Below are 288,358 nucleotides of genomic sequence, written 5' to 3'. Positions count from 1 at the left end.
GAAAAGAGGTCCCAGTACAGAGCCTTGTGGCACACCTATATTAATTGGTTTTATGGGTGAATTGAACTCGTTTAACGCGACGAACTGTTCTCTATTCGAGAGGTAAGACTGAATAAGTGAGAGGAAGGTCCCTCTAATACCATAACGGTGTAGCTTCCCTAAAAGAATTCGGGGATTCACACAATCAAAAGCCTTCTGTAGGTCCAGAAAAAAAGCGACACAGTAATCTTTTGAATGATACTTCCTAAGAAGGTCTTGAACTAGATAAAATATAGCCCTGGTTGTGTTGCTACCCTTACGGAAACCAAACTGGTTATCAGATATAATTGAAAGTTTATCGAAAAAAGTAGTTAGTCGAGACATGACGCATTCCACTCACCCATCACACATGACTCATTCCACTCACCCATCACACATGACTCATTCCACTCACCCATCACACATGACGCATTCCACTCACCCATCACACATGACGCATTCCACTCACCCATCGCACATGACGCATTCCACTCACCGATTACACATGACTCATTCCACTCACCCATCGCACATGACTCATTCCACTCACCCATCACACATGACGCATTCCACTCACCATTCCACGAGGAGCACCCAGGAGCACCCAAAACCACCTCGTTGCTCTGAAGAAAGCAATGAGATGACTTATAACAAAGATTTACTTTCCATCTTGTACATATCTGAACACGATGTATAGCCTTTAATGTTCATAATAAATGTCGTCGCCACAATTTCCTTTATCGTCGCATTTTTGTTTATTATAACATTGATCCCATCGCGTCATGAACAACCAAGAACTATCGGATTCGCAATGATAATTGAGCATAACGAAATTGCAGCGCTAAAATATAAAGTTATACACTAAATATAATAGCAATAACACTTAATAACTGAATATTAAATGGCTGTTATACTAAATGGCTGTATTAAAATAATACTAAATAGCTGTTATTCCAAGAAACCGCAAAATTATTTAAGAGGCTTCCTGTATGAACTTAAGACAGTCTAACGGAATTGTCTGTTCCTCATATACTCAAGTCGACCCTCTGCTAAAATGTTTGAAATATTTTCATATATTCAGTATTTAAAAATATACTGTATACTGTATGTATGAGCCTGTTCATCATATTCCACGTCAGCCGAAGAACTTTGCTCACTCACCCCTTGAAGAAAATGAGAGCCAAAGCCAACTTGACATCTGCCATCGTCGATGTGATACCACCATGGGATGGTATCTGAAAAATAATTCAAATATATACTGTTAAGTTATAATTAATTCCCACGGTGCCTACAATAACATCGGTTCATCGGGTTAAATATTTGGCAAGTAATAAATAAGATTTCAGAAGAATATTTCTGAAGAAAGTTCGACATGATTAACCACGTATCTTGGGCTAATGGTCCTAATTTCTGCTAAAAAATTGCTCCGATAAAATTATTAATAAAAAATAAATAAAATTCTTAATGCAAAAATCTGCCCTGATAAAAAATTATACGGATAAAAATTTTATGAAACGAAATTCAACACATTATGGAAGTAGTAAGCATCTGAGGAATTTTGATGCGTTCTATTTATTAAAAGATTCGTCGTAGCGAGATGTAACAAGAAAATCTCACGCGTCTTCCAGTCGTAGATGGGCACGATGGAGGAGAATGGTCCCTGTATTCCGTTTGTGCTGTAAAAACACTTCCCGACAAGGGTGCTGTACTTGTCTAGATACTTTTTCGTGCACGTGTTATTCCAGGTAGGTGCGCATGTCTGCCGAAGATAGCATTGTAATTAATATTTGAATTTTAAAAAATATCTTATAATTGCATAGTACGATGTAAGCAGCCATAAATAAAAAAGGTGCATATTGCGCCGTGTGAGCAGCGAAGAGGGAGATGTCCACTCCCACTATAACGTAGGGTGCAGAGCAATAGAACTTAATTAGACTATAATACAAAGATACAGCAATAAACAACACATAGATTATAAAGCCTATATTTACTATCAATCCGACCTATAGCAATTTACTAGAGATGATCACCGCAAAAGTTAAACGCAGACTCAACGTGAGGGTGGTTAGCAGTTGCCTGAATTTGTCTTCAACGACATTTTCTTACCTCAATACTTTAATTGAATTTTCTGTGATTAAGTACCACTTTTTAACCAGCACCTACCAAAATTTTATTTCCGGATACCGCGAGAGAGGACCCAAGTCTCTGCCAATCCGCATTATAGAAACAATTATCCTGCGTTGTTCCACTGGCGTCACTTCCGGCGATGTTGATTTTTGAGCAGACGCGTGAGCCGGAGGACAACATAGCGAGGGGGCAGGAGTAGAGAGCACCTTCGCTGTTCTCGGAGCTGCGAGGCGACCCAACCAAAAACCTTCAGGACAAACTAATAATTACCGATCTAGTTGACATTTGGTAAAATTTTCAAATTTATGGTCGCAATTTCCAATGCTGTTATATGGACTCCCTCGAAACGCAGTACTAGTAAATAAATAGTAATGAATTCCATTTAGTAACAAAATTTCAAAGGACTAACTTTTTCAACTTCTAAGTTTTTTACGCTTCATTGTAGCATTGTGTTCAGGACAGGAATACGTTGGTTCAAAGTTATGGTCGCAATTTCCAATGCTGTTCATATTTGGCTTGAAGCAGCAGTAACGGAAATTGAATGTTTTATTGACGAATTTTCTGCAATTAGTGCGTAAATTACATCAAATGCGCTTACATAGGCAATAATTATTGATTTATTAATTTTAAAAAATCCCTTCTATGAGCTAGTAAATCTCCTAAGCGTTTGTTTCACTAAACCTTAATAAATAATTGATATAGAATAATTATAGGTTATGAATACTATTAAACATAAGTTAGAAACGATTTGCGCATGCTCATATAATAAATGAATATATAAAAAACATTTTTAGAGACCACGTTTTTCTGGTGGTTTACAAAACTAAAAACAATGAAATAAAACAAATAAAAAACTTTTAATAACCACTTTTTCTTGACGGACAAAAAAAAGAAAAACATTAACTCTTACATAACATTAAGGTTATATTAAAAAGAAAAACATTAACTCTTACATAACAATAAAGTTATGTAGAATGTTATGTAATGTTATGTAAGAGTTGAAATTTTTATTTTTTGTCCGTTAAAAAAACGTTTTTTTAAAGCTTTTTTAGATGTTTTATTTCATTGTTTTTAGTTTTGTAACCACCAGAAAAACGTGGTTTTTAAAAATGTTTTTTATATATTTATTTATTTTCTACTTTTTAGTTTAGCAATTTTAGCAATTCAAATCCTTTTGCAGGGTTGGCAACTATGAATGTTAGACAAAAAACTCGATTCCAAAACGTGAATTTTAGGTTTTTTAATTTGAAAAAAAATTTAACTTATTACTTCTGATGATCAAATCTTGAATTTTTAGGCAGCATAAGCATGCATGCCAAATTTCAAGTTTCTAGGATCTTCAGAAGTGCTCTAAATTAAGGTTTGAATTTTTGATGACAGACAGACAGAGACGAAACGAAACTAAGAAAAGCGTGGTAACAAATGAAAAAACTTTTAAACACCACGTTTTCTTAACCGACAAAAAATGAGAACATTAACTCTTACATAACATTATATAACATTTTACATAACTTTAATGTTATGTGTAAGAGTTAATGTTTTTCTTTTTTGTCCGTTGAGAAAACGTGGTTTTTAAAAGTTTTTTATTTGTTTTATTTCATTGTTTTTAGTTTTGTAACAACCAGATAAACGTGGTTTTTAAAATGATTTTATATATATATTAATTTTCTACATTTTAGTTTAGCAATTTTAGCAATCCAAATCATTTTCTAGGGTTGGCAAGTCTGGATGTTCGACAAAAAAATTCGATTCCCAACCGTGAATTTTTAGTTTTTTTCAATTTTTTTTAATCAAGAAAACATTTTGATTATTACTTCTGATGATCAAATCTTGGATTGTTAGGCAGCACAAGCATGCATACCAAATTTCAAGTTTCTATGATCTTCAGAAGTGCTCTAAATTAAGATTTGAATTTTTGATGACAGACAGACACGAAACGAAGCTAAGAAAAACGTGGTAAAAACGTCGTAAATAGAACGTGCACGACTCACGTTTCTTGTTGGTACGCCAAAGTAAATCCAAATTCCAATTCATCAACTGTGGCTGGTGGCTGAAACTTGGCTGAAGGCTGTTTTTCGAAGGCAAATCCTTCGGTATGCACCACATTTTTGAGAAGAACAAAACTGATCAAGCAATAAATAGTCATGCTTGCACAACAGCAAACATTGCGGTTTTTGGATGACATCTCCTGCACCATGATCTGCCACTTCTCTTCAACCAACGAGGCTATAGAACCAATAAACTCTGGTGAACAACTGAGAAAAGACACAAAGTTTCCTTTTTATGGATTTAACAAGCTTTTGCGTGCTACGATTTGTCTAATAATAGTCTTACTGGCTTGTTATCTCATTTAGAAATTTCGTTTAGAGCGGCAAACCTACTCTTCGAACCAAGATTTTATCCAGAATCACGATATTAACATCGCACTTCACTTGTTTCAAACCGCTGACTCTAGTAGCAGTAAGCGCCCCAAGTTCACTTAGGAAAACTATGTCTAGAATAAAGAATAACTACGTCATCCCTTCGTCTACAGAAATTTATGTGAGTTTGGAGAACCTAATTGCAAGAGCAACACACACTAAAAGACTTCATTGCAAGCTAGTAAGGCTTTGCAGAATAGAGTTTGTAGCATCGACGCCTCTTATCAGATAATCTGATAATTCTCAAGAGTCTTCGTTTATCAGTTATCCCGTCGTTACCTGCAACCGGATGAGTGTGAATGTGTGATACACAATCTTTTTGACTATTCCTAAAGAGAACAGAAACCTCGATGAGAATATGAACGTTGAACTGAAATTAACTTTCGGCCATCAGGCCAGTCGCCGATTCTACAAATCGCAGAATTTTTACAACTTACTGCGGGTCTCGAACACGCAACTCACTGCTTCAATCTTGCTGTTAACCTAACCGTTCCACCGATTTAGACTAAAACTTTCACAGTTGGGTCTCGAACCTATAAAAAATAAAAAATATATTGGACTTGGCGAATAAAAAAATTATTCGCCAAGTCCAACAACAATTTGCCACGTTCAAATTTCACACACGGCAAAAGATCTACTTGTCAAGTACCGAATTTCAATCTCAACTACGAGAATTTAAAACAAAAGAGAGCAACACGAGATATTAACGAGCAACTAAACCAGGCAAAGCACGTTTCTATTGCAACTTTAGCTAAGAACACTAGCTTTTTTCCAAAGCTGTACGGTACAGCTGATGTTTTAAACATGAAAGACTAACCAAGGATCTTGACGAACCTGAATTTTCTTGCCTATACTTGAGCTTCACTTTATAGTTGTCATAGAAAGAGCCTGGTGAAGCGCGGGAATACTTCTCTTATTTTGATTTACTTGAAGGGCATTGAGAGAAAAGTCGACATACTACACGACAATTTTTTAATAACACACATCACATACACGACGCATGATCTACATTGCTCTGTCTTTGGTGCAGAAGAAAAATCACTTAAACTAACGAGGACACGAGACTATTGCACCACAATAACATTAACTTTACCGCCAAAAAAAGATAAATATAGCCAAAGTCCTCAATTGAATGCATAATGTGAATAAGTACCCTAACTAACGAGTAATTCTGTAATCGATTACGTCAGAGAATGTCGATAATTCCTGCCGAACACTTTCAGGTCTCGGGAATAGAAACCGAGGTTTGCTGCTGAAGAAACCTTAAATCTAATAAATGAGTCCGAGAACAAAACATACCTTGAGAATCTTCATATTTTTTGCGAATAGTAATTATTGAAAAGCACCAAGCTCGTCATGATAACAGTTTGGCAAAAGTTAAACATTGCAATGCCACCTACATCAAATACTGCACTGCACACTCGATACTATAAACGAACAATTATTTTCATATAGAATAGCAAGTTGATGCCAAACAAAAAAAATATATCTACATTTTTACACAAATTAGAGAATATAGAAACGCATGTATGGTTTGACAACAATGAGGGAAAAGTGCTTTGCTTAAGATCTAGCATGGAATATATATACATTAAACGAAGCAATACTTAGAAAGTAATAATCGAGTATACACGAGTCACTCCTTAACGCTTCTACAATAAAAGATATTCGCTACAGAGCAAGAGAAGTCAAAATCTTCATACAATACTTTAATGTAAGTTCGATTGCTGACCAGTGAACGGAGTTTATAAAGGATTTTCATGTTCCTTTTTTCATTAAGTCAAATGATATTTTTCACTGACGTTGGTAGATAGGAAAGCAGGCTTTATAGAGACGTTTATATATTAAGAACTTTTAGAATAAAAATATATTTTCAATATAAAGCGAAATGAAGATTTGGGCGCCTAAAATTGAAATGGTTTGAAAATTCGTGCACTAAAGTTGGAAAATGTTTTTAAAATAGGTATTAATATCATTTAATTAGCAAAGTAATAAAATATATAAATACCTGGTATCTTTCACCAATTGGTTTTCCCTCTTCCAACTACAGTAAAAAAAATCGTTCGACTAACCAAAAAAAAAACACAAAAGAACATGATTGATAAATCCATTCTTTAGTGTCCAATAGAACCTGAAACAAAAAAAAACAACTTCAGCCAACTTATTCCATTACTAAAAACTATTTTATCGCTCATCACTTTCATCAACACGCATTGATCAAACAATGAACCCGATGCATAATAAAAATCCTATTAGAAGACAAACGAAATTCCCATTGGAAAAAGTTTGTGCAGACACCAATATAGCAGTACCGACATCTCTTACCTAGTTAACACAAACCAAAAACACTATTGGCCTAATTTCTAGTGTTGATAAGAATCAGTTAATAAGAATCAGTTACCTCCTCAAATGCCATCCTTCCACACCAACAACAATCCAGCGTATCAAATGACTGGTAATAAAGCACCTGCCGAAGCATAGAGAATAAGAGACACAAGTTCAAAAACACAAATTCCCATTAAATAAATAAGACACGAGCACACACCAGCCACGATACTAAACAACATCATCAGGAATCAACCAAAAAACCTCCCACCAAAAACATTTTCAGCGCACATTTCGAAAAGTATAGCCACGCGTGGCAAACACACAATCGTAAATATAACTGACTTTACAATCACACTGAATAATGCCATCATCATTGAGGAAAATAGGCAAAAATCTTGAAAACCCAAAAACCGAAATTGCAGCCATTGAAGCAGCATCCACTACAAAGACCAAACACTTGCCTCGGCAAACCATTAACGGCACTGAACCTTCCAACTCATCGAAACAACAGCCCATATCCTGTTTTTTTCAAAGACATCACGACTAGAAAGTCTATCACTTCTCACTAACGTATGCTTCATGTACAGGATAGCATCAATTCCGCGCTCCAGAAACTATTAAATATAATTGATATCTGCCAAGCTTTCAAAACCGTGCCAATTTTTCAACTCAAAGCACGACATTCATTCGTTCATCACAATGGTAAGTCATCACACACAAACAAAGCATTAAAATCATATTACTGTGCAATATAAGATTCTCCTCCCAGAGTAATACCATGAGATACGGGGGACCAATTTTTGGTTTCTCTGCTACTGAATAAACTCGTCCTTTGCTTACCTTGCCATAACTTCTTGCCCCTCAAATACCCTGGCAATTTAGCTAGCAATCCACAATAAACTACCTTACGATACTATCGCTCGCTCTCACCAGCCCAGCGAGTTTATTATATATACTGAGTATATACACACCCACACACAAAGAAAGAAGAGAACGATCCCATAGTCGGCATAGGATTAGAATTCCCTGCAAATGGCTTAAGCTTTATCATGAATTGTGAATAACTTTCTATTTCCAATAAAATAATCAAAACGATCGGAGTTCAATGAAGTAAAAACATTGGAACAGATGTCAGAGAAAGCAGTCAATTGATGGATGCAATAGACGTGATTCATACAGGCTGCAGCACAGCTGAGGTGTTCATGGAGTCCGAAGAATCAGGCTGCGGTAGGTTGTGGTTGCTTGACGAACACAAGATATTAGGGACAGCAACTGCAGGTGTGACGTTAAGATGTTCCCCTTGGGGCATCACAGAGACGTTCTGACCCCCCACTGACAATAAACATAATGGCATTCTGTGCCATTAAACCATTAAATTAGACGTCCCTAATATTCTACCCGGTGAAGCCATGAATGAATTTGTGCCTTCCACGACAATTGTGTTGTTAGCATTGATGGATCCAGGAGGTACATTAGGTACTTGCGAGGATTGTTGTGGGAGAGGTGCAACATACTTTGCTACCCCAACGGGATAGTAGAATTATTAATGCAATTGGGAAAAAAATCAGCTAATGTTGGTAAAATCAGAGTTATACAGTAAATGTTTATTAAAAGTAGCTTGAAAAATTGTCTGAACCGCGAGCTTCAAAACCCATGCCAAGACAGCTTAAACTACACTAGTCTTGACCACCATTCAGTAATACCTATAGCAAAATATACACAATTTTACTAGTACCCAAAAACCCAAACCTAGAATCCAACACAAGTTCTCACACTAACCCCTAATGTCTAAAACGATACAACCCAGGTGCATGTGACGAGCCCATGTGCAGCGGCGTAGCCGACTTCTGCCGGTCGCGCCTTAGTCTTCACTTGTGTTGTTGAAGTCGGCCTAGCCGGTCATGGTTCCGGTCGTTTCCTTAGATTAAGATGCCTTAGTTTAAGTGAATATATTTGAAATTTAGTGTGAAATTTAAGTGGAATATTAGTGAAATTTAAACTCGAGTTAATTTGCATACAAATAGTTCTTTGATGGGAGCAGCACGTTAAGATTTGATCATGGGTCTGGTCGTGACAGTTCATGTGGTCTCCTTTCATTTACAGCCAAACAGATAACAACCTGTTCACGTATGTTAGATAATTCATGAATATCCATGTTGAAGTTTAACCATACGCCTTCGAGCATTGGACTTGGCAGCACTTTGTCCTACGTCTGTCATCCGACGTGTGCCGTCCTGCCATCCGACGTGTGCCGTCCTGCCATCCGACATGTGCCGTCCTGCCATTCAACGTGTGCCGTCCTGCTATCCGACGTGTGCCGTCCTGCTATCCGACGTGTGCCGTCCTGCTATCCGACGTGTGCCGTCCTGCTATCCGACGTGAAGGATGACATAACGGCGTTGTTGATGGGTTCCATGACCGACTGGCAGCAACTAGTTTGCGTATTTCTACAAGAGTTCGGAGAAATGATAGGAGCAGAAACTGATTCCAGGGAGGCGACCGGCAAGACCGCACAGGAGCCAGAATCAACACCAGCAGTGGGAGGCAAGAGCTGTGAAGAATCACATAAGCACCACGCCTGCCAATGATTGTTTACAGCATCTACTAGCGTCAGGATGTGAGCTAAATGGTTAGTGCAATTGCCAGCAGGTCTAGCAACTTTAGAGCTTTCGTTAGGGCCGGTGGTGAGAATTAACTGGTTGAGCAGAGCGCCACTTCCACTCACACTGTACTGTGGTGACCCTGGCACACCGCTGCTCACGACTACACTCCCCGAGGAGACCACGGACGACTGAGCATTGTTGGAGGTGGGCGACACTGAATCCGGTGTCTGAAACAACATTTGTTGGAACGGCGATCTTCCATCAAACCTCGACTTGTGAAGAAGAAAATAAATGTTTGTATGTATATATGCACAATAAACAGTTGAGAATTCCAGATAAAAAGACGGTCCATAAATTATGGCCTATTAGATAATTATCTTAATTGTCAAACTTGAAGTTTAACAAGCCTGAAATTAGAAAATTATTAGTGGCAAAAATTATTTTGACACTTTACATCACCAGTCTTGCTACGAAATACATATAAACCAAAATAATTTTGCAGCATTTTCCACCGAAGTTCAAATTTTACTAAACAATTTCTCTGCTCCTAACTCTTGATTGACGTAATCGATGTTCTGTCGACGAAAGATGATCGTGATATTGAAGGTTAAGTCTATATATTCTCTCTTTTTAAATCCTTCAAATATTTATCAAACACAAGGTTTGGTAAAAATTTTCATCTCGGTTCTATGTACTAAATCTTCGTTGGATTAAAAATACTCAAATGGAGTGCGTTGTTTCTGTCGACTCGGCGTATTAAATCATATGTAGATTAAAAATTCCCAAATGCAGTCCATTGATCCTGCTTCTCCGGTATCTTAAATCTTGGTTTATTGAAAACAAACAAATGCTGTGCGTTGATACCGTTCGGTATATTAAATAATATGTAGATTAAAAATACTTTAATGCACTGCGTTTATCCTGACTTCTCGACATATTAAATCACAACATGTAGATTAAAAATACTTAAATGCAGTGCGTTGAACCTGCCTCACCGTTATCTTAAATCATTGGTTTATTAAAAACACGCAAATGAGTGCCTTGATTCTGTCATGACGGCTCATGAACATCGTTAATGAAGCAAAAACGTCGACTATAACTTTGAGCTGCGCTGATCAAATCTCATTGAACCAAAAATACAGAGTTTAAAATGTTGTCTTGAGCTTTATTAAAATCATATTTTCAAGTTTAGTATTTTTTATCATATGGAGGTTTTAAGCCAGTGTAGTTTCATGAGACTTCTATTCATTCAATTATTTAATGTAGTCATATGATAAACAAATATTATTTGTTAGCTGAAAAGGCAATTACGTATAATAGGCAATTAAGTATAGAAATAAAGCCTAATAACTTATGACTGATTATTGGAAAAATTCTCTGAATATTTCTTCAACTTTGTTCTTTAAATTCATCTAGCAATAAATTTTAATTTGTTAATGCCACTTTCTGCATTTCAGATCACGTTACACAAAATTCAACTTCAACTCGATTTTTGAAATGATAAAACTTCTTATAAATTTTAAACTGAAAGCATTATTATATCTTCCCGTATTAATTCTAATAAAACCCGCTGCATTCCTTGAAGTCAGCAGAACTTGGCTGGAATTTAGTGTGGACGCCGCCATTGAATATTTACATGTATAATGCATGCGGGGTTTGGCCCGCTAAATTCTTTGGGTATTGGCAATAGACGTACGCGTGTCAAGCGGCCTCCGCTATTTCCATAGATATTAGGCGCCTTCGGGAGACCCGAACGACGTTCTGACTTGAAATACCAGCCATATATATTTCTTGAACTGTTATTTCAACTATCTTGTGGATTTTTAAATCGTTATAAAATATAATACTTTGTCAATAATGTTGTTGTTGACTCTTTGTCAATAATCGTAATAATACGTTATACTTTGTCAATAATGTTGAAACAAAAAATTTCTGGCAGCTTGCAGTATTTTGTCTCGTCAAGCAATGAAGCCAAGTTAAAATATAATTGCTGTAAAGAAAATTATTTCACGCACTTCTCTTCAATTCCTTTTCCTCCTGATGCTCAAATAATGTAACTTTCGTGAAAGTTTTTCTGTTTTTCCCACAGTTATTCTCTTTTGGGAATAGTTTCAATTAAACTTCGGCCGCTCAAGTGTGCAGCGCATTTGTAACACTGCATTCTTTACATTGTTTGCTGTCACCAAAATAATATAACCGTTGCATTCCTGCTTCACTTCCTACCGAAATTCATGATCTTACTTTATTTTTAGCGCATTTTCTCATTTATAGAAAAATGCCCTATTGTGCTCGTCGTGTCCGTCCGTCTTTGTCCGTCTGTCTGTCCGACCGTGACTTCACGTTTTCGTCGACGAAAAAATGCGCTCTCTGTCACTCACTGCAGTGAGTACTGAGTTATATTTTTTTGGATATTAGATAAAAAAATTAATATCTTGTATGTTTGCATAAAACAGTTTTACCCACATAAAAGATTACCACACATCTTCAGTTTCGTAATGCTGTCGGACAAGTCAGTTTCATTCTCGTATGTCGATGCTGGTAAAATTCATGCTTGATTCAGCGGAAAACATTTTATACGAGTCGCTCTGAGTACATGCCTTTGTTAGATGTCTTTGTTGTCTTATCAAAGACAGCGTTCTGCAGTTAAGAGATTATTTTGCTGCAGAAATAGTGTTTGGGACATTGCAGCATTTTTGAAACGGAAAAATCTCCTTTCCTTGAGATTGTTTTGAACAACAATACTCGTCAATAAAACGTTGGTTTTGACACAAAAAAAAATCTCTTTAATCTCGGTCTCAAATTTTATTAATATTGCTCATCTTGCTTTGTTTTACTTTATTTTGATTCATCTAGTTTTATCTTACTTTATCCTATTTGAACTTTATCTATCAAGTTTTATTTTGCTTTTTACCGTTTTATATTGCCTTATTTACAAAAGCGAGCCTTCAATGCGGTAAATTTTTCACACTTGGAACTGTTCATTTGTATTTATTTATAAATCATTGTACGGGAGGCAAGAAAATAATTACCTTTAAATAAATAAGCAAATATTTTTTTCATCTTCCATGCCAGGTAATCATTTGCTTCGGTCTTGTGAGCCAAAATGAATGAATTATTAATCCTTTCTGATTTATCCTCATCACGTATTTCTAATGAGATGGATGCTGAAAATGATGTAATGGGCTTCAAACTGACTTCTAATGAGGTAAATATGCGGGCACTAATGTGATGAGCTTGATACTGACTTCTAACGAGGTATGATACTGAAGCGCTCACGGCTGAATTCTACTGATTTGGATGCAGACAGTAACGTGTTTTTAAGAAATTAAGTTGGAAACCGTGACAGGCGTGACTAGATATTTAGTCTGGACGATAACTTGAACTACTGAAACGTAAAAAAATGACAAACCTCCCAAAGTGACATGAGCGTTCTTCCAGTGCTTATCCCGCCGTTTTCATCAGTTACAGACATTCTTAAAGATGCTGTTTCACAGAAGTTTATAGCTGTTCCTCAGAGTTCTTTATCTCGTCAATTGGAGTCTTGGCCTATTTTTATTTCGGTGATGAAGCACAATTCGTAGGATTATATTAATAGGATTGCTTGAATAGGAAACGAGAACAACACCAGGGAACATTAGAGAATACCAGGACACTAAAAAAATATAACTCAGTACTCACTGCAGTGAGTGACAGACTGACAGAAAGCACATTTTCTCGTCGACGAAAACGTAAAGTCACGGACGGACAGACAGCCGGACATGGCGAGCACAATAGTGCATTTTTTCCATAAATGAGAAAATGCGCTAAAACTGGGAACCAACTCATAAAGGCGACATTTCCTCTCGGTTCGGGTCACCGAAATATGGAAGTCTCCCTGCCGGTATCGTTGACGCTCAGCGTATAAAGGCATTCAAGAACAGACTAGATAAATCTGAGCAGACGTATATGTTTCGAATTGAAGTGCATTTAACTTAACAAATTGGTGGAAATTAAGCAGCTACTTAGCTTCAACGTCAGCTTTTTTAGTCAATAGGCCAATTCTCAGATCTCCATGAGACAAGTCAAGAACTTTACAAGATTCAGCTTAAGGCCAAACTTAGCCAAGTCTTCAACGCCTATTCTACTAAACTATATTTCTGCCAGTAACTTATCTCATTTTTGTTGCTGGAATGTAGCACAATCCGCAACACTATATCCCTGCCTGTGACTTGGCTCAAGGGAATATGGCTTGGCATCAAAAACTTGCAACTCTTCCCCAAACTTCAAGTTTGTCTCCAAAGTTCGACAAGTTTTGCGCGACCTCGCGAGGACATGCGGCAAATTAGGCACGTTTGTGATGAAATTGTCAAGTAAAGAGGCTACGCGGTGCCATTGGCTTACCATACCCCGAGTTTTACGTGCCGACGCCATCTATTTACGAGCCATTCTGCCTCCCTAAATACGAACGTTAGCAACCTTTACTCTCTCTCTCTCTCTCTGAAGAAACTACGATGAAAATACAATTTTTCAATCTTACGAACATCAGCTGCCTGACTAATATTTTCATTTGGATATCCATTTTCATTAGGGATATTTAATTTCATTTTTGGTATTCGTTTCATATGTATTCTGCCGACTCCAATTTCCGGAAGAATTAATGTTAAGACACCCAACAAATCAATTTTATAATGTTGTTGTTCATCACCGTGAATGTACATTTTCTCGGTATAAAATTCATTGGACATGCTAATTTATTCTCAATAGTTTTGAACTTTTATGTAGATAAAGAATTTTAAAGATGATATACATAATCATTATTTTCACGCACATTTGGAGATATTATTGTCCTGATATAGAGGAACCATTAATTAACATTTACTCTAATTTCGATCAATCAAGCGAGTTTACCTGCAAACAATTGCGAATTTATTTTCAATTTATTATATTTCACTTTCATCATTAATTGCAGCTTGGAGATTTGGAATCAGAATCATGGCGTATATCTGAAGCGAAAATACTGCAAAGTTTGAAATTTCCAGATGCAAGAGTTGCCTACATTATTCCATTTTTAAAACATTAGCAACTATTTGCTCAATATACTTTCTTTTATAATATAATCTAGTTACTTTTGAACGTTTCATACCTTTTTCCAACTAATTAAACAGAATCCTGCTTTCCATAAACTTAAACACCTTCCCAGTATCAAAGATACCATTTTTCTGTAGCTCGTAATGAAATTGTCGGGACGGCAGGCCGTGCGTCAATGACGGGCATCGTCTGGGCCTATACTTTCAAAAAAGTTAAGAGATCGTAAGTTCAGCAGCCAATCATTGACGGCCTTTCAAGCAAAATCAACCAAGCATAGACAAGAAAATAGAGCGTAAGTATTTACGTTCACTTAGCGAGTTTTGAAAGTATGGCCCCGGGTCCGAAATTCCAGGACGTCTCGGGAATGCCTGGGCAGCGGCCAGTCATCTCATGCACGTGACTGCCATTCCCAGCAGCAGTCGTCCAATTCCATGTAAATTTTCAAGGTGGACGATAACATCGAATCTGATTTCAATATGTAAATCTTAGGATCATTTTTAGCGCATTTTCTCATTTATGGAAAAGTGCACTATTGTGCTCGTCATTCCCGTCCGGCCGTCTGTCTGTCCGTCCGCGACACCACGTTTTCGTCGACGAGAAAATGCGCTCTCTGTTACTGAGTTATATTTTTTCATCACGTACGTGAATTTAATTCTTTCAATTTTATTTTATTCAGGAACAAATCACACTTTCAGTAAAATTCGCGCATGATTAATAATCATAAAAATATTAAATTATAAATTTCCCATGCCTTTGTGTTTTCTCAAATAGAGCATATGAGATACAAAAAATTTTCGTGCGTCCGTTTTGCGGCAACCGATCCTTCAAGTTGGAAATGAATCCAAGCTCTCAAGTTTTTTCAGAAATTTACAAATTTCACGTTTTTAATGTTAATCACCATTATTTTTATGCAACACCATCGCATTGCTAGGGGCCAAATTCTCTACTGATGGATTCCTGGTGATCAAATTCTATACCAATGCATTCCAGGCAGTTCAATTTTATTCTTTTCCTCGTCCAGAATATCTCATTCTTTAGAATAATTAAACACAACTCAGCAGTTGCCGGCATTATGACTATTTACTTCTGTTGATTCCATATCAGTGACAGTACAAAATATATAACTCAGTACTCACGGCAGTGAGTGACAGAGAGCGCATTTCCTCGTCGACGAAAACGTGAAGTCACGGACGGATGGACGGACAGACGGACAGACGGACATGGCGAGCACAATAGTGCATTTTTTCCATAACTGAGAAAATGCGCTAAAAATTATTTTCTTTTGATACAATTTGCTTCTGGCTTGATATCCTCGTAAATAGTTGATGGTAAGATTGTTTTGAACGAAAGAAGGAAATAATTTTGCACTTATTACCTAAAATGTTAATTACGATATCAGATCTGGTGCCCTCATTTTAATAAATTGTCAAACCCATGAGCATAATAACGATACCGATCTTATTAAATTAATTACATCAATATAATAAAATCTCTTTTGGCCTATTCACCTGAGCGGACTTTTGAATAGAAATTTCTACTCTTTATGCCAAAAAAAAGGAAACTAAAAAGAATTGTAGTGTTTTCGAATCCCAAAACTATATAGAATTCAGTCAAAGCTGTATGGGCAGACTTTGAATTCGAATGAACTGCATTGGGGCTGGCGCTTGAACAATATTTTGAATTCCCGGTCCGTGGCTGGAACGGAATACACACACCTCGTTTAGAAAGTAAACACAATAGGCCATTTTTGCGCCCGATTTTCAAGCGATCGGATATTGTTTCTGATGATGCGGTAACTTTTCTATTTCAGCTGCAACATAAAACCTTCACCCAAAACTCAATGGAACCTGAAATGACTTTGGTTTTCGTTGTTTCGTATTTGTTCAGTGAAGTTTTTATTCCGTAATTTTATTCGCAGATTAAGTGAATTGATTTAGTTTTCAATAATTATATATTAGGTAAATAATTTGAACGTAGATAAAAGGCTCATGAGATTTAATTTACTGTTTTCACTCAAAAAATGACTATCACATTTGATAAAAATCGATTCTACATCAACAGCGATCATTCCCAAATGCTTGAAACATGTCGTTTGCTAGATATCATTAAAAATCTTCATCTACCGATAAATTACCAATATCATTACATTGTCATTCATGATATCAGTCCAATTCATTCTCAAGTTCATGTCCGGAGCATTCAAAAATTTTAATTCCAAATTCTCAACACGACCGTTTCCAAATCATTTAGAATCGTTTCCGTAGATTCATTATCCATGTCGTAGCGAACACTCTATAATCATTCCACTATCGGCCGTGTGCAAAATGCTCCAACAGATTATATGGGATAGTGTACGACGTGCAAGGAATATGTAATAGTGCACAGATTAAGTGAATTGATTTTGGTTGCAATAATTTCATATTAGGGAAATTTAAAATTTATCTTATTCAGAATTACACCAAAGAATATGTAATAGTGCAAAAAATGCTTCAATGGTTAATATTACATTGTAGCGGGCCAGATATTGGTCCCGCTTTGTGTACTAGATTTGAAGCCGCCGCACTACTCGACAGGTGACAGCAGAGAAAACTGTGCTAGACTAACTGTCGTCGGATGTAGTCTGTGTCTAGTAGCTAGCCACTTCTTCATACCCATTGTTGTTTCCATAACGATTTCCGTTATTGTATTTTGCGTTTTCAAGTAATTTCTGCAAATCTCTTGAGTAAAGATTAGCCTGAACATCTTCCTTAGTCGTTTCAACCTTCCACGAACCGTAGGGCCCGCTTTCAGAGACCTCAAAGTGTTTAGATGTACCTAGTAGTTTCCCACTACGACATAATCCGTCACTATTGATTGAATCTAGTATATATTATCATTAATGCAAGTATTAAAAAATTTAATGTGTTTAAGAATTGTCAGTTTGAATGTTCCCTCATCCTTAATACGGGAGAAATTGTCGTTGTTCTTTTGTATTGCTGAACTTGCATTAGTAAAAACTACATGAAATACTTGAGATGTTCCTTTTTCATGCAGGTCGAAATATCAAATAAAAAGTATTCAAAATGAGGGCTGACACATGGGCTGTGTTTACCGGCATTAATACAGCTGTGTGACGTTAACACAGCTGTGTAGCATTAACACAGCTGTGTGTCATTAACACAGCTGTGTGTCATTAACACAGCTGTGTGATGTGGCATTAACACAGCTGCGCGGAATTAACACAGCTGCGTAACATTAACACAACAGCGTGTCATTAACACAGCTGTGTGGCATTAACACAGCTGTATGGCATTAACACAGCTGTATGGCATTAACACAGCTGTATGGCATTAACACAGCTGTATGGCATTAACACAGCTGTATGACATTAACACAGCTGTGTGGAATTAACACAGCTGTATGGCATCATTAACACAGCTGTATGGCATTAACACAAGATCTCTTCATGTACCCCAGCCTGCGCTCAGTGTGCGCGGTTCCCTCATTTCGTAGCCGTTAATTAAGCGCATCCCAGAGCACCTGCGGCTCCACCAAGCCATCCATCCTAATTTGCTTTGGAAATGAAGACTTTATGATCTGGAGCAGCGGGGTGTGAAAGCCCTGGTCTTTGTTGTGGATTTTCTCATTTATGGAAAAAAGCGCTATTGTGCTCGCCATGTCCGTCTTTCCGTCTGTCCGTCTGTCTGTCTGTCCGTCGTTCCGTCTGTCCGTCTGTCCGTCTGTCCGTCTGTCTGTCTGTCTGTCCGTCTGTCCGTCTGTCTGTCTGTCCGTAATTAATTTCACGTTTTCGTCGACGAGAAAATGCGCTCTCTGTCACTCACTGCATTGTGTATTGAGTTATATTTTTTGGGGATAGCATCCTAACGCTCGTGATTGTTCGAAGTGGTAATACTAAATATTACTAAAAATCAATAAAAATTTTCATCTACCAATAATTTCCTAAAATCATTGCATTGTCATTTATGAAATCAATTCAATTCATGATTGGCTTGTAGTTTGAAATATGTTAAATAAATTATGTTAACGACTCCAAATTGAATGGATCGGTAGCGATTTCTAACAACAACTTTGTTTAAAGCCGCTAACATGGTCGTATTTTAGTATTATTGGTTCGCTTTTCGTGATTTTTATATGATTTATATATATCTGACATTGCTTATATACTTTCTATTTTAATTCTAGTCTAAAGTATAATGTTAATTTGAATAATTAATCACATGCCTCATTGCAACGTTCGCTATTGGACCAAAAATTATACACAATTTGAGCTTCGTAACGTTTTACTTTGATGAGAAGGAAGTTCTTTGGTGTCGAATATGAAATGTGTTGAAACTTGCTTTCAATGAATTTCAAGCCACACATTTCGAGAACATGCGTTTTTCGTCTAAAAAAATTCTGGTTAGTATTGATTCATAAAAATTCTCAATCCATTTGCGATTCATTCCATCTAATACGGAATAAATTAAAGTTTTTAATAATTCATATTAACTTGAGGAATAAATTTGCATGACTATGCCTTTTTTCGTTACGTCTTACATGTGTTATTGGTCTGCAGGCTCTTTAGGAGACTTGCACTATCAATCAATAAAACATATATCATAAAAACATATGAAGTCAATTTTACATTTGTTTTTTAATTATTCATGAATTATATTATGTTTTTTATATGTCTGCAGCACCAAAACAAACTTTAGATAGGATCTATCATCACTATTTCTCAAATTTTGGGTAATCATTTAATATCATCATTATTCTTGTAATTATTATTATTATTAATATTATCTGTAATGGATATATCGAATATACCTTATTTTGAAAATATTTCCTTTTTCCAGAATATTTTCTTGCTCTTGAGATCGGTGATACGTAACTGTCGTGCCAAATGCACGTGTCAACAAGATTTTCTCTTCAGTCAATACCTATAAAAAGTATATTCATCTTTTATTTCATATCATCTTATACACAGAAAAAAATTTATCTAATATTCCAACAAAAAAACAGCATAAATAAATATTTTATCTAATATTCCAACAAAAAAACGCAGCATCGCTGAAGCATTAACAGATTTACTTCATATATGTATTTATAGTGTAAGTGGAGGAAAATCTTGCAGACATTTGCTGTTCTTCGCCCAGATTCCCGTACGTCGAGGCTGCTGGTGCTGGTCGCGTAATTGGCGGCCATGTTTTCCGGCCGTCAGCGAAACGTATTGCCGTATTCTTTGTTCACAGCCTGGGTACCTCGCAGGAAAAAATCTGTGCCGGCTTTACATGTCGCGGGAAAGTATAGGCTGGCTTTACATGTTGGCAGAATTCTGGTCGGCTTTACATGTCGGAAAAAAGTATGGGCCGGCTCTACATGTCGGGAAAAAGTATGGGCCGGCTTTATATGTTGGCAGAATTCTGGTCGTCTTTACATGTCGGAAAAAAGTATGGGCTGGCTTTACATGTTAGCAGAATTCTGGTCGGCTTTACATGTCGGAAAAAAGTATGGGCTGGCTTTACATGTTGGCAGAATTCTGGCCGGCTTTACATGTCGGAAAAAAGTATGGGCTGGCTTTACATGTTGACAGAATTCTGGTCGTCTTTACATGTCGGAAAAAAGTATGGGCCGGCTTTACATGTTGGGAAAAAGTTATACGTCGGTGTTACTAATCGGGAAATTTTTTACGCCGGGTTTACATGTCGGGAAAAATTTTACGCTGTCTTCCTTTATGTTTTTATGTCCCTAAGGTAAATTTGATTACTGATGAATACTGATGATGAAGTATTTTCCAGGCCATTAATTTCCGATAATGTAATGATTTTTCAGACGAGATAATCTTCATTGATGATTTAGAGTAAACATGTAAGGATGCTTTGTGTGTTCTCAGGATAACTTAAACTTAGAATGTTATCTATTATAAAATAATTGCACAAATTTAAAATCCTTTCTTCAGTGCCGATTATTAGCTTAAATGTGTTACTTATTGTGTTCATAAAGCGTTATACTCTTACAGTAAATTGGATCAACAATTTTGTGATTGGTTGTCTTGAAGGAAAGAAACCAATTGAAACAACCGAAATTAAATCTATCATTATTTCCTTTATTTATTCTATTGATTATCAAATGTCTAGTCAAACCGAGTGTTATATCTTGAATATCATCTTTATACGAAATGAGTGTATAATTTTGAGGTCTTATTCATCGTTTTTATGATATTATATAATATATGATAAATATATGATACATTAGGTCCCCCTTTTAAAACCTCGATATCTTTTAATCCAGGATCTCATATGATAAGGTCAGTTTACAATTATTTGACGTCATTCCAGCCTGCAGATCAATTGCAAATGGCGCGTATCCAGTTTCTGTGGAGCCCAAATGTGAGCTCAAAATTCCTGTCTGGTCTAGAAGCACTTAGCTCGATTGCGTGGCGCTCGTTCCATTGCTACAATTACCGATCGTCATCGACAAAAAACTATTGATATTTATTTTATATCAGCGACTGTGAGGTGCTTTTAGTGTTGTACTTTTCTAAATTTGTCGAGTGTTTTGTAAATTATTCTTAAAGGACAGATTTGAGCGTTAGCCAGCTTCTGTGTTACTTGTAATACCGAATAACCGATCTGAAGAAAAAGACTATTTGGAATCCGGCAGTGTTTTGATTGCTAAATATTTTAGGTCGTATAGAAATTATTAATATCGACAACACTTAACTCTGCCAGAAACTTATAAATTTTTTTCCAAAAGTCATTTCATGAACTGATCGAGAATCGTCCTCAACGATTGAGCGATTTTCATCCAGATGTTGTAAATAAGATTTGATGAAAATACAAAATTTTCCAATTTACTCGTAAAGCAGCAGAAGTATTGAGGATCATGAAAACCGAGTATAAAGTTCGATGAGTAATTATTCATAGTCTGTATAGCGGTGTAGATTAAACACAATCCTTCTGTTTAGGCTTCAGGATCTTGATCTGGGGCAAATTCTGAATACTCCACCTCATCTACGGCATCACCAGATATCTGACGTTGAATTAACGTCGAATTAAACATCGATTCACCGTCATTTGCCCGTTGGCAACAAAGCTCTATTTTTAACCGAGAGCCTTTATCTCTCCATGCTTGCAGTTTCTTTCTACGTGCACGATTTGCAATTGTATTTTGATGGCATGTCTTAAATAACCTAAATAGTATTCAATTTAACAGGAATTCCATCCCTTGAGAGGCAAAACTCGCTGTCAAGCCTCGAAAAGTAGAACCAACGAAATATTTTGGGCCGGTAGCGTGCAGCCGTAATCTGGATACCGACTGCCCCATACCGGCTGCAAAGAGGAGCTTGGATGCGGCTAGGAGAGGTCATAACTTCTTCGATATAATCTCATTTATTCTGTATTTTTCTTTTAGGAAATTCTAGGCAGGAGGCAAGTGTCAGAATGCACTTACGGAGGCTCTGGGCAATATGGCACATGGTTAGAGCCACTTACGCTCGACCGTCCTTGCTGAGAGCTTGCAGCTTCGGCCAACTGCCACCGTGGCAGCTGAAAATCGTGCTTGCCACTGAGACTGTTGTGTTTGTTGCCACCGTGGCGTGGCAGCTGAATATCGTGCTTGCCAGTGAAACTGTTGTGTTTGTTGCCTCCGTGGCAGCCAAACCACAGATGCCAGGTAAAGGTTTATCTAAAACATACATTATCGCTGCCATTGCCACCGTGGTGGCAGAATAACGGTTGTAATTTAACCAATTTGGTTGTACCGTGGCTGGTGATTGCGCTTGTCCCATAATAAATAGTGCTATAAGTATGCTGCCACCGTGTCGACACCGTCCAAAAGAGTGTTCCCCTTACACCTCATGGGAGAGTGGGAGGGTTCAAGAGTTTATTCTATTCATGTAGAGATTGGACATGGAACTGCGTGACTCGTTCACCTCAATGTAAAGGAAATGTGAAAAAACGCAATTTAAAGCATATAAATATTATGCTTCTTATATGCCGGGGTGGTTTTGTTTCGTTTCGGTATATTTGTTTCGTTGATGCTTTGACTAACGCAACATTGGTATTTCGTTAACATGGTATTTAAGAAGCTACTTGCGTTTTATATTTATTACAAACACAGATAAAAAAAATTATCTTCATTCTTAGCGCATTTTCTCATTTATGGAAAATATGCCCTATTGTGCTCGTCATGTCTGTCTGTCTGTCCGTCTGTCCGTGACTTCACGTTTTCGTTGACGAGAAAATGCGCTCTCTGTCACTCACTGCAGTGTGTACTGAGTTACATTTTTTAATCAACATTTTTGTCCAAGAAGTTAACTCAATCCACTTTCACCAATGTTTGTACGTTTTCCGCGTGAAAAACACAAGACATTGTCATTTTAAGTAACGCTTGCTACATGAAAAAATCAATTGAATTTTAAAATGAGAAAAATAACCTCCCGAGCCAGAAAATGTTCCTTCCGCATTTTACTGCAGCTGGCATCGAAGAATTTTTTCGCATCATCTCGATTGCATTCATGATTTTTCAGTACTATGTTCAATATCTGATTGCACTGCGTTTCATTACAGGCAGTGGTTTTTACTCTTCAGTAATCGGATCTGAAGAATAATAACGACTTAATCCTCAGTGCCATCGATTAATTGACGTGGCATGACCAAAGTTTTCTAAGAGCAATCCTGCTTTAAAACGATCAAAATTCCGATAAGAAACACGAAATTTGTTCCGCACTCTAACTTGCCGTTGTACTCTAAATTGACTTTTTCCACACTAGGTGTGAGGGGGGATTCAATTTATTTATTTATCACATTCTCTTTGAGATTCAAAAAGGTACATGCCTGAATCACCGGATGCACGCAAGCTTGATTGTGTACATGAATTTTTCATCAATGCGTTCTGATCTTTCCTCTTATGTAAGCGATAGAATACATGGTTTTGTCTGTGGTTATATACTCCACAGTGAAGTTGAACATCAGTGCCGTGCATAGTTAGGTGGTCGTTGTATTTTAAATAATGAAAACAATTAAACTGAGAGAGCTGCAACCTGCTTCAGTTGAATATCTTCTAATGCATAAATCATAACACCTGATGCCTTTCTGATCATCTATAAAATATTTTTAAAATACGGCATTAAATTGTGAAAAAGAATAGCAGTCTGACCGTATTGAAGTAAAATTAAACTGAAAAATCGAACAACTACTAGAAAAAACTGTTAGAAATTCTTGCATGTCCTTCTCAAAAACGAATCTTGTAACAGACTGCATGCATTTCAGTGTACAAACTAATAATCAAATCTGGCAATTATCTAATAAATTTGAACATAAATGACAGGTCAATTCCCTATTATTAATGCCTTCCCCCTGGGAACCTATTATATAAGCCGTCACTTAACCCTCTAATTGTTGGACATTAAAACAGGATTTGCATCGCTTAAATAGGATTTGCATCGAATGACAGGATTTGCATCGCATGAACAGGATTTGCATCCAATAATAAGGTTTGCATTCTAATAGGGAGAGTCTAGATTATTAAATTATGTAGATCTAATAAGGTAATTCATATCTCACAAATGAAACTGTTAGATTAGAAAATCTCAAGATTCAAATCATTGTTATTTAAACTATCGATTTCACTAAAATCTTCTATTAATCTGCAAATTTTAATCGAATACCAGCACTCAATTAAGAGAGATGTTTTCCCCCTTGCACAAGAATTTAATTATTTGAACATTCATTTAGTTTATCAGGTATCAAGTTCATGTTAGATTGCTTCAATTATGTACTAAGGGCAGCAGTAATTAGTGCATAATTAACAACCGTTCGTTCATTATACAAACTTTCTACTTGATCAATCTCTATTGATACTTGCTGCTAAAAATTTAACCCACTTTACACAGTGATAAACTCCTGACAACGAACGTTCAATGATAAGATAATACCATGTTTTTTGAAAACAAATTAACTTGAATAGGAAGTCCCTTTTAATTGCAGAAGCTCTATCATGGGATGCAGGAACTATTGAGTAATGATGTCATGTACTAGAGCCGCGGTTGCCCCATGTTCATTAATTAGAATTAGTTAGTCGTAACGTCAATTTCACAGCGCCTAATAACGATTTCTCCTGCAAAAAATCCTGTTCCAGTTCACTTCAAGTCATGCAGAAATGATTCATAATTCCGTCTCTGCTAGAAATATTAACTCTTCTTACAATTACCCTTTCTTTACTGACGCATTCTAATGCATTTTTCATCGTATATGTTATTCGTACCTAAAGTCCCGGTAACTAGAGTTACTGAATGAAGAACTGAATTGATGATGAGGTGAACTGGGTAAATATTACGCATCACGATAGTGTAGAATTAACACATATTGCAGTTTGTTTACAGTGCAACACAGTCAAACAATCGCAAAATGAATTATTTCACTTCAAACCAATTCTTTCATCAAATAAAAACGCACAAGTAGCCACTCGATCCAATCTGTTGCCCATATCAAAGCAACTCGTTCGTAAGTACAAAGAAAACAGTCAATATATCACGAGATTTTCTTCGTGTGGACAGAGAGATTTTCATTCTGTCTCTCAGAATTAGGCGGCTCTCAGTGAACCATTCAAGAATTTACTGAAGTCTGTGGTGTATCCCGCCCGAAACGAACCAACAAATAACCGGCCAGCAGTAGCCAAACGACCAGCTGAGACCATAACCAGCTTTGGTACTAAAATTTACCGCCGTACCATCGTCGGCCTACCCTCACATATTCAATGGCCGTCCATAAATTATCTTTCGTTTTTATCAGAGTAACCGCTTCAAATAATGGCGTTCATCCATCATACGAAACCAGCCGGCTCCGTTGCCGCGAAAACCAGTGGCTAGCGGAGCCATCATGTTCTCGAAACCACGCTCGTAAATATGGAGTTATTGGCAAGCCTAACATGAAGAGAGAATAGAAATGATGCGATTAAACTCTCTCATTTATCTACTCCTTATACCGCAGGCCTGAAATTAAACTATTCAATTATCTTTGATCTTTCAACTTTTTAATTTCCATCGCTAAATAACGCATCAAAAATATAATCGTTTTTAGAACGTTTCAGATAAAAGAGTTTCGATGTTATGAGTTCCTTACTTTAATTTTAGTAAAACTCAAGAAATCTAAATCCAGAATCTCTCTGTTATGATCGCCTCATACAATCAATTCTTCATTTCACCCCAACGAATAGTTCACTGAGCGCTACCTACAAACTATTGAGTGCCCACCCCAATTTGGACCCTATATTGCCCAGGCTAACAACAAATTCTTCGTCGTGTTTACATGTTATACACACCCTCAGTGTAGCATTCGTCGTGCAGTGCATCGTTAAGTCTCGAAGTTATCATAGAAGCAGCAGACTTGGCAGGAGCGGAAGCCGCTTTTGTCTTTGTAATGGAAATGAGGCGCCTGCCTGAAGACCCACCACATTTGAATCGCTAGCTGAGATCCCTGCAACGAATTTGTAATTCCTGTATATAATGTGTTACACCCTTACTCCTTGGCTAGGCCGAGAACCGAATAAATTTAAAAAATACTAGCAAAATAATGTGTTACACCCCTACACCTTGGATAGGCTGAGAACCGAATAAATTAAAAAAATGCTAGCAAAATGATGTGTTACACCCCTACACCTTGGCTAGGCCGAGAACCGAATACAAAAATTAGATCAGTACTCACTGCAGTGAGTGACAGAGAGCGCATTTTCTCGTCCGTCCGTGACTTAACGGACGGACGAGAATTAGTCACGGAAGGACGGACATGACGAGCACAATAGAGCCTTTTTTTCCATAAATGAGAAAATGCACTAAAAATACTAGCAAAACAAATACATATGCCAACTTCACAGCAATTGTTGTAGAAAATTTAGTCGATATTTTAATCGGTCAAATTTTTACTTTACTTTTTTTTACTTAACGTGGACTTAATTTTAAATTGGAGAATCAATGGGAAGTCCATAATAGACGGTAAATACGAGTAATTATGATAAAATAACGTTATTATTTATAAGGGTAACGTTCAATGACTATCATGCACTTCGAAAATCAAAGACTGAAAGAGGACAACTATAAAATCAAGTCGTTGAATTTCATCGATCGTGACAGGTGTATTTCGTGTTGAAATGAAAGGTTATTTGCGATTACCAACCTCACTCAGAAAAAAATATAACTCAGTACTCACTGCAGTAAGTGACAGAGAGCGTTTTTTCTCGTCGACGAAAACTTGAGGTCACGGACGGACGGACGGATAGACGGACGGACGGACGGACAGACGGACGGACGGACATGGCGAGCACAATAGTGCATTTTTTCCATAAATGAGAAAATGCGCTAAAAAGAGCGAGACTTTGTCCAAATATCATCCTGACCAAGTGTAACCCGTAAAAATTAGTTTGTTCTATACTCGAGCAGCGGGCAAGAATGCGCGTCATTATTTGGACAATATGACTCATATATTTTCTTATTGATTCATTACTCAGCATGGTGACACCTAAAGGAAGTTCAACTCGAAGTTTCCAAATTATGGCTTTGACATCAATTGGAATGGTCACACTTCATGCAATTTAACAAGCTGGAACTTTGCATGCATGCATCTTGAACTGTCAATTTGGTATCTCAGTTTGTAACTTATTGCATGGCATTGAATTGATCTGCCGTAACAAAGATTGGCACCGATTAACAGCGCTTTGGTGGCGATTGCAAATAACATTAAATTGATAACATTGTCAATCATCGTTATTTGGATAATTTTAAAGACTACGTGACTGAAATACATTATATCAAAGTAAAATATGACCTTGAAATATAAATGATTTATTCAATTTTGAGTAGAGTTAGGATTGGAAAGTGAGGAAATTGAATTTAAAGGGATTTTTTAACATGAATAAAATAACCTATGTGTCCGGGGGTAGCTTGTGGATACAAATCCTCATGTGTTTACCAACAGACCTAGTTAGCTATGAGTCCACTGTGTCAATGAGAGATTGACTCAGACTCTGAGTCGTCAGCCTATACAGCATATGTGTCACGACGACAACAACCCGGTGGACGGAGGTACGAAGTCTATAAAAGGGCTGCGAACCTTAGTAAGGTTCTCCAGAAGCTGACTAGTACGCCCCAATGTAACTCGCGTTAGAGCTACTCTGACCACGATGTCTATAAAAGGGCTAGTAACCTTAGTAAGTCCCCCCAGAAGCTGACAAGTACGTCGTAATGTAACTCGCGTTTGAGTTACTCCGACCAAACCGTAGACGTCTTAGCCTTTTACCTCTAATTTAACTCTCATGAATAACCACCCCGTATCAAGAGAAGTTCTCTGGACAGATGGTGTCTTACTTATCCCTCACGAATTTAGTCAACGAATCCCTATTGTCCTCAGGTTCAGGTAGAAATGGAGTCATGCCATGTCTCTCATGAAGATTTGTCGAAGATTACACATATGGGCTATGAGAATAATTTATTTATGAAATATTGGAGCGAATGAATAACTGAAATTTTAAATTTTGTAAAAGGGAGAATCAAAAGGAGAGGAAAATTTTTAAATCATAATTTAATATTATTATTATTACATTATTATTATTATTATTATTATCATTATTATTATTATTATTATTATGGACGCATAATTGTCGAGTGTAATTATGAATCCATCTGTGCTCAGCTCTGGTACTACTGAATGATAATGATGATAGGAAATAAGGATCGCATTATTCACTAAATTCAAGAAATTAAGGCATAAAATGTTTCGGATAATTGTTATGTGTTTCAATAGGATATTATTGATCTCACATTGGTTCGTATCTCATATTGGTTTGGATCTCACAATAGTTCGTAATTTTTATATATATTTTTTTGCATATTGACACGTTGAGGTCGTTTACATAAATTTCAATTCATTACTCATTAATATACGCGATGGTACTGGTGCCAGCTGTCATGGCGTCCGGTCCGGACGATAACTTGACACTCACATCACGTCGCCATAACGATAGTATGAACATGCAAACTAATAAAGATGTAAACTAATAAACATTTAGCTTGCAATAATAGTTGTGTAAGCCAAAAAAGCTCCATCAGTATCTGTAAGCATCGAGTGTCGTTGGTTAAAGAAGAAAATTAAAAGGTTGGACGGAAACTTTTAAAAAATTATTTCAAAGTATTCATTTATTTAACATTTACGTAGCAGAGATGACATCTAAATCCCTTCATATGAATTCGAACACTCATGTTTCCTTCTGCAATCATCAAGCCACAAACTAATTGAATAACATCAGCTAATGAGACATGTTCGCCTCCAGTCGCAATAATGAAATCGGTTTTATTTGCAAAGCACCTGTTAGGGATGGATTTCCCAATTTATAATGTTGAATAAATAGTATAGAAAATTTATAACTCATGTGTCAATATTAGTATATATATAATTTGTTTGCTTAAATCGTTAATTGACCAAAAATTTAGAAGCTAACCTTCGGTAAATAGCATTTTTCGTTTTTATCCGCTTGAAATTCTAACATACATTTTTCGAAATTTCTTCGTTTTCTATTGATAATATATGCTTAAATCATCACTGCGTATATTGAGTCGCCCGTTTGATTTTACATGCACGAATTTATTGAATTTTAAACTGAAGATGGAGCTGGTCTAGAAAACGTTTCCAATAAAAATTTGATGAATTTCCTTCGTATTCATTTCATCGGTTACCTGTTTGACTATGCCAGTCGCTAGAAATAATTCCAATGCTCAGATCTCGACTTTGGTCCAGTCTCTCAATGAATAATAAGTAGCTTACTTTACATCCTCGGATTTCAAATTCAGTGGCTTTGATGATGCTAAACATTCGAGTCAACATGCAGGCGATGTCATCCATTTCGCACTTGAATAGCTGCTTGGATATCGCTTATCATTTGCTTTAATATAGCAGCAAAACCGACTCATCTGCAGGTTTAGGTTTAGGCTTCTCAGTAAGCTAGTCTTATCAGTAATCAGGCTTATAAGTAATCAGGCTTATCAGTAGTCAGACTTATCAGTATCAGCCGACGCTCGTCCATGACTTCAAACAAAGCCTATCCCTCGTCAACCCACGCAAGGCCTGATGATCCGGCGAATGAAATACAGCAGCCATTGCCACGTCAATGCAAAAAATTCAAAAGTATTCAAGTTGTTCATAACATCTTCTGCAGATGACGATGTCGGAGGACATTAATTACATTCATTTTATAATTATGTTGCTTACCTCAGGTTTTTTGTGGCCTGTTAAATCACGAATACGTTGTTTTATTATCAAGAGACGTTCTTTGTTTCATTTTCTAAATGTTTATTTTATCATTTTCTAATGAAATTGATTGCGTTTTTAGGAGACTTTCATTGTGTGGCTTCCATAAAACGTTCGTTGTGTTATTTTAAAAAGTCATTCATTTAATCTTTTAAGTGGCGTTCATTGTGTTATTTGCAAACAAAATTCCCGACTTTTCGTTTTTTAAGACAATCATAACTTTCAACGGTAGCAACCGTTTATTGAATTTCATTCACGATCACCTTAAATAACGTGAATCAGTGCCTTTAAAATTATTTAACACCTAATGAAACAATGGTTAACGATCGTAAGATTTATGGAAGGTTTGACTGATTTTCGTATTTTTTCTTTGAACTTATCTAACGATCAGTACTACTCTACAAATCAATGATTTAAATTTCAGCTCCAAAATACTGCGCTTCTGTGCTAAGTTTTTTCGCTCCAAACAGATATTTTTAGAGCCTCGGACTAAGCTGATTCAAGAAAGGGTAACATTTTTGTGTTCGGCAGGAGGTAGCCGAAAAAATTCAGCTCCCCGAGCCTGTCCTGCTAAGCTCCACGATAAAACTGGATGCTGGTCGAGAAAGATTTTTAGATTTAGCCCGGAAAAGAAAATCGAAATACTTGGATTCCGGTCATGTTCGAGTCGGTTCAGTGTTTAGAGAACTGTCGCTTGACAGCTTCTGAAATACCGATTCAATTTGTCACTACGTTCTGGACTCGCTTAAAAAAAGTCCTTGTCGGGACTGAGCTTCATGCAAACAATGAACGCAATTTCAAATCCAGTTTCAACTGGCCTGTAAGAAATGCGTTTAACTTCTAAGACCACACAAGAACAGAATATAAGAGCATGATGAAAATAATCAATCAAATAAGAAAGCAGAATATGACACCGAATGCACCATACTGTCTATACAGAGCGTGCCTAAATCACACATGAGGTGACACGTAAGAGATGACACGTAACAGTTGACATGTAAGAGGTGACTCGTCAGAGGTGACACTTAAGGGGTGACTCAAAACATAAAAAAATTACCTAACCTAAGTTGTAATAATATAATATATTGCATCGCTTTCCCTTACAAGCTTATATTGAATTATGCCAATGAATTAAGTTGGGTGCAGCAATTCTTTGTTGAATTTGACAAATTATTGGGAGTTCATTAGCTGGCTGATGAATAGATAACTGTCAGCATCCGTTGAATCATTTATTATTATTGATAGGGTATTAGACGAAGAGTATTAGACGAAGAGTAATTTACCAGTGAATAGAATGCAAATTAAGTATGCTAATAATGTCAATTCCATCCCTATTGCAAAATTATTAATTATCGTTGAAAATTCTTATGGACTGCTGAAAATTTCTTCCGACAGTTGAAAGTCCTTATTAACTGCTGAAATTTTTTAATGACTGTTGAAAATTATTTATTAAAATGAAAATTATTAACGACTATTGAACATGGTGACTACTTAAAACTATTACAGACGTTTGAAGATGACACTAGAAGATTATCAATGTCTGTTGATAATTATGGACGACTATTGAAGACAATTATGGGAAAATGTTGATTACTGTTAAAATATAAATAATCAATGACTATTGACGATGACTATTAAAAATGATTATTGAAAACTATTAACGAAAATTAATAGACGATTCCTATTACCAATAATTGAGGAAACCATTTACGGACGAAAATCAATCTGAAATTTTAGAGCTTTCATCCATCTCAAATATTTTTCGAATTTTTCTGGATGAAAAGTTATTGACTTTTCTGCACCGGACGTGGAAATGCCAACAATATAAAATAACTTCTAGAGAAAACATAGCATCATAACTGGTATATATTTTTATAACTAGAACTGCAAGTCACACATTTATGTTATTAAAAAATAAGGTTTAAATAAGGTTTTGCAGTATAGAGTGTTGTTAAGTTGTTGTTCAGATTTGAAATGCCTAGCACCATATCGAACCCGGTGGGAGTCTAGTAGCTACTTGAAACTATCGTCAGTCGTGAAAATATCCGGTCAAATGACACGATATTAGATCTTCTGTGAACAAGGCACGAAAAGGAAAAGAATCGGCAACAGGCCACATCAGGCCTACACTTCAGCGCCGAGATCAATATGTTATGTTATATAGGTTTCGAGCATGGAGAGTTTGAGTATGGAGAGCTCGAAAATGGAGTTTTCTTGCATTCCATTTTGCATATTATTGTTGTGTTTAAAGATGTTTCTTTCTATTTCCGGTACGAATCTTTATATAATATTACATATTAATTTTATTTACTGCTCTTGCCGTACGTGAATTTAGCTGAATCCCTTTTTAAACATATATTCTGAGTTTTATTGTTTCTAATACCATAATTTTGTTTTCTATAACCAGTTATATCTTTAGATTCTTCCTTCTAGGCATAAATCTTGACAATTTCTACCCACACTATAATTTTACTACAGCGAGTTCGCTCAAGTATTTCCTTAGAATTTTCCGGCAACCTGACAGTGCACAAATTTTTTATTCGCCTCGCGAATTTACACAAAAATCTTCATTTTCTTCATGGATCGAGCTAGAATCAATCCAAAAAAAGCAGGTTTGGTCATCTTTATGGCAGCAGTGCTTGAATTATTTGAATTCAATTTGAATTTAATACGGCGGCTTATGATCTCTGTAACTATCGCTGGCCACTGTTAGTTGGCCGCCGATAATTTAGTCATGATTTTCATGCGGGTAGTGCAATTAATCACATTTCTGATCCCTAGGAATCTCTTGGATCTTGCTGCCTTCCACAACAGAAATTCACAGCCGTGTCCCTCTTGGCTTGGATGTTTAATTGTTCAACCAAGGTAATTACGAAGCAGTTTTTTAATTAATTGTCGCAGGATCTTGTAGCAGAGCGCTGCGTGTTCAGCCATTAATCATATGAAGTGAGGAGCGTCTTCGTGAATTTTGAAGAAGTTTTATACATCCGTACCAAATGTTAGAATTTGGCACGGGTTTAATCAATCATGAGGAGTCTGAACTGCTGTGATATCTCAAGAAATTCTATGACAGTTTGTGAACTGCGTGTCTGCTGCTTTATGAGTTCAAACGACTCATTTATTACTTATTTGTTATCATATTCAGTTATTTAGCGCCTACATGCACCTTTCATGCGAAAATTTAATCGAAACGATAACTACGCCAACAAATGTTCACGAGTATTTATTCAGATCGCACGTACTACGATTACAATATTTAATTGAAAGACTTTTCAATCGTATTATATTACGATAATTCGATTGAAATTTTTAAAGATTATATAATATTTTATAAAAAATATTACATTTTCAATATATTTTCTCTTATTACTTGGCCCCAGTAGAACAGTTCAATAATTCGCCTCGTTTAAATGATTGAACTTTTCTTTAATATTTAAACAAATTTTTTTTTCGCATTAGAATATGATCAATTTAAAAAATGCGCAAAAATAAATTCAAACAAATTTTAATTCGCATGATTTTGATTTCATCTAGCAAGCGGTGGTGTGCATGCATTACACGGTCAAGTTCACGCACTTTTTTTCACACAATATTTTTCGGTTAGCGGAAAACACAATCAATAGGTTGAAAACTGCATAAATAGTGTAATAATGCATCATGAATATTGTATAAATGGTGAAATAATGCTGCATAAATACTGCATAAATGGTGAAATGAAACTGCATGAAAACTGAATAAATTGTGTAATGATACTGTATGAATACTGCATAAATGGTGAAATGATGCTGTATGAATAATGTGTAAATAGTGAAATGATACTGCATGAATACTGCATAAATGGTGGAATAATAATGCATGGATACTGCATAAACGGTGAAATAATACTGCATGAATACTGCACAAATGGTGACATAAAACTGCATGAATACTGCATAAAGCATATATAGTGGAATAATACTGCATAGATACTGCATAAATGGTGAAATAATGCTGCATGAAGGCTGTAAATGAACAATTAAATATCGTGTATGTATCTGGAATTATTAATTGACGTTCAATTAATCATCTCGACAATTAGATAAGGATCTTGTATCTCCTTTATGCGCTGACTTTTAACCAGTAATTACACATTCAATTAGCGATGATATAATGTATTAAACTCAACCCATTAGAGCTTCTGCAATTAATAAAAGAAACGGAAATAAATTCCATCCGAACGCTAATCTTGTGCCACGGCTGTGGTAATTTGCGAGTCTCAGGACCAGGGGCAATATTCCGCGAAATGCTAATTCTTGCAAGGCAGTTTTTGTGACTAGAATTGCTCATAGCAACAGCCGCTGGCTCGGCAGATGCCTGTGCTAATTATATTTCCCTGCTAAATGAAGCGACGTGGCTACAGTCACTTGTTGCGACACGCAACTGCTACTGTATACGCTGCAATGTTTGTTTCTTGTCTTTTAAGAATTAATTCAATTCTCATTTTCCCTTTTTGTTCAGGTTTTCATTTTCGTAGCTTCGTATGAAGGGATAGTAGTTTTATATATTTATTCAACGCGAGCGAGGAGTTAGACGCATGGGCTAAGAGTGACATAATCTTGATTAATTACGTCATACTAATTAAAGAGTAAAGCAGAACCAATGGTTCTCCGTAAAACTTTACCAATGTAATTACACAGATAATTCATTTCTTCTAATATGATATTTTTTTCTAAGTCGCTTTACCTCAATATCTGTCTCATAGGGTTAGATAATAATTGTCTCTGTCAATCACAATTTTAATTTTGATACTATTTTTAGTTTCTTCTATTCCCTGCATTATTTATGTTTTGCCTTTTTAACGAACCAATTTTCATTCCAACGCAAGCTTTGCATGAAGTTTTTCTGCCAATTCCAGCTTCTCTACACCAGGGACTCCGTTCCAGGAGTGCGGTTTCCTTTTGTACTGCAATGACCCGTAATATAAGAACACTCAGCAAAGACTCTCATGTGCACGGGTTTGTTTGGTGCAGTTTATCGCATTTTATTGTTTACAGAGTCCGTAAAAGTCCGCAACCAACGCAGCGTCAGTGAATATCTCGCGAAGCATTGGGATGTTCAGCGGTTCTAAGCGTCCGTGTATATTTATCTAATGATGGCTTCCTGCCCTGGGATTATGCCAGAACTGGGCAGACGTATAGAATTTGGTAAGTGCCCATTTTTAAGTAATATTTAATATCGTTTCTTTCCAGTTTTTTTTTATTGTGGCAAGTTTAAACGCAAACGAATTTAGGTAGGTATAAGCTATATACCCATCTATATTTAGGTGGGTATACATTTGAGGAAGCATTTGAGATTACATACGACAATTATTTTATTTTAAAACAATTTATTTGTTATAAACTGACATTGTAATTATAATCTTTTATCATTCAATAAAAACAAACTTAATCAGGTGATCTACTTCCGCGCATCGAAAATGATTCATTAACTTCAAAAGGGTACACTTCAATCTTGCATCAACCACACTTACACTCCTTCCACACCCATTCACGACACTATTTCATCTCACACAACAATACCCCACACTCATACACCCATCCACTACACTCATCCACCTCACACAACCATACACTACACTCACACACCCAAACACATATACACAAACTCCCACACATACACACCTACTATATTATTCTACCTCACACCATTCCAAAGTGGTTAACAATATCCCTCTACGATTTCAGCATCAAAAAACGTTGACCTCGTGCAAAAATGTGGCTCGATGACACACAGAAAACTACCTGCGCGCAGTAAAAAGTTTGTTCAGTACTGCACTGCAGCGACATGATTGCTCCTACCGCTACTTTTATTCAACATGAAGTTGAAATCTCCAAACCAGCGAGCATAACGTGATATGCGTAGACTTGATATGCGTGGTCTTGGTATACGTAGACTTGGTGTGCAGGGTCTTGGTATGCGTGGGCTTGATATGCGTGGGCTTGATATGCGTGGACTTGATATGCGTGGTATTGGTATGCGTAGACTTGGTGTGCAGGGTCTTGGTATGCGTGGGCTTGATATGCGTGGACTTGATATGCGTGGACTTGATATGCGTGGTCTTGGTATGCGTAGACTTGGTGTGCAGGGTCTTGGTATGCGTGGGCTTGATGTGCGTAGACTTGATATGCGTGGTCTTGGTATGCGTAGACTTGGTGTGCAGGGTCTTGGTATGCGTGGGCTTGATATGCGTGGACTTGATACGCATGAACTTGACATGCTTGGTCTTGATGTGCATGGACTTGACATGCGTGGTCTTGATATGCGTGGTCTTGATTTGCGTGGTCCTGATATGCGTGGTCTTGATATGCATATACTTGATATACGTGGTCTTGATATGCGTGGTCCTGGTATGCGTTGACTTGATATGCGTGGTCTTGATATGCGTGGTCCTGACATGCTTGGTCTTGATATGCGTGGACTTGGCATTTGTGGAGTTTCAGCTCCTGCAGAGCAGACGTTTGCACATGGCTAATTGATATTTGCATAAAGACGCGCTCTCTAACAGCGCAGGAACGACTCATTAATTGTGAAGCCTGAAATTTCCATTTTTGAAACAAAGCTGCATTAGAAGATACACTGAGCAGATATATCAGGAATGGAATTACTTGACCGGTCGCTATAAAAAACGATGCATTGAAACACAATGTCTGTTTGTCGGCCATTGCAATCTTGATTGCAACATTCTGACAGAACATGCACCATCTCCATATACATATATCTATTTCTGTTTTCTATTGTGATCAAAAGTCAAAGTCTAGCGAACTAATACGAAGTCTTAAGCTGTGATATTTTCATTATATTTCTCAATACTAAACTAACTGTTACTAGAGCTTCAGCTCAAACAATACGCAAACTCACCGCAACAGCGCGTAGTAAGAACTCATGCGTCTGTCTGTGGCTATTCACAGTGCACAATAGCGATAAAAATACGATGACTTCCGTCAGGGTAGAGAGACAGGACCGTATTTTACGGACCTCCAAGACGGTCGGTCTCTGGAAAAGGCCTCGGTTCTCGATGGTACCTCAGCTATATAATCCGTGGCCATATAACCATTAGGATCAATATTGCAGGACTGTAACTTGGGTCTAACTCCATCGTGGTGAGCGATTTTTATTTGATATTCTTAGAACTGCGGGCTTTGTTTTATTTCTTGTGGGAGATGATACGAATACGCACAGATTCGAGGGTTTGTACATCTATAGAAAATATTCCTGATATGACTTTTATTTGTTATAAAAAAAGTGTTTTTGTTGGAAGATAATCATAAGTTAAGACTAATATAAAATAAGATACTCATACAACCATCCACAAAACTCATCCACCTCACACAGCCATAATTCTAAGTTGATTTCTCTATCAGGTTCAATATTAATTCAGGTTTTGAAGTCTGCCTGTGAATTATGGATTACTAATTGACCGCGCCTATTTGTAGAATTAACCAATTGACGATGAAGCTATACTCTGAAAAGTTTTATTTTCAGGAGATTAAGTAAATTTTTTTCTCATTTTTTGCTCTTAAATTCACAATATTTTAGACACAATAGTTAGAAATATTGAGCCCTAATTTGAATTTTTTATGTCATGTTCAAAAAATAAATAGACGAAAGGAGTATAATTAATGGAAAAATTAATAGATATACTGTATTTTCTTCCGCATATTTTTATAAACTCTGATTATTCTATTCAACTTCAGTTATATTTTCAGTTATATAAATATATATATTCAATTATAAATGCCATTTTTTGCATTCTTCATCATTTAATGTTGAATTTCATTATGCATTTGAAGTTAAAATAAGGCGTTACATTTTTTAACAAAACATTTCTATGTTTCTTTATTGACGATATTGATGATTTTATCAAAATTTAGCGATATGTCAGAAATTTCCTCGGTTTTAGTGGATCTGAATTTATTCGCTGCAGCAGCTGACGATGACGTCACTTGTTGGCTGCCATGCATGCAGGTCGCATCGTCCTCAGGTGGTGGTGGTGGTTGGAATATTGCAGTATATTAGGAATAATGCTAATATATTACAGTATATTAAAAAGAATGTTAATATATCACAGTATATTAAGAAGAATAATTATATATCACAGTATATTGATAAGAATGATTTTATATTACAGTATATTAAGGACTACTGAACATTGATATTATATAACAATGTGGTCTATACGGATCATACCCTCAAACACCGACGCAAATGGTTGAAGGATGGTTTGAATAAAATTTATTTCACGAGAGAGAAAACAATTCGTAAATGTTGAGGACGAGTTGCCTATTATAAAGTAGTATTAATAACTATTAAAGTGTACTTAACCATGTTAGAAATTGACGTGACATTGAATTTCAGGAAGTTATCTCAGTTGAAACGAAGAACGCTCTGCAAATAAAAATAGCCACATGTGTATCAAAAAAATTATTCGTGCATGGAATCGCATTACTAATTCTGATTCGTGAATGAAACGAATTTCAAAAACTTTACAATTTACCCTCAGTATAATTCTTCTAACATGTAATGCGCTTAGGAGAGCCGTGCTATGAGAGGGTAGCCATGCAGGCAAGATCTCAGGAGGCCTTTGACAACAGAGCCTTCAATTGCCTTTGTTTATTGAGCACAGCCTCGGTGTCCTGTAGCAGAGTCTATCAAGGCAGGGTCTCTGTTCAGTTAGCACAGACTTAATAAAATTACGATCGGTAGTCACTATTGGTATTTACAGTGAGAGTACGACTGGTGATTACGATTAAATTACGATTGGTAGTAACGATTGGTATTTACAGTGAGAGTACGACTGGTGATTACGATGAAATTACGATTGGTAGTCACGATTGGTATTTACAGTGAGAGTATGACTGGTGATTACGATGAAATTGCGATTGGTAGTCACGATTGGTATTTACAGTGAAAGTACGACTGGTGATTACGATGAAATTGCGATTGGTATTTATGTTGAAAATATGTTGGTGTTTACGAGGAAATCAGGAGGTTAAAGCCACTGCACGTGGTCAGAACAGAGAGAGACCTATACGACAGCATTAGTCAGATGTTTCACATTTACAATGAATTTCTTATTTTGTTATTATATAATAAAAAAACTATTTTTCAATTATTTTTTAATATTGAAATTTTAAATTATTTATTCTGACAATTGATTCATGCATTGTATCCAACTTTACGCAAGCGTCCAAAATTTCAGATCCATTGGACTGGTAAAACTGTGCTAAATATCGATTATAATATGTGTAGCAGACAAACGAACAAACAACAAGAAATGAAGTTAAAGAGAAGTGTTAGTATTAATTGTAATAACAATAATCAAGTTCTAATTACCTACATTGGTCCAAGTCCCGTCTTGTTAGTAGCTCCATACCCCGTATGCTTTCTAGTGCCATAATCCTCAAGCTTTTGATTTTTCCTAGGTTGATTTTCCTCGTATTTTTCCCCTTTTTTTCTTGTATTTTCGTATTTTCCTAGGAATTTTGTTCTCGTATGCGCGGAACATAATAGTGGAAAGATGAATTTCCTTCAACATATTTCATGGAGCTGCAATTTTTCTAGCTTTGATATTTGTGCTCTGAATATTTTACTCCGGAATTAACTGCCAGATTTAGTTGTTATAAAAAAGCCATTTACAGTATTGAAAATAATACTGGGAAATAATAATGAATCTCCTCTCATTGTATCGTTTGTTCAGGAGGAACATGAAATCTGTTCCTCTATGTCTATGTTTCCCTTAATCTGTGAAATCTGTTTTTATTATGTTGGTCCATATTTTTGAAACTCTGTTCAGCCTTTAATATCAAATCAAAACTTTGTTCTTAATAATAACGCTTTTTTATGCAATAAAAGTTACAAAATTTCCTTACCTTTTATCCAACAATGGCCTACCAGCTATTTGTATGTATATTTATTCCTGTGCTTCTCAAGCATGGCGACATAATTATTTCAGTTGTTTTATGAAGCAATGTTGATATAATTTCTTCTCATTACCTATTACTGTGAGAAATATCAAGAATTTATTTTGGAATTGGTGGGAGCCGGAAAGTCTACGGAATTTACGACCAGTATTCAACTAACTTGCCGACACATGACTGGCAAATACCTGAAATATTTCGAGTAACTGGCAATTGAAGTAATAACTTAGAATTACGTAAGATAGAATTCCTCAGCATCCTCCTTGTTCAGTTTTCTTTCAATTTTAATAATTTTACAGCGATCGTCTGGTTTAAATCAATCACAGGTCTAACATATGTTAGTCCGAAACGTATATGAAAGATTATCGTTGAAATTATTCATAATTATGACAGATTATCGAAATACAGATTATCAGATACTATGAAATTATGAAATACAGATTATCGTTGAAATTAATTAAACTATTTAAATTAATGTTATAGGAATTTGAAAAAATCATGCCATCATTGTTCTATAATGATAGATTATTTTGAACTTTCGTACCCATCGCTTACTTCAACGAATCATAGCTGAGCTACTGAGAGTTCCCATCAAATTGACAAAGTTTATTTGCTTTATTTACCTGTATTTACGAACCATCAATTTAATGGAGACGACATGATCTCCGCAAGCCCGACTATGTTGTCATCAAACACGTTAGTATAAATATTGCTTCAATGTTAGAAGGCTTCACAGTAGGAAAGTGTCATTCCGCTAATTTTGTCGTTTAATTCTGTAGAATTGTAAATAATGCTTATTTTCATCTGAAATTGTCCTGCATCTAAATTTAACATCTCGCCTCGCGAACTCATGCATTCATTACATGCATTCATGCATTCATTACATTATACGGTATTACTATATTTTTACGTAAACATGACTTGAAAAAGCAATGAAAGTGCAAATTAACTTGACCGTATTTTCATTCCGAACGTTTCGAAGACCAGCACCATCTTTGGTTTAAAAAATTTGAAAAATATTGGCACAAAGAAAAGACAAAAATTGCATGGAAGAAATTAAACATTAATGCTGAATAATAACGAGCAAAAAAATATATATAGATTGACTCCTAACAGCCGAACTCCATAACAAAAACTACTGCCACTATTTTCAACAACACAAAAGTAAAAGTTGCTCGACGTCAACCCAATATTTTCGAATCTTTAACAATCGCGGTGAAAATCTTTACAAATCTCTGTAAAAATCTTTAACGATTTTGGCAAAAATTGTTGCCTAAGGCGGTTAAAATCTTTACCAATCACGGTAAAAATCTTTACCAATTGCGATGAATTTACTTCAAATCTCCACAATTGATTGTTAAAACGGTTAATTAGGATCTATATTCCAGTCATGTAGTTATTTTTACAACTGCTTGCGCAACTCTATCAATGCATGAAATCATTCAAAACACATGTAAGCAAATTTGCATAATTTCTATTCGTTTCCCAAAATTTTTGCCTATTTTTTCATTTTTTCCTCCCATACAACCAGGACAAATAAATGGCACCGGGAGTCGGTTTTGTATTTTGTTACTCCTTGCAAAAGGAGTAAAGAATATTTTCATATGCAGTAACGCAAATTAATATTATAATAGAGAAAATACAATAACCTTTGCTTAGTTAAAATATTTCACTCATGTATTCAGGCACAGAATATACATGTCATCATAAAAATCATCTGTGAGTGCTTGTTACTTTTTCGCCAATTTCTAACTTATTTCTTTGGTATCTGTTTTGAAAATTCTTGACACGAATATACAGGCTCAACGGGAGAATATTCCTTTCTCAGATCACTCAAAACGCCCACTGCCTCTGCTATTTTTGATGTTTTTGTCTTGTAAAACAAGACATTTGTTCACGTAGAACCTCGATGCAATAAGTTCTCCGCTTACGTATAAAAGATGGCGGGATCTTTCTTTGGTGGCTCAGAGCTGCAATGCCAACTTTTATTCTGCCGACAAACTGACGGTCCCTGAAATGAAGCAAGTTCCTGAGGCAAGGAAGTTGGAAACCTAAGATTTACGGAGCTACTCCGAAACGTTTTAGGGTGGACCGAGTGATTCAAATTGAAATGCGCTTGTGCAGTTGCCTGATTCTGTTTTGTACGAAATTTTAAAAAGAAAATTAGGGATGTTTTCAGGTTATTTTTAATACGAAATTACTATACGAACTAACTGTGTGTTGCAGGTGGTTTAATAGGAATTAAAACTGAACATGTAACCATGGCACGAAATTTATAACAAATGCGGCTGTTGCCATAAATCTGATGGTTCGGGATTTTAAAAAACAACTTTGGATGTTGTCGTTAGTTTGTTGAAGACAAAAGTAGAACAATCACTATGGACTTTGTTATGGTTGCCTCGATACAGAATTAAATAAAAGTTACTAAGGAATTTATTATGGCTGAGTTTAGTATAGAATAAAAAAAGATGTACACGATTGAATTTGCTTCTGTATAGCTTTATCTCTTTTATTTGCATTAAAAATCTATTTAAATTTACATTTTTCGTTTCAATTTTACATGGAGTATTAAATTATTTAAAAGTAATCACTTCTTTGTGCATTTTAAAAGGTTAATAATTTAAATATCCTATATATTTTTCAAACATCATAGGTTTTCTCCATTCTGGAATCAGATATTAAATTTCGAATTAATTTACTAGCGTTTGAAAATCCATGTCGTTTTAACACCATAAAAATTCTAGTCAATAAATCACAGACACGTGCCTTTATATTTACCTTTTCTTTTCGCTTCGCTGAAATCAGATATTACCGAGAAAAAGTTCTGATATTCTGCAAATAACATCAAACGACATTTCTCGCAAAACTTTTCAGTGGCTTTCGCTCACTGGAAAGTTCATCTTCCGTCCTAACATCGTTCACGTCGTATTAAAGTGAATAAATTTCTAGGTTTGTGGGAACTATCAAGTTGAATTTTAGAAGTTATCAATAGTAACTCCATTTCAGAAACAGCTGAACTAACACTCGTGAAATTTGAAGCGTATTTTAGCCGTTTAAAGTGAACAAAATTTTTCGGTTCGAGGGAATTTTCTAGTTAAATTTAAAAAGGTATTTACCCTAATTATATTATAGAAAAGGTTCAACTGACACTTGAAAATATATGAACACCATTTTTGCTGTTTCAAAAACAAAAATTCTAGGTTTAGGGGAATTTGCGAGTTGAATTCAAAAATAAGTACTTATATCATTAGTTTGCTTAAATCGCAAGTTCACAAGGAATTTAAAAGCAAAGAAAACGCCAAGAAAATTCACCATATCGATATTGAAAACGTTTTGGAGTCCAGCTCCATCATCAGTTCGACTAAACTAAAATGAATAAAATCACTTTAAAAGTCAAAATTCAAAGATAGACATAAAACCTAAACAAAACCTAACATTATATCGAAATAAACAGGACTAGTTATGAACAACTTAGTCCTAGGGGGACGACAAGAATATAAAATCCTAGCGATTTACTATTTCCAGATTATATGAACTAAACGCATTATTGAAACATGGTTTTCGCTTGAAGATATGTAGAGACTCCAAAATTCTCAAATCCGAGCAGCCAGAAGTGGAACCGAGTATCCTGAAATGACTCTCAGATACAGCCACGTCGCACTGTTCAGCATGGAGGCCCACGGAAGAATGAGGAGGCTTGGCGAGAGGCAAGTTAGAACGATAGCTCCTGCCACGGTGTTCAGAAACCCGGATGTAAAAGTTACGCGACGTCATTCCAACGTACGTAGATGCACAGCGTGCACAAACTCGCTAACATTTTCATGTGTTTTCATGAAGTTTCTTGGTTGGCCGATTGTCCCATTGATTTTAAACCGATTTTTTATAATAGGTATATTGATGACACATTTCTGATCTTCAAGCATCCCTCTCATGCGCGCCTCTTCTTTGATTATCTAAACCTCAAACATCCTTCAATCAAATTCACTATGGAATTAGAATCGAACAATTGCTTTTCGTTTCTCGATTGCAAAATCACAAAATCCGGCGGTCGTTTTCAGACTTCCGTATATCGAAAACCGACATTTACCGGCTTGGGTATGAGCTTCTTTAGCTTCTGCTCGTTTCGCTTCAAATTGAATAGTCTCCAAACTTTGATATACCGTGGGTATAGGGTGTGTTCTACCTTCCATGATATGCATTTGGAATTCGATTTCATTCGTAATATATTTCAGCTTAATGGTTTTCCATCGTGCCTTGTGTATAGTAAAATCAAACGCTTCTTATCTAACAAATTTTATGAAACTGTGACTGAATGCGATAGTAAGAAAATTATTTATTGCACATTGCCCTATTTTGGTAGTGCGTCTGAAACTATGTCAAAAGAATTAAAAATGCTGTGTTTGAAATATTTCCCAAATATAAATTTGCATGTTTTACTGGTAAATAATTTCAAAATTGGTTCTTTCTTCAGGTATAAGGACGTTATTCCTGCTCGGATGCGATCAAACCTGGTCTATGAGTTCTGTTGTGCACGCTGTGCATCTACGTACGTTGGAATGACGTCGCGTAACTTTTACATCCGGGTTTCTGAACACCGTGGCAGAGCTATCGTTCTAACTTGCCTCTCGCCAAGCCTCCTCATTCTTCCGTGCGCCTCCATGCTGAACAGTGCGATGTGGCTGTATCTGAGAGTAATTTCAGGATACTCGGTTCCACTTCTGGCTGCTCGGATTTGAGAATTTTGGAGTCTCTACATATCTTCAAGCGAAAACCATGTCTCAATAATGCGTTTAGCTCATATAATCTGGAAATAGTAAATCGCTAGGATTTTATATTCTTGTCGTCCCCCTAGGACTAAGTTGTTCATAACTAGTCCTGTTTATTTCGATATAATGTTAGGTTTTGTTAAGGTTTTATGTCTATCTTTGAATTTTGACTTTTAAAGTGATTTTATTCATTTTAGTTTAGTCGAACTGATGATGGAGCTGGACTCCGAAACGTTTTCAATATCGATATGGTGAATTTTCTTGGCGTTTTCTTTGCTTTTAAATTCCTTGAATTCAAAAATTATTTATGATTTCTGCATTTTTTTAGTGAATAGACTTAGGCTTAGGAAAATTTTCATGTTGAATCTAAAAAAATTTTTATTCGAACGGCATTTGGATATACAAATGTGGTTAAGTCATAAAAGTTATTAGTGATATCGCAATTTTGAAACGTGTGAACTGACTCCTGTCAATATTGGAGAGCCTAATTTAGGAACTGCCATACTGACATCTACGCCATTAATGTAGCCACTACTCAGTTAGGAAGCGAATGAATTCAACGAAATTGGTGATATTCGGTGTTGAATCATTGCAGTTATCACCGGAGAACACAAATTCTAAAATCGTTGAACTAACATCTACAAATTCGTGCTGCCACTGCACAATTGGAAAGCGAATGAAATCCTCGAGTAAGGTAATTTTTTGAGGTTAAATCATTTAATTTTAGCCGGAAAACGTATTTACGAAACGGCTAAGTTGAAGTTAAGATGTTATTTATACAAGATCTATTTCACAAGAAACGGCTGAACTGTCAACTTTGAACAACATTTTAGCCACATGAAATTCCGCTTTAAAGTGAATGTATTTTATATTTTAGTAAATTTTCAATTCGAATTTAAAAAATTACTTTTTTTGTACGGCATTTGAACTTACAAATTAATGTTGTTGAATCATGAAAGTTATTACCGAAAATGCAATCTTGAAACGGCTGAACGGACTTCTATCAAATTAAAGAACTTAATTTTGGAACGGCCACACTGACATCTTTGGCAATAATATAGCCACTGAGCAGTTTGGAAGTAAATGAATTCTACGAGTTACGTAATATTCGGTGTTGAATAATTGTGAATATTACCAGAAAACACAAATTCTCAGAATTTAAGAAATGATTGAACAATGTAAGATCTATAATATACATACAGCCACCGCACACTTGAAAAGCGAACGAAATCCTCGATTAAGCTGACTAAAGCTGATTTACGGGCTTAAATCAGGTAAGTTTTAACAAGAACACTCATTCCGCAAACTACTGAACGGAACGGCTTATGTTGAAAGTGAAAACTAATTTATACTAATTATATTTAGAAACGGCTGAATCGACGCTCGTGGAATTGGAATAACATTTTTGCCGTTTGGAGGGAATAAATCTTGAGGTTTGGAGGCATTTTCATTTTCAATTTAAGAAGTTATTCATACTAATTCTTTTTCAGAAACCGCTAAAGTGACAGTCGTGAAATTCTAATAGCAGGTTTGTCATTGTGAATTAAATAAATTTCTATGTTTGAAGAAATTTTTAACTTGAATTCATAAAGTTATTTATCCAAATTTTATTTCAGAAACATCCGAAACGACATTTGTGAAACAGAATTTTTGCAGTTTTATAGTGAATAAATTTCTAGGTTAGGGCGAATCATCATATTGAATAAAAAAATTATTTTAAAAGCATTTTAACAGGCAATTGTTGTAGATTGAACCATGAAAGTTATTCCCGAAAAATGCAATTTTGAAACGGCTGAACTGAATCCTATTGAATTGGAGAGTTTAATTTTGGATCGGGTTCATTTACATACTGTATACGCTTATGATGTAGCCACTACGCAGTTAGGAAATGAATGAATGAATGAATGAGAATTGTTGACACAGAATCTAACCAAACTCGTGAATCTCGCACACTTTCTTTCCCTTATTCCCCTATGCGGGAGCGCAGCCGTGCACCACCAATTTTGTGCACCAATAAGCCCTGAATCGAACGCCTTGGATCTCTCCGGACCTACACCAATCAGCCGTGCACCACTCGGCTTTATCCTCCTCCGGCCTTGCATGGAACCTGCCGTGCACCACCAGGCCGCGGATCGAATCTGACTTCCGGGCATCGTTATATTACGTAATTTTACGTTCACCGCAGTTGAGGTTAGGTTTCAGATAGCATAGTTCTGTTCCAAAATTTATCGTCCTTCGACAAGCAATTGGCCGTTCGACCGAGGGCTGGTTCGACGCCTCGCCTGCCGAAAACTACCACTGCCCTGAATGTAATGGTCCTACTACTGGACCATCATGATTCCTGCCTTCCGGAACGTAGCCTTCAACATTTCAAGCCGTCCGAATCTAAGCCGTGGGTCGGACCCGCCATCGGTCGAACGGCCACTTGTCGAAGGACGATACATTCTGGAACAGAACTATGCTATCTGAAACCTAACCTCAGATGCGGTGAACGTAAAATTACGTAATTTAACGATGCCCGGAAGTCATATTCGATCCGCGGCCTGGTGGATCACGGCAGGTGGTGGTCAAGGCCGGAAGAGGACAAAGCATAGTGGTGCACGGCTGATTGGTGTAGGTCCGGGGAGACCCAAGGCGTTCGATTCAGGGCTTATTGGTGCACAAAATTGGTGGTGCACGGCTGCGCTCCCGGTTCGGCCCACGGCCTAGATACGGACGGCATGAAGTGTTGAAGGCTACGTTCCGGAAGGCAGGAATCATGATGGTCCATTACATCCAGGGCAGTGGTGGTCTTCGGCAGGCGACCCCATAGTATGCAGCTCTTGTGTGGCTGCATATAGTGCATGTAACTCTCAGCTTGCTTATTGTTTGCGTCAATTTCTGGATGAATTATATTTATTATGGATTCACATAAAATAGAGGCAATGAAATCCATTTTCAAATTCTCATCGTTTTAAATGCTTTACTTCGTTTAGGTAAAATATAAACGGTGTTTTTATGTTATTAGCCGGCCCCTGGAAGTTAACATGATAAAAGCATAAGATATAAACGAAGAAAACAGATCAAAAATATTCTGAATAGAGGAAGAAAATAAGCTTCTTCTTCCACTTGGTGTTTACATGAGCTTTGAAGACTAGTCTTCGTTGCGCCAATACAGAAAGTAGAGCAAGTGCTAGGTGTAAGCTGCCGAGTTCTTCTTTATAATTCAGTTTATCAATTCTTATAATGTTATTAAAAACGTCGAAGTCTAACTACCAAGAAACGACCGCTTGCTCTCAATATTCTTTAGATTTGTTTTATGCCATTTTGTCGTGGTTTTGCTATGCTATATCATACGTATCTTTATTTTAACGACCATCACCCACGCAGATGTTGGTTGGTTGCATCCTTCGTCCATCATCAATAAATCTCGACCCAGTTCTCGACACGCCTTCTTAATAACCCTTGCCTACATAGACTAAATAATTAGGCGAGGGATGGCCGTTTGTAACTTTTAAATCCCATCTCAAACCTCTTTAGCCATCTTCTTTCCTCAAGATCATACAATCCTTGGAAAGATTTTGCAATTTTGAGTACTTAAACAATTATCTGAGGGAATTTAAACGTTAAATTTGAGTACATTTGAATGAACATTCGCCGTATCGGCTGATTTTACGTGCGGAACAGAATAAAATAATGAATTGTACGAATTAATATTAATAAGTCCATTACACTGGTTACCTCTTGATCATTCCCCAAAGTGATCATCCTAATGATAAAAAATGAACTATGCCTCAATGAATCCTCAGTCTCAGAGCCATAGGATCTCATGGCTATCGTAAGAATAAGTTTTACGACACTAGCAAGCTGGGCCAAGGTTGCCAGATGGCCTAAAAAACGGCCAAGTCCGCTAACAAAAAAGGCCTAAAACTCAATGTATTCTAGTATATTTGTAGGTTCCGGTGTAAAAATTCCATTTCTTTTTTTCAGTTTTTTAATTTGATTAGGAAGAACCCCATTTATAAATTTTAGCCGGCCAACGCAACTGAAAAAACTAAATCGCGGAATTTGTCCGGAAAAAAGACCGTCTGGCAACCCTTACTGCTGGGCTTACGTGCGGTATTCTTAACGATGTCATTACCATTATAATTGCGGCTTAATTATCAACGCAGCACATTAACGTACAGCATACGATCATCGCATCACCTATGATCACTTTGATAATTTTCCTTTTTTTCCGAAAGCTACGAACTAAAATGCGATCTACAACCGATTCATATACTTATATTGAAGTAAATTAAAGTGATTAACATGATTCAAAAAAATTGCGGTCATAATTGGATGAGGAATTAGCTACGACCGAAAATAGGAGATCATTATTAATAAATTTATGCGTCTGCAATTACTAGTTTTCTTATATTCTGCCAGCCGATGTGCCGGCCATTGCACGTTAATGAATGATTACTTATTTTTGTTACGTTATACGTCATTAATCAATTAATTTCATTGCCACAATAAATTCTGATTACTTCACCATACAATACACTTTTTCAACACGCGTAAGCTGAACTGCTGTTAAACACTTCCGTATTCCTGACATTTATCCTGTCCTTATTCGGGGCAAATAGCAATATGGTTCACATTGTTCTCTTTTCCAGATCTGCCTCCATCAAGTTGGCTCCGTCTTGAAAATAATTGAAAAAATTGCTGCATCAACTGCAAGGCTTCAGCTCCCTGCTAAGCCTGTTTTCTAACAAGGCTTATTCTTTTCACGGTCTGACACACCATTTTTAGGCTCGATATTAAAGAACTAAGTTTTATAATTATAAATGAAGAAGAAAGCTTTGCGGCCGAAAGTAACTTCAACGTATTAACTCGTTATAAACACGCCATGTGAGTGCTTGCGTCAGCTAAAGATTGTTTTTTTACAGAGGTTGAATAGAGCGAAAGTATTCTGACTTTTGTTTATATGTTAATATTAAACATTGCTTATGTAAAGTTGTGAAGAAGGGCCGAGCGATTCTAAGGAATTATAAGCAGGATGTGACTTGACCGCAAAGTTGGGGGAGAAAACCGTGAGAGCGAGTTTGTTTATAGTTTGGAATGGCCAAGGGTGCCTTGTGTAACTCGAAACTGTCGCGGCGTCCCGTGGTAGGCTTATGTAAGCGCGACATCTGCCTGTACAAGGGCCCTAGAATTTAAGCCAAATTGCTCTTCTATTGTGGTGATCATCACGCAATTACGGTCTGCAGCTATCTCTGCAGACGTAGGTGGCGGTCTTTGCCGTCGAACGGCGGGGTCAGAAAGAACACTCGCGCGGATTTTTTGAGACGTTCATACCTTTACAATTCCGATATAATAATAAAGCGGTTTCAGCGTTTATCAGGCCGTAGGTCTGTCGCCGATACTTAGCATTGCAGGACATTCACAGCATGCTGCGGTCTCAAACTCGCAACTCACTGCTACATTTCTGCTGTGCACCGCCCGGCCTCCTTGCCGATTCTGACCAGAAACTGGCGCACAGAGCTGGGATCGAAACCGCGCCTCTCTGCTTCAATCCTGGTACTCTGAACCTTAACCACAACGTCAGAAATCTACAAGTAACAGTCATAACATTGCCATATTTCATATTTGTACGGTCGTCATTCATTGCTACGGTTGTGACTTAGCCGTGAGACAACGTTATAGACAAGACGTTCGACGATATTAACGCCAACAAAGAGAACATTCAAGATCGAGCATTGCACAATAATTATCATCGCTACTGTCATCCTAAGTAGTGGTACAGTCACGATCACCAACAGCAGATGTTCGGAAACGACCTTGGAGTAATATATCACTGACGATAAAGACCTCACCACTATTCAGATAAACGGTTGTTATAAAACAACCTACGGCCAGACTGACCGTGAGACGCGACGGCTATGGAGAACAACCGCGGACAGCGGGGATGCGTGTCTACGGCATCGTTGAGTAATAAGACAGTCGTACTACTCAACGGAACTGCAACGAATCAACGACGTTTCTGGTAATTTAGAAGTTTGAGTGACTTTCAACTTTGATTGTGTTTGGATTTTCTTTTTCCTGTGCTAGAGATTTTCGTTTACGTAGTATGTGACTTGAATTTTCCAAGTTAATATAAAACGTACCAGTGTTTCATTGCAATCCTCTCTCTGTACGATTATTGTAGTAACCTATTTAATACGAAAACTTATATACGTGAATACTCCGAGTAAAGCCTGAGACGCTACGGTCGTAACCAATCGTTTAAATTTCCCTAACCTATTCCGGGTTCGATGAATTAAAATTCAGCCAAAATGTAGAAATTCCTACGACTTTAATTTAAAACTAGTACTCAATTATGTTCTATTGTATTCATACTAGAGAATTTATTCACATTCTTTAATTACGGATCTCAAATTACACACATTTTGTACAGTTAATAGAGACGAGTTAGACTATATTGTCCCAGTGGCCAGTAAAAAAATTATCAGATGAAGGTGAAGTATTCAATTATGATTCTAAACAAGAGAAAAAATTGCAATAGACGCTGAAAAAAAACCTATTATATTTTACTTCTGGACAAAAAAATAATATAATATGCATGGATACGATTGGTCAAATAGCAATATTACGAGTAACAACTTTGTATGATTTCTCAACATCGCATACATGACTTCTAAACAATAATATCTACCTATGTATTACATTCCCACAAGTTGAACGTAATATATACGCACAGCACTAGCCAATCATTAATTACGCACAGCACTAGCAAATCATTTTTTGCCTCTAAAGCGGGGAGCCACAGGCGGGTTGTGAACGTCCTTGAGCTCCTGTTGAAGCTCACGGAGCTCCTTGTTGGGAACGTAGCGGATCTGTGGGCAAATTAATCGTCGTCAAATAACCATTATCTAAATAAAAGATTTTTAATGGCCTATATAAATAGGAGACGTTAACTAATTACTACTAGTAGTTAGTTGACGTCTGCTATTTATATAGGCCATTAAAAATCTCTTATTTAGACAATGGTTATTTGAACTACGTATTAAAACCATTCTCCGAATATCAGCCTTTAAATAAACCATTTCCTAAATAAAAGATGTTAAATGATCCATATCAATGGCAGACGTTAAATAACTAACTAGTATGTATTATAACCATTCTTCAAATATCAGCCTTTAAATAAACCATTTTCTAAATAAAATATAATTAATGATCTATATAAATGGCAGACGTTAAATAAATACTATGTATAATAACCATTCTCATAATATCAGCCTTTAAATACACATTCTCTAAATGAAGATTCTCTATTTTGAAGAATATAATTTAAGAATGAAATTCTTGACCACTTCATGCGACGTTCCTGAATTGAAAGTTCCATGCAAGTTACTATGAATGCTCTGTTGTTATGTGGATTTAAGTCGTGAATTCATTGCAAAGCCTATGCGGTAAAATTATCAGTATTAGTGCTGTACCTAGGAATGATTGTTAACCACTATCTTTAAGTAGGCAGTAAGTATATAAGTCAAAATTATTCATACCCCACTTCAATTAAAAGGTCCTCAAAATGTCCAAAATTATAAATAAATTTAAATTTGACAATATATACTGTAATCACATTATTCACCCCTACTTGAATTAAAAAATAGTTAAATGTCCAAAATTAAATAAAAATTAAATTTGACAATATATAGTGACCTTTTCAGCCTCTTCGGAGTGATGATCAACATAGAGCTCAACGCCTTCTGGGAGACCAGCCTGCAGCACCTCCAGCAGCACAGGCAGCACGAGGCTGGGCATCTCGCTCACCTTAACACAGCAATATCAACTCAAAACACAAATGTAACTGATAAGAAATAAGCAGAAAAAATACACTAATTGAGTGTTTTTTTAAGAATATCATTAATGTAATGTATAACATGGGACATAAACACTAACATTGTTTGGAATCTCGACCCATAATGTAATAATATTTTACCATAAAATTAGTTGTATGTAAAAAAAATAGCACCCCCAACAAGTAAACATCAAATTTCAGAGCACTAAGAAGAAAAAAAAGCAGTACCATCCTGATGCTCAAAATTCTTTACCTCACCTGGACTGTGCGTTCATAAATGTTGAGTTTGAAAGTGTCCTCTACTTTAGTGCTTTTGGGTTCAAAGCGTGTAATTTGCAGCTTCTTGCAAGGTGTGGCCCAGCTGAGATGAAAGGCATGTGAAAACTTACATCTGTTTCGGCTATTTCAATAATAAAAATTCCTACAATATGAATAATGCTCTTAGCTCTTCATTATTCACTGAAGAAAAGTTCCTACAACTATTTTAACATGGCATTTGGCTTCTCATTAATGAGAAAAGTCCTACAACGATTTGAATGCTGCTATTTGATTCTCATTATTCAATGAGCTAATTTCGAGCAACAAAGACAATTATTGAGGTTAATAAACATCAATATTACTGAGTAGGGGAAATAAAAAAAATTGAAACTATTCAAGTAAAAAAAAAATCAAGGAGCAAAGTTTTGAAAGCGACCTTATCTCTACAACCACATCTCAATTATTGGTTCAAGATTATCAACAACTATGATAATTGATTTTGCATTTAACAGATACCAATTTAGCAGCACCTGGTCAGTCTGCTGCTGCTGGGGGCTGCCCCTGCGCGTGTCGGCGGGAGCGAGTACGATACAGATTATTCTATCCCTATCCTCAAAATTTCGTGGATCAATTCACTGAAACATCTACTAATATCAAACATGCAGTGCTGCAAGAGTTAACTCGTACTTTACTTTAAAATATTAACAGAAGCACAGACAGTCATAATTTGCACTTCACAATACCAATAGACTGCACACACACAAACTTACGCATTTGAAACAACTAAATTCAGTCTCTCGGCAATCCTTGTAACCCAAGACTGGTAGCTTTGCAGTACTGAGTGGTCATAGCCTTTGACCTGGATGTTGACCAAAGGATAGTTGTAGGGTTTTGGCTCATGGCTCTGAAATACAACATTTTATCAATAATAAATCCATAATGGATATGAGAAATAAAATTATTCCCAACTTGACAGGAATTTGCTCAACACAAAAAATACCCAAGAGATGTGACTTAATTGAGGAGGATTTCAGTTCAAGGTAATTTATAGTTGCATGCGATTATTGAAAATCCTTTCACTCTTTAAAGAACTTCAAAAATGAATGAGAATTTTTTGAGAGCTAAGCCACTAGAATCCTCAATCACAATTTTTGAAATTCAATTTTTGTGAAATTAAACTCTAGAATTTCATCACGAGTAAACAAATTTTTCACAAACTGTTACCTAGTAACTACCCACATGTTGATAATATAAATGTTCCTTTGTTGTCTTCCAAATAGATAATATGCAATCTTCCATACTGAGGAAAAAAGTGAAATATTGTTGTTGTAAATAACATCAATGTTCATAATACAACTTGGGCTTAAACTTGCAGAATTCAAATAATTGAATAAGAAAAAGGTACACCTTACTTGCTACAATAGAAATCAAGCAGCATAACAACATAAAATGTTTTCAAGACAAAATTTGAAACTTAAACATACATACTATAATTAGAGTGAAGTATATTCCAATCTACTACTTAAGCTCAAAAGGCTAAAGTTGTCAAATTATATGCATAAATTCAGCAGTAATAAGTCAAAAAAACATGGTAATCTATTTACAATCTGACAATCATCATATTAAATTTAATCAAATGTTGATTTTTCTCAATTGAAGTTCACTTACTATCAGATATGGAGGTTCAGACCCAGAATGAAATCCGTGCTGTAAGGTTTTACCTAGTAAGCTAGTATTTAACTGGTTCAGGTAACAAAATTTCATTTCTTTGGATAAATAGGAATTGCTCATTCTGTGCATCATTTTTCTCTGATAATAAGGCTTATTCACCCATAAAATTCTACAAAGGTGCCTAAATTCTTGATTTAGAAAATTTTTTGTACAGCATAATGACATCTTGTACCTCTGAGGTTTGGAGTTTGGGTCCTGTTTAAAAAAAAAATAAGTACATTTCAAAATATAGGCAAAATTGAAAGTATTTGCAACAATGTAAATACCTACTCATTTATTATGTTAGATAATCACATACTCTATTCAACATATATATGATTATGTTTGCATATTTACATTGCATTTTTTGGCAATCTTGTCATCAACTATATTGACCTTTTAATAGCTAAAAACACATTTGCTTTTCAAAGATAATGAGATTACTAGACTGAGAATGAGAAATAGTAAATATCTCCAGACAAGAGTTTGCCTGATTGCATAACCAATTATGATGTTGCTATATCTGTGCATTTCACTGCTACTAAGCACCAAGCATTTGTCAAGAATGGAGCAGCTGATCTGAAGGCTTAGAGTGCCCATGACTTTATTAGACATGAATTGTGACAGCAGGGAATAATTTGTGCTCAACTCAGCCTTAATGAAAGACAGAAATTTTCAACTTTGATATTAGAAAATAATGAGCAAGTTTTCAAGAAGCCATTTAAAAAAAAATCTTTGAAGCATTCTATTTTAGCAACAGATGAAATTTTCTGCTCTGTTTAGATCATCAAAGCTCTTCTTGAAATCATGACTAACAGCCACTGAAGAATTGCAGTAGTATAAAAAAAAATATAAGACTTCAATGTACGTACAAGCCCTGAGAAGAGCCAGGTGCTAGTTGTGAATGGAGCAGTGGAGGATGTGGATTGTGGACAGAGTGTAGCAACAGGGAGAAAATGTGATTGGAATAAGATAAGTACAGGAAAGTGTGGCTGTTCCTGGGATTATGTATGGATAGGCTGTTATTGCATGGAATGATGGCAAGCTTGATAAGTTGGGAGGTTATACAGACTACAGAAATTCAGAATATGATAGCTAAACTGGCACTTGGGGCCCTTAGATGGACTGCAATTGAGGCATTGAGAGGAGATATGGGCCTCAAATGCCTCAAGTGTGAATGCACAAACATACAGGTGGAATTAAAGAAGAGTAGATATCCATTTCATGTGCAATAGAGGTGAAAGAGAAATGAAGGAATACCTGATGATGGAGTGTGAACTTGTGAAGCATATGAAAGTGAAAGACTGGAAATTACATATTTGAGTGATACTGAATGAGAGAAGTGACTGGTGAGGGTGATGGCCTTATGTACGACAGTACGAGAGAATGGGTTATGGGATATGAATGGATGGCAATGATAGTGGGCCTGTCAGTGCTGTCACCTGGGCGCTGGGCCCTGGGGTAACTACTGCCATTGTGCCATGATGGATCGTGGTAGAAAAGTAGAATAATGGTAATAATAATAACATCAAAATATAAAGAGAAACAAAGTATTATCTAGCATTTGGGGAGCTAACAATATCTGTGTGACTGTGACAAATGTCCAAAACTACAGTGGGACCTAGGCTCCTAGCAATAACCAACAAAACACATAATTATATTGAAAGTATTCTCCCTCTTCTATCATTCCCTGTTTCTATTATTTCATTAACCTATTACAAAGTATCACTTTCATCTTAAACTTTACATGAACCATCTCTGCACTCTAAATCTGGCCCAAATTTCTTGAATCATGTATCTGGCTCCTCCTCCTCCTCCTTTCCCCTCCTTATGCAAAAAATTAATTTGTAAAATGAATGTGTGACTGTGACACATGGTAGCTACTAGCTAGCATATGAATAAAGTAGGTAATATTGACAGTAGGTAATATTGAACATGTATTATGCATAGATGTTAAGAATGCTAAGAATGCGGCGCAGTTGTTGCGAGACCGTGGGAAGCATCAAACGTTGGCGAGGGAAATTCCATTATAGGAATGTGGCGTTACTTCGAGGGTTAGGCTTAACAGTGCGCAACACTAGCGTATATAAGGACCTTAAAATTCGCGCCAAAGGGTTGGTTCTACGAAAGTCACGGTCATGAGCACAGTCTGCAACGGCCGCGGCCGTGAGGCCGGCGGTTTGTCGTTTTCGAACATTGACAGTCGCGACTCGTGAAAAACCTAGACTATCGAGGCAGCTACGAGTCCGGTGAGCACGTCAAGAAAATCAACATCAACACTACGGCTGCGACTCAGCCGTGAGACAGTGCAAGAGGGCCCCGAGTTGTACAACGATTATAACGCACATCATCAGAAGATTTAAGTTTTGAGCTCCACACCAAAATCATCAGTACGATACGGTCACAATTTCCATCAAGAAGAAGTGGTACGGTCACAGTCATCTTCAACCGCAATACGGCAACGAGCTTGGAATAATATCATCGACGAGTAAGACTACGCCACTATTCCGAAGTACGGTCATTGTAAAACAACCTAATTAATATGAAATGTAACAGTGTTTCATTACAACCCTCTCTTTGTATTTTCTTTGCCGTAACGCTTCCAAAAAGAGAACCTTTTCATCGTGCCAATTATCAAGTGCCACTCGGCAACCACCTGACAAAACTATAAGTAATGAATACCGGTATCTTGAACCTGAACCTGAACCTGATCGTAACGTAAATTTGGTGGAGTAATCACTCCGATTCACCCAACTTTAAAAGATATGAGACGAGAAGAAATTAAGAAACGTCTCTCTCTAATTATAATATTCTATAAAAATCCTTATTTAATCTGTAGCTAGGACTAAGCTAGCCAATAGGTACTAGGGCCTGACATCTGAGGATCCTTTTCAGTGTCACCAAGCTTCAAATCTAAATCCAAATTGAAAGAGTTTGATCAGTACAAGTTGTTAATTGGCTTATGGCTTTATTAAGTTAAGCTTCTGCTTAGAAAATTTCAACTCATTGTTGACATTAATTCCTAAATCTTTTTCAATTGTTGACTTTGACTTCATCACTCTGTTGTTGTTACAACCATGTATGATGTAAATTGTAAAGTGTAAACCACCCAAATGAAAATCTCCAAAAATAAAACATTTCAATTTGAAGGAACTAGATGAAAATACTTTTATGTTGATGAATCAGGCAGCATCAGCACTTTGGAGTTTGGCTGCCCGGCCCGTTTGCCGATCGTCAATAAAATAAAAACCATGAAATGCTCGCGCAGGTCATAAGCAAGAATTTTATAACTTGTAAGTTTGATGAACGCAAAACTAAAAAGCTCTATTAAATTCGCGCTAGACATCTGTGGCTCATGACTCATCCGCTCATATTTGTTTACAAAAAGGCCGTTTTTTACGGCCGGCAAGGCGAAAACATTACGTCATTATGTGCGTGCTGTAAAACACTGTACTGCTTTGCAAACGACCGCGACGCGTTTGGCGTCATAAACTCATAATATATGGATGGCATGGAGATCCTCGGTACGAACGTACGATCAACGGTAGAGGTCGCCTGCCGAAGACCACCACTGCCCTGGATGTAATGGACCATCATCTTGATCTTCTATTAGTTGACGGCGTGTTCCACCAGAGGCGATTCTCGCCGTAATCTGCTTATTTATTAAGTCTCAGGGCTGGAATCGATGAGTTTTGCCGATGAATTCTTCAACAGCTTTGCAGATGTGCGGCCAGGCAGGGCAGTTGGAGGTGTCTCCTCCCAGCAGTGAAGCAGTGCTGAGTGTAAGAACTCCATGTGAGTTTACTTGGCAACGCAGTTGCTCACGGGCTTCTTCAAACTCCGTGCAAGAGATGAGATAATGATGCGAGGTTTCTGGTGTGTTGCATGAGGGGCACAGCGGAGAGGGGGCTTGGCGGATTTGGTAGAGGGCCTTGTTCAGCGGAGCTGTGCCAAGGCGGAGTCTTGCAAAGAGTGTCTCATTTATAGCTTCTTTATGGATATTATTTTATTTGAGTTTTGGCTGGAAGGCAATGTGAGCTGGGCAATCAGGTCTTCTGTTGAGTAGCTTAGTATGGACTTGTCTTCCATATCAGTCAGGTCAAATACCACTTCTCCTTGGTAAAGGGGTGGGGTTTTGGGAATGCGGATAGTATATTTTATGCCATTGTGCTCATGGGTATGCTCTGAATTGGTAAATCGGTTTAAATTAGTAGCAGGTACTTTACCAGTGATTAAGGTGCCTTTGGCATTGCAATGCAGGCTGTCTGGTTCAATGAGCTGCAGCGCTGGCCAGTTCTTGAAGGTTTGGGCAAAAAAATTGAAGGGTAATGATTTTTTGTCTTCTCTCATCAGTAAGCATGTAGTTTGGGTAGGCTTGTCTGCTTGTGCTGTTGACTGTGAGCTATTGGTTGAAGAAGTTTCGGTCGGGTGGGTAGGTTTGGCTAGAAGTCTTGGCTTTTTGCTTCTTGCCGGCCGGCCAATCACTGGCGAGTCTGAAGGGAAGCCATCGAAGTCAGTTAGATCGGTCGTGGATTCACTGAAAAGTTTTTCTGGTCTTCCAGATGATGACTCCGCCATGCTTCTTGCTTTCACACCAGTTTCTATCAGTTCTCAAACAAAAACAGAAGAGATTTGAATTGGTTCTGGTTTTTGCGCACTTTGATTTTCAGGATTTGGACTTTTCAAAACTTTGGCACAACACGTCTTATCACCAAGAACGATCGATGGAAAAAACCTGGACCATCATGATTCCTGCCTTCCGGAAAGTAGCCTTCAACACTTCAAGCCGTCCGTATCTAGGCCGTATAAGCGAACTAAGCTCCGCCGTACCATTTATTCTCGTATATCAGTCTTTCAAACTCATCGATATTTTAGGACGAGTAATTTCCATAGCAGGTTTTCTAGGAATAAGTTTGTCAAATCGGAATTATTTATTTGTATCATTTATTGACAGTTGGTTCATGCTAGCTTTGATGGAATTTTTTGGTCGGCTTCGATTTTAATTAGTGCGATATTTCCATAAATCTGAACGGATCTTAACCTGATTAAAAACGATGCCATTTATTGACATGACGCTCCTGCAATAATAATAATAATAATAACAGTTTCAGTGTTATTAGGCCTTAGGCCTGTCGCCGATTCTTAACATCACAGAACATTCACAGCATTTTGCGGTCTCGAACTCGCAACTCACTGCTACAATTCTGCTGTGCTTAACCGCCCGGCCTCCTTGCCGATTCTGACCAGAAACTTGCGCACATAGCTGGGATCGAACCCGCGCCTCTCTGCGCCAATCTTGGTACTCTGAACTTTAACCACTGGGCCACCCTGCAAGCGCTATCAAAATTTTTTTGTCCGTTACGATTTTAATTGGCGCACTAAACGCTAAGTTGTAGCAGGTTTGCCACGCATTAATTTTCCAAATCGAAACCAATCATGACCTAACAATGAAGCTATTAATTCACAATACAGTCCTGCTAGCGTTGTCGGAATTATTTTTCGTCCGCTTCGTTTTCATGTAGGACCTTGCAGAACGCTAAATTTTGGCCCCTTTCCTACGCCTAACTAACTTAGCGTGGAGCGCACTACATTTACGTTAGCGCTAACTGGCGTTTATTGTGAATAAATCTTGGCAACTATAGTAGCATCACTAGCATGGTATAGCGGTTATTTTACCGTATGTGAGCTGGCATTAAAACTTGCAAACACATTAGATTTGTGGAAATTGTCGTACTGGCAAGTCATTTTTCTGTATTTTTTTTTATTTTTAGGCATGAATGATTTAATTCCTCAATCGCACGTTCAAATGAATTAGAATAAACAATTGTGCATTGTATTAGAATAAACAATTTATAAAGTAGTTCCTTTCTTAATTTAAGTCAACTAAAAGTGTTCTCCAGTCACATCAGTTGAATCTATTGACTACAGGATCAAGCTAGTCCAAGCTGTCGTACACGCAATATGTAACCTATACCTAGTTTCTTGAACATGTAATTAGTTACATGATATTTCCTTAGTTCTCAACCCCAATGAAACTACCACATGCTTGTTGCCCAGCTTTGAGTCATTCATCAACACAAAATATCGATTTGTCCATTGTCACTTGAGCACTTCCCATTGTGCACTTTCAAGTGCGACCTATTATCTCTTCACCACTGCAGTCTGCACCAGTACTCCGGTAACATCTGACAACGGGTCGAGATGGCTGCTTGTGCCCGTCGATTAGCGGTGTCTATGACAAAATATACTTCAAACCATGGTATGTTAGATTATATAATTAGAATTTAATGATCAGTTGCTAATTTATCTATGAAATGAAGTTCAACGAGGTCTCGTCTCCTCTCGAGAAAATAGTAAGGCTAATCTCAATTTAAGAGCAAAAAACTAGAAACTCGTACAAACAAAAATTTTTGTCCTTCCTCGTTACGTTACGTTATATTTTTAAGAAGTTATTTTATTCTCTTTCATCAAACATGTTTCAGGGATTTTCCGGTCCATGGTACCGCGGGCGGCAGGTGTTGGAGCCTTCAGAACTTCTTCAACAACGTCTCAGACTGATCTCCATCGTAAGTCGTAAGACTCACAGTCGCAATAAATAGGTAGCCTAATGACTAAGCTTATTACCTAATCTAAAACTATAAAATAAACTATTAAAAATGCATCATAATAATCAGACTTTGATACATAAGTATCAGATACAGAATGATTATGTCCCAATTTAGTTTTGATAAACAATTTAAATAGGTATCTATCAAACAAGAGACGTCCAAACAATTCTACATATAACAAAGAGGTACTAGGTACAAATCAATTGAGACATTTTTTCCACTTTTGATCCTCCTTTTCATTTATAGTCAGTCACCTCACACCTGGCTGCCTGTCAGAGCACTGTATCTGAGGAAAGCTTTCCGCCTTGGGCAGTTGGGTGGAAAGCTTTTTTTATATGTGAACTTCCATTCTTAGAATTCCATCCTGCCCGGGTCCTCACAAGAGTCAAGGCAAAGCCATGTACTAAGTAAACAAAAGACATTGGCCTACAATAACAATAGTTCAACCAACAAGAAATTTGAATTTTTCCCAAAATTAAAATATGTTGTGAAGTCAAAATTTAAGTTGTTAAATGCACAAAAAATATTAAAAATGTATGTTTCCACATTGATTTTAATGTGGTTAACATTGAAAAACTTTAAAGTATATTTATATCATGTATATTTGTTAAATATATTATTATTTGTCTATATAAGTCACTCAAAACAAAAAATAGCTACAATTTCTCTCTCCAGAATGTGGTAATGATATGATGGGAAATTGGGAACTAACTTCAAGTAAGTTAGCTGAACCATTCTGTATGATCAATGCCATTTCCTTAATGTATTGTTGCATTATTTTATATTTATAAATGAAAACTGTTGTATGATAATCTAAGAGCCTTAGCTTGTTAACTAGTCTAACTGCATAGTTTGCAATAATCTTCTTTCTATCATCAATGATACCATGTGCCATGATGACACATTGCCCTCCATTTGTCATGTTGTTGTACAAATAGCCACAAAATTAACACACATTCCACTAGTCCCCCACTTTTTAAAGAGTTTCACATCAGTAAAGGTACCTGGTAGGTTCATTTGAGTTTTGTATTAGGTATTATAGTGTCAAAATCACTGTTATATCTGTCAACACCTGATTCACCTTCCATTGGCTAGACATCACTAATTCAAATCTTTCTGCCCAGTCTGTCAAAATTCTAAAAAACTTTTTAGTTTGCTCCTATGGATTGTTTTGTGAAAATGAATTTTCATTAGAATCATTTAGTATATTCTACACTTTGATGTATGTGTATCTAAACTTCTTTATATCTTGTGCAGCTACCATTCGGCCTGTGAATGCTGTAGAGCGAACTACAGTTTCTGAGTATGGCCAGTATGTGGCTGAGTGCCTTCCAAAATATGTTCAACAGGTGACAAAATGTAGTTTTCATGCTCTTTAAATTTTTTGCAAAGTGCCCGTTAACAAATGCTTCAATTTCTAAAATTTTCAATCTCTGAATCGTTGAATTGTTACAACACTATTTTCATTCTGTTTGCATAGAAATTTAAAAAGATATTTCAATCATATAAGGATAAATATTGTTGAAAATCATGCTTCACAATCACCACAAACAAAATTATGTTTATTCCATCTGTTAGTTAGCTTTTCATGATAATCTTGATGAAAACAAAGAAAAGAACCAGTCTTGTAAATGTAAATTATATTTACAATCATCTGCTCAATCCATCTCAAGTTTATTTCCCAATTTTATCAGGTTCAAGTCTCTGCTGGCAATGAGCTGGAGATTTTAATTGCACCTGAAGGCGTGATACCTGTGCTCACGTTCCTGCGTGACCACATCAATGCTCAGTACACGTGCATTACTGACCTGTGTGGCATGGACGTGCCTACCAGGGAGTACAGGTTTGAGGTTAGTTCTTAACAAGGATCATTTTAATGGCAATATATATCTCATGTTAATAGTAGCGATATATAACCCTTTTTGTAGAAGCTGCCCCACCTGCAAGTACAGATATGAGGATAGTTCCACATGAGGATCTTTAATAATAATAATTACATCATGATAATAGTGATATATAAGCCTCTGTGTGTGAACAACACCACCTGCAAGCGCAGGTTTGAGGTTAGTTCTTCATGAGGATCATGTGAATATTGATACGACACCTTGAGGATAATGTCAATATTGAAATCTAATTTTTTGTGTCAGAGCAGCAACACCAGCAATTATATACGAATTTGAGGTTAGTTACTCGTGATGATCCTGTTAATTTCTTAATAACAAGGATCAGTTAATAGTGATATCCTTTGTGCCTGACCAGTAACTTTTGAGACTAGGTTTTTGGATTTGATAAGTATATTGAAAATTTTTAAGTACCAGAAAACTAAGGGGTAATGATTGAATAACTTGGTATTGTTTGACACCCGTTAGAGTTCAGATTTTAAGTTTATTGTATATACATAAATAGTGCTAATTTTTTAAACTTTTCAGTGAATTTGATTTTTCTCTTGGCGAAGTTATAACAGAAGTCAAAAGCCTTGAGATAATATAGAGGTAAACTCAATCTAGGCAAATTATAGTGTGTGTAAACTTTATGAACAACTTTAATTGATATTACCCCCTTAACAGTCTTTTTCTTTGTCAGGTGATCTACAATCTGTTGTCTGTGCGCTACAATACAAGAATCAGAGTCAAGACCTACACCGACGAGCTCACGCCCCTGGACTCTGCCTGCGAGGTGAGTTATCAGCATGTCCGTCTCACTGACTTTTCTGCAGTTAACTTTCATGTGCGTGACTTGCTGGCAGTTACTTTCATGTGCATGAATTTCTTGCAGTTACTTTCATGTGCATGAATTTCTTGCAGTTGACTTTCATGTGCGTGAGTTTCTTGCAGTTGACATTCATGTGTGTGACTTTCTTGCAGTTAACTTCCATGATGTACGTGACTTTCTTGCAGTTGACTTTCATGTGTGTGACTTTCTTGCAGTTAACTTCCATGATGTACGTGACTTTCTTGCAGTTGACTTTCATGTGTGTGACTTTCTTGCAGTTGACTTTCATGTGCATGAATTTCTTGCAGTTGCGCTCTTTCTGCTACGCCCTAAGATCTTGTGTAATAAAACTTACCCTTGTAGGCTCAGCCGCAGCATCTGCCTGCAAATGATACATTGATATCTACATTACAAGTGACACTTTCACACTCTAGATAAATTACAATTTCAAATAGCTTCAACATTCCTTGATATATATAATTGATTTCCTTGCGACCACTCAGGTATTCCAAGGCGCCAACTGGTATGAGCGGGAGGTGTGGGACATGTTCGGTGTTTACTTCTCGAACCACCCCGACCTCCGCAGGATCCTCACAGACTACGGGTTTGAAGGACATCCTTTCAGGAAGGACTTCCCGCTCACTGGTTATGTTGAGGTCTGTGGCGAGTACCTGAGATTTATTACATTTGATTATTTAAGACAAATTACTTCTATTGAGAAAATAGTGAATTTCATATGGTTTAGGTTACTCGTATCACTTTCTATGCAAGGGCTGTCTTTTAGAAGACTTTTAAAATATTCAGCGTCATAATTTGAGTAGAAAAATCTTTTACATATTTACTAGGCAAACTCAGATTTTTCCATCCTGACATAGGTAGTTTGATCCTAGCGACTTCTGAGCTCAGGATAAATCAAATAATTGCTGCATCGAATGATCACTATTGCAAAATTTAGTGTAATCTTCACATGACTGATTGGTCAACAAATATCACAATCAATCTTTATAGTCTTTATTTAGTGCTGTGATACATTTTTTCCTATTTTACCAATTTAGTCTCAGATTTTACGAAATTCCGATTCCTGTGCAATCTAAGCCCACGGCAGTCACAATGACTGCCATGCTAGTCACACTAGTATGGCAGTGACAATGGTTGCTATGCCAGTCACACTAGTATAGCAGTCGGGAATGACTGCCATGCTAGTAACACTAGTATAGCAGTCACAATGACTGCCTTGCTAGTCACACTAGTATAGCAGTCGGTAATTACTGCCATGCTAGTCACACTAATTTAGCAATCACGAATGACTGCCATGCTAGTCACACTATATTAGCAGTCGCGAATGACTGCCTTGATAGTCATACTAGTATAGCAGTCACAATGACTGCCATGCTAGTCACATTAATTTAGCAATCACGAATGACTGCAATGCTAGTCACACTATATTAGCAGTCGCGAATGACTGCCATGCTAGTCACACTAGTTTAGCAGTCGCGAATGACTGCCATGCTAGTCACACTATATTTCTGTGATTGGTAGACCGAGTGTTGAGTGAAGAGTGAAAACACCGCTGAAATACAATGGGTTAATTGAGACGTCATTAAGTAGAATTTCATGAATAGCATGAATTTCTGCAGTGCTGGCATGTGCTGAGCTAGTCCATGGCTAACGAAATATTTGTAAAGAAGGTGATAGTTCACGGAAAATAACGTTGTTCTGTCTCGTTGTCTCTTGGACTTGACATTCTGAAATAAAGGAAAAAGTAAATTCCGTCCTTAGATTGAAGTCGTTTTTGTAAATGGAAATTTTCCTGTAATGCAATTTGTTGGAAGAAAGTTCGGTAACCTTGTTTCGCCTTGTAATTTTTAATATTGACGCCTTAAAATCGCAAGGAAGAAACCTCTGTTCATAAACTGAGAAGAGTTTTATTATTAAATTGACGTCTTATAGTAAAACAGGTGTCTGTCCCTGAACTGAGTTCGTTTTCATAAATAAATTTTTCTGCAGTGTTATTTGTTGACAAAATTTAGCATTATTTTTAAGTTGATTTATAAAATTGACGACCTTAAAACATGTAATCCATTGCTTTCCTTCGACTTAGATTGTTTTTGTAATGGAATTTCCCTACACTGTAATTCATTGACAGAAAATAACGCTGTTTTGTCTCATAAATTTTCAAAATTCAAGTCTTGAAACAAGCGGAATAGATTCCTGTCCTTTGACTGATATTATTTATTTAAAAGATACCCATTTCTTGTAAAAGAATTTCCCTACAATATAATTTGTTAACAGTGCAATATAATAACAATATAAATTATATAACAATATAATTTGTTAACAGTGCCGCTACGACGACGAGGAGAAGCGTGTGGTGATGGAGCCTGTGGAGCTGGCGCAGGAGTTCCGCAAGTTTGACCTCTCGGCGCCGTGGGAACAGTTCCCGCAGTTCAGGAAAGCTTTGGAGAAAGCTGAAGTGGACGAAGAAACCCAGCCTAAATAAAATAAATTGAAGGGTGCAATATGAAGTCGGCGGAAAACCCGTAGCTGAATAGACTAAATTAATGGATTCAGGATGAAATCGGCAGAAAACCCAGCCTAAATAAACTAAATTAATGGGTTTGTGATAAAATCGGCTTAAAACCAGTGGCTAAATATACTGAATTGTTGTGTTAAGTGAAATATGAAGGGATACCCGAGGCTAAATTGTTTAAATTACTGTGCTTGAGACTTGTTAAATAATTCACAGGCATCCTTCTTTTAAAATATGTCAGAGGACTTTCATTTCCTAGTGATTTATATCAAATTAGTTACACAAGGCAATTCAAGTTCGCTAAGCAATCACGATGAGCGATCCTCTTTCGTTTGTTGAAAGCAAATAATGAGAATTTACTGTGCCATTCATTATCTCAAATTAGAATATACATTATGTGAAAGAACTTGACGTGTTTTGCTTTGCGCTTGCGGCTGTTTTGGGGTAAATTGAATTTTGCTTGATATTTCGAAGATTTTTATATATCTCGATCATTTGCTGCAGCTGGAGCAGCATTGCTTTCCTAGACTCAGGACTATTACCAGAGGTGCACTTAGTTTGAAATTCTTCCAAGCATTACTATTCTCAAAAGTAAACTTTGTGACTTTTTTCACTTTGCGTATTAGATTGAAATATTAATCATTCGTTAACCCGTGCAGTGGATGGATAAATTTTCCAGTGGTGTTGAACGGAAAGTCTACCTTCTCTGCTCGGATGTTATTTCGGGTTTAAATGTATGAATCCGATGGTATCGGTTATGTTAAAGAAGCTATTTCTTGTAAATATAATTTATGTCGATCAGGCGCTTTGTTTGACCTAGTATGACTGAATTGCCAATGAATTTATTGCTTATGATTTTATCAAGAAAAATTTATTATTTTTTAATTATATCTCCCGAGCGGGGTGTTGGCGCAATTATTTTTGTAGCGTAACCATTTTTTTTTTATTTTTGTAGCTTAAAATGTTATGACTATAACCTTCAATTTGTTAGATATGATCTTATAAAAAGACAATTCGACCTTTTCCTTTAATGAATTCCCGCTAATTTTGTTATTTATTCTGCTATTACTGTATTCCACGTATTCCTTCCTCCATTCACTCGCAGTATTTATAATTTGAATTAGCAATTTTCAAATTGTTTTTTGGCGCCAGCACCAAGGGGCGTGACGACCCCTCGGGTACCGCAGTCCACACATCAATATTATTTATAAATATTTATATTATATTTATCGAATGTATTATATTAAAATTATGTTTATTGAATATATAATATTATTATATTTATTTTTACATTTATTAAATATATTAAAATATTGTCTTTATTATATATTAATAATAATAATTATATCAGGCCTAACGTATATCAAATAGATATATTCCCAGCACCTAAATGTAGTGCCAAACTTCGAAGTGCATTATCAAATATTTGGTGTAATGCGGCAGAAACTTTTCTTTTATGCAAGTTTATTGAAGATCAGAGTATGTTTTTAATTAATAATCTTCCTTTTTGTATTTTCAACGAGTCGAACAAAATTTCCAAAATTTCTTGCTGGCGCTGGGAGATCAAAAAGCAGGTTTCCAAATGACATTTAATGGAATGCGACGTTTCGAATATACAATTTTCATCATCAAGCATGTGAAGGATTTGCAACACTTGAAATTGAACTTTAGAAATTACAGTAGTACAAATCCGGGCAAACAAAGGGGCAGTAGTACAAAGTAGTATTGTGGATAGAGTTTTAAATCTGAAAAAAGTTTTGTTCGACTCATTGAAAAAACAAATAAGATTGTTATTGAAAAGCATGCTTGGGTTTTCAATGAAACTCGCATATGAAATATTTAGGCACCCTAGGCAAGGTAGCTATCCTTGGCTTTCAGATACATTAGCGAATATCTTCAAAATCGGTTAAAAAATAATGGATGGGGTCTTTTTTTAATTTATTCTTTTTTATAACTCCTTTGAGTTCGAACGTAAATGTATAAAGTTCATTCCTCGTAGCTCGCCTATCGTTTTCGTACAATAAATTTTATTTATTTTTACGGTTACCAACTTCCAATTATTTTTGGGATGAGCTTCCTAGTTACTTTTAGTGTAAGCAACTCCAAGTAAGTTCTCGAGTAACTTAGTATAAGTTACTCGAACGAACTGAAGCACCAAAAGTTGGCTACTCGACTTAGTAGTACATGGAAAACGAAATCGCAAAGTCGAGGATGTATTGTATTTCTCTTCTTTAGTGATAGCTATGATACATTGAATAACTGTAAAAAATCAATTGGAAAAAACGCGTCAAACATTTAAGTCTTTAAGACAGCGCATGATCAGCGATTAGGTTCTTATATAAGCTTTCCGGACGTTAGAACCTACTATCCCGTCGTAGAAACTAAGGACGTGGTGATGGTTCCAAGTTCTAGTATGTACGGCCGCGCGCTGCGATGTCGAGGTCTGGTCGCTTCTGCTGCTCGACTTCCGGCAGGTAAATGATATACTTTGCATGTTTTTTCTTCCACATATAATTTTTAGCGCGTTTTCTCATTTATGGAAAAAGCGCTATTGTGCTCGTCATGGCCGTCCGTCCGTCCGTGACCACGTTTTCGTCGACGAGAAAATGCGATCTGTCACTCACTGCAGTGAGTACTGATTTATATTTTTTAATCCAGATTGTTTAAAAACACAATGAAGGTGGAGAAATTGTATACCATCAACTTAAAATTAATATTACTTACGTGGAAATTAGGTATTTTAATCTCGATTCAACTATTATGTTCAAACGAGGTCAATAGTTATGTGATTCTCTGCATGTTAGGCATGGGCCTATTTCTTCAGTGCCGACACTTTTATTCTATTCTAAACCTAAACTCGTAATTAATATTAAATTGATGAATTGTCGATATTTCCATTGCAGTTGATGTCCCTGGAGTCAACCACAAGAATCGTAAATGGCTCTGCACTGGTCCAGTTACTCGCAATAACAGGACAAGCATCTATGGGAGTAATACAGAAAATTACAACCGTGATTGTAACTACACGAGTTATTCAAATGACACCTTGCGCTCTACACAGAAAATGTTCAAAAACAATAGAATATTGCTCAATATTTTAAATAATAATGGGCGGTGTATTATGCATAACCATTATCGATATCTGAGCACCATTGCTGGAAACACTGGCTTCACGAAACGGAGTTTCAGCAGCGAAGTCAGTGAAGAAACTCCGTTACTGAAGCAGCTAAAGGACCAGATACGCATGACAGGTACGGTACTGAAGCAGCTCAGGGACCAGATACGCATGACAGGTACGGTACTGAAGCAGCTCAGGGACCAGATACGCATGACAGGTACGGTACTGAAGCAGCTAAAGGGCCAGATACGCATGACGGGTACGGTACTGAAGCAACTAAAGGACCAGATACGCATGACAGGTACGGTACGTGTAGTTATTGATAGCCTACTGAAGCCACGTATCAGTTTCACATTATCTATTATCACAATATATCACTGTGCATATCATTTATAATATATCAGGATCCATCACAATATATAATTTTGTATATAATAATTGTTCATATCACGTATAATGTTGCTTATATACTATGTACTATATAATTGTGCATACTATACTATACACTAATTCATACTATATATACTAGTATACTATATATAGTATACTACTATATACTATACTATATATTATACTAATTGTGCTATATAATTCATAATTCATACTAAAAAATTATACATATGATGTATGATGTAACAGGACCCATCACCATCCACCAGTACATGCGCGCCATGTTGACCCACCCTAAAGGCGGCTACTACATGACGCGGGACAGGATGGGTCAGGCTGGGGACTTCATCACGTCCCCTGAGATATCGCAAATGTTTGGCGAGGTCTTTTTTTTATCTTTAACTATTTCTTTTACGATGCATTAACCGTCGGCTATGCTATTCGTACATTAAGGCCTGTTAATCAGAGTTAACATTTGTAGACAAATGGGTTCTTTGCTTTCGATATGGTATTCAACTGGGTCCTTTTTTCGATATTTTCAACTGGGTCCCTCTTTTTCGAATGGGTCAACCTTTTGCCTATGGATATTTTTATCATTTCCATTCGTACCTAGTGGACTGAAGCAATGAATTGTGCCTTGGAATTACAGAAAGAGGGGCTAATAGTGTTCAATTTTTCGTTTCAATTGCTTTTTGTCGTTTTTTAATTTAAGTTCAAAGATTATACGTATATCCCTCATCATTCTGCTTCCATCGTCTCGCTTTATTTTCAAAGCCACTCAAAACAATCAGAACCCTTCGTTATTTTGTAAGCTTGGAAGGCCGTAGAACCAACACACTGTTTATATAATATCAACACACTCTATAATGTCAACCTTCAACCTAATATTTAATATATATGTTATATATATCGTAATATCGAGTTAATATTTGATATAACGCGCGTGAGCTGCTGGGTGTATGGGTATACAGCGAAAATAATTAGTAAATGTACTTTTAATTAATTAATAATTAATTAATTAATGACATACCGCGCCCCAGCTGCTGGGGGTGTGGGTGTACAGCGAGTGGCACAGGATGGGGCGGACGGCGCCGCTGCTGCTCGTCGAGCTCGGGCCTGGCAGAGGCACGCTCATGCTGGACGTCTTGAGGGTCAGGGGGGACTTGGGTATTGTTGTGATAAATGATGATTTGGTGTGATAGTTATCATTTCTGGATGATTATAGTGCTTAATTATATTGTGGTGTGATAATTATCTCTTCCATTTGATTATAATAATTAATGATAATGTGGTGTGATAATTATCACTTCTGTATGATTATAGTGATTAATGATACTGTGGTGTGATAATTATCTCTTCCGTATTACTATAGTGATTATGCATGCAAGACGTCTTGAGAGCGAGTGATAAGTTTGTTATCATTACAATGATGATATTCTGGTGTGATAATTATGACTTCCGTATGATTACAATAATGATACTGGGGTGTGATTATTATGACTTCCGTATGATTATAATAATGGTATAGTATAGTAACTTCGGCATTGAAGAATAGGCCTGGATAGGCCTGTCGCCGATTCTTGTACTTTTCTTGACTAGACTAGCCTTTTGATCAGATCTTTTCAACGGACGGTAGATTTAAAATCGCTTCTAGATATCAGTTGTTCCGTAGGGTACGAGGCATTTTAAGACTAAACATATGCTCATGCATGGCCTTGTCAAGTCTGTTCTTGAAAACGTTCATACTCGGAGCGTCAACAATATCTTCAGGGAGGCTGTTCCACATGTCAGTGACTCGAAGCGAGAAGAAATGTTGTCGCGTGGAGAAGTTGCACCGCAGTTTTTTTAATTTATAGCTGTGGCCCCTGGTGTTGGTTCTAGTTTCAAATTCTAGTAATTCTTCTGGGACCTTGTACAAACCATGAGCATACTTGTATACTTCAATGAGGTCACCACGCAATCGACGATAACGTCGATTCAATCTTTCTTCATAATGTTCCGTTAATGCTGACACGTTGTCTTCTGCCTACTAGGAAATTCCTGATCCATTGGAGTACATTTCCCTCTATTCCCAAAGAATTAACTTTACGCAACAGTCGCTCATGCGGAACACTATCAATTGCCTTGGCAAAATCGAGGTACAGTGCATCCACGGGCTCCCTTTCGTCCAACAGACGAGTCCAATTATTCAAGGTAGACAGGAGATTAGTGGTGCATGATCTGCCAGCAATAAAGCCATGCCGACAGTCTGATAGAAGATGGTGAACAGTCAAGTGATCGATAATCCTATCCCTCTCAACCGATTCCATCACCTTACACACAACACTTGTGAGACTTACAGGACGGTAGTTACCGGGGTTACTTCTGTCACCTTTTTTGAACAGGGGTGTCACTTGGGCTTCTTTCCAGTCGGCCGGCAAAGTCCCTTCGTTTAAGGCTTTTCGAAAGAATACTGTTAAAGGGCCGGCCAGGACGGTTGCTAATTCGTTGAGTAATCTAGGGATGGAAACCGTCTGATCCAGATGACTTGTTGGGATTCAGGGAGACCAGGCGCTTGAGAACCTCCTCTTCATGTATCTCAAAACTAGTTAACTTTGAGCCTACTGGTCGCTCCTCAATAGCTGGAATACTGTGCAAGTCCTCATCTGTGAAGACGCTGCTAAAGAACTGATTTAGAACATTGGCCTTGCCCTCGTCAGAAGATATCTTCCGTTGATTTACATTCAAATCAGCAAAACCGTTCTTTGTCTTACACTTCGAACTAGCATACAAGAAGAAGGCTTTCGGGTTCTTTTTCGAGTTTCTGGCAACGTCTTTAATGATACTGTGGTATGATAATTATCTCTTCCGTATGATTATAATAATTAATGATACTGCGGAATGACAATTATAACATTTGCTGGCAGATATTTTTTTTTTTATATCCTACGAAACACTTTAATTCCCATATTCGCTTCAAAATAAAATTATCTCAAAATATTTCATATCAATTTTAAATTATAGGTCATAGAACTGCTTGTCTGCAGCTGGTTTTCACTATGTCTTATGACCACGTGCAATCCGTCTTAATTAATCGCAGAGCCAAAATTGCTAGTTTTTAAAATATATATTGTAATAGAATATTTATTATTCTTGTCTCAGAGTTTAGGGCGTCTAGGCGTGTCAGGCACGGCACTAGAGGTTCACCTCGTCGAGGTCTCCCCCCACTACCGCCTCCTACAGCAGCGCGCGCTCTGCCCCCAGCCTCAGGGTGTGTATGAGTACGGTCACATCTAACTTTTTTACGTTTTTTTTATACGTTGGTTTTGTTTCTGTGATTTTAAAATTTTATTTTATTAGTTACTGTGTTTTTCAGGTTTCGAAGTTCTTTAGTTATTACTATTTTCTTAAGTTTCTCCATTTTTCGTTTTTGTGATTGTTATTTCTAGGTTTTTTTCGATATTTTATATGTATGACTTTTTTAGTGTCTAATTTTTAATAGTTTTTAGGTTATTTTTTGGGTGGGGGCTATGTTTTCGAATTTAGATTTTTTTAAAGTTTCTACATTTTTAACTGGGGCATTTTTCAATTTCTACTTTTTTAGTTTATGCTTTTCGACTGTCAAGGTTTTTAGAGTTTTTAAGTTTTTTAGTTCTACACATTTTTAGTTTCCCCTTTTTTTGGGGGGGTCTATATTACTTAAATTATTATGTATATATCATTCATTACATGAAAGCTTCTAATTGTACCTGAGACTTCGTATTCAAATGCATCCGCTAAACCAGAAAAGCTCATAACTGATATCTAACACAAAAATTTATATCCAGATAACAATCCGTCCTCCGAAGAGTTCCCAAGTATCGGGGAAGAACCTCCAGTCTACTCCCCTCCGTCCCCCTTCCCCAGCTACACCCCGTCCGGTTCCGCGGTTTTCTGGCACGAAACTCTGGACTCCGTACCGTCCGGTTTTTCAATGTTTTTGGCACATGAATTTTTCGACGTTCTTCCCATCCACAAACTCGTCAAGACTGACGATGGGGAATGGCGGGAAGTGCTAATTGATATCAACGGGGATGTGGGCTATGGTGGATATGGGAAAGCTGGGGAATCATCACACGACGTGGGGGATGATAGTGTTGAATCATCAAACGACGTGGGGAATGATAGTGTTGAATCATCAAACGACGTGGGGAATGATAGTGTTGAATCATCAAACGACGTGGGGAATGATATTGTTGAATCATCTTCCGACGTGCAAAGTGATATTTCTGAATCATCGGCAGACGTTCTCGACAATAATTTAAAAGACAGTCAAGGATCACTTACTGGTTCGAAGATTAAAAACGAAAATAATGAATCAGTTGAAAGTATGAAGGTGAATAACGAAGATAAGAAGTCTGTTGACTATAATGAAAATAATGATGATTCAGTTAAGGGTATTAATGTTAATGAAGACGATGTTAACTCATCGGTAGCAGAGTTACCGCTCCGCTACATACTCTCCAGAGCTGCCACGCCGGCGTCTAAGCTCTACGCCCAGGTGCGTTGTGCTGTCCGTGATTTTGTATTCGAATTTTCGTACATGAATCTAAATAAGCGGATTGTGTTATCATTTTAATGCAACAAAAACGCAGGTAATATGCTAAATTTCTGGGAAATATTCATTCTGAATTCAGTTCCATTCTGCCTCTTTTCACTATTTCAAGTTCTGAGTTAAAGTGATTTTATAAAATGACTTTGATCTCTTTACTTTCTTTAATTACTTAAAATATAAATATAATATTAGTTATATCAGCCTAATGGGATTTTATTTAGAGGTTATTTCCTGCTTAAAATATAATATATTACTCCGTGCTTCACCCGGCACAAGTCAAAACGATTGTGTTACGTTACCGGTATGTGGCGTTCCCTTATGATTATGTTATGTCCTTATGTCTTAACATAATCATAATGCTGATATAACATGCATACCTATTATTTAATATTTCATAACATGCATTATTATTTCCCTTATATCATTACATGACATAATGATTATGTTATGTCCTCTTACGAATGTGTTACGTTATGCGACGTAATCTTATTCCCTCTAAGGACTTGGACGGCCGCGACACGGCGGAGGTCTGCCCTGACGCGGCGCTGGTAGTCAAGGCTGTAGCTGAGCGCATCACTGCGAAGGGCGGCGCCCTTTTGGTGGTCGACTATGGGCATACAGGCACCCGGGGGGACACTTTCAGGGTGCGTGGTGCTGTGGGGTGCGTGGTGCTGTGGAGTGCGTGGTGCTGTGGGGTGCGTGGTGCTGTGGGGTGCGTGGTGCTGTGGGGTGCGTGGTGCTGTGGGGTACGTGGTGCTGTGGGGTGGGTGGTGCTGTTAGGTGCTTAGAGCTGTGAGGTGCTTAGAGCTGTGAGGTGCTTAGAGCTGTGGGGTGCTTAGAGCTGTGGGGTACGTACTCCCACACACCCTAAACCCACTACCTCCTCAGGCCTTCCGAGCCCACCGGCAGCAGCACCCGCTGTGGGCGCCTGGTACCGCAGACCTCACCGCAGACGTGGACTTCTCGCTGCTGAAGAAGGCGCTACCGGAGACCGCCATGTCTGTTGGCCCCGTCTCACAGGCCACGTTCCTCAAGAACCTGGGCATTGAGCTCCGACTCATGGTGGGTACCCATATTTCGGTATGGTTATTTTTATAATAATAATAAAGCGGTTTCAGTGTTTATTGTACCGTTGGGCCTGTCGCCGATTCTTAACATTGCAGAACATCCACAGCTTGTTGCGGGCTTGAACTCGTAAGTCGTAACTCAGTGCTTCAAATTTTCTTTGCTTAACTGCCCGGCATTCTTGCCGATTTTGACCAGAAACTGGCGCACAGAGCTGGGTTCGAACCCGCAACTCTCTGCTCCAATCTTGGCACTCTGAACTTTGATCACTGGGCTGCCCTCCCCGTTATTATTCGGAATTTAAAGTATTTATTCATGGGATTAGTATTCAATACTGGTCGAACTGCCAACTGCAACTTTACTCGGTACGATAATTATGTTGAAAATTTGTGCAGACTGACAAGGGTTAATGTTGTGATAGGTATTTGCTCTTACTTCTTATTGCCTTCTCAAAATCCTGATTCTCAATTTCAGCATTTACCTATTTTTAATTCCCGATTATTTTGAAACCCTTTGAACATAATACTATACAAGCATGAGGCATTTTACAACACGGATTTTATTAATACGTCTGCATTAATTGCCTACGTAATGCAAATGTAACTTATTGCCCCAAGATATTAGTTGATATATAGATTTTCTTTTATTCAATTCGAAATTACTTAGTACATTTTAGCGTTTACTACTTCAGGAAATTTTCAAGCTTTACTTTTTGCATTTTCCGAAAATCAGAAATTACTACAAGGAGCCAAGTCTGTGGAAGAGCACCGGCATCTTGTGTCCGGATACCGACGCCTTGTGGATGACCTTGGCAAGTCTTTTTCAGTTTTCGCCGTCTACCCAAAAGTCATTGAGAAAATTTTACAAAGGTATCCGTCTCCGGGATTCTGGAGACCAATTGACCAGGGCTGGTCCCTCCAAGAATCCGCAAAAATCACAGAGATTAAGAAGAAAATGTTGGAGGCTGTTGACGAAAATCAGGTAGAGCCTAAAAAGTAGACTAATTTGTAGGAATTCAAGGTATGGGCAAACTTTGTTATAAATTTTATTATTTTAAAACTTTCATGCTCTGTATGAGACTTCAAACTTCTGTGTTGTTTCCAATCCAAAATCAACCTGTATTTATATCATGAAATTAATCGATTATGTAAAATTTGTAGCAAACTCTTATCTAACATTTTATTGGCAATGAAGTGGGAAGAATGTGCGACTGCATTTTTATTTACCCCCTCGCCACTGATAGAAAATGTTTACTGTAAGATGACACCTTCTAAATTATCAAATATTTAAAGTGTGGTCTTGGCGCTACAAATTCGTATACGCTGATGATCACCGAACAATTTTTACATATTTGTTATAAAAAATTCGTTCAGATAAGATTGAAAAGTATGAAATAATTATTGATCTACTGTAATATTTCTATGTACGAATTTTTAGAAGTTGAACTGCGAAGCTGGAACGCAATTTACTTTGTTTATGTAAACAGCTGTTGAAATTTCAAACAGTCCACGTCCGCATATAAACGTTCCGCCTTTCGACTGCGAGTGCCTTGGTTTATACATGGGTCCTATGGGAGCTCTTACTCAGAATGAAGTAAACATTGTCTAGTTATCATTTTTTTGCATTAGTAATTATCTGTAGGTTTAAATAAAATGGATGACAAATTGAGACAGCCTTACCAAGGGCAGCTAATCAAATTTACAAATGTTGTCAAAGGCTGGCAGACGAGATGGTTTGTTTTAAACCCTGAACTTGGCACACTCCATTATTATCTGGTGAGTGAATCATGGTTTTCATTATTGCATGACCTTTTTTGCTGTAAACCTTTCTTGTTCAGAAGTATAGAAGCGTGGTGAGTTTTTCATTCTAGTATTTGATTACACTGATTTAAATTATTTGTCATTTCATATTCTATATTAGAATTTTCAATTTACCTAGAACCTAAGTAGCTACTATAAAATTGGGCAGAAGCCAGCATTTGCCCAGCAAGCCACGGCACCTTAATCAGACAAAATGTAAATTTGACCCATAACTATTTCTATGGTCTTTTTCTCATTATCTTCAATTTTAAAAAAGAAAAAGAACCTAGTTTCTTTTCAACCACCATTTTCTTGAAATCACTTGAAATTTCATCATTTTCAGAAAATTGTGTCTGATATTCCAAATTGGAATTGGAAAACTCTTGACTGGCAAATTACAATTTCAAAGTCAATACTGGAATTTTGAACTATAGGGTAAACGCGGTATATTCTGTCACATTAAGGACGCATCGAGAAATGAAAAACAATAAAAAAAATAGGCTAACCGTATGCGTTACTCAAGTTCTGTTTGCTTTATGTGACTCTCAAAACCTTGCACTACGTGTCAGCAACAACGAAACGTCACAAAATGTTGCCATATTTATTTAAAAGCCGTTAGAATGGAAACCTACCAAATCCCTATATTCCGTCACAGTGTGTGGCAATATTCAGCACGTGGTGAGGCGTATTCCGTCCGCGCTTCAAATTCTACTGATACGTAATGCCGTCATCCACATGTTCAAATTCTGTTTGCTGTGTGAGCTGTATTGGAATACAACACGGCTTTGAATTAGAACACTAATGAATATTGAACACTACTTAATTACGCTTGGTAGAGCAAGGTCAACTGTCAAATTTGACACATTTTTCGATGATCTCACTGGGTAGCATGCATTGTCTCTCTTTGGATCTCAATATTTTCCCGCTAGATGGCCAAGACCTAGTGTTTTGGCAGTAGTTTGACATGCAAATGTATGACGTCACCATTTCAACCATCAACGAACACATGGAACTAAAACAAAGCTTAATATAAAGGAAAAACTAAAGAGGTGACGGAATTACCCACGATGTTGGAATATACCGCGTTTACCCTATGTTCATTTTTACTAGTTCACTACAAATCTTGTACCTACAAAGATGTTTTTAAGCCTTGATTTCATATAAGGCATATAAGACATCATTTACTTTTAGCCATGATGGCCCTTGAAAAGCATTTTTGAGCAAATTAAAATTCATCTTCTTGTTACAACTTGCATGCTATGTTCTTCCATTAAGGGGAGCATCTTAGGCTCAAAAATATGCAATTTTGGTTCTTCTGTTTTTAGGCTCATTTTGTAGCTGCACTGCTGCAGAAAAGGCGCATGACCGCGCATCAGCCGCATCTAATGCATTAAACCGCATGTATGTGCATGTTCTAGTTTTTGCATAAAACCATTGCAAATTATATGATATGAAGATTTTTTTAAAAAAATTACAAAGACTACATCGACAAATTAAATGTATAGATCATTTTTCACTTTAATTGCAATGTGTTTAGACTCATTTTGAAGCTGCAAACAAGGCGCATTCAACAAAGAAAATACTATTTTCTCATGAGGATTAAGTAGGCACAGCATGACTATTAATCCAGTATTATTTGAGTAGTAAATACGACTTACCGTTTATGTAACTTACTGGGTATGATTTTTAACACTTACTTTACTCAAGTTTACTTCTGTAGTTTTAGTACAGTTAGTGTAGTTAGTGTTGTAGTGTTTTTCTGTAGTTTTAGAATCCAAAACAAAATAGTACCTATCTTTAATATACATCTATAATTTCAGACTTTTAGCATGCACAACTTTTTTTCTACAATCCCAGGTTTAAATTGATATTTCAAAAAAATGGAGGAAGATAGGTAATGATTTAAATTAGCTCACTCTATGGCTATGCTAAATCTCTACTTTCAGCTTGTTCAAATTCCTATGCATTGATATTTGTTCAAAAAAATAACAATAAATAAGACAATAGGGTAGTAGCTTCTTTCTATAGCACTGACAAAGAATAAAGTGATTAAGTATAGTTAGAGTATTATCATCTACTGTATCCATAGTTTGTTAAATTCTTATTTATTTCTGGGTTATCAAAAATCTGGCTTTTAAGTGGGTAAGGGTAAGTGGGTAAATGCAAACCTCATTTGGAGTAACTCCAGTTGGGTAATTGAAGCTCCATGCAAGCCTGATATTTAGGGCAGACTAATTACCATTGGTCAAAATATCCAACATTTAATTGTTTCGGAAACTCTAAGATTGAGCCTTACAATTCTAAATTGAAGAAAAAGCTGACTCAAAAGTCAAAGTATTTTTGAAAAATGTTCACATTAAATATACTAAATGTTGAAAAAATGGGGTTAAATTCTGTTTACCTCTTGTTATCTATACTAAACTAAAATACATTCCTATGTGTGTGCAGAGTGAACATGATCTGCCCTCTAGAGCAAGAGGAAGTATTCAACTAGCAGGTGCAGTCATCTCTCCCAGTGATGAAGACTGTCAAACCTTCACTGTTTCTCCTGCCAGTGGTAAGTCAATGTGCTACATACGGTATGCGTTTTCAGAGGGAAAATTGAAGTGAGAAGAATAAAGTACTTAATTTCCAGTATAGGTACTCAAGTCTTTAACATTGTTTTTGTTCTTCAATAATGATTACAAACTTATAAAAAGTGATTTGAGCATACATTGACAGTCATTCAGTTGATAGCACTGGCAGTGGTACTGGTACTACTGATTATTAGGGGGGGGGGAAGGGGGGGGAAAACAGAAGCAAGTTTAATATCAAAGAAAGATTTGTTAATCATATAATTTTTTAAGATCATAAGAATTTTTTTCTTGCCCCAGTCAAAAGAAGAATTGCTTCTAGAATTCATATATATTAAATTTCATGTAACCTGTATTCAATTTTAATTATCCCCATGATACTGTATACGGTAACCGATAATGTGTCAAGGCTTTTTATTTGTTGACCATACATTTTATATCAGAAAATTATGTCCACAATAGAAACACAAAGTATTTTTTACCCATTGTATACTTGTGAGAATGCAATTGAAGCATATTCTCCTACCAAGATGAATTTGTACAGAATTTACAAAAGTTATTAATTGTTATGTTTAATTAAGTTTTATTCCAGGTCAGTTATCTTGTTGAAAATTGATAGGCTTACATGCATAAGTGTACAAATACATTGTATTTATGTGTTAATTGTTAACATTTTGATTCCTTGTTAATAGGAGAGGCATACAAACTGCGGGCTCTGGACACTAAAGATCGACAAATGTGGCTCAACAGACTTCGGGTCATTGCTGAGATGCACACACGGGCCATCGCTCATGTAAGACTCCTATAGTAATGGTTCAGATTTAGAAGCTATTGTTTTTATATAACCTACTATATATTATAATATGTTAGGTACGTATATAACATTGTTAGGTGGGTTTCTAACCAGCCCCATCAATTTGCTGCTTATTACCTATCTTACTTCTGTGTGTCTCATGGAATTTTGTTCTACCTCACTCTTCAGTTTTATTGGAAATATAAAGGGCAATAGAATGATAAACTAATTTTTGCAGCAATATCTAGAGTAACTATCAATTTTTTAAATCACCAATCTAGCAATTTCATTTGAAATTGATGCTCGGTTATTGTTATGACCATAATAGTACTGAGATTTTTTAAGCATTACTGTGATAGAACAACTATTTTAATTATTTATTGCCATCTAATTTGAACTTACAAGTTGTTTCCCTGCTCCAGCATCACTCAGCCTTTCCTTCTCGTGAACGTCGAGTTGGAAACGGAGGCTCAAGTGGTCCCTCATCTCTCACAAACCCCCAGTCCAAATCTGGTGCACACGCTCCAAACTCCAGCTATCCCACTGCCAACACCCACTCCAATAACACCCAGGGCACGGGTGTAGAGCCCCAACATTATGGGGGAGTAGGAGGAAGTCTGGGTGGTCTTGCTGTGCTGGACGCCTTCACACAAGTCAGTGAACTGCTGCAGTCTGCGCACAGACAACACAGCAGCCTGGCCGCTGCTGTTGAGGACCTGCCTTCCTACGGTAATTATTGCGCCGACTAATGATTATTTTTAGAATAATTCAACAATTATTTTCAGAATAATTCAACAATTATTTTTAGAAATTTAATAGCTTCTATGATAAAAGGTCCAAAATTAAACAAAAATAAATATTTTTGGGCGAAATTTTATTTTAATGTGATGTAGATTCTAGAAATGGATGTGTAATTACTCTTATTTTGTGTCTCGTGTATAATTCAATGAGGAACCCTGAAGTTTGTGCTATATTGTGTGAACTGTTTGTGTTTAATTAAGTCACTTGTATTTGAAAACTAACATTCTTTTCATAAATTTGTACATGAGAAAATCCTTTTCCTAGTTTTTTATTCTTGTTCTCAATTTCGGCAAAAGCAAATGAAAGTTTATCATTACCTCAGGAGGCCTGAACTGCAGCGAGCCTCAGCTGCTGCTGCTCAAAGCAACAAGCCACGCTACGGTGCTGTGCCTCGACAGCTGCCTGAGCGTGCTGCAGCAACAGCAGCAGCTGCAGCACAGGTCAGCATTCCTGCATATCAATAATGGCATTCCTGCATATTAATAATGGCATTCAGTCATACCTTGTTTCATTAGCAGCCGTTTAATTTTCCCAAGTCAAATGTTTATCCTACATTTTTCTAGGGAGGAAATTCCTTACTTTTCTCTTAAAATGCCCAAGAAATTTGTTTTGCATTTGTGGGCATAACTGGAACAGCTTTTGTAAATAAACTTTTATTGTAAAGCTCAGAGTAAACCTTGACTTATGTCATTAACGTAAATATGAGTTCTATTTCCTTGAATGATAGCTTTGTTGAATCTTTACTTTTTTCTCTTAATTTTCTGTGGGAATCTGACTTTTTTTCAGAAAATTTGGCAAATATTATCTTTATTTCAGAATCGAAGTCTGTTGATTTTAATCTTAATCAAGATTATTTCTGCAATTATCTTATTATGAAAAATAGATTAACATTTTCTTGGAAAAAACTTATAAATTTCCACTTCATCCTGTTCTCAAATTTACTATCGTATTATGCAGTACATGATTTTCATTATTATGCTTGGTCCCTGAAAATGGCATTGTCTAAAAACTGTTATGTTAGTTCATATTCTGTCTTAATGTGCATTAACAAAATCAATGTCTCAGCATGCATGCGTTTTCTCCATTAAATGTTTAGAGAAATTTGTACCTCTTTTTAGCTGTTAATTATTTGTTTAGATTTAATTTAATCCATTCTAAATATTTTTTATAGGATAACAACTTCGAAGGAACATATAAGTGTTCACTGCCTTTTTTTGCACTCACTACATTATTGAATATTTTTTGTCAAAAGACTCATGAAGGAGAGTTTAGAGTACCTAACTCTGCCTGCAAGTTTTAGGCTGGTGAGATATCCAAATTATTTTGCACAGAGTACGTATTTAAACTCCTTTTTTAAACTATGTGAAGCCCTTAACTTTAGAGTTTAGACCAACCCTATTTAAATTTTAATATAATATCCTGGAATCTTTCTTAAAAAGTATTTTTATATATTTTATTACTGTAAAATTGGCATCTTATACAGCACTTGGGATGAAAACTGTGCTGGTTGATCAGTCTTGCAAATATTTCAGTAAAGAAAATGTATAAAATTTACAAATTTTAAGATGAAAATTCCCTCTCCAAAAGGTATAAAATTTTATGCTATACCATGCGGAGAGGGCATTTTTATTTCATATTGTTAGTTTTGTCCCAGTTTTCCTAGTTATTACATGTGTAGTTGATGTGCCTTCTAAATGTTCTGTGTTGTTCCCATCTCCCTTGGCCCTCCTCCCTCCCTCCCTTGGCCCTCCTCCCTCCCTCTCCCCATCCTTTTATATTCATCATTTCTAGCTTACCTTGCCCATTTTTTTCTACCATTCCTCCAGTCTCCTTCATATAATAAAATATAATATTATATTTATCTCTTTTATTCCCTTCATTTGGTTATCACCTCATTGTGTGCATTTGTTTCCTATTATATCGCTGTCAATATAAACTTTTTTCTATTATATACCGTTCATGTGATGCAAATTAATCATTAATCAATATCAATAAACTCATCATACTATGACTTATCTTAGAAACACACATCCGTTCTTCCTGAATGATGAATGTTGACATTATTTGCATGTGAGCTAGTAATGCTGCTGGTTGTTGATTCTATGTGACTTCATAGAGTTTCTGTCCATTCTTATTTACTTATATTGTTATATAAGTATAAGTAATTGTATTGTTCTTTTTGTTGTTCATCTAAAACTGGTTACATCTTGTCATTCGTATCACATTCATCCCAGTTTAATCCTACTTTTGTCTTGCATCCATCCCAAATTCATCCCATATTATTCATACAGCCTTTCTACTTTCATTATAAATACTATGTGATTGAATGATATATTCCATCTGCTTTCAAATATAACTTTACCCTTGCTTTACCTCTAAGAAAATCTTTTGTCTGTGCTTTGTTCATATTTCTTCCCATTGAATTAATATTTCTACTTCAATAATATTTTTCTTCCAGTTGCTTATTTCCCCCCCAAGTTGTGAAATTGTGTATTTTTTCCACAATTTTTGTAGAATTGTGCATTTCTCTAATTTCACTCACATTCTATAATTCTACTCATAGTATATCTAAAATGTCTCTAATTTGGTGATTTTTTCATAATTTTCTTCAATTTCCCTCCACATATCCTATTTCCTCCCCTATTTCATGCCCTAATTTACTGATTTTTTTTATTTTCTTCAATTTCCCTTCAAATATCCTATTTCCTCCCCTACTTCACACATCACTATTATAATATAGGTTCTCAGCGCCCCCCAGAGCAGGGTTATCCCCCCTGCTGGGGCGGTCCCCCAGTCGCCTCAGACGCCGCACCTCTTTTGATGCCTTCACCCGCCGCCCCTCACCCCTCATGTGCGTCATTAACGTCCCTCGTCATCCCCTCTTGAATTCCCCTGTACTTTTCATACCTCATCAGCTCGCACAGACCTCAATTCCTTTTCATACCCTCATCACCTCTCACAGACCCTAATAGTTTTTCATCCCATTTCACAGACCATAATTGTTTTTCATCCCCTTTCACAGACCGCAATTGTTTTTCACACCCCTACCCTCTTTTGCAGACCGAAATCTTCTCTTATCCCGTTCATCCCCTCTTACAGACCAAAATCCCCACCAACCCCTTTCACAGACACTTATTCTTATAAGTCCGCTAACCCCTTTTCAAACAAACTAAATCCTCTATCCCTTTTCAAACCACAAACTTCAGTCCAACCCCCTAACAAAATTTAGAGTCGCCCCAGGCCCCCAGCTTCTGGTACTCCAAATCAGAAGCTGACGCGTCTGTAAATTTTCACTGGGACCCTTTTATTTGATGTATATTTATACCCTTTTGTGTAATTAATGGAATTCCTTCTTTATCTTGTCATGAACTTAAGTTTTGCTTGATCGCATCCCCATGTTCCCCTCGTTCTGTTGATGGGGATGCCTGCCTCCTCTGTGGGACTGGGACTATGATGTCCCCCTGTGGGACTGGGACTTTGATGTCCCCCTGTGGCACTGGGACTATGATGTCCCCCTGTGGGACTGGGACAATGATGTCCCCCTGTGGGACTGGGACTTTGATGTCCCCCTGTGGGACTGAGACTATGATGTCCCCCTGTGGGACTGGGACAATGATGTCCCCCTGTGGGACTGGGACTTTGATGTCCCCCTGTGGGACTGTACTGGGACTATGATGTCCCCCTGTGGGACTGGGACTATGATGTCCCCCTGTGGGACTGGGACCCTTTTGTGTAATTAGGCAGTTTGTAAAAAAGATAAGATCATCTAAATATTGTGTAGGAATCTTTGTGCCAAAAAAAAACTAATCAGCAATTGAACAATGGAATCCGAGAAAATTCATGCTACATCAGCACAAAACTTTAAAAAAATCGCTTTAAACTTGTAAAACAATAAAAATTTTATTTATAAAATCGTGTTCACTGTCGCGCTATAATTCATTATTTTAACTCACTTTTTGACTCTTAACTATCTGACTGGGCAGGAAATCAACGCTTTCAGTACGCCAGTATATGAAAAACGTGGCCTTCGTGCCGTTGTATCTGCATTACCTATTCAAGTAAATTTTGACTATCAAGCATGTAAAACTTCAATAAAGCGATTACACGTAAAAAATGTTGAATTGCATTCTGTATTTCGTGCAGGCCGAGAGCAGCCTCCCCTATCACACGGTCGTCACCCCCCACAAGGACAGCCCCCCACTCCCCTAACCCCAGCCAACGTTCTTCCGTATTTTACACGGACACAATACACGCGCCTCTCACGCAGACCTCATCTCTGAACGCGTCGTCTCCATCCCTCCCGAGGGCGGCGCAGCAGCAGCAAGACGAAACTCAGCGCCCTTTTGTGGCCACCAAGGCTAGATCCTTAGAAGGACCTCATGATACCAACGTCCGTAACCAAAAGCTCCTGCAGGAAACGCCTGATGGCAACATTCAAAACCAAAGGACGTCAGAAGGAGCGCCTGGGATCAACGTCCAGAACCAAAGGACGCTGGACAGAGCTGCAGAAGTCAGTTCTGAAGTCCCAAGACGAGATGAATTGACGACCTCGAGCTCTGGGTCACCGTCACACGTCATGTCAGGTGAGCTGTGTTCTCAAATGTCAGGAAATTGAAAAGAAAGAGAAAAGCGAAGAAAACTCCACAAAAATATAGCATATCTCTATTGAAAACGTTTTCAATAGAGATATGCTGAATTTTTGTGAAGTTTTCTTCGCTTTTAAATTTCTAGTGAATTTGCGATTCAAGCAATCATGTGACATCGTTAAAATATCAGTTATTCTATCTATTTGATGCTTCGATGATGAAGGCTTCATTGTGCAAGACACATTCAACGAAGAATGAAATCATTGAAACGCAGTCTGTAACTATAAGTTTGATAGTTTTTGATTCCAGATGTTTATGAGGTAAGTCTAGGTGGTAGACAAGTTGTTGGTTTTCTTGTTTCGACTTCATACGCGCTCGTGGGGCGGCTCAGGTGGTGGGCGTGGGAGGGCCACCACTGGAAGAGAAGGGAGCTGGGCCAGCCGGGAGGCCGTCCAGGAAGTCTGAGGAGACGCTAAGTCTCCCGCTGAGGAGACACTGAGGGTTGCGGCTGAGGCTGGACCTGAGGGGAAGCTTTCAGAGGGGGCAATAATCATACGAATAGTGGGATGAGAGGGCTGGAGGGTGCGTACAAGGAACTGTGGACATGCAAAGTCTACGCGGTTGAAGGAAGTCCATTTTAGCCATTTTGAGGCATCCGATGGCCAAACGAGGGACAGAGTTCTGTATAGTTTGAAGGCCTGCAATGGTGGTGCGAGAAGCTATGGGGTAACAGTTTGGGTCTGCGTAGTTGAGGATTGGACTATCAATGGTCCGGTAGGCGGCAACGATGTCCGCCTTCGATAATCCCAATTTGTACCAGCATGCGCTTCTAGAATTCGTAGGGTTCTTGTGGTTCTTTATTTTCTTGAAGGATTTTGCCGTAACAGATTACGGCGGAAGGATGTGTGCGTGATTGATATATGTCAGGGGTAAAAAGCGTGACGATGGATTTACTGGATGTTAAGTCTAATTTATTAGCTTCAGATCAATTGGAGACGCACAAAAGCTCAGCAAAATACGCCCCGGGGAGGACTCGTAAACGGTATGGCTAAAGAGTGCATAGAAAATCAAGGATCTATGGGAAATTCCTATGTTAACTGCTCTGAAAAGGGGATTGCGTTCTGGGGTTAATTGCAGGACGACAGCCTGCCTCTAGCAACGTTGCCAGTGGACTCGATTCTCGTCAGAGTAGAACTTCCTTTTTGAGTAACCTTTTGTTTGGAACCATGTTGGGCAAGGTAGGTTGGAAGGTGTGGGACTAAAAGCAGCTGCAAAATTTGTACTGCTGGGCAGAGGAAAAAGATGGGGCGGCAGGATGAGTCCTAATCTATAAGTTTCCCGGGCTTGGCAGTATTTATTATGATGTTTTTCCAAATGGCGGGAATCTTGCCAGCTCGTAATTCAAACAGGGATGGTATATTCTGTGGCAATGATACATCACAACCGATTTCCCTTCATTAATTGTTATAATTCATGACAGATTGCGTGAATGGTGGCGATGAATCTGCGCTCCGAGTCCCAGAGTCTGCCACCTTGCCTACGATCTCCCGTCACGCGCTGCACAGTAACGCCATCGCAGGTCTGAACTGATGTGACTTTGACTCATTTTTGCTGTTAGAAAACGCGTGGGAAATGTAATTATTTCGGAATATTGTGGGTTTATAGCTGGTCTAACTGATGTAACTTGACTCATTTTTGCTATATGAAATCCCGTGGGAAAAGTAATTATTTCGGAAAATTGTGGGGTTACATGGCAGGTTTGAATTGACGTAACTTGACTAATTTTTGTCGTATGAAAACCAGTGGGAAATGTAATTATTACGGAAAATTGTGGGGTTATAGCTGGTCTGAAGTGACGTAACTTGACTTATTTTTGCTGTATGAAAATCCGTGAGGAAAATAATTATTTCGGAAAATTGTGGGGTTATAGCTGGTCTGAACTGACGTAAATTGAATCATTTTTGCTGTAAGAAAACCCGTGAAGAAAATAATTATTTCGGAAAATTGTGATGTTATAGCTGGTCTGAACTGACGTAACTTCATTCATTTTTGCTGTAAGAAAACCAGTGGAAAAAGTAATTACTTCGGAAAATTGTGGGCTTATAGCTGGTCTGAACTACGTAACTTGACTTGTTTTTGCTGTAAGAAAACCCGTGGAAAAAATAATTATTTAGAATTTCTCGGTGATCATATATTGAGGTTATTTGATTGAAATTTGTAAGCTATTAGAAAAATAACTAATCTAAGCTCGGATACAACAATTGATCTCATAATTAACTTGTCAGTATTTAACGGTTCATCGAGAGAGAATATGCCATTAATTCGGAACAAATTTCCTTCTCATAAATAATTGTTAGTCAATTGTTAGCTAGGTATGTTATTTCTGCCTAAATTGTAGATGCTGTTAAATAATAAATGTAATTTCGGTTATAGAAATGCACAAACAAATCCAGGTCAATCACATATTGATATAACTTGCCATTTAGCTTTTAATTTAGTTGTAGTTGTTATGATTAATATTATAGCCTGTTTAAAAAACTCCTTTGTATCTTCCTGTGTATAGTCATATTCTTAAATAATTTAAAATATAGAAGTTTGGAAACATCACTCCTGAGGATTTGACTATCGAGGCTGATCGTTAGCATTGTACTACATTGTACATTGAGCCGAAATGCGAACAAAATTAGTAGCTGGTTCATCGGGATATTGTGTACTGTCATATGTACTTTTCTGTACACATCTTTTATGTATAGTAATTAAGTAAGAGTTGAGGGTTGGTCCGGTTGTAGCGTGGTCCGAGGATATTGAGGAACAGCGTAAAGGATTATATAGTATTATTTGGGATTATTAAAGTTCGGCTTACAGTTTAGGATAAAATAAGGTTATATTTTGGATCTTTAACACTGATGTCTTCGGCGTCCAGTTAAAGTAAGAATTTATTAAGTCTTAGAGTATATCCTAGTGTTCTCTACTCAGACGTTGAGCTAGCGTTACTGTCCTGTTTGACATGGACAGGAGCAATGGGGTATACCGTAGCGGTCCTCGCCCAAGACTGATTATTATTTATTATTTATAATCGCTCGAGACCGAAGTTAATCGCTTGAGACAGAGTTCATATAGCTTCGCTATTCGACGTCACCAAGGGCGTGACTTGATAAACAGGGAAGGGCTAACAAGGAGATGTTTATGAACATATCGAAGTGCAGGAGATTATCTTTCAACAAGGAAGATATCGATGAGTAAAAATCCAGGGACGAATGGTCTCAACATTGTCACCTTACAGTGCGATTGCAGCGTGTAAGTAAATGCTATGTTTGCTAGTGTGTGTAAGTAGCGCATTAAATTAACAATAATACGAAGATAATCCATTAAAGTAATACTTTCATGCTCTACTTATTCGCTCATTGAAGATGCCATTATTGGCGCTATCAAATTTTTCAATTATAACCAGGAGTTAACTCGAACGTTGTTCACATTCAAAAAGGAACTCGCTTAGTGTTTAATTAACACTGTAGCAAAATTACTGGTTTTATTCCTAGTGCGCACAAATCACAATATTTTCTAACAATCTAACGACGCCAAAACTGCACAACAACAACAATCATAATATATAACAAACAACACTATCATACGTATCATATAACAGTCATAATATACATACACTCGAAGCTCAGTGTATCAACATCCTGATTTCCGTCACACACTGTATGAAATATTTATAGCAATATATTTTCAATATTTTGATTTGCAGTGGACAGGCGTGTACTGCTTCTTGTGTTTGGTGTTGAACTGTTCATACGGGCCTAGGCCCAACTTAGTGGCCCTAGGCCCAACTTAGTGACCCTGGGACCAACCTTGTATCCCTGAGACAACCTTGTGTCCCTCGGCCCAACCTTGTGTCCCAGGGACTAACCTTGTGTCCCTGAGACTAACCTTGTGTCCCTTGGCCCAACCTTGTGTCCCAGGGACTAACCTTGTGTCCCTGAGACTAACCTTATGTCCCTCGGCCCAACCTTGTGTCCCAGGGACTAACCTTGTGTCCCATGGACTAACCTTGTGTCCCAGGGACTAACCTTGTGTCCCAGGGACTAACCTTGTGTCCCAGGGACTAACCTTGTGTCCCAGGGACCAGATTTCCAGAACGTACGAGGATGCCCCAAACCTTGTCGCTAATCATTATCTAGAACCCTGATTTTAAATCATCGATTTCTGTTATAATCGGTTTCAATTTGTTATAGTTATATTTTATTGCTGTATTCTAGCCGAAAAATCACGAAATAGATGTCATCTAAAAAATATTGCATAATCACGTTGTATCTATGAGTTCAAAGCAGGGCTATTCACGTCTTTCAGAAATATGTAGTAGAGTTAGTGGTGGTGTTTGTGAAGGTAATGAGAACAATCATCATATCATGTCGTGATAGTGCACGTATCATGTGTACCCTTGAATGTAAAATGGTCTTGATTGTGCGTGGTTCGTATAGATTCCGTGTTTCGTGAACACAGTGCTTGTACATGCAAGTAGCAAATTACGAAGCTGTGCACCCTAGAACTGATATCTGTTAAGCAGTTCCGTAATATTGCAAACTGTATTTAGGACTGAGCCAGTTCTTACCTTGAATCAATTTTTTGGTAGACAAATATTACAGTCAAAGGAAAAGAAACCTTATTAATTTGTAATTGTTTCGATATAATAGTTTATGGATTAGTTTAAAGTTATATCATTTGGTGACATATCTCAAATTACACATAAAATCGGATTTTTTTTCTTTGTGACATTGAATTTATAGTTTTAATGTCTGTCATGCTAAGCATCGCAAATCATTCTTCTTTAGCCCAGATTTTTGTGGTCTTATTTCAGGGCTGAATTTCCAAAGTTGATTGTGTTTAATGTTACGTTTTTGGTTTCGTTTAATGTCGTGTCTCTCACGACGCACGTTTCAACGAAAACATTTTTGTTGAACACCCGTTTCAACATTTCATGGAAACGCACATTTCAACGAAAACATTTCCGTTCATGCTTGTTTTCGGCTGTCTTCACGTTATATCAATAAATATCACGGCTGATGTTATTCTCTTATCATATGCATAGTTAAATACTTTTATTGATTTTAAATACATCCATTGCTCGATTGTTTTCGATTTCGAAAGCAATCTTTTCCATTTGTAGAGGTTGGATTTTCTTACAGCATAGGTTGCAGAATGAATGAAATTGCGCGCTTGATTAATTAAGTTTTGCAAGTGGATCTAGTTAATGCTTGAAACAAACCTCAATATTGTTTACTTTGCTAATTTTTCTGTCTTGAGTTATGGATGCGTCTTCATTAATTAATCTAATGAATCACTGGAGCTTTAAAAGAATAAATTAAAAATTAAGAGCAATTCATAAAATTTAGACTTTTTAAAACAGAATCTACCCACGTATGTTAGCCATAAGTCGCTGCCTAACGAAAATTTTATGATTATGTTTTATTCGGAATTATGTTGTTGAGGCTCACGTCATGGATGCAGTGTCATATACAAACCACTCATGAGTTCTATACGTTCTTTATACAGATCATTCATGAGTTGTACAAGTTCTTTGTACAGGATATTTAAATTTGTAAACCTTTATGGGGTAAATCTTGAGCTTAAAATATTTTTATTCGAGTTGATCTCTCGCGAGCCACAAACGTCTTTGTGTAGTTTGTATATTGCTCGATTACTTCCACACGAGACGGTACTGTAATCCTACCAATTTTTGTGTAGTTTGTATATCGTTCCATTCGAGTAGGTACAGTAATTGCCAATATGTGTAGTCTGTGTAGCGTTCGATTTCTCCACACAAACCTGTACAGTTATCCTAAGAATACATAGAAGGTCAATCAGCTTCATCGTTTGCTTTTCCTTATGTCGTAAGTTTTTGCTGAAAGTAACGTATCTAATCCGATTATTTTCAGATGATTTTTTGAGTTACTTACGTGGAAGTTAATGCTTTATAAGCTAGAATCATTTAAATCATCATTACTGATATCATTGGGTGATTGTGCAAACTATATACATTTGTTTTCATTACACTAATCTACCCTCATAACAAGCAATTGAATAAATGAACAAAAGAATTATTGGAAACTTATCATTACAATTAACTAATTATGACTTATCAAACTTCATAGAACTTTTGTCTGTATCTTGTATTTTGAATTTTAATAACGGAATGATATCGCTATTGTTATAATTCAGTCATGAATTCCGTTGCCGTGTGCTACCTGTTTAGATTATTAATAATTAAAGCGATGCGTTTCTACTCCTGTATATTCAGTATAATTTTGTCGTCTTAAATCTTTTGATGAAGTCCATCTGTTAATGGAGTTTATCTGCCGATGGAATTGGGCGGTTTTCAAATATTTATTCATTCTCTTAACTTTTATTTACACTTTATAACGTGACAAAGTGGCTGTTAAAAACTAGCTTTGGGATTCATTCTATGATAATTATTTTCATTGCTGTTTATTTTGTTTGTCTATATGGTTTCTGCATATGCCATTCTTTTATTTCGAATGCTTTCGAATTTTCGACGGTTCTTCGTGAGCGAGTTTGTGTTTTTTCCGCATGTTTTTCATTTAGATGAAAGATGAATAACAAACAGCATTTCCTGTTGCAAATTTACATGAATCACAAATAGCGTTTGCTGTTCTGTATTCTACTTTCTTTTATCTCACTAACACTTTGGTATGCCCTCTTTGGGCAAATGGTGGACTTTGGTATGCTCTCAACCCGCCATTTTTTTTGACTATCAATGACACGCAATATTCCTCTTAGAAACAGAAACATTTATTTGTTACTTATGTAATAATCCGTCACATCACACAGGATGTATATTTTTCTCAGGTCCTTGTGAGAGGGACATTTTCTTCTCCTGCTGGGAATTTATTTCACGAGCCTATAACGTTTTCAATGAGTAACGTTTTTCTCTGTCATGCTAACTCCACATCATCCGAATCCTTCCGAGAGTTTTTCATTTGAACTCTTTCTTCTATCAGCCATTATATATTGAATAAATATTTAGCCTTTTTATATCTCAAACACAGACAAAGTTCCTTTGTATCTTACGTTGTCCTCGTCTCAAAGGTCGCCCCGGGAGCGACTCTGAAGAGAGCGACGACGACGACACGTCCACGTGCGACGACAGCGCCGCGCAGACTGAAGGCACCCACCAGCACCACTCTGTGATCATGCACCTCCTGACGCAGCTGCGCCTCGGCATGGACTTGACCAAAGTCACGCTGCCAACCTTCGTCCTGCAGAGGAGGTCGCTCCTCGAGATGTTCGCTGACCTCATCGGTCATCCTGAACTCTTCTTGAAGTGAGGCTTCACACAGACAAATGGATATGTTATATTGTCTTAATAGACAATATAACAATAATATAATAATAATTGTCTAATAATAATATTGTCACGTGAATTTCAAGTTATGCCTTCGAGGATTAGCATTGTAAGATTCTTCCTTATGAATCGTGCATATGATTTGTTATCATAGGTATAAATTCTAATTATTTTGCTTCAATATTGAATAACTATGGGTACTCATAATTTTATGTAATTTCAGACTTATTTGTTATTTTACCGGCGTGTGAAGTTAGATTCTTTTTAATTGTTCTGAGCGCCAAAACATTAGCTTGTGACGGTGACACTGTCACCTAGGGTACCTATACTACATGCATGGTATTACCATAGCGTCTTGCCTATTACCTTACCTTCTCACTATTTTCACCTACGGTACCCGTTTACCTTTTCACCTACCCTTATACTTTCTCACTCAACTACTTTTATATCTTCTTCCCTACCCTTATACCTTCTCCCCTACCTGTACACCACCAACCCACCTCTAAACCCTGACATACCATCACAGGATAGCGGCATGTGGTAGCAGCAAGTCCCGCATGGTAGCAGTAGTTCGCTGGTATCTATCAAGCGTGAAGCTGAGCCGCTGCGGCAGCCACCCCAGCAAGCCCTACAACCCCGTCCTCGGCGAGACTTTCCAGTGCGGCTGGCGGGTGCCTAGGCCTTCCTTGGTGAGTTCAGGGTACATGTACTCGAATTCAGGGTATATTTGCTCGAATTCAGGGTAAATTTACTTGAATTCAGGGTACATTTACTCGAATTCAGGGTACATTTACTCGAATTCCGGGTACATTTACTCGTATCCAGGGTACATTTACTCTAATTCAGGGTACATTTACTCGAATTCAGGGTACATTTACTCGAATTCAGGGTAAATTTACTCGAATTCAGGGTACATTTACTCGAATTCAGGGTAAATTTACTCGAATTCAGGGTACATTTACTCGAGTTCAGGGGAAATTTACTCGAATTAAGAGCGTCGTAATAGGTATTGAGAAATTGAGAGGCCCATACATAGGAGCGTACGTAGGAATTGATATGAAAAACGTTTCAGTTTGATAGGTGGGCTCGTATGAAAAACGTTCGAATTTGATGGGTGGGTCCGTATTAATCAAGTTCGAGTTTAATATGTGGGCCCGTATGAAAAATGTTCGAGTTTAATAGGTGACCCCGTATGAAAAACTTTCGACTTAAAAACATTTTCGACGATGTTGCTCTACGAAATTCTGTCTATATATTCGCATCATATTGAACATTAGTAAATATCAAATATATTTTTAACTATATACGTCAATTCATATGTTTAACAAAAAATTTTAATTATAGTTAAGTTAATTAATATTTTATTTATTTACAGCAGGAGCAACCAGTAAGCCAGGCATCAGGAGGCGGGCGTGAGAAGCCTGACTATGTGAGCGTACGGTTCGCCGCAGAGCAAGTGTCTCATCACCCTCCTGGTAATACATTATTTCTTGATTTACAGCAGTAATCATCATTAAAATTATCTAATTTCTATTAGTAATGATCATTAATATTCTATAATTCCTATCATTAATGATCATCAATTTTATTGTAGTAGGTATGTATGACATTATTTCTTGATGTACAACAGTAATTATCATTAATATTATATAATTTCTATGATTAATTATCATTAATATTTTGTAATTCGGTAATTCCTATCATTAATGATCAATAATTTTATTGTAGTATGAATGCCATTTATTGTTGATTTACATCAGTAAGCATCATATTAATATTCTGTGATTCCTATTATTAATGATTATTAATATTCTCTAATTCCTATTATTAATGACCATTACCGTATTTCTATTATAATGTAATTATGTCATTTCTTATTGATTTACAGCAGTAATCATCATTAATATTTATAATTTCTATTATTAATAATCACTAATTCTATTTTAACATGAATAAATACGATTATAATTTACCGACTGAATAATGTTAGGTACTTGTTACTAACGTTGGTTTATTTTCATTAATTTCTGCTTCTTCTTTGTTATTGATAATTAATGTACTGGGCTGTATTATCATTCACCAAAAACTTCTAAGTACCACTAGTAGTAATCCTTAAATTCTAATGTGGTAATTTTGTAATTCACTACTGTAGTTAAACTAACCTGTGTCACTAATGAAAACAAATAGACGTTACACAAAATGTCATAGAATCTTATTGAGCATTTGTACAAAAATTTTATCTCTTGTTTTTCGGGTAATATTCTGTGGAATTATATGACTGATTGCTTTGGTTTTTCAGTGTCTGCATTCTTCTTCGAGTGCCCAGAGAAGCAGCTGTGTGTCAACGGTCATATTTACACCCGGTCCAAGTTCATGGGTACCTTCATCGAAGTGAACTTCCTCGGGGACATCACCCTGACAGTGGGAGGCGTGTCGGATGAAACGCAAGCCAGAGGGACACCACACGACAAAGTCTCACCTAAAAATTCTGATATACTGACGAGTTCTGATGACAAGACAGAAAGAACAGAATTTGTATCTAGAAATGCCAAAGAAATCTCGTCAGAGGGACCTTTGTCCGCTCAAGAGGACGAGTGGGTAAGATTGGATGCTGGAGGAGGGGAAAATGTGCAGCCGAAACATGGAACTTCATCTCGAATTCCCGATAGACAATTGGACATCGATGAAAGCAATTCATCGTTGAATAAAGAGATCACAGAAAATATTTCCAGTAATTTTAAACAGGCAGGGGTATCTTCAAACACTGAAACTTACAGTCTGTCCATGCCATCAGCTTTCGCGCGCAGTATCATCACAGAACCGTGGTCGGAATTAGGGGGCCGAGTGACGCTTGCTTGTGCAGAATCAGGCTGCGCTGCCAACGTTGTGTTCCACACGAAGCCTTTTTATGGAAATTCCCTGCACCGAGTAAGTGGAGAAGTGAAGGGACCTGCTGGAGAAACTCTGTGCAGAATTGGAGGTGAGTGGGACAAGAGTGTAACTTTCACGTATCCGGAGGGATACGAAAATTTGAGTACCTCAAAAACCTCATGTGAGACTCAAAACTCGAAGGATTCTGAGGGCAACATGGTGGAGGTTCTTGACGTAGCGAAGATGGAGCCCGTGCCGCGCAAGAGAGTTAGGCCTTTAAGGGCCCAAGACGAAGGCGAGTCCAGACGTTTATGGCAAGACGTTTCGACGGCCCTGCGACGTCGGGACATGCACACGGCGACGGCACACAAGCAACGTCTCGAGACGCTGCAACGTAACTACGAAGCCAAGCGACTGGCTAAAGGCGAGCCTTACTGCGGGAAATTATTCCGCAAACTACAAAAAAGAACAGAACGTGAAAGCCCTGGTTTGGACGAAACTAGAATCAGTGCCGAAACTAAAAAGGGAATTGGTAAAGACAATCAAACTGGCCACCTCCTCAACGGGACTGAACATTGGGTCTACAAAAAACTTCCTTTCTACGCCACTGAAGTTTGCGGTGGCAGGTAGAGCCTCGATGCTGCTGAACCACACTTTAGAAATCTAGTAACTTGAAGCACATGCCATCCAAATCTAGGATCTAGTTAAGGATTTAACTAGGATATCAGTCTCGTTTGCTGATGATTTTAAGATTCGCATCGTTACTTTCAGTACATGATTCGGTACAGGCACCTCTTTTCACGGAAGGAAATTATGTTTAGAATGAAGTTGAAACATTTGCGTGTTCATGGTTGCTCTCACGTGACTGTTACCAAATTTGATGAATTAATTAAAATTTTCTATAATTGAATTTTTGTTTAGAGTTGAGGGTTTCTTGGTAAAAAGCCTACTTAATTTCGGTGGAAATATAGGAGAAAAGTTTGTATTGGGGGTAAAATTTTTTACTTTTCTGATACCTGCGATGTGATCTTTAGTTTAGTAAGTTTATTTGTATTACAATAAATAATCGCAATATCTTTGGCGAGTCCGCTAGAAAGCCGTTAAATATAACTATGCTTTAAAATTAACTCCTATGGAATTTTCTATTTCACGATTTTCCAGGAGTGAAGGATGATGTGAATAAAAAAAATGTTTATTACATCAACAAATGTACATGGAAGTATCTTAGAGAAAACATTTGTATAGTGTTCATAAAAATTGAAATGTTAAAATCGCGTACACTTCGCGCTGCAAAACGCGATGAATAATCGCGACAATTGAAAATATTATTAGCAGTTTAACCGTGGCAATATCTTATAGCATAGTTTATTCTTCCTTATCTTAACCAATGCATTCCTCGTACATATCTTCTTGATCTTATGAAACACTTGTTCTACTGTAAGAGCAAACTTCTCTCTTGAACTTACGCTCTCATATATGTCGGCAACGCTCAGAAAAATGTAGGAATTATTGTCCAAATCGCGATGCACTTTTCGTGTTTCTGACGGTCATCTTGATTCAGTTTAGCCCATTAATAGGGCTTTACAATGCAAAGCCCTTTTTCTGAACGTGCTGTGGGTAAGAAACTGTTGCAATATTTAGACAATTTCAGTCATCAATTTTTCCGAACGTATAAAGAGGTTACCACCATGTCTTGAAAAAACTCTACGCTGAAAAAATCACATTTTTTATAAGTTTGCAGAAAATTCTGGCGATGTGTATACAGCGCTTTAACTGCACGGTCGCTTCGTACACTCAAATAAATTAATCGGTCATATTATCCAAAAATTTGTTCAATTAGCAGGATTATGAAGAAGCTTGAAGATCATTCAGCTTTGTCTGTAAAAGAATTAACATAATTCTTATTCATGTAGAGTTATGAGTGTATGAAAATCACGGCAAAGTAACGAATAACTTAGTTTACAACGTATTACGTGCTCTTATACATCGTTTTTGTTACGTGGTATTTTGTACGTAACATTTTGACGTTATTATTTTAAACATAGCATTTCTATGTTGAATAAAAAGCAACGATAAGAGATTTTAACTAACAATGACCACACATCAGATCTCGAATGATGTCATTGAATCTATTATAAAGCATGACGTTTTCTTGCTATGTATGAAAACTTTTAAACATGTAATTCTTGTTGCTAAATGCTGGTAATAAGTCTTGTTAATTTCGAAGTACTCAATTTTCTCCGTTGTCGATTTTCTTCAGCTTTTCTAAACTTTTTCATATATCGAAGTCTTACGTCTCTAAACTTTCGAGACTTAACTTTTAATCTCTCTATCTTCCGCCTTTCCTCTACCTTATAAGCTTTATAGTTAAAGAACTTCGCTCGTATAAAGTTTTTCTGTAGGCAGGGCAGTTGTGGGGTCAAGTTGTTGTGTAGGCAGGGCAGTTGTGGGGTCAAGTTGTTGTGTAGGCAGGGCAGTTATAGGGTCAATTTTTTAGAGTTAGACTAGCTTACAATCTTTTTGCTGATTTTAAGCAGATTTTTTGCTGATTTTTCAAAATTGGCAGAAATATTTGTGTCCATGACCTTTTATCTTGTGGAACATTAGTCATGTTCTCGAGTGTTTTGTGAACATTTCGATGGAAATACAGCTGCGAAGACTGACAAGAGCGTTTACTGAAGTGATCGTCGAATATAAGAAGTGGCGTGAAACGGGTCTTTCGTTTCCGAAAAAACGGCGGACGACAAAGACGGTTCATCAGCGTTATCTTGGACGAGGACGTCCTAAACTTGACAAAATGACACGGAGTGATGATTTGAATGAATTGACAAATTCTAAGTGTATTGTGAGATAATACACGAGTGATTCGGCATATGTTGTCACGTCCTTGTTACGGTCATAAAACTTTTAATTGATGCTGTTCAGCCTGAAAATACGTGATCCATGTTTCTCTCGGGCCCAAATGTTGCGGGTATACCCAAATATTTCAATGATGGTCGCATGTCAGCCTCGCGCTGCACTTCGACATTTTATCGCAAATAATTCCCAACCTCCTGAAATGATAGAGAAATACGAACTCTTTACTGAGAAGCAGTTGGTATGGGGGACAAAATTTAAACTGTTAGGGTTGTGTAAATATTGTCGATAATGATGCCTTTATCGCGAAATACGTTACGTTGTTACGTTAAAGTGACGCGATAGAAAAATTTCTGTTACTTATATTGAAACCTTCATCGTATATCACTTCTTCACGAATCCAAAATTTCAGTATTCTAATATTGTGCGGCTGAGTTACGCATCATTTGAAATAGTTATAATTATCGGTGTTTTTATTTATTTCTTTATTATTATTTTTTTTGAGTCCATAAGTGTATCTATGTGAATAATTTGAAAAAAAAATCGTTTGTGAATTTTTTATTAGTTCATAGCGAGTTCAAGAGCATCTGATTCCAGCTCCTTGTGTTCAGTTGATTAATATAATTTTTAAGATATGCTATGATTCAAAGATTGATTTTAAGGTGTAACTCTAATGAATTAATGCCGTGTGCCGCGTCCCAAGAGTTTGATCGACTCTATCCTACATGGAATATGAAAATAACGAAGTTAATATAATGAATTTCGCTTAATATGCGTAATTTGTAATGATTGGCCTTAATCACCCATTTGTTAACAACCTAAGCAGCAACTCTTGCTTTGTTTCCTTGTTAAATTAGTTACCTTGTCTCCTTGTTTTCACTGTAATTGCCAGTTTAGAAAGCATTCATTCAGATTTATTCAACTTTTATCGATTAATTCGGCTTACTTATTAATCAGGAAAATTTCTTGACCGAGACGTATTTCTGGATGAAATTTTTATTTCTAGGTGTTCGTCTTGATTCTATTATCAATTTTTTTCAGCAGACACGAAAAAGTGACATCATAGCCACTATCCGCATAGCGCATGCGTTTAGTTTACACCCTTATTACACCCTTTAGTTTACGACTCCTTATTAATTAATTCAAATGTAATTACTTCCCAATGAAACTAATTCATCATTTTCCAATGAATGGTTGATACTGGCTTTGTCGTGTTCTGATTTAGTGTTAAGTTCCTCCTCTATTGTTGAAGCATTTCAAATTTTGTTTTTATTTCCTGCCTGCAGTGAATGCTTCGTAATCAGAAATACCATTTGCTATAATTTCTCATTAAAAATATAGTCATTCACATATAAATTTCTACTCAAGCATTTGTTTGAGTTAGCCAGATTTTAAGGAATATTTTGATAGGTTTAACGTGTTATTAGAATACATTCAAATTTGATATTTTGATGCTGGTATAATCGTAGAATTCCAATACCGTAGGTCACGGAATTGCCAGATCTTCTGTAGCATTACTGATTGAAAATTATGTAAACTGTCTATAATAATACAAAATTTTAGGGGTATTAAGAGCATCTCCAAGTTTTTTGCGACTTTCGTGTTGCTTACATCAACATTTCTTAAGTAAACTGTACATTCTTCCCCTTAAATTTTAAGTAATTATGTTAACGAAACGACTATTGTGGTTGTCGCTTTTTTTTGCCAGCAAATCAATCGCTCCTGAATTACCTGCTTCGTTTGTCACACATTTGCGTGTTGTTCAGGTACTTTACGTTATTTTATCAACGGATATATGTAACTATGCAGTTGATATTCAGGAGAACACTGAATAAATTCAAATTTAAGTTATTTCAATTTTATCGGAAAGATAATCGGAGCACATATCCGATTATCTTGCTTTCTAATTGATAAAGAACACTTGTGTTGAAACAAATTACTGTATAACTATTTCTTGTTGAAATAAATATTGAAGAAAACAGTTTCCCCATTTATCAATAAACTATATTCCTTACAATAATTCGAGGCATTCGTCAGATGCATATCTGAGCTGCTTTTTGGACCTTTTTTTTCCTGTTGGACCTTCATCATTTTCCTGTTGGACCTTCATCATTTTCCTGTTGGACTTTTATCATCAGTATTTACGGTTGTGAACCATCATATTTAATTACACATGCACATACTTTTTGCCTCGTATGATACAAATAATTTAATAAGGTGCAAAATTCAATTTATCTTTGTTGTTACGAGTATTCAGTAGTGAATTATTTCGAGTGATAAAACTTCTGCAATTATACAAGCATATAATTTCTGGGAGTATTTCTACAGCCAAAGTTAAATCACTGTCAAAGATTGACAGTGACAAACACTTAAGATGACAGACACAAAGATTGACAGTGACAGACACTTATGTATGGTCTTGGTGTCCAGTCGCCAGCCATGTTGAGGAATGATCCTCCCTTCACTGTAATTAATACCTAGTTAAAACACCGTCGTATTAGCATGCCAGTAATTATTCATTCGTGAGTCACGGTCACCAGAGTCCAGACTCGCCAACTCTTCCATTTCCATGGCATTGTTCTGGAAGGCTTCGGGACGTAGCGATGCAAGATCTCCCGCTGAGTAAAGAGAACCGAAAGATTTGGTGCGTTTGAAACTTGGAATTTGGGAAGACTTTCCAGAAACCTTCACACTCACTGAAGATTTCTTTTGGTATTGCTTCAAGTTTTGCAGGCTTCCAAACCTCCTGAAAGTCGAGACTGAACTTGACGCATCTTGCTTATCGCTTTGTGTGTTAGAGGTGGTCGCCATCTTGGCAGTGGCAGCTTTACTTATCGTCGCGTTAAAAAGTCTGTTTTGCAACACTCGCGCTGTACCGCTCCCAAAACGGGATTTCCTAACCACTCCACGTTTGAATAATTGGGAGGTTGTTGGGGTCCCGTTGTGCAGAGATCGAGGGTTATTGCACTCTTGCTCCTTAGACAAACCCTTCTCTCCCTTTTCTAGCAAAATATGCCGGGGTTTCGAAGGTTCACTTGAATTTTTCGGTGTTACAATGAAATCGCTGCTGAAATTCATATCTGTGCTACCTTCCTCGTCTCGAGGTTCGTGTTCATCTAACTCCCACCAGTGGCGTTCTTTGGTGTTCTTTAATTCGATAAGTTTTTTGGCAATTTCGTTCTCCAATTTCATGCGCCGGCGTTGAGCAACCATGAGGTCCGGCACCGACGACGCTTGCCGCAACGCGCGTTCCTTCACGAAATTGCGAAGCCTCGCCACCTCCGCGGCTGAGTCCAAGTCCCTGAGGTAAACCTTCTTCGCGTTCTTCTCCAGCAGATACTCGAAGCTCCTCAGCTGCTCCTCTGACACCTGCTCGCATTCAAAAATTGTATCAGTACTCACTGCAGTGAGTGACAGAGAGCGCATTTTCTCGTCCGTACGTGACGTGAAGTCACGGACGGGCGGACATGACGAGCACAATAAGCGCCTTTTTTCCATAAATGAGAAAATGCGCTAAAAACGGGTCGAGTTAACAAGTAGTGTGCGATTTTGTTCTAAAGCTCTAGCTGAGCAAATCTATCGATTACCAGGAAATTTACTGCGTTCGATTCACATTAAAAGGTAATTTAATTCAGCAATGAACACGTTTGTGGGTTCTCTGGAGAGCAATTATCTCAGTAAGCTGATAATAATTTGCAACTTTGCGCCCAAAAAGCCATCATTTCAACAGAATTTTGATTGGAAATCTAAAATACCACGACGGAATAATCCAAATTATTTTCAGCAAGTATTAGTAATAAGTATTCAGTAAGGATTGCAACTTTGAGCATCATTTTCCGAAAAGCCATCAATTGAACAGAATTTTAATTGGAAATAAAAAATTCCACGACAGATTATCATCCTAATTATTTTCAGTAAGAAAGTAATTCAGTATCTTCATGGTTTCAATTCGTTTACGGACTCACGTGTTGCTCATCGACTTCGTCGGCATGGACGTTCATTTCATCACCGCTGCAGTCGCTGTCGCTCAGGGCCAGCGAGCTCAGAGACCTGAACGAAGGGAGTAAGCTGTACATAAACTTGAGAATATGCAGAGTAAGCTCAATAGATTTTTAAATTTCATAGGGCAAAATATGCAGTTTTAAAAAACTAATAAATTAAATTAAACAATTAAATTAATTATTAAAACTATTAAAATACAGAAAATGATTTAAATTTCCGTGAGACTGCATATCTTTAGCAGAATGATGCATCAAGTTATTTGTATTTCCATTATAATGAAATCACTCGTCAAAAATCATAACACCTTAAGTGAAGAATAAATAAAAATGAACTCCTTAAATAAGTGAAGTATAAATTTTTGGTGTCTGAAATGCTTTACCTCGAAGAAGAGGAACGAGAGTGTCCATCAAATTTACTTAAGACGCTCAGCTTCCGCGACGCCAAACTGGACCGATCAGAATCTCTGCCCAGGTGGGACCTTGACCGGAAGGCGTGTGGGAGACTGGGTGAGTATCGGCCTGAGTTGGTCTTGTTCAGTTGTGCAAGGGAGTCAGGGCTCGGAAAATGGTAGAATGGTCGAAAAACAGGAACAGAATTCTTCTTCAGAATGCTCCGTTGCGAACTTCGGGTTGAATCCTGCTCTTCTATATAAAGTGTCGTTTTCGAACTGTTCGATACAAATGAGTCCGCCGAACTTCTCATCGAAAATCTGTCTCGCTTTAGTGGACTTCCATCAAAAGAATTCCGGCGCTTAAACTTTGGAACGAACTCTGAGTTGTGGTCGAATTGGTCCTCATCTAACCCATCATCGGGTCTGTTGAGATCGATGGCAAATGGTCCAGACGGTGCCACCGGGCCCAATTGACCAGGCCAAACGGGACAATGTTTGTCAAACTCATCGGCCTCTTCGACAGCAATGAGACTAAGATCGCTGAAGCTTTGGCCACTTGGAGACGACCGATCCAGCGGCAGCGGAGGAAACGTCTCCGCGTCGGCAGTTTTGTTCAGCAGCTCGGCACTTAAGCAAGGTAGGGACAAAATTCTGTTTCTCTTCAAAGAGTCACTAAAATGTGAACTTGAATTGCGCTTTTTCTTCCCATTCGAATTGCGTTCGTCCCGTATTTGTTCAGAATAATTCTGCTTGGAATAAGCAGCTCTATTTTTGTGGTTTGGCAATTCGCTTGGCTTACTGAGGTTCTCGTCTAAATCCAAAATCTTATAATTTTCGTGGACATTATCATTTTTGCAGTCATTTTCTGCTTGCTTGGATTGCGTAAGTGATCCGCCAATTTTTGAGTTTGGCTGCTTCTTCGATTCTAGCAGTTTTTTAGCTCTCTTCTCTGCCATCTGCCCAGTCAATTGGGTTTTCTTGCCACCATCACAACAATTTTCTCCACTGGACGCTCTTGAGAAATCACTTTCTTTCGTCCTTCTCTCAGATCTGTCATCATATTTTTCTATCTTCATGATAATATTATTTTTCACGGCGCCGCGGCTTATCCGACGAACGGCCTCGATTGTTCTACCCATTTTCTGAGGAACAACAGGAGCCTCGTGTGTTCTCCTAATTCCCTTTGGAACAACATCGGCTTCGTCAGTGTTCCCCGGTTTCACCATGACAGTTGAGGCCCTAATACTGTTCCCGAGGCTAGGAGGAATACCAGAAGGTGAGGCATCGTTGTTCAGTTCACCAAGAGACACGACCATGACGCTGATGGAGTCTGTAGCCCCATACGTCTGTGCCAGCGTCAGCAGACGTCGCGCAGCCAAGGATGGGTCCGGAGTCCGCAAGCAAACTTGGTTCACCTCGGACGGCTGCATCGTTGCCCATAACCTGGAACAATCGAATGGTTATTATTTCACTAGACTTGGTTCATAACTTCACTCCCATCCATGACCTCACCCTAACCTATAACCTCACTGACTTGGTTAGTAACCTCACCCTCACCCAAACCCTCACTGGATTTTGTTTATAACCTCAACCTCACCCATAACCTCACTGGATTTGGTTCAAAAACTCGCCTTTCACCATAACATCACTGAACATCGTTCATAACATCAACCTCACCTATAACCTCACCCTTACCCATACCCTCACTGGACTTGGTTCAAAACCTCACCCTCACCCATAACCTCACCATAACCTCCCCCTCACCCATAACCTCACCATAACCTCCCCCTCACCCATACCCTCACCCGGAGGAGGCCAGGACGACCGCCACGCAGTCGTCAGTGACGACCCAGGACGCGGTGCTGGGGGCGCAGGTCGTTGGGGTCGCGGCGCCCGGGCAACGCGTCTGTAAGCGAATTGTATCTCATCTGAACTAACTCAATTAATTGCCGTAATTCAACTGAATTGATTGGGGTGCTAGCTCAATCAAATTTATTACAATAACAAAACTAATACAACTAGTTCAATAATTCAGTTAATCGAATTTATTACATGAATTGAAGTGATTTAACTAATTCAATAATTCATTCAATAAAATTTATTCAATTAATTGAATTAATCTGATTAATTCGATAATTCATTCAATTCAATTTATTCCATTCTTTTAACAAGCCAAACTACTTCAATAGTTCATTCAATCCAATTCATTCCATTAATTTACCTAATTTAATTATGTCATTACAAAATATCGTATCACGTCGTCGTTCGTCTCCTTTTTGAAATGATTCCGAGTCTGCACCGAGCGATTCTAACTTCTAAGTTATTCAAAAAAGTCTCCATTTGCCGAGAATTCTTTCAAAATGAGGGAAATGCAGAAGTAAAAAAAATGAAGGAATTGCAGAGGTCAAGAAAGATCCATGAAGACTTAACAACATGCCCTGTCTCGCAAAAATTATGTGCTCTCAGCCGCCATATTGTCGGAGGGAGCACCGTATACTCTTTTTTTTTTTTTTGCTGTTGTTGACCGGCCAAATTGGCCTGAATTACCCACGTAAGTGCATCGCTATTGGACAACGACTCAATCATTTCTCCAAGTGTGCTCTGAGTTATTTGTAATTCATAACCATATTTTCTGCTAGAGCCAATCATTGATGCCAATGGTTTTATGTCAAAATCATAATATTTCATAGTTCATGTGCGGAAGCTCGTACATCACTACTTCACTTTCATCGCATATATTAATTTTGCTTACATCATTAATAACATAGTGATGTCGGCACTGAAGTGTAGGCCTGATGTTAATGAACACGTAAGAGTGTGAATTTCACCACTCACGTGATTTACGCCAACTGATTCAAAAAAATTACGCACAAATCGGGCTTGCAGGCAACGATTGGCGTGACAAGGCCATTCCCAGCTTCACAAAGATAATTAATTCCGATTGGATGATGTCAAGGGATCATAAACTGTCAGTTAGTTTCACAGCGCGACAATTCAGATAAAGATTTGTGTAATTTGTCTAAGGCAAAGTTTATCTATTCAATAATTATTCAATATTCAATTCGGGATGGTATTTATATATAATTAGACTTATAGTGTTGTAATTATACACATCCTAGCTGATTAGTACATTTCATGTGATGAATAAATTTTATGATTTCCATTTCTACTCATATGTTCTTATTAAAACTTGATTTCCCAAATCGATTATTTCATTGATTTTATTATAGGTATATTTAGTAACATTATTCAATTATTCATGAGAAGTTACTACTTAAAACAATATACCGTAATAAATTTGTTTATTAATTTATTTGAAGTTATATTACAGAACAGGGCTGGGTGGCCCAGTGGTTAGAGTTCAAAGTAAAAGGATTGGAGCTGTGAGTTTCGAGTTCGATCCCAGCTACCTGCAACAGTTCTGGTTAAAATCGGCAATGTGCATGCATGGTCTGGGGATTAAGCACAGCAAAATCGGAGCTGTGAGTTGCATTTCCGAGGCCGCTAAAAGCTGTGAAAATTTTACGATGTCCAGAATCAGTGATATGTCTAATTGCCTAATCAACGCTGACACATTACGGACTGCAATTTGATTAGTTAATTTACGGACCAACATTAACGGACCGCAATTTGATTAGTTAATTTACGGACCAACATTAACAGACCGCAATTTGTATAACATTAACGGACCGCACCTCCTGCACATCACTTGCGACCTCCGGTGTCAGGAGCTGAGCCGCCCGATGCGATGCCATCATTGCCATCGCTGCCCCAAAATTCGACACGCTCAAGCGGACACTTCCCGACGACCCTGTCCTCGGGATGGACGCGGGGGGAATAGTGGACACGGGGGGAATGGTGGACAATGTGGACGTGGCCGCCGAGAAAGAAATGGGAGGGGACTCTGGAGGTTTAACAAGGTGCACCATCGAGAAACCCTTGGGTAGTGCATGGCCGCGGAGAACTTGACGCCTGCCGATAACAAAACATCAGATGTAATTTACAGTTATGCATAAGTGCAAAACAACTACCTACTTTTGCAAATAATTTAGGTTTAATGTACAAAATAATGTGTTTGACTGTCTATATATTTCCATAACGTTTTTGTTTTATTAAAACATTGCGTGCCTTCATGCAATTAAAAATTTTCATTTCTATTATTTGACAGAGCTGTGAATTTAAACCCATTGGAGGTGTTTTATTTTTAATCCTAAACGAAATTCGAAAAAAATATGCTGAAAATTAGAAAAAACTCTCAAACATATAAGTCTACGCTATGCAGCCGTATTTATAATCCATCAGCAAACAGATTAACCCAGTTGCATAATATTTCAGTTCACTACTTCAGTGACACTTGAAGCAAGTATGAAAACGATGACACTTTAATAACAATAATAATAGTAACGACTTACTGAAGCGCAGTCAACATGCTGCGTTTAAGCGGTTCTTCCTCTTCAGTTCTCAGGTCTTCATGGAACAGGCGCGGTATTTCACTGAGCATCGCCCCTACCGACGTCGGGAGCTGGACTATAGTGCAACAATTAGCCTTGTCAATTTCCGATTTCCTTTGTATTGATATGATCCCGTTGGGGGAAATTGGGCAGTGGGTCAGGGTGAAGTTCGTGGTATCGGGGCCAAGTGCTAAGGAGAAGTTTGGACAGTTGATAGAGTTGTGGCTTTTGGAATAGCACGAATCCGAAGCATTATTGCTCGATTGCTCTGAGGTTTTGGCCTCTGGTTTTTGGGTTTGAGAGGGGGTTGAATCCAGCGCAATTCTAGACTCCTCGATGAGGCCGAAAAGACAACTTAGACCATCGCCGTTCAAATCTGCTACTCGCAGTTGTAAACTTTTAAGCCTGTAAAAAAGTACATGTTTAAAATTAATGACGTGGATCGAAGGCAACATTTGCGCACTCACTTAATCGATCATTTTATAGATGAAAATTTTCGAATAGAAATAAAATTTTTGAAAGATTTGAAATTTAGAAGTGTTGAAAAATTACACGAAAAATAACCGTTGTAACTTAGATGTGATTTGATGTTAAAAAAATTATCGTTACCTTTCTTCTCGTCCAATGCATTCTGCAAAACCAACCCTCCAAGATTTTCTTGGGCCTGGCAGGCTGGTTGCAGCCTCTCCCGTAACATTTGCAGCGGCCATCTTTATCTCCTCTGGACCCATTGTTGTGTCTCTTAAAGTTGCGCCATTTGTTCGCTCTACAATTCCACCAGTTTCCCTGGACCGATGACCGAGAGTTCGGTCTCCAGAAGTGAAAATTTTTTCCAGTCTGGTATTCACTGCTGGTGGACAGCAGTCTGGTGTATAGTCCGCATCAGGTGCATCAGAAAAGCGATCCTTGCTGGCGTCCACTACGCTCACCGATTTCCTCGTACTGATGAGTGAAGAATAAATTATTATAAAAAAGATTTTAAATGGACGACATGGTAAATAAGTAATGATTGTACATTAGATGTTTGACATGGTGAATGAATAAATACTGATTTTACTTTAAATGCTTGACACGGTGAATAAATACTGAAACAAATAACTAACACGAACGGCTAAAATAAATATCTGCACCGAATGTAGAAGTGCACACACGATTGCAATTTTTAACTTGGAACTGATTCTCTTCTGACATTCAACGTTCGGTTTCAACTTTCAACAGAAACAACAATAAATTATGCTAAGCTTAATCTAATATTTAAAAAGATTAGGTACCTGCAACGATTGACCTGCTCGGGGTTTACAGACATGGATGGATTCTCTGCCACGTCCAAGATGATGAGGGATGGTGAGATGATGGCGTCCAGTTGTAGCTCGCCCAGCTGGCAATGCGAGGCGTCAATCACCTGACAAATACAATGAACAGCTAACTACTATTATCAATAGTTCACAAGTATCTGGAGATTTGGCGGTAAATGCAATAAATTAATTAAGTCGGAAACATTTATAAATCTGGAATACAAACCGATTTGTATCATATAAATGGTACAAACTACTAGAAACTCTTTAGTTCACTCAGCGCATAATTAAAAAAAAATAAGTACCTCGAATTATTTGATCGTTATATCTATAAGAGACCACTCAGCCATGTTGAAGAAATATTTAAACAAATTTCGCTTGACGTCGACTTAACACGTAAACGACTTAAATAAAACTTCCCCGTAATGTTAAAAATATTAATGAAAGGTTCATAAATTTTTGAACCAAGAGAAAAACAACTAAAATAAATTAACCCATTTTGTGTTTTATTGGCAAATATTAATATTTATATCAATATTATATAATATTATATTATATTATATTATATTATATTATATTATATTATATTATATTATATTATTATATCAAATTTGACATTTGATTATCAAAATTCACACTTAAAATAATTTTAAATCTATATCACTTGCACAGAACTGATGAGAGAGATACGCCATTAAGCTTTTTCAGGAAAAATAAGTTTCATTTATATAAAAGTTTGTTGTCCCCTTTATTTGTTCTAAAAATACGATCGAAGCAAACTTGAGGTAGAAAAATTTGTGTGAGACTGTATTAAAATTTTGAACAGATTTTCTTTATTTTCAGTAGATTGCTCTAGTTATGCGGCTGTGGAACTAGTATATACGGTTAAAATCAAAGTCTATATATATGGTTAAAATGAGCCTTTACGGTTACTAACGATTCTAGACGGTCATAAAACAAGTAAATACGATTGGAATACTAGTATATTTGGTTATAATAAGAGTCTACAAGGTTCTGACACGGGAAAACGGTAGTGATACGGGAAGTGAAACGGGAATACGGTAGTGATACGAATCTATACGGTTGTAATACGCGTCAATACGGTTGTACATATGTAGTACGAATTTTTATGCGATTATAATACATGCAACTATCATACTTAGTAGTGTTGTAATCCAATTGTAGATACAGTATAATGGCACCTTGATGTTGGGTAAGGGCGCTAGAGGAGGCAGGAGCTGTAGAGGGTTGCAGTTTACACGTAGAAGTCTCAAGTGTTGCAGCGAGGCTATGCCCATAGGTAGGTTATGCAGGTAGTTGCCCGCCACTGTCAGCTCTTCCAGTCTTGGCAAACTCGCGATTAGTCTGGAATTTGTGGAAAAAATATGCATTTTGCCTTCAGAAAAATAGATTGAAATAAAAATATATAACTCAGTACTCACTGCAGTGAGTGACAGAGTCATTTTCTCGTCGACGAAAACGTGAAGTCACGGACGGACAGACGGACGGACAGACGGACGGACAGACGGACGGACATGACGAACACAATAGTGTTTTTTTTCATAAAGGAGAAAGTGCGCTAATAACTTTTAAACAATTGATTTAGACGCACCGCTTGATTTCCAGGATATTATAATCTTAGCTATTTCAATATCCAAGTTACATTCTAGTCTTTTCAATGTTCAAGTTATAATCTAGCTTTGGTCCAGTAATACCAAAGTTATATTCTACCAAAATCCAGTAATTCCGAGACATATAATATCTAAATAATTTTATGTAAATAAATCTCTTAGAAACTTATCAGGTAGGACCAAGACAACTATTATCTAAATAATACTATTTAATTAATCAATGGTATAGAAACCAGTCCGGTAGGACCAAGACAACTAATATCTAAATAATACTATTTAATTAATCTATAAGAAACCTGTCAGGTAGGACCAAGACAACTAAGATCTAAATAATACAATTTAAATAAATCTCTGTACTAAACCTGTCAGGTATGATCAAGACAACTAATACCTAAATAATACCATTTAAATAAATCTCTGTACTAAACCTGTCAGGTAGGACCAAAACAACTAATATCTAATTAATACTATTTTATTAATCTATATACTAAACCTGTCAGGCAGGAGCGATATCTCGTTGTACGGTGCATGCAGCACTCGCAGTTTGGAGCAATGCTCCAGAGCCCTCAGCTCTGTCAGGGCGTTACAGCCACAGTAGAACTCCTCCAGGTTCTCCAGTATTGGACGCGCCGTGTTTATCGAGAAGGTAAATGTCGGGGCATCGTTGATTCCAGAGCTTTTTTTATTGGGCACTGAAATCCGTGGGATTTCCATCAGTTGGTTGTTGCTCACGTTTACCACGCGCAAGCTGGAACGCAGGATATTATTTTAATTTCATGGAAGGGATGTGGAGAAATTTAAATGTTAAATGGCTGCCGGTCACTTCTCAAAATCAACAATTACCCTAAAGGGCACTTATTATAAAAAGCCAGTTGTATTTACACGAATTCCCTATTTTAATAGTGAATCAAAATTGTCACTAATGTGAAGCTGCATACAAATAACAAATTCGGTTCAATGGTGAATTGGTTGACAAGCTGAATCCTAAAATGTTTATAACCGTAACTTAGATAGTAATGATGTACATAAATAGTTATTTGTAATTATAATAATTTAATAATGATATTTATTAAATGTTATAGTAGTAATTTTTATAAATAAGCACTGTTAATTATTTGTCGGATGTAAGTTTAATTATTAATAATAAGGTTAATTATATATTATTATTATAAATAAGGTTAATTATTATTATTATTATTGTAATTATTTGTCGGATGTTGTAAGTTGCTGTTATCGTGTTATGAGTGACTCAACAAGATTGGATACTTCGGTATAGTGTGAGTTTATTGATGTCGCATTTGTGTCTGAATTACGGCCTACCAAATTGAACTTTTATACTTACTTGGGCAACATTTGCAAAAAATTCTCAGGCAGGATTTTTATTTTGTTGTGATGCAAGAGAAGAGTTTCCAAAGGATGGTAATCATGACTGGCTTTACCGCATTCTTCGTAGTGTCCTTCATCTTCAGGCGACACCAAAGCGTTTCTTGCTCCCTTTACCGTCGATGGTTTTGCTTCTGATAACATTCTGGATCTTAGGTAAGCTGGAATAGGAGGCACAGGTGGAGCAGTATCGTGAAGAACGTGAATGTGAGGCTTAAAAGCAGAAGGTGATACAGAATGAGGTGGAATGGGAGGCGCTGGAGGAGTAGGGTTAGGAAGAGGTTCGTTCCATGAGAAACAATTGGGTCCATTTCTATTAGTTTTATCCACATCTTCCGTATTTTCTAAAAACTGAGGAGGGGGTGGAGGAAATTCAGGTAAACAAGCACTGACAGGTGTAATAACTTGGCTGTTTTTACGCATGTGAGGCTTTAGAGGAGGCGATATGGACACAGGAACGTTGCCACCCAAACCTCGAAGGGCTTTAGAAGCGGGCACTCGAGATCCGTTGGACGCGAACACATTGGGCATCCTTGGAGGAGGTTGTGGAGGGGCATCTTCATCGGTACCTTGGATACCAAACTTGGACAAAGGATTTCCGGAATGTCCCAAATCGCCATTTTGGTTTCTGGAGTCGAGTTCAGGTAACTGAGAAATTTTATTGTGGTGGAGCGAAAGGTAAATAAGGTTTGGTAAAGGCAACCAGGATGGAAAATTCGATATCTTGTTCCAGCTCAAGTCCAGTTCTTTCAGATCTCCACAAAGATTCATCCAAGGAGGAAAATCGGTCATCATGTTGCTGAAAGAGGAATAATTTACAAAGATCAATAACTAACTCTATTGTGCATAACGAATTAGTGAGCGCCCAATATACAGGGCGATATTCGTATGATTGCGGCACGAATGAGCGAGAAATCCTTCAGCGAACAATTGTATGAATTTTTTGCTCATTGTAGGCAGCGGTAGGATTGCTAAAGTTACAACCATATTTATTTGAATTGTGTAGACTACGATGTACATAATTTCCCTGAATTTATATTTTCAAAATGGTACAATGTACAATTTCGACTCTACTAGCTTTGTAAATGCAACGAAAAATACTGACACTTTACTTGGTATTTTCAATGCTTATATTCGTTGAGCCATAGTTATTGTGCCCTTTTAATTCGTGCGCGTTATTCATTACATAGAACAAACGTGTGAGATATTTATCACTTGGCCCAAAAAAACAGTTTGACCAAGGAAAATTTTTCATATTTTTTAAGCAGGCAAATATAAACAGGCCATTAATTTTTCAACATTTAATTTAATTATTACTATTATTATTATATTATTATTTATAATAATATTATATTATTTAAAACATAATATAATTACCACGCAGCGCTGAGTCGTATCAGCTGACGTGGAGGGTAGCGACTCTGTATCGTCTTCAGCTCTTTAATTAAAATAATTATTGCTTATTAGTTTTTTAATCGAAGAAAATTCAGCACAATAAATCAACAACATAATGATAAACTTACAAATTTTATTCAAAACATTGTTATATACGACAAATATGAGTAATTTTACATACAAGATAAATGCATGTATTGGACAGACAACAAATTATGTTCAAAACATTATAATATTTGACAAATACGTATAATTTTACATATAGGATATATGCATGTATTGGATAGACAACAAATTATATTCAAGACATTATAATATTTGATAAATGCGTATAATTTTACACATAGGATATATGCATGTATTGGATAGACAACAAATTATATTCAAAACATTATAATATTTGATAAATGCGTATAATTTTACACATAGGATATATGCATGTATTGGATAGACAACAAATTATATTCAAAACATTATAATATTTGATAAATGCGTATAATTTTACTATAAATAATATTTAATTACGTATAAATTATAATTTTGGTGAATGAAGGCAAGTTACTCACGGTTGTGGTCCGCATAGATATGAGTAATCAAGGCTCCATGCAGTGCCAGATGTGTGAGGTCATTGCTGTGACACCGCAGCTCACGGAGCGAGGTCAGCGAGGTCACGTCTAGGGAGGTCAGGTTGCTCTCACCCAGCGACAGCGATGTCACGTTCTGCAAGACACCACGGAATTCAATCAATATTAGTATAGCTAAAATAAATCTATTTTGGAATGCTAAAACACAAGAATTATAATAATATACTCGCTTGAATAGAATGTGCTTAACATCAAACTTCAAAATGCATATTGTACCAAATTGACTATTGATCTGGAAAGTATTTAAATTGACAACGGTCTGGATACATTCAATTAATAACTTTACACTAAATAATTTCTACGTTCAGTACAAAAGTACACGAAATTTTCATTTAATATAATTTAGTACACGCTGAATCCTTAGTTATTTAGTTATTCGGTATGAACTACATTGGAAATTTACTGGGACGACATAAAAAATTCTCTTTAATAAAGTCCACACAAAAAAATTATTTGAACTTTGTCACCAAAGTGAGTACAAGTTATTTTAAAATCATGATTTTATTTTCTACGTTAGTTGTTCCTATACAAAAGTTGCTTTGTTAGTTAGTTGTTCCTATACAAATGAACAAAGTTGCACGAAAACGTATTACCAATATTATAACGAATAAATTTCCACGAATAAATAACTAATATCACACGGATAAAATATTCTAACTAATAGCTTTACACGAACCACCATTATAACCATCATAAAAAATCACTTTACAACAATACCAATTTCCAATTTACACCGAATAACTTTACACAAACCCCCAAAATAGGTAAACAAATTACGTTGCACAAAAATTTGCAAATGTGCAAAATCCATTCCTGATTAGTATTTTAGATTCCTTTGCAATGCAAGGCAATTTTATGAAGATCAATTTTCATTTTTTACTTTCAATGAAGGGAAGCTAAAGATATTTCATTCCAATAATACGATCCAAATTATGAAGAACATAGCTGTACATAATGAACCAAAATAAATTTGAATTGATAGGAAGAAAGTAAGAAATTTTAAATGCATAAATTTACACAAAATGATGTTTCCTTCGAACCGGATTTGAACCAGTGACCTATGGATAGCCGTTCACCACTACAGTCCACCGCTCTACCAACTGAGCTATCGAAGGACGAGCTTTGTATTGAGTGCATTGCTAGAAATTACAATTAGTTGGCAATAATAAACCTAGAAATTCCTTATAGCACAAATGAAAAATTTCTCGAACCATTTGCAATAATTTTTTCTCAGTTAAAGCGAATGTATTATATTATATTACATTATATTATATTATATTATATTATATTATATTATATTATATTATATTATTATATTACATTATGTTATATTATATCATATATTATTTACCAACATTATGCTACTTCATTCAGAAAGAAACTACAAATAATACCTATTAATTCCTTTTCTTGGTTTCAATGACCAAAATCCACGATTCACGTCTATTTTAAGAAGAAAGTATTGAAAATTTATCTGTAAATAACAATCGAAACAAAATCTGCATGCAAAAATTACATCAATACCACCGTTGTGGTACATTTAAAACAAATTGAAATATTCGATCTCACTGTTTCCCAACCAAAATAAAAGTTCTTATAATAATAATTATTATTGGTAATAATTATTATTAATACGGGTTCAGTATAAAGCCTTTTGCACAACTTGGCTAACTACTCATTCAGCGTTGCAGCCTTCATTCATAAGCTCGCGTCATAAGGCGACGTCTCGAGTTTTCATGCCTGTTTACCCAAATGAATTTATGACGGAATTTATAAATGAGTTTATAATTTATATATGAATATATATATGAATTTATAAAGGAATTTAATCAAGTTTGGTTGATTTAGGTTAAGTAATGTTGATATAAGGTAAGCAAAGCAGATTTAGGCTGCGTTAAATGGCTTGAAAATTAATGTGTGTTGTTCGCATTGTTGTCCTATATGATTTCAAGCGGAAGCTGGCGACCCCATCGAGAACAGTAAAATTTAAAGCAAAAGCATATGAGGCTAATTTGTTGCGAGCAATTTAATTTCTTGGTAAATAGGATTTAAAAATTTGTAAGCATATACATGTATATCAGTGAATTGCGTTATTTTACTTTAATTCTTCTTCTATTATAAAACGAACGAAATTTTCAATAAATCTCGATTTAGAGATGAGAATATTCATTTAACTCGGCCCACTGCGATTTCCTGTGACCACAAGACGTAATAACCAGCATCACTCGCCTCATATCAAGAACTAAGATAATCTGGAGACATTCAGTAACATCACCAACATCCCATAATTTATATTAGGATGATCATGGAGACATTCAGCAACATTACCCACATCCCGCATCAGACATAATTATGATCCGGGTGACATTCAACATTCAACATCATGCACTTTTTACTAGGATGATAATGACAACATTAATTTCTGTGGATTTCGGAGAATAGAAATCAAGCGTAGCAAAAATTTTTGGAGAATCTCGAGTCCAATCACTTGTGGTACAATGAATTACCAAGCATTAAGACACGTGTTACGTTAAGCAGTACGCAAAATAGCACGTTAAACAGCACGTTAAGCGGTAAGTTAATCAGCACTTTGAATCAGCACATCAGCCTGTTACGAAGTGCGTAAATCAGCACGTTGAGCAGCATGTTAAGCAGAACGCTGAGCAGTGCATTAGTCTGCGCTTTAAGTAGTACGATAGCCAACACGTTAAGTAGCCGATTAAGCAGCACGTTAAGCAGCAAGTTAATCATCACTTCAGCAGAATGTTATTAAACACGTTAAGCAGCAGGTGAAGCAGCACGTTAAGCAGCACGTTAAGAATCATGTTAAGCGACACGTTAATAATCATAATAAGCATCAGGTTATTTCCTTCGATGTTATCTACATGACTTTTCCTTACCTTCATTTTAGCGGCGTCCATTTCAAGCGCAATTCTTGGCGAGGTTTTCGCCTCGGTTATCATAGAAGTTTCAAATTTACCAAAATTTCGAGAGTCAACTCGAACTTGATTAGAGTACATCTCATTAAGAAACTCAAAATTCTCAGGTGACTCATACTCAGGTTCTGGGACTCGAAATTTCTCGCACTCATCACTCGAAATTTCCTCACTGATTCTCTCCGATGAGTATCCTGAACACGGTGAATCTGAACCTCGACTCATTTTCTTGCGATCTATAATTGAAAGACAAGATGGCGGGAATTCCTTTGATAATATTTTGTGCTGCTTAGAAGAACGTGAATCTAATAATTCAAGGTGGGTTAATTCATCTACTTCAGTAATGGAATCACCGACTTCACACGAAGAGTTGAAGGCTGAATCTCGCGCACCAAAACCTGAATCGCTAGCCGCACTTGACGAATCACCAACTGTGCATGGTGAATTATCACCAACAGAAGCAGACAAATCTTCACTTGAAGAAGAATCACCCAAATGGTTTACTCTCCCCGAAAATAAATTGCCTTTTCTCAACAACTTCGGTGCTCTCTCATGCGATGGAGACCTACGGAACCACAAGCTGTGACGCCATCTTTTCTGCGCACTTAAGTTTGAGGTATTAAAGCTCAAGTGCCGTGAACTTCGAAACGGTTCTTGTAACGAGGTCTTCTTCGATGATTTTTCCTTCTGGTTATTTAATTTATCGGAAATTTTTTTCGATAGCAGGGAATATTCACACAAGCTCTTAATGTCGCGAGAAAAATCTGGCTTATATTCCTCTGTATTTTTTCTCTCACATTTTCCGTTGTGTGCGTTATGATTCTTGTTAGCTTGATTTTGCCAATGATTTGCTTCAGGTTTTCTCGCTTGAAAAACTATTTCTTTATCATCACTAGAATATTGAAGTTTCTGGGCACAGTTAATCTCAAAATATTTATCAACCGGCTCAGCGATCAATGAATTAGAATGATTCTTTGTGTGTGATGTTATCTTTTGGTGCTGAGAAGATATTAATGGTTGAGGAAGAGGTTTGAACTCCAGATGTTGATAAGATGTGGCATTAAGTGACATTTTGTGAACAAATATGTACAGCTGATGGTATCTCAACAATTTAGTTTACTTTAATCAACTCTTTTACTTAATTGGACGCCATTTCCAAGAAATTACAAGATCACAATGCATGACTTGTTAGTGGCCAAAATATATACATGACAGAAAAAAAGCTCGAAAACAAAATATTGCCCTAATTTTCTTCCTTAGCACTTCAATACTTCAATCCAGGAACACAAGACTGGCAAAAATGTCCATTGTCATAGCAGCGGCGCAAGCCAAACACGAGTCGTCACATTTTCTGGTTAATGCTTCTGAACAATACTTGGTGGCCGCTCGCTATACTCGAGACAAGGAAGCTTCAAGTCAAGTAACGATGGTAAAACGAGGAAGCTTCTGCACTGTTTTCACAAAGCCTGCAAGTGCGAGAAATGCGCAGAAAAAGTGTATACAGATGAGCAGTGATTCATTGTGTAGAGATGAGCATTGAAAAAAGGATATGATTGATAAGAAGGTTATGCAAGCGTGAAAATTTGATTTTATTATTATAATTAAATAATTGTATAATAATATATTATAATTATTAATAACATGACTGCTCCTTTGAATATTATAAATACCAACAGTGCACTATCTTTTTTAAACCACATAAGCTTAAGTTTCTCATTCCTTTCTCATTTCACACCGTGTTTCATTCATGCATTTCAGGAGACATGATTTTATTGGTGAGAGAGCTATCCGATTTCTTATTCAACAACACAAGCTAGCAAGCTAAAGAGCCTTTTATTCATTAAAAAACGCAAGCAATTTAAACTAACCATTTTCATTAATAGAAATGCAAGTAAGCCAACATATTTGCTATGAACAAACGCATGAACGGTAACTTTTTATCAATAAACGCAAGCATTATTATATAGAGAACCAAATACCTAAATTCACCAGGCAGAAGTACGTAAGGTTATAAGTATAACACGTGCTATTTATGATGGTTTTTACACAGGTATCTGTATGTTTATCTGGGTTATTAACCCAGGTATCTTTATATTATCTAGGTTATTTACACAGTTACCCGTATACTATGTGGATTATTAACCCACGTCTCTAAATATTTATCCATTAGAGAAGCCGTTATTTAATACAGAGCCACGGGAAGTGAGTGCAACGTAAGCCCGGGAGCAATAACGCGTCTCATTTAACGCGGTGATTACACGTGGTTTAATAGCCCCATGCATCTAACGGGTTCCCGTGATTATAACGTGGAATTCAATAATCAGGAATTGATTCAAGGTTAATACATGAAGATTTCACACGGTTTAGGTGCATGATATGCAATGTCGTCTAATATGTGTGATAAATGAAGTGTCGGTGCGGAAACTGTGACGTCAAGTTTATAAGGACTTAATTCAAAATGGGAATTCGGGAAAGGTTGTATTAGTTACTAGGAAGTTTCATTGTTTGTACAGCGTATCTTTCTTGATACAAGACATTTGTGGGCTCATTAACAAATTTTATGAACGTTAACGTTACTAGAGTTTTCGAGTAACGAAAACAAGTATGAAGAAGTTAGTACTTGGTGCTCAATATTGTTGAATGCGTATTGTATTCTTGCTATTATTAATGCCAATTAAAGGTGAAATGAAATATCTTCAAAACCACTATGCAAATATTTTAGAATTAAACCATGCATGATGTTTTACGTAAAATAAAGTGAGAAGTCGTCATATTCAAACGAGCAACATCGACATAAATGGCAATATCTCCAGCACAGAAGTCACACAACAACGATATGTGGATATTTGAGAACCTAAATAACTCACGTTCTAAAGCTCTACGAAAATAATGAATAGGAATGACAAGTCTAACATCCTAACAGCCTGCGCCATGCCAGGACGTGTTTATCGATAAAAATAGTGAAAATTAAAGAGTGCTTAGAGTGAACTTATTGGTTGTAAATTATTTGGTTTGCATTTCCACAAAGCGTTTTTATTATCGCGAATTAACAAAAACCTTTTGACTAATGAAAAATTATAATATGTCTTGACAATTTCTGAAGATAAAATTTGTCGTTTAAATATTGATAACAAAACTTTATACCAAATTAAGCCATGCCACAGAAATAATGAGATGAATTGCGAGTACGCGAAGCCACCTAATGCATTTAGTTTTGCTATGCACTGCTTGAAATTGACTAGGTATACAATTCAATAATAGTTAATAATAATGTAGTTTCTTACACCGCTTAATTAGGGGATGTCAACAGTCAACCATTCATAGCATCTAAGTGATTTTTAACGTATTTCTAGAAAATTTTTCAGGAGGCCTCTTCTTCAGCAGGCCACTAACGCTTTCAAGATTATTTATTTTTTGGAAAATAATTGTGAAGTAACTGTTGAGATAAACTCCGTTATTGCCGATTTTTCTGTGTCATTCCTAACATCCTAACATCCTAACATCTTAACATCATAACATTCCTAATATCCAAACATCCTAACATTCCTAACATCCTAACATCCTGACATCTTAACATCCTGACATCTTAACATCCTAACATCCTAACATCCTGACATCCTAACATCCTGACATCCTAACATCCTAACATCCTAACATCCTGACATCCTAACATCCTGACATCCTGACATCCTAACATCCTGACATCTTAACATCCTGACATCTTAACATCCTAACATCCTAACATCCTAACATCCTAACATCCTAACATCCTAACATCCTAACATTCTAACATCCTAACATCCTACATCCTAACATCCTAACATCCTAACATCCTGACATCCTAACATCCAGACATCTTAACATCCTAACATCCTGACATCCTAACGTCCTGACATCTTAACATCCTGACATCCTAACATCCTAACATCCTAACATCCTAACATCCTGACATCCTAACATCCTGACATCTTAACATCCTAACATCCTAACATCCTAACATCCTGACATCCTAACATCCTAACATCCTAACATCCTAACATCCTGACATCTTAACATCCTGACATTCCTAACATCCTAATATTCGAACATTCCAAACATCCTAACATTCCTAACATCCCAACATCATAACATTCCTAACATCCCAACATCCTAACATTCCTAACATCCTGATATCCTAACGTCCTAACATCCCAACAACCTAACATCCCAACATCTTCTTTTCAAATCCAATCATTTTCTAAACAAATTCTCACTGTGAATGTCACTGTCAAAAAAAAAACAGGAAACCGAAAAACTGCTGGTTGCTGGTTTTAGGCAATTAAATACCACAATAATTTTCAATTTGAACCACGATTAAGAACATATATGGAGGCTTCCCAACGTTTAAAATATCATCCTAGCTGGCACCGAGTTATGCTGCAGATTTATTTCTAACACCAAATGTTTTCTGAAATTAACAACAGCATCAAGCAAAACTGAATAGTTTTATTTACAATCAAATAATCTTCTCAAATTCACATCAGTACCGAAGAATATTCCGAACTTGAAAAAAATGGCATATTCACGTCAGCACCAAGAAATCCTCCGCATTTGAATGTAACGCAAAAGAAGGTTCCAACCGCCTACAATTGCTCCTTCGGAGAGCATGTATCTAAATTGCGGCAAAATCAAGCCCTATATGCAGCAAGACGTAATCATTATCTTTATTGACAGCAATTGATGAAACATAAACGAATGACCCAAACTTTGTACACACACAATAAATAAGTTACATTGAAAACAAAGCCGCTAATACAGGGTGCGGCGCGGGAACTTACTTATTTGAATTGCGCGCCACGTGGCGGCCATTAGTCCTAGGAAGGTGGCGCCATCTCTTTGTAAAAAAAGAAAGAATTAAAACGCTATCTTTAATACTTTTTACTTTGTGATTTTTTTAAAAGAGTAAGTTCCCACGCCGCACCCTGTAAAACATTCTTCGCTTTTATTAACGCCTCAAGGCGGTGCCGCAGTTGAAAGTTGAGTTCTCAGGCCTAAATTATCAGTCATACAAACATATAGAAAGCAATGCTAAGCAGCAAAACTTTTGTATTAGGTTTAAGAGGCAAGGCAATTATACATAACAAGTAAAATGAAGCAGCGAAACTCTTGTATTAGGTGCAAGAATCTCGGCAAATATACTAGTACATAACCAGTAGTGCTTAGTAGTAAAACTTTTGCATTACGTGCAATAGGCACGTAAATATTATGAAATAAGCAATGCCAGGTGACACAACTCGTGCATCAGGAACAAGAGGCTTGGAAAATATACAGAACAAGCGCTGGCAAGTGGTAAAATTCACGAAATAAGTGTAAAGAGGGCGGCAATTGCACATAACCAGCAGGGCTAAGCGGTAATTTTTCTATTGTATTCCGTGTAAGAGGCACGGTAAATATTAATTACGAAATAGCAACGGTAAATGTAAGTAGTGCATGAGTGTGGCAAGAGTATTTTGTCGTGTTGGACGCACGGTAGGTGTCAATAGTTCATTAGGAACAAGTATTAAAAGTGTAGATTTCCATAATGATATTATAAAATTCATGAAACTAAGCAGGTATTAGGATTTTTGACGCCTGGCATGTTTTGGTGGAGGTACGGCAAGTATTGGGACTTTTGAGGCAAGGTAATTATTTATAATTTAGAGGCTCAACAAGTATAATGACTTAGGAAGTATGTCAAGTATTAAGACTTTAGTAGCACGGCAAATATTAGGAAAGTCACGGTACGTCTCAAGACTTTAGAGGTACGGTACGTCGTAGGACTTTAGAGGGACGGTATATATTAAGACTTTAGAGGCACGGTATGTCTTAGGACTTTTGAGGCACGGTACATATTAGGACTTTATAGGCACGGTATTTCTTAGGACTTTTGAGGCACGGTACGTCTTAGGATTTCAAAGGCACGGTATGTCTTAGGACTTCAGAGGCACGGTATGTCTTAGGACTTCAAAGGCACGGTATGTCTTAGGACTTTTGAGGCACCGTACGTCTTAGGACTATAGAGGCACGGTACGTCATAGGACTTCAGAGGCACGGTACGTGTAAGGACTTCAAATTCACGGTGCGTCGTAGGACTTTTGAGGCACGGCATGTGTTAGGACTTCAGAGGCACGGTATATATTAGGACTTTAGAGGCACGTTACGTCTTAGGACTTTAGAAGCACGTTGCGTCTTCTATAGGACTTCAGAAGCACTGTACGTCTTAGACTTTAGAGGCACGGTACGTCTTTTGACTTCAGTCACCTAAAACTAATTAAAATTCTAAGACACACTAATTATAAGTTATTATTATCACAAGCCCTAAGTCAGAACTTGTCTCAAGACGGACGCAAGACAGGCTCGTCAGGTGCGTCCGCGGCCGCGGTTGAGACGCGATTGTCGGGGCCGGCGTCCACGCCCTGCCGCTGCTGTGCTGCTTCCTGCTGTAAGGTCGCTACAGGGGCTGATAACAACCACCGTAACCGCTACGACAACAACAATAATAACTACAAAAACTACAGTAAAAACTATAGATATTTCTGCTGTAAGGTCGCTACGGGGGCTGATAACAACCTCCGTAACCGCTACCACAATAACAATAATCACTACAAAAACTACCGTAAAAACTATAAATATTTTCCGGATGCAATTACAAGATTGCAGGTAACAGTTAATGATGGAACAGGAGTATTGGTTGCAGGGCAGCTTCTCACGCGAGGCACTAAGAGTCTGTTAATGGTTATTTTAAATTTATTATTTATATTTTTATAGTTAATTATATTATAGTAGTTATTTTTATTATATTATTTAACTTATTTTATTTTTTTAAATACAAAATATAAATTTGATTCTAAAATAAAAAAGTTCAAATAATAAAATCAAATAAAAGACATGCTTTATTGAAAGAAAAGACCAATTTTTCCTATAATTAATCAACACAGTCCATGCAAGTCTGCACGAGCTGCGTTTCGAATGAACTAATTCCAAAGTTGAAAAATTATTGGGCAAAAATTTGAAGCAAATTCAAAATGAAACCAAAATATAACACGTGACGAAATGATGACGCGATGTCAAAAATAGGAAGCGAGACCAAATTTACCAATTTTCTACTACGAATAAGCAATTTTTTTTCGAAGGAGATGAAAATAACCGTGACCTCGCGCACGCAAACTGCGTATCTCAGGCAGTACTTCCTTTCTCACGTCAATAACCTATTTGATCTCCGCAAGTTGCAAGGTTATCAAACAACAACAGTTCTGCCTCAGTAATTGTAAGAAATATTTTGATTTTTCTTAAGATTATCGCAGGACCGGCAGAGTTTGTCCACAAACGTGCGTCTGGGACAGGAATTGAGGTTCTGATCACGAGCAAAAAAAAAAACAGCGGATACGCCTTGTGATCTCAGGATAATGCCGTCGGAACGCGGGCCAATGCCGGCCGAGACCCGAGCAATTGCGAGCCGAAAACCATGCCATTGCCGGCTGAAACCCGGGCCAATACCGCCCGAAACCGGTGAAAATAGGGAAGCGTATTGCTTACCGGTTGAAAATAGGGCCGGATTTTCTTTCAGCTGAAAAAAGGGAATCGTGTTATATTTAAAAAGTGAAAATGGGGAAGCGTATTGCTCACCCAGCGAAAAATAGGGCAACGTTTTATTTTGTTGGTGAATATATAGTGAAGCGTGTTGTGTACCCGTGAAAATAAGGAATCGTGTATAGTTTACCTATTGAAAATAGGGAAGCTTGTTGCTTACACGCTTCAAAATATGAAAAAGGGACGCTTGGAAACGAAAATGATCAAAAAAAATATGCCAAGATGTGCCATTAAATAATGGTAATAAGTAACAAACATACAAAAACGTATTAGGACAACTGAAGCAAATATGGGGCAGTTGAACGTGTCGTATAAAATATGAGAGATCGTAACAAGCATAAAACAATATGATTACCAGATTCATATCTTTATATTATATCATATGCTCATACTGATTTCGTCATACTTGGTCATATATCGTTATGCTCATATCGTAAATAATATAAAGTTTCGTAGTATATAAGAAGGAAGTATATCGAGGTAAAATGTATGCAAAGTAAATAATTTGTTCACTTGAGGTGCGGAAATTGAAGTGAACGAGTCGGTCATGTGAATACCTAGGTATACAGTAAGATAAATCAGTAATATGTATCATTATTCATATTACTTAGTTTTTCATCTCATTGTTCATCATTATTCACCAATATTATTCTCGATACGACCAGAGCTGTTCCATTTTTAAAATTTTCATTCATAGAATATTTATTTTCTACTTTTTTTAGCGTGCTGCATCATTTCCATCGAAGCAATTTGAATATTACTGTTAGAATATAACAAAAAAATCACTCATAGTTGCATTTGCATTTTCCATGGAGCTAGAAACGACGGTTATGTCATGTCTGTAACAGGAATATTTGTTCTCCAAGTTCATTATGTTTTCGATAAAGTATTTCTCTGCTGTTAAAATGTTACAGCTGTTTTCTGCTGCTTTGATATGCTAGCATCTCGCAGCTAGAGACATACCGCCAATTTTTATGTATTTTATGTTTTATTGCTATTATTTGCTTTTAATGACGCTCTTTAATGCTTTTATTTTTAACCATATTTTTCATGCACTCAATTTTTTAGGCACTGTTTTAAATATAGCCTCATAAAGAAATAATAAAACTTATAATATTCTTATGATATAATATTACTTATTTTACTATAACTTATAACCCTATCATTAAGAAATTTAACAACCGTAGCAGTTCCATGCAGCTTTATGTTGTCGCTGTTGCCAAATTTTTTTATTTTTTATTTTATGTATTCCCCCAGCAGCGCTACCGAGACACGCGACTTGCCAGGAAACTTGTATGGGCGTTGCTTTCCTAGCGACGGGGGGTGGGGGTGGGGTTGTGGTGGTGGGGGGTAGGTTTATGGTAGGTGGAGGGGTGGGGATTATGGTTCTTGTCAGTGGGTGGTTGGTGGTAAGGTTGAATGAAATTTATATCAGTTGGTGGGTGATTTCATACTGTGATGAGGGTATGGGATAGGGTGGGTGTTGGGAGGGGGGGTTATGGTTGGTGTCAGTTGGTGGTGGGGGTAGTTGGGGGGTGGTAAGGTTGAATGAAATTAGTATAGGTTGGTGGGTGAAGTCATTCGGTGATGAGGATATGAGGGTACGGTGGGTGTTGTCAGTGGGTGGTGAAAAGTGGTGGTATATGTAGGTGATGAAGGTGGACAAATATGGTGGGTTGTGAAATTGGATGGTGAAGGTTGGTACTATTAAGGGTGGTGTTGGCATCATCTCACCACAAGAGGCAAGAACAGGAAGCCTTCTTTACTAAAAGAATGCTTAGAGTAAAGCTATCAGCTCTCACCAAAAATCACTCAAAATCCTCCCAAAAAATTTAACAACCACCAAGCACCGGTAACAGAAAACAGACACCGAGCTGGACTGGAATGTTCATAATATTGCAACAGAGGAAAGTTTATAAAATGTTAAACATTTTAACTCGAATATTTAAAGCTGATAATGCTTTAGCCAATACGATAAGTTTAATATGATTACAGATTACGCGATTCCTTGAAACCTTCATAACAAGTGGTATTTTCGTTACTCTATAATATAACAAGAAGTCAAGACAATCTGAACAATCAAACCTTAATTAAGTGATATAATATTAATTAAGTGCATTGATTTTACTCACATTGAGGCTACACCGCATGGATCCAGCCAAAGGGTTGCTGCTGAGGTTGATGCTCAGAGGGGCAGAGCGCCCCCTCTTTGTTCCCTCTCGAGTTTCCTCTCTAAAATAGTTGTCACAATTCCCACTTTTTCCATTCGTCTCCCCCAAGCCATTTTTGATATTATCGCCACTCGGGCCACTCTTGCCACTCGCTGCCACCTCCAAGAACGCTCCAGACAACTTGTTCGATGCCAAGTCCTTAATATAACCATTTCATTAGTTTTGGGATTAATAAAAAGCTCATTGGAGAAGTTACTGATTAATATTATTGGCTATTATACAGATGAATACTATGTGAGAAGCAAATTCAATCATATGAGCTTCATCATGTAGCTCATAATTATTGAGTTAGTTAGTTAGTTTAGTGGCCACATGTTTACTAGCGCTTCATCTATTTAGCTATCCCGCACCGAAAGTCAAGATGAACATCACCAAAGAGGCGGAAGGTCTCAGTTATCGAAGGTTTCTTTAATCAAAAAATCGTTCATCACCCACATTAGGGGCGGAAGGTCTCAGATGTCCAGCCCGCTGAAGCTGGCTCGAAAGAAGCAGCATTAGCATCTCAAAGAGACGAAGTGACAAGGAGGGACAGGTGAAAAGCAACAGAAACTAAGACACTCGAACAAGAGGTCGCTTACACGGGACGTCGGCCGCCCGCCCGAGAGAGACAGAGAAGAGCACGGAATCCTACCAATGTAAGGAATCCTACCAATTAATAACTTAATGTAAGGTGTTCTACCTACATAATAACTTGATGTAAGGAATCCTACCTACATAATAACTTAACCCCACAACTGAGACCTGCAGTCAGACACCGCGAGCTCAGCGGTGGGGCGCTCAGGAACAATCCCCCTAGGAGCGCGAAATCCCATGCATAGGACTTCTGACGAGCACAGACACGCTTCAGAAGTCCCCCATGAAGGGCATAATTTTTGAGCTACATGCTGTAGTAGTGTTGTTCTTCAATATTATAACAGAGATTGCAATCAGATTCTAGTTCAAAAATACAAAAAATACGAAATGAAGAATTAGCGAAACGATTTGGTGGAGTGAAGTAAAAAATGTAAATAGCTATACTTAAAATCAATCTCTCAATCGCCGCCGATAAAAAATTGACCTGAGATGACATTTCAGAAGAACTAATCCGAGTTAGCACCAGTACAAAACACAATTATATCGCTACGGTATAACATAACCAGAGTTAAGATCGTTATAAACCAGAATTCGATATGGAATTTGAATGAAACGCGTAAAAACACGATTGGAGGAACAAGGACAAACATGTCCTTGTTCCTCCAATCAAGGACAAACATGCATCAGGAACAAACATGTTTCGAACAAAATGTTCGAAAAATGTCCTGTGAAAAATGTCATCAGGATCATCATATGTCATCATATTATAAAAATGTCATCATATTATGTCCTGTGAAAAATGTCATCAGGAAACATAATATGAGGAACAAAAATTAAACGAGAAAAATGTTTGTGAAACTCAATCCATGAAAAATGTCGTCAGGAAACATAATATGAATTTCTCACGAGGGTTCTGAGGGCAGCGAGCGAGGGTAGCTCTGGGGGCACGACGACCCTGTTGTTGTGGGCCACCAGCACCTGCAGCGTCGCCAGCCCCGACACCGCAGCTAGAGAGTCCAGGTGGTTGTGGCTCAGCCAAAGCTCCTCCAGCCTCACATGGAAATTTAAAATTAAAATTTGAATCTTATGTCAAGTTAATGTTGTGCATCTTACGTCAAGTTAATGTTGTGCATCTTACGTCAAGTTAATGTTGTGCATCTTACGTCACGTTAATGTTGTGCATCTTACGTCAAGGTAATGTTGTGCATCTCACGTCAAGTTTGTGTGTTTCTTACGTCAAATTAGTGTGCATTCTACGTCAAGTTTGTGTTTATCTCACATCAAGTTAGTGTGCATTTTATGTCAAATTTATGTGCATCTTAAGTCAAGTTAATGTGCAACTTAAGTCAAGTTAAATTTGCATCTTACATCAAGTTAGTGTGCATCTTACGCCAAGTTAGTGTGCATCTTACGTCAAGTTAGTGTGCTTTTTACGTCAAGTTTGTGTGTATCTTATAAGCATCGGTGGTTCAGTGGTAGAATTCTCGCCTGCCACGCGGGAGGCCCGGGTTCAATTCCCGGCCGATGCAAATCCTTTAGTCCGAAAAACGACAAAAAGAAAGACAGAATTTACGCGGCATACAGTGTACACGATTCCGTTATGCTATAGTCGGCGTGGAGAGCTTCACACAAATCAAACGCAGCCGTGTCACTTGAGGTCATTGTATTGATTCATTATAAGCCATTATCATCAATTTTCTTTTATCCGCCTATATATTAATGGTAATTAAGATCTAGAATTATGCATAATGAATCAATTTATAGCGGTGACCGCACTTCCTGATCAGACCAAATATCACTCATGTTGAAATCGATGACTAACTGTGAGAAAGTACAGAAAAATACTAAAAAAATTCTGCCGCAGAAAAATCGAATTAAATACGAGCATTTGTATACTATCAGCTACCAAGCGAACTGCAAGTAGAGATAAATGATTTATACTGTACACACAATATATAGCTATATATATTAGTTATTGCTATAAGCATCGGTGGTTCAGTGGTAGAATTCTCGCCTGCCACGCGGGAGGCCCGGGTTCAATTCCCGGCCGATGCAAATCCTTTAGTCCGAAAAACGAGACAATGAAAGACAGAATTTACACGATATACAATGTACACAATCCCGTCATGCTATCGTCGGCGTGGGAAGCGTCATAAAAATTAGACTCGGTTACGTCACTCAACTTTATTGTATTGTTTCATTGTAACTCAAAATCATACATTTTTTATCCGCGTATATATTAATGGTAATTAAGATCTAGAATTATGCATAATGAATCAATTTATAGAGGCGACAGCACTTCCCGATCAGATAAAATTTTACTCATGTTGAAATCGGTGAGGAACTGTGAGAAAGTACGGCAAAAATACTTGAAAAATATCCTCCGAAGAAAAATCGAATTGAATAAATGTATGGTCTCATTTTTGTATGTGCAATATCGAACTGTGAATATCTCGATAATATTGATTTAAACATTTAGAAGTTCACTGGCGTTCAGTAGACATGGATTATAATGATCATATATTACCTATTGATATCATTATCGTGATCTGTATAGTGTTTTGTATCGTGCTCTGTATCGTGCCCTGCATCGCGCTCTGTATCGTGCTCTGTATCGTGCTCTGCATCGTCTTCTGTATCGTGCTCTGTAAAGTGTTTTGTATCGTGCTCTGTATCGTGCTCTGTATCGTGCTCTGTATCGTGCCCTGTATCGTGCCCTGTATCGTGCTCTGTATCGTGCTCTGTATCGTGCCCTGTATCGTGCTCTGTATCGTGCTCTGTATCATGCTCTGTATCACACAAGGCACACATGTTTGATCATTGTACTTATCAATGGTCGTTGATGAAAGAGTTTTTTCTTGAAGACTCGAAAAATCAATAGTGATTTGATAGTTATCGTATAATTATGTGATGTCTCAATGCGTCGACGAAATACTAAATATATCAGTTAAAAATAAATATCATATTCAGAGGTATAAAGATAAAACGAATTCAGACGTTGTTTGTCAATGAATAAGTTTCCGTAGTGTAGTGGTTATCACGTGCGCCTCACACGCGCAAGGTCCCCGGTTCGATCCCGGGCGGAAACATATTTTAGAAGTTATATTGCAGTCAAATTCGAGTGAAAATATGAAAAAATATATATATTTTTTGTTTCATTTTAATGCCTACATTTTCCTTTGCACATCCATTACTACGTAAGTTTATCACATAATCTAGGACGTACAGTAATCAGAAATTGTTCAGATAAATACAATGCATAGTTGGATTAAGACAAGAGGTAATGTCTACAATTATGGTAATTTTAGATTTTGTTGATAAAAAGAATTGATTTCAATTTTGAAGTATGTTTTGAAGTTATCAAAACCGCGAAGAAAAAGCCCAAGATGAAATGAAATGTTTTATCCCGCCCATCGTTTTGAAGAGCGCAGCTCTTGATTATCGTCAAGATAATCGTCATACTAGGAGATATCACATCCTCTAATAACTGGAAGGAATTGCGCGTTTTACATAAATTACTTTAATTACAGAATGAGGACTAAAAGATTGCATCGGCCGGGAATTGAACCCGGGCCTCCCGCGTGGCAGGCGAGAATTCTACCACTGAACCACCGATGCTTATATCATCAAATAAGTCATTAATTTAATGAATTCAACTGCGAAAGTAGAATCAATTCGACGTTCGATGCACATCAACTCAACGTTTGATGCACGTCAACTCAACGTTTGATGCACGTCAACTCAACGTTTGATGCACGTCAACTCAACTTATAACCGTGGATAGAAAATAATTTTGTAGATATAACCGTGGATAGAAAATAATTTTGTAGATATAACCGTGGATAGAAAATAATTTTGTAGATACAACCGTCGATAAAAATTAATTTTATAGATTTAACCACGGATATGAAATAATGTTGTGGATATAACCGCGTTTAAATAATAATTTTGTGGATAAAACCGTGGATAAAAATCAACTTAAATCGACAGGAACTCATAATTACTTCGTCTTTTAACCCAAAATTTAAAGTCTAAATAAAATTTTTGTTTCTTTACATCGTATGATCCGAGCATATATCGATCATTAAGAAGATACAATGCATTGACATTTTCCAATTCTCTCGATATAATAATTTAAATTTGTACCATGATTCCGATATATCAGTCGTGACTTTAGTTGAATATCAAGGCATTGTGACGATAGTCGTGTAAAAAAGACAAAATATTCGTAAATTAATATATGAATTATATTGAATTTTACTACATTGACTTGTCGGCAGGTCTATCGCTGTCATAAATTATGAAGATGATTCAAAACGAAGCACATTTCTTCACTCCTCGGTAGTATAGTGGTGAGTATCCCCGCCTGTCACGCGGGAGACCGGGGTTCGATTCCCCGCCGGGGAGAAAATATTTTAGAAAATTATTACTAAAAGTTCATAATTAATACATATATACGAAAAAGAATAGCATTCAGATATAATTAACTTTTAACAACATCGGTTTCCTATTATTTTCTCCCCTTTTCAAACACGAGAGCGTGATGTGAGAGCGACATGGCGAAAGTATACAAAAACCTAATTGCCGTTCAGTCAAACGGCTGTTATTACATCAGTCAATGAACCCAGTAAGGCTACCAGTAAAGTTAAAGGTTAAGGTTAAAAAGCGAAAATTTCAGTCAAAAATGAGGCTAGAAATTATTAGGTTGCGAGAGCCTACAGTATCCCACAGATCAGTTTAGTGATCTCTGTCAATAACTGTTAATCTTTTTATATTTTGAAATTTGCCTCAGTCATTACTTATTAGATGCTAAGATTTCAGTCAACATCGGTCATCTCAGTAATTATTGTCATAAGTGAAGAGGTCATAAATTCTAATTTTCATTAACAGATTTTATTCTACAAGTCAGCCTATTTCAGAGAAATAACAACACATTATCACACGCGTTCATTGTTCCCCACAAGTAATGAAAATCTCATTCAGAAAATCTCATGATAATCTCAATTGATGAAAATTACTGGCATCTTACCTCAGTGTGCGGAAATCACATTCACAGTCAATTGAGTTTCGAACTCATTGAACAGCAATGGAATCAAGTCATCTTGTCAGTGAGCGAATAGGGCAATGAGCGGATACTACATTCAAAGTTGTCAGATGTTTAAATTAATAAGCGGATATCACATCTAAAGTTAACTGATGTTTAAATCAGTGAGCGGACATCACATCCAAAGTTAACCGATGTTTAAATCAGTGAGCGGACATCACATCCAAAGTCAATTGACATTTGACATCAGTGAGCGGACATCACATCCAAAGTTAACTGACATTTGACATCAGTGAGCGGGAATCTTTCTATGATAAAAAATTAATCAAAGACCGAAGAATAGAACAAGATCAAGGCACGAGTGAAGGTACCTGCAGAGATCACGGAGATCGTGAGGCAGCGAAGAGATCTTGTTGTAATCGAGTCTGATGATCTGCAGCAGCGGCAGCGCCAGCAGCGGTCTGGGGAACTGATCGAGGCTGTCGCTCCGCAGCGTCACGATCTTAAAACGCGGACATGAAAAAAAAATAAATAAATAAAAATGAGAAATGAGACGTGGAAATTAAAAGAAATAAATGAAAAAATATAAGTCAGTACTCACTGTAGTGAGTGACAGAGAGCGCATTTTCTCGTCGATGAAAACGTGAAGTCACGGACGGACAGACAGACGGACAGGCGGACGGACATGACGAGCACAGTAGCGCCTTTTTTCCATAAATGAGAAAATGCGCTAAAAACAATAAATAAAAATCAGACAACATTAAAACGTGGAAATTTATCTGGCAAGGTTTAAACTTTATTTAATTAGCGTAATTTAATTGGGAATAATTACAATCGTGATTCGGTTAGTATCGTAAATGTAATTTAAAGGAAATCGATTAACGGAACCTTATTGGGTTCAATTTTATCGTAATTCAATTTGGATTTGGAGTGAATGAATCATGAATGAATGAAAAACACAAAATTAAACTAGTGTTTTTTTAAATGGTATAAATTATTAAATCAAATCCAGTCATCCCGAAGTATTTCGTCAATTTTCAAACTAAAGTAATGTTAATTAAAGGATATTTTACTTTATTTTAAAAACTGTTATCAAAAAAAGTAAAATGATTATGCAACTGCATTTGAAATCCCAAATCTCTGTGATCGTTTAACTAGAGAATCTCCGCGCTAACCAGAAAGTATCCTATATATACCATATATATATAAAGAAAAAATTATTCTCCTTTGTATTTATTAAAAATTTTTCCTTCATTAATATTAATTGTATGGAATCAATTATTTTGAAACTCACCCTAAGATTCCTGTAGCGTAATAGATCCTCGAGGTTCCTGATCCGACCAGGATTAAATCTATTAATATTGTCTTTTTCTTCGTCTGAACTCGAGGAGCAAAGGACATCTGCTCGTCGACGATGCGACGACAGACTTCGCTTCCTGCGCACCGGCTTCGACCTCGCCACGACATTCGTGCGAGGAATCGAACACGACAATTTTGGAGTCTTCACGTCTTGTTGACTTGAAGAAGACGATTCTAAATACTTGGCAGTGCGTTGACTTGAAGAACTCAGCCGTGAATTTGCATCACTTGTTGAATTCGGGGATGAAAATTTTCTACTCGGTTTAACTTTCTGGCTGGTATAGGATGAAAATATTTCGGATTCTCGCTCCTTTTTGGAAGAAATTCTTGACGACGAAGTGCCTTCGTGCATTGAAATTGAATTTGTACTGCCAATCAAATCATTCCTTTTAATTTCCCGAGTAGCTTTACTGCTTGATTGAAAACATTCACCTCTTTGACGAATAATTTGATTTGCAGTTCCAGGACATACTTTGCTCGGGTCAAAGTCGTGACCTCGTGACACGTACGCGTTTAGTTTGTTCATGTGAAGGGTGTGATTGGAGTGTCTCTCGATTTCCTTTCTGTCAGAGAGTAAATGGAATGCTGGCTTGTCTGTGATGCAACGCACGGCTGTGTCATCACAGCGTCTGGTGATGCCAGTGCCGTTGCGCTCGTCGATTGAGCTCCTATCTTTTTGTTTGTTAATCGTCGTGTGGTCGCTTTTTTTACCGATTGTCTTGTTCTCGTTAATGCAGTTTCTTGTGTTGTTGACTTTATTGTTGCCATTGCCACTTTTCCTGTCATTTTTGTTGTTGTTATTACCATTGCTGCTGCTGCTGCTGGAGAATAGGGACGACTCGACGTCACTGCTGCTGCTGCTGCTGCTCATGCCCAGACTTTCACTTTCATGCTTCAGGCGCGAGTCAAGTTCATTTAAAACGTTGCGTATTTCAGATGTCTCGTCTAACCCGGCAGTGATAACATCTGTAGCCGGCAAATTAATTGAGCTGTGGAAACTCGGAGGGGGAATGATCAATCCAAGTTCCATACATTGAAGCTCTTTTCCTAAAGTCATGTCAAAATTTTCTGCCGCATTTTGGTGTACACTCAACATTTTTGAATGAACATGAGGAGCTTCCGGGAACAGCCCACCCGTATTACCGTCACTTAAGTTTGAAAATAAAGCATTGTTAGTTTTACATTTTTTAAGGGCATTTATTAATGATAATTCACACTTAGGAGAGCAGTTGCCGCCATCACCCGAAGAACGCAATCCTAAAGCTTTACCAGAGTCGCCTCCAAAAGAGCTTGAGATTGGATCGAGCGTCGCTATGGTCTTAGGGCACCCAGTACCCATTGCTGCCATTGGCGCTGGTTGGACCATGACTGTAGTATGATCGCCGAGAGATTCATCGATATTCACTGATGATGGCTTAATGTTGAGAAGTGTTGACGCGTTGACCTCGTCACAACTCTTCTTGAATCTCGCGATCAAAACGTCAACCGCCTTAATGTCGAAAGTAGGACTGCAAGGACCCGTTTTGGTTTCCCCGTCATTAGACTTTTGAACAATAGTTTCAGCCACGGTGACCCAATCAGAGGGGAGCTGTAATATTTCTACTGGGTTAGCTGTCTCACCAGGTGCATGATTATGAGATGCAACAGTTCCCAATAATTCATCTTTAAACGTTATTTTTGCTCCGTGAGCAACTCGTTTTGGTTTCTCTGGCCGCTGGCCTTTACAACGACGTTCGTCGCGAGCAACGTCACTAAGGGCCAATATTTTTTCCGGTGTCCGACGCACTTTCGACGCTGAAATTTTCGGACATTTTTCCACCTTAATAATACCCTTGACGTCATCGGGAATTGGGTTTTTACATTTCCGTTCCAGTGACAATCCGCGCTGAACTTTCTTAAGTTCTTCAATGAACTCGTCGTAATTCACGGGCTTCGTTGGAGCCTTCATGTCTTTCTGTGCGGAATTTGCAGCAATACATCCGATTTGCTGCACTTCATTTATCCGTTGGTTTCCATCTTTCAACTTCACTGATACATAGATTTCACTATCACTGTTTTCCTCACGACGTCGTTCAATTATCGGCCTAGTACATCCTTGTTGAAGGCTCGACAAACTTCTCTGCACAGCTGAAACGTAGAGGGGCTGTTGACTCGGTAGTCTTTCGCCAAACTCCTTCTCGTACCGGACTACGCAACCTAACCCTCCACTCGCTGGCGGGGCTGGCAAAACCTTTCTTTTTCTCACTGTTGTATCTTCACTCCTGTCCTTGAATACCTGCGCTGTGTGTTGTATTTTGCTGTGATCTTTATTGTTCAGCAGCAGGTTTTTGGTAGCATCATTCAACGATGAAATACCGAGTACATCCTCTTTGTCATTGGATTCTTGGTTCACTTCTACTCCAGGATAAGCGAAAGTCGATGGAGTATCGTAAACCTCTTTCCCGTTTTTAGATTTTTCTATAGTTAATAGTTGATTAAAGTTTGCCAGTTGGGTCACTTCTCGTGTAGGATCTATCAACGATGCATTTGATTTTGAATTGGGGAATAACTTATTGGGAGAAGACGAAGCTTTGTTCACAATGTTCACCAACTTCCTACCATTGGAATCGATGCAAGAGAGAGCTGCTGAAGATGAACCTGCCTTAGCGCGGTGGTCTGAATCGTCCTGCTGAATCACGAAGAATACAATTATTATTCTTATTTTCTGATTTAATACTAATATTAATTAATGGTCTAGTTGAAAATTTTCCCATTGTTCTGCAAGCAAAAATTCTTTGGGGGCCTATTGATTCTTTCACTGTTGTTGAAAATTACTTGTCGTATTAATAAACTTTATTGCAAACCATTGAACAGTCTCTTGAAACCATTTACCCTTCCATGAAGCTGAATTTAATTTTATTAAAATTTCCAATTAATGCTGCAGTAATCACTCAAATATTATAAAAACATAAGGAGAGAATGAAAATTACGGATTTTCTTGATTTCTATTTGAGCTGGTAACTTTTGCACGATAATTTGCGTAAAGTGCACTATCGTTCCACGTTAAATTTTAATGAATGATGATGATAACTACATAGTAATATCAATAATATGTAAAGATCCTGTTGCTAATGCTGAAATAAGAGTTTTCAAGACACTGAGAGGCTAGGGAGAGGCTAGACTACGGTGTGAAGCAAGTTTATCGTTTACAGATATAATAGAGCTGTGATGAACTTAACATGAATAAAATTTATCTAACCAGGTTGCCAAAAATGGGCCTATTTCTTTAGCGGACGAAATCAAGAAGTAAGGATGGTTGCTACAAATAGTATTACATTACCTTCGAAATCAATAACAATATATAATCACTGTTAAAAGGTTATTGAGACACAACACATAAAATTTTTTAAGGACTGAAAGGAAGGGGACAGGAACAACAGCAGTGACGGCTTCAGCACAACTGAAATGTCAGCATCCTTTACGTTGCATTAAATTACTTCCACACTGCGTATATCTGGAACAGAGATAGTTACATATTCGGCGTATTGAGTTCACCATCATTGTTATTACTCCCGTAAATATTGGGTCGACTACGCAATGCGCCAATGACCTCGATAGGCGGAATAGAGAAGACACACAGAGAAATAAGGAAACTTTGTCCATATAACAATGCTGTTTTTGCATTTGTATCTAAATATTGACCCAGTTTGGTCCGAAAATAGGGCGTATCAGTGCTACGTACAGAAAGTGCGTCATTATTTAGACAATGCGTCCAAATAATGACTGAATCAATGAATAAACAAATGGACTTTATTCCATTTATTTCCAGAGTGCGCGATGGGTGGAATCGGGAAGACGGGATAAATAAAAATGTTAAAAATTGCGTGGATTCAACTAGCAAGTAAATGGAAAGGAAAAGTGAAACGTTTTCCTAAGTTTGAATCATTCATACACTTCCACATTTTCGTCACGTAAAATCGTGCGCGCTGCATGGAAAACTTCATGAATAAAATATAGTAAGTGTATTTTGTTAAAATAAAGGAGATGTGAATAAAAGGGTGAAAAGAAGGGCAGTATATAAGCGGTATTTATCTACATACTTAACACACAAAATTATAATAAAGAGAGCTAAGCAGTAGAGAAAATTAGGTTGGCGGAAGGACAGCGGCGATTTTGTTAGTGTCGACGCAACGCGGCAGTTACGTCGCAGAAAGTTATAATTGCTCTGAGCTAATATCATATATGCTTCTAATTTGTAAACTAACAGGAAGAATATATTCCTCCTATAATTGATAAATATAGAAATTTATGCATGCTATACATAAGGAAGCTATCGATCCTAAGCTACAGAAAATTTATAGCCATTTTTAACGAGGTTAATATTTTTTGGCCTTTAGAACGAGATAAACAGGATCACGATAGAAGTTTCGATAATTGTGAGAATACTTTATAGATTTGTCTACAAACTTACACTCAATCAAAACCTCATATATATATTTAAATATCTGCCGCTAACGTCCCAAAAACCCTCAAGTCGCTGGACTTCAATGAAACCTAATTATTTTGTGAACAAAATTGGACCACCTCTTTCTAGCGCGATCGAAACGGCTTCATAGTCATCACGTAGTTAGCGAACCCTATAAATCTTAGTTTTGATCAATATTATTTGGTTTTTAGTGACGTGCGGCGAGGTAAGTGCAGTTCCTCCTAAGTGGCGACTTCTGCACGTGTTATAGACAGTAGGCGATGTAGAAAGTCCCCATAACATGAATAGTAGGCGATTTAGACAAATATCAAGCCCGTACTTAAAATTAAGTCCGTACTTAAGAAAGAACTATTTCCCATTACAAGACTTTCTAACTAAATCTTTACATGCATTTCTTACACTGATGCTGAACAGATGCTCCCTATATGGCCTATATTAGAGATGAATGAATCGCTAGATCCAAGTTCCTGCAACACTAGGAGCTCTGGGCTAGATCTAGATCTCTTATAAGCCCTAGCTTCGCTAGGAGTACTATTCAATAATCCCAGTCAATATTCTCAATCAAGCAATATCCTGAATTGATTTAGCCGCTTACCTATTATTCTATTAGTATCACCTACCTTGTATAAATTCTAGCAGTAAAGCGTACGTAATTATCAACACGCAAGTTTTACGTTAGTTCATCTACCAAGTTCCTCACCTGAAATTTACCAAAAACGCCAATTTTACTTACCGAATTCTTGAGGATTCCTCTAGGCGACATCGTGACCCGGTTGTTGGGATTACTTGAGAATACCATTAAAATAAAATCAACTAGAAACAACAATGGAAATCTTTACTGCCCAACAGCCTCGCAAGGTTGTGAAGAAGCAGCTTCAAATGTACGGCCATAGTTACACCAATTCAACCATGGTTACACCGTTCGTCGGACCGTTATTTTCACGTCGGATTTGTTGTTAGTGTTCTCTATGTATCCAAGTTTCTTTTAACCCCCACACTTTGTAAAAGATTCTCCCTGAAGAAATGACTACAAAATAATAACAAAAGAGATATTAGCAAATAGATTTTATTGCAGTATGCCATCAATCTTGAAAATATTATTTGTAGGCGAGGTATTACACATTTACGTATTGTTGACGTTGATTCTGAAGAGCGGATTTAATTTTATGGATTTTGGAGATGTGCTTTTATGGGTTTTAAAACGTGGATATTCGTTTATGGATTCTAAAACGCGCATATTCTTTTATTGATGCTTAAATGCGAATATTCTTTTATAGATTCTGAAGCGCGGATATTCTTTTATGGATTCTGAACCGCGGATACTCTTTTGTGGTTTCTGAAGCGCGGATATCCTTTTATGGGTTCTAAAACGCGGATATTCGTTTATGGATTCTGAAGCTCGGATATCCTTTTATGGATCCTGAAACGCGGATATTCTTTTATGGATACTGGAACGCAGATAATATTTTATGGGTTTTGAAACGCCGTTAATTACAAACGCGCAACACGCCATGGGCCTATTTCTTCAGTGCCGACACTTCTATTCTATTCTACTCTTTTATGGATTCTGACATGCTGATATTATTTTTTGGATCCTTGAAACTAGACATCTTTTAAGAATTATGTAGCTCGGAATTCTGAAATGCAGATATTCTTCTCGGCCAGCAATAAGGCAGAGCTCATGATGCGGACGATATAAGATTTGCACAGAACGCTAATCTCAGCCTGAATGGTGAAGGTGATTGCGCTCAATGACCGCGTTGCGTAAACGTTCTGACGTCACGTAAGTTGCAGAATGCTGTAGTATTCTTATAAGTGAAAGACTCATAAATAATTAACCAATGATTAACTTTTAACAGACAGAATATAACCTGCACACTTTTTACTTCATTTAGTCTTTTTTTTTTGCAATTCACGGTGTGAATTTAGCTTTTTAAAGCCACGTAGATTTGGTCGCTTCATCTGGCATGTACAAATTAATGGTGAAACATGACCCGTTAAAGTTGAATTTACCTCCGTTAGGTAATTTACCTCTGAGTGCGTTATTTAAATATCTACTACTGCCATCAATATGAGATTAGATACAGGCTATGAAGAGATCACCATATATTTATCACTATTTCAGCTTAGTGATCAATATTTATCCCTCAATCACTTTATTTATCACTCGTTCACCATATTGATCTTTAGGTCACTTTATTGATCACTCGTTCACCATATTGATCACTTGGTCACTTTATTGATCACTCGTTCACCATATTGATCAAATTCTGTCCGCACCATGTTTCTACTCATGGCACATAGTAGAGTGTGACGCTAACAAACCATTAACAATTTCTCCATAGCATGAATTTTCGGAAAATAATTCCCTTATTTGATGTCACGCATCACTCGCTTTGGTATAACTGTAATATAACCTGCAATTGATTAGGCTAACTAATTTAGTTATAATTAAAAACCCATGCTGTAAATACCCTCATATTTTGCATATTTATGTAGTAGTTCTACCTTATTTACATATTTCACAATTTACATATTTCGTAATGTTTACAGAAATTTATAAGCTACAAATTTATAAGCTACAGAAAATTTATAGCCATTTTTAACGAGATTAATTTGTTTTGGCCTTCGAACGAGAAAAATAGGATTACGATAGAAGTTTCGATCATCGTGAGAATACTTAAAAGTCGTGTCGATAAACTTACACTCAATGAAAGCCTTATATATATCTAAATATCTGCCGCTAACGTCCCAAAAGCCTTCACATCGCTGGACTTCAATGAAACCTAATTATTTTGTGAACAAAACTGGACCATCTCTTTCTAGTGCGATCGAAACAGCTTCATTGTAATCTTTTTAGCGCGATCAAAACAACTTCATAGTCATCATGGAGTAAGGGAACCCTACAAATCGTAATTGTGACCAATATTATTTGGTTTTTAGTGACGTGCGGCGAGGTAAGTGCAGTTCCTCCTAAGTGGCGACTTCTGCATGTGTTATAGACAGCAGGCGATGTAGAAAAAATTAAGTCCCCATAACAGGATTTTCGAACTAAATATTTACAAACATTTCTTACACTGATGCTGAACAGATGCTACCTATATGGCCTATATTAAAGATGAATGAATCGCTAGATCTAGGTTCCTGCAAGTTGCAACACTAGGAGCTCTGGGCAAGATCTAGATCTCTTAGGCCCTAGATTCGCTAGGAGATCTATTCAATAGTCCCAGTCAGTATTCTCAATAAAGCAATATTCTGAATTGATTTAGCTGTTTACCTGTTATTATATTATCACCTACCTTACATAAATTCTAGCAGTAGAGCATATGTAATTATCAATACGCGAGTTTTACGTTAGTTCAGTGACATAATTTCGTCACCTAAATTTACCAAAAATGCCAATTATACCTACCGAATTCTTGAGGATTCCCCTCGGCGACATCGTGATCTGTTTGTTAGGATTACTTGAGAATACCATTAAAATAAAATCAACTAGAACCAACAATGTCAATCTTTACTGCCCAACAGCCTCGCAAAGTTGTGAAGAAGCAGCTTCAAATGTACGGCCATAGTTAAACCAATTCAACCATGGTTACACCGGTCGGACAGTTATTTTCACGTCGGATTTGTTGTTAGTGTTCTCTATGCATCCAAGTCTTCTTTTAACCACCACACTTTGTAAAAGATTCTTCCTGAAGAAATGACTACAAAACAATAACAAAAGAGATATTAGCAAATAGATTTTATTGCAGTATGCCATCAATCTTGAAAATATTATTGGTAGGCGAAGTACTACACATTTACGTATTGTTGACGTTTATTCTGAAGAGCGGATATAATTTTATGGATTTTGGAACACTGATACGCTTTTATGGGTTCTAAAACGCGGATATTCGTTTATGGATTCTGAAACGCAAATATTATTTTATGGGTTTTGAAGCGCCGTTAATTACCAACGCGCAACAGGCCATGGGCCTATTTCTTCAGTGCCGACACTTCTATTCTCTTCTACTCTTTTATGGATTCTGACATGCTGATATTATTTTTTCGATCCTTGAAACTAGACATCTTTTAAGAATTATGTAGCGCGGATATTCTCTTGTGAATTCTGAAATGCAGATATTCTTCTCGGCCAGCAATAACGCAGAGCTCATGATGCGGACGATATAAGATTTGCACAGAACGCTAATCTCGGCCTGAATGGTGAAGGCGATCGCATTCATTGAAGTTTAATTGCGTTGCGTAAGAGTTCTGACGTCACGTAAGTTGCAGAATGCTGAAGTATTCCTATAAGTGAAAAACTTATAATTAATTATCCAATTATTAACTTCCAACTGACAGAATATAACCTGCAAATTTATTACTACATTTAATTTTGTTTACTTAATTCTAATTGACGGTGTGAATTGGTATTGACCACTACTTCAGCATAGTGATCACTCTGTTACAATATTTATCAGTCAGTCACTTTATTTATCACTCGTTCACCATATTGATCATTCGGTCACTTTATTGATCCCTCATTCATCCTATAAATCAAATTCTGTCCGCACAATGTTTCTACTCATGGCACATAGTAGAGTGTGACGATAACAAACCATTAACAATTTCTCCATAGCATGGATTTTCGGAAAATAATTCCCTTATCAGATTTATCACACCACTCGCTTTGGTATAACTGTAATATAACCAATAATTGATTAGGCTGCCCCCTAAACCCATGCTGTAAATACCCTCATATTTTATATATTTATGTGGTGGTTCTACCTTATTTACATATTTCACAATTTACATATTTCGCAATGTTTGATTAAAAATAATGCCAGTTTTATTGAGGACTTCTTTTGAGTTTTAGCTCTCAAGCTTTCTGATAAGAGGTACAGTAATAGGGTCAATGTGTCTTAAAATTTGTCCAAATGAAAGGTTTAATAAATCCTGCGACGCGCATTTAAATATTTTAATTCAATTTAAATATTTAATCAAACATGTTTAAATGAAGGGTTTTACCCTAAATTTACATATTTCGCAACCCCACACGACGTTATAAAGCACTGCACTGCGTTGGAGACGAGCGAACGACTGCACGAATCTTATCCCATAAGTCGGATGATGTGACCTGCCTTGCGTGACGTGACGACGCCCTCCTCATTACCATCATTACCATCCTGCACTGAGCAGTGGTTGAGACGAGGTACGTCTTACAGTTCTGCTCATTACCATCATTACCTACCTGCACTGAGCAGTGGTTGAGACGAGGTGCGTCTTACAGTTCTGCTCATTACCATCATTACCTATACCTGTTCCAATCAAATTTGTCACAGTTTGGTGGTTATAATATTAAATAAAAAACTTTTTAAACTATAGATGACAGAAACTGCAAAAATTGTGAAAAATTTTTTTTCATGCACCTTCGTAGTATATATTCACTATTAGGTTTTATTTCTGCATGCACGGAATAGATATACTGTACATGTAGACGAAACCATGTATAAGCCTTACTAACAATTTTTGGAAATTCTAAAAAGTTTAAAGCACTTCACATTAATTATTTACCTGTTAGGAGTCAGTTTATTTATGAAACGTATTTCCGACCATTTATATTGCTCATTTTCCAACATATGCAGTACGATCTATCCGTCTATCTTATCTGTAAGATTCCTACCAGAATTTAAAACTGCAGGCGTAACATATGAATTGGCAGATAATGAACACATATTATTTGAATTCATTTCAGTTTCAATTCTCGCTTCAGCACTATGATTTACTGTACGGATTTCGTTCCGGGATAAAATAGTCATCCGCGCTTTAGAAAAAAATTCGGTTCGTGCAAAGTTCGCTTCGTACAAACGGCAGCGTCAGACGTTAGCGCTGGAAGGAAGAATTGTGTCGGGTGACAAATTTTTGTGACGTTTATGAACATCTGTGACGTTCAAATCGTTTGTATGGAAGAAAATTCTTCAAGTGAAGAAGTTTGTTGCTAATCAGTTGACAATGACTGTTGTATGTTCATATGGTTCTGAAGTATCTTGATCAAAATTTGTGAAGAACTTCATGTGGAATTCCAAGGCGCGGGATGGCAATGTGTCAGCATAGGTCGAGTATATTGCAATATTTTGATGTATATTGAATCAATGGTGTTCAGAGCACGGTATATCATTCATATATGATATATCAGCCGTGTTTAGAGCACGGTAGATCATTCGTAGGTATATCGACCGTGGTTAGAGTACGGTAAGTCTTGATGTAAAAAAAGTTTTAGTTTATTGTTTACTTTGAAAACAGACGATCAATGCGTTCGATTTTTAAGTAGTAAGATAATTTTATAGCGTAAATTGCAAATAATCAAATATTTCTTGTCCATTTTAGCGTATTTAAATTCTTGCTCTAAAATAAATGTTGACAAGTTTTTTTCTATTGCAGCGCCATGTAACCCGCACTGATTCCTACACTTATGTTGCAAATTTTCATCGATATGGACAAGTTACGAACGAATAAGATAAGGTTTGAATCTAAGTTTGAATCTAGAGACATGAAATATTTCGGGATGAGATGGAAATTTGGAGTACAGTTTTCCCACATTCCAATAGAAATCTATTCCATTTTTTGTCGATGATCCATCGGCTGACCAGCGGCCAGCGATACGCCGACCAAAACTCCAAATGGGTGTGAAAATATAAATAAATACCGACACACTTTTCGCCCTGTGGGGGTAATCCCGACTCAGTTCCGTCCGGAAACAGCTGTATCAATGCTACGCGCAGAAAGTGTCACTATTTTGACAATGTGAACCACTCATTTTTTTGGAGTATGCCCATACTGCAGCACCCTATTAGAAATCATGGTCGTGTCAAAGCTCGCCGTCATGCCGAGCTGTAAAATGACATCGAATGTATGTACTGTCACCTCTTGTGTTAATTTTAACTTACGTAACGTTGTGGGCTGGTGCGATGTCTGAATTCTAAACATGCTTCTTTCTAGCTGATATACGGAGTCTATATTATCCATAGCTATGGTATCTTGTAAATATTTATCGTCTTCAGTGCCCTGACTACCAAACGTAGTTAGGAACAGTTCGTAATTCCGTCAGCCTGCAGTCACTGACAGCTTTCGAAGCTAAACCCACCAATCACAGACGAGAAATTTGACGCTATACGTACATGTACTTAGGCCGCTACATGTACGTTGGTCACTACGTTTCCTCTGGCCGCTATGTGTAATATTTCCGCTACGTGTAATTTGGCCGCTACGTGTAATTTTTCCGCTACGTGTAATTTGGCCGCTTTACGTGTAATTTGACTGCTACGTGTAATTTGACCGCTACGTGTAATTTGACCGCTTTACGTGTAATTTTTCCGTTACGTGTAATTTGACCGCTACGTGTAATTTGACCGCTTCGTGTAATTTGACCGCTTTACGTGTAATTTTTCCGTTACGTGTAATTTGACTGCTTCGTGTAATTTGACCGCTTTACGTGTAATTTTTCCGTTACGTGTAATTTGACCGCTTCGTGTAATTTGACCGCTTTACGTGTAATTTTTCACCTTCGTGTAATTTGGCCGCTTTACGTGTAATTTTTCCGCTTCGTGTAATTTGGCCGCTTTACGTGTAATTTTTCCGCTTCGTGTAATTTGGCCGCTACGTGTAATTTTTTCCGCTGCGTGTAATTTGGCAGCTACGTGTAATTTTCGGCGACGTGTAATTTGGCCGATACGTGTAATTTTTCCGCTACGTGTAATTTGACAACTACGTGTACTTAGGACACTACGTTTACTTGAACAAGTTTTGATAGAACGTTCGCATCACAGGACACTTTTTTATGTACAAAGTTCATATTCGCATGGTTCATGTGACTGCCTTTTACACGCATGTGATTGATGGGAGTGATTGGAAAAGGGGAACTGTGATTGCGTGTCGGATTTACCTAGTCTCAGCAAGTCTAAGATTACATGCATGCCCTAAAATGCATATACAGTAGCTTAAAGATAAGTAGCTTAGCCAACTCCGTTTCTGTGCCACATCCGGGGCATGAATTAGTGAATGAATGGGCATTCTCTTGGCATGAGTAACACAATATAAAGCAAACTTTTCTTTTTGTTTAGGAAATGCATATCTCTCTCTGTTGAGATATATATCTCAACATAGATATCTCTCACTTTTAACTCTGTTGAAATTGTCAGAAGGCTTGCTACTTTAGTAATTCTTGTACGGGCGCCTTTCCTTACCCCAAAACGTTGGTCAATTAATATATAGAGATACGAGTTCTGTTTCTACAGAGCTCATTTCTCGATAAGCGAGGTGCAATAATTAAGGCATGTTCAGCTTTACGTTTCAACGTTGATAGAGTTGAGTATAACTTTTCCGGTTCTTCACTCCGTCTCAAATCTCTCATCCAGTTTCGAGTTTCAAACGGCTTCACCGTACACCAATTATTAGAAATTCAGTAATATATGTCTGCAACTAAGCTGTACTCACTAAGTTGACAATGACGATGTTAGATTTATCTACGTTATAACATACCTACGATGATCGTAAGTTAAATATTTTATAGTTTGAGATACTCAGTGCGTTGACGAACTCAGTTTTATCTTCACACTAACATACTTACGGTGATCTTGAGTTATATGGAACAAGCCTCATGATTGGCCGCCTCAACTGAAACCTTAATTGCGATTCGTTACTCAATTCCAACGAACAAATGGCATTATAGTTTGCGGATTACAACTGCATTACAAATTGCGTTTGCCATCGTAACATCACGATTATTTCCTAGAGACTTAATTAGAAACATTTTTAATCGTTTATAGACTTGCGCTAATCGGGAATCAATTAAATTAAATGGTCGACATCTATCGTAGATTAAGAACTCTCGGACTCTTCGCTTAGTGTCAACTTTAATCTGAAGCTGTGGAAATTTACTTGCTGAATTAGGGGAGGGCTCGAGATCGTGGATCAGCTGCTCTAGTAGGTCCGCTGATTTCGTAGAGTTTCTGCGGTCGTTGATCTCCTCCATAGGTCGTTGATCTGCGTAGATCGTTGATCTCCATATGTCGTTGATCTGCGCAGGTCGTTGATCTGCCACGATCGTTGATCTCCATAGGTCGTTGATCTGCGCAGGTCGTTGATCTGGCGCGATCGTTGATCTGCATAGGTCGTTGATCTGCCACGATCGTTGATCTCCATAGGTCGTTGAACTGCCACGATCGTTGATATCCATAGGTCGTTGAACTGCCACGATCGTTGATATCCATAGGTATATCCATAGGTCGTTGAACTGCCACGATCGTTGATCTCCATAGGGTCGTTGAACTGCCACGATCGTTGATATCCATAGGTCGTTGATCGCGTGTTGCAGACGAATAACCCAAAACGTTTAAGATCTTGAAACGACGAATTAAGGGAATATTATTCATCCATTACTTTATTCATCTATTAATGCATTCATTAGGTCATTGATCTGTCAGTGCATTCATTCATTAGTTCATTCATCCGTTAGTGCATTGATTCACTACTTTATTCGTCCGTTACTGTATTTATTCATTACTTTATTCGTCCGTTACTGTATTTATTCATTACTTTATTCGTCCGTGACTGTATTTATTCATTAGTTTATTCATCCGTTACTGCATTTATTCATTAGTTTAGTCACCCGTTACAGCATTTATTCATTAGTTTATTCATCCTTTAATGCATTTATTCATTAGTTTATACATCCGTTACTGTATTTATTCATTAGTTCAGTCATCCGTTACTTAAGTTTTTCATTAGTTTATTCGTATCATACTGTATTTATTCATTTATTTATTCATCCGTTACTTTAGTTATTCATTAGTTTATTCATCTTTTACTGTTTTTTTGTTAGTTTATTAATCCGTTACTGCATTTATTTATTAGTTTATTCATCCGTTACTACATTCATTCATTAGTTCATTCATCCGTTAGTGCGTTCATCCATGACTTTATTCATCCGTCCTGCACTATCGATGACAATCCTTTATACCAATTCTACATCCTTGATGGCGATAAGCACATTTCCATGCAATTATAATAAAGCACACATAGAGTTAGTTTTGTATACTGTGCTTTAATTGTTTTTGTCCCAGCCTTTATTCTCCGTACCCGCTGTCTTTCGCTGCCTTCAGATGCTCAATTGACCATTGCCAGCAGCCATTAAAATTGTAAAACCATCCCTAAAATTAAAGTTTTCCGGATAAGCAGTGAACTTTAGAACAACTTTTAAAAAATATACTATTTGTAATAGAGTACAGAACATTTTCTTGGACGCTTAGCAGAAATTTATTGTGATAACTAATATTTTGTAATAAATTATAGAGGCTCGACAGTGTAAAAAACATTTACCAGGTATGTCAATGAAGCGTAAAATTTGATTGGACTTAATAAAGGATCTAAAAAACTCTTTGTGCATTAGGTTCAATATTAAATGTCTACACAATTTTAAGAATTTTATCCAAGATTTAAATAAATAATTTATTGCTTAGCTGCAGCAAAACGTTTTGCAGTCTCGATTAATTCGGATAATCTTTCACGAAAGCGTGAATGTTTATGAAGCAAAATAAGATTGAGACCAAACCTTTGGCTATCTCGGCGAAATTATCATAATTATATTGCTGTAGGATAATACCAACATATTGTATTTTGTCATGATATATTTCTTCGGTTGTCAGTCCTCTTATAGAATATTTATGCTGCGCGGCAGCAGGAAAAAACAAAATGAATCCTTTTCATAAACCAATAAGAACTTACTCTTTTTGGTTGGTCTCTTTGGTCTCCTTATTCTCCGTGCAATTTAAGGAAGACAAGACAAAGAGGCCAGACATTTAGGAATGTTTCATCTCTAGAAAGTAGAGACGATGTGTGCTGCTAATTTTTGCTCTCTAATTAATGACTTGTCTTCATTGCTGGACAGCTGAGTGCCAAATTACAACCGCGAAACACACAACGATCATCGACCTTTTGCCGGCCAGTGATAGAGAACCGTCCTATTTCAACCGAGCACAACTGAGGTCGAAATTCTACTAAGCGTAATGGGCGTATTTTCCGACCAAATGTGACTCTAAATCAAATCCACAAATCACTGTGAATACTGGATTTATAAAGCTATACCTCCTGGTTTTAGGTAACTCAAATAAACCGAATATAAATGCCACGCAAGCTATTAATCTCGCACACTGACTGCGAGGTCTGAGGATCCCGACCTGAGGAATGTATTAGAGCGGTCAGGTGGGTTTGGAGGTCGGACTGCTGCAGAGTTCACACGCAGACGTCGTTGCGACAAGACAGCCTTCCTCTCACTCTCTTGCCTGCCGCGGCCTGAGCATTGGAAAGGTCCCGTGGTGTTGGCCTCAGTTGTGTGAACCGGGCAATATTTATTGTGAACTTGAGCTTAGAGCTTCGTTTAAACGCAATGTTTGTGGCAATTATGGCCCAGGTTGTTGTCCGGAAAACATTCGGTGTTCTACGGTGATTCTGGATGCAGGGTTTTATTTGAAGAACATTTGGTGTTCTATATTCTATAGTGATTGTGGATGCAGAGTTTATTTGAAGAACATTCGATCTTCCATAGTGATTGTGGCTCTAGGTTTTCCTCCGAAAAACATTCGGTGTTCTATAGTGATTGTGGATGCAGGGTTTTATTTGACGAACATTCGGTGTTCTATAGTGATTGTGGCTCTAGGTTGTTCTCCGAAAAACATTCGGTATTCTATAGCGATTGTGGATGCAGGGTTTTATTTAGAGAACATTTGGAGTTCTATGGTGATTGTGGTTCTAGGCTGTTCTCTGAAAAGAATTTAGTTTCTTTTGATAGATGAATTATGTTGTGTGTTCAGTTCCGACGCATCACTACTAAAATTCTCGCACGTTTAGTAATGTTTTTGAACAAAAAACTACTTCTATGGACCATTCAGTTTTAGTTGAGTTAATTGGTAAAATGCGGAAGTGTTAGGTGAAAACGCGATGTGATATGCGAACCCGAGTTATTTTATTATTTTTATAGCAACTCACTGGCGTCAACTTCGGGGCTTTGATATGTTGAAGAAACGGATGTGTCCTTATATTTAGTTCTTAATTTGGATAACGTACTATATATATACATATTTTTCTGTCTTCTCTTCGGTTTTTCTTTTTTCCGTGCATTTTCAGTGGTCAATATCCAAATTCTTTTTATATTTCCAACTTCACATCCAATAACAAAAAGCTTCATCGTCATTATTTTTATATCGCATCATCCAAGCGTTATTACGTGAAAATTGTTATAAATTACGCGTGCAACTATATCATTTTTCGATAGTTGTTTCAGCAAAGCCAAAAAAAGTTAATTACAGCAATGATTTGAGTTAATATTTGGGAGTTTTTAGGCAATCTAATCGATATTTTAAAAAACTGGATTTTGGAGTAAATAAACCAATGGTCTGCTTAAATCGAAGGTTCACCCGTAATTTAAAAGTCAAGATAACGCCAGGCATACTCACCATCTTCCACGTTTTCATGAGGATATGGCGAATTTACGTGGAGTTTTCTATGCTTTATTTTTCTTGAAATCCGTAGTGAGGCAATCTAATCCATGTTTTTTATCGAACTGGAAACTTTGAGTGTGTAGGCAATTTAAGACGTATAATTTATATATAACTATAATCTGACATTGAATATGCAATTTAAATATTATAGATGTCATAAATCCGTCGATACCTAAAAACGTTCTATCCTTTATCCGAATTTATCTATCATTTAGCTAATATTTTAAAAATTGTTGCTAGTAATAAACAATTTTTTTTAAATGTGTTACTCGTTATTTAAATTATGATGTTTGGGCAACAAGGTTTCTTATTTGACTGTGTGATATTTGAAGATTAATTGTTTGCCCAAAGATTGATGAATGCCGATTTAACTTCCTTCTAAATAATTTGCTATTATATAAATTCGTTTTAAATAACGTGTGGCATTCGTCATTCAATTTTCTTCTAAATAAAGTGGTGCATTCGTTATCATTTAAATTCGTTCTAAATAACATGTGGCCTTCGTTTTCACTTGAATTAATTTATTCTTAACAACGTGTAGCATTCTTTATTATTTAAATTCATTCAAAATAACGTGGGGCATTCGTTGCTGTTTAAATTAGTTCTAAATAACGTGCGGTATTCGCTATCATTCAAATTCGTTCTACCTGTGGCATTCGTTATCACTTAAATTAATTAGTTATTAGCAACGTGCAATTCCTTATTATTTGAATTCGTTCAAAATAACTTGCGGCATTCGTTACAGTTTAAATTCGTTGTAAATAACGTAATTGTGACCTCACGTCCGCACGTTGTCGTTGCTCACGCCCTTCGTTACGAAATCCGTGGCTGCGTCGGCGGCTTACGCAAGCCAAGCAACTTCAGCAAGTGTTTACGCAACAGCCATTTAATTGGTGGCTACCAAGTGCGAACAGCAGCGTAATTATGTTCTGCAATGTTGTTGTGATGCTGGTGATGACGGTAGTTGATGTGTCATGTTCTTGTGATGATGGTTGTTGATGTGTCATGTTCTGGTGATGCTGGTGATGATGGTAGTTGATGTGCCATGTTCTTGTGATGATGGTGATGATGGTAGTTGATGTGTTATGTTACTGTGATGCTGGTGATGATGGTAGTTGATGTGCCATGTTCTTGTGATGCTGGTGATGATGGTAGTTGATATGTCATGTTCTAGTGACGCTAGTGCTGGCGGTAGATGGTCTGTCAGTGTTTCACGATATGGTTTGATTGTTTTTTTAATTTCAAATCTTTTGTTTCGTTACGAATTCACCGACGGAGATAGTGAAGGTTTTATTATTACATGGAAATCACGCTTCTGTTTTGTATAGAATTAGCCTGCGAAAAAGTTTTTCTTCTTTTTTGTTAATTGAAGCGTGAGAAAAGTTCATATATTCATTAAATTTTCTCAACAAAATTGATTCGCGAAGCGATTATTTCCATGTAATTATGGTGCAAAGTATTTTTTATACCATTCACTAAATTTTTTTGTATTAAATCAAATTTTCGAAGTTCTACAGATTCTTACAAAGGGCAACACCATTTTCCTGGTCAACCATGTTCAATATGTACAAAAAACAATCCACTTAGAGAGGCTTGGATCTATTTTTTTATTTGTGGGTTGACTAGCACATGTAAGTACATTATTATTTTTTGTTCAATCATATTGTGGTAAAAATATGCTGTCATTTGTAAGTGCGTGTAGCTAATATTATTTTTATCAGTACTAGCGCTGATTTAAGTTGCAAGTGCCAATTTCCGTTTTTCGGTGTTATGTTATTCCGCTCAAAGTAACCTTTCATTTAACTTATCACCCGAATTAGCTAATGTTAAACATTTATTATTATGATTATTATTTAATATTATTGTTAATTACTTCTACCATGTTATAAAAAAATTAATTTCAAACTTTAAATAATTTAACTACGAATTTACTTTCAAAAAATGATACGGTAAATTAAGTTATCTTTCACCTTATTACATTTTGCAATAATAAGTGCAGTTTATCACTGCACAGTTCGTACCTCAACTAGTCTTGTGTCATGGCAGTTTCCTACAATTGCTGTCTGGGTCAAGGGTCACGCTCTGATACACTCAGGGAAAGGAGTAAGACTTTGTCCATATATCGATGCACTTTTACTGCTTGTATGAGTCATTCTGACCAAGTTGGGCCCGGCAAAAATGCGTATCACTGCTACGTCCGCTCAATGGTCGTGCTGTAAGTAAAATGGTTGGTCACCATTAGGATAATATAACTCTTTTTAGCGCATTTTCTCATTTATAGAAAAAATGCACTATTGTGCTCGCCATGTCCGTCTGTCCGTCCGTCCGTCCGTCCGTGACCTCAAGTTTTCGTCGACTAGCAAATGCGCTCTCTGTCACTCACTGCAGTGAGTACTGAGTTATATTTTTTTCTGAGTGTGCACGCGATGTAGTTACACTTCATAACTTCATTCAAATATTGATAAATTTTTTCGATAATGAATTAGTTAGTTCAATCGTCGTCATTCATAGCCGTTAAGAAATTGCTCCAGCCGAGAGATTATGGGTTTGACAAAACGTATTTTTTAAAACGTTTTTCTCAGCTTAGCTTCGCGTTTGTTTGTTTGTTTGTTTGTTTGTTTGTTTGTTTGTTTGTTTGTTTGTTTGTTTGTTTGTTTGTTTGTTGTTAACATTGACAACGAAAATTAGCCCACTTCTGATTGCTCTAGAGATCTGAAATTCGGCATACAGGCTATTTTTGCCTAACAATTTCAGATACAATCATAAAAACTAGCAATTAGAGACCTAAATTAGCTTAATTGAGTAAAGTATATATAAATAGTATATATATAGTATGACGTGCGGGCGCTGACGTTATAGACGAGCAGGCGCTTACGCTGCGTATCATCGATACGTACGTCAAGGCAAGTAAATTGGCTCGCAACAACGTTTTTCATGTGTAGCAACGGAGTAAAAAGGAGAAAATAAAATACTTAAAAAAAACTTTTTAAAAAACCACGTTTTTCTTGTGGACTAAAAAGTAGAAAATAAATTATTTGTGTGCTTTTCGCTTTAATCATAAATCTGCCCGACACACGTTTTTTGGGGCGAGCCATAATTTATTTTCTACTTTTTAGTCCACAAGAAAAACGTGGTTTTTTTAAAAAGTTTTTTTTAAGTATTTTATTTAATTAGTACTTTGATTTCTAGTGAAAATGTGCATGATTTCAAACCGAGCATGATAGTTTGATCTAACTTTAGATTTTATAAGAGATATTTCGTTTGTACTGGATGATGTTGCAATTACATTGAGTGGTGATAGTTTCTTTATTTCTTCTTGATTCATTACACGCATATTGCGTATGACAATGCAGTTGCGTAGTTCGTTTCTTCTGGCGACTATGACAACATGGATGTTATAGTTTAAAGCGATAGTGTAACCGAGCTCAATGGTTGCCTATACAAGATCATTCTTTGTAGTTAAAATGATGAAGCTTATATTAATTAATAAGGCTTATATTAATATTATACTAATATAATATTAATGGTGGTGCCTCTGTTAGAAGCTTTTCATTATCAAGGAAAAAAACATAACAACACAACAATTTTCACGGCTTTTCAATGTTATTTCACCCATGTTGTGTCAGTAACATATCATGCAAATGATGAAACCGCATAGGTGCTATTATAACCTTTCTTTTTTTTCAGAAGATGGTATGTGATAACAGTGTATGTGCTCTAAGTTGCGAAGTGCAAGTTACTGAATAGAAGAAACGACCCAAATTTCATCAGTGACTTCTTCGCTATGAGAATCTCTATCCGACGAACTGCGCTCTCCCTTTTAAATCCACTTTTAAGTGGAGGCCATGAATACGATGCTTCTTCTCAAATTTTTTATTTGCTTCACGGTTGGAGTCATGGCAAGAAATATTACTTTCCCCTCCTATGACCAAAAAATGGCCGTGCGTAATTTAATTCGCGATGATGACTTCACAAATGGCGACGAACAGTCGTGGATAAATACGATTCAAGATTCTGTAGTTAATCCAGAGGATAACTTGCATTTCGTGAACAATGAAAGTATTTTTTTGCCTGATCTGATAACCGCCTCAGGGAAAGAATTTCCGAGCGATGAAGAATTATCTGGTGGTTCAGGCCTCAGCTTGGGGGCAGAGGTGCTGGAAAATGTCGTCTTTACGGAAATCCTGAAGATATTTTCTACAGAAAATAACACAAATATCCGCGAAGTAAATAATGGAAACTTGGCTTTCCAAAGTTTGATTTCAGAAAACAATGTGAATATTCCGAAAAGTTTAGCAGGTGTAGAAGATAGATTTGATAATCGAAGAGAAAAAACTCGAAGAAACGACGGAGAAATTTCGAGTAGCGAAAATTTAGAAAAATTCGGCGAAATTAATTCTAATAAAATTCCTCCAGAAATTCCTGAATCGATTCTCACCGGAGACACGGGAAGTGGGAATTCTCTAGTGAATATTGCAAAATATACTGCAGATATTCAAAATAAATCTTTGCCTGACGTCACACCAAAAGAAACTACAACTGAAAATATAAAAACAAATCAGCAAAGTGTAAAAGAGGGTGAAGGTTCCACTCCCACGTCAAAACCGAGTGGCCGGGTCAGAAGAGAAGTGCAGGGCGTTACGGATTTGGAATCAGTTTACGGCAACAGGTTTCCCTTGAACCAGCAGCAGCTGAGCGACCTCATCCCTTTGGTGGTTGAGGACATGAGGAATTGTGACCTCGATGAATTATTCTCGGACTTTATACTTCTAAAACACGACGAAAAACGCAAGCGACGTGAAACTGACGATGATACTTCTCGGTTAAAAGTCACAACGAGCTTTGATGGCACAACATCAAACGACGTTAATAATCCAAATATTAATTTTTCAAGAGACAAAGACGATGATATTTACAAAAATATGCATGACGTCAATTCAATTAAAATTGAAGGTATTATACGGAAAGAAGGTAATGCGACCTACATAAACCATAAAAACTATGAATCAGAGGTACACAGAAAAGATCCGATACAAGAAGCCACAGCTTTTGCCATCCATAAAAATAGAAGTGATCCAGAACCTAACCAAAATAGTTGGCACGCAAATGCTACCGTTTCCGTGCCTGCTGATACAAAATATCTTGTGAGCACTATCGACGATGTACAGAAAGAAGAAATGAATTCCGAAATTTTCGAAACAAATAACTGGAAGACTAACCCAAGATATTTATCTGAATACGAGGCTACTTTGAGAAACACCGTCGAAGTTAATTCCAATGCAAACGAAACAAATTTTCTGAGAGAGCAAAATAATTATAAAATTAACAACTTGCACATTCATTCAGAAGCTCCAGAAAATAATTCACGAAATTCAAGAGAAGGAATTAATGAAGTGACTTCACACACAGAAGAGAAGCAAGAAAATAAAGAAGAAAAATTTCGTCGTGACGATGAGAGGATTTTGAGGAGAAGAAAAAGGTTCCTTTTCTCCCTCTTTCGAGAACAGGAACGGCAGATTCTCAAAGTGGTGAGTTAGTAGATTTATGTTTTATTAAACTACATAATTTTTTATTCGTATTCGTAAGCGTTTGAATAATAATCTACTTTAATAATTAGTATTTCAATATTATTTCTATTGTAGGATATGTTCTTCCTAATACCATCACATGTGCGTGGAATTAAGAGTATTTTCAAATAATATACGCAGCTCAACAAATGGTGAGCGATAAATAATCTTCACCATTAACTGGCTAATGGTTAATCAGCTAAAGGTAACAATGGCCCGAGTCCGATTGTGAACACATGTTGTCTGACGATACCTTCTAAAGATATTATATATACCAGAGAATATATATTTAAAATAAACTACGAAAAACATTTCTAAGCTATAATTATTAATTTTAATGCAATTTATATTCATTTTTGTTCAATTCATGTTATTTATATTCATTCTAGTGCTATCCTCTCCATTTATATTCCTTCCATTTATGTTCTATTTCAACTCATTATAGATCTATTATTTCCACTTCACCACTTTCGTAGCATTTTCATCACACTACAAAAGAATTTAAAAATCCTCATTCATTTTTGGTCTGTAGACTTTCTAACAGCTACAGTACTTGTCACTCCCAGCAATTAAGAGCAATAGAAAGTATCCTTAATGAAGGGTCAAAGAAAACAAGAAAAAATGACTTCAAAACGACCTACAAAAACCTACGCATCTTCTTGCGCACAGGCCGATGTTTGGGCTTCACAACTGGCTATGTTTTTTTCCTATTTTCCCTTTCGTTGCTCATGCACTCAAGTTGCCCCTGCCTCCAAAACCGTACAATTATGAACCGTCAATCCAGTTCTGGCTTGGAAAAAACCACAAGCTTTAGACGGTTGGGACCTTATATTTAAATGACTACCTGTCTCTCAACAACCGTGGAACTAGGGCTCTATAATCAGGTTTCTGCAGCGAAAAAAACATGCGTTTTTCTCAACCAGGAAATGAATAGTGTACTCGAGTAGTTTTTTTTTTTGTTTCTTGGCCTACCAAAAGATCATGAAGCAATGCAAGCCTAACCTTGCGATTGGAATCGTTCTACAATGACATATGCCTCCAAAAAGTTGGTGAAAATTACATTTTAACCACCTAAATCTCCCGCTGTACAGAAAATGTTTATAAACTTTAAAATCCGCCTTCAATAACTATATCTTTATTATTTAGTTTATTCTTAGTATCAGGCCGCTCACAAAAATATTAAATAATTATAAAGCAAAATCTAAAGCTCAGCGTAAGCCACCACTGATAGATAACCATTTCCCGCCTGCCACCGCGTAGCGTACAAGACTACGCAATCCTTGTCAGTTCGTGCCCTGAAAGCCAATTGCTGTTAGGCAGCTTTGAAAAATTATAGCTACATGGGCCTATAGCTGGCCGACGGTCGGCCGCCCTTGGCTTGGCCGTAATTCTAAATAGGGAGGAAATGAACCTTGCAAGAGAACCTTTTCAGTAATTTTAAATGGGACGAAATGGGCCATGTGAGAGACCTTAGTCGAGGTTTTAATTGGGCAAGAAATGGGCCAAATTTAAGCGTGACAGTAATTTTAAATAGAGAGGAAATGGGCCATGTGAGAAACATTAGTCGTAATTTTAATTTGGCAAGAAATAGCAGCGTAAAAGAACCGTGGACGAATTGTAAATAAGGAGGAAATGGGCGGTGCAAGATAACAGTTACAGTAATTTTAAATAGGAAAGAAATGATATGTGTAACTGAACCCGGCTTAAAATGTTATAACTGATCTCATCATGAATGTGGCGCTGATTAAATTCAATGCCTTATAATACCTCATTATAGACAAGTGCTACGTCCTTATTTCGTTATATTTATCTTCTATACTATCACAAGGTGTTACACTAAGTCACTTTCAGTGATTTTTATGCTTTGGTATTAGTAAATAAAAGAAATTTACATAAACACGCGTACCAAAATTAAACCATTATATATGCCCCCAATAATATCTTGCTTCCATTTCATAGTCAAGTAAACTGCAGTCAAAACAAGAGCCAATAATTCTATGGAATTAATTAAATTTTTTATAGGAACCTACGTTGCGGTTTTGAAAATCTGCAGAAGTTCCCAGTGAAAGGGAGAGTGTAAGAGAACAGGTATTAGAGACAGCGGGGATGCCATGAGTAAAAGTGAGAGTGTGACACAAGTTTGAGAGGACATAAGTTTGAAAAGAGCGATATTACGATATTACAAGGAAGAGAGATTAGGATAGTACAAGGAAGAGAGATTCGATAGTGCAAGGAAGAGAGATTACGATAGTACAAGGAAGAGAGATTCGATAGTGCAAGGAAGAGAGATTACGATAGTGCAAGGTGAGAGATTACGATAGTACAAGGAAGAGAGATTACTATAGTACAAGGAAGAGAGATTGCGATGGTACAGGGATGAGAGATTACGATAGTACTAAGAAGAGAGATTAAGAAAGTACATGGAAGAGTAAAGATAATAATTGTAAGGAGAGGGAAATAAGAATTTGGAACAAAAAGTTGGATCAAGGGTTGGGAATGGACACGGACACAATTTTTCTTCGAAAACAAAGGTTATAGAAATAGCAGAATATGAAGAAAGGCGATAATGATAAGAAATCACTATTAAAAGACAAAATTTAGTATTTAGACGGGTGTGCACGTTTGGGTCAGAATTGGGCTCTGTGGAAATTTTTATACATATACACAATGAGAGGTCAGAAATCAAAACGATACGGTATAACTGACCGTTCGTAGGACCGACAGGCATGTGTAGCTTCAAGATGAACATTAATTGTTATTTGAGGCACATGGACCGTAAAAATAGACCTTGGTGCCTTCAATTACTTCGGTATTGGGCTTTCGATAACTTTGTCTTTAGGTTTTTACTTTAATAACTTCAATTTTTGGTTTTAATAACTTCGTCATTGGGTTTTCAAAAACTTCGGGACTGGGCTTTCGATAATTTCGTCTTAAGGCCTTACATAATTTCGAGACTAGGCTTTCGATAACTTCGTCTTTGAGTTTTCAATAACTTCGTCTTTGGGTTTTTAATAACTTCGTCTTTGGGTTTTTAATAACTTCGTCTTTGGTTTTTCAATAATTTTGGATATGGGCTTTTTATAATTCCATCTTTATGCCTTATGCCTTCAATGACTTCGGGACCGGGCTTTCAATATCTTCGTCTAAGGTTATAGAAGATGGGATTCCCTAAATATGCCACCAGGTCCAGCTGTTAGAAGATAAGACGGATGCTTGGATAATAGAATTCGACTGTCAGAAATTCTCTCATCCACTCAAGCTTATTGGCCAATGAAAGAATAAAAGAATTGTCTGTTGTTATCAAGCTGTTATTGAGTGCCTGTAGTGCCTAATAAATGTCTGACCTCAAGTGGAATGCTAGATGGCAAAGGTATGCCTGCGAATTCAAGCTTGACCTCTCTACGTTAAATCCTTTATCGCTCTACTATCAAGAACATATATTGCTTTCACTCTCCTAGCCTGAGTTGCACCACATTAGAATATAAGTGAGTGAGCGAACTCCTCAATCCAGGTCACTGGTCACAGCAATCATCTTCCTGGTCATTCATTTTGATATTTCCTGCCATTCCAAAAATTTTAATCATTTTTCACTGATTATTTTGGTTTCTATCATTCTAATAAATTATTGAATAAACATACGTAGTTTAATAAATATATTCCTGCATTGGTGAATGCCCTATAACGCAGCTTGGGCATTCTTTTACAACGCGTTTAATGTGCATAATATGTACAGCCGATGCAAATTTTATTACGTGTTCAAACAATATTGCCTATTAACTAGTAAAACTATCTTATATTGCCAATAACCCATGCGCTCCATTATTTATTATCTACTCCTAGCATATTTACTCACAAAATCGCTATTGCTATTTAAAAACAAAGATACTTCGTATCGAATAATTTAAATAAGATTTATACTTTAGTATGAAAGTATTTAGTATTAGTAGTTTAGTATTTTTAGTATTAGTATTTTAGTGACTAAATATTCTTATATGCATGATGTAAGTCGTGATGATGACATCATTCTTGTATGAATGATGTAAGTGATGATGACATCATTCTTGTATGGATGATGTAAGTGATGATGATGGCATCATTCATGCGTGCATGACGTAAGTCGTAATGACGACATCATTCTTGTATGGATGATATAAATAGTGACGACATCATTCATGTATGGATGATGTAAGTGATGATGGCCTTTCCCAACAGCCGGAGCTGATCAGGTCGCAGGGCTACCCCAGCGAGGTTCACACCGTCATCACCGAGGACGGCTACATCCTGGAACTACATCGCATCCCTGGGGCAAGGTTCCGGAGTGAGTTACCCTATATTTTACCCTGAAAAATATTATTTGTTGTGTTTACGAAAAACATTCAATAACTACGTCGCATCCCTAGGTCAAGGTTCAGAAGTGAGTTACCCTAGATTTTACCCTGAAAAGTAATTAATACCTTCAATAACTGCATCGCATCCCGGGGCCTATGGTACAGAAGTGAGTTAGCATATATTGTACCTCAAAAAATAATAATTGTTTTGGTTGGAATATAGTACGTTTAAGAACTATATCACATCCTGGAGCCTAGGCTCAATAGTGAGTTACCCTAGACTTTACCTGAAATGCATTAATTGTTGTGCCTAATAAAGTTCATTGAATAAATTCAATGAATAACGGGCCTAAATATTATGTTTGATTGAGACGTAACCTTCAACTGCACTTAAAATGCACTTTAAAAATGAAAATTCACTGAATTATCCCCCAAATAACCATAATTATGGGTAAGTAGTTAATAAATTAAGGTTTTGTATTAATTAGCTGTTTCACATACCCGGATCTAGGAACAGAAGTAAGCAAAACGTCGTAGCTTTATTTAGTGAGTAGCGTGTGCCATACATAGCTGTACTCGAAGTTATTTTTTCATAATATACAACTTTAAATTTATCTATCAATTTATTGTTAATTGAAATTTCTATAATTTTTCACACCGTTAATACGACATTTTTCTCTCACGACATCGGAAGATCTTTTATTGTAATTTTTTCCTTGCATGTATTTAAATGTTTTTTATTTGTACATATTTCGCCACTTCATGTATATATGCTAGAAACCTGCAGAAATTCCCTGAAAGGGTGAGTGCGTCTGTTTTGCAATCTTCAATAAAACAGAAATGATATTTGTTCGAGCAATCGGTAGCGGTGAGCAATGCTCAGTTTAAACATTACAGTTCATATCTGAGCTCTTTTACAGGTCAAGGCTGTTTTGTAAGAACCAACTCTGTGTGCCTTTAATCCGTGTGTCTTGTTTAGTTGATGCTTGGAAACACGGTTGTTTTCTTCAGAGATGGAAGTACTGTATTTCAAAAAGATAAAATTCATTTATTGCGACATAAGAAAGACTTTTTGTAGTTTTTCCAAGTGCAATAGAGAACTGCAACTAACCATGTATCAACTATGTATCAACTTTTACAGCAATAAGTATTTTCAAAGCTTTTATCTATCCACAAAGCATTGCTAATATAAAAAAATGTATTCATATAATCACACTTCAATTTTCCCTTTCGCAGAGGAACGTAGGAAAAAATTCTTCAAACGAGATGTCGAAGAAAATCCAATAGAAAATTTCCATGAAGTTTTGCAAGACTACTTGCCTCGTTCAGAAGAATATCTCAGAGCTTCAGAAGAGATATCTGAAGAAGATGGCACGCCTCTAACGCCTCTAATTAGGCCAAGTCAAATACTGGAAGAATTTGGCCAAATATTGGCAAATAATCCGCAAGATTCGATTACTAATCTCAAGTCTACAGCCCCAAGATCACCTATTACTGATAACACCAACAAATATACATTGGAAAACATCATCGAAGCCATCCAACATTTATTTGATTCCACAGACATTAACGATCCATCACCAAATCTCAACGTTAATGGATCTAACCCCTCAAACGAACCTCCAGGTTTGAAACGCTTAAAGCGTTCGAGAATCTACAACGATTTCTTCCCGGTGTTCCTGAGCCCCGATGTGGATTCTTCCCCTCAGTTCGTGACTGCAAAACTCAAAAGAAAGAAAATGCGTAGAAGTGCTATGAGAAATTACGGGTTTGATATGATCCGCAACCCATGGGATCACAACATGCCCCGACGACGGCCACCGGTCCTTATCCACCACGGGCTCTTTGCTTCATCGGCTAACTTCGTCCTGAGTGACGCTCATAGAGGAGCTCTAGGTAAACTATAGGTAAATAATAAATTCAAATTATTCAATGGTATTAGCAATCCTATTTTTGTTCGTCTGTTTAGATTATTCTTTCAACCGTGATTAAATCATCGATATAACAGAGAGATAGAACCAGTTTTAAATCGTTTTAAAATAAGGTTATAATTTTTGGGCAGTAAGAATCCATTAGGATTATTATGACATTTGAAGAAAATCATGGCTAATTTTATGTTTCCTCAATATGAATACTGGCATTTGTTGACAAGATTTAGAACACGATCATTGCTTTCACATTTTTACCATAGGTCGGCTGGAAATATGAATATAAGTTTCAGTTTTAGGCTTAGGCTGGAAATTTAATTTAATTTTGATTTAATTTTTTTATTTAACTAGAACAAAGTTTCGACATAATAATATTCCCATTTTCAGAAATCGCTCAGAAAACAAAAATAGCAAATTTGTGACACTAAATTCGATAATTGTTAATCACATTTAAAACAATAGTTCATAGTTGCGATTTTCACAAGTACAATTCTGTTATTCTTCATTTACTTTTCACTTGGTACATAATTAATCAAATTTTTTTAGAGTAAAAATTTTCCTACGTACGCGTCGCATTATACCTAATCCAACTTTTTCAAAATAATTACATTCTCACTTACTTGTCGCATGATACCTGTTCCTACTCCTCCAGAATACCGATATTCTCACTTACTTGTCGCATGATTCCTGTTCCTACTCCTCCAGAATACCGATATTCTCACTTACTTGACGCATGATACCTGTTCCTACTCCTCCAGAATACCGATATTATCACTTACATGTCGCATGGTATCTAGTACAACTCAGAGATCAGGCTGGAAGGTGCTTCTGACACCACAAGTCTTCACCTCAAATATANATTAACTAATCTATGCGTGGTTTATATGTGCAGCGTATCTAATTAACTAATCTATGCGTGGTTTATATGTGCAGCGTATCTAATTAACTAATCTATGCGTGGTTTATATGTGCAGCGTATCTAATTAACTAATCTATGCGTGGTTTATATGTGCAGCGTATCTAATTAACTAATCTATGCGTGGTTTATATGTGCAGCGTATCTGCTGGCAGACGCTGGCTACGACGTGTGGCTCGGCAACTGGCGGGGTAACTCCTACAGCAAAGGTCACGTCAGACTAGACCCTGACAGCAACGAGTTCTGGGACTTCAGGTGAACACAAATAGGTTAAAATACCAAATATTTATACTCTCTTTTATAGGGATTTAAATGAAGCTTTCAATGTCATTTCTTTTGTGAGACCTTTTCAGGAGAATTTTTTTTTCAATAGGCCGAAAGGTGAGAGCGACGCAAGCTAGTACGTAGAGCTATATAATAACGGGAAATAATGGTTTGGTAAATTATGGTATACCGAAATTATCTAAAATTAATTGATTTAAAACAGCACCACGTTTAAGTGCATGAATTTCCATTACAGTAATGAAATTTCTTCAGTAATCATTAAAGTGAAGCAAACAAATTCAAATGCAAAAACTTGCGCAGAAATCGATTAGACATTTCTATCCTGCACCGAAATTCTAGCGATAACAAAATTGCATTCCATTATCACTTACAAGAGTAACCTCTTGTTGTCAGTTTAAAACAATCGTGTAGATTTAAATTTAATTATCGTATTATCTATGAACAACAATTTCAAATAATAGGTAAAAGGTTGACTAAATTCTTATAATTTTTCGATTTCAAAAACTCGCTTCTACAAAATGATTTCACAAGACATACAGCGCACGTGTGATGGAAATTTTTGCACTGTCATCTTGAGAGAATTGCGGCCTAACACGTAAACTCAAACTTGCAGCTAAAGCCAATATACATTCACTTTGTAAAGGACTATCTTGTAAGCTAGTCCTTTGTGAAGGTTTACTAAGCTTTTCCAAGACGCGCTACCATGACAGGATAAGGAACGAATATTCTATTACGTACGGTTTCTATAAAGAAATTTACAAGAAAATACATCAGAAATTATAAATAATACATAAAAATTGTAAGTCCTTTATGCAAGGAATAATTCATGACGTATACACGAAATGACAATCTATGAACCAAGACAAATCAATAATAATGGAATGGTTTAATCCATAATTCAAGTAATCAAACAAATTTAACTAACCTTATAACTTGGTTCTTCGGGTACTACAGGCATCCAGGGTTAAGCACTGAATGCTGTGGCGAATTTCAAATTAACCACGTCTAGTAGGCTAATTCTATTGCTGCGAATTATAGTGAATATTGAAAACAGCGACTAGACGCTTAAACCTTCTTTTGCATGAAATTATCTACACTTGGACCAATTTTTACCGGTTTATTGCAACTTTATTATAGTAGTATCATTCAAACAAAGTGTGTTCCATATGTGAGTCAAAGTTAATTTCTTCCGCATTAAGATAGCGAGCGTTTATCGCAGCCTAAACATATATATGTACTCGTCCTTGTTCCCATCCTTGAACTATTCCTTTATCGTATCAAGAAGTAAGGTCAATACTGGCAGCGAATCTCAAATTTAATCTCGCTACATTCTTTACTGATTGCACTTCGATGTAGGCAAGTAGCATGGAATGCTAGCCTACATCTGCCACTCTTGCATTTCAATGAAGGCAAGTAGCATGGAATGCTAGCCTGCATCTGCCACTCTTGCATTTCAATGAAGGCAAGTAGCATGGAATGCTAGCCTGTATCTGCAACTCACATCAACGTGACGATGAAGAAGCAGACAGACGTGAGGACCCCGCTTCGTCATCACCGTTACGTCAGTCGTTAACGTCAATGTCACGCGTATTCCTACGTCTCATGGCTCGTCGTTGTAGATGATCACGTCAGAATTTATGAACGCTTTCAAGGTTCAGACTATTGGATGAGAGTATAATAATACTTTGCATGGGGGCTTTTCACTTACTTTTGAATATGATCAATATATTTACGCTAATTAATCCCAGTTCTTGTGGTTCAGGTAGGAAGAATTATTTTTTTTCTGAATACGTGGAATATTTTCAAGTAAGATAATGAAACATGATTCATGATGCTTTATTTTACGCCTAAATATTGACCAATATTTAACTACACAGAATAAATTAACAGCATTGCTATATTATATTTATAACTCAAGCGAAATTCGAATATGTGACACATTTATTTTACGACGTGCAAAATCCTTGTTCATGTGTAACCTTGCCTATATAGAGCGATAACTGTTCCCACTTAATGAACCTATTATTTCTCTCACCCAACCTCCCTATATAGATGTAATCGTACTGTTTTCAACATTTATTATTCTTTGCTGGCTTTGACATCAATTATAGTTAATGCCTCTCAAGGATTCCAGTCTGAATAGCATCGATTCGCTGTACTGATTATCAATCTAAAATTGATATTTTAGTATCAGACGTCATGCATCGTCACAAGCATCTACCCTCAAAAACACAATTGTATATTTATTATATTGTTGAGAACTTGGAACATGCACCGCAGCGTGAAATGTGTCACTCATTCAAATCTCTCTCACCTCACAGTTCATCACCACGCTCACCATATTTCAATGTAACAACCAACTTCCTCATCCACCACAGCCTTTCATCCAATTCATCACTACGCTCGCCATATTTCATTTTAACAACCAACATTCTCACCCACCACAGCCTTTCATCCAATTCATCACCACGCTCACCATATTTTACTGGAACCACCATTCACCACAGCCTTTCATCCAATTCATCACCACGCTCACCACATTTCAATATAACAACCTATTCTCTCATCCACCACAGCCTGGATGAGATCATGCGGTACGACATCCCAGCTGTAGTTAACTACATCCTAGCGACGTCAGGAGAGCGGCAGCTGCGCTACGTCGGACACTCACTGGGCTGTGCGATGTTCTTCGGCGCCACCAACCTGGACTCAACCCTAGCCCACAAGGTCCTATTAGCATAACATAGCATAGCATAGCATAGCATGGCATAGCATAGCATAGCATAGCATAGCATGGCATAGCATAGCATAGCATAGCATAGCATAGCATAGCATAGGCTCATAGCATAGCATAGCATAGCATAGCATAGCATAGCATAGCATAGCATAGCATAGCATAGCATAGCATGTCATAGCATAGCATAGCGTAACGTAGCATAGCATAGCATGTCATAGCATAGCATAGCGTAACGTAGCATAGCATAGCATGTCATAGCATAGCATAGCGTAACGTAGCATAGCATAGCGTAACGTAGCATAGCATTGCATAGCATAGCTTAGTATAGCGTAGCATAGCATAGCATAGTGATTTCAACGTTTATTAGGCCGTAGGCCTGGCGACGATTCATAAGATGACAGAACATTCACAGCTTGTTGTGGTCTCGAACTAATAACTCGCTTCTACAATTCCGCTGAGCTTAACCGCCCGGCCTCCTTGCCGATTCTGACCAGAAACTGGCGCACAGAGCTGGGATCGAACCAGCGCCTCTCTGCTCCAATCTTGGTACTCAGAAACTGAAATCACTGGGCCATTGTTCAGGGTTGCTTGCTCTGCGAAGGAGTTGTCAGTATTTTTTTAAAGGAATTACTTGTAATGAGTTCGCTTTATAATTTAGACTTTGTAAATAATCATTTGTTTTTGCATCCCATGTGCTTAGATTGGCGGAGCTAGCAACTTATCGTATGTTTTCGAGAGAAATTATAGGGTTTGTTCGGGAGTGTAATAGCTAGCAATGCATTCCGTTTTACAATTAAGCCTACAGTAGATACAAAGTTGAGACTGTCGCCCAAAGCAGGAGTTTTATTTAGCAAAGATTATTAACAAACTGAACCATAGGTCAAGTGAAGGCTTAGTTTAAGATATAACAGAAAACGCCATTCTTTAATGCTTACGGAATATACTTTATTTTTATTCAGCACGTATGCTTAATTTGGTGTTGCTAGCAACTTATCGCATTTGCATTCAAATAAATAGGCGTTTTTTCAAGACGGTATTGTATTCCATGAGATTATTTTGGTTTTCCAGCAACTCATCGTATTTGTTATAAAAATAAATTTTTATTTACTCCAGAAGGTAATCGCCGTTGACGCGTTCAGTTTATTCGGTGCAATTCTGTAACACAAGCAATTTTAATATTTAACACCGTTACCAATACGACTTTTTTACGCTCGTATAATAAATACTCGTGTTGAAGGGATGTTTCCCGTTGCAAATTAAGTATTACGAACGGCACTGAACAAGGAGGCTTACGGATGTTCGATTTCTCCGTGCTGGGGATTTTTAATGGTTAGAGAATCCTCCGTGTCTAGGATATTCATACAATTCTTCGCTAAATTCATCATGAGCGTAACACCCACGATAACACCTACGATTACACCCACGATAACACCCACGATAACACCCACGATTACACCCACGATAACACCCACGATAACACCCACGATAACACCCACGATAACACCCACGATAACACCCACGATAACACCCACGATAACACCCACGATAACCTGCGATCACATATTCCCTCGAGATCAGTTTCTCGCCAAAGATTGCAGTAACATTTATGATCACCGTAACTTCGAAGATCTTTGCTACACTTACGATCAACATATAATTGTTTATTATTTCTTACAGGTGCGCGTTATGGCTGCCATGGCCCCGGCTGCCTTCATGGACAATTCTTTCGGGGTGCTGCGGAACACCATTTTGTCCGTCAAAAATTACTATGTGAGTTGATTGGAAATTCGTTAGTTTCAATTCAGTAGAATAGAAATTTTATAGTTTCAATTCTGTGGGGCAAAAGTTCATTAGTTTCGATTCGATTGGATAGAAATATATTAGCTTTAATTGAGAAAACATGAATTGATTTGTTTTTAGTAGGACAGAATTATTTTCCAATTAATTCATCAATGGAATAGACCACCTACGATCTGATCCCAGAACCAGCACTCTCAGAGTCCAGTTTATTGTCTCTAAATTTTGCTTTGGTCATAGTTCACGATAGAAATGGTATTTCTGTCCACACAGTTTATACTGGATTGACCGAACAGTTCATAGTTCACGAAAGCAATGGTATTTCTGTCCAGTATTCTAGACTGGATAGACTGAACAGTTCATACTTCCCAGTAACAATGGAATTTCTATCCAACAGTTTATAATGGATAGACCAACCAGTTCATACTTCACGATATAGCAATGGTTTTCAGTCCAACAGTTTATACTTCAGAACGACAGTAGCATTTCTGTCGCTGTCGAACAGTTTATTCTAGATAGACCGGACTGTTCATACTTCTCGATAGCAATGGTATTCTGTCCAACAGTTCACGCTTAACAACGACAATGGTAATTTAACCCTACACTTCATATTGGATGGACTGAACTCTTCATACTTCATGATATCAATGTCCAAAAGTTTATACTTCATGATAGCAACGGTTTTCTGTCCAACAGTTCATACTTCAGTACAATAATATTATTCCTGTCCAACAGTTCATACTGGATAGGCTGAAAAGTTCATACTTCACTATAGCGATGGCATTCTGTCCCACAGTTCATACTTCAAAACTACAATGGTATTTCTGTCCAACAGTTCATAAAACGACAATGGCATTTCTGTCCAACAGTTCATACTGGATAGACTGGACTTGCCAGACTTGTCTATCCCAGTACCGGTGCGCGTTCGCTTGGCACGTCACTTCTGCGGCACCACCTCCGTCATGCGGGTGCCTTGTCTCTTCCTCGTCGACGCCTTCATGGGCAAAGTCAAGAAGCCTGAGATGGAGGTGAGTGATCCGAGAAATTATATCTATATCAGCTTCACCATTTTTTGGAAATAATTATTTATCATTCAAAAGTAATCAAATTAAGAACATATTACGATTGGCAGTTTTTAAAATTAGCATTTAGTTACTTTTTCGTTTCGAAGCAACTAAATTCCAGATTAAATTGTAACAAAAAACATCTTTATAATTACTCTACTATCGTAGCCAAATAAAATTCACGAATTACCTTATAATACTAGCAAGATGTTTAAGAATATTTAATTTAATCTTTAATTTGCGTATACAAATCAGTACTACACGAGCGTGCTGCTGTCGCACTTCCCAAGCACCCTGGCCTCTACCCGCATCCTGGCGCACTTCGGCCAGTTCGTCAACTCAGGTCAGATGTGCTCAGTTAATAATGAATAATTTCGATAACAATTATTACTTATTAATAATCTATGATCATAAAGAAACGTGTAGTGCGCTCCGATGATAATTATTAATTAATTAATTAATGCATCAATTGGCATCAGCTCGGGTCAGATATGCTCCGTTAATAATGATTAATTTCGATAATAATTATTGTTTATTTAATTATCTATGGGCATCCAGTCTCGTGTAGTGCGGGCCGATGATAATGATTACTTAATAAGTGCATCTATTGGTATGCACTAATGCAATGCTTTAATAATAAAAATGATGCGCTCAGTTAATAATGATTAAGTAATTAATAATTAGCCGATAATTATTGAGTTTTAAGTCAAGTATTTTTTTTCGTAAATCATATAGGATTTGGTTAATCATTCTTTCATGAAATAACAAATTGTGCAGCTGCTGCTTCCAACATTTTTCAAATTTACACTCTATGTTCATAAAAATTCCATCATTGAAATCCATAAAATACTCATTAAATGTATCAATACCTTGGCTAAAGTATTTTACTAAATAACATTCAAGATACGTCTTTTCTTTTCCATACAACCGATGCCAAAGCCATAAAATTTAGTCATTAACTAATACGACAAACTTTTGAGTTAAGCTTCATAACATAACATAACATAACATAACATAACATAACATAATATAACATAACATAACATAACATAACATAACATAACATAACATAACATAACATAACATAACATAACATAACATAACATAATATAACATAACATAACATAACATAACATAACATAACATAGTGATGTCGGCACTGATGTGTAGGCCTTATGTGGCCTGTCGCCGATTCTTTTCCTTTTAATGCCTTGTTCACAGATCTAAAATCGTGTTATTTGACCGGATCTTTCATGCAACAGTTCATTATAAGAACAATTATAATTATAATTGTTCTTATAATTAACACATCAATTATAATTATAAATAATTAAATAATTAATTATAATTCTTATAATTAATTAATTAACAATTATAATTGTTCTTAATATAATATAATATAATAATATAAATTATGTTATTATATGATAATAACGTAATTATAATTAAATGTTATGTAATTATAACATTTATAAGTAAATTAAATGGAGTGTACCACACAGACGGCATGCGCATGTATAACTTCGGTCCGGCCGAGAACATGAGGCGGTACGGGCAGCCGGACCCCCCGCGGTACGACCTAAGTACGGTCACCTCCCCCGTGGCCGTCATCTGGGGACCTGGAGATACGGTCATCACTCCAGAGGTGATTATCTGCGGCTATATTACTTGATTTTAATATAAGATATTCATGAAAATAATTAAAAATTTCTGCGGCTATATTACTTAACTCTAATATCATATATTAAAGAAAATAATTACTAATTCTGCGGCTATATTACTTATTTTATATATCACATATTCATGAAAATAATTATTAATTTTTTCAAATATATTTATTTGTCTTGTGAACAAAAGATGTTTAGTTTGCTGTCGATACTCTTTATTAATTTTGTTATGAAATACTATATATAATGTCCTCAGAAAATTGTCTAACTTAATATTTCTAATAAGATATTTCGAACATCATATTAGAAATATTTTAATTATCATTCTTTAGTTTGTTCGGGTGCATTTGTCAAGCCTCGATTATTTTTAGTGAATTTTCTCATTTATTGAAAAAATGCCCTATGGTGCTCGTCAGTCCGTCTGTCTGTCTGTCCGTCTGTCTGACCGTATGTCTGTCCGTGACTTCACGTTTTCGTCGACGAGAAAATGCGCTCTCTGTCACTCACTGCAGTGAGTACTGAGTTATATTTTTTTAAGAAACACAGGTATTAACTCGATATATTAATTTAATGCTAATATTAAGTCATGTATTCCTTAACAAACACAGGTGTAAACTCGATATATTAATTTAGTCCTAATATTGCATCATGGATGCGCAGGACGTAGCGCTGTGCGTAGAGCGGCTGCCGAACGTGATCCTGAACTACCGTGTCCCGAGAGAAGACTTCAACCATCTCGACTTCATATTTCCCGAGCAGGCGGCAGGACTTGTGTACCGTCCCATCCTGCAGCTCCTATCCTGGTACCGGTGACCCATTGTATCTGCGGCAATTTCTACTTTACGAATGTATATATTATTTAATTACTGAAACGGGTGCTTTTTCCCCACACCTCACTTGGTGCCGGTGACACAACGTATCTTGAGTATGAAGCTGCGGCAATTTATACTTTACGAACGTATATATTATTTAATTTCTGAAACTAGTGCTTTTTCCCATGCTTCACTAATGAATCGAATCGTATCTCCTATAGGAAGCTGTATCGAGGGTCGGAAGATAAAGCGATATTTTTAGAGAAAAATATCTCAATTGTTTGATCAAAATGATGGAACTTTTTTCCGTTTCCCCGCCTAGTACCGGTTACACATCGTATCTCGTGAAGAAAGCTGAAGCGATATCGTAAATAGAAAAATTCTGCGATATTTAGTTCCAAACGTAGGATATGTATAAATTATTTGATAACTAAAGCTAGCGAATTTTTCTTCCCACGCTTCATATAAGGACTGAGATCGCATCGCATCCTATGTAGAAAAATACGGGTATGACATTTTTATATAACAACGTATCAATTTGATCCTTTTTTTAAACTGAAACTGCAGCTTTACTTATACATAATTCCTTTCCGTAAATGATTTCATGATTAATTCGAATACGCCTGCTGAAACAAGCCATCTATCTAATGGTTCTAATTAAAAAATCCCCACCGATACCTTCAAATAGTACTGCAGTAAATATCTTGCTTTAATGCCAAAGGTATGTGCATTTTGTTTTGTCAAATATGTCAGCGTACATGAAGCTCAACTTAACAATATTATGGATTCATTTATACGAACTTTTATGCATTGAATTCGGTTTGAAGTTTGACGCAATTCTTGTCAGTTTGGTCACACACGGATTAGCCAAAAAGCATTATAAGATGAGGTCTGCAGAGGTCAAGGTGTACATCTCAATAACTACGGTAAACCATAAAACTCCGGTATTTAAACTCCGATATTCATATAGGCTCATATTGAGCCTATATAATTTTATATAGGCTCAACTTTGCTGGCTCATATTGAGTGGTCAAAACTACATAATGAAACAAATTGACAATCGTCTGCCGTTTTAATCATTTTGCAAAATTTAATATAATACAGGTCAATAATCATGTTGGATATTTTGATCTAAATCGTCATTTTTAGCCCCTCACAAATTTAATATTTCTTCAAATCGCTTATCTGGTTCTTCACATGGAAAACATATTTTGGTTTACGGTGGGCAAACTTCTTTTAAATCATCCATTAAGAAGCTGTTCATCCATGGCATTGTTAAAAAAGGCTGTTAGCATACCATTCTCCAATCAGCATATCCTCCTCATTTTATGATGTTCTTTTATTCTGAGAAGACCGTAAATTCAGACCTCGTATGGGTAATAGGCGTGTTTAGTTTAAGCCATGACGCGGATTTACGATGGCTTTGCGTCATTGTAATTATTTTTTCGTGTATGTGGTCCATGTTTAATGAACTTGCGACTTGTGTTCTTAGAGTTCGGTTTATTATTAATGAAGCTTAATTTAATCTCCCCGTCTGCTCAAGTAAAAGTAGAAATATAAAACACTTTATAAGATAACAGTTGTGGTATATCATGTGCACACTGGCGTGAAACACGAAAATTAGTATCAAACATATGTGTGATGTTCCATGTATTGTCTTGGAAAAACTTGAATTAGGATTTTTTATCGTGTTTCTCATGAGAACGCTCTTTTAAAATGTATCATTAATAATTGTTTGATCAGGTGAAGACTCTACTGGGTAACAAAAAATTAATATATTCCTTTTATTGAAAGCAATTGTAGCAACAAAAAAATTCTAGCCTTTTTTTTGCAAACATCGATGCCTGGGAGTTTAGCGGGTGAACTTGTTTCGAATTTTCGTAGAAAATTGTGTAAAATTCCGAAGTTTATGGTTTGAATATATATCTACATTGAACCAATGTACCGATTAAAATTTGAATATGGCTGTCAAAGCTGATCGCGCGGCCAGTAAAAGCTTTTTAGGCGAACTCAATTCTTTTTCCGCATGTGCAAATTCTATTTCCAGTTACTAATAATTACCTTGGGAGGTAATTATAAACTTTACTACTATCATTCCAATAAATCAACTTTTTTTTTTTTTTTGTTAGATTATGATAATTCTTGATCCAATGTGCACATTAGCCTCATGGTGCATTTGCTTGCATTTTAATGCTTGACTTAAAAAGTTAATTTTTTTGCGAAGCGAGTGGACCGCAAATCACGATGTATATAAGATTCGGATTCAGAGAACGTACGAAAAATTATGTACCATGCTGAATGTTATGTTTAGCTTCACAAATGACATCCGTTTATTGATTACTATTGGTTTGGTGCATCTAGCATGCCATTGTTTCTATTTCTGGAACAAAAAAATGGAAACGAATTCCATTAAAATTGCGTTTATTATTATTTTTTTTTTGCAAAGCGCGTCTCGTCGTGCTTTCTCAAATTTTGTAGTCCACTTGTACAAATAATTTATGGTGGACACGTGAGCTGGAATAAAGTTGAATTTACGTACATAAGTTCCACATTATCCTTCATTGCGAACATTTGAAGGTGTTCAGCCTACTGCCGATAGTCTCTATCGTACTAGGCTTGGCCTTGTCGATTACATGTCTGTTTACCGTTCTACTCTACACTGAACAACGATTTCTTGCTCTCGACGTTTCTTTTGATAGCTACTGAAAATTTTCAATTATTTGTAATTTAGATTTTGTAAGTTATTTTTTATCTCTGTTAATTTGATAGTACAATGATTTATTTCTGACCTGGTGAAAAACTGGGGCAGGGTGGCCTATTGGTTACAGTTCAGAGTACCAGGATAGGCGCAGAGATGTGCCGGTTCGATCCCAACTGTGCGCCAGTTTCTGGTCAGAATCGGCAAGGTGGCCGGGCGGTTAAGCACAGCAGAATTGTAGCAGTGAGTTACGAGTTCGAGACCGCAACAAGCTGTGAATGTTCTGCGACGTTAAGAATCGGCGACTGGCCTATGGCCTAATAAACGCTGAAACCGCTGTTTATATTATTATTCTTATTTATTATTAAAATGGCGAAAGTTCATGATGGCGAAAATTTAACTTTGTAAGCGACGCTAATTAATTCAATGGTCAACTTTCGAGGAGCTTGAAGATTTGAGACTACTAAAGGAAATAATTAGTGTAAATCAGTTTAGAATAGAATTGAAGTGTCGGCGTTGAAGAAATAGGCCCATGGCCTGTTGCCGATTCTTGAACTTTTCGTGACTTGATTCACAAGGGATCCGGCCTTTGGAACCCGATCTTTCTAGATTCCATTACCTTGCAAACGACACTTGTCAAACTGACAGGGCGATAGTTGCCCGGGCAGCTTTTGTCACCTTTTTTGAACAATGGTGTCACTTGAGCTTCTTTCCAGTCAATCAGTTTGGTCTCCTTGATACCCGACTAATTATTATATCAAGATCTTTTGGATTTAATCAAGCGAAAAGTTCGATTCGTTGTGAACGCGAAAATTACGAGCCGAGGTCGGGTAGATCCTGCACATCAATCTAAGATTCGACATCGACAACTACCGTAGGAAAGTGCGCTTGGAAAGTGCGAAAATAATTTGATTACTTTTTCGAATGTCTTAATTGGAGCACGAAAAAATAAAATTTCGATACAATTTTTGCGAATGAGATATTTTACGCGAACAAAAAACTTTCCAATTAATTTTTTGTGATCTAGATGGGTATCTACCAGTTTCTAATAAAGCAAGCAAATCTTGCAACAATTCGAACTTTTGATGGAAAATCAAATAAAAATATTAAATTCTATGAACATAATGAAATGGAATGATTCGCACACTTGCAAAAGTATTGTCTGTAAATTCTTACTTCTATTAAAATTAACGGATAACGGATGATAAAATTGTGGGTAACACTCTCCGTGATTCACTTATTGGAATGCCTACCTAGACAAAAGCTTGAAACTAATGTAAGACGTATAAATGTACAATTTAATTTGCGTGAACTTCTGAGCGCGAGGAAACTATGATGATCATGTGCAAAAGAGAATTTTTCAGTTCTTGGCTGTGCATTTTAAAATCAGGCAGTGCGGTCTCAGGTCTGCAGTGGCAGCCTGGAGCTGGGCAGCTGGCAGGCTTATTCAGTTAGGCTAGTGAACTCTCTAAAGTCGGAGGTACATACTCTCTAATCTCTATAACTCATCTTTGATATATGCATTTAAAAAAACATGTATTTTCAAATATATAATCATAGCTTCAAATCTCACGTATATTTGTCAAATTTTGTGTGTTTGAAACTAATATTTTACCTGATTTACCCTGTCTGACAGGATGGAATTCTAATTTTGAAGGTTCATATATTATTTCGATCCACCAAGACCACTTTTTCTACATAACATCGTTATTTGAGGCAAAAAATGAACTTCTTAAAGGCTTAAAATACATACGCTAACTTGCTCAGTTTCTATAAAGTACCTAACCACTTGGAAGTTTTATGCCTGCACCTTTCACTCAACAATTGAAATTAGACTTATATAAAGTTTTAGTTAGTTGAAAATTTATCTCTTAAGTTGACCGCAATGAACTAAACTTCATTATGTAATCATTAGGCAGAGTTTTCCATCATGAAACACTTAACACGCAATTCAGAGTTCAGACGATCAGAACTAAATCACATGTGGGCCATCGTGCTACTGAATTGAATACCTAGCGGGGTGATTCCCGCTAGGTATTCAATCTAGCGGGATGATCAATGAACTAGCATTGATCATCCAGAGTCGAACAATCACTCATAACAGAGTCGAACTAATCACTCGTATACTTGGTGCAAGAGAATGAATAATTATGTTGTTTCTAATCAAATGAACGAAACCTTTTTCTCTTTCTGATCTAACGAACGAAAACTTATGATCAAACGAACAAAAACTTCTAATCAAACGAACGAAAACTTCTGATCAAACTAACAAAAACTGCTGATCAAACGAACGAAAACAAACTTTTGAAGATAATTTAGAAATCGTAACGTCTATTGAATTCTAATATGGATCATTAATTTTAGCATCGTATTTCCAAAAATCAAGTATTGCATTTCTTTTAATTGAAAAACATTCTTTTACATCAAAAACATGGTGTGACAAATTCGTCGCACAGAAAATAAAAGCTTCTACCGATAGTAATTACATGTTTGGAGTCAATCCTGCAAGTGTGACGGAAGCGTCACACGTTTTGAACTCGTTCGAACTACGTTTGATCGACTAGGCATCCATCCAATGTCATTCAATTTGTGATGTATGAAGGACAGTTTTACTTTCATTCCTATGATGCTCATTTTTACCAATTGAAGCTGTAGAATTAAATCAAAATAAAATACAAATAATTCGAGACTAAAATTTATTGAATTAAATGTAATTATTGTATACATGAAATGGTACATGCTGTTGATTTAAATTATATTAAAAATTTTTTTGGTTAGAATTTTGATTCGAAAATTCGAATTAGAAATCAAATTTTATTAAAATAACTTTTATTATTCAATACAACTTATGGTACATGTCTAAGCTCTGAATGATAATATATTGCTATAATTTCCGCTTCAACAACGAACGTTTTCTAAAAGACACCAGACGTTCGAAAACTCTCGATGGGAGACGAAATCATTTAGAATCTGAGGTGAAGTTAATTATATAGACAACATCGACAAAATAGGCAAAAAACATGAAAAATGTATGTCTGGACGCGTATCAATTGGTATTTATAATCTGAAACAAATTTCCATCATTTAAATTTCAGTATGGAATGTGGATCAAGTCTAATTATTGTGAAATCGAACTTGACATGACCAAAAACTATGCCTGTGACGCCGCCATGTCAGATATGATCGTGGAAACAGGATGTGAATGTACGCCTTGTTAAAGTCGAAGTTTATCTCATACTTTTGTGTGAAATCGAAAACTTTGTTGGTATCGTCCAATCGTGAGAATTTTTTATCTATTCTGGATGTGTTTTTTTTATTTTAGAACTTATTCATTGCAATAATTTGTCTACTACCCTACAGATAGACGACTAGTTAACTTGATTAGGCGTTCGCAACACGGGATTGGATTTCAAACCACGCGCGATTTCGGAAGCGCGATTGTTTCTAATGAGCTCCAGTTGATCTATTTTCATTGCAGTGGAAGGTGGTCCAACGCGGTGGTAGCTGGTAGGGAGTAGGGACTGTAGGGTTGGTTTTTCGATACGTTTTCATATATGGACATGAGAATATATTACCTATACAGAATTCCATACTGCTGTCTGACTCTGACCCTGGCATTTGGATTGGATTGGATTCGGGCTTTTCAGCGTTTGGGGCATGGTGACTCTGAGAAAAAAGACATTTCAGGGTCAGGCCTTTGCAATGGTCATCAGCCACACATCACATATTCATGTTAGTTGGAAGGAAAACGGGAGACCAAGCCCGGTGCCACCGGACCAGCCGCCGTGTGGAACCGTGGAAGCGATATTCAAAGGAGAGGCTAGTGGCTAGATACTACCAGCGTGGGAGGTTGTCTGCCGTGCGCGCGGGGGCTGCGAACAGCGAGCCGCCACTCCTCTAATTTAAGTTCGGCGTTCCCAAAACTCAAATTACCAAGGTAATTTAAAATTGATATGTTAATTGCACCATGGATACTACTTACTAAAAACTAAGAAAGGTGGGAAAGATTGTGGTAAGGCCTTAATGCCAAGGGTGAGTCCCAGCGAGATGAAATCAAGGGGAAGAGAAATTCATTGTTTTATTATTGCTAAATGCTATTTGTTAATTATTGAACTGTCTAGTTGATATCTATATTACAATATTAGCTATGAGTATGGGTATTGGGTTCTCTTAGGCATAGTGGCAACTGGCAAACCAGTGATTTTTTAGAATCAGTTTATTTTCATTTTCTCATTTACTCAAGACTTGAACAGTTAAACTTATATCTTATATATGATGATGCTGGCATGATACTTTGCTAGTCTACTTATAGGAGTTAAAATTTAACTTCAAGAAAGCAGGAAGACTAAAAACTCTCTGCTCTGCCACTATGCAGAATGCAGTCTCTAGGCCCTGGGTCCCTGAATGACTATTTGCGTTATATTATATTATTATGGTTTTTGGTTATCATGGTGCCAATCCATAGGTTATTCAAAAGAACCTGTTCTTATGTCATTTTGAACCGATCAACACTTCTTTATGGACCGATCGTAAAACACACCTTCACCGGCAAAAGCTTTCACACTTCTGAAGAATGCCAAGGGCATGGGGCCTTGCAAAGGGTTAAGACCGACGCACGGCGGTGCACCGATAAGTACTCACAATAATTCCCTGCCACCATGTTGGTTATTCTAATTTTATTGTTGCTTTTTTTCTCACACCCCTAGCCACCACAGTACCACTCTTGCCAACCTCCTCCTAGGCTCCTCTTCCTCACCCTCCATCATCCATGCACTCTCCAAAAATTGCTTTTCACTGTCAGTTATAGCAGGCTTAGCAGCAGTCACGCCCATTGACAGGTCCACAATCATTGCAATCCATTTGTCTTCTGTTTGCTTATACATTACACTATACCCTTATTCTTCTGATCCAGGATTACTCTCATCATTTCCAGTCTCTCCCGCTCATGTGCATCACATGCCATCATAAGATGCTCCAAAGTTTCCCTCTCTCCTCTGTCACACATAAAAAAAATATCCTCTCTTCTATCATTCCAACTGTATGTCCGACATCCGTGCATTCACACTCAATGCATTTGCTCTCACACAGAACATTAAGTCTCCATCTCTACTTCCATCATATATATACTCATACCTTGGCATCTCTTTCATCTTGTACAATCTCAGGCTGTCCTTTCTTTCTATCCTTGCTCCAAACTCTTAAAGCAACTATTTCACTCTCTTTTATATTTCTTTCTCCCATTCTTTGACATCCCATTTGATCCCTATTGCACCCTGTAGTCTGTACTGTTATCATCCATTTCTCTCTTGATCTATTATTCCCAGGGCGAGCCAATGTTTCATGTAACTCACACTTTTGTACTATTGCATGACACTTATGTTCCCATTTGCTCACTCCCAAGTTCCACAGGTACATCTTACGTGCCCAACGTACATCATTCATTCTTTCTAGTTGTACTTTATATCTCAATGCTGCTTAAATTCTTCTCTCTCTAAACAAACTCCATCCCATATCTGTACTTAGAGCCTCCACTGCTGTCAATCTGGGGTCTCCTAGAGCCAATCTAGCTATCATATTTGGTATAAGCTCCTATTTATTCAATTCACCATCATTCCATGAAATAACATCCATTCCATACAAAATCCCAGGTATTGCCACACTTTTCCATACCGTAAAATGGGGTAACTTTGACCACTTTTTTTTCAAGATGGTGCCATTTTTTTTACTAGATAAGTTAAACTTGAATTGAAACATGCAAAATACAGGCCTATACTCTAGCTTTACTCACCATAAATTGCTGGCTCCTGCCTCTCATAGTTTTGATGTAATTTAAAAAAAAAGTGCCCCTCAGGGGGGGACTTCTGACGTGTGTCTGTGCTTGTCAGAATTCCTATGGGATTTTGCGTTCCTAGGGGGATTGTCCCTGAGCGCCCCACCGCTGATCTCGCGGTGTCTGACTGCAGGTCTCAGTTGTGGGGTTAAGTTATTATGTAGGTAGGATTCCTTGCATTTCCCTTCTCTGACTCTCACGTGCGGGCGGCCAACGTCCCGTGTAAGCGACCTCTTGTTCGAGTGTCTTCGTTTCTGTTGCTTTTCACCTGTCCCTCCTTGTCACTTCGTCTCTTTGAGATGAGATGCTAACGCTGCTTCTTTCGAGCCAGCTTCAGCGAGCTGGACATCTGAGACCTTCCGCCCCTTGTGGGTGATGAATAATTGAGACCTTCCACCTCTATGGTGATGTTCATCTTGACTTTTGGTGCCAGATAGCTAAATAGCTGAAGCGCTAGTAAACATTTGGCCACTAAACTAACTAACTCAAAAAAAGTGATGGTCTTTGTTACCCCAGCTCTTGGGGTTTCTTTGACTGGGTGGTAAAATCAATTTTATTTTTTGGTAAAATAACTCCAAATAACTCCAGGTTATGGTGCATTGTAGTTGAACTTTTCTAGTTACATATGCAAAAGACAAAGTTTAGGAAAGTGTCATAGTTTGCAAATGGGGGGGTGCTGCCCCCAATGGGCGTAATGTGACCACCTAATGGCAGCCGTGATGGGTAACATTGACCGGTTTGGAAATAAAGTTAAAATTACCATATATAATACTCTGTAGAGTCTGAAACATAAAGAAAAAAACATTAATAGGTGTATCAAACATAAAATATGTTATAGGTACCCGGTACCTATGGTGATTTTAACTTAATTTCCAAGCCGGTCAATGTTACCCCGTCACAGCTGCCATTAGGTGGTCAAAGTTCCCCCATTGGGGGCGGCGCCCATTTGCAAACTATGACACTTTCCTAAAATTTGTCTTTTGCATATGTAGCAAGAAGAGTTCTACTACAATGCATCAAAACCTGGAGTTATTTTACCAAAAAATAAAAAAATTGGAGGGGGTACTCTGACAGGCTTTAAATACATAATAGCTCTTTTTTTCGGGTCACATTATTAATTTTTTAACCTATTAGATATGCAAATATAAATCTTTCTATTGTGTTACGTAGCCTCAGTATTAGGCCTTTGATGGCCATTGACAAAATTTTTCTATGTCAAATTGTTTTTGAGTTTTGGGGGTTTTTGTTAAAAAAACGGAAAGTGGTCAAAGTTACACCGCTGGTCAAAGTAACCCCATTTTACAGTACTTCTCTTAGAAACATCAACATTCAACAATTCAAACAGAGGGGGAATTTAATGTAGTTAATTTGCAGTGAGTCAGAAAATACCAATTTGTGGCAGCCAGGGTCAGCAGTGTTGCCAACTTTTTTCTTGCCAAGAATATCAGATTGCCTAGCTCAAAATACTGGAAATTTTATTTTTCAATAACAGATAAATACCTTCAAATTTGATTAAATAAATTATTAAAAAATAATGGAAAGAAAAGAAAAGTCATTTTAAGCAAATTTTCTCATTTATGGAAAAAAGGCACTATTGTGCTTGTCATGTCTGTCCGTCCGTGACTTCATGGATGGACGGACAAGAAAATGTGCTCTCTGTCACTACAATGAGTACCTACTGATCTAATTTTTTATTGTTTTTACCTTGCATATTTCTGGCTTGATGAATAATTAGCAAAATTGAACTCATTACATATCACCTTCTAATCGGTTCCATATTTGCATGATGCATCGTATGACTTTCTTGGAGCCATGGAAGATGGGATAAGTTGGGAGAAGGACCCTAAGAAATAGGAAACGGGAAAAGGATATTTGTTTTCATGGCTTATATTTAGAATTAGATTCCAGCCTTCCAAATAATTTTTGCTTCAGACTTGTCATTGCAACATTTATAATTACATTGCAAGATTAGTTACCGGTATTCTAAATATTGCTTAGAAAAGTCTTTGACTCTTTCATATCTAACTTTCATATGCATTGCATTTTTTAATAGAACCTACAATAATACTTTAGATTAAGTGCATCCAAAAAAAGGGGTGTTTTTTTAATTATGTTTTTTGGGGTGTAGATAAAGAATCTGAAATCCGTTTTTGGCAGTCAGCATCGGAAAACCAATTTTTTCCCCTGAGGCTCTAATTTGTCAAATAAAATCAGGCAAAAATTGGCAAAATCGGCGAAAAAACCTAACCTAACCGTGGTTGCAATGTTGTGGTTGCAAGAGTATATGGGTCACTGAGGCTAAGTTAAAAACGCTATAAATCCATGGATATTGGTGCCAAGATTTAACTTGCAATTTATCTTAGAAAATATATAAAAATCGGCATATATAAAAATCGGTTTTCCGATGCTGACCGCCAAAAACGGATTTCAGATTCTTTATCTACACCCCAAAAAAACATATAATTAAACAAGAAAAAACTTTTTTTGGATGCACTTGATCTAAAGTAATACCGTCAACCGGGGCTACTCGGGACTGGCGGGGCAACTCGGGACGCACCTCCGACATGTCGTAAAACTGTTATAGTAGCAAAACTAATTGGAATATTGCAAAACTAAATATACTGGCGTAAACATTAACATTTTTCCTATCTATGTAGTATAAAGGAAGTCGAAAAATACGACATTTACTAGCTTTGAAAAATTCCTGAAAAAAATGGTGAAAAACGCTATTTTGAAAAGTTGCTTCTGCTAAGGTCTGTAGCAAAAAAATATTTGCCGTATTAAAAAATTTTACTTACATAAAAGTTGCACCCAGGTGTCGCTTGAAAAAACGTAATTGACAGATTTTGCCTATCTCATTAAAAAAAATGGCAACCATTTCCGCATGGCGGGGCTACTCGGGACACCCCCCCGGGGGCCCGGGGCTATTCGGGGCACCCCCGAAAGCACATTTACAGTAGAACCTCAGTTAGCAAAGGCTCCAGTTAAGAAAAAAATTGATTAAAAACAAAGAATATTGATTACATTTACCTCGCTGAGCAAAAAAAAAGTTCACTTATTGTCCCGAGTAGCCCCATTCGACGGGGCTACTCGGGACACTCTTTTTTTTGCTTCTGGCACCTTACGAATAACATATGGAATTTTTTTTAAGATGCCATTCGATAGCCCTCACAAAGAGCTATAAAATGAGCCTAAACTTGTTCATGAAATGTTTCCTCCTAAGAAGTTATTAACAAAAAATGCTCAGAAGCGTCCCAAGTAGCCACGGTTGACGGCACCGAATCTACATAAGGAAGTCGATTCATAAACCAATTGGATTAATCTGTATAGCTAGGGATAAAATTCCACCAGAGTGGTCATAGGTCACTGGCCATTTGTTTTTAAACCACCTAACGAATGCAGGAGCTTGGGTTGCAGAGCTTGGTTTGACTGATAAGTGAGCAATCATGAACCATCATTCTCATGCACTTACTGCACTGAACACTTTTGTTGAATGTTATCATTTTGATTGGAGTTATTTCACCAAGTGGTAATCTCACAGTGCCAAAAATGGCTGGAAAGCTCTAGTTGCGCCGCTTGAAGGATAATCCAAGCCTACGCTGGGGGAAGTTTGAACATCAGAGGGGTAACTTAATGCAGTTCATTTGCAGTGAGTCAGAAAATACCAGAAATATACCAGATTTAGGCAATAAAACCAGATCATAAATATCAATACCACACACTGTCTCAAAATGCCAGATATGTGAAGTCTGGTACGGTATTGAAAAATACCAGTAAGCATCTCTGCCAGGGTGCTTGGTGCTGGGCTGCTGGCAGACACATTTTAGAATATCTGACAGGAGTTTCCTAAAATCCCTGAGAAAAACGATCATTTCACAGGTTATTTTTGAAAATTGCATGGGAAAATGAGCCGTTTTAAATTAACATTGTTCTGAAATTCTGAAGTCCAATATCCCAAAAACCATTGCTCTGCATCAGACAGCTTGCAAGGTTCAACTGCAATAACTTTTTTGTATGCAACTACTGAAATATAACTAAATTGAAATTTCATAAACCAATACATGAAAATAGGAACAAATGAAAGATATATTTGCTCATAATTTTATGTATTTTTTGAGTTTGTATCTAAGCTTAGGAGTACCATTAGGAGCTTTGTGACAAACCACAGATTTTTTAGAATCTGTTCATTTTTTATTTTCTCGTCTACTGAAGATCTAGAGCAATTTCTAATGTGAGATAATGCTTGTGTCCATGATACTTTACTGGTATACATTTAGAACTCAAAAATGAACTTGAAAAAGAGTCTAAAAAATCTCTGCTCTGACACTGATATTATTATTTAGAAGTCAGGAAGATTTACCAGGTGCATAGGAATTTATGTGGTCATTTTTTCAATCTGCACAGTATGCCAAAATATGCTGAGAAAAAATGCACCGTGCACCATAACTAAAAATAATTTAAACATGGAGGCTCAGCTTTGTGCTGAAGCAATCATATTCTCTCATGTGCCAAGGCATGTATGCGTATTAGTAATTTGTGACATGTATACATGTCTGCTGCTGCCAGCAGCTATGGCTAAGCAATGGTGCAATTGTATCTTTTCACAGTGGCACCATGCTGCTGTCAGCAGAATCAGGCATTGAAAGCATGTACTAATATGCATACATTTATTTTGCATAGCATTCAACTTTTAATTTTTCTCATTGTCTGCAAATGTATTGAACTCTAAGCTCCCAAAAGCAGTTGTAGCTTGAAGATTAGATTGGCCTGACTGCACCATTTTGAAAAGATTCCTGACCTGCTTTGTAAAATTTGACTAGAATGTAGATTTTTTATCAATTGACAAGGCTAAGTGTGGAAAATATCTATAGTAGTCCAAGATCAGTAAACTACTTTTGGCTGAAATAGCACAGCCCAAATATCTGTGACTCTGAAATCTTGTGACAACAAAGTTAAGTATTTTAGAAGAAAGCATGTGCCATTTGCTGTTATTTGGTGTGCCAAGTGGGCAGCTCAAGAAGCAGTTGCAAGGGTGTGAACCAAGAGGAGCAAATGATGGAAAGGATGCCCCAAAGGATGCAGACTAACAGTATCTGTCCAACAATGAGGAGATGGGACCATAGGAAATAATGGGCAGAAGAAGAAGTCCTCAGTGGAGTAAGGGGATCCATACTCCCAAGGCAAGCCAAGCTTAGGGAGCATTCCACCCTGAATGTGTATGGGCATCCCACTTAATACATACCTAATATCAATTATTTAAGTGTTAAGTATTAATACACAGTATTATACTGATCCGAACTACACTTTGTAAAGTTTCATGATCTCATAAGAACTTCAAAGATGTTTTGGTCTTGCAAGAAAGTTGCAGTTTAGTTTTGTTAGAAACTTTAGTCATTTCTATTGAAAGATAATGACATGAATGCAACTTAATTTGAATGGATGTTAGATCTTTCTTGCTATATTTGGATGCACAAGATTCCCACTAGATGTATTTTCTCTAATCTTATTTTTGATGAAATTGAACAATTATGCAATGGGATTACAAATTTAAGGAAAATCTGTCACTGGAATTGTAAAATTCCAGTGAAACATTCGTCCTTAATGTAGAACATCATTTCTTAATTTGGCTTAACTAACGTGTGTGTTCTAACTTCATCTATCTGCAACTTGGAAATTTCTGTGTGAGCAAAACTTCTGTCTACTGGAAGCAGTGAGATTCTACCAAATATTAGTTGCAATCTTGACAACTAACACCCACATATATTTTTCTTGAAGTATTTCCCAATGTTCCTATGTCAAGTTTCATCTTATAATAGGAACATGGGGTAACTATTCCATTATATTTTAATTTGGCTAAAATAACTGGATTTAATTTTATAATCTGATCAATTGGGCTTTGGATGCATGTAATTGAAGAATGTTCCATGAGAAAATGTTTTCATGATAACTAAAGGTTTTTTTTTATCGAATGCAGTCTAGATGTTTGCAGAAAGTAATGTTGAATTTCTTTTCTATAATGTTACAGTTTAGTATATGTTTCATTTAATTCCAAAATGGATCTAAAATCCATTTTAGAAAGTCATTTGAGTAAATGTGGAAATAAGTCAAAGATTAGTTCAGAGGATTCAGCAACAATTTCTAATGTTGGCAGTAGTACCAAATCAACTTTGCCTGAAAATTCATCTACCTTAGATGACTCTACATTTAACTCAGTCTTAGATGATCCAGCATTGGAGGCTGAAACTGAACAACTATTTGAGAAATATTACTGTGAATGGAAAGGCTTGGACTCCTCTCAGCCCTCCACATCCAAGCCTGTGCTGCCAAAATTTTATCAGAAGCTACCAGCTGAAGACGACACCTTGCGGCAGAAGCTGAGAGAAGAGTCTAGGGCCATGTTCCTTCAGCGTAAAAGTCGTGAGCTCTTGGATAATGAGGAACTAAAACAACTCTATGTGCTTCTTGATAAGCAACCAAGTCCACCCATAGATAACACTGAAGAGCAGCTCATTAACTATGATGATTTTCTCAAAGTAGCTGAACTGGCTGGCCCTAAGTGCCGCCAGTACTTCCAACCTACGACTTTTATGAAGTTGCTGCAGAACGATCCTTATGGCCGCATTTCTGTAATGAATTTCTTCAACTATGTCATGAGAAAAGTGTGGCTTCATCAAACGCGAATTGGCTTGTCTCTTTATGATGTCTCTGGCCTCGGTTACCTCAGAGAATCAGACCTGGAAAACTACATTCTTGAGCTCATTCCTACTCTACATCAACTGCAAGGACTTGAACAATCGTTCCACTCTTTCTATGTGTGCACCGCCGTTCATAAATTTTTCTTCTTCCTAGATCCCCTACATACGGGGCAGATTAAAATCCAAGACATCCTTTCGTGCAGCTTTCTGGACGACCTTCTGGAGCTCAGAGACGAAGATTTACCCAAAGACCAGCAACAGAGCAACTGGTTCTCGGCCCCGTCCACCTTACGTGTCTATGGTATGTACCTCAACTTGGACAAAGACAGAAATGGGATGTTATCGAAGCAAGAACTGCTGAAATTTGGTATGGGGACTCTGACTCCTGTATTCATTGACAGAGTCTTCCAAGAATGCCTCACTTATGATGGTGAGATGGACTACAAAACGTACCTAGACTTCGTCTTGGCTCTCGAGAACAAAAAAGAGCCGCAAGCCTTGCACTATTTCTTCAAGATTCTCGACATCGACAAGAAGGGGTATTTAACAGTGTTCACGCTCAATTATTTCTTCCGGTCCATTCAGGAACAGATGCGGCAACTCAACCACGACCCTGTCAACTTCCAGGATGTCAAGGATGAGATTTTTGACATGGTCAAACCTGCGGATCCTTGCAAGATTACTCTGCAGGATCTTTTGAACTCTGGACAAGGGGATGTTGTTGTTGGGATCCTCATCGATCTCAACGGATTCTGGAATTATGAAAACAGAGAAATCAATGTTCCTGACCAAAACGAAGAACCTACTCAAGTTTAAATTCTATTTTAGGTTTTCTAATAGAGCTTTAATAGGTTTCTATAATAAAGCTGCCGAGTGTGTAAAGAATCTAAAATTACTTTGTGATATCTCATTGATAGCTTCTTTCAGCAGCTATCCTCCTATAAGCTTGAATAATTTTTTTTAATTCCGTTTCTTTTAAATTCAAGTAAAGTTAAATAAGATCCCAAACCAATTACTGTACGTCACATTTTTCTGCTCGCTTATTTTTATTTTAGAGGGATCATTGATCGTATGGGCTATTTTTTCAAAACCTTTTGCATTCAATGAATAAAAGTTAAAAAAGTATATAGGTGCTATTTATGCTGTGTCTCTGAACAGAAAACATTCCGTGCCACGTCGAACACCTATGAAGTTTCTCCATTCATTTCCTCCTATTATTTATAGTAGGCATTGTAGGAGTATTGACGGTATTGGTCGCATGCAGGTCATAGTTATCACAAATAAAAACAAACGTTTTACGATGTTAATTTTGGTGATGTCCATTACGCTATTCTCTATTTAATCACCATTAAATAATCACTCATCAGGCACCTCCATCAATAAGGCATGCATTAGTAGGCAATTATAACGAGTATTACGTCGAGTCATTTCTAAGTTATTCGTTTAACTCTCTTGTTCTTATGTCATTCGCAGGTAGAGTTGAAATTGTGAGTTAATTCTTCAGAGCATGCGCACTGTCAGTGGTTTTATAGTTGTATTCACATTGAGCTGTGCATAGGGTGAAGTTGCCAAGAGAATATATTCGTTGCGTACCAAACTAAATAAAAAATGGGCAAGAATAAGAACGGTGGCAAGACTACGTTAAGGAAGTTGGCCGCGCAAAATTCCGGTATCAAAACTAAAGATGGGTCATCCGTACCCAAATCTGCTCCCAGCGAAAATAGGGGTGGACCTAACTCTCCTTCCACTGACGCGAGTAAGAACTCCCAGAACAAGAAAACACTCGCTGGTTCTACCACCGGTTCTTCAGACCCACCAGTTGTAATACAGAACTCTGCAAGGGAAACCCCGATAAGACCTGCTACGGTTATTGCAAGCAAGACTCCTGCTAGTACTGCTCCGACCCTCCTAAGACCAAACCTGTCGATTCCACCGACGAAATCGACACTACCCCCTCCGCCGCCAGACCCAGTGTTCGTGCTGAGGGGAGCGGCGTCCCCCGTAACTTGTGTGCAGTTTATCTCCCCGGCGTTGAGACTCAATGAGTTGTCACCATCGCAGTCGGAAGCGTTGAATGCAACTTATGGATCCCCAGACACGGACCGAGGGAAGGACGAGGCTTCGTCGGCGAAGAGGTCCCATGCCCCGCCGTTACTCAAACTCCCTCCGCCAGGGTTCCTTCAACCCACTACGCACATCGCCGCGGGAATGCAGAGTGGGCAGATCTGCATCTGGGACCTCAAGGTAAGTCTTGCAACTTTTGCACACCCAGAAGAATTTGTTAACCTTTAACTGAATCTGAGTTCACTGGAATGATTTCGTTGAATGGAAATCTGAAATGAAAAAAATTGAATTTATATTAAATAAATTAAATTTTCAGCGAAATTGATTTCTTATACGTGCATGAAAACGAGAGGTTCGCGATAATAGCTGAATTATTGTCACCCATTCCTAATTAATGTTTGCTTTGTCAATATAAATTAATGCTTTTTCTTCCTAGTTAAGAATTGTATTTTAGTGTAACTATTTGTTTCCTTGCGTGACACCAGACAAAGGTACAAGTTGCATGCTGGCAAGCGCACACCTATGACTGTGCCGTGTTGGCGCTCAAGAGCGTGACTCCCACGAACCTCGTCTCCATGGGGAGAAGAGACAGCCTGAAGCTATGGCATATCGATCTTTCCACCACCAACGAACTAGAGACCAACTCCTGTGATCCCGCGGCTGACAAGGAGGACGGTTCTCCGAAGAATAACCGTGTGGTGCCCATATGCAAGACTCAGATTTCTCTGGGGGATTACCTAGGGTTTGCATCGTGTGACGTGTTCAAACAATTGAACTGCATTGTTGCTGCCATGCCTGGGGGACCACAGGACGCCGTAAGCGTTTGGTCAGTGGATGACCGCATCAAGATCTGCCAATTGCGGGTCAACGAAACCACCAAAGTAGGGAGTGTCATGCAACTCAAATGGGTCGAAAAGAGGAACCGAGTGTCACTTTTGGTTGCCTACGAGAGTGGAGACCTTTGTCTTTGGGACTGGAGCAACAGAGATCTCCACTCCATTGCCTGCATTAAAGGCACTCCTGTATCTTTGGAGTACGACCAGAGTTTAGGCAGTGGGATCCTTGGTACCACCGAAGACGGGATTTTCATATTCAACATCTCGAGTACCTTAGACCTGACCATCGTAAGGGAGATCTCTGTTACAAACGAGGGTCTTGGCTGCTGCATTTCTCGACCGGACAGCAAGCTTTACGCCACTGGCGGCTGGGATAACAGGATTAGGATTTTTTCGTGGCACAAACACAAGCCTCTGGCGGTTCTTGACTACCATGCGAACAGTGTGTCTTGTCTGCATTACTCGGCGAGCAGAGCTGTCAGCTCTGATGGAGCTGGGCCAATTAGTGCCGGGGCTGAACATGTGCTTACTGCTGGATCGTTGGATGGAAGTGTTTCTCTTTGGAAGATTTATTAAGGTAATCCCGATGGTGACATTTTTCGTGCATTTCAATTTTAATACAAAGAGAAGTACCCAATGAATTCTGAACTGCATGTATCTGGGAGAAGAAAGCCTTCTAATGCATTTCTTTTTTCTCGAGTGAAATAATTGACCGTTTTGAAGCGACCTATTTTTCACACAAATCTGCTAAGTATTTAAATTTAATAAGATTGTTTTTTAATTCTGGGAATTTTTTTGAAGATAATGAGGAACATCACACTTATGCCAATTTCCACATGCGCTCTTCTCACATCTATTCTAACCCTGGTTGCAATCTGTTCTGTGAACCGAAGCACTGTCGAATTCGTTTTCTGTATCTAGGAATGCCAAGTACCCTTTCTTTAGTTCTCTCGGTAAATTCATTCCCGAAAGATATATTTTTATTCACTGTCACATCTTGATTCATTCTGTTCCTCATCTCACCTAGCCCTCTTAACTTTCCTACAACATCGTAGCACGCACTAATTTTTATTAGCGCAGAATACCTTCTTGCAATACGCACTGACACAGCCTGTGAAATCATTCTGTATTGCCTTATCTTTATCCTTCTCTCATGACCTTCCATTTAATGCAAAAATACTAGACTTCAATTCCAGACGTCTGGCACACACTCGTTTGACCAGGTCTCATTGAACTGACCAGTTCATCTGTATCCTACCGACTGGCTTACTTGCAGATCTTGTGTTGACATTATTTCTTTTCAAAAATGTGTTGTCTCGAGGTTAGCAATTTCAAGTACTCACCTGTTCGGTTATAACGTATTTTTCACGGTCACATGAGTGGAGACAATAAAATAATATTCACGATAAAGGCATTTATTTTTCCGTCTATTTAGAACTAAATGCTCGCTAAAGGCAGAAGAATCTATCTTCAAACTTGAGTTATCACGTGAAAAAGCGACTAGAAGATTAGAGCAAACGGTGAAATACAAACAGATGTCAGAAGGGAGGAAACGACCAACATAGTATCAAAAAGTATCAAAAGTGAGACGCAGCAATACGCATATCATTTATTGTTTTGAGAATCTTTTTCTTGTTAATGTTCTGAAAAAATGAGTCCCTGCCTCATTTTGTACCGCTAAAATGCACGCGTATTTCTTTTACGACTCTTGACATCTTGGTTTATTCAAATCGGCGCCCTTATCACGTTATACAATAACAAGAATTTTAATAGCTACTAACGATTTTATAAGCTACATCGGATAACTCGGAGCAAAGCTATGAAGTAACATCCTGCTTATCGTCATACATGAAATTTACACGAGTAATGTAACAAAGTAGAAGCATTACATTATATGAATAACTGTAGATTTTACCGCGATTGGTTCATTTAGCTACCAAACTATTATAAACCCGGCATTACCTAACAACTACAGGATTGCAATTTCTTTATCAGCAATACATATTCTTCGCCGGTGAGTATTCACCTGTCAGGATGATAAGGTTGTTAATAGCAATATTTTTGCTTGACGTGCAAATGCCTCCACTCTCTAGAACGATAATTCAATTATTGCCTAAAACTGGACGCGTTTCTCGTGAGGTCATCTATGCCAACTGCTGATCATCTTCTTGACTTTGGCAGTGGAATACTTGAGGGACTTCCACAGGCCTGCTGTGACGACTCCTTTCAGCGCCTGCGTCAGGCTCGAGCGCGATACGATGCTGCGAACACCTGATGAATTAAGTTACGATTAATTGAGAGTAATATTAGCAATGACGGTCTTATGAATAGATTGTCGATATTACAGGAAAATTTAATGCAAAGCATGCTGTAGACGTACAATAGAACAACAGCAAAGTTTAGTTTCAACGTATTATATGAGAATTGTGTAAGTCTTCTCACGTATCTATAGGCATGTAAGAAAGCGCAAGATAGTGTTTTTAATACTCGCCTATTACCAGGCACCAAGATAAGAAAAGCCAATTTCAATGAATGTGTACACATAGCGACGGATTTCTCGTCGTTAATTGGGGCGGTTTACTTTGAACTGCCTTTTGTGGTTGGCTGACGGTGTTACAATCTCGTAATTATTATTGAAAGTCTTCACCGGAATGACAGGCATAGACCACATACCTTTTATGACCATGTCCTGAGTATCAGGATCCTGGGCGGCCACCAGCAAAACCTCCTCCACGTCTCTGTTACGACCGTCTTTGTTGCAGTCACGCACCAACGCTAACTGTCACCACAATAGTAATTAATTAATACAGGTGTATCAATCACATAATTGAATATTCATTCTAAATTAAAAGCACACAATATATAGACAAAACCAGTATAGCGCTGAATTTAAATGGAGGTGATTCAGGATTTTTACTTGACACAAGAGAAACAATGCAGACAGATTGTTCATAATCACGTGATAATTTATCCTAGATTAAGGCAGGAAAAAGTTAGAAAGGAAGTCAGTAAAATCTGTCCTTTAACTGGTGTAATATACACGACGACGACATGAAATACTCAATTTGAGACACAAAAATATACGTGGAAATTTATACTTGTAATTGAAGGGATGCATTAAAAATGTGTGCTTAAATATGACTTCGAGTAAAACAAAGAATAAATTACTTTAAACTATGCTGATGTTATGAACCTTGCATTAAGTTTACACCATTTATGTCTTCAGCTCCCGATGGATTTAGTTGCGAAATCATTTTTTTAAATGCTGAACCTTCTTGGCACTTCTTTTCTATTGAAATTTCAGGAAAGTAATTAGCACTGAATTAAAATCCAAAGTGGAGCTTTTCCTTGAACCATCGAAATTACTACTTAACCAATAAAGAATGAATGACTCAGGCTGAAGTCATTTATGGATAATGCCGAAGGCATTTGTAGCAAATACCAAAGGCATTTGTGGCAAATACCAAAGGCATTTATTGCAAATACAAAAGGCATTTATGGCTTAAGGCCGAAGGCATTTACGACTAATGCCGAAGTCATTTAAGGCTTAAGACCAAAGGCAGTTATAGCTTCTAACCGAAGGCAAAGAGAACCTCATATTAATGCCAAGACCAGCACCTGGAGCTGCAGTGGCAGCAGGGAGAGGTGCCTATACTTGGCGTGCGGCGAGGTGTCCTGTATTGCGGTACCAGGGGCGGTGGCGTCCAGCAGAACGTAGTCCTGGAGGCTGTCCAGCACAGGCGCGTACAGCTTCCTGAATTCCAGCAGCTGAGCCTCCACGATGTTCCTAACCTTGTGCTTGTCCTCCCCCACGTGCATCCTGAAGTCACCTGTAATGTTCCTCAAGACGTTAATGATTGTTTGTGACTTGACCACCGCGTCAGGTAGCATAATTTAGTAAAATACTAAACAATCGTACTTAGTGCATTTTAGTATAAATGTAGTCCAACTAAAGTTAAACTAATGAATAATCACTTTTTTGATTGGAATCGTTCAAGTAAGAATAAACTATATACATACTATCATGTTGACGGTTAATTATGTCCCATTAGAATTATTAATTATTATAGATAGTCAATTCATTCCCATAACCCCAAGGGTGGTGCATCTGCACTTAAGAGCAACCTGCTGCAGGCTCTGGGTCCCTCGCAGTTATGCAGATATTATCAAATTTTGCATCACCGTCAAAATTAACATAGAATGAAGGATGATGATGATAACGGAGTGGGAGAAAAAATCGCCTAAATTTAAAGTATGAAGTGTAAAATTGTGACAAGTACCGTATTTAATTATATATGTGGTTGAAATTGTGTTTACCAGCAATCCAAATAAGATAGAAATAGGAAGGAAACCTTTAACCTTTATTCCAGTAAATTGAAGCTCAATGAATTAAAAAATTTCATATTCATGCTGTAATCCTATGAGCATGCAGAGTAACGAAGAGTAGGTACCAAAACGATAGAAACATACATGTAAGATATGTAATGCTATATGCATGTGCAAGGATATGAAAGACTGGTCACTATTTGATGAATTAACAATACTGTCTTCTTAGTTTCAAAGCCGGGATAATTTATTTATCAATAACTAAGGTAAAATACTTGAGCCAATGATCAGACCAGAGTATGAGAGATGTGCTATGGTGTGATAGAGTTCCTCTTCACTGAAAGTATCAGGCAGAAGCAGCAAGGCAGTCCGCACTGCATAGCTTAGGTTCAGTTGTAGCGCTCGCTCAAGCTCCGGATCTTTGCTGTCTGGATAATGAATAGAAAGTTTTCATTTCACAATAGGGATAGGACACTGAATTACTACCACATCCGATGTGAATCTAAACTTTAGGATTGGTTTGATGGTCTCAATTTAAATGTCAAATACAAATGTATTTTATGAAAATTTTTCAGGCTACTCCAAAGCAGAAATCTCCAATGATAACTTTAATTATACTTATATACTCCCTGAAAATTAATTCATTATAATTCTTCAAATACATATATACCTATCAAGTTACCCTAGCATTATCAAGGATAAGTGATCATTGAAATATAAAATCAAATTTATTCAAATTCCATCGCAATTGTTAAAATCATATCGGTCATTTTGAATCTAATGTGCTGCAATTTAAAAGACTCATTTTAAAAAAAGAACTACATTTTAAAAGAACTACAACCCACACACAAACCTTAACAAATAGGTACGGATATATAATATGACAGGTTCTTAAATTTGCCAACCTCATGAAACAAAAATTATTGTAGTAATACCTACCCTTATGTAGAATATTGACAGGCTTGTGCAATCGCCCAGCCACATAAAGTGTTTCCCAATCAAGCAGATCACAGATCAGGTCCCGCTCTGATATCACACCATACTTAATCAGCTGTAAGAAAACAATTGTAGCTAGTCAAATATACAGGAAAAAGATTATTTTTCATTCTTTGTTATGGAAAAAATTTCATTAATCACTGAACTTCAAAAAAAAAAATGCTTTCAATGACCAATTCTATTCCTAAAAATGAATAATTTTTAAAAAACCTAGCAAATTGGTTATATTGAACTTGTTACTGCTGGCAACATAAGTGCTTTTTATAAGTCTGTAGTTATTGCATAATTGAAGCTTAAGGCATTTATCCTAGTAGAAACTTAGCTTAGACTGGAGGAACACTCACTCCTTCATGAGTTGGCACCAGAGTATTGTAGTATATCTTGGCCCCCCAGTTACACTGGACAGTCTCAATTGTTGCCGGCCCAAGTAGACGCAGACTTGAGTAATGCCTGGGGTTGAGGTGCATGTTTTCTCTATGCCAGACAAGAGGATCTTCCACCACAAAAATGAAGTCAATCATGCTAGACCTCTGTGAAAAAACAATGCAATTAAAATGAATGGCAAAATATTGACTAACTTGTAAATTGATAATATTATGCATCAAAATTTTTAAAGATTTTTCAGATTATAATTGTCAAAGAATTTATTAATAATTAAATATTATTGTTTTATTGACAAATTAGTGCATGTATATATATGAATTATAGAACCAAACTTTTATTATTATTCATATATATTCTCCTTGCACCATAATAATTTTCAAGAAGAATATTTCACAAAAATTCAAACTTACTGTTATAGCATGACCAACTTGTGGCATCACCCCCGATCCATAAGCAAAGGCCATAGAGTAACCTCTGGGGAAACTCCTGATGATATTTTGGTACACAGATACCATGTTCTTTTTTTGTGATGTATCACTCAATTTAATAGACAAAACAATCCAGATTAAGAAGTTTCATGAGAGAGAATCACTGTGACTTGAGATGATATGCTACTTAGTCAAGATCAGCAACACCATATCGTTTGTGCATGACTTTAAGAGAGACACCTTCAATTTGAGCAAGTTGTCCCATGACCATTTGTGCAGTGTCTTTCAGGTCATTATATTTATGCAGTCTGTCTATGTACATTTGAAGCTCCTGAACATCGCACCCTTCATTCTGTAGTTTTGCAATCTCATCATCTAGTTCTTTTTCTTTCTGCATCAACTCTTCAATGGATAAGTTCTCAGAAGTAGAGCTTTGAGATTTACTAGCTGATGAAGAACTAATATTTCTTTTTCTTACAAGACAAATTCTTTTAGGCGTTGACACTGTTGATGCTCTTTCATCTTCCAAAGTGCATTCTTTGTTTGCAAGGGGACTTTTGAAAGGTGTCTTAAATGATTTAAGTTTGACAGCAGGTGATTTGTCAGTCAATTTTCTTTTCAACAAATTAGAATAATTTGTTGGTGTATTTAAGACTGGGCAAACAGTCCCTGATGCTGCATCAGCTACAACAGATGAACCAATGCTATCATTATGGTCTTGAGAGAAACTTAGTTGTTCATTCACACAACTTTCTTTAACAAGAGCTTCAAGTTTGGTGACTACAGGAGAACGAAAGGGGCTCTTGAAAGCACCATGCACACTAGCACTTTTGACACGTTTTGTACTTAAAATGCTCGGAGAAGACATCAGGCATTCTCTGCACAAAAAATTAAGATTTCAAATAATATAATGAGTGAATTTAAAATTCAGCAGTTCTATTAATTTATTATTTTTTTCAATTTAAGGGAGCTGTTCCTGTTGTTATTGTAGAGAGACACACTTTTATTGACTCTGCAAATTCACACCAACTGACTGAGGGCATATGTTGAATTGCCCTTATTAAAATCAGAGTGGCATTGAAATTTGAATATTTGATTTAAAACCTCTGGCTTGGCAAATGAATCTATCCATTGGGAATGGCTTTCAGGCCATTGGGAGCCATTGGGAATGGCTTTCGGGCCATTGGGAGCCATTGGGAATGGCTTTTGGGCCATTCCCAGCCATTGGGAATGGCTTTTGGGCCATTGGGAATGGCTTTTGGGCCATTCACACTATAGCTTGGAAATTTTTTGCCTTGAGATGAGAGTTGAGAATGAGAAATAGATGTAAAGCTTAAAAATGAACTAATGCCTTAGAATGTTCTCATTTTTAGTCACTATTTATAAAATATCCAAATCCTTTTTCTAATCCATAACTTGAACTAATATGCAATTTTCAAATTCTTGAAATTTTCTTTGGAGCTTGATGAATTACCTTTTTCTAAATTTTTAATATAAGTGGATAATTGAGCTCAAAGATATGAAACTTACCAACTTGTGTGACTTAGGAGCTTTGAGAGTAGAATATTTAAAGCTCTTGTCATATTTTAGTTTGAAATTTAATATGCAATAATAATAATTGCATATGATTTTTGAAGATAGTTTCTTAATAATCAGGTATGGAATCTGGTTTATCTACTTTCTTTGTTGGCTGTTGAAACTAGAGCTTTACAGTCATTTTTGGAGACTCAAGATTTTTGCTATACAATGAGATAAACCTACTAGCCATGTTACCAGTCTCCATTGCTACTGTTGAATTTTGAATTGTTCAGCAAGATCTACCCAACCTCAGTTCCCAAATTACGAGGTGTTTCGTGTTTGCAACAAATTTTCTACTTGATCTGACTCCATGAGATCTTGGTGAAATAACTAGTCAGTTGTCAAAGTCAAGTCTCAAGAATACAGAACAAATTTCTGCTAATTATTTCATTTATTTGCTTCAATCTTCTCAAGAGCCCTGAACACAATTTTCACATCTCTGATATAAGTTTTGCCATTTGTTTTTCATTTTTACCATTATTCATCATTGTGAAAATTTGTTATAAATTGCATTAGAGCTACTGGCTCAGTCTGTCTGTGTCTGTATAGACTATAGGGTATACTAGCTACAAAAATGCATTGGCAAAGAAATTTTGAGCAAACAAAGAAATTTTGAGAGACTAAAATATGGTATCTAACTCAAAAGTAATCATACAAACTCAAAAAATATTAACTAACAAAATCTCAAAGCTACAGACTACAGACACAGAGGCTGTTCACACAGTTATGGGGCCAAACAGTCCAAACCCTGAACCAGCAAGGAAACTAGTCTCCCATACCATAGAAAACTGGGTAAATTGACCATCAGCCCTACTCAGCCAGTCAGCCCTAGCATCCATTCACAGAAAAAAAAACAAATTATGACCAAAGAAAATTCAAACTAAGAATGGCAAACCTCAAACGACATCAACAGAGTGATGATGGTGAAGTCGACAATGGAAAAAGATTTAGGAGTTAATATCAACACTGAGTTGAAATTTTCTAAGCATATTGAAGGTCAAGTTAATAAAGCCAATGAACAACTTGGAATGATCAGAGGCTCTTTTGAGTTCCTAGATGCAGAAGCGATGAAGCAGTTGTTTGTTGATGTCGTGCACCCAAACCTAGAGTTTGGAAACATTGTGTGGTGACTGTGGTGGTCACCGAAACTTGAAAAGGACAAAAATTCAAGAGAGTGTTCAAAGACGTGCAACAAGGATAATTCCGGGCTTGAAAGGCAAGTCAGAAGTCCTATGAGGAAAGATTGAAGATTATGAAGCTTCCAAGCCTCAGTTATTGACGTCTGTGTGGGGAATTCATTAAACTTGATTGAAGCATACAAGTATACTCATGGCTTATGCAAGGTCCCAGAGCCAGAAGGATTACTAGAATTTGAAACAAGAACCAACACCAGGGGCCACCGGCCACGGCTATAAACTAAAAAAAACTGCGTTGTAACACATCCATGCGACAACATTTCTTCTCGCTTCGAGTCACCGTCACTCACCGACATGTGGAACAGCCTCCCTGATAGCATCGTTGATGCTTCAAGTATGAACGCCTTCAAGAACAGACTAGACGAAGCTATGCAGGAGCATATGATGATATGTTCAGTCTTAAATTAAAATGCCTAGCAAATTACGGACCAGGCTATAAGTCCAGCAGCTCTCTCAATCAATCGTCAGTTCTGGAAAGATTGGGTTCCAAAGGCCGGATCTCTTGTGAATCAAGTCACGAAAAATTCAAGCAAGGTAACATGGCCATGGGCCTATTTCTTCAGTGCCGACACTTCTATTCTAAAAAGAGAAAGCCAGTTTGTGTTGTGACGGTGTTTATCATGGGACTAGTTTAAAAATTACTCAAATTTATTCTTAAATACAAAATTTTCATTTGCAAATATTAACATAAACTTGAAATGCTAGGGAACGCAAGATCAGAAACGTGCTTTCACAATGAATGCAACTGACGTACTCCGGTCCCGGTGCACACTGCACAGAAATGACAGTAGACTGAGTAGAGGTGGTGAGCGGCTTCTTCTTCTTCTTCTTTGCGGAGGGTCCACGCTGGGTGGACATAAAGCCACAGGTCTGCCTGATGGGATGACCGTTGGGCCTGAGAGCTTGTTGGTTAAGTTTTTAGCTTCTTGGTACGGGAAGCTAGTCAGTTCTCTCTTAAGAGAGAACAGTTCTCAGGTAGCTCCATATAGGATTTGAGGAGTGTTAAAGGAGACAAGTATTAGAAAATGGACTTAAGACTAAATGCTCATTTGAAGCAAAGCATAAAAGGTAAATGAATGCTGGTACAGCCTCCCTACCTACTTCAAACACCCGAAAGACATGCCTAGATTTTGATAAATAAGCCAACAACAACAGATAGAACATAAGTAGCAGCAGCAATCAAACATGTGCATAACTGCCATGCATGCTTGTGTACAGCTGTTGCATGGCAACCTACAGCTCGCTTATCCTACCTGACTTCAATATGAATAGAGTAAAAAATCGAAATATTTTCTGTTGTACATTATCATTATGGTTGCCTTCCCCTAACAAATTACATAGAGTAAATTCTACATTAATGCATCTTAAATTACGTTGTAGCTCTTGTCTTGGCAGCACGTGACGTTGACAATCCAGAAGAAAATGCTTGGACAAGATCTTGAATTTTGTAGACATATTCTTTGTACGAGGGGTTTATGGTGTTCCTGATTGCATACAAAGCTGACTGGGAGTCAGTCAGCAGGAGAATGTTCTCTGCGCTTAGCCTCGGGTCCACACTGCAAAGCTGTAGGGCCTTGACAATTGCAAAAAGCTTCGAGTCAAGGACTGTGTGAGCAGGGTTCAGCTTCCATGTGGTAATGCTGTGTAGACTGTAGAGTTGGTACATATATATAGCTGCAGCTGTAGACCCATTGCTGAGTTTTGATCCATCTGTATATACATGCACATAGGAAGGGAAGTTACTATTGCAATAATCATTGAACATTCCCCTGGTGTCGAAATTTGGAAGGAGCTCTGGAGACTTGTCCAAGGTAGTATTCCCCTGATGAGCGGCTGAGCTCCTAATTCACCGGCATGAATCAGATCCACGGCTGCGGAAAATAAATAAGATAAGACGAACAGGATAAATTCCTTAAAAAATTCAATATCTCATAGAACAGCATCAAGCTCATTGCAATGACCTTCTTCAGGCCAATTAAGAAAATCAGGGTTATTTCGTTCAACTCCCCATAAATGTGTCAACTGTCAAATACAAATGTAAATAAATCTTAACAATTAAAATCATCTTTTTAGCGCATTTTCACATATATGGAAAAATATAACTCAGTACTCACTGCAGTGAGTGACAGAGAGCGCATTTTCTTGTCGACGAAAACTTGAGGTCACGGACAGACAGACAGACGGACGGACATGGCGAGCACAATAGTGCATTTTTCCATAAATGAGAAAATGCGCTAAAAATGCCCTAATGTACTCGTCATGTTCGTCCGTCTGTCCGTGACTTCACGTTTTCGTCGATTTTGAGAAAATGCGCTCTTTGTCACTCACTGCAGTGAGTACTGAGTTATATTTTTAGCGCATTTTCCCATTTATGGAAAAAATGCACTATTGTGCTCGCCATGTCCGTCTGTCTGTCTGTTCGTCTGTCCGTGACCTCAAGTTTTCGTCGACGCGAAAATGAGCTCTCTGTCACGCACTGCAGTGAGTACTGAGTTATATTTTTAGCGCATTTTCCCATTTATGGAAAAAATGCACTATTGTGCTCGCCATGTCCGTCTGTCTGTCTGTTCGTCTGTCCGTGACCTCAAGTTTTCGTCGACGCGAAAATGAGCTCTCTGTCACGCACTGCAGTGAGTACTGAGTTATATTTTTTATTACTTCTCTTTATTTTCATCGAAAATGTTATGCACAGTTTTTTTCTAACAATGCTACTTGAGTGCCTAATGAGCAGATCAATCATGATTTTAATGATAATTTCCCATGTATATCCACAGGTTTGATGGCGAGAGTAAAGCAGAAAATGTTCTTGTTTCTTTGCTTGTTAGTAATTTTGTATATCTTTCTATGTCATTTTTATCGACCGTTATTAGATGATAAATTTTTAGAGTTGAATAAATGTCCTGCTTGCTACGGGAAAAAGTTGTGTAAACATTTATTTAATACTGAAGTTGTGTTAAATGAACATAAACTTAATATTATAAGCGTTTTTAATGTTAGAAATGTATTCCTTGGTAATATTGCAAATGAAAAAGTCGTATTCAAAAAGCTGGCTCATAATTGGGAGTTGCAGCGGTTCGATAGTTTGTTAGGTGCCGCAACTCTCCGCATTGTATGTCCCTTGGGCGACTGCCTTCCTCAGCACCATGCACCCGGCGACGGATTGAGAGAGGTGTTAAAGTTTTACGACTGGAATGTCAGTTCACTCGTTCAAAACGAGCCTGAATTGTTCGAATTTAGTGATGCTGTAAAGTGTCCTAGTGTTCGAACGATAGAATTTCTCTTTAAAAGTTTCCAAGAGCACGAAGCGACAAGTGGAAGCGATGAACTACTAGAAAATTTTGTTACGCAACTCTCCATCAACCCCGAGCCTTTGATCATGATGGTAAGCTAAACATTTTTAAGGATAAATTGATTTTATTTTGATTATATACAATATCGTCAATTATATGCAAAGAGAGGATGCCATTACGATTTAGTGTGGTACTATGCTCAGATGATGTTCACTCTAGCTTTCTTTCGAATCATTCGAAATTCCCCTTTTCGGGATTAATGACTTGCAACATGCAATAATCCACTTTGTTTTCATCTTGTCAATTCTTATTCCAACGATAATTAAGCAGCAGTCTTTTCATACTGTTTCCCTAACATAATAAATAATCAAGTCTCTTTTCTATGTATAGGCTTTCCGTGCAAAGGAACCTGTGTTCGCTGAGGTGCTTGGGGCGTGCGGGAGATTGGTAGCCTACGCGCACGCTGGTGTGCCGCTCACAGATGTCCTCGATAGGTGAAGTTCGTTCCTCATGAACAGTCTTGAAACTCGTTGAAACATTTCATTTTGTATATAACCAGTTATTTTTGTAGCGAAAAACTAGAGAAAATAGGTACCAAAGAGCTAGTTACAATAATCAATTTTTTTAAAAGTTTCTTTCAATAATTCACTTGAACTACTGTAATATTAGATCCCTTGTTTACTTCCTCAACAGTTCTTGAATTCGGGCTAACTGGCATTTCACAGTGGCTTACGCGGTTATTATGCACTTCCCCTGCTTACATATGTTGGATATATTACAGGAAATATTAAATTGGACGCGTTTAAGTGCTTTCAAAGATAAACTTTGATCTTGCCCCGACAGGCCGTGGCTGGAACGTGTCAGATACGCGTTGCAGTTACTGCAGATTACCCAGGCGCTATCCACCGGCCCCATGGCCCTATACCTCTGCGACCCGCGGCCCGAGAACTTCGCAGTCGATGATCGTGGAAAAGTTTGGATTGTGGACGCCGAAAATATCATCCTTGTTGATTCTAAAGCCAATGGGATGGGTAAGTGAGCAAAAAGTTAATTTATCTAAAATACTAATTGCATTTCAGCATTCTTGTTGATTCCAATGTTTGAAGAATTGGTAAGCGAACGCTTGATGTTCATTTTCATCCAAACATGACATCTTCTTAGCATCGTTGTTGTTGATTCTGAATCATGCGGGATAAGTAAGGGAACAATTGTTGTTCATTCCCGTCGTTACAGAATACCCCCTAATCATCTTAATTGATTTCCGAACCCGTCGGATGGTTAAGCAAACAAGTTCTTTACAAAAACAATATCCTCTGAGCATAATTTTGTATTCTGAAGCCCGCCGGATCGATAAATGAAGAATTGATAGATTCTATTCAAAATATGATGTATATACTTTCTGCGTTCTTCATGATTTACAAGTGCTTGAAAAGGTCCAGAGAACCTTCCGTGGAATTACCTGTTCAACACTGTATATTATTATAACTTCTCTTCGTGCACTTATCCATTGTTATTCCTATCTGAGTAGGCATCGTTTAAATTATTCAGACGGTGAAAATGACCGAACAAATTTCTTAGTTAGACCCCATCAAACGAAAAAAGCGAATTGGAACTGGTAAAATAATTACTGTAGAATATTATGCGTTAAAATATTACAAAACTCTAATAAAATGAATAGGTAAATAGATCATTTTGATGAGTTCATATGCTTTTACCCAAAATGAATCAATGATATAGTTAAAAGGGCGCAATTATTTTGCGTTCATCAAATAACTGGAGAATTTTTCGCTGCTAGAAGAAGATTATGTGTTATTTGCAGCACAAGATGAACATGAGAACGACGGCACTGGATGTCTAGACTGCTTCAGCTTCTCGCAAGAAGATCTCTGCAGCCACGCTACCACCGACCACAACTACTTTGCCATCTGCAAGGTAATGGATAAACATAAACTTAAGATTTTTAAAATTCTTGTTAGACTTGCGATTTTACGCGACCACAACTACTTTGCCATCTGCAAGGTAATGGATAAACATAAACTTATCATTTATTTAAATTTTCGGTGAACTTGCCATTTTACGCAACCACAACTACTTTGCCATCTGCAAGGTAATGGACAAACATAAACTTACAATTTTTTTAATTCTGGGAGAACTTGCGATTTTAGTAGACTAGGGATATAAGTACTTATGGACGATCTAAATCCGGCGAGGTAGGATGCCATTATTTAGGAATTATTATACTACGACCTTCTTCGTAAGTCGGTGAAAACTTCATTAGATACAAAGGTAATAGAGTTATTGGATCATTACGTTCATTAATATAGGTTGGACGATTTTTTTCTAGAATATTATTTCAATCGGAAACCAGAGTGTGCATTTTATTTACAACTAGCAGATCAGCCCGGCGTTGCCTGGGATAAACAATCCTGTGCTTTTAGAACTCCGCAACTCGAATCCCATTAATAACAATATGTATGCAAGTTAAATAAATATCAATTCAAGCTCACATTTTACATCTAATTCCCATTCGGCTATCGTTTCCTAACTAAGAGTAAAACAATTTTGGGTCTCTTACATAAAATTTATAATGATTACAAAATCAAGTTTCAATTTTACAACACTTCTCTTTAAATTCATTTCTTGTTGTTTGTTTGTCTGTCAGCTACAAATTTTATAATCGATATTTGACACACTTCTACCTTTTCAATCGATCTGAAATTTTGCACACTTACGTATAGTTGAAGACAATGCATGAATCAATTGACAGAATAAATAATAATAAAAATGTAATATTAAAAAAATTTAAAAATAATTTTGCCTGCTACAAATCTTACAATCGATATTTAACACACTTCTTCTACCTGTCCAATCGATCTGAAATTTTGCACACTTGCGTAAAGTCAAAGACAATGCATGAATCAGTTGACAGAATAAATAATTTCGGAAATTTACAAAAATTTTGATATATTAAAAAATTTTGAAAACTAATTTTTGAATTTTTGAAAATAAAATTAGAAATTCATTGTACGTACATGTGTAACATCAAAGACACTGGATTCTTTAGAAGTGTTGTCTATAAAAAGTAATTTTTAAACTCATATTATTTAATCTAATCCTTTCTTCCCTTTCCTCTAACCCTTTCCTATTCTCCCACGAAGGATGAATTTCCATGTCCTGGTAATATCCCGACACGATAAGTATTATGGACATGCGCCCCAACAGCCCCAGGCTTCATTGCACAAATAAACCCGCACAAAAAGTTTGACAGATTTTTATAATAAGATTATTCTGGTCCTGCATTATATTATAAATAAGCGGTCTTTGCTGTTTATCTACTATATTTTCAAAGTAAGTTTCACAACTTTCAGAGTTTGCTCTCCTCGACTCCTTTCGAGCGGAGTATCCCAGGGGGTCTCCTACGCGACGCTCCTACTTGGCTAACCGAAGACTTCCCTTCCGTTTTCCTCCTCATTGAGATATGTTCCTATCCTGCTTACAGCCCCTACAGAAAACTGTCTGGAAATATTCTCACTTTTGACACGAAATCTGGTGCACGTGTCCCCTCTTGGGGTGTAAATACCCCCGCAAAGATGGAAGAATGTGAAGGAAATGTTTCTAGCCAGGGTCAAAAAGAATGCGGATCGCACAACGTTAGCTTAGGTTCACCTAACTTCGCGACTATGGGACGAAGAAAAGCTGTTGAATATCTCATCAGTATCTTCAATAAGCTTCTTAACATGAAGCTGCCTGGCAAGTTTTGAGAGTATTTGTGTGTAATGTTATTCAATATGAGTTTATGTATATATTTCAGCGCACGTTGTCTGTAAAGTTCAATCATAAAATTTATTAATTTGAGTAGGGAATCTAGTAATGATTCTTCCAAGTTATTTTAAATCTGTTTCTAATCATTTGCTTAAATATACTATTCTGAAGCTTTCTTGTAATTCTTACCGAACAATTCTATAAGTCATAAGTGCATAGGTTCAGTCACAATGCTGCCATCATTTATCTAAACAACTCCAGAAAATATTTTGCCATATATGGGCAGTGAGGAACATTATTCTCTCTTATTATGGTTCTGAATTATCTTTGCGTACGTGATGAAGAAAAGTTCTCATTGTTATGTATGTGATGAAGTTGTTATCACAAGCTCTTGAGTTGGAGGTGTTTACGTCCGTATTTAGCGCGCCTAACACTGCCATGTTAACTGCGCTAAAAAATAACTACGACGTCGCCAAAAATAAGCCAATCAGAGATCAGTTTCAGAACTGCAAGCTCATTGTAGTTGCGCACCTCAAGCTCAAGTTCATTGCGGTAAACACGTTGTGGCGCTGAGCATTATTATGATGGTCGTATATTCAAGGATCAAGTCATGAAAAGTTGATCCTGTCCTTTGACGGATTAAAATCATGGTGATTAAAATGATGTGGACGTTTTTGAGAGTATATATAGACTATATATACATTAATATATGGCTGATTCTTAGCTGTAGACAAAATAAATAATAACAAATTAGCAATAATAAAAATTATCAATAAAGAAATGAGGTGCGTAATATCATTTACAACTCGCTTCCTCGTTAAATTAGCGCAATCGAATCGCCGTAGCACTTTTCGATTCCCCAAGCCATGAATTAAATAGGTTCGAGTTCATTGCGTCAGTCGACTGAAAAGTTTCGAATTGCCTGCGCACTAGAATGTTCCTGATGTTCGTAATGCAGCGAGCGCGTAGTCCTCCCGCTCCCGCCACTCGGTGACCTTGTGACGTGTGTGCTTTAGTCTGTATCAATAGCCTCATTCGTTTCGTAGTCTCTCGTATAGTGACATCGATTTACGTTTCTTGCATTTCTATGTGCACTAATGCCAGAAAAAAATCACAAAGAAAAGAACGAATTAGTTGAATGGAGACGATAAGTCGATCTCAAGTCGAGAGGACGCGGTGGGGAGAGGGGAGCGGACCGTTGGTTTATCATCTGGGGGTGCTGGGGGTGAGATGGGCGGGAGGGTGAGCGGGAGAGACCGCGTCCTCTAACGGCATTCTGCAACGCAGTTCTTGTAGTCGCGTCTCACTTTTAACATTCCTTTCCACAACCATGCAGGTTTTCAGTAATATCTACTAACAGTATAACAATTTTAATTCTTCGTCTATATTCACCGGTAAAATCATGTTCGGATATTTATTCAGGTCATTATGATATTTATTTAGGTCATGTCATGTTTGTACCTACAAGCAGGCTGCAGCAGATACTTTCCTTTCCTGACGTCTACGAAGTTATTCACTGTACAAAGCATGATGGTAGAGAATCAAACAAATGGTAAGTCATTTACGTACGAGAAAATTCCGGTTCTTCAGGACGTCAGTATGTTAAAACAAAAGCTCAGTTTAATGCTGAAATCTTAGCATTGCATGAACAAATGGTGGTCTGAAATTTAACCTTTTTTATTATTCTTTTTTATATCACTAGTATTACTGTTGCTGGTAATTGCTTTTGGAAGTTCTTAGGTACATATTTCTTGATTTCATCGATGTAAGGGACTCATTAAGAATTTAACAATAAAATAAGTTAATAATACAGAATACAAAACCTAATGCAAAAGATCATTTTCTAAATGTAAAACCAGTTTCATATTTTTTAATTAACGCCCACCTTATAGTAATTGTTTGAATCCAACAGACACGAGATAGCATTAATTGGCCTACCTACCTATGAGCAACGCTATTTATGATCACTCCAGAATTCAATATATTCACTTACGACAAGTTACTTCCGAACAGCCGTATTTCAACGTAGATATATTAATTTTTAATTCATCTGTGTTTACAATGCATTGTAGTTGTAGTCAGCGTTCCATTCATAAAAGCGTTTTGCGTGATCATATTTTTAGCTCGTGGCGTGTCACATGATGGCAGTGGCTGTGTTGGTGTCAAAGGAAGGTGCAATGCGAGGGGGAGGAGGAGATGGAGGAGGGGGATTGTTTTGACGGCGCTGGCGGCGAAAAGTTACTACATACCGCCAGACGACATTGGATTATATCATGTTGGCAGTCAGGCAAAAATAGATTTTAGTTGAAACGGGTCCAAATGTTTGTGGAAAAGGATTTTGAATAGATGCCAACACCAATCAAGCAAGCATCTGCCACAGAACGCGCAAGAAAATAGGATGAACTTCTCTGGCGCAAGTTGCGCAATTTTTAGTACGAAGCGTTTATGCCTTAATGGTAAACCCGCTAGATGGCAGGATGCCAACGTCTCGGCGTCTTATACAGAAAATGCGTCGTGAGAAGGTGCCACATTTTTCGCTGGTTCGTCATTGGCAATGAGTCTTCTAACGTCAAAAATAAATATGCTATCATTCTTTGAAAGTATGACAAAACTATATACAATATATGAGTTAAATTCCTTTCGATCATATATTTATTTCGCATTCGAAATATATATACAACCATATATATGTACTTTTAAGGTTACGATGAATGAGAACTCAGAAGCAAATAACTTTCCAATGTTAAGGAACTTGTCACATATTCGATTTATAGTCTGTTGCTGAGCAAGAAAATAGGACATATAATGTTTGTAACCGTGATAAAAGTGGAAAATACTGAGTATTTGGTTACAAATTATGATAAAGTTTTTATTTTTCGACGAGTTGCGTTCTCGCTCACTCAATTAATGTAACGATTTTACGAGTCAGCGTAACTATTTACTGTAGATGTAATAAATTTCCTAAAGAGAATAAACGTTGACTGTTGTAGTGCAAATTCACAAATTCAATACGAAACAATTTTTGTTTTTGAGTTAGTTATCTCATGCTCGTTTTGCACACAAACATCGTCTTACACAATTTTTAGTGACGAAATATGTGACGCGCAGCATCTGGCCCATTCCTAACCGTTCGGACACTCTTATGACGTATTTTTCTATTTTTTTTAATAAATGTTCATAGCAGTTTCTGACGCATAACTTTCTCATATAAAAACCAATCTTAACCTAAATTTTAAGTAGAAAAAATTTAGTAACACTTGCAGGAGTGTTATGTTAATAAATAGTTTTTTTATTAAGTCAAGGTTGGTTTATGCGTGGAAAACCTGCTGTGAAAATTCGTCGCTCAAGAAGTGTCCGATCGCTTCATTTGTCTCGGTTGCGCGTTTTATTCTCCAGAGACATAATTTAAGTTGGGGCTCAATGGCTCAGAATGTCTTCTTTGGAGCCATACCGTCCATCAGATCGATAAAACTTATTTTTTTTAACTGAAACTATTTTTTCCTAATAATATTTCACTCTAGTGCATAATTTAATTCGGCCTGGCACTCCACCTGGTTGAGTAAGAGGCTTAATGCACTGATGCCTCTGTGAACATAAGAATGAACATAAGATAAAAAAAGATCATCAGTGTAATTTCAGGCTATAATAATTCTTCTTCTAAGTACTATGGTTTGATAGTGTTTATGACCAAATGCAGCAATCTCTGATATGGCAACACTATCCCGCCACGCAAATTCTACGTCAGTTGCTTCCGAGACATGGCTGTGGTGTGTTGTGCTGTCATTCACTGGCTTTGGTTTCATGTTGCATTCACTTAATGGTTGGTTGGGTCGTAAAATTCAATTTATCTATGCTTTTATTGTGTCATTCATAGCATGAAAATTTACTTTTAAAGTAATTTCAGGCTTTAAACTGTTTGATTTTAGCTATTGCGTACAAACGTTCCTTCTACGCAGTGGATGCTCATGTGGACCATCGTTCAATATATTGGCGTTGTACGTGCAATCTCGTCGCCTCCTGGCTTCCCTTACTATTTGGTGGTAGTTTTAATTTCGTATCATGTTTGACCTCAGATGTGCACCAAAAATATAGCGAGTTATTGTTGAATTGGTCAAGAGTTCAGCGAAGGCAATGTGAATGTTCACGCAGTATCTGGAAAAAGTGTCGCATCATTCAACGGTTGTTAAACTGCTGTCGGGCAGAGCGTCTGCGAGCGAGCTTGAGACGTCTTTGCTCTCCCTCTCTGAATTGATGCGCAATTCTTCGATGAATCCTCCTATACCGTAATTACGGTAAAAATGTGCTTACGAGTCACTTACGACAACAAGAGATTCGTCTACTATCATTTTGTAGGGTTCATTGGTTTGAACCTCTTAATTAAATTATTTGTTTTTAAGTAGGCAATGTAACTAGGCTACCTAAATAATTAAACATTCAATTGAATTGATGCAAGTTTCCGTAGCATTCTGTCCTCATAGTCTCATACGTAATAATGTATCATGGCTAGTTGGAGACGGGAGTGAGGTGAGACAGCTCCTGCCCGCGGTTTAAAGTGCGGTTTGATAGGATCATTCATTTTTCATACGAAATTATTTAAGAACGTTTTTAGCCCATATTTTTGACTACATATTAATAATTTCTAAACGTCATGTTCCGCTTTCTGTAGTTAGTTTTAAAAGCATCCGTTTTTTGCGTAGCATGGAACTATTCTCCCTATTTAGTTAACAAATTCTTCGAATTTTTTTTACTACTACAAAATTGAAGCAAATGGGCAATATTTTTGGTAAAAGGGTAATTTTCATCTTCCGTTAATGACATGTCACCACTCGCTAGTCGCCACTATAAAAGTCACTAAAAGTACAATGGAAATTATATATATATGACAAAAATGTATTATATATATATGACAAAATAATTATATATAATACAAATTAATAATAATATAAAATTATATATATATGACAAAATTATAAAAATGCTTCTGCCTAGTATTATTTAGTTTTATTGAATTGCCTCGATTCGAGTGGAAGACTAGTACTTATGCGCCATCGGCGAAAGTACGATAAAGTATTACTCATAAATAAGACTTTTTAATGTAATAAATCAAACCCGCGATGTCAATTATCCGTCAACCAATCAACTGTCAGACTTGAAGCTAGCCATCCAATCGCAGACGTAAGAACTCACGTGCAATATAGTCATTCAGATGAAGAGCTACTGCTGTGGCTGCGTGCTGAGGCATCTGACGTTCATGCTGCTGTTGTGGCTGCGTGCTGAGGCATCTGACGTTCATGCTGCTGCTGTTTCATACAACGTTTATGCTGCTACTGGAGTTACGTGCTGAGAAAATGACGTGCATCGTCATTCGAGATCTCGTCAGCACAGGCAACTTCGCGACAGCTCTTGACCCGTGTTCTTGTATCGACGACCGAGCATCAATCAGACATGCTTCTACTGATATATTATTGGATAGCAGCATTGCTATTATTCCTGTATACACGGGAATAGCATTGCTGTTGATTTATATTCATGGCACACAAGATTGTTATTACGTCTTTTCTGTATATCCAAACAGCAGCAATGTTGTCATTCCTGTATGTATATCTGGATAACTTCCTTTCTATTAGCAACGTGCTGCTGTATAAAAAACTGCTGTTGCCGATGTGCATCTCGATTACATTATTTTCAGCTCCCTAGTGTACCTAGACAACAGTTTTGCCATTTAACGCTGCCACCGTTGTGTAACGCTACGCGGGATACATACGCCACACAGCCTGCGTACGCCACACAGCCTACGTACTCCACGTAGCCTGCGTACGCCACGCGGCCTACGTACGCTACGCAGCCTGCTTACGCCACGCAGCCTACTTACGCCACGCAGCCTGCGTACCCTACGCAGCCTACGTACGCTACGCAGCCTGCGTACGCCACACAGCCTACGTACGCCACGCAGCCTACTTACGCCACGCAGCCTACTTACGCCACGCAGCCTACTTACGCCACGCAGCCTACTTACGCCACGCAGCCTACTTACGCCACGCAGCCTACTTACTCCACGCAGCCTACTTACGCCACGCTGCCTGCGTACGTTGCGCGGCCTATGTACGCTGCATAGCCTGCGTACGTTGCGCGGCCTACGTTCCCTGCGTAGCCTGCGCACACCACGCAGCCTACGTACGCCACGCAGCCTACGTACGCTACACCAGTCGCGTAAGTTGCGCGGCCAACGTAAGCTGCGTAAGCTGCCGTCCCCGCGTTCTCCAGGCCATGCGCTGGTCGTCGCCTCCTACGGGCAGGCGGGGCAGCGCTCTCCAGCAGTGGTCACGTAGTCGAATGTTCTGAGGGGATCTTTGCTGATCCGGTGATTGTAAGCGATGCGATAGGCGCCAGTATACTACTATGATCAGTTGCCGTTATGGTGCTTTCTACGGGGTGCAGCAAATTTAGCTACCATCATAAGTTTTACGATGATTATAAACACGGACCATTCTTCAATAAATCACTCTTCAAGTTAATTTTTTTCCAATCGATAATTTATGAGCTGCATCAAGATTTAACGATAGTTTTAATCACGGTAATGCAACGGTTTTGAAATTCCCACGTTGACATGTGATACTAATAAGGAAGGGAATTCAACGCAAAAAGAGTTTCCACTATAAAGAACATATTAATCTCTACCAAAGATTTCTTTCATAGGAAGTATTGGAAACCAGAACTACACGTATAAGTGGATTTATTGCTTGCAGGTCATCCACCTAACTCATAATACTTGGATTCAGAATCAACGCTAGCGTATAGGTGGTATATACATTGAAAAAACCTTATACAATAACATACCTGCAATATTATTAGTACACGATCGATTCTAGGGTATAATATTGCTATCGTTGTACAGTGTTCCCTACAATTGTTTATCGTGGGGAATACCCAAGAGAATATACCATCATGTGGGCTAGTCACAGAAAACAAACTTCCTTACAAATATTGGTTTGAAACTTCTTTAAAAATACAGATTTCTTCTATTTTAAATTATTGAGTGCACTGCAGACAGTTTCTGACCGTCAGTACATATGTACGCTTACTGCTGCCGTTTATGGTTAACGAGTGGAATCCTATATTTTTTCTTGTTTAGTAATTGGTCTAATTGATGTTTAATTAATTCAAAACAAAACGACTTCACGATGTCTTCTATTGATTATTTTTTGTCTTCATCTATGTTGGACTTTAAAATCCATTTACATAATCAGAGCTGCATTAAAAATGTTTTTCGCACCAGGAAAAAGAGCACAAAAATTGCTGCGGAGTAAAAACTTAATATTGTGCTTTTAAGCTTGAACGCCCTGCTCCGTAAATATCGAAAACAAAGTTTCTCTGTTATTTCCCTGACATCGATTCTTGTATAACCAAATCGCTTCTGTCAATTAAATGCAATACAAACCTCCATTCTGTTGCAGTTTTCCCGTTACATTTTTGCTCGAAGGTTGTTGTTGTTTGAAGGTGCAGTGAGTTAGCCGTGCACGCTGTGTACGTTTTTCGCGCACACCATATCGGCAGAAGAATACATCCTTTTAACTATACAGCTGCAATTTGTGAAGCGAAGGCGCAACAAACGGGTAGATTTGCATGTTTATTAACGCAAATGGATTGTAAACAACCAAGTTTCTTGTTTAAATGTTAGCTATTGATATGAGGCGATCAGGAGAGATTGATATGATCAGGATAAAGGTGATTGAATGAGAGAACATTTGGATTGATTAGAGACAACTTGTAACGAGTATCCTGAAAGCATCCTTAAAATAATCCCAACTTTACTTCGAAGCGTTCAAAGTTCCCTCCATACCCAGGCGCGAGAGAATTGATTGTTTCATAATTCACGAATTTCATTACTGCAATGCGACTGCATTGAGTTAGTTAAGCATGACTTGCAAAAAAAGACTTATTGTGTCACATGGTATTCAAACCGACGTTTGTGACATTTTTACAAGGGTAGTGATCGAGTAGCTTCAGTGCGGCAGATGTTGTTAGCTTATCTCGTTCCGTTCGGGTCTGGCAAAGCTTTGTACCATTTTTCTATCAAAATGCATCTAATTCATTCGACAATTTTTCACTGCATGCCTGTGTATGGGCTTGAAACGCTACATTGAAAGAAATGTCATTCAAATGGTCTTATCTATTCAATTCTTGAAAATCTTTTGCACATGATTGATAAGCTTTTATCTAAATGTAAACAATGAAGATACGTAGTTTTGGTTATTGCGTTTTGAATTTTCTTTTTATTGTGTATCTCTATCCGAGTTCTAATCATTCGTGAATTTCATCATCTAATTCATTCTGCCGAGTTCATTGCACAACACTCAAGAAGAGAAGAGTTCCGATCGCATATATAAATTATATTATTTACTCTATACTGCCGAGTTTATTTCACGACACCGGCAGAAATGTCGCCGCGCAGAAGAAAACAATTTTATCCTCTTGAGTATTTGAAGTGCGTACAAGATTTACACGTGGAAGAATTTCCCTCTAAACAGGCTTTGCTAGTGTGCAGGTGTGTGTATATACACGAGAGTACACTTGTTGCATTATGTGCATGGCGCCACCTCGTGATAAGATAGCTTATCTCCGTGTTTTGACTGAGTTATCCTATCATCTCCCTTTTATATAACCCGGCACGTATGTTGGAAGTGAAGCTCAGCTGTTTTTCTGCTTGGTTAAAATCTTAATTGAAGAGGTGCATTACGTTTATGATAAGGAGCAAAATTTTTTCGCGACGATCAGCAATTAAAATTACAGCGATAGTAATGGTTTATACAGTAGTTTGAGTCAATTTTTGTTGCACTGAATTGAGTAATGTGAAACGTGGGCTCAACCGACGTACCGAGAATTTTATTGTCTTTAAAGGTGCCATAAATTTACCAATATGTCGATTATTGTGATCGAAAACTTTACGTACCAAATAAGCTACCTGCAATCGAGAACACATATGGAATGGAACACATACCTGTATTCCATTATGATTAGAATTTTTTTTCACAGTTACTTATCGTGAAACACTTTTCACATCTTTTCCAAAATCAAGTACAAAAATTCTAATTCACTCAGAATGTTTAGGCGTTAGTCAGCGGCGTTTGTCAACAATTGGGAATTAAATGGTTCTCGCCTTGGTAGGTATATGTATCATAACTTTTGTTGAGAGTTACAACTGAGTTCTGGAATGACATGTAACTGCGATTATAAAAACGCATTCCGTGCTCAAAAAGTTTCAGGTATAGTATCACGGTCTACAATTTATTTTCTGATTTGCAAGAAAATATCTGATGCCATTTCTCATGATCAGGTACAATTAATAACGATTATACTTGATTGATCAATTTCTTACTTTTCCTAACCTTCCAATTATATTTATGCTATTTGATTTGCCAACTGTAGCACCAAATCAGTGGTAGCCAAACTAGTTCAGGAACGCGTCTATTAGTAAAAATTTCAGCTAGTACGTATTAGTTACCGTTACTGAAAAAAATATAACTCAGTACTCACTGCAGTGAGTGACAGAGAGCGCATTTTCTCTTTGACGGAAACTTGAGGTCACGGACGGACGGACAGACAGACGGACATGGCGAGCACAATAGTGCATTTTTCCATAAATGAGAAAATGCGCTAAAAAGAACTTCGAAGTGGTACTCGATTTCGTAAAGTTTGGAAACCACTTGCATGGACTAATATTCTTCATGCAGGATATTTTGAGTGGCTGTGCAGGCGTGTTTACTTGTATGAAACCTGTTTTGCTTGCAATTATTTTCATTTTCTATGTATTCAGAATTCTTTCTCATTTTTCACGTGTCCAGCTCAAGCTGGTCAATAAGGTGCGTTTTTGTCAAAGGCTCTCTAGGAATTTATTAAAGCAAATGGAGTAGATAACGAATGTAATCCTATATTTTTGCTCGTTTAGTTATGGTTGCAGTACATGACGGTCAAAATGAAAAACTTGAAATATTGAAATCGATTTTTGGAAAATCAAGTGCACATCTTAGGCTAATAATATCAATGTTACAGAAATGAGTTATGTGAATAAATTCAGAATTCGACAAAAGACTTAATTCTTAACTAAAAAATCGAATGAACCACTTCAAATTCAAATGTCTAACCGACTTGCCTGCTTTACCGGAATCCCTAGAGCGATCCCTAGAGTGGTACGGTTGTCATGTCACGACGGTATAGATCACGAAGTTCTTCTGCCGTAATGACGGTCGTATTGTTCTAAGTAGCCGCACTGCGACCGTATGCCGCATAGTCTCGCCTCTTCGATAAAAATGACAAGTTTCGCAAGGCGATAGAATTGTTATCTTTGCCATGGCTGTGATGGCTTTCTGTTTACTGACGTTGCGACCAGCTCGTAGCCATGCTGATCCTGCTGTGCCCACATTACTTGAATACTTGCGACGTTACTTGAATGTCGGCTGTGTAATCGCTGCATGTCTTGTTGCTTCTTGGGTTTTATCGCAATTGAATAACGGCCAGGTGCGGCCGTTGCGTTGTTGTGGGACGTATAGAAATGTAGCGAAGTTGTGGCCGTCTCTTCCAAAACCGGCGAAGCCACCGGCCTCACGGCCGTGGGCGCCAAGACGTCCGCAAACTGTAGACCGTGTCGTATGACGAGTATACTCGCGCGTTCGTTCACTACTGCCGTGTGACTGGAGTGGTTGCGGTATACGAAATTCTTTTAGTTACGATGCGGGCATGATTTTATTGAACGTAGTTTGAGGGCAAACGAAAAATTTTTAAAGGTATTTCCAATGAGAGTTTTTGCACAGGTGGTGAGATGGCTAGAAATGCGGGATTTGGACTATAGTGCGTAGGACGGGATATTGACCGAGACCGCGAGGGCGAGTTTATTTACATCGGACGGCGCCGAAGGAATGCCTAAGTTGGTGCCGAGGGATGTGTCGTCTATGAAGAGGGCATAGGGCAGATTTTGCGCGGCGGCTACGTATGTAAGGAGCGTGAAATTGCGCCAAAGATGTTTCTGTGAATTCACGTTCACGTAAGCACAGGTCTTCAGTCCGCGTGCGTCGTGACGGATACTGTCATGCGCCGAATATTAACGGTTGCGAGGAATTTCGATTCATTGATACAACTACGACTCCTGAATAAAAGCATCTACAACCTATAAGTAACGACCACGGCTTCGATAAATATTTTGTCTTCCCGGCATCAACGCAACGGCCTTACCGGCCGTATCGTCAAATTGTACAACGAAGCGAAAAGCAACCTGGAGTTGCAGCGACTATGAAGCCAATAGTCTTATTATTCAAGTTATGCCGAGTAGTTTATAATATTTGGAAATATTTATTATTACAACAGCAGCGATACGGCAACGAGTTGCAAGTAATGTCACTGAAATTGAAGCAATCGCTGCCATTCGAAAGTACAGCTGTTATAAACTCCACAGTCAGACCGACCATGAGACATCAAAAATGCAGGACAAGACTACGTACCTATCCTTTCACGATGAATCGACTACGGCGTACGGTCGCAGTGCGGATACTTGAAAAAATATAACTCAGTACTCACTGCAGTGAGTGACAGAGAGCGCATTTTCTCGTCGACGAAAACTTGAGGTCACGGACGGACAGACAGAGACAGACATGGCGAGCACAATAGTGCATTTTTTTCCATAAATGAGAAAATGCGCTAAAAATACGACCGTCATTGCGGCAGAGAACCATCGTGACCGATACGATCACGGCATTGCAACCGTACCACTCGTACGGGATCCGGGCATATGCCAGTCGCGGTCCAGTCTAATACTGTTTAATGCATCTCAATAGAAGCATTCACACTAGCCGTGCAAGCCGCATGCCATGCCCATAGTGTGAATTATTCTATAGAAATGCGTTAAAGAATATTAGACTGGACCATGACTGGCACGTGCCTGGCAGAATAGAGTGTGAATCAGCCCTTAATTTGGAAGTGGTTCATTCAGTTTCTTCGTTTGGAAATTTAGAGTGATGTTTCTATAGGTAAAAATGTTACGTTATGAATTTATTTACACTAATTTTTGTAACAATTATTTTGCTCACTTTAGAAAGTGCCTTGTGAGCTGTCCTTTTTTTTAGCAAAACAATGTAAATTTTTTTTGAAAACGAGTCGTATATTATGTCTACATGTCATTTTTTAATTTGTTTTAAGCTCGCAATTCGATGGGTGTTTCTTACCCTTGAAACTTTTGACATTGCATCTATGTGGACTCATTTTTTAGTTTGGATTTGGTTATATATTAAACGTTCCCTTACATTTTTTGTTCTATTTGCTATGTTATTCAGTTATTTCCATGCTATGTTTTAACCCTATTAGACGTAGCTAAGCCTTTCTACTAGACAACCTGTTTTTAATCTACACCCATCGAGCAATTTATCTCGACTTTTCTACCTGCCTAAACCTCAAGCCTTGTAGGGACGGTTTAGGAGTCCTAAAACATAAATAAGCTCTAAATAAATCTTGATATTTCAAGCAAAATCCTCTTAGCCATTTTTTTAAATTTTGCTTTTTGGAAACCTATTGTTAAAATTAATTTTAGCTTGCTTGACTAAGAATAGGCTCTTGAACTTGCCATCCTCGGCCCTAAGTTCTTTTATGGTTACCAGGGTCCATACTTTCAAAACTCGCAAAGTGAACGTAAGTACTCACACTCTATTTTCTTGTCTATGATTGGTGGATTTTGCTTGAAAGGCCGTCAATGATTGGCTCATGAACTTGCGATCTCTTAACTTTTTTTGAAAGTATAGGCCCTGGTCTTATCTATTGTTCCATCTACCATGGTATTTTCAATAATTCGTTCTACATAGAGCATCTTGCGAGCTCTAATGGCCATCACAAGTTGTGGTTTTTTATGGCTAAGAATGTCACACAAATCACTTCCATCTCCACAATTTTATCGACGTGGACTCCGTGCTAATTGGATCATTGAAGAACGTTGATGACTTTTTTGCACGGGTGCTAGGACTCGTAAATTCCATAGAGTTCATTCCAGTATATATATGTTTTCCTTTTTTGTGTTTATTACAGCTTTATATTAAGCGAGCTTCAATTTATGATATAGTGAGGACTCACAAGTGCGCTGTGGTTATTGTGCACCGAACTACAGTGAAATTTAAATTTTAAAAATAATTACTAGAATAAGTTATGTTTTAATGCGTTACTGGTACGTCGAATGAAAGCATACGTGGTATGGATTTAGTTGTGTTGGCTGTTAATGATTGTGGAACTCATCTCTAACGCGAGATTATGAAATTATTGACATAAATACCATTTTTACTCGAAACCTTTTGCCCCCTGGTGAAAGTTTTTCTATGGTTCGAGGACTGCTGCATTCATCTGTGCTACTTTAGCCTTTTGCATTTGTAACTTGATACGTGAGAAGAGGAGAAAAAAACTACCGCCTCCTCAAACGCAGCCGATGTTCTTGTGCACAGAGAAATATGATATTTGCATTTTTAACCAACCTTGCAGTTTATACATGAAATTATTTTCATGTGCAGTACGTAGAAGAATTTTATATCTAATAAGTGTCTCTACAGCTACCAAACTTTAACAATAATTATAATTATTGGTAGTGTTGATTTGAGATCTTCGTGTTCCTTATTTGTTTGTTTCACTCACATTGCAGCTCATTTTATGTACCTTGTGGTAGCTAGCATAACGTATACACGATCATCAGAGATTTACCGATAATTTTGAATGCTCAACGTATACAAATTATTTGCGCACTTTTATTTCATAAAGACAACATTGAAAGTAGATTTCTGTGTCAATGAAGAAAGTGATGCTATGTTTGCAAGCAACATTTGGTGAAACTTCTATGTATACCAAGTGAACCAAGGAATTTGTTGTAATGTATCTTTATGAGCAACGTTAAGCAACAAGTTCTGAACAGTGGCGTGGCAAGGGTTCTCAACATGGGCTCAAGTAAAGAAGACCTCGCCGCTGGCGACAGTGATATCGTCAAGAAAGGATATCTCAAGAAATACAAAGTGAGTACTGAAATAACACCTAAGTATTTAATTCTATGATGAAAAATACCACCTAAGTATAATTACATGATACTTGAATGAAATCGTCCGTAAATGGAGATGTTAACTAGAATGTGGCTCTACCAGCGGTAGGATTTGTGACTCGTTTTTATCATCTCACATGATAAGAGTTTTCATGGTTCAATAAATATATCAAAAGTAATGTCATTCCAGTAGACAATAGTGATATTTATTACCTTCAGCAATTGCATTTCTTCCTAGGACGATGCAGGGTGAAAATATTAATATTATAACTAAAACTAGTTGAATGAAATGTTTATCTGTATACGTACTGCAATTCGTATTCCAAACGAAGTGAGAAATTTTATGCATTAAATACTAATTCATGGAGGTCGTTTCGAAAATGGAAACTATCATTTTATTTCTATTTCTATAATGCTTTTGGATAATTGTTCCAATTTCAAACAATTTCGATGATGCAAGGTAAATTATGAATAGAAGGCCTTTTTGGTGGCTTATTTAACACACTTAGTGACAACATCGGCAAGTTTTTGATTGAATGCTGCTCACTCGTGAGAGGGATTTTTCCCATTTTGGTTAGTTTTTCATCGCATTCCTAATGCCGGTGAGCCAAATCAGCCTCCTGAGGTTAGTGTTGCATCACATTCCTGATGCCGGTGAACTAAATCAGCTCAATAGAGGCGGTAGTGCATCATAGTGTTACAGATACTCAAGACGTTTAAGAGAAGCCAGTGTCATTAAATGCTTTTAAAATATAGAACGCACTTGATAGCTTCGCCGTAATTTGTCGTGTAGCATGGAATCATACTACCTAACCTTAACTAGGTTTGATAACAAACTTCAATACTATCAAACCTTAATTATGCATAGCGGCTAGGCCGATGACTCGTCTGTGATTGGTAGATTCAGCATGAAAAACCGGCAGTGATTGGCTGACGGTGTTACGAACTCGTAGCTATTTGTGATATGTTAGTCCAGCCCCAGATTTAGTGACGAGTATGAAGAACATTGCCCTTGATTTATAGCCTCCATATGTGATACTGTGGTGATCTGTCCGTACTAACGAGTGGATAGTCGTGTAGTTATAGACTATAATTATATTGGATGTGTGGGAAGTCGTGTACGATTTTAGTAGGACTTGATAATTTATGCATAGAGTTTTGTCTTGTATATACTTGTTTTGGGTCATTATATAAGGGCCGTTTTCATTAGATTTTTATGGCCGGTAAAGGAGACCGAAAATTTGAAAATAATTCAAAAAGGCTTTTAACGAAAAATTGAAAAACTTTGAAATGATAATTTTTAGGTCGAAAATTTTTGTAATCAAATGAAAAATATGAACGATGAAGAAATCCTGAGGAAAAAGGATAGGAAATTAGAGATTTGATTGGCAAGATAGCGAAGAGTTTGTAGCCGTTCCTGCAGGTTACGTAACAAAAGAAATTTTAAAACAGAAAGAGAAAATAAGAGAGCCAGTGATGAGTCGAGCTTCGCATATCTGACTACTGACAGGAATGCTACTGCTGCTGCTGTTGCTGCTGATGCTGCTGCTACTACTGCTACTCGTTTTAGTTACTAGTACTGCTGTTGCTTCTGGTTTGGTAATAGTTACCCCGAGTATGGCTACTGCTATTGTTGCAGCAGCAATAAGTCAGGCCTTATCAATTTTACTTGTTTTGATGTTCCGAGACAGAAATGAACCCAATGCCCTCATGGCTTCCCAATGTGGGCCTCTGTATGACTTACTCTTGGAAACTAGCTTGCTCTTCCTTTCGTATCCACTTTCTTTTCACATTTCTTCTTTTTACTTTCCCCTATGTCCAGTTTTTGCTTTTTCTTTAACGATCTCTTTTATACCTTTCTTTTCAATAGCGCCTCATATTTTTTTTCTTGCAATTTCGATTCTTCCTGCCCAATGGAACAAATCCGTTTACTCGTCCTTGAAAAATAATCATTTCTAGATTATCCTTTGAAAAAACAAACCACGGAGGATCCCATCCCCTCTTCCTTAATGCCTTCCTTCCCGGAAGGAAAGTTCAGCTTTGAAGGTACTGAAAAATAAATGTGTAAGCTTAAAGCCTTCGTTGATGTTCGTCTCAAGCCACAACTCTAAAGAGACGTCGGGCAAATATTGGTCCCGTCTCGTCTACTGTTGGAGCTGCCGAGCGTCTCGAGACGCTGGTGTCGAATGCTGCATCTCGGTTAATGACTTGCGGTGTTATGCCAAGCCACTTGGTTGGCTACTCGCACTCTGATTACAATCTTCAGCGAATAAAATATATTGTTAATTTGATAAATTGTGATGTGTCAATTTGTAGTACGGTGAGGTACAGTGATAATTGCCGCATTTCATTGACGGAATTTGTTCCCGTATTAGAAACTTGGTGGTTCTGATATTTTGGACTCGAATGTATGCCGATCTTCGTGTGGTTTTTTCCCATGTTGCCGTTTCTTAGTTGAGTGTTGAAACTAAATTTAGTTTAGAGCGGCTATTAGTTGCAGTACCAACAATGGAGTTTGAATAGCAAGTGCATTTTTAACTCACAAATACGTACTATTATTAGTGTTGGACTACATAAGACTTGGTGGCTTCTGCACAGCCTCAATTGTTGCTCCTTCAACGAGATAGACACGCAACAATATGCACCCCTAAATTTTCATATGTGATACGATTTTGGTTTGAATGGAAGCCAATGGTTATTTTAATGACCAGCTCCAGGTGCCGCACCTCTGATGTACAGTGTGCACCTTAGCACAAGTGTTCGGCGAATTTCTGCATTTTCACCGTGACGTCAATGGTACACGCAATTTGTACGTCATTGTGACGTAAGATTAATTAAAACCTGCGTCAGGATTCACCATCAATTCACTTAATTAATGGCAAGGGTAATTTAGATTTTTGTCTCTAGGAAAGTCGTACTGGAAAAGACATACCTATCCAAAATCAATTGACCCAGATAAAGGAAGACATAATAACAAAACCATATATACAGTGGATATTCACCCGTGCTATCTGACGATAACATTGCAGATTGTTGAATTTACATGTCGAAAAAGAGGTAAAGAATTGACTAAAATTTGGTAACGATTTTTCTTGATAACATGTCCATTTGAAAAATGGAACAAATTTGCGTTCGGCAGTTTGGAATCTCGTGGAGTTTTATAGTACGGTAGAGCCTTAGAATGATTAATTTCGTAATCGCTAAAAGACAAAATTTTTTAGGATGCTGGGTTTTTATTAATAACTGAAATAGCTTGTTGTTCAGCTGACCATGAATTGACTTCGGGTTAAAAGCATCATCGAAAGATTCTAAACCTTAAATATGATTATATGATTTTAACAACTAGAATAACCTTCATCCAGATCATTTGCTCGTGCGACTGAATTTGTCATGAAATCACATCAGTGACAGACTATATAAGCTATTGATTAATAAATTAACTTTACTATACATCAGCAACATTAATATTTGGGCAACATCCGACACTCATAGCAATTTATGGCTTATATTGTCCAAAAAATGATGCATTTTCTAATAAAAAATAAAAAAAATTCTTACCCACCGCATGAGCGGGCGTAGCACTGCATGATACGCCTTATGCCGGAATGAACTGGGTCAGGATGACCCACACAAATGGGAAAATTGCATCGATATTTGGACAATGTTTCACTTATATTTCTGAGTGTCCGCTAGGCTTTTGGCAACTTGCATTTCGAACGCCTAACGATATTTCTGAAGTGGCCAACTAACACGGCCTGTTTAGCCATTATTGAGGCAGTCTTTGTCACCTTTAAATCTGATTTTAGGAGCTTCTTTTTAGCGCATTTTCTCATTTATGGAAAAAATGCACTATTGTTTGTGTATGTTGTGACTTGTAATCTAGAAATTTTTGATCAGCTGATGAGCATCGATTGTAATTGATTAACAATTTCACACAATCTTCGGTGAGGTGTTATCATTTTCTTGCATTTTGGAGATTTTCTTCTAATCGCCAATGATCACTGCCAATTTCAGCTACTTCTTACTGACTGATCTGAAAATTTTGACAGCGGAATCACAGATTCAGTTGTACCGAGTCTGCAATCTAACTATTCTGTATGAAATTTGTTCTGAGTTAACAATTAATTTAATGATTTTGTTTAATTATTAAATTTAATTTAATAATTTAATCAATTAATAATTTTGTTTGTTCTGAAATAACCATTCTGAAATTAAATATTCAACGTACGGTATTAAACATTTAAAATAAACAGTATTAAAACATAAGTAAAAATATTCAACGATCAAAATTAAAAAAGTAGCCACTCAAATCGTGTGTTAAATACTAAACTCTCGTTATATAGTTTCTAAATCTTCCATCAAAATATCACTTTATAAAAGACTAACTGCTAAATTGAGTAATGGAGGTTGGAATAGATTGAGTGTTGTTAAAAAACGTGAGTTAAGAATACTGAATGAATGATTTCCGGAGACAATGGACTTTGTTCCCATCATTTACGCTGAGGCTGCAAATTCCAGAAATTGCTGAAATGTGATGAATCTTATTGATTTTTTGCAGTGTAAGAGAGAGAGAGCAATGTTTGTTATACTTTATGTAGCGAGATAAGTTCACAGTAAATTTTTTCGTTTGCTAATGTTAGCACTATAGACGTAGAAACCTTTTCCATCGTTAATGTTAACAGTATATATAAGTGCGCAAGATTGTTCCTTGTCATGTATCAATGAGAAGGTGTGAGGACAGAATGTAGGATGTGAATGTAAATTGTTAATTTTGATGCTGGTCACTTTATTTATTTTCTTCATAATTGGGTTATTATGCGTTCATTATGTAAGCAATCGCCTGATTAGCCATTATTTATAAGTAATTTCTGTGAAGCATCTAGCCTAAATATATACAAGCTTAAAATGCAAGTCTCGCCGAAAAAAACGAATTATAAATTTTGAATCGGCTAAAACGAACCTTTAATAAAGTCAAAATAGTTTCCTAACCTTGGGCAGGGACACCTTGGGCTGGTCGGAAGGACATTCACCAGTCATAAATGAATATAGAACAAGATATGCCGTTGAAGAGTGGGCTCACTAGAGTAAGCTATGAACAGCTTAGCTTCTTATAGCGAGTTTATTTAGAGCACATATTGTTCATCTATCTTGGTAAACAGTTCTTTGAATTTAAGTTTGCCTACTGCGACTAACATGAATGAGTGAACTGTACTTCAGTCCTGTACTTCAGTCGGGGCTGATGATATTAATACTTGAGACGGTGCTAGTAAAAATTACATATTTCGAAGGAGATTTTTGCTGTTGTCGTTGGACGTAAAAATTACATTAGGTATCAAAGTATTCTGAAAAATCAGCGGACATAAGTTGCTTCAGAGATGCGCTGGTATTACACTATTACAGTGCGCAATTCCCAACAGCTTATCAATAAATAAATGGTCAGGCTCTCAGCGTCAACGGCTGCGTATCTTATCAACGACATTAATGCGTTTCACAGTCGACCAATGATGATCCACGTTGATCAGAGGCACTCTAGAAACGTTGAATCCTGACAATACTATTGGCTGATCTTGAGTGCGTGGTGGTACATGATTGGTCCGTGCTGGAGGTGTGATTTGCTTGTAAACAACCACACCACGTCGAGACAATCGCGCGCTGTTGCGCCACCACAAACAACCTCAGCGGCGCCGGTGCTTTGGAGCCAACGTAAAATGATCCCTTGCCCTTTCTTGGGCGCAGCCATGCACCTACGTACCTACCTTCTTGCGTTCTATGTATTGCGTCACAAGTTTTCACACAAAAATGACACGTGATTTGGTATACGAAGCACGAACTGAATATGGATCGAGATCACAAGCTCAAACCTTCTCAGAAAAAACGGCGTGGTCTTGAGCCAAGAATTATTGTTAACCACAATTAGGTCTGCAACTAAACTACACCATGTAATTCAAATAGTTGTAGTAGTCATGGCAGATTAGGAAAATTATTTTTGTGATGGCTTTATTGTCCCATATTTTTATTTGGTGGAAATATAACGAGTTGCGCTAATGAAGCTCATTAAAGAGAAACACGTGTGTGTGTGTATGCCTTACCGTGAAGATTTATTGAGGCCACAAGTAGCAATTAAAATCTCGTAAAAAGGCGACCGAGTACGGGCAGCAGGTGGCGGAACAACATTCTATGTAGTATACGTCGCGAGACGACGAACGCTGGTTCTCCGTTTAGACATTTTAAAGGCTCTATTAGAGAGAAAACTTTATATTGGCATACAGTTCACTCAACTCTGTACGCCAGTCCTACAATTCAATCAACACTGGACTCCAGTCTTATAATTCATTAAAAACCGTACGCTAATCTTATAATTCAGTCAACACTGTACGCCAGTCTTACAATTCAGACAAAACCGTACGCAAGTCTTACAATTCAGACAAAACCTTACGCCAGTCCTACAATTCAGTCAAAACCTTACGCCCGTCCTACAATTCAGTCAAAACCTTACGCCCGTCCTACAATTCAGTCAAAACCGTACGCCAGTCCTACAATTCAGTCAACACTTCACACCCGGACCGGTTGTTATTTTGACCCGGTCAAGGAAAGGTTTTTAAAACCAAGTTTTCGAAAGTTTCTGCCATAACCACGCATTTGCTTTTTTTTACCTAAAGGATACTTTGTGCCCTAGTAATTACCTCATCACTACGTAATTTTCCTTAAAATTGTGACACGATTGCTTCAAATGGATGCAAATCGTTGCAAGTGTGCATGACTGACTACATTTTTATGCTATTAATCCGGGTTCTTCCTTTTGCACCCGTTTCGAAGATTACTGTTTTTCAAGCAGGAAAATTATCTGTATAATTTGATTTAAAATATGAACGAAATGTAAAGAAAATTAGAAATAAAGAGGCAGTTTTTGACCCTGAAATGTGCGTAAAGGCAAAGCCTAGCTGAGTGTTGGCAGTGAGGATAGTATGTTTGTTTACACCTACACAGGTTATATGGCTGTGTGTGTACGCGTGTTTGTTTGAACTTATACAGGTTCTGTGCATGTTTCTTTGCACCTACACAGGTTATGTGGCTGTGTGTGTACATGTTTTTGCATTTATACAGGTTGTGTGGCTGTGTATGTACGCGTTTTTTTTGGTACCTACACAGGCTATGTGGCTGCGTGTGTACGTGTTTTTTTCACTTACACAGGTTGTGTGTGCGTGTTTGTTTTTACCCACACCGATGGTGTGGCTGCGTCCTGCGTGTGTACATGTTTGAGCGTATGGCGCCTTGTGTGGCTGTGAAATGAACATTCGTCAGTACAGCTGATCAAACCGCGCTGTGTCTCGCTGATACTCCCACTGCTGTTAGAACGGTTATATTTCTGCAGTTTGCACTGCTGTTGCCGCTACAGTGTGAACTGCTCTTGCATTCCTACTCAACTGTCGTTAAAACGGTTGTAGTGCTGCCGTTTCAACTGCTACTCCCACTGCTGTTAGAACCGTTGCCATGCTGTTCCTGCGTTTTATTATTCTTTTATATTACGTGTCCACTGCTGTTTTTTTTAACTGTCATTGCACTGCTGTTTGAGCTTGATCAGCCAATTATGTGCTTTTATTTGATTCCTGTTATTTTTTTGATTGCTTAATCAGCTGCTGTTGTTTCGTTTGCACAAACAGCTGCTGCTGTTTCGTTTGCACAAAAGGCTGGTGTAATTTCGTTTGCTCAAACGGCTGCTGTTGTTTCGTTTGCTCAAAGGCTGCTGTTGTTTCGTTTGCTCAAAGGCTGCTGTTGTTTCGTTTGCTCAAACGGCTGCTGTTGTTTCGTTTGCTCATAAGACTGTTGTTTAGTTTGCATAAACGGCTGCTGTTGTTTCGTTTGCTCAAACGGCTATTTTTTCGTTTGCTCAAATGGCTGTTTTTTTTCGTTTGCTCAAATGGCTGTTTTTTTCGTTTGCTCAAACGGCTGCTGTTGTTTCGTTTGCTCAAACGGCTGCTGTTGTTTCGTTTGCTCAAACGGCGACTGCTGATTTGGTTGCTAAAACTTCTGCTGTTCAACCAATAAAACTGCTGCTCCTATTTCCATGGCTAAAACGGATGCTGTTGTTTAAATTGCCAGAATGGCTGCTGCTGTTGTTTGATTGCTAAAACAACTGCTGTTGTTTGATTGCTAGAACAACTGCTATTGATTTGGTTGCTGAAACGGCTGCAGCATTTAAAGGATCGGCGCTGAAGCTCTCGCCCAAAGTTCTGGGAGTTCACACCCTAAGGCATATTTTGGTCTTGAAGTTGGATGAAGGTCAACAATTGAGATAATAAGTTTACAGGCCTAGAATTAGCGGATGTGTTTATTACACGACAATTAATTTTGTTCATCTGAGGCTTTGGTTGTTACGATATCGCAACGAGTGTTGAGTATAAGGCTGTGGCTCGCAGCTGAGCTCGGTCTATTCCGAGGCAGCTGCAGCCAAAGCGCATTCCCAGACGGGGGAGAGGGGACTGAGGCAAGGGTTGGGGGTTGAGAAGAGGGGTTTGGAGGTTGAGGAGAGGGGCTAAGGGTTGATGGCAGGGGCTGGGGGTTGAGGAGAAGGGTTGGAGTTGAGAGAGAGGGCTGAGGGTAGTAGCCGTCTAGAGTCACCCCAGGGCCGATGAGGTCTGCTAATTATTTCCTTGGGAAATGTCTCATTTTCTATGCTCGGTTCATCTGCATGTATGGGTCAAGTTTGGGTAGGAATAGCATTATATTGAAGGCGACCAGCGTTCTTCGTGCAGGGCGAATAGAGGTTAATTCAGTCACAAGATGCTGCAATTTATGCGCGGCACACTGACGTGCTTTGCAATTCTGTCATTCATGCGAATGACTTTGGCTAAACCTAGGATTTTGTTAGGATGCTGTTTATTAAGTCAATGTAAGTTGCCAAAAGTTTTATAAGTTACCAAAATTATGTCTTGAATCCAACCAGTTGAGCTTTTCAGGTTTGAAGTTGAGCTGTTCTCTATAACGTTCGTTTTCGCGTTGAAGGAAATCTAATAATCAAAGTTCCTTATGCAACAATTCAGGCAGGCAAATTGTAACATTGGGCTTGTGTTTTAATTACAATTAATAATCATGTCGCGATCTTTTAACTTGAACATCTCTGTATTAAAGTATGATAATTTAATACAAATTTCTGATGCACGATCGTGTGCTTTCTTTAGCTTGTCTGTATATACGTTGCGCCTGAACTAAGAGATGTTCTTCTTTAATAATCCTCGCTGATATTGTGACGTCAAGACGAAATGTGACGTCAATTCAACGGCAACACCCTTACGCATCCAGACTCGTGACGTACGAACTGCATGGTAAACCTTAAAGATGCCCTTGATAACCTTTCCCTTATATCCTTTGATATATCCTTTGAGTTTGTATTACTATCATGATTTCTTGTGAAATTTAACAGGGTCGAGTATCCTTAACACCCTCTTTTGCATCTATAACACCACATAGTCCAAAAATTGTGAAGCGGATTTAATGACGAAAATTCTAACAAAAAAAAATCTCACGGTATCAATAAGTAAAGTAAACAGATCATTTTCAATGGGATAATTTCACTGTTGATCGAAGTAGTAAAATTGTAGTTTCTTGTCTGGGAATTGAGAAATTACGCTTCTTTTCATTGCACATGTTAGAATACCTCTTCTGTAACTTTTTCATTCTTATTAATCAGACTGTGAGTGCGTTAAATGGAGAACGCTTCATGTTTAAGCCGACCGAACAAACAGCGCCCTTTCTCCTTCGAATGACTGCCCAATTGACTTGTTTTTGGCAACACACTTCTAAGCTATTACTCAATTATCAATAAGAAAATTTTAAATAAAACTAATTCTCTGGTCTTCAATGAAACCTACTTAAAATATTCAATAATCGTGTATGTTTTCTTCAATTCCATCCATTTATTATTAAGTTGTTGGACAAAATGTTTGGATTGCTGTGATATAACTTTGTCGTCGCGAGAGAGCTCTAAATAACAAACCTGGGGCCATACTTTCAAAACTCGCTAAGTGAACTTAAGTACTTACGCTCTATTTTCTAGTCTATGATTGGTGGATTTTGCTTGAAAGTCCGTGAATGATTGGCTGATGAACTTACGATCTCTTAACTTTTTTTTAAAGTATAGGCCCTGTTGACTGGGAAGGCGTGTTTATCATTTTTAAAGATTTAGGTTATGTTATATATCATCATGAGACAAATTTATCATATTTATTGAACATGCTTATCAAATAATTTATTCGTCTATTCCTGTTAGTCGTATTACTCTGTTTCTCGACGAAAACGTTCGTAGCTGGCGTCAACTTTTAGGCTGTAGCTAACGTATTGAAAATTCTCCATCATTATCAGAAATACTAATTTTCTAAACTTATTTTGTTAAAAAAATTATTAAATATGTTATCACTTGAGCACACACTAGTCTGCAATGACGTGATTGTGGCCGTCGGAAATACTTAGGATCTTCAAATATTCTTTGAAAGTGACTTGGGAAAACAACGAATAACGTGCAAAAATAATCAGACCCATTAACCAAAATCATATCCGCAGCCAAATTCTCCCCAATTGACGGCATCATATCTAAAAATACACGTGTAAGTTATTATTCACACGTGCCCCGCATGAAAATGGGGACGTATTTGTCCCCGATCCGACGTATCCGTACTCGTATTTGTGCGGCCCAGTGGGACTCTCAGTTCAGTGTTCACTCCACGCTGCCATTTAAACAGATAAGCTCCTCGGTCCTACCTCAACTGCCTTACGCTTAAACACGTCTTGTTTACGCAGCGGATCATCACGCATGGAAAAAAACTTTAATCAGTTGACATTTGTTGCAAAGTTATAGACTTTTATCGATTGTTCTTCGGGCACTTTTGACTCCTGTATACCGTTCAATGGCATGCGTAATTAACGCTATTTTGTGCTCATTTAATGCGTTGTGTATTGCGTTAAGGTGACAGTTCTTGGTTGTTTAGTTCGTCGGCTTGGTTATTTATTTCGCGTCGTAATGATCATTTAAGTAACAAATTCTGCGGTAATACCATTACATATCTGAGGACAAGACCATCAAATGCTGGAGGGCAATACCATCAAATATTGTAGGGTAATACCATGAAATACCAGAGGGCAATACTATCAAATACTTGAGGGTAACACCATCAAGTATTTGAGGGTGATATCATCAAATACTTGAAGGTAAGACCATCAAATACTTGAAGGTAAGACCATCAATTAAATACTTGTAGGTAATGCCATCTATTACCTACAAGTATTTAATATTTGAGGGTAATACCATCAAATACTTAAAGTTGATTAAACTTTATTTTCCTGTCTGTGCTGCATGCTTTCGAAGAACATTTACGAGTCCAAACTCTGCTAAATTGTACGGATTTTTTAACTCTACAATGCAAACTGTGAAGATATGAAATACTTTATTTAATTGCCTTCTCATGTATTTATCCATGCTACAGTTCTCCCGAATATTTCTTAATTCGGCCAGCACACAAAGCTTGATGCACATGCATTAATTATTTGTTAGATCCCTTCTTAACTCTAAAATATTAGACCAATAGTAAATAATTTCTAAAGACCCGTTAAACTTTTGCATGGCGACTCTCATGATGATTAAAATATAAAAATAAAAGACCGGCTGCTTGTGATCCACGTTGTGTTTAGTTGCACTAGTTGATAAATAATCATTGAGGCGGCATATATAGTTAGTTCGTTGGCTATGTGCTGAATGATTGTGTTCACTGATGATCAACTTGTTGAATGATTATCTGTACTGTTGATCCACTTGTTGAATTATTGTGTATACTGATGATCACTAAGCGTGTTGAGATTGCATAGGGTACATCTGATCCCTGTTGGTCTGCGGATATATCTCGTTTAACTCCGGCCACACAGCTGTTAAAATACAGCTGTAATGGGGCTCACATGGGGTCTGGGGCTCTGTGCAACAATAATCAGGATGCTAGGTCGTCTGAATTTGCTTTGCCCTGTTACTATGTGCCATAGTAGTCTTCTGAAGTAATGTTTAAATTAATATTATTCATGCCAATTGAATTACGTATGAAAGTTTCAAGCGGTGTATCGTCGCCTCTCATATGCGTCCATCATTCGAGCAGCGTAGGCAAACAAAATTCAAATCAGACTCAATGTGTGACACTATGGTAAGTGAACTCGAGTGCTGTATAAGCGCTTATGTAGTAAGGATAACTTGCATTTAAAACCGTTGCTCCGAATTTGATGTTGGATTTATTTTATTTATTTTATGTTGGACGTTGGATTTATTTTTATTTTTTGGGTGGAAAGATCTAACTTATTATTGGCGATCTCGGGTCGGCGTGTGTGGATTTTGTTGAAAAGTCGAATGTTTTTTTGTTTAATTGTTCTTGCAGCAGCAGCAGCACAATTGATCAAAATAAACCGCATTAGTAAAGCGGCGACAGTGATATGCTTAGCATCCTCGGTAAATTGTCAAGGCTGCCCTTTAATTAAGAAAGTTTTTCCATATGTTGGCAGAGAGCTGATGCTTAATGAGTTTAATCAGCGTGTGCAATGATGAATGATGTCCTGAATGATTGTGTTTACTGATGATGAAGTTTTTGAATGATTGTGTAGGCCGATGATCCACTTGTTGATAGAGTGTTTGAACTGATTATCAACGTTGATGAAAGAGTGTTTAAACTGATTTTCAACATTGATGAAAGAGTGTTTAAACTGATTATCAACGTTGATGAAAGAGTGTTTAAACTGATTATCAACGTTGATGAAAGAGTGTTTGAACTAATTATCAACGTGATGAATGAGTGTTTGAACTAATTATCAACGTGATGAATGAGTGTTTGAACTGATTATGAACATGAAGCTGTGTACTGTGTAGTTTGTACTGACTGATTTGGACCGATGTTATTACTATAAACATGAGAGTTCCTGTACAAAGGTTAACCCACTACACAGTTAGCAGCCAATCAGTGACAAGCACGTGATGCATACGTGATCACTGAAGCTGCGCGTCGTCGTTTTCTTCAAATTCGCTTGAGATTCATCGAGGTTACTGCGAAAATCTCGTGTACTCGAGCAAGTGTGGCTTACCTTCACCGCTGAGAATGTGGCCTTGCCATGTGGCACATGCCGCTTCTTTAGCACGTGGCCACTCCTGCCGTACGTTGCCTATTTGGCATTTGCTTCTGCTGCAACTTGTGATATTTTTGCCACATATGTACCAATATTCTTAAATTGTCTCTTATTTTAAATGTTACTGCGATTTCAAACTTGAGGTGTTCGTTCTTGAAATTGTCGCGGATGCTGCATATGACATGCTGATACTGGAGCATCAAAACTGTTAATGTTGACCTCGTCTTTAATGGAAATGCATTCAAGTTGTGTTTGACACTTAAGTTGCGTCCACGCAAATAAATTTAGTTACTTTAATACCCACCACAGAAACTTTTAGCATCAACTCTAATTTGTGACCTCGCAACTTACGTTTGGTCAAGAAAATTGCACTCCTTAAAAAACCTCTCTACTATAACGTCCTTAAGTGTTACGTGAAAAATAAATCAGAATAGCAATGAAACTGAATATTTTTAAGGATAGTTTGACTGATGTCAGTAATTTTTGGTTTCAAAATCACGAACGCTCCTAGAATTTCTGGTTTTAAAATCACGAACGCTCCTAGACTCGGAAAAACCGTTAGCTTCGATACGACAAGATGGGATGAAAAACGCAAGTTCCGCGTCGTGGCTCTCGCGAAGTTCCGGGTTTGAGGATCTGTTGTCTAGAAAGCCGCGAGGAGATCACTGAGCAGACCTCATACGGTGCCTCGTTGTTCAAAGTACATAATTTATCTCGTGCTGTGACCACTTACTGTGCCTTGTGTCACGACTTCTGGGCGCATGGTGGTTGTGCGAGCGTGAAAATTATTCTTAGAATACCATAAACATTTATCACCTAATACTGATTGTACGTATAATTTTCACGTTCGGACTTACTAAGGATAATTTCTGAAAGATGTCAGTTTTAATAAAATGATAATGATAATTTGTAACTGATATAATAGAATAACGATTAGAACTTTTACGATTGAAATAGTATATGTAAACTTGATTTTTATGATTGTAGCCAATATTTCACTAATAGATTTTATCGCAATAAAGTTCCATGAGGGTTCCGCAAAAATGTTCTGCAAAGTAAATTTAATTTCATAATAATTTGTATAATGTTGATACGATTGTTTTGTTCATTACTTGATGCAAATTATATAAATCTTTATAATTGTAAATTTATATATATGTATATATTATATATATATTATATTGCTTGGTGATCTGCCACGAATACTTAATCTCGATGTATTACGAATACATACGATGGGAAATTAATTTCAAAGATGTAGGTAATACGATTGTTCACGATGTATTACGAATACATACGATGGGAAATTTATTTCAACGATGTAATACGATTGTCTAGGATGTATTACGAATCAATAAGATGGATCACGAATACCTATGATGTATCACGATACCGTAGGCCTGTAAAACAAAGAAAAGCTTCTATTGTAAAGGTGAAGGCGTTTCGTAGATGCAGATGTTGGAAGTAAATAACATCTGTGTCTAGAAATAACATTGGTATTTTGTACTGCTTCTGTCGTACTCTGCGACATGTTATTGTCGTGGCAAGCATCCATTGTTCTGTACCCTGACAATACATCACAATAGACCAGAAGCCTGCGTGTAGCAACTCATTCTATATGCTCTCAAACAACACCGGGGCGACATACCGCGCTCAAGCTTCTTGTTTATGAACCTAATGTGAATTCCAGGGTAGAATATCAACTTTCTTAATAGTTCTCAGCCTGTACATGACGTACAAGATCTTGCGGTTCTTCTTATTTTTACATTTATATGTAGATTTTTCACTAAGGTTTTCGCCGATTGTTTATTCTGGTTTTAATAATTGCTATTTGATCGAATAACATATCATGATAATATGGAACAAAGTTGTGTTCATAATTTTATAAGTGATGCCGGTATGTCATGGATCAGTAACGCGTTACTTGTTTTGATACGATGTACAACTTGACATTTAGCAAACCATATCTGTTTCGGGGATCTTAAAAATTGCAACTGTATTAAGAACATCGATATTTAGGTTAAACTGGTGTCATTTTGCTGATTTAAATTCGCGCTTATTATTGAAGCAATTTAGTGCTTCTATCCGTCGACGCTCGGAATAGTTTCTTGATGTTGACTATTGAGAATCCATTTCTCAAATTGCCTTTCGGCCTTCCATAAATATATTCTAAGTGATGCTATGTTAATTTGCGATCAAACCTTCAATAAAAAATAGCTCCCATTGTTGGGAGTGGCTTGGAATACCAACTTTTTGAACTGAAATAATCGGACAAGTTCCACGCTGAAAATTAAGCGTAAATTTTATGATCTATTCTCCGTTTGCCGTGCCTCACACTAAAAATAAATGCCAGGCTCGTGTATCATCTGTATACGAAAGGCATTTTGTTGACGCGCGCTCGAATTGCCACTATTTTTGTCGGCAGGCTTCAAGTCTACACATGAACATTCTTAAATAATTTCACATTGTCTTGTAATAACTCGTAAGAATTTTGGAAACGACGCTAGATTTCGCCTCTGAATGAAGCGGCGTTGGTTTCGTAAAATCATAGTTTCGTTAATGTATTTTAATCTTCGCATTAACGTAAAATCAACCTGAATGGAGACCACTATAGGCAATCATAGCGGATTTTTGGTCTTCGAATAACGAAATGATATCCTTAGCCTAGGCAATGGTGACTAGAAGGAAAAATTTAATTTCATTTTGGTAGGTACATGGGAACGATATGGGTAGGTCTGCAGACGGTGACGTGGTCTGCAGACGGTGACGTGGTCTGCAGACGGTGACGTGGTCTGCAGACGGTGACGTGGTCTGTAGACGGTGACGTGGTCTGTAGACGGTGACGTGGTCTGTAGACGGTGACGTGGTCTTTAGACGGTGACATGGTCTGCAGACTATGACGTGGTCTGCTGACGGTGACGAGGTCTGCAGACTATGACGTGGTCTGCAGACTGTGACGTGGTCTGCAGACTATGACGTGGTCTGCAGATGGTGACGTGGTCTGCAGACTATGACGTGGTCTGCAGATGGTGACGTGGTCTGCAGATGGTGACGTGGTCTGCAGACTATTACGTGGTCTGCAGACGGTGACGTGGTCTGCAGACTATGACGTCTGCAGACTATGACATGGTCTGCAGACGGTGACGTGGTCTGCAGACGGTGACGTGGTCTGCAGACTATGACGTGGTCTGCAGACTATGACATGGTCTGCAGACGGTGCCGTGGTCTGCAGACGATGACGTGGTCTGCAGACGATGACGTGGTCTGCAGACTATGACATGGTCTGCAGACTATGACATGGTCTGCAGACTATGACGTGGTCTGCAGACTATGACGTTTCCTGCAGACTATGACGTGGTCTGCAGACGATGACGTGGTCTGCAGACGATGACGTGGTCTGCAGACGGTGACGTGGTCTGCAGACTATGACGTGGTCGGCAGATTATGACGTGGTCTGCAGACTATGACGTGGTCTGCAGACTATGACGTGGTCGGCAGACTATGACGTGGTCTGCAGACGGTGACGTGGTCGGCAGACAGTGACGTGGTCTGCTGACGTGAGTTGCAGACATAGTGAAGAGCGAGGGGGTTTGAGCTGAAGCCCTTTTCCCTCACGGTGTATGAGGGAAACCCCGCCCCTTTCCCCTCACGTCCCGAGGGCACTCACCCTCTACCCGCCGCAAAAATGTTCCGCAAATAACCGGATTTTGTGCGGAACTCGCCAGTTATGATGGAATGGGAATACAAAACAATTTACGACTGTGAAACATCCGATTCTTTTTTGCGTTGGTTAGAGGAGTTTTTTTTTACAATTTCAGCTTTTCAATGAAGGCTTCGTTTTAATTTTTACAAGCTTTAGATTGCAATAAACAATACCGATTTTTTTACATTTTTCTAACAGGATCGTTAATTAGTTCAACGTAGCTGGAGTTACTCATATTAAGTTGAAGGTGAATGAGGTAAATAAATCTATTTATTCCCACTACTTCAACCTACTAATGGCTCCTGAATACGATATACGATCGAGGTTACATGTCGTTGATGAGTGTTTACAAGTTTCTTTACTTATATCTATAAGTGAGTAATATGAGACACAATTTTACTCTTTCAGCTGCTTGGAGGGAATTCCTCATTGTTTTATAAGTTTAAATTGATTTAATTGATGATGATTAATTTAACAGAAATATACCTCGTGATTCTCTCCAATACAGCGCGTCGACTGACCGCAGTGTCAAGGTATAGGAAAATCAACATAATAAGGATTAGACTGCACAACCGGGAAAAAATACGAATAAGAGTAATTGTAAACGATATGAAAACCGGATAAAAAAACAATCTAAGGCTAAAAACAATCTAGGATAAAAAACAATTGTTGTAGATGCGGGAAAAAGCGACGTCGTGTGTTTGGTTGGTGCACATGTTGCCGGCGCTTGTGCGTCTTACCGTGGCGTAATCGATACGCTGTCTAGCCGACGAGAATACTGCAGCTTCTGCTGCTGCTGCTGCTGCTGCTACTGCTGCCTGCTGCTGCTACTGCCTGCTGCTGCAGCTACTGCTGCTACTGCTGCTGCTGCTGCTGCTGCTGCTACTGCCTGCTGCTGCTGCCTGCTACTGCTGCTACTGCCTGCTGCTACTGCTGCTGCTGCTGCTGCTGCTGCTGCTGCTCCTGCTGCTGCTACTGCCTGCTGCTGCTGCTACTGCCTGCTGCTGCTGCTACTGCCTGCTGCTGCTACTGCCTGCTTCTACTGCCTGCTGCTGCTGCTACTGCCTGCTTCTACTGCCTGCTGCTGCTGCTACTGCCTGCTGCTGCTACTGCCTGCTTCTACTGCCTGCTGCTGCTGCTACTGCCTGCTTCTACTGCCTGCTGCTGCTGCTGCTGCTGCTGCTACTGCCTGCTGCTGCTGCTACTGCTGCTGCAGCTGCTACTGCTGCTGCTGCTGCAGTCACTGCCTGCTGCTGCTGCTGCCTATAAGTTCTTCGCTTAAAACACGTCGCCCGAAAATTATTGTATATCATGCGTCCATACCGCGAGCAAAAGATGCATAAAGTAGGCACGGTCTATAAAATGCCAGTCGACTTGCGAGATTTTCTTGCATGCACGCGGTCTGTGCAGCGGATATGAGATGCCGTTTAGGCTCATTCATGAACACATTCATGGGCCCATTCATTGATAGCTTCTGGACTCGTTCACTGAGTTTTTCACTGACCACTCATGGACGCATTCATGGACCCATTCACGGACTCATTCATGGGCCATTCATGGACTCATTCACGGACTCATTCATGGGCCATTCATGGACTCATTCACGGACTCATTCATGGACAATTCATATTAGACTCATTCATGGACTCATTCCATTCATGTGACGCCAGTCATTGCTGGTAGCACCTGCAGCTGGACTGGCGTGCGTACGAACGCACTGCAAGTGCGTGTAAGTTATAGCAGGACAGGTGTACCTGAATAATGGAATATTGTGTGATCATTCTTGTATATTGGACACATATTCGGTCAAGAATTGCGCAATGAAACTTTGTATTTATCATGTCGTTTGTTGTCAAGTTCGCTTTGAAGAGCTCAGGCGGTACTGTCAAACTCTCGTAGTGGCCTGAGTACACGTAGCAGCCCAAGTACACGTAACGATCTATGTACACGTAGCGGCCAATCTCTCTCTCGTCTGTGATTGGAGGGTTTCGCTTGAAGAGCCGCCAGTGATCGGAAACCGACGGAGTTACAAATCCTTAACTAATTTTGATAGATAAAATAGTGGGTTAAGAACAGGTACTGATGTTCTCGTTAGACTATTGATGAAGGTCTTAGCTAAATGTTGGCTGTTATCCCGGTTTGTGGTCAGACTGATAAATTTCCTTGGAGAGCATTTTTTTATACTGAAAGATACTAATGCTAAATGCCTGGAGAAGATCACTTGTCTGCATTCTGATGTTATTTTAAGTAGAAGATAAGAAAAGGTCTTCCAAAGATCACCTGGCTGGTTTTTTAAGAGATTACACGTGAGAATTGGTTAAAAAAAGCTCTGCAGTGAATAGTTCATTGAATTCATCTCCCTCCCCCCGTCCGAAAAGAAAGAGAGCATCAGAGAGGCGGAAGAGAGGAGGAGGTGGAGAGGGGGAGGGGAAAGTTTGAGGATCGGCCTTGCTCCCGACAGGCGCATTGTCTGGCTGGCTGGCTGGCTGAGATGAGCGGCTGGCTGAGCGGCTGGCTGGCTGGCTGAGCGGCTGACTGGCTGACGGGCTGGCTGAGCTGAGCGGTTGACTGGCTGACGGGCTGGCTGAACTGAGCGGCTGGCTGACTGGCTGAGCGGCTGACTGGCTGAGCAGCTGGCTGACTGGCTGACTGAGCTGGCAGAGCGGCTGGCGATTGTCGAGTGTGTGTGCGTTTGTTCGTGTGCGGTTAGACTGGCTTCAGTAAGAGCGCAGTGGTTATTTCCTGGCATGTGTACCTGTTATTATTATGTACGTGTTTGCCGCACGCTTATCGTGTGCGTTTTTCTGAGCTATGTTGCCGGATGCCAGATAAACTGATGCTCAGTTTATTGTGCAGTTCTGGTAAGAATAATATTACTATAAGTATTTCCGGCGTAAATGTTATCTGGATGCCTCTGCTGGATACCGTATCATTTCTTGATAAGAATAACACGTACAAAAGCTAAGAGGATGCAGTTTCAGCCGCGGTTAAAGTCTTACTCGTCTTGCGTTAAATATTTATTTTTCAAAACACATCTTGGTTATCATGTTATACGTGACACTTCATGGGTATTACGAACGTTGTATTATGGTACAATTATCGTTACATGTATTCATTTTATGACCCATCATAGGTACCAACATATATCTATATGTTGGTACCATGGTATCTATATCATATGCATATATCTATAACAAATATTGGTTATCATGAATGTTTCTATGATAAAGCATTTGTAGTAGTTTATGACAGCCTTTTTATTACCACACTTCTATTTAACTTCACTTCTTGTTGTTTGTTTGTCTGCTACAAATATTGAAATCGGTATTTAACACACTTCTACCTGTCCAATCGATCTGAAATTTTGCACACTTGCGTAAGGTCGAAAACAATGCTTGAATCAATGTACAGAATAAAAAATAATAGTTTAGAAAATGTAAAGAAAATTTTTGAATACCGGTATTTAAAAATCAAATAAAAAAAGTTATTTTACATGTGTAACATCGGAGTAACCTCTTTAGAAGTGTGGTCTTTAAAAAGTATTTTTTAAACGCATATTATTGTTATTTACTTTGTTATGACACATCATGCAAAAATGTTGATTTTACAATTATCAGTTGGCTTCAAAAATTTCAAGATTACAATAGCGTACAAAAGCCGAACCTAGCGCACAGGCAGTTAAGAATTTCAATAGGGATTTGTTGATGTTATTTTCATGTAAGGTTTCGTTGTTATATCATGACACCTACTTAAAAACTATCAATTAACCACCCTCGAATGATCAATTAATTACCCTGGGGCAAATAACGTTCCAGTGAGTGTGAAATAATAGTAATTTGTTTACATGATTGCTGCCTGACATGAAAAACAATGCTTCATCCAACGCATGTATCATTTGTGTATTATATAAATTGGTACTATGTTATATTATGGCGTCAGATGTATTATTTTGTATTGCCCTGTCATACTATTATATTGAACTGTATTGATCTGTCATTTATCTCGGATATATTTTCTAACTTACATTACATGTATGTATAACATAAATAAATTAGAACACGTGATACGTGCTTGAATTTCTCAATGACCTGGTACTAATATAGTATTGCCTTGGCCCAAATGAGTCACATGAATAGCTTCTCAATAGATGATAGAAATTAGGACTCTTTAACCTGAAGTGTCGTATGGTTCGCGGGGTCAAAACTTACAGGGATCGCAGACTAATTATGTAATAGGGATCATTTATAGACGCAGACTTCCTTGTATTAGTGAATACACGTGTCAACCTATGCATGGTGCACGCAACTGGTGCGTGCTTATGTTGCTATGCTTGGGAGGTGACTAGTGTTAGGCTTATGTTGCTATGCGTGTAGCTGTGCGTGCACCACGCAGCAGTTTATGCGTGCACCACGCAGCAGTCCATGCGTGCACCACGCAGCAGTTCATGCGTGCACCACGCAGCAGTTCATGCGTGTACCACACAGCAGTTCATACGTGCACCACGCAGCAGTTCATACATGCACCACGCAGCAGTTCATACGTGCACCACGCAGCAGTTCATGCATGCACCACGCAGCAGTTCATGCATGCACCACGCAGCAGTTCATGCATGCACCACGCAGCAGTTCATACATACAACACGCAGCAGTTCATACATACAACACGCAGCTATGCCAGGAATGCGGCATAACGGAACCTAACGCGCGCTGCGGTCTCGGCCTAAAAAGTCGTCTTTTATTTACATTTTTTGCAGCTTTGTGCGGTCTTTTATTGCTGCTGCTTACACATCCATAGCGTATCTCTGTACCAGACTGAACTTTGTACAAATAAAATTAGTTTTCACTATGTCGTATTTTGTGGCGTTGAGTTGCGTTATTTATGTGATTTACCCGTATATAGTTATTTGTTTTTCAACGTCGCTATTTGTACTCATATTCAATGCAATTACTGTTATTGTGTGCTGTTGTTGTGTCGTTACTTGCGCTTTGGGTTTGTCCCTTCATTTGTACTGTTGTTTAGAACTCCGTTATTTGTGCAGTTGTTTATAGCTTTGTTATTTGTGCAGTTGTTTAGAGCTCCGTCAATTGTGCTGTTGTTTTATGGGTATTTTATTTGTGCTATGCAGCGCCGTTATTCGTGCTTTTATGCAGCGCCTTTCTTCATGCTTTTATGCTGCGCATTTATTTATGTTATTATCAGCACATGTTTACTCGTCGCATGCCGCACTGCTGTTGGCTGTCACTGCGTCGGTCGTTCGTTAACTTGTAGGAGCTGTAGGAATGTTGGCTACCAATAATGCCATTCATACCACGTGTTGTTTATGTTACGCGTTATAAAGTTTAACAAACATTCATGCCCTGTTGTTCTTTATGTAATAGGTCGCCGCTGAAGATTATACGTTATTCTAATTAGTTTATTTGTTCATCTGTGAAGGAATAGTTACGATCGGACCACATTACAGTGTAGGGTCAACCTGTGTCACACTATGGAGACATCAAACCTTCGGCACTTTGGGATCAAATTCAAATCGTTTGATCAAATTTAAATCATCGTGTGATGTATATTCTGAAGTGTTCTCTATCTGAGGCAAATCTCAAGCTTGGAATTTTGACGAGGGCAATTTCATCAAAATTAAACATTTGGATGATGTATATTCTGAAGTGTTCTCTATCTAAAGGGAAATCTCTCTTGCTATGCCTTCAAGAGTCCCGTGTTGTCGTAAGCATGAGGCCGTCGAGAGAGCAATTAGTGAAGTCAAGAACGTCCCTTACCGTGTCCCTCATCGTCCCGGTACCTTGGGTGCCGTGTCCCTCATCGTCCCGGTACCTTGGGTGCCGTGTCCCTCATCGTCCCGGTACCTGAGGTGCCGTGTCCCTCATCGTCCCGGTACCTTGGGTGCCATGTCACCTCAACGTCCCGGTACCTGGGGTGCCATGTCACCTCAACGTCCCGGTACCTGGGGTGCCATGTCTGTCACCTTAACGTTCCGGTACCTGGGGTGCCGTGTCCCTCATCGTCCCGGTACCTGGGGTGCCGTGTCCCTCATCGTCCCGGTACCTGGGGTGCCATATGTCACCTCAACGTCCCGGTACCTGGGGTGCCGTGTCCCTCATTTTGTGCCGTGTCCTCAACCGTGAATAATTTTTTTAGTCTCGTTTTATTATAAGTCTTTACGTTTGATACTGAACCCGTTTATATTCTGCAAAATGATCAGACAGAATTATTTTGGGAGAGTAAGGAAGTTCTTGTATTACAGCCTCACTCACTCTTCTGATAAGACGGGACATAATTAGATCATGAAGGGAAACGTTATTAGTTTTAGCTCCAGAGCGGTATATATATACAATAATTTCAAGTTTTATGCATATTAGCACGAGTTATTTTTAGTAAGGGACACGTCTATAGATTTAGCTGATGCGTGAGCGGCATATATACAATAATTTCAAGTTTTGTGCATTTTTACAAGAGTTTTTAGCAATTTGGCTGCGCAGCGCGTAATATTTTTAGCTCTTAATTGGGCTACGCATTAAATAATATTTCCAGTTCTCGAGCGGCGCAACACGGGATGTTTCCGTCTCTCCAGTTGCGCAACACTTAATTCTCGTAGTTTCAACTCCTGGGCTGCACAGCACGTGTTGTTTTCAACTGCTGGGCTGCGCAACACGTGCTATTTTCAACTCCTGGGCTGCACAACACGTGCTATTTTCAACTCCTGGGCTGCACAACACGTGCTATTTTCAACTCCTGGGCTGCTTTTTCAACTGCTGGGTTGCGCAGCACGTGTTGTTTTCAACTGCTGGGTTGCGCAGCACGTGCTATTTTTAACTCCTGGGCTGCGCGACGAGGGATCTTCGTAATTCCTGGTTGCTGGGCTGCATGTTGTCTAAATTTAGAAGAAACAGCTTCAATGTGTATTTATTTAGATCATATTTGAACGTTCACTTGTACTGATATTAAGGATAATATGGATTTTAAAAACTATGGATTGCTATGGAACTATGGATTAACTATGGTCAATATGGAATTAATACTTGAATAAAATGATGCTATCATCTATGTCTTAGTTAATGTAATAATGATCCATGACGTCAACTACGCTGACACTGACGATATAATTATCAATGTTATCCAGCATCACATCGGTAATATGGATACCCTGAATAGCGAAAACGCATTAATAACATTTACATTGTGAATTAAAGTTACCTACACATCGTAAACGACGGCAACATAAACGACATTGCCATCGTGAGTAATATTTAAATTTACATTTATAACATTGTTATTTAGAATACATATTACACACAAAATAAGTAACATCGTCGGCATCGGTAAGCGTATAAGCGCGTTCTGGACGCGAGTGTAAAACATGTCACTAATTTTTATGTTTTTTTTTTACAGGGGCAGCGGAGTCGATATTTCGTCCTACGCTGTCAACAGTCGTCGCCGAAGCCGGCCACCTTTGCCATCTACGACTCTGAGTCAAAGTTCCTTGAGAAACTCCCGCCTAAAAAGTTAGTAATCTTATTTTACGCTCTCTAGGCAAATAACGTTGAAACAGCGTTCAATCGACGTAAATTCAACGTTTAAACGTTGAATTAACGTTGGTTCAACGTCAAATGCTTGGCCGGTAGATACGAGCTGTATAGAGGTGGCACTACTCAATCGATAGAATGTTCCTAGTAATAATGTAATTCTATCCCTTCTTATTATTCCTACTTGTTTGTTTCATGTACGGTGGTGTTCATCGTTGAGTAATATTAGGAATTGCAATGATCATGGTGATGATTAAGAGAAAATTAATAATCGTTGAAAGTTATTCAGCAAATGATATCCATAAACCAAAAAGCGGCTGCATATCTAAAGTTGACTATTATCAAAATTCCGATCCTGTTATTCTCGAAAATACTGCCAAGTCGTGAAAACCAGTTTGAAGTCTGAGAACGGTTTCCGGTAAAATAAAGATTAACATTTGAAAGTTACTAAGACTTCGTGTTTTTTTTATTGGTGATACTGGTTGAATCTTGATTCAAAATAGTGGCTGATGAACTGCCTCAAAGTCTCAAAATTTTGGTTGCTCTCAATTCCTGACCCAACTCCAATATCAAACTCCCACACCTGCGTGGTGTCTGAACCATGTCTCGGTTACAGGCAATATCTGTTCAACTCCAACACCCGCGTGGTGTCTAAACCATGTCTCGGTTACAGGCAATATCTGTTCAACTAACACCTGCGTGGTGTCTAAACCAGGTCTCTGTTACAGGCAATATCTGTTTAACTCCAACATACGCGTGGAGCCCAAGACGGACAGCAAGAGAGCCAATGCGTTCTCCCTCTACGTCAAGGACGACGTCTGTACTTTGGTCGCTGCCAGCGCCGACGAAATGAACGATTGGCTGAGAGCCATCCAGAGCGTCGCCGACACATCCGACTGGGGTGAGGGTCTCACTTATTCATCTTAATTCATCAGTTTTTTATAGGACATAGTTTTTGTTCCCGATATTGTATAACAGGTAAATGACTCGTTTGATTTGTCTGATAGTAGGTTATAGAATGACTATTTATTTGCACAGTATTTCTATTCATTTTTTCAGATTATCACGATCGCTGCACTAGCAGCTTGGAGTTATTATAAGAGAGATCAGTGATAAATATGATAAATATTTCTGTACTAATTTGTATAATTTCCAGAACACGTGTGGCACGTAGAGGTCCAAACGAGAGGTGTAGGAGGCAGCAACGGAGGGGTGGCCGCCGGCCATTCCTACCTCTGCCTCACAAAGCGGTCTCTGTCCATCGTTTCCATGGACGAGAGCATGAAAAAGACGGACATCGCCCTGAACACCATCAGGATGGTGGCGTACAACAACATGTTCTTCTACCTCGAGATGGGAAGGATGGCTTCCACCGGCAGCGGCAGGCTATGGCTTACAACTCAGGATAGCAACATCGCAGCCAACATCTACAACGTCGTCGCCAGGTTAGGCTCGATTTGCTTAATATTTTATCTAAAGATGCTTTGATTGTTATTGATGTTATTGGTATCTGGATCACTTGTTACTAGAGTGTAGGAATTAGCGTCCAGACTAAGTGAGACTAGTCCAGACTAAGTGAGACTAGTCCAGACTAAGTGAGACTAGTGCAGACACGAACCGATGACTTGCAATGGCGGTGCTAAATATATAAAATATTGTGGCATGGTTAGCGATGGTATGTGAATCGTTGTATTGTCGGTGAATGTATTTAATATTGTGTATTTCGCGGATGCCGAGTGCTGTATGTAACCATTACGTGTACCTACCTAAGGTTTGATTGGTTCATAAGAGGCTTAGCTATCGTGTCGTGGGAGCTTTGATCTAACCCATGCGAGAAATATAGACCATTCGTGTAATTTAATTTGATAATATTGACATACCATTAATGGGAGAGCAATTATTGTTTAAGAATTGGATTATATTATTTTATTATATTTTCATTCGTGAAGAAATATATACCTACTCAGCGGTTCAAACGTGTTCCAAAACTCATCAAAGTATCATTTCCGACAGAGTGATGATGAACTTGTCTAAAACGATGGGACTAGCTCCTCCTAACGCGTGTACATCAAATCCTGCTTGCTCGACAACTTTCACCTGCTCAGCGGCATTCAGATGCCCAGGTTCTACTTGCACATCTACTTCATCATCTACTCCACGAGACCGCACTTCCTCCATGTCTGCTACACACGGTCAGTAATCTAATTCATGTACGCACCAATAAATGTTTTTATCGTAGAAGTATTTTTTATTACAACAAGGGTAATTAATTTACTACTGAATTAAATCCGAGGAATTAAAACCTCCATCACCTCTCAAAAATATATTTTCACTCAATTAGAAGCGAGTGGAAGTAGGTAATTATTGTCACGAGTGGATGCGAATAAGTTAATCACTACAGGTGACTAATTGGAATGATGTTCATTTCTAAATATTGTTTGGATCTTTTCGTGCTGAAATATTATTTAATAGGTTGTCAAGCAATACTGAAGTGTTTCGATTCAAAACTGAAGAATTTTAAGATGCAGTCGATACTCGTACAAGTTTTCTGTATCATTTTTGTTCAATTCATCTGTGAAGAACTTTGAATCTTAGCAGTTTGTTAATTAAATAAAAATCTTGAAACAAATTACTATTGATAATATTCATGTATTCTTTAGAATAACATGCATAGTCTTGATAATATTCATTTGTTTTCGTACTTTATAGCAAGTAGTATATTATTTTTGCCCTACAGCCTCGAATTACACGATCCGCGATCGCAGTGGAAGCTTACCGTGCAAACCTCATGGTCATCGCATACCGGTCCCAGGACATGTTTGTGGGGCCGGGCACGGGGGCCCTGGGCACGTGTGCGGGCACGTGGGTCTGGGACACGTGTGCGGGACCGGGCACGGAGCCCTTGGGCACGTGTGTGGGACCGGGCACGGTGCCCCTGGGCACGTGTGTGGGACCAGTCACGGTGCCCCTGGGCATGTCTGCGGGACCAGTCACGGTGCCCTTGGGCATGTCTGCGGGACCAGTCACGGTGCCCCTGGGCACGTGTGTGGGACCGGGCACGGAGGGCCCGGCCTCGTTGGCTGGGCCAATACGTGCGACGTACACGGCAGTCCCAGAATTGGATGCCAACATCAGTACGTGTGCGCCTGATAGCTTCAAGGAAATAGTTCATCAATTTATTCTTTTATTTTTATGAATTTATAGTAAATGTGTATTTTATAGCTTCGAGGTTTCAATTAGTTCAATTTATTTTTTTATTTTATGAATTTATATTAAATGTCTATTTGTTTTAGCTTCAAGGTTTCAACTAGTTCGTCAATTTATTCTTTTATTTTATGAAATTATATTAAATGTGTATTTGTTTATGATGGTTAGCCAATTTTTTAGCCCTTTAATATGCAAGTCACCTTCTGGTAACTCGGCATAGTTGTGGTTCACGGTTGATTACTTAGCAAGTGTTTTATCTCAAAAATAAAATTTTCTGTATGTTTTTATCAGACAATTGCTTTTGGAGGCTCGATGGTTTGGAAGCCTTTAGTTAGCATATTTTTTCGTATTCCTGGTACCGTTGTATTTGTTGTATAAGTTTTCGTAATTATGAACCGCTTTTCTAGGATGAGGTCAATTCTAGTCCTCGTAATCACCTAAGACTTCTAGAAGTCAGATATTAATTTTTATTACAGTAGAAATTTTTGACAAATTTTGGTTTCCAATTTGAAATGTCCCTGAATAACTACTTTGGAATAAATTAAATAAACACTGCAACAGAATTGATTGTAAAAATGTATAAACTTAATAATAATAATGCTTGATTCTTTTGAAGTAGTTCTTAATTTTGAAAGAAATGCGAACATTCGCCACATTTCAATTACAATATTAAGTAAGTTGGTATAAAAAATAACCTGCTGCCATTCCTATGATGATAGAATGAAACATTTTGAAAAATTAAAGCATGAGCCTAATTTAGATTTTTTTTTTCAGTTCCCCGCGAGTGCTGGAGGAAGGCAGAGGAGGTCTTGGACCTCCTCCTGTGGAAGGCGGTGGAAGCCATCTCGCCACCCACCATGAAGGTGAGAAATATATATCATGACTTAGATCCGTTATCTCATCACTTAGATCTGTTATCTCTATTGATTCATCATATCTCATCACTGCGATCCGTTATCTCTATTGATTCATCATATCTCATCACTGCGATCTGTTATCTCTATTGATTCATCACATCTCATTACTTCGATCCGTTATCTCTATTGATTCATCATATCTCATCACTTCGATCCGTTATCTCTATTGATTCATCATATCTCATCACTGCGATCCGTTATCTCTATTGATTCATCACATCTCATCACTTCGATCCGTTATCTCTATTGATTCATCATATCTCATCACTGCGATCCGTTATCTCTATTGATTCATCATATCTCATCACTGCGATCCGTTATCTCATCTAATGATTCAGTGCTCAGTTTTATAGGTGCTAAGTTAACCTAAAGTTAATCTCCTGCACCCGTATGTCAAAAAGCTTCAAACTTTTAACTTGGGGTAACTAACTTAACTTTAAATAACTTTGTATCCTTCTTATCGAGCTATTAGAAAATGTCCGCTTATTTTACATTCCTAGTTTATTACACCTTCAGGTTCACGCGTAAGAAGGTTCAGTCTGAGAGAAAACTGTCATCTTTTTTTATTTTGTGCAAACTTTTTTTAATAATTTGTCTCCTTGACGCAAGTTTTCCTTTCTTACCGATGACATTTATTTACTTGAATTTTCTTCATTTTTTCCAAGTGTCATTCAAGCAACATTTATTTCTTGCTATTGCAGCTCCCGACAGCTACGTGATGATGACATCACCGCACGCGAGTGAAGGTAAATTTTTTATTATTTATTTAAACTAGAAACTATTTTATATTTTATTATTTATTTAAACTAGAAACTTCTTTAAATTTCTCTTACTTCTTTTTTTTACTCTTACTTCTCTTTTTTTACTCTTATTTCAATACTCGCGGCAATAATCTCAATGTGAATAGCTAAACTTTGCCCACAATAAATTTTGTCCAGATTTGCACATAATCTCATTGATTTAATCTTGATAATCTTTAATTTACAATGGAAGCTCGCCATGCTCATGCAACTATTCTATCACCTTATCGTTTAGTTTCGGATCTTAAAGGACTAGTTCGTTTATAGTTATTTTTCCGCTTCATTATCGTGACAAACTCCGGAACTCGTTTGGCCAACGTTGAAATGATTCCAAGAACGCCCGTATTTTAATGACAGAGCAGCCTTTTTAGCGCATTTTCTCATTTATAGAAAAAAGCGCTATTGTGCTCGTCATGTCGGTCCGTCTGTCCGTTCGTGATCACGTTTTTGTCGACGAGAAAATGCGCTCTCTGTCACGGCAGTGAGTACTGAGTTATATTTTTTTAATGAACATGTTGAACTCGAACACACGATGCTCAATCGGCCACGTCTCTACTGCCGCTGAAATGGATCCTGTTTACGAACAGATAACAACCACATTCTTTACCCCGATCAAGGTTACTACCTCTTAGATTGTCCCTCCTCTAGTGTCGTTCCGATCAAATTATCCATACTTCCCTGCCGGACGATGTATGAATTCGTGTATTTTTTGTGGTCACAGTGGTTGTGACCACAAAAAATCGGGTCCAAAAAAATCGGGTCCAAAAAATCGGGTGCCATCTTGAATCGATGGCACCCGATTCAAGCCATCGACTCTATACGTTTTGTTTTATATGGTTGGTGTTGTTATATACTGACGGTTGCTTATTCACAAAATAACGAGTTTATTTCTCTTTGACAGGGAACTACGTAGACATGACTGAAGCGTTATTGTTATCGCGTCAGCCTTCCTCTCTTCACCATCACCATCACCACCATCATCACTGTGATGATTATCATGACCACGAATGCACGAACGCAAGTCACTTTACTACGGGTAGCAATGCTTCTCAATCAGCGAGCAACGCTTCTCAATTTGGGAGCAACGCTTCTCAATTAGGAAGCAATGCTTCTCAATTAGGGAGCAACACTTCTCAATCATGGAGCAACGCTTCTCAATTAGGAAGCAACACTTCTCAATCAGCGAGCAACACTTCTCAATTAGGAACCATGGATTATACTGTCCCATCATCGCCCAGTGAGGGGAAGGAAGACGGCGATTACCTCAACATGGCCCCAGCAAACGCAACGCTTCCTAAACCCATTCCATCCAGCGTCGCAGACGGTAAGATTTTTACTGAGGATTTCTTTTTACTAGAGCTGTGGTGGTGCAGTGGTGAGAGACTCTGTCTCTCGCACCCAGCTCCCGGGTTCGAGTCCCACTGAGGACAAGTGCTTCCGGGAAGCTCAGCTCATGGTCAACGCAGCCATTCATCCAACTCTGGTTGATAAATGAGTACCTGGCTTGTCCAGAGTGTTGTGTAATGCAATCAAATGGTTCTGGCGGGTCAACGAGCCAATGATGGTCGTGAAACTACCAGTGGCATTAAAGTGCCCGGAAAAACTGACCTATCACCCCCTCCCTTACCTAGTCGCCACTACCAGGATGGGCAATTACAACAACAACAACAAGATTTTTACTTATAAAAGTTTTATTTAATAGTAATTATATTTTGTTTAGGTTTACCTGCTGTTTTGTGATGTAAAACTGTGTTCAAGAATAATTTATATTTTTGTAATTGCAATTTAGTAAGTTACCGACTTACTCTGTACCTCATCATCGTTTATTGAGCATTTCTAATTTACGCGCGGTTCTATTAAAAACAATTTTCTTGCTTCACAGAATCGCCGCCAGGCAGTGTCGGTAGCTCTTCCAATTCTGGAGCGGAAACTCCGTCTGAACATCGGCTGGAGCCTTCAAATCCCTCTGAACAGAATCAGGAGCCTTCATCAACAAGCTCACTACATCAGCACGAGAAGAACGTCAATATGCTTGGATGCTGTCAGCGGATATCCTTGGCTGAGGAGGCCATACTGACGCGCAGCAATGCCAGCATGGAGACAGACTCTATCCCTGATGTCGAAGAGGTTGTGGACGATATCTTGGACGGCGCGTCCATTGAAGACGACCGAAGTGCCCAACTGAGGCAGGATGACGAAGGAAGCGTGCGGTTAAGTCAAGACGATGAAGGCAGCGCTCGGTATCGTCTCGACTCTCTCGACCACGATTTGGACATGGACTTGGCAGACCAGATGGACATGGACGATCAGGTGGACGGCTCTGTACCTTCCATAAGCCTTGGAGCCCTCGACTCATCGAGGACTTTGGACACTCCTCCATTGTCTGCTCTGCGTAGTGGCGCTAACTCACGTGGATGTTCCTCGTCTATTCTGAGCAGCAGTGTACCGTCATCACATCCTATGCATCTGCATCATTTACATCATCACTACCCGCCACTACATCAACACAGTGAGTCTCTACCTCACCAACACGACGATGAAGACCTCACCAACCAAGAGCGGCCCATCAGGACGAGTTCAGTTGGCAGTCGACCAGACTTCATCAAGCGTAAAAACAGGTACGTCTTACGCTCGGTATTTTTTCCACACTTGAGAATTATATTTTTCGTGTACACAGTAGAAGAAAAGGTAAAATGAAAATATTTCTCACTGTTTGTCTGAAACTGGAAAAAATCGTTCTATTTTTTCGCTATTCAGAATTCGTTCGTCCAGAATTTTGTTCCATCATAAACAAACTAATAGTGACTGCCTTCACATTTGCAGTGAAATTTCATGTATCGAGATATTCGATAACAATTGAATCTCATCTCACTATCATCTTGCTGTGATCATAAACATTCAATCATTGTTAACTTGTTCATTCATTCAATAATTGTTGCTAACACTTGTTTGGCTCGACAAATTGTGCTGCCGTGTAACGCTTTCGTCTTGATGCTAAATAACAGCCTGGAATTCCTTTGATAATTGTGCCATCTCCCTGACCCTTTTGTTCTTCTGTTCAACAACTTGAATTCTTTTAGCTATCAATTGTCGAGCGTTTATCTTGAAGTGATTCGTTATTCACTATCTGGCACCCATCGTTGTCCTGATATTATTGAGAGTTGGTGATTCAGGATTGATTCAGTTGACAATATCGGAATGAATGCACGATTTATGATTTGTTGGTTGACAGTTTATTATAGACTATGTACTCGTTCTTGAAGTTTAATGCTTCTGGAAATGAGTACCAATTTCATGTTTGTATATGAGCTTTCGAAATTATCCCTCTACCGCCGTATGTCACTCTCCGGGAACAACAATTATGCTTAAATTATTGAGTGTAGCAACCTGAGGACGTTTTAACGCAACAGAGAACATTTTAAAGTTGCCGTACGAGGCGGCAGCCATCATTGCAAGTCATTTTGCGCTCACTAACAACGTACCCTTTTTGGGAAGTAGGCTTGTGACAATATTGCTCCTGTTACTCATGTCTGGCGGAGGCGGTAGAGGGTTAAGCTCGTGGGTTGTATTGCAAAAGAATTAGCGAATTCTCACCATGTGTGTTGGCTGTTCAAGTTGTGTCTGTGCTGCTGCATTACTGGACGGCAGCGACAACGTTGCTTACTCGTTATCTGTCGTGTACGCTTTAGCTGTGATCGTGTTGACTGTACAGAGTTTGGGAAATTAGTAATAGAGATGCTAGCGTGCCACTACTCTCCGTAACTTCCCAGGGCTTCGTGTTCGTTGTTTTGCATACAGTACGAAGGCAACATTTGGCATTTTCCCTTAAGAACTTGAGATGTACGGTTAACTTTTACTGCATTACTCGGCCTCTGATGCGAAGACACAAAATTTTTGCAATATTTCTTGACTTTTATGCGTATCACATCAAATTTAAATTGCGTCGCTGCTGAGAAATTAAGTTAATTTCGTCGTCTTGATCTTTGTAATGAAGTTTTCATTGGCGCTACAGAAAATTGATTATTCCTGCTGTCCGCACGTTAAATCGGCTCATTAATGTGAGAAAGGTGCATAATCAACGTGCTTATATCCACCTGTTGAAGGAAATAGGTGGTTTTAAACATGTAATTTGTCCAACGGTATTCAGTCGGGAATTGAGAGTTAGTTTGCTGTCAATGAGTCGTCGGGAGATATCAAAATCGTAGTTTGCTGTCGATGAATCGTCTGGAGATCAAAATCGTTGCATAGTCAAAATCATTAAGTTAAATGAAACAAAGTGCAACGCCATTTGAGAGAATAATTTTTATTTTGGAATGAGCTGTCTGTGAATTCAAGAGAGGATTCTAAATTTTGTACCAATAACTTTCTTCTTATAGTCCGATGCATAATGGGGTTCGAAACAAACTGTGCTGTAATGCATTAAAATTCGGATTCTGGGTTAGTCCGATTCGGTAGCAGTGTGGACAAATCTGTCGTACAAATGTCGTATTATTGTCGTATGTTGACATCATTGAAGCCAGCCTTTTGTTTCTGGGGCCTGATTCGCAAGAGTATCCAGACAATCGTGAGCTCTGCGAAGATAATTTTGCCGAATATGCTATCTGTGGAATCCAAATCTGCATAAGATTCAGGTTGACTTAAACCCTCGATGGTGGAAGGGCAATAGCATAGCGTAGCCTAAATTATTTCTGCGGATACGGTTTCCGGTTCTTCGTTTCGTCCTGAACTTGAGAATTAGTTTCTTTAGTTGCAAAAAAGTTTATTCGCTCTCTGCAGACCCGATGCAGCTCCGCTCGAGCCGCCACGCACCCGGGCTTTCTCCGTGGGTTCCCGCGTGAGCCTGAAATTTCTGAGCAGCCTGACGGGATCGACAAAAACATCGGGAGCCGAAACGACGAATTTATATGGATCGAGCGGCGGAGGAACCTCATCTACGACCTCGTCTGCTTGCTCTACTCCCATCAGCGGAGCTTCTAGATTCCTCAATCATTTCCGGAGCATCAACGACAGCAATTACGTTGGCAACTCGCATAACAATTCACACTATTCCCTCATCACACCACGCGGAGGACCGAGAACCATTTCTCCATCGTCTTCATGTTCTTCGTGCTCTTCCTTTACTCCTTATCCGGAGTTTTGCCCCGCGTCCGGTGGCATCACCGGCGTTCATGGACGAACGCGAGCGGCCAAGTCCAAGAGCTCGAGGTAAACATTTTGCTACAAGTTTACTTTCTCAGTTCCCTGAGAACTGGACTCAGGCCATCTGAACACTTCTTTATATTCTCCCTGAAACCTCGTCTTCATTTAAACTTCTTTCTAGTCTATTTCCTCTTCTGCTACTCATTCCCTGCTTCTTGAGGAAGGACCGGTACTAAAATGTTTCCAGCTTTATGTACACTTAAATACTGCCTGCTCAACATTCCTTTCGACATTTTTATGATTTATTCGACCATTGGTTTGGTTATCCTGAGCCTCCTGAATGATAGATCTTGTGAACATTTCAGCTTTACCCTCGTAACACTACATTGACGTTCCCTTGCTTTTTTTCGACTATGCTGGAATTTTCGGTCTTTTCTTCGATCTTCTCGGGCATCCACTTTAAACTTCGAAGACCTAGATATCGTTTTTTCGAGAATCTAGTCTATTCAATGACATACTCGTTCATTTTGCACCCAGTAATTAAATTGCGCTATGCTCACATATGGAAAAATAAATGGTTCTCTGTAAATATCACTGGTGTAGTTTTTCTTGGTTGGGTCAGGTTGATGGTACTTTGAGTGAACGCGTTCTGCTTTATTTTATTGTTTTTCTTCATCTATTGTTCAGTCCTCGTAAATAGTATGAATTCGTAGCCGTGTGTGAAATTTTACCATTTCATCGCTCAAGTTTCGACTGCTTACATAGGGTTTAAACTATCGCGTGCAACTTAAATTCACTTCCTATCATTTTCATTGAGAAGCGCCGTGTTTCTAAAGACTCATAGTGTCTTAATTTCCTCATAAACCACTGAATCGCTTCTTGAAGGTTTCATTTCCGATCGGATGATTTCTTCCATGTTTTTATTCAAACTTGACCCATTCTTCAAGCCGTCATGCATGTCAGAGCAGCCAAACTACTACACGAGTCATTTTTGCAATCAATAATGATGTTGATTTAGTTCAGCTCTTTAGACTTCGCGATAGCATCTTATTGTCCAGTCTGCTCTCAATTGTATACTGGCGCAGTGAAGCTACTGATATCTGTAGGCACTGCAGCTCGTTTCCTGCGTGTTCATTTGTTTATTTAAACAAAATTTAATTTGATGTTTGTTTGGTTCGCGATCCAATTTTGGACGTTTATTTGGTTTGCGATATTTCATGTTTGTTTTGTTTACCGTCACAGTATGTAATATTTCATGTGTATTTCATTTTTCTTTGTGCTTCGTATATTTGTTTTAACTAAAAGGTGCTCTGTCAAAATGTCTCTTTTATTTGTATTTCTCTATGATTAACTTTAAGTTCAGTTCTAAGTTAGCTTCCATCATGCGAGCTTCAATTCATTACTAACAACGTCTACGAAGATGCATGAAATGTGTTGCTTCTTTCTTTACTACGCCAGAGACTAATTGGACCTAAAAAATTAACTGAATTAATACAGCAAGTCCTCTCTGTTTTTTTTTCGTGTGTTTTACTTACGCCAGCTGACCAAAAACATATTTCCATCCCTCCATTCTTACCATCGGTGCTCATATCATTCATGTTTTTCACACTATGCTTCGATCACCTCGTTTATTTTTTTAAGTTTAAGAATGCTGGTGTCTGGGCTGAGTTCTGAAAAAAACTTGCGTGCATGATTACAAATGTCGACATGTTCCTTTAATGTCATGTTTTGAATATTTAATTTCTTTAATGTTATGACTTAGGAAGCACGCTTTGGTCACTTTTTTGTGAACTTATCATTAAAAACATCGCAAATTACGAATACCATTCCAGTCCGTAGTAGCACTTCAATTGCAGTATAGTACTTCAATATTGGTTTTATCGCTATTAATATTAAATGTTTTATCTTTGATTGCCTATTGAACTCTTCTTGTTACGAGGCGCCTTGATAGCGCGCTTAATATCGTTTTTATACTTAGATTCCTTGAATATTTTCCTACCATTTCTCTGTGACTAATTTATTTTTCATTTTACAGCACGCCCATGCTGGGCGTTTCGTGTGCGAGCCGTTCGTGGTCTGACACGTCAGGCTCGTATTTTCGTAACCTCTTCTCGTCTCGGAGTCACGACAAGCAGAAAGATAGCCTCATGCTCGTAGACTTCTCTAAGAACCACAAAAGTTACGACCACATCTCGAACTCCGACGACTCAAAAGATAAGAAGAGTCGCAGCATCGAACGTTTCAAACAAACGTTCGTCAAACATCGATCGAGCACTAAAGGCAAGAAGCGGGTCTCTGAAGGCGACGCGCAATCCATGTCAGCTAATCGCGGTGGTGGTATTGAAATTCCTGGTGGACATTCGGACTATTACCCGATGGACTTTAACCCAAGTCCACGCAGCAATAACAGCAATAATAGCAACACGAGCACTAATAGCGATGTTCCGCTCGCTGGCTACCTGGATTCTAATCAAAGTCCACGCAGCAACACGAGCATCAATAACGATGTACCTCCCGCTGGGTATCTAATCATGCGACCAGGTGCTAGTTTGTCTCAGTCTTCAACTTCTAGTGTTGATTATGTTGATATGTCTACAAAATCATCCCATGGAGTAAACCCAAGTTACGCTGGATCCACTGCTCCACCTGACGGCGGTTACTTAGAGATGACAGCAGGATGGAAACCTTCAGAACAGGTTTCGTCCATCTTAGGGTCTGGCGGCGATGGTTACGTAGACATGACGCAAGGTAGTACGGGTCTGAGTGTTAGTGCTGACTCATCTTCTTCGGGGTCATATGTTGTGAGGCCTAGAAAAATTTCAGCTTCCTTGTCCCTTAAATCGTCAATTGAATTGCCATCGCCGCAAGAAGAACCATCAGATATTGGCTATCTTCATGAGTTGGATAGCAAAAACGCTTCGAAACAAAATAAGAAAAATCGGAATAAATCCATTAAAGAAAACAGTAAGAGGAAGAAATCTGATCCTAGCGGTGGTGAGAGCATAGCAGAGTCTTTGAGAAACCGCGGTTCTAGTCACTTAGCTTCCATTTCTTCTTTCCTCACTCGAAAAAATTCGCAAAGTTCCTCAATGAAATCTCTTTCACCAACCGGAAGTCCGCTGCCGAAAGTCAGCCGTAATTCGAGCAGTCCTTTTCCAAGTCTCGGTCGGAGCAAAAGTAAAGAGGCGCGAGACTCGGCCATTCAAGCTGCTTCGCAGTCTCCGTCGTCGGGTCTCACGACAACCCCGGGTTCCCTGGGCCTCCTAACTAGCATGTCGTCGAGCAATTCTCAACTGTTGTCACCGATCAACTACTTCAGCTTCATGCAGAGCATGGACAACCCAAGTTTCCGGGATGACGACCCTTTAGAAAATGAAAATTACTCGACGCTGGATCCTTTGATGAATTCCGGCAGCGGAGGCGCGCCACGGAATCTCTTGAACCAGGATCTACATAGTCCATGTTTCGGTGATGGCAAATTTGGATGCCGATGTTATGATCTTCCTCCACCGTGCAGCTGTTATTGTGCCGATTCCCGCTACTTGTTCATGGGCTCATCCTGCGCTGGGTCCACGCATCAGCAGCTGAGGCCAGCTGGCGACTCGTCTCAATTTAAGAATAAATCGTCAGACCCTCTCAAAATGAACGTCAATTATTCTCGGGGAGACGTCGACCGTTCTACTACGTCGTTGTCATCTAACCCTCTCTTTACCGGTATTAGTCTAAGGAATAGTAGTTGTAATTGTTTTTGCAATAGACATCCGTGCTCTAGGTTACTGCCGAATGGAAAATTGCCGCAAGTCGACAATAGTATTCTTTCTTTCTTAAAGAATAACCAGTCACAGTCCGAGATGGGAAGACTTACAGAATCGTCCCTAGAAGAAGCCAAACCTGGTTCCTCAGAACGGAAAGATGCTCCGGACACCGCTAACTACGTTAACATGTGTCCGCCGGTCATGGAGCGCAAGAATTTAGTATTGCTTAACTTTAGCTCTAAAAGTGCGAGCGATAAACCGGCAGCACTTGCACCTGTAGAGGAGCGAAAAATTCTTAACACTGACCCTGTAAGTTCTGGGTCACCCATCACTTCTCCGTCTGAGTATCTTGATATGGACATCAGGAAAAACAATCGATTCTCGGCGTCTTCAAGCAGCAGTTGTTCGTGCGGTTCTTCGACTTGTGTTGACTCATCGCCTGAGTCACGTGAACGCAGCTCTTCTACGAGTACCTCGAATGTAGTGAAGAGGCCTGCTCTCCCTCAGGCTTTAGTTGGAATGCGTATGGAACCTTCGGTGCCTTTGGAGCAGCTTACTCTTAATGACGCGGCCGCTGAACCTCGCGATCGCAATGAATTTCCCGCGTTACAGATGGTTAGCGAAAAATGTGCGAGTAACCTCGTCTCTGCCTCGAAGCCTGGGGCTATTAACATCCCGTCCGCCGTAGCTAACGAAGTAGGTAATAGTTGCTGTGGTAGTTATGGAGAACGTTTCCGTAGCCATAGCGGGCCAGGAGCGCCTGAGAGTCACAATGGCAAAGATTCTGCAAGGCTAGATTCTTGTGAAGACGTCCCACGCAGGGGATCTGATGGGGAGACTAGGGCGCTCTCTGCCTGCTCGTCCCCCATGTCGTATTCTCCCCCAACTTCACCAAACCTCGCATCTTCTTCTAAGTCATCATTAAGCGAAGGTGGAATGTCTTCGGCTTCCTCCACGTGTACCGTAGTCAATGTAGGCCTTCGACTGCAGCAGCAACAGCAACACGCAAATCGAAAGTCTCACGGTTCAGGCTCAAGCACATCAACCAATACCGACTCGTGTTCGGGGACAGTTCCTAGTTCATTGAGCTCTAGTATAATTAATGTACCTTCAGTCATTCAAAAAATTACCAAACCCAAGTCCACCTCTCCTTCTGAGCCATCTGTATGCAGCACAGCTCGCCCACAATATGGCAGTACACATCCGGAGACGACTGCTGTACAGCGTCCAAAAGAAAATATAGTGTATGCTTCCCTTGACTTAACGCCTCCTAGACAAGCCGTTCACGGAGCTGAGGGCAATAAAAAACAACGTCATAGTTCCGGCCAGACATGCAGCTCTCCTGCGATGCCGAATTCTGATATGTCAACATCGTCTTCTAGTCTGAACGAATCGAGCACGAGTCTATCATCAGATCCAACCAAAGTGTCGGCCGCTGCTACCAAACTCGTTGCTACTTCGAGCAAAATAGCGAATGCAGCTTCGGAAGCAACTGCGGCGAACTACTCGGAAATTGACTTCAAGAAAAGCGAAAGCCTGCGAACTGCTTGCTTGGCTGCACGCGATGCTCTCAGACATTGACGTTAATTATAGCTCAGGATTTAGTATGCTAATTTAAGATTATTTATAAGAGTTGTTATGTAGGTTCCAGGCGCTTATCGCATGACCGTGGTAGCGCACGAAGGTTTACGACATTGTAGAATTTCTGTATTTTCATAAGAAAATGTTGAACAAATTGTTTAAAGCCTCGGCCATCAACAGAACTAAGGAACCTTGCGCTTAAGATTCCTTTTTAAGGGCTCTTGTCACCCTGCGGCGCTCTGGATTAAAATTACCTTCTATAAATAAATAGGAGTGAATATTGCCAAAGTCGTTTAAGCCTTCGTTCCATATTTCCAAATTATATATTTGTTATAGTTTTTCTTTCATTTGTATGTGAAAAGTATTTATGTGAAATCGTTTATCCCTTCGCGAATAATTAGTTATGGTAGCTATAAATTCAAAATAACCTTAACTATTACCAGGATGAGATGTTGTTGTGATATTGATAAATGTCTACGTAAAGATAAATTACTCCTACGAGGTCTGCATGATCAGGTTACTTGATACTACAATAGCTCGTCTAATGCTACAACAGCTCCTTTATTTGTGTTATAAAGAACAAGAATTTTTCAGTTTCATTGAAGAGAACCGCTTGCGCTTTGAGCACCTACATGGAGTATAGCTGGAACGCACTAGGCAAAGTCATTTATAAATTTTTATTGGTACATTAAAATTAATTTTTTTATGGTGCCCGATCGAGAGACAGGTTAAGAAAAGGTTTCTTTGGCATAACAATAATTTTTTTTATAAAGGTATTCTTACGGAAGTTTGAGTCTGCATCCCGGAATCTAAGTTTTTATTGTAGAAAAACTTTTGTTTACAATTGCATTTGATAACTGTATTGATAGTTCTATTGAACGAGATTTATTCTTCGAGATTTTATTAAAATTTAGGGTTATTGTTGCAGCTATTTTTGAAATTCGTATGCATGTCATTGAGTGTCTGTCCGTAGGCATTGGATGCGCTATTCATTTAAATTAATTAATGGCATAAATTGTCGAATAAGTCATTGTGTATTTTTTAGCGTTATTACGATGTACGATTTTACGTACCATTCAGAATTTTTATAGAAAGATTATTAATTCGGCGGAAGTGTGTAATTCTGAAAGTCATTTTATGAGAACGGCTGAATTCTACGGGATAACACATATGATTGGGAATTTGAATTGAATTTATTAAGAAATATGTTGAAACATTAAGACCTGATTTGTAATCATCTGACTGCAATTCTTATGTATTTATCAGAATATCAAGTATGAATTTTATTCTTATAGACAGCATCCGTATAGATAGCGATTTCTGACCTGATAGCAAAACAATACCATCTTATTTGACTACGTTAAGACCTCACAAATTTATACATAATTCTTGCATCTCGTCATAATTGTTCGCATTTTGACCCTCAATAACGGTTATTGTATTGTGAAATATCGTATTATAAAATTCTAAACCATGAAATCCACTGAGTAGCCATTATTCAGAACTTTGGGAACACATTCACCTGACACATGTCTTTATTCCACTTAATTTCTGAATATTTTTCTAATTGGCGACTTGAGATTCAACATCTTCATTGACCAGCTGATGGTTATTTAAAGTAATGTGAACGTTGTAAACACTGCTGCTTATTATCTATCTAATTAGTCTGACATATTAACATCCGATTGTCTTGAATTCTCAAGGAAAGATTGAAAACGTGGAAGTATCTGCTAATTCATGATCACACTAGGCAGAGTGGCAGGATTCTGGTAAATTACCTGACGTTAATTTCAGTTTCCAATTAATAATTGTTCATTGCGTGGTATTCCCTAATTATCTTAGGTTCGGTGTCGTATCGCCCATTGATTTTTTCAGGAAACATTGACGAAAAAAAATTATCAAATGACGAAAACGATTTTGAACAACTTTATGGTTTCACTAGCATTTTTAAATCTCCGCCTACTGATGATCGGTGGATTTATCTACTCTACTTACGAATAACTGAATATTGTGAATGTTTCAACATGTCCCTCCTATATTGATGTGCCCCTGTCCCGGCCACGGCAGCTTCCGCTTCTTCCTCTTCCCAGACGAAGGACAGGCGGTCGCTGCACATCGTGCATGTGCCTCCAAACATCAGACGAATACAGACCGTTATTACTCGCCCTGAAGCTCTTGCGTCTGCTTTAAAGAGCAGACGAATTTCTCGCCTGGAGGCTCTTGCGTCGGCTTTATAGAGCAGACGAATTTCGGGCCTGAAGGCTCTTGCGTTGACTTTAAAGAGCAGACGAATTTCTCGCCTGAAGGCTCTTGCGTCGGCTTCGAAGAGCAGACGAATTTCTCGTCTGTAGGTTCTTGCCTAAGTTGTTGGCTGGAAAGGAGGCACCGAAGTATAGCTTTACTTTGCTTCTGCTTACGACTGAGGCAAACTGTATCTGCTCAATGGCTCCTATGTTCCATATGTCATCTCTGGTCCTATTAATAACTCCTTAGGTTATGTCAGGCCGTCACCAGCGGCCTCGTATTGTTTAATATGCCAATAGCTTTATATGTGCGTTCGAGTGGTGGAGCTTGTGCTCTAAATGTAGGTTTATTTTGTTGGATTATCTTTTGTTTTAATCTTTTCAAACGATTTAATTTATTGTTACTGCTAACCATGCATGGCACTCTAAATTGTATTACTGACACGGTAGCAGTCATTTACTACGGAGAGGCTGTTTCTTTCTGAAAGAAAAAAAAAATATACGAAGAAAAAACATTTTTCTGAAAGAAACTTTTAGCAATCGCCATGAAGCTTCCTTGATAATGACTGTTACAGATTCAGTAATGAACCTTGGCCATAAGTTGTGTCGGCGAGCTACTGTTGCCACGAGGCGCGCGAGTTTGCTTGTGCGAAGAAATGGTGTGTATGTTTGGCTGAACAAATTACTTTTAACAGGCGCTGGTAACCGTTATGTTCACTCGATTCAAGTATTTTGGCTTTTTCCGTGATGTTATTCATGATTCTATTTTTGGGTAAGAATATCGCTAATATTTCGTCGTTTCCTTATCCACTCACAATTAGCGTATCCAGTACGAAAACGATAACATTGACTGGCTTCTTACAATGTGATAGGTAAAATTCTGAATAGCAGACTGTCTCTAAATTTAATAGAGTTATCTAGCTGATGTTTTGTATTTAATGAGCACGAACATTACTCATTTATTACCGGAATTTTAGCTGGTATACACTTGATTTCTGATGAAAGTACTGGAGTAACATTAACCATTCTAGCTTCATGAAAATGTTTTCTGCGCGAACGTAAGAACAATTTTTAATCATGTTTGTTCCTAATGAAGATAGTCAAGTCGAGAAGATGGATGATCACTTTAATAGATCTGAAGTAAACAAGTTTTCAAGCAAAAAAAAAAAATAGGCTGATAATTTACCTCCATAATGTCTCTCTGATCCAATCTTAGAATATGAATTGTATCGTAAATAACTGTCTTTTGGATCATTCGCAGATAGAAATGAAGTCTAAAAAATTAAAATTAAGCCAATTATTTAGTTTAGCACTCACAATCCGTCTCTTGCTTTTAACCTTACAACACCGACTACTAACATTTAGCTTATTTTAATCATATTAAAGACCAACAAAAATTTATATGTACAAATTCATATTCGCCTACCACGAATTTACCAATAGTAACAATCAACTACAGTAGAAATCTTACTACCAATGCCAGCTCAGCATTTTTTACATACATTTATATCACATGCTTGACGATAAAAAATCCAATTCTGACGTTAAATGAAGACAGAAATCTAGAGGTAAGTATTTAAATTTACTTTGAATTAATTCGGCATCAATGCTAAGAAAAATTTCAGACTTTTTCCAATTCTCTTGGCGTAAAAGTAACGTGAGAACTTCTTGACACATAAAATACGATTTGATTTGCTGCAAAATAACCTTAGGCAATTTTATATTTTAATAATTTTAAACCTGCAATTTCATCAGAGCACGAAGTCAACGCTTCCAATAGTTTGATCAAGCGTCACTAATATCATGTAGTAGTTACAGCTATTCATTACGACGAGTTCGTGATTCTAATAGTGGAGCTCAACACTGGCTAAAATCATGACAAGCACTAGCATCTAAAGTCAACTACAGCAATTCAGTTGCTGATTCACAATTCCAATGCGAATCAGCCACAATGAAGCGCTTCAATTTTAATTAAAGTGATCGACGAATTAATTAATTTAATTGACACATCGGCAAAGATAGTCGAATAAATTAATTTGTTGATGCGGTTCACCTCGTTTGCGGTTTTCTTCATTATAGTTGAGTCAATGTGAGTAAGTCGATCCTACAGAAAAATTCCGCAAACAAACAATTTTGTACGCAGGTTTTTCAAATATTAAGAATCGATAAGTTTGAAAATAAATAAAAATTCAATTCCTCGCATAATTGACGCACATATCAATTCGACGCGGGAAGTTGCGCATGGAATTTCAATTACGTCACGCTGATCAGGTGATCAAAAAATTCTCAAACGCTACTCTCTTTGTTTCCAAAATTTACACAAAGTAGACTTGAAGTTTAATTTTTTTTTGTCAAAATTGGTGCACTCGGCTCTTATGTAAAGCGCATAAAATTGAACGCTGATCTCATGATACGAAAACGCGACTTAAATCGGAACTGCAATTTGCTTCATGGCGGTCTAACTGAACATGAAACGAGAGAAATAAGCACTGCAGTATACATGCCTCCTTAAAAGCTAGTCTCACTGGCATGGGACTTACAACCCATCTAATAATCAACATTAAATGCAGGTTATAATCATAATTGCCCAGAAGCGAAAACTATTCGTAAATATTATAAAAGCACATCCTTAAAATAGCCTTATCAGTAATAGGCGGCCAAGTTGACTTTAAGTCGTTCTAGACTAAAAACCATTCTCTTTCAGAATAACCAGCTCAAGGAATCAAAGCTGAAATCCTATTAAATCATTTATGCGACTCCAAGAGCTTCAGTATTGGATCATAGACGAGTTGTCGCGCGATATCGGCGAAGAGGAAGTCTACGTGATTGAAGGTGGAGTGAGGTACTTTATAGTTCAGGACCACGTTCGGGAGACGACGTGCCGTTCTTGCAACATCCTGTGCGTGAAAAAATGAGAGATATATTGCTAATTTCTAATAATAATTTCTTCATACAGTAATGACTAACATTAATGCTCATTGAAAGCGGATTTGAAAATTTTTGCATTCTATCCTAGGTTTGCTCTGCAACGAGAGAAGACTCGACAGAGGCTCCTCTGCAAGGAACATTTGTTCCTTGCAGAAAACTTTTTTCGGATGCAGAAGAAATAAAACAAAAGAAGGTCCAGAAAAAATATTGCGTTTCCTCTCGACGTGACACTGAGAGTGCAAAATAACGACGATGGCGTAACTTACGATAGCGTAAGTAACCCAAGACAGGCGTAACGTTTTTTCTTAGACGTGTCAATAATAATTAATAACTCACGACAGACGTAACGTTTTTCCTCTAGACGTGACCGTAATAATTAATAACTCACGACAGACGTATTGTTTTTCCTCTAGACGTTATAATAATAATTAATAACTCACGACAGGCGTTACGATGATGTCGTTTTGTGACCACATGATGGCCACAGGACACGTGATCTTCTCCAGCGGGTAATGGGGTGGCATGAGTGTTCCGTAATGCCGGAGATTTTCTTCTGGGTTGCCAAAGTCGAACTTGCGGATGCCGTCTGTGAACATTAGGAAATATTAAGCTGCATTCCAACAAAACTCCAAGGCTAGTCTATATCTCGTGTTATTAATGTTATTAATGAACAGTTATTAATGTTTACCAGTTCCACAATGAATTTGAATTCCATTTGCAGCTCTTGATGTATTCGAATTGCAGCTCTTTTTGTCAATGATTACAACTATGAAATGAATTATTTACATCCATTCCTAATAGTAAATAAAGACTTTGATCAGCTAAAATTATTCCAAACATTAAATGATATCTACATAATTTAATGTGTTCCGAATTACCAGCTCCGATGATCTGGCCGATCTGAGCCATGAGCCTAAATGAGGTGCCCGCTGGTAGATTGGAGAGCATCGATGGCAGATACTCCTGAAGATAAATAATAATGCAGTAAGCTTTGTATTTTTTCTCTCCTAACAAATAATTAAATTTTAATATTTTCATGATAAGGAATAAGCCTTTCACCGGAGCTGAAAGTTCAATATTATTTACTCGAATATATACTACAGCTTTAATCGTTAATCTTATATGAGAAAAGTTCCTTGCTGGAGTTATTGAGAGTTAAAAAACAGATAATGAGATAAGCACATGAGGGTGCGAGTTATTGTATGTAATTTACTGTTGTGCACTGACAAACACTCGAACTTTCATGTTAGCTTGACGTAGCGAGCGACGCAACATCGTCAAATGATGGGCGTGGTCATGACGAAGCTGGCGACGGTCTAATAGTACGAAGCTGGCGACGGTCTAATAGGACGAAGCTGGCGACGGTCTAATAGTACGAAGCTGGCGACGGTCTAATAGTACGAAGCTGGCGACGGTCTAATAGTACGAAGTAGTATGATGCTGGCGACCGTCTAAAAGTAGAAGATAGCGACGGTCTAACTCTAACAGTACGAAGCTGGCGACGGTCTAACAGTACGAAGCTGGCGACGGTCTAATAATACGATGCTGGCGAGGGTCTAATAATACGAAGCTGGCGATGGTCTAATAGTACGAAGCTGGCGATGGTCTAATAGTACGAATCTGGCGACGGTCCAATGGAGACTAAACGCGACTGGGAAACGTCTTGAATAATGAAACACAGTATTTTATTCATGATAGCTTTCATGTCAATGGAGCTATAAGCGAAATTCACGACTCTTCCAGGTTGTCGAGTATCAATAAATATTCTCATTAAACCTCAAAACAACAATAATAAATAATAATTAGTGTGGATAAGGATTACAATAATTACTATCTATATTTGCCTTTTAAATATCATGATTAGGTACTTACGTTAGCCTTTTAAAGACCCTATTGATTGATATCTTTTTAATACCCCTTCAATGACTATCATGACTAAATACTCTCTTTCACCATTGAGGCCGCCATCAAACTATGGACGCGATCATAATGTCACGGAAACCGACTCAATCGAGGGCCTTGACATGCATCATTGCAGGAAAATTTATTATCCCACCCGATATACGTGTGCGCTATGAATCAAACCCGGAAATCTTTCAACACAAAAACTTCGTTTACATCAAATTCATTACATCACCACACGCATGATGTATCCGTAAATATTAAAAAAGTTAAAATTTCAACAAGTGGCACAGCAAGTTCCAGCACTATAGCTATTAATTATTTAAACAAAAGCCCATCGTCATGGAGGAAACGAAGCTTTCGCTCGTTCCTACAGCTCGCCATCAACGAGCTGCATTCATCGCCTCAACATCGGATCTCTCGTAAGTTTTCATCCAGTCATTGCCGAGTGGCATCAATAAATTATTGGTGAATGTTAAGCTCACGCACACACAGAAGAAGAAACCTATTGTGAAGTGAAGCAACATGGAAGTGAAGCAACCTATTGTGAGGGAATAATTTTTGCTCATCGGTATGAATGATGAATGCAGGGAGCATTTTTTTACTGAAATAAGTGATGTACACTCGATTAATATATATACATATAGAGTAGCGCATTTCTAGCGCTCAGTCACCGGCCACGAAGCCGCAATAAGCACCCAAAATTCACACATAACCATGCACGGACACCCACAACGTGGCAACCTCTACCACATAACACCCGGGATACAACGACATATCCCTCACCCAAGAACACCCGCTACACAAAAACACCCACCACACAACAGCACCCGCCACTTAAGAATCCCACCACTCACTACACACCACAAAAAACACCCACTATGCACCCACTACACGCCATCCACTACTCACCACCCACCAGACATTGCCCCCCATACAACAACACCCACTCGTCACCCGCCACCCACCATATCGTGCAGGCCGTTATTGCTGCCTGACATGGCGGGCACAACAACACCCCGCCACATAAAAACACCCACCATGCATCCAGTACACACCACCCATCACACAATAACACCCAACACCCACCCACCACCCGCCACCCACCATGTCGTGGAGGCCGTTATTGCTGCCTGACATGGCGGGCAAGAAGGCTGAGCAGATCCCAGCGAAGGGACTCGCGGGCTTACAGATGCGGCTCATCAAGCCACCTCGCCACGGCATCACCGTGCCAATCTCCCCGAAGCCGATGGCTTCCATCATTCTCTGTGGCATGTAATGATAATTCACCCATTTCATTTAAAAAATTTTTCTTCCCAGGTTAAATGAGCGGTTTTCCATAGCTGCCCAGATGCTTGCTTCGGCTAAGATTCAATGCTTTAATAGCGTAAATCAAAGTGCTGAATGAATATAATAAGTGAGACTATTAATCATTCAGCAATAGCCTGTTAAAATACGTCCATCACGAGACAGAAACATTCAGGTATCGATTGGTTATTGGCATGGAATTTACTGTACAGTGTGCAACCAACAGACAATGATGGTTTGAAAATTTTGAACCATCAATTGAATTGAAGTAAATAATTCCGCTGATGCTCATCCTTTCATGGTTGGACATAAATATTTTCCATCAGACTTGCTAATTTGAGGCAATATTTTGAACAATATTGTTCCACTAACAGCTCACAAGCAGTCCGCCATAAAGCTATGTACATTAAAACTTTGGCTCCTGTATGTACATAGTCGATCTCAAGCTTGAGACTTGTGAATAGATTAGTGGATTATATTGGTAATTTTAGTCAACATTTAACGACCCGTTGTACCTTCTAATACACCTTAATATACACCTAATAGAAGACATATGCATGCAGGATACAATTCCAAGGTTGATGGCTCCAATATATATGATTTGTCTACAAACCACGCTCTTCAACTCATCAATAATACTCACGTAAAATGTTTGTGCAGACTTGACCATGACTTTCAGGCCTCCTTGCATGTGATCTAAATAACCAGACGGGGCTAAGGCTATCATCAGGCGAATCTGAAACGTGCAATGTTCAATCCAGTAAACAAGATTATTACAGGTATCAACTTTCAACCAAAAGTAAACTTATTCAATAGAATCTACGAGTATACAGAAATAAAGACCCAGTTATACCGGAAATTAGGAATTTTATTTCCGTGGTATAACAAAGTTAATCATCTAGTTGAAAAAGCATATCATAGACTCGCTCACCATGTCAACGAAAATTTGCCAAGCTCACAGCGATATTTAATGCCTACAAGTTTAGTTGCGGTCTGTTTTCCTGCCACGTGCATTTCCACTTTCATTCGATTCTCTTTTAAATATATTTTGTTTTGAGAGAGCTTAATTCCATGATTTTTATGTGACACAAAGTTATGGGTAATTCGCAATTTTGTCTAACGACAGTAACTCTAATTAATTACCACGTCATTAGAAGTTAATATAAACGACGACGAAGAGTGTAACTTTTGACAATGTGGCTAAACAAATTTCTGGTTGCCTAATGCATAGCATATCACAAATTTGTTTTCCTAACGTATTAGATAAAGCCTGTCTCGCTCATTAGGCATTTGTCGCCAGCTTATGACAGCTGCAATATGGATAGCGTGAAATGATAAGCTATATAAGCGTCAGGGCAACGTGTTTTTTTAGTAGCATTGTTCTCTTCGACGCCTCTCAATTTTTGCTGCTTATATTGTGCCTGCACTTTTTATTAGGACCAAATTACCGTACAGGCTGGGTTACTGCAACCAAAATGCTGCCACGTAAATACTCCCTAATTTAATACTGCAAAAACCGATACATCTGATGAATCATAAACTGAGTTACACAGCTGCACTCACGGAGGATCATCAGAGTATTATAATGTTCATTACAAATACAAGACATGATCGCCTTGCCTACTAATTAACATAATCGCCTTGTCTGCTAAGTAACATAGTTGCCTTGCCTACTAAGTAACGTAATCACCCTGCCTTCTATAAGTAACGTAATCACCCTGCCTTCTATAAGTAACATAATCGCTTAGCCCACTAAGTAACATAATCACTTGGCCTACTAAGCAACGATCACTTGGCCTACTAAGCAACAATCACCTTGCTAAGGAAGTCCGGGTTTGTAGAGGAAGCCATGAAGAATGACATGGTGCCCAGAGAGTGGCCGATGTAGAAGAGGTCGTCGGACGCGGTGGTGGTGAGAACGTGCTGGATCATGGCAGGTAGATCGTAGCGAGCGAGGTCGTCTACGCTGTAGTGGTCAAATAAACATGCTGATAACGTCAGGTTGATGGTAGAATCAGTAGGTAATCCACGGTATAAAGATCGGAATGACGATGTTAACACCGTAATTCTGAAGTTAGATTCAGAGGATAATCCACGGTCTCCAGGTTAGGATAACTATGTTATTATCGTCAGATTGATGGTAGAATCAGTAGGTAATACTCGGTACAAAGATCGGAACAACGATGTTAACACTGTCATTTTGTAGTTAGATTCAGAGTACAATAAACGGTTTCCAGGTCAGGATAACTATGTTACTAGCGTCATGTTGATGCTAGATTCAGAGGATAATATACGCTTTAGAGATTGTAACGATTCTTACACCGTAAGGTTAAGAATAGCTACTGACGATAATTTGTCCTGCACGCGTCATAATAACGAATTAAATACCGTCATGCTGAATATTCGCCGATAAGACACATAGGCAATATTTTACGATGTAGAGGTTGCTATAACGACGTTAATACTGACATGAAGAGGTTATGATAACGACGTTAATACCGACATGTAGAGGTTATGATAACGACGTTAATACCGATATGTAGAGGGCAAATACGGAGAGAGGCTTTATTTGGATGTTGGGGCAGCGATGTGACAGTACGGTACTTAACATGCGTATCATTGAAAACAATTTTCGCTTGACTGCTAAGTTCGTTGCAACACATGCACCAACTTACACTTTTCGTTAAGATATCAACAGTTGCACCCCTGTTTTGCATAAAACGACTTTACCTTCACTATATAACTATAGAAATCGCCAAAGTTCTTTAAATAATATTTACTTCACTGTTGTGGACGTGACAATTTTGAGAAATATCACGACGCTCAGTTAATTAAAAGACAATCGTGTTTACAATTAGATCACCCTGTCACACGTATCATTTAATTTACACCGTAATTCAATGCCCATACACTGCAATAAAGACCTATAATGCTAGATTACACTGTCACACGTAGCATCTAATTTACACCGTAATTCAAGGCTCATACACTGCAATAGACATATAATGCCAGTAATAACCTTATAAATAATATCGAACTTATGACCATAATTGGTACAGGTACGTCCACATGCTTTTTTTACAATGATGGTTATAAATTAGTTTCCAAAAAAGTATTTAACAAGATAAATTTATTACAAACGATGATATTTATCGAATTTAGATTAAAATAAATTATCATTTGAAAATAAGTTTGCGATTTCTCACTAAAAGTCTACGGAATTTAAAACTAATATTTAGATACCTTGGTTTGAGCGAAGGAGACATTTCCGGCTGGAGCGAAAAAGATTAAAAATACAAAATAGTAACACAAATAAAAATATTTCAACTTTTTTCGCTGCAAATAAAATATTATATGTATTGTGTACGAAAAAAACGTAATACGATTTCTCACGTGAATTTCCAGAAATCGACGTTGCTTCGAGAGAGCGAGATGTGACCACGACTGTACTGGTTACCCCTGAAGTTGCCAAGCCATACGTCGTAGCCTGCGTCTGCTAGAATAAAGCCTGTACATATACAATGAAGATGAAATATTAGCGGCTTGAATGTGAACAAAAAATACGAATATGGACAGAACTAACTGAATGGAAACGGCTGACAGCTTCATTATAGTGACAAAAATAAAATACAATCGCCATTGAAATTATAGAATTAAATTTTATGATTGAGAAATTTGAAATGAATTTTGTTGAGGCTAATTTGTTCCACAGACCAGAGTGACAGTTTCTCTTGGCATTCACGTGGTTCTGATATTTAAAAATTCAGTCACACTGATTTCAGTGACTTGATTTTTACGAAAGCATTACTCGACATATGTAAAGTAATGAATATATATTTCAATTGGCTTTGACGATACTAATGTCTGCATAAAATTTAAATTTGTAAATTTATAACTAATGAAATTAATGAGTTCAGAAACTCGAGTTTAAAAACAGTAGATACTCTAAAGCCGTAAAAAAATGACGCACTACAAAGAAAACTCAGATTGCGAACATAAATTTAGAAAAATGAAAAATTTGTAAAGTGTTCGTGACCTAAAGCCTGGTTGTGGTCATTCAGAACGAAATCAGCAGAGGAGCACTGCAGACAGTGTTGGATGAAGACGACTTTCTTCTTGCCATTGCGGCCGGGCTTGAAATGCTTGTTTTCCTGGCCGCTGAAGCGACTGCCATTCTTGACGACATGGTCGTTTTCTATCTCATTGAGTCCGTCGTTGAATAAGTCATCGGGTGCATCAGCGTGGTTTTCGTTGAGCTTCGCGTTTCTAAAAGGTGCTGTTTGACGAGCAGGTCGGTCAATACCTAACGAGTTTCCTTTGGAAATGCAATTAGTTGAATTTTCGCAACAATTATCGGACTCGTAACAGATTCTTTTGGATAGCGGATCGAATGGGAAAAGTGTCTGAACTCTACCGAACCTGAGCATGGAAGGATTTGTACGTGTGGCGGAGTTTTCGCGTTTAGCGGGATTCCCACGCACTGTAGAATGATCTTTAGTGGCGGAATTTCCACGAGTAACCGAATTTTCAGGTGCCGGGTCTCTGGAAGAGGACGACCGTCGCTGACCTCCCGATCGCATGTCGGTAATGACAGGATCCAGTGGAGTGTGAGAACGCCGTCGAGGTCTCTGGTACGTATGGCGGGAGGGCCGCGGTCTGAGGGGAGGGGACTGCCCCACGTTCGGTCTCAAGGGACCGTTCAAACCACCACCATTGCGAGCCATACTCATTAGTGTGCGTGGGTCGAGAGTTCGAATCATTTGTCGTCTCTGGAACATGCTTTGTCGATCTTCTGATCTCTTGTATCGTTGTTTTCGGGTTGAAATATTTTTGGGCACAGTTCTGCGATTGACTCCTGAAACATCATGTGTACCTCTATTTTCCATTTGACCTTCATTCTGGCTTTGCAAATCTGTATCTCCATCTAACGTCGTTTGTCTTTCATTGTTACTGTAGTAATCAAACACCGAGCCAAATCCAAACTCGTCTCCCTTTTGAGGAAGTTTTTCCAAACCATCATGACTTTGGGCACGTAGCTCATCTTCCACCATATTGAAAAGCTCAGCGTCGCCATGTTCCAAGAAATTGAGAAGCCTCTCTTCCTCCAAGATCTTGAGGACCTCAAGAGGATCGTAAGTGAGGGACGCGTCTCGCTTGCTGCGTTGGCTTTGTCGGCGGTTCCTCCTCCTCTTCTTCTTAGGACTCATGTCCAGCATGCGGGGACCTGGGATGCGGTGTACCTCCAGGATGTAGCCGTCGTCGGTGGTTACGTGATGCACCTCCGCAGGATACCCGTGCGCCAGGATCAAACCGGGCTGGTGGAGCAAACAAAATTTAAACTTTTGGCACTGGATTCCTTCAACTTTAATCCAATAGTTACGGATTTATTAATGAGTTTTAGTGCTATTACTTAAATTGTGTAAATGTTTGGTAACGAGAATTATCAAGGATAATTAAAAGCGATTAAACGGGTCCTTCATAGTGGCCTGAAATGCTTAAAGAGCAAATTTTGATGAAACAGCAGGCCGTGGTGCAAAGTTGTAATGAAATATTTTAATTTAGATGGTGCGAAATTAAAATGGAACCAAGTAAAATTGCCCTCACACCCTCACAAATTACCCTGGATTCTTAAAATCTAGAATATTTAAATAATCCGAAGAAGTACTTCAGTAAATTGCCGTCAAATTGTGTAAAGCTGTTTATTCGATATCAATTAACAATATTGTATCGTTTAATATTCAGTCCAATTGAAAAAATGCAGTATGCATACAAGGGTTGATTTACAAAATAGTAATAATGTTAATAATTCTGACGTTCCGATGCCTTCGCAGTCTGCTGCCTCCTTATCTCACGGAATGTCTGCAGCGCGTGTCGGCTCTGCCCTCTAAAAGACGACCACATTCGTCATCAACAGCGGACCTCGTCATACCATCTACGCGTCTATCTACCGTCGGCGACAGCTAGAGAGTTCCTGGGGCCATACTTTCAATATTCGCTAAGTGAACGCAAGTATTTACGCTCTATTTTCTTGTCTATGATTGGTGGATTTTGCTTGAAATGTCGTCAATGATTGGCTGATGAACTTACGATCTCTAAACTTTTTTGAAAGTATATGGGCCCTGGTCGCCGCCGCCAGAACCTGGAACAGTCTGCCGGCTTCCGTAAAATCGGCTCCTTTGTTGCAGGTGTTTCGTCGACGCCTTAAGTCTAGTTAAAGTTCTCGTGTATATTTATTTTTCGCTTGCTATTAAATGAATTAAACTTGAGTGTACGTGACCTCGAAGTTCTTTTGAACCAGACGCCACGATAACTGCTTCGCAGAATAATAATAATAATAATAGTAATAGTCAGTATAAAAAATCCGCAACCTCCTCCTCCAAAAAACCAGCCCGCGGAAGTAGTATTTAAGAAAATCACGAATCATAGCTTATGGGGCACATAATTATTGGGAAATAACTTCAACCTTGAGAACGAGGCATAGAGTTTAGGGAATTGTTAGAAAAAAGTAATAACTCTGGTCTCCACCTGGAGCCAACAAAAATTAGAAACAAAAAGTTGAGATGTGAGAACATTTAGTAAATCAATTCCCATGCAGGCAAGTTTCCTCAAGGTTACATTTCTTAGCTTAAGAGCTCTAAACGAAGCATGGTTGTGACGAACTGAGTCTAATATATCAATGAATAGCCATATTCAGCATGTCTCTTCTTGTACCTCGTATATTACCTTTCTCTCTATTGTTCTCTACCTGTAATTATTATTTACAATTTTTAAAAATCATAGGACTTTTTTCATGGAGTCGGATCAAAAATGTAATGTCTTCAAAAATATATGTAAGTACGTCGAACTCGTTGTAAAATTCCGAGTGGGCACTGAATTTATCGAGTCATAATTAATTCGAGTCATCGAGTCAATTCGTATCGAGTCATCACTAATTTTAATTTATAATTATAAATTAAATTTATAATTCAATTAATTTAATAATTTATTTGTAATATTTAATTTAAATTCATCATTTAATTTTAATTTTTCTCATAATTTCATAATCATGATTTTTACTGATCATAGAAGTCGGGGTCATAATCATAGTGAGAATTGTTCCATCCAAAAATTAGGGGAATTTATTTTTTGTGCGGCTCAATTATTCCCGTTAATCAGCAGGCCCAGGCCTCTATCAAATTTTTTATTCACATTTGTATAAATGAACCCAGTTATCTAGGAATCTGGCTTTATGCGCTGTCTTACAATTAACCGCCACTTCTCAAACATTTTCCCATTTTGGAACATATTTGACCAACCTTGTTTTAATAAGATACAGTCAATGTTAGCGTATCAATACACAGGGGACCTACAGTCTAAGTGTAATCAAAATTTCAATGAACTTACAACTTTCAAAATTACTTGATCACGTGTTAAGTCCAACTTAAAAACAACTTTTTTTCATTTTGAGATCGTCTTAATTTCACAGCCACACACGCACTTCGACCCATGTAAATATTTGTGAGCGCAACCACACATCAACTAATAACTAATTCCACACTTTAAATTTTACTTCAGCTTAACTAATTACAGTAAAAGTTACATTTCGTGTGAAACTACACAAACACAGGTCAGGTTACCGCAACTTCAGCGTAATTCAATATTAACCATAAATGAAATAGTTTACGTTGAAAAAATAACAATCGTTAGATTGACCAAAAAACACAAGTTTCCCTACAATATTTCTAAGTATTCAGTTAGTCAGTTACGGACATAAAATTTAATTTTCCGCAATAAGTAACCAAATTTCTGGTATAAACCTCGTCATTCTTTGAGTGTTTTGTTTTTATTGATGAATTTCATTTTACACTGCCTCTGTTCATTTCTATTCTTTTATTGAATCGATTTCATAAAGTAACAGATATCAAGGTCTGTTTTCCGATTAAAATACCGATGATATAAAATTCGTAACAGGGACATGAGGAGCTTGGGAGCAAAAACAGATCCAAAATTACTACACTACCCATATTTCAAAATGCCGCAGTAAAAAAGGTACAGTTTTTTTCACTCAATGCTTTTTTTTCACCACATAACTGGATTGAGGCTAGCGGTGACGTGCAACCTTTTGACTATTAAATACGCAATCGTTTTTTTGCATTCATGCTCTTGGCAAATCGATTGCCACCAAGCCCTACAATACCTGCATCTAAATAACACATTCATATTACACAAAAATCTTGCCTTTTACTTCCGTGAAGGCTCCAAAATGAAGATGCCCACTTGGCCAATAAAAAAAATAATAATACGGATGTAACAAGTTAATTCCCGGCAAAATACCTAAAAGAACCACATAATCGATACCGGCATTAGTGAGCGTCAGGGAGCCTAATGGCTGCAGGGAATATGGCTTCAGTTTTTGCCTATCACATTGCACAAGCCTGGCTTAAATTGAAGGTCAAATAAGTCAGGGGAATAGGGTGGAATTGCGTCCATTATTCTGCACTTCCTGCAGTATTATTTTGGAACAGTATTCATAACTCTATTCAAATGTTCAATAGATAACGATGGTTACAAAATTTTAGGAGTTGAAAATGATACTGAATAAATGATACTGAATAATGTTGAACATAATTTTACGCAAAAAAATGCTGTTTTCAGTAAATAAATGCAAATTACTAAACTGAAACACTCGCGGGACGCAGAATTCTTTTACATTCGGCGTGAATTTTATAAACTCCCTTTATGCAATAGCGCTTTGGTTAATATGGGCTAAAATAAAAGCGTAGAACGACGCACAGACGCGTAATATGCATTGATGTCATGATCATGAATAAAATCGTGGATGAATTAAGATCGAAGCCAAACAATGATGTCCTCTACACGTTTAAAGGTGATCACAACAGACTTGGATTTTGCGCGGTTAGATAGTTAAAAACATGTTATCATGCATGATAAACGCATATAGCTTCGCATGCATCAAGGTCCTGTTGAACAAATCAAGCAGTCATGACAGGTTAGATGTCACCTTAAGTCTACAAATGCAGCCACTTGGAAGGCATGTCGTACATCAACAGCTATTGTTGTCCTCGCTCCTCCTGCTCATCAATCTTGCATGTTTTCATTACACAAGGTGGCCCATGACAGGCTTGTTCTAGTCAGAGTCGACATCGTTTTACTGCTTAGTTGGATGCTCTTGTCATTCTTAGTACGCCTTATTAATTATCATGATGGATACACTAGCTCGGACTATCTCTGATAATCTTATATATTGATGACGAGCACGAAGAACACGTACGAATAACTGTAAAACAAATAAGACTGACCAAAGACAAATAAAGTGTTTACGACGGACGTGAAACCCTCCCCCATCCAAAAAACGCTTCTCTAACTAAAGAAAAAAACTTCGTTTTCTCACGACGTATCAAGACACAGTTTGTCGGTTTCTTGACCATACCCAAAAAAGTTAACAATTTTGTTTACTCAGACTACACACAAGCCTGGTCTTTTGACTGCCATGCCGGTGCATTAATCACGTTTAGTCGCAAGTTCTGGTACTTAATGTCATTCGATTTTTTCAGTGCAGCTAAGGAAGGGCAATTCAAGGTCATCTTGAGGTTTTCACGGTCATGCTTACCAATCATGAATGGGCTTCTTACGTCATTGTAAGGCAATGCAGCGATGATCAATAACAAACGCGCCTTTAGCAACCATTCATTATTCGAAGTTATACAGATGGAGATATCCGATGGCAACTCGATGTGATTTGTGAAGCATTCGAGCTTTCAAGGTCAAGGTCATTTGAGCTATCAAGGTCTTGCACTTGAAAATTGTTATTGAAGATTTAGTTGCTCCAGCACAACCGATTGTTAGGAGCCAGATATCACAAAACAACATACAAATAATGTTATTTTCTTAATCGAATATAAAACCATTTCCTCTAAATAAACACACTTTGACGTTTTGCCATCTTTAGAAAACTGTGTTAGCCATCTTTAGTAACACGCTTATTTAATACATATATCATTACTTTTTTATTTTAATATTCTCAATGAGAGACCTCGAAAACGGCCGGGAATGACACGTTCCCTAATTCCTCTCATAAATACAATTACTGAAATACTTTTTAGAAGCTGTTGAGTCACAGACTTTACAAATATTGAATAGAATTAAAATTTTAATGAATATTAACATAACTTTAAAAACGAATTATCCACATGAGACTGAGCCAATCACAGTTAAAGTTCAAGATCGAGTTGAGGTTATTGACATTTTAAACTGCGTGCTACGTACAGGTGACTCCTGAATTATTGATGATTGGTCAACACTGACGCAGCGATCAATTTTAATCAGGATAGCACCCACTAACCTTCATCCACTGTGAACATGAACGCCAAAATAAAACACAAACACTCTGCTTTTAGCGTCAATTTTGTCTTTGTCTCTTAGCGTCATTTTAGTCCATGTCGGTTTGTTAATCATACAGCGATTTTTTTTTTAAATATTTTAGAAATTTGAAACTTGAAGCTTTTGTCACTAATATCTCCATTGAAATGAAAATTGAGTGATCGAATATAAAACCAAATACTTAATATATAAAAAATATATCAAGTATTTGATGATTAAAAATTCTTAAAAATTGTTCAACAGCAGTTTAAATAATTATCGATCGATAAAATCCAAGACAATATTTTGTCAATTTATCGTCGGAACGTCAATGTTAACTTATCGTACTTAATTTTAAATCATGTCATGAACGTAATAATATTGATAATTACACACGGTAGAAGACGGATGGACAGGCAATTCAATTCGATACGGCATCGTCACGGTAGAATTGCATGGTGCTGTCCAAAACGCGAAATGGTACACAACGATGTACATTAACATCACAATAGACGGACATCAGCATAACAAATGACGTATCTAATCATAATAAATGAGGACAACTACAACATGAAAGGACTTTAACATCGCCAGGAAGTTTGAAGTTTCTCTTTGAAATAGCCCAGGCGTACGTGAGCAAAATTCAAAACAACGTACGGGCGCAGGCGTGAGCTTTCTCTGGTTATGCATATTAACGGGATGTAGCGGCACGGCCTGCATGGCGCAATGAACACAGAGAATGCATGAATAATGAAGAATTTTGTACTTATTATGGGTAGCTGAACACAATTAATTTACTTCGGACTTTCTTTAGCGTGTTGCAACTTACGGAGGCAAACACTGAATTTATGCAGAATGCATTTCACCCAAAGTTTAACTCGTAACCTTCAATCTTTTAGCGATTCGTAATGGCAGATTATTTTAAATTTAACAACTCTTTAGAAGTTGTCGCTTAAAAGAAGCTAGGAATCTTTGTGAGCACAGTTCCTAGGAAAAAATTAGTAAATTTTGTTTTAATATATAATAATAAATAAATTATTATATATTGTATTATAAAATATTATAATGCAATATAATATAATAATATATCTCAACTGAAGAATTACGCCATTTTGGCCTGTAGCCTATTCTTATCCACCATGCTCCGAACCCCCAACTCGCTGCTCGAATCTTGGTGATTTTAACCACTCATTTACCAAAGCTATCAATTTTAGGTAATTCCTTATAGAATTCGTAATCCACTCTTAATTGCGAATAAAATAATTAGTCTATTGAAAATGTTGTGGAGAGTATTCAATTCATGTATTTCACATTAAAAGTCATTGAAGGGTAAATAAGTCGAAATATTTTACTTGTACATGCTGGAGATGGTGCAAGAATGTAATTATGACCTCTTAAAGATATTTTGTCAAGTTATTAAACAGTAAATAACTATGAGAATAAAATTATGACAATATTACTGAGATTATAAATTTGTTCAAATAAATGATGTAAAGATGTAAGGTTAAGATAATAACATCAATATTTAGATATGACCTCTCAAAATCAGAAAACGTACACTCACCATGGACATGGATTGAGGAACAACAGGCATGCCTCGCGCATCCCGTTTCTGACGCGCCGCTGACCCAGGTTCCCGAGACTTCTGAATGTTTGGCTCCTCGTTTGTGGTCTGAATGCGTGATATCTTCTTTTGTAGGACATTTTCTTCCTCTGTGACTCTTTCGTTCGTTAGTTTGTGATTTTTCTCGGCTTGTTCCTCATCAAGCTCAACTCCGGTACGTTTTTCTTCTAACGTATGGTATCCCTTCTTTCTGAAATCACTTTCTTGGTATCGACTTTTGCTCACCTCTTCACGGTCTTGTTCAAAGCTGACCTTAGCATCTGAGTCTCGCCGCAAATCATCAAAGTTTGGAGTTCCGGGAGCAAATCTATGGTTTTCGCTGATATCATCACCATTAGGGAGCGTTAACTGCTTATTCATTTCAAAAACACTCGTCCCGTCACTAAGTACCGTCACCTCAACGCCGGTATTTTCTTGGATGCTCTTACCATCCTGGAGTTGGCCCTGACCGTGACCATACAGAGGATGGCCATGATCCCTGTGCTGACTGCACGCATGATCTTGTTTGTCCAGGACATCGGCGTTTGCAAAAGAAGGGTCCAAAGCAAACACCAAGTGCATTTGCAGCAACAAAGACATGAGTAAACACCAAGCCCAGCTGACCTTAGAAGGATTTTTGGGGGTGGTAGAAAAGGGAGGTTGATGAGTGACACACGCAGGAGCATTAGGTTCCGAAGAGCATTGGAGTCTTCGATCGATAGTTGAGTTGAAGCCAATTCCATGCAATTGTTCATGAAAATTCGAAGACACAGTATCTACGCACGACAATGGATACCGACTCGGTACTTGTTCAGATACTCTGGAGCATAGTAGCTTTTGATCAGGATTTGAACTAATTTCAACGGAGGGTGACTGAATTCGAAAAGGCGAATTTGAATTGAAACAAAACCCTTCTCTGTTTGCAAGGCTTGATTCTCTGAAGAAAGGCTGCCTAGGACCTTGTGGAGAATCGTATCCTATGTTGCAGGATACTTGGCGATTCATGATACAGCTGGATCCTAAGAAGTCGGACACTTTTCCATGAATATGCGATTGGTAAGATTGCCTTGACTTGTCAAGTATCAGGGGCTCGTTCCAAGAAGTCGAAGCGGTCCTAAAAGGACGACGAATGACCGACATTTTCAAATAGGTTTTTCAAACAAATGATGTGATTTTCCGAGTTTCTTTTATAGATCAGAATCTATACACAATGGGCATGTAAGGATGGTCAGGAGGAATTTTGGCCATGACCCAGATTGGAAAAATAGCTGGTATCATAGGAAAATGTTTTAGTTCAAGTCGATTACTGAACACTAAGTCTATCAGCCTTCGTCACTGCATACACAAGATCTGGGAACAAAGCCATTAAAAGTCCTGTTATGTTCTGAACAAAACAGTTAGTCAAACTCGTTAGGGAGGCGATGAATCTATGAAATTTTACCCTGTTGAAAAAAAAGTAATCAACCATACATGCAGAAGAAACAACAGACATAAATAACATGGCTAAATCTCCAGATCTGCAGCGCAAGCATAAAAAATATTGAAACTCATACGTTTGTCAATTTTTGAACTAGACTGTTCAGCATTTAAAATAGATTTAATACCGTTTATATACAATTATCTATGTTCACAGATCGTACCGTTTTTATTATTCCCGTCAATAATACATGCTAACAAGACGAGGCTAGTGAAAAGCGAGTTGCGAAAGCACGTGCAATAATTTTCGGAGAGACTTGCATCATCGATTGTGAATAAAAGTTATGATCTAAATAGCCGTACCACTACTCTCTACGAAATATCATTGATTCAGGAATGCATTCGCAGGAAGATTTCGCCTCATAAATCGTTAGGTAAAAGTTTCTGGCGCAACATTTATCACAAAGACGTACCCAGAATACTATGCTGATTAGGTTCCCAGGTTCCTGAAGCATTAATTAAGCATTGCTTATAGAAGTAAAAATGTTCTTATTTGGATCCTTTTTGAATTCCCAAATTAATACCAACACAAGGACTACTAATAGGCTAATATATACGAGCAAAAAAAAAAACGTTAATTGAACTTTGTCGTGTTGTACTCCAAATACGATAATTTGATTAAAATTGCGATCACTTTTCAAAGTTAGACAGCAGTGATAATCATTTAAACAAACGTAGTCATTGTATTAAACGCGAATCCAATCGTGATACACTCATTGGCCCTCCACGAACGCGCTATAACTTTCAACACGTGGTCAGTCAACGAGGCATAGAAAGTTTATTGCGGTCAAAAAAACATGGCCCTCAGAAAAAAAACACGGCCCTCGAGTTCCTCAGAGAAGTAATCGCGATGTCTTCAACACGTCGCGTTTCTTAGCTCGAACCACAAGAGTTTTTCCGCAGCATGAGAGCAACATCACAGTAATTCACTTTGCAGTTTAGTGGTTTTTCTACGTTGAGAATGCTTTCTCTTTTCCTTCAAGGAAGGAATCGTGTATTGATTAGTTCGTGGCTAACGAGCTTATACGAGAGCTTCCTCATAGCATGAGGATATTCTATACGCTCGACTATTTTTACTAACATATGCTAATGCTTAGATAACTGATTGTCGTTGAGTTCAACTTGGGACCTTGAACAGCGGTAACGCAGTGTCGGGTTCACAGGGTACGAAAAATTGGCGGAGAAATGGTGAAACCGCCACATATTGACCCTCTACGCTCATCAAGCACTAATGACTTACACCTGCAACACAATCACAAGCATCACATTAACCAACACCCGCAACACAATCACAAGCATCACATTAACCAACACCCGCAACACAATCACAAGCATCACATTAACCAACACCAGCAACACAATCACAAGCATCACATTAACCAACACAAGCAACACAATCACAAGCATCACATTAACCAACACCCGCAACACAATCACCAGCATCACATTAACCAACACCTGCAACACAATAACCTACCCCTACCTCACAATGACCAACTCAAAACAATGGGCAATGATACGCAATCAAAACTCATTCAATCAGGCTGCAAGCGAGGCGCAACGAGTGCATTATCTGCGGTATTGTAACAGCAAAATGCGGTCTGGGTATGGAATAACATTTAGTCTCTAGCAATATACTATGTAACGACAGTTACTGTACACACCACCTTTATTTGAAGAACCGATGCCAGACATCAAAGTAGGCAACTGCACTTAGCAAATCGTTCATTTATGGAAAAAGGCGCTATTGTGCTCGTCATGTCCGTCCGTCTGTCCGTTTGTCCGTGACTTCACGTTTTTGTCGACGATAAAATGCGCTCTCCGTCACTCACAGCAGTGAATACTGATCTAATTATTGTGATGTTTGCCGCGTTTCGGACAGCCTCGCGCAATTCCACCGTGACGCAGTCGATCATGTCGCACTCGAACAGTTGAATGGGTCAAATTGTGCAAATAATGACACACTTACTACATGTTACACCGATACGTCCTTTTGATGGCAAAACTGGGTCAGGATGGCCCACACCGGAGCAAAAGTGCATAGTTATTTGTAGTCTCTCTCTCAACGTCTTTGAATTTGTTTGAGTGTAAGCATGGTGTGTCCAATTCCTGGAATGACGCGCGGAAGTCATGTTAGAGAACGTGTTTCAGTATCTAACGAAACAAGCGGTCGAAGAAATAAGTTGATTCTTCACATAATTATTTATTCTGAAAATACTTCAGTAAAATTCTAAAGTCATGTGCTTATGTACAGTGGGGGGAAATAAATATTCGTACACTTGAAAAATCGTATTTTAATGTATGTAAGTACACAAACTTAACAGGAAAAATGATTTAAATTATGTATAGAGACGCATAGTATTCAAAAATACTATCAAAAGAAATTAAATCTCAATGCAACAAAAAACAATGCAACATGTTCACTTTTCGAGTGAAAAAAGTATTCGTACAAAACAATAAATCCGCATTATTTTAATTTAATACTTCTAGTACATTCTGGAATGTTCTGGTGTGAAATATTAGTCAAAAGTTGTTTTGTACGAATACTTTTTGACCCGAAGAAGTTAACATGTTGCATTAATTTTTGTTGCATTGAGATTTAATTTCTATTGATGCTATTTTTGAATACAATGCGCCTCTGTACATAATATAAATCACTTCTCCTGTTCAGTTTGTGTACTTACATACATTAAAATACGATTTTTCAAGTGTACGAATATTTATTTCCCCCCACTGTAGATTTCGTGATTTAAATATGAACGTGATCAATGGACTAGACATTAAAAACATTTTTAGGACTCATAAAATCTGCTTGTTTTCCTCACTATCAGTGCAGGAATAAAAATTTTACAGAAGAAAAGTCAACTGCCAACTAACTAGAAACTATGTCAAGAGACTGGTTAATAGCAAGGGATTAGGCGTAAAGGCTGCATTTCTGGTTTTTAATTCATCAGTCACGAAAAAGTAATTGTAGCTGGCCGGTATCCTCTTACATAATATCAGCTCTTCTTACAATTATAACGAATACATTTCTCCAACTCTATGTTTGAAATATCATCCTCTTGAGATTTCAAAAATTTCAAGTTCGCCTTAATAAGATTACTACCCGATACATAACAGAACTTTATCTTCTTAGATCCTGAAGTCATATTCGAAGGTAAATACTCATTAAGGAATGACAAGCGATTCTGGTAAACGCGGAAATGAAAATATTGTTTTTGATAAATGCCTCAGTTGAACTACCAAGAACAATAAGCGATTGACAGGAAACCCCAAGGAGAAACATCATGTATCGAGCGTTGTAGATTTCGCCTGTTGTAACGCGGAAATAACCCCCCAAACATCCTGTATGTAATCCCACAGAAAGTTTCATGGATGGCTGATAAGCCACATTAATGGATATACTCAAGATGAGAGTCTAGCATATCAACTACACTCAACTTACACTCACTATTAATTTCGTAGATGAATTTGGTCACGAAATTTGTCTGATCGAAAACTTCATTTCACCAATAATACCCGTTTTATTTATGCCAATATATCAGTTGTCGTATATGTCATTATTATATTTCCTATGATGTCGGCAGTAAACTTGTAATCGTGCTCTTGATCCATGTCCTCGAGTTGTTATTAATTTTTTAATTCGTTCTCCGGTATCTTGACGTGCATGGATTTTAACACAGATTCTATCCGTCAGGCGCCGTATAGATTTATTCGCGATTGTAACGTCATCGATAATTTCGAGATTCTCAATTTAAATCCGACGCTGGAGCAACTTATAAAATGGATGCAGAATATTGCGCCTAGCAGTGAATTTCACGTCAATATTCATTGGGCTGAAATCATCAAAGTTCGTCAGGTTTCAAATTTGCCGTTTCACAGCAATTATTTACATTGCATTATGTTATTTTTTGTTTAGAATCAAAATTAAATGTAAGTGCCTCGCTCTATCTTACATACAATTTATTCAGTGAGTCTGTTCCTTTCACCACTTATTTGACAGATATAATGTCGGCGCAAACCAAAATAAATGCCATAACATGAGCGTTAATTTTCACTAATATGTGCGTTTGGTGCATTACTCGTCACCGTAGCACGAATAATTCAACTGTAGTGTACATAACAACCTAATGTTGAAAGACTCCCGAATTTCACTCACGACGCAAGAAGAGAGCTAGTAAAAGATTTTGCAGTGCTTGAAAAATGTATAAACCGCGACGGGGTGAAATTTCTAGATCGTCTCAGAAACGAGCGTGAAAGTTTTGCAAAAAAATCTTTGCTCGCATTTCAGCGACGTCCAAACGAGCGGCGTTCGGCCGCTTATATTTCGGCTATAATACGCTTATATTTCGGCTATAATACGCTTATATTTCGGCTATAATACGCTTATATTTCGGCTATAACATGAAGGCAGGACGAAGGAAGCAGCTGGGCTTGGCAAGGTCGTTCGATGACCTGCAATGATGACGATGACGTCAGCAAAATTACGAGAAATCGCTTACGAAAACCTAATAGATTAAACAGAGCGGTGTTTGAAATTGCGAAACCGGTTTGGCGTCGTAGCGTTACGAAATTCAAGGAAACGAAACAAGTTCGTGTGGCGTTTTCTTGTGAGAACATTAGGAATTTAAAAAAAAATAAACAAGTAGCAATGCTGGTTGGTAGTTAGATATTTTCAGCGTCATAGAACTAAAAATAAACACCAAGTTGTGGTTGCGTTGCGAAAAAAAAACGAACACTAGCTCGGAAATTTCTTTGATAGGAGCTGTATTGAGACGAGAAAATAATAACACGAGCTTTGCAGCATCACAAAGCAAAGAAATAAATTAACCTTCATCCAGATGCTCCATAGCTCACAAATGCGTCAATGTTAATGTGCGTAACATTATCAATAAAAATAAATAATGAGCTTACGTTGATAGATTGATTGATCTAACAGCCTCACTCAGTTCAGATTTTACGTTTCATACTCGGGACGTATAACATTTCTTTCGCTAGCATCTAACATCTCCATTCTACTTGCGGACTCATTGACCTCAATCGAAAAGTTCTACCTGTGTTTCATGCTACATTAATTTAACTCCTATAACGTTCCTGTTAAGAACGTACACTCTAGTCCATTTACATTTGATGCCGAGTTCAATCATTATGTGACCGCCGCAAACATCGGTTCCGCTGTGCAAACATATTCGTTTTATTATCATGTTATTGTTCATCAGACCTTGGCACGTAGAGCTGTAGCATGGACGAGGGTATGAGGGCGAGTGGGTGAAAGGGAATGTACAGCAATTATTTTAGTTATTTTCTAGTTAAGTGCATCTGTGTCAATTTGTGTCTTAGTCGATGACCGCATAATTGTTTCATCCGGTTATTTTCGAACTTATCCTCTGCTTGCAAAAACTCAAAATCACCCATTAGGCATCAGAGAAAACAAGACTTTACGAACGCGCTGCACACGAATAGGCGGGAAATACTCAATACGTATAAATTTGAAATTTAGTTATTGAAATCTTCACTCTTCGCATCATGAATTTTTATTCGCGAGGTGAGCTACATTGCACCGTTGCAAATCCATCGCCTAATCATCGGTATTCAACTCTGCATTAATGAGTAATCACCATTCAGTTATTGAACTCTACAGCTTAGGGCCAATATTCGTTCTGTTATTCAACTCTGAAATTATTGGCAAATCACCATGCGGTTACTTATCCAACTCTACAAGTATCGGCTAATATCCTTTAAGTTATTCAACTCTGCAATTATTGGTCCTTGCCGTGATTCAGCTCAGCAATTAAAGGGCAATCACTAAACACTTATCCAACTGTGCAAATGAGCCACCATGCGCAGGCGTGCCAAGTTAGGGACATTGCACGAGTTACTGTGGAAACAAACGCACAGTAATTCAGCAGCGAGGTTCGGTTAGTCCAGTACCATGCAATCCAATATCGTGAAGTCCGGTGCGGGGTAAGCTAAAATCATGCAACCCAGTATTGCCTATTGTGATATACGCTACCATGGATTCTGGTATCGTGCGATCCGGTAGCATACTATAAGGTAGCGTGCGATGAAAACCGTGCGTGTCACTGTTTGATTAGGAATCGGTTTGTAGAGACAGCGGCTTCACAAGCTCCCGCGACACAGGATTTGACAACAGGTATCGAAACGATCAGTTGCACGCTCATTACACTTGATGCAGTGTATAGGTACAAATACAACAAACTCAAGAGGTCCTATGCACAGGTCATCCGTAACCAGTATACCGAAATGTTGGTGAATACATCATTATTTACAAACGTACTCGTGCGTAATTCCAACAGTGCGTGCTGGTACAGTGAGAGCATAGTTTCGAACATTGCACAACCCAAAATACTAGAAACTGATACGGTGTAACCCGAAACATGGCAATCCGACACAGTGCAATCTGGTAGAGAACAATCCGACCCAGAGTAAAATCCGATACAGTGCAACCTACCCAGTTCAATCTGCCCGAGTGCAATCAGATACAGTGCAATCCAACACAACACAATCTGCTTGAGTACAATCCGACACAGTACAATCTGGTAATCTTGGTACTTGTTTGGGAAATAGCA

At 37.8% G+C, this 288,358-nt stretch overlaps 13 protein-coding genes and 6 non-coding genes across 22 annotated transcripts in view; 12 read left to right on the top strand and 7 right to left on the bottom strand.

Moving 5' to 3' along the window:
- LOC108675473 (integrin alpha-PS3-like) overlaps positions 1-4,726 on the bottom strand; it is a 6,340-nt gene extending 1,614 nt beyond the window's left edge. The window contains exons 1-5 of the mRNA XM_018163496.2: positions 4,137-4,726; positions 2,182-2,392; positions 1,636-1,777; positions 1,180-1,253; positions 596-641 (exon numbers count right to left, since the gene is read on the bottom strand). Coding sequence (XP_018018985.1) covers positions 596-641; positions 1,180-1,253; positions 1,636-1,777; positions 2,182-2,392; positions 4,137-4,342 — 679 coding nt within the window. The 5' untranslated portion in view covers positions 4,343-4,726. The remainder of the gene's footprint in view (positions 1-595; positions 642-1,179; positions 1,254-1,635; positions 1,778-2,181; positions 2,393-4,136) is intronic.
- Positions 4,727-50,927: 46,201 nt separating this feature from the next.
- LOC108675480 (probable 28S ribosomal protein S10, mitochondrial) lies at positions 50,928-54,570 on the bottom strand. Its single transcript, XM_018163504.2, has 5 exons — positions 54,309-54,570; positions 53,411-53,544; positions 52,641-52,743; positions 52,244-52,354; positions 50,928-51,417 (listed from the first exon to the last, which is right to left on the bottom strand). Exons 1-5 carry the CDS (start codon positions 54,534-54,536, stop codon positions 51,319-51,321), a joined length of 675 nt encoding a protein of 224 aa, XP_018018993.1. The 5' UTR covers positions 54,537-54,570; the 3' UTR covers positions 50,928-51,318.
- A 5,915-nt stretch (positions 54,571-60,485) lies between these two features.
- Positions 60,486-67,001, top strand: LOC108675499 (NADH dehydrogenase [ubiquinone] iron-sulfur protein 3, mitochondrial). The gene is made up of 7 exons (XM_018163524.2): positions 60,486-60,609; positions 60,833-60,916; positions 62,216-62,307; positions 62,653-62,808; positions 63,542-63,634; positions 64,174-64,326; positions 66,012-67,001. Exons 1-7 carry the CDS (start codon positions 60,552-60,554, stop codon positions 66,168-66,170), a joined length of 795 nt encoding a protein of 264 aa, XP_018019013.1. The 5' UTR covers positions 60,486-60,551; the 3' UTR covers positions 66,171-67,001.
- A 1,393-nt stretch (positions 67,002-68,394) lies between these two features.
- On the top strand, positions 68,395-76,553 carry LOC108675482 (protein arginine methyltransferase NDUFAF7, mitochondrial). Of its 3 annotated transcripts, XM_018163505.2 has the most exons (9): positions 68,395-68,674; positions 69,104-69,451; positions 69,958-70,091; positions 70,749-70,859; positions 72,850-72,958; positions 73,515-74,227; positions 74,782-74,925; positions 75,170-75,343; positions 76,079-76,553. In XM_018163505.2, exons 1-9 carry the CDS (start codon positions 68,596-68,598, stop codon positions 76,343-76,345), a joined length of 2,079 nt encoding a protein of 692 aa, XP_018018994.1. In that variant the 5' UTR covers positions 68,395-68,595; the 3' UTR covers positions 76,346-76,553. The 3 variants fall into 3 exon arrangements, with proteins under 3 accessions (XP_018018994.1, XP_047736233.1, XP_047736232.1); XM_047880277.1 differs by lacking the exons at positions 68,395-68,674; positions 69,104-69,451 and adding an exon at positions 69,507-69,535; XM_047880276.1 differs by lacking the exons at positions 68,395-68,674; positions 69,104-69,451 and adding an exon at positions 69,590-69,619.
- Positions 76,554-76,882: 329 nt separating this feature from the next.
- LOC108675489 (oxysterol-binding protein-related protein 11) lies at positions 76,883-99,511 on the top strand. The gene is made up of 11 exons (XM_018163515.2): positions 76,883-77,121; positions 79,594-79,702; positions 80,411-80,511; positions 80,934-81,240; positions 81,635-81,752; positions 85,456-85,895; positions 87,379-87,477; positions 93,009-93,243; positions 93,791-93,953; positions 94,640-94,739; positions 95,564-99,511. The coding sequence occupies exons 1-11, from the start codon at positions 76,999-77,001 to the stop codon at positions 96,763-96,765; spliced, it is 2,997 nt and encodes a 998-aa protein (XP_018019004.1). The 5' UTR covers positions 76,883-76,998; the 3' UTR covers positions 96,766-99,511.
- A 1,457-nt stretch (positions 99,512-100,968) lies between these two features.
- LOC108675472 lies at positions 100,969-139,491 on the bottom strand. The gene is made up of 18 exons (XM_047880279.1): positions 139,133-139,491; positions 133,870-136,602; positions 132,947-133,077; positions 128,438-128,582; positions 126,860-127,096; positions 114,106-114,259; positions 113,522-113,582; positions 112,104-112,943; positions 111,255-111,509; positions 110,333-110,495; positions 109,107-109,237; positions 108,445-108,777; positions 107,797-108,240; positions 107,080-107,356; positions 105,190-105,290; positions 103,373-104,827; positions 102,957-103,041; positions 100,969-102,360 (listed from the first exon to the last, which is right to left on the bottom strand). The coding sequence occupies exons 1-18, from the start codon at positions 139,196-139,198 to the stop codon at positions 101,473-101,475; spliced, it is 8,499 nt and encodes a 2,832-aa protein (XP_047736235.1). The 5' UTR covers positions 139,199-139,491; the 3' UTR covers positions 100,969-101,472.
- Trnay-gua lies at positions 115,214-115,298 on the bottom strand. Its single transcript is given in 2 exon segments — positions 115,214-115,249; positions 115,262-115,298. It is a non-coding gene; the product is annotated as a tRNA-Tyr (tRNA).
- Trnag-gcc lies at positions 128,990-129,060 on the top strand. Its single transcript has one exon. It is a non-coding gene; the product is annotated as a tRNA-Gly (tRNA).
- Positions 129,516-129,586, top strand: Trnag-gcc. Its single transcript has one exon. It is a non-coding gene; the product is annotated as a tRNA-Gly (tRNA).
- Trnav-cac lies at positions 130,548-130,620 on the top strand. Its single transcript has one exon. It is a non-coding gene; the product is annotated as a tRNA-Val (tRNA).
- On the bottom strand, positions 131,079-131,149 carry Trnag-gcc. Its single transcript has one exon. It is a non-coding gene; the product is annotated as a tRNA-Gly (tRNA).
- Positions 131,867-131,938, top strand: Trnad-guc. Its single transcript has one exon. It is a non-coding gene; the product is annotated as a tRNA-Asp (tRNA).
- A 15,126-nt stretch (positions 139,492-154,617) lies between the features above and the next one.
- LOC108675500 lies at positions 154,618-174,571 on the top strand. The gene is made up of 10 exons (XM_018163525.2): positions 154,618-156,460; positions 160,712-160,817; positions 162,064-162,723; positions 163,812-163,926; positions 166,533-166,683; positions 168,371-168,463; positions 169,360-169,518; positions 169,810-169,897; positions 171,057-171,199; positions 171,882-174,571. The coding sequence occupies exons 1-10, from the start codon at positions 154,778-154,780 to the stop codon at positions 172,032-172,034; spliced, it is 3,351 nt and encodes a 1,116-aa protein (XP_018019014.1). The 5' UTR covers positions 154,618-154,777; the 3' UTR covers positions 172,035-174,571.
- Positions 174,572-186,548: 11,977 nt separating this feature from the next.
- On the top strand, positions 186,549-188,088 carry LOC108675492 (serine/threonine-protein phosphatase 2A regulatory subunit B'' subunit gamma). Its single transcript, XM_018163517.2, has one exon. The coding sequence runs from the start codon at positions 186,615-186,617 to the stop codon at positions 188,070-188,072; it is 1,458 nt and encodes a 485-aa protein (XP_018019006.1). The 5' UTR covers positions 186,549-186,614; the 3' UTR covers positions 188,073-188,088.
- A 39-nt stretch (positions 188,089-188,127) lies between these two features.
- LOC108675491 (guanine nucleotide-binding protein subunit beta-like protein 1) lies at positions 188,128-191,576 on the top strand. The gene is made up of 2 exons (XM_018163516.2): positions 188,128-189,500; positions 189,806-191,576. Exons 1-2 carry the CDS (start codon positions 188,865-188,867, stop codon positions 190,730-190,732), a joined length of 1,563 nt encoding a protein of 520 aa, XP_018019005.1. The 5' UTR covers positions 188,128-188,864; the 3' UTR covers positions 190,733-191,576.
- Positions 191,556-197,170, bottom strand: LOC108675493 (phosphatidate cytidylyltransferase, mitochondrial). The gene is made up of 7 exons (XM_018163518.2): positions 196,273-197,170; positions 195,823-196,008; positions 195,422-195,533; positions 194,776-194,910; positions 193,775-193,986; positions 192,830-192,935; positions 191,556-192,427 (listed from the first exon to the last, which is right to left on the bottom strand). Exons 1-7 carry the CDS (start codon positions 196,375-196,377, stop codon positions 192,297-192,299), a joined length of 987 nt encoding a protein of 328 aa, XP_018019007.1. The 5' UTR covers positions 196,378-197,170; the 3' UTR covers positions 191,556-192,296.
- Positions 197,171-201,841: 4,671 nt separating this feature from the next.
- LOC108675483 (divergent protein kinase domain 2A) lies at positions 201,842-206,290 on the top strand. The gene is made up of 5 exons (XM_018163506.2): positions 201,842-202,446; positions 202,745-202,848; positions 203,198-203,385; positions 204,174-204,286; positions 205,723-206,290. Exons 1-5 carry the CDS (start codon positions 201,844-201,846, stop codon positions 206,113-206,115), a joined length of 1,401 nt encoding a protein of 466 aa, XP_018018995.2. The 5' UTR covers positions 201,842-201,843; the 3' UTR covers positions 206,116-206,290.
- A 3,628-nt stretch (positions 206,291-209,918) lies between these two features.
- Positions 209,919-262,982, top strand: LOC108675471 (serine-rich adhesin for platelets). Of its 2 annotated transcripts, XM_018163494.2 has the most exons (13): positions 209,919-209,936; positions 219,780-220,143; positions 244,417-244,529; positions 245,279-245,451; positions 245,707-245,995; positions 246,564-246,742; positions 247,288-247,684; positions 248,532-248,620; positions 249,376-249,420; positions 250,376-250,798; positions 251,357-252,092; positions 254,251-254,679; positions 256,649-262,982. In XM_018163494.2, exons 2-13 carry the CDS (start codon positions 220,015-220,017, stop codon positions 259,947-259,949), a joined length of 6,303 nt encoding a protein of 2,100 aa, XP_018018983.1. In that variant the 5' UTR covers positions 209,919-209,936; positions 219,780-220,014; the 3' UTR covers positions 259,950-262,982. The 2 variants fall into 2 exon arrangements, with proteins under 2 accessions (XP_018018983.1, XP_047736230.1); XM_047880274.1 differs by lacking the exons at positions 209,919-209,936; positions 254,251-254,679 and having other exon boundaries at positions 219,674-220,143.
- Positions 262,978-281,732, bottom strand: LOC108675486. The gene is made up of 9 exons (XM_018163509.2): positions 280,254-281,732; positions 272,367-273,645; positions 271,724-271,838; positions 270,146-270,296; positions 268,974-269,066; positions 268,130-268,288; positions 265,999-266,083; positions 265,561-265,706; positions 262,978-265,089 (listed from the first exon to the last, which is right to left on the bottom strand). The coding sequence occupies exons 1-9, from the start codon at positions 281,430-281,432 to the stop codon at positions 264,937-264,939; spliced, it is 3,360 nt and encodes a 1,119-aa protein (XP_018018998.1). The 5' UTR covers positions 281,433-281,732; the 3' UTR covers positions 262,978-264,936.
- Positions 281,733-288,358: the final 6,626 nt, after the last annotated feature.

This window comes from Hyalella azteca, unplaced genomic scaffold (genome assembly GCF_000764305.2).
Source record: "Hyalella azteca isolate HAZT.00-mixed unplaced genomic scaffold, Hazt_2.0.2 contig5114, whole genome shotgun sequence".
Taxonomy (NCBI): domain Eukaryota; kingdom Metazoa; phylum Arthropoda; class Malacostraca; order Amphipoda; family Hyalellidae; genus Hyalella; species Hyalella azteca.
This window is presented reverse-complemented; position numbering and strand designations above follow the sequence as displayed.

What these genes read in the sequence shown, in the direction of transcription:
- LOC108675492 (XM_018163517.2), top strand. Translation starts at nt 186,615, where the DNA reads ATGGATCTAAAATCCATTTTAGAAAGTCATTTGAGTAAATGTGGAAAT.
- LOC108675472 (XM_047880279.1), bottom strand. Translation starts at nt 139,198, where the DNA reads ATGGTATTCTCAAGTAATCCCAACAACCGGGTCACGATGTCGCCTAGA. An exon ending in TATCTATGCGGACCACAACC is followed by an intron (nt 113,583 to 114,105) that starts GTGAGTAACTTG and finishes TTTTAATTAAAG; the next exon opens with AGCTGAAGACGATACAGAGT. An exon ending in GTCGTCCTGGCCTCCTCCGG is followed by an intron (nt 104,828 to 105,189) that starts GTGAGGGTATGG and finishes CGATTGTTCCAG; the next exon opens with GTTATGGGCAACGATGCAGC.
- LOC108675480 (XM_018163504.2), bottom strand. Translation starts at nt 54,536, where the DNA reads ATGTCATTATGCTGTACAAAAAATTTTCTAAATCAAGAATTTAGGCAC. An exon ending in AATTTAGTTGTTTCAAATGC is followed by an intron (nt 52,744 to 53,410) that starts GTAAGTTTGTGT and finishes CTTTCATCTCAG; the next exon opens with CTGGGCCACACCTTGCAAGA. An exon ending in TTTATGAACGCACAGTCCAG is followed by an intron (nt 52,355 to 52,640) that starts GTGAGGTAAAGA and finishes TGCTGTGTTAAG; the next exon opens with GTGAGCGAGATGCCCAGCCT.
- LOC108675486 (XM_018163509.2), bottom strand. Translation starts at nt 281,432, where the DNA reads ATGTCGGTCATTCGTCGTCCTTTTAGGACCGCTTCGACTTCTTGGAAC. An exon ending in TGACCACAACCAGGCTTTAG is followed by an intron (nt 271,839 to 272,366) that starts GTCACGAACACT and finishes GTATATGTACAG; the next exon opens with GCTTTATTCTAGCAGACGCA. An exon ending in ACCCGGACTTCCTTAGCAAG is followed by an intron (nt 269,067 to 270,145) that starts GTGATTGTTGCT and finishes TGCACGTTTCAG; the next exon opens with ATTCGCCTGATGATAGCCTT.
- LOC108675500 (XM_018163525.2), top strand. Translation starts at nt 154,778, where the DNA reads ATGAATACGATGCTTCTTCTCAAATTTTTTATTTGCTTCACGGTTGGA. An exon ending in TCAAGAAGCCTGAGATGGAG is followed by an intron (nt 169,519 to 169,809) that starts GTGAGTGATCCG and finishes TATACAAATCAG; the next exon opens with TACTACACGAGCGTGCTGCT. An exon ending in ATACGGTCATCACTCCAGAG is followed by an intron (nt 171,200 to 171,881) that starts GTGATTATCTGC and finishes ATGGATGCGCAG; the next exon opens with GACGTAGCGCTGTGCGTAGA.
- LOC108675483 (XM_018163506.2), top strand. Translation starts at nt 201,844, where the DNA reads ATGGCGAGAGTAAAGCAGAAAATGTTCTTGTTTCTTTGCTTGTTAGTA. An exon ending in CTCACAGATGTCCTCGATAG is followed by an intron (nt 202,849 to 203,197) that starts GTGAAGTTCGTT and finishes TTGCCCCGACAG; the next exon opens with GCCGTGGCTGGAACGTGTCA. An exon ending in ACTACTTTGCCATCTGCAAG is followed by an intron (nt 204,287 to 205,722) that starts GTAATGGATAAA and finishes CACAACTTTCAG; the next exon opens with AGTTTGCTCTCCTCGACTCC.
- LOC108675493 (XM_018163518.2), bottom strand. Translation starts at nt 196,377, where the DNA reads ATGGTATCTGTGTACCAAAATATCATCAGGAGTTTCCCCAGAGGTTAC. An exon ending in TGGTGCCAACTCATGAAGGA is followed by an intron (nt 195,534 to 195,822) that starts GTGAGTGTTCCT and finishes GTTTTCTTACAG; the next exon opens with CTGATTAAGTATGGTGTGAT. An exon ending in AGCACATCTCTCATACTCTG is followed by an intron (nt 193,987 to 194,775) that starts GTCTGATCATTG and finishes GGAACATTACAG; the next exon opens with GTGACTTCAGGATGCACGTG.
- LOC108675471 (XM_018163494.2), top strand. Translation starts at nt 220,015, where the DNA reads ATGAGCAACGTTAAGCAACAAGTTCTGAACAGTGGCGTGGCAAGGGTT. An exon ending in ATCTACAACGTCGTCGCCAG is followed by an intron (nt 245,996 to 246,563) that starts GTTAGGCTCGAT and finishes CATTTCCGACAG; the next exon opens with AGTGATGATGAACTTGTCTA. An exon ending in TCCATCCAGCGTCGCAGACG is followed by an intron (nt 250,799 to 251,356) that starts GTAAGATTTTTA and finishes CTTGCTTCACAG; the next exon opens with AATCGCCGCCAGGCAGTGTC.
- LOC108675482 (XM_018163505.2), top strand. Translation starts at nt 68,596, where the DNA reads ATGGTTCCAAGTTCTAGTATGTACGGCCGCGCGCTGCGATGTCGAGGT. An exon ending in GCTCTGCCCCCAGCCTCAGG is followed by an intron (nt 72,959 to 73,514) that starts GTGTGTATGAGT and finishes ATTTATATCCAG; the next exon opens with ATAACAATCCGTCCTCCGAA. An exon ending in CGTCTAAGCTCTACGCCCAG is followed by an intron (nt 74,228 to 74,781) that starts GTGCGTTGTGCT and finishes ATTCCCTCTAAG; the next exon opens with GACTTGGACGGCCGCGACAC.
- LOC108675489 (XM_018163515.2), top strand. Translation starts at nt 76,999, where the DNA reads ATGGATGACAAATTGAGACAGCCTTACCAAGGGCAGCTAATCAAATTT. An exon ending in ACCGTCACACGTCATGTCAG is followed by an intron (nt 85,896 to 87,378) that starts GTGAGCTGTGTT and finishes AATTCATGACAG; the next exon opens with ATTGCGTGAATGGTGGCGAT. An exon ending in GCACAGTAACGCCATCGCAG is followed by an intron (nt 87,478 to 93,008) that starts GTCTGAACTGAT and finishes CTCGTCTCAAAG; the next exon opens with GTCGCCCCGGGAGCGACTCT.
- LOC108675491 (XM_018163516.2), top strand. Translation starts at nt 188,865, where the DNA reads ATGGGCAAGAATAAGAACGGTGGCAAGACTACGTTAAGGAAGTTGGCC. An exon ending in TCTGCATCTGGGACCTCAAG is followed by an intron (nt 189,501 to 189,805) that starts GTAAGTCTTGCA and finishes GCGTGACACCAG; the next exon opens with ACAAAGGTACAAGTTGCATG.
- LOC108675499 (XM_018163524.2), top strand. Translation starts at nt 60,552, where the DNA reads ATGGCTGCTTGTGCCCGTCGATTAGCGGTGTCTATGACAAAATATACT. An exon ending in AAAATATACTTCAAACCATG is followed by an intron (nt 60,610 to 60,832) that starts GTATGTTAGATT and finishes AACATGTTTCAG; the next exon opens with GGATTTTCCGGTCCATGGTA. An exon ending in TTCCAAAATATGTTCAACAG is followed by an intron (nt 62,308 to 62,652) that starts GTGACAAAATGT and finishes CAATTTTATCAG; the next exon opens with GTTCAAGTCTCTGCTGGCAA.